The sequence below is a fragment of the Rhinatrema bivittatum genome, chromosome 10, assembly GCF_901001135.1.
Source record: "Rhinatrema bivittatum chromosome 10, aRhiBiv1.1, whole genome shotgun sequence".
NCBI lineage: Eukaryota > Metazoa > Chordata > Amphibia > Gymnophiona > Rhinatrematidae > Rhinatrema > Rhinatrema bivittatum.
Genome location: NC_042624.1, coordinates 91,921,970 through 92,158,477, shown reverse-complemented (window position 1 = coordinate 92,158,477; position 236,508 = coordinate 91,921,970). Strand labels below are relative to the sequence as shown.

General features: G+C 43.3%; 2 protein-coding genes across 16 annotated transcripts; one reads left to right on the top strand and one right to left on the bottom strand.

Moving 5' to 3' along the window:
* The first annotated feature begins 208 nt into the window (after nt 1-208).
* Nucleotides 209-90,848, top strand: NEXN (nexilin F-actin binding protein). Of its 12 annotated transcripts, none has more exons than XM_029617446.1 (16): nt 211-343; nt 2,996-3,102; nt 11,552-11,633; nt 34,991-35,182; nt 42,196-42,277; nt 43,497-43,645; nt 51,539-51,580; nt 52,339-52,536; nt 52,626-52,808; nt 59,270-59,458; nt 61,221-61,289; nt 67,064-67,261; nt 76,283-76,507; nt 82,464-82,649; nt 89,812-90,172; nt 90,286-90,848. In XM_029617446.1, the coding sequence occupies exons 3-16, from the start codon at nt 11,607-11,609 to the stop codon at nt 90,297-90,299; spliced, it is 2,115 nt and encodes a 704-aa protein (XP_029473306.1). In that variant the 5' UTR covers nt 211-343; nt 2,996-3,102; nt 11,552-11,606; the 3' UTR covers nt 90,300-90,848. The 12 variants fall into 12 exon arrangements, with proteins under 12 accessions (XP_029473304.1, XP_029473311.1, XP_029473308.1 ...); XM_029617447.1 differs by lacking the exon at nt 211-343 and adding an exon at nt 1,046-1,557; XM_029617444.1 differs by lacking the exon at nt 2,996-3,102 and having other exon boundaries at nt 209-343.
* Nucleotides 90,849-97,170: 6,322 nt separating this feature from the next.
* FUBP1 (far upstream element binding protein 1) lies at nt 97,171-231,513 on the bottom strand. Of its 4 annotated transcripts, XM_029617456.1 has the most exons (22): nt 231,336-231,511; nt 229,166-229,256; nt 223,485-223,523; nt 218,351-218,386; nt 218,162-218,201; nt 208,980-209,029; nt 202,519-202,590; nt 202,009-202,066; nt 199,081-199,243; nt 198,872-198,970; nt 198,678-198,779; nt 198,442-198,544; nt 192,016-192,116; nt 184,644-184,785; nt 170,441-170,610; nt 162,128-162,285; nt 161,928-162,034; nt 155,811-155,939; nt 155,173-155,247; nt 113,086-113,145; nt 97,889-98,037; nt 97,171-97,525 (listed from the first exon to the last, which is right to left on the bottom strand). In XM_029617456.1, the coding sequence occupies exons 1-22, from the start codon at nt 231,426-231,428 to the stop codon at nt 97,517-97,519; spliced, it is 2,046 nt and encodes a 681-aa protein (XP_029473316.1). In that variant the 5' UTR covers nt 231,429-231,511; the 3' UTR covers nt 97,171-97,516. The 4 variants fall into 4 exon arrangements, with proteins under 4 accessions (XP_029473316.1, XP_029473318.1, XP_029473317.1 ...); XM_029617458.1 differs by lacking the exon at nt 198,872-198,970 and having other exon boundaries at nt 231,336-231,513; XM_029617457.1 differs by lacking the exon at nt 218,351-218,386.
* Nucleotides 231,514-236,508: the final 4,995 nt, after the last annotated feature.

Genomic DNA, 236,508 nt, shown 5'->3' with positions numbered 1-236,508 from the left:
CGAGTTTAAGAATCCGAAGGGGCGTGTAGGGGGACGAGGAGTGGCGGAGCAGGGTAAAGCCTGTCTGTGTGTGTGTGTGCGTATTCGCGCGCGCACTGGAACAGCTGAAGCCCGCTTTGGGATCGCCTGGAATGCGGCAGCAGACCAGCCAGCAGGACTTTTATGGAAACTTGCAGGCTGAGACGTAACCGCAGCCAAACGCTGTTCAGTCTAATCTCAGAACGGAGAACTCTGGGCTCCTCACATAACCAGTTGGGATTATTATTCTCCTCAGATTTTTTAGTGCGTTCTCATAGCAGAACCCACGGAGTTGACGTTCAAGAAGCACCTGCTTTCACAGAAGGTGAGCGTCAAATGTCCTTTTCTTTTTGTTTTGTTTATAGGAAACCTTTCGGCAAACGTCGCGCGGTTTTTTTTTTTGTTTTGTTTAAATTGTGTAACTGCAACTGGGCTTCTGTGTGCTGAGGAGGCTGGCAAGGTGTTCAGGCGCAGGCGGGGGGCGCGCGGCGGCGCTTCACTCCCTGGGGCTCGCGCTGCCACGTGACTGTGAGGGAGGGCTGCCGTCCGCGGTTGCTGCTTTCGTTCCCTGGTGCCTTCTGTCTTTCTTTTCGAGCTCCCTTGGTCTGTCAGCTTTCCTTTCCCCTTCCTCCTTTCGCACTCCCCTTCCATGCATTCTTTCTACTCCTCTCTTTCCACGTTGGTCTCGTTTTTCCACTTCTCTCATTGGCTCTCGTTTCCTTTTCCCATTTCCTCCTGTCTGCTCCCTTGCCTATTAAAACAGCTCATCAATCAGCCAGCAGCTCCGGCGTTGCTATTTCCAGCAGTCACAAGTTGAACCTTTGCCCTTTTCCTGCTTCTGTGCACTTGGTTTCCAGAGTTTTCTAAACTGGAATCACAGCAGAACTGAAGTTTGTGCTAGCTGAGATGTGCATCAGTTTTTATTGAGGAGCTCTGCTTAGCTAATGCCCTAGTTTTATTTGAGCTATGCAACTATGGCCCACACTCATAATTTACCTAATTATTCAGTGAATATTTCAGTTTTTAGGGTACCGTGTGACATATGGGAAGATTTTGACACTTAAGTATAGCTGAAGATTCAAATTAGATCCGAAGAGACCTCAAAATACTGGCTCATCAAGAGGGCATCCTTTCACAGCCATATCATATATTATATTTACCCATATGCGTTAGCATAATTACTCCACATCCTTCATAAGTGATACAACTCTGCCAACCGGTTAACATGTTACTCATGGAAGGATCACGTGCATCTTTCCTCTCTGCTCATTTTAAATCTGATGGGGCATAGCATTATTTCAAGGACATGACCGTTGGTGCATTTGCTGCATCATGGCCCGACTATGCACTGGGTGACAGCAGAATGTAATCATAAAGACCGTTGTCGCTTGAAGTGTTCTTATAACAAAAAGGTTGGTCAGGAAGTCATCTCGGCCAGCATGCTGAGGCTTGCGGCAGCGTGAGACACAGAGTCCTCGCTGGAACTGGGTTCTAGAATTCGGCTTTCATCTGTCAAACCCTGGAAGACAATTGAATCAGGTAGGGCTTAGTGATGGGCCAAAGAACACAGTTTCTTGTAAAAGGCTTTCAGTCATTCACTTTTGGGGTGAAGCTTCTGTAAAGAACTTTATACTACAATTAAAAAGAGCTAAGCATCCATTAACCAGTAGCTTCTGGGGTTATGGATTATCTAAGTATTGATTTTACTGTAAGGAATATTACCTAAATACAGTTTACATTATGCCCTCTAACACCTATCTCAAAGGCACTGAACAAAAAGTAAAGTGAAAGAGGTTGTAATTACTTAAATATTTCTTCTGTGGGGGTTGTTTTCAGTGAATTGTTTAATCAAGTATTTTCTGTTACTTGTTGTCTGCATTTCTTGCTTGATCTGTGTAATCTGGCTGCTTTATTTCAGCCAGTAATAATAATAATAATAGCATTTCCTTCGATGTTTCTTTTGCTGGGCAAGTCCTAAGCATATTTGTGAAAGGAAGGGGACGCTTCCTTTCACAATTAGGAGACGCTTTTGAATGAACTGGAAATGGAAACCCTTTAAAGCCATGGATGACAGGGACAAAACTATTAAATTAAAAAGAAATTACAGATGTTTAGATAAAGCACAAGTTCACCGAATAGGAAGCAATATGTAAAGTAAATACAGGGCATGCATTATTTTAATGGGTTTATGTTTTGTTTTCTGATTTAGTTATCACTCAGGTATACACCAGGCATTACTGATAGGGCTTTTTTTATCACCATTGATAGGGAAGCATATCTTTCCAGCAGTTTGGTTTTTTTTTTAATTTTACTCCTAAAATAGTGCATGGGGTGGGAGGTTGGGAGTTATGCTATAGACAGGATATATTGTAAATGGGATGTACATGATTACATATCTTTTCTCTCTTATTGAAAAAGAGGGACATAGAAGTTTTGATTATAAGAACATAAGAATTGCCATACTGGGTCAGACCAAGGGTCCATCAAGCCCAGTATCCTGTTTCCAACAGAGGCCAATATAAGACACAAGTACCTGGCAAGCACCCAAACATTAGATAAATCACAAACTACTACTACTTATTAATTACCGTAATAGCAGTTTATGGATTATGAAATAATGTGTGAGCTAGTGTCTGGCAGCCCATCTTAACAATGCAAATCAACAGTTTGTGCACTAGTCATGAGCATGTAAAAGAAAAAAGAGTTGTAGTTCTATATCAAATAAATATGATCAGAAATGATATATGTTACTTACACCAATGCTAGTGGCAATTTGAAAATTGGGATTTTGTAGAGTTATGAAAAGGGGCCTCAGCTTGCTAATTAATTGTGCCTATTGGGCCACAAATCCAAAATGGCAGTAGGCAAACTTTTATTTATTAGAAAAATCCTCTGAATATGAAAATCTCATCTTCAGGATGCCCCTGGTATGAGAATCCTGTAAATTATTATACAAACAATTAATTTAATCTTACAGTTCTAACTATTGAAGCAAGAAAGCACAATGGAGCAGATAATTCACCAGGAGGTGAATGTTTTATGAGAAGCTCAGGATTTTTAACCCATTGAATTGTTGTCATACAGGTAATGTCTGCCAAAGAGGGCAAGTTTGCTTATATAGTTAGAGCTTTTATATGTTACCTCGTCCAGGGAGCTTCTCAGAATATATAATGACAAACTGATAATGGTGCAAAGTCAAATAAACAGCTGAGGAAGTAGGTCTCTAGATAAACCAACTTGAAGAGATATGCTTTGAGTTTAGACCCAAGGATTACCAGGGACCTACCTAGCTTCTTAAAATTCAAGTACTTTTATGAACCTCAGTTATTTCTATTGTTTTTCAACATCTCTGAGCAAGGTAGAAAAGGTGGAAGGAAAGCTAAACGACTACTGGCATGGTTAAAAAGTGAGATGAGGGAGGCTATAATAGCTAAAATAAAATCTTTCAAGAAATGGAAAAGGGATCTGAATGAAGAAAACACGAAACAGCATAAGCACTGGCACATTAGATCCAAAGCATTGATAAGGAAGGCAAAGAGAGAATTTGAAAAGAAACTTGCTGTGGAAGCAAAAACTTGTAATAAAACTTTTTCAGGTACATTTGAAATAAAAAGCTTGTGAGGGTTCAATTGGACCATTAGATGATCAAAAGGTAAAAGGGGCATTTAGGGATGACAAATCCAAAGCAGAGAGACTAAATTAATTCTTTGCTTCTTTCTTCACTGAGGAAGATGTAAGAGAGAGACCCATGCCAGAAATGATATTCAAAGGTGATGATGCTGCACAATTGAAACAAATCTCAGTGAATCTGGAAGATATACTAGGGCAAATTGACAAATTAAAGCATAGAAAATCACCTAGACCAGATGGTATACATCCCAGAGTGCTGAAAGAACTGAAAAATGAAATTGCAAACCTGCTATTAGTAATTTGTAAACTAACAGTAAAATCATCCATGGTATCTGAAGACTGGAGGGTTGCCAATTATTTAAGAAGGGCTCAAGGGGTGATCCAGAAACTACAGTCCAGTGACTCTGACATCTGTGCCAGCAAAATGGAAGAAAATATCATGAAGAACAAAATTGCGTATGGGCCGATTCAGTAAAGTCCGCGGGAGAGCGGACGAACGCCCGCTCTCCCGGCGCGCACACAGGCCACTCGCCTGTGCGCGCGATTCTGTATTTAAATTAGGTGGTGCGGTAGAAACAGACAAAAGGAGGCACTAGGGACTCTAGCGCGTCCCTAGCGCCTCCTTTTTGACAGGAGCAGCGGCTGTCAGCGAGTTTGACAGCCGACGCTCAATTTTGCCGGCGTCAGTTCTCGAGCCCGCTGACAGCCACGGGCTCGGAAACCGAACGCCGGAAAATTGAGCGTCTGGTTTTCGGCTCGACAGCTGCCGGCCCATTTTAAATTTTTTTTCTTTTTTTCTTTTACTTTTTACATCCTTCAGGACCTCCAACTTAATATCGCTATGATATTAAGTCGGAAGTGCACAGAAAAGCAGTTTTTACTGCTTTTCTGTGCACTTTCCCGGTGCCGGCAGAAACTAGCGCCTACCTTTGGGTAGGCGCTAATTTCTTAAAGTAAAATGTGCAGCTTGGCTGCACATTTTACTTTCTGTATCGCACGGGCATTCCTAATAGGGCCTTCAACATGCATTTGCATGTTGAGGGCGCTATTAGGTGCGGCGGGTTGGACGCGCGTTTTCCGCCCCTTACTGAATAAGGGGTAAGGGAAAAATCGCGTCCAAGGGCAGGTTAACAGTGCGCTCCGTCGGAGCACACTGTACTGTATCGGCCTGATAGGTAGGCACAGTTTAATGGGACACAGCTAACATGGATTTAGCCGAGGGAAGTCTTGACTCACCAATCTATATTTTTTTGAGGGCGTAAATAAACATGTGGATAAAGGTGAACCAGTTGATATAGTGTATCTGGATTTCCAGAAAGTATTTGACAAAATCCCTCATGAGAGACTTTAGGAAATTTAAAAGTCATGGTTTAGGGGGCAGCATTTTATTGTGGATTGTGAACTGGTTAAAAGATAGAATAGGGCCAAATGGTAAATTTTCCCAATGGAGAAAGGTGAATAGTGGAGTGCCCCAGGAATCTGTTCTAGGATCACTGCTTTTTAATATATTTTTAAATGACCTGGAAATGGGAAAACGAGTGAGGTGATCAAATTTGCTGATGACACCAAATTATTCAAAGTTGTTAAATCACATGAAGATTGTGAGAAATTGCAAGAGGACCTTCAAAAACTGGGAGATTGGGCATGTGAAATGTGGACAAGTGCAAAGTGATGCAAATAGGGAAGAGTAACCCAAATTATAGCTATACAATGCAAGGTTCCACATTAGGAGTTACCATTCAGGAAAAGGATCTAGGCATTGTCGTTGCTAACATATTGAAATCAATAAAGCTAAAAGTCAGGTGGAAGGAAGGATTGCCAAAAAGGTAAAGCGAGGTGCAGAAACATTTTTCAGATATATCAGAGAAAAGAGAAAGGTCCGAAGTGGTATAGTGAAATTGAAAAGTGTCAAAGATCAGTGTGTGGAGAAAGATGAAGAAATGGCCGAAATATTAAACTACTTCAGTTCGGTATTCACTAAAGAAGACCATGGAGAAGGACCATCACTAGTTAAGATTGTGGATGGTGGTGGAGTACATGAAACTCTGTTTACAGAAGAGAAGGTATGGGAAGAGCTAGGAAAATTGAAAGTGGACAAGGCCATAGGGCCGGATGAGGTATATCCCAGGATAATGAGGGAGCTCAAAGATGTGCTGGTGGGTCCACTGAAGGACCTGATCAATAGATCCCTGGAAATGGGAGTGGTGCCACAAGATTGGAGAAGAGCAGTGGTAGTTCCGCTTCACAAGAGTGGGAGCAGATAGGAGACTGGAAACTACAGACCGGTTAACCTCACCTTGGTGGTGGGAAAATTAATGGAAACTCTGCTGAAGGAAAGGATAGTGAACTATCTACAATCTTGTGGGTTACTTGATCCGAGGCAGCATGGATTCACCAGGGAAAGGTCCTTTCAGACAAATCTGATTGATCTTTTTTGATTGGGTGACTAAAGAATTGGATCAAGGAAGAGCACTCAATATGATTTACTTGGATTTTAGTAAACCTTTTGATATGGTCCCACATAGAAGATTCGTGATGAAAATGAGAAGCTTGGGAGTGAGCACCAAGGTGGTGGCATGGATTACAAACTGGTTGACAGATAGAAGATAGCATGTAATGGTAAATGAAACCTACTCTGAAGACAGAACCATGTTAAGTGGAGTGTCACAGGCATCGGTATTGGGACTGGTTTTGTTCAATATCTTTGTGAGCAACATTGCGGAAGGGATAGAAGGTAAAGTTTGTCTATTTGTGGATGATGCTAAGATCTGCAACAGAATGGACATGCCAGAAGGAGTAGAAAGAATGAGAAGTGATTTAAGGAAGCTTGAGCAGTGGTCAAAGATATGGAGCTTGGATTGAATGCCAAGAAGTGCAGAGTCATGCATCTGGGGTGCGGTAATCCAAAAGAGCTGTATGTGATTGGGGGTGAAGGGCTGTTGTGCATGGAGCAACAGAGAGACCTTGGGGTGATAGTGTCTAACAATCTGAAGTCGGTGAAGTAATGTGACAAGGCGATAGCTAAAGCCAGAAGAATGCTGGGCTGCATTGAGAGAGGAATAACCAGTAAGAAAAAGGAGGTGATAATGCCCTTGTACACATCCTTGGTGAGGAGACCATATCTCAAAAAGGACAGAGACAGGATGGAGGCAGTACAGAGAAAGGCTACGAACATGGTGGCTGGTCTCCATCAAATGACTTGTGAGGAGATGTTGAAGGACCTAAATATGTATACCCTGGAGGAGAGGAGGTGCAGGGGAGATATGATACAGACCTTCAGATACCTGAAAGTTGAAAGTTTTTAATGATGCACAATCAACAACAAACCTTTTCCGTTGGAAAGAAATCAGTCGAAGTAGGGGGTCACAAAATGAAACTCCAGGGAGAACAACTCAGAATCAATGTCAGGAAATATTTCTTCACAGAGAGCATGGTGGATGCCTGGAATGCCATTCCAGAGCTCGTGGAGACAAAAACAGTAAAAGATTTCAAAGGGGCATGGGATAAACACTGGGGATCCCTAAAGGCTAGAGGATGGGGATGAGGAAAATAGTGCATGGGGGTAACTTGCTGGTGTGGCGGTTACTACCCTTAACCAATCAGCCTTCTTACTGTTGACCCAACTCCATCATTGCTCTCTGCTTCAACGGCAGGGGGAAATGAGTAAAAGGGGAATTAGATTTAGGCAGCTACCAACAAGGACATTGAATTTTATGGTCTGAGAAAACAAATAAGCATGGGGGTAACTTGCTGATGCAGCTGTTACTACCCTTAACCATGAAGCCTGATACTTTAGATGCAACTCCAACATTGCTCTCTACTTCAATGGCAAGAGGTAACGGGGAATTGAACTCAGACAGCAACCAACAGGGGCCCTGACTTTGAAGGCTTGGGAAACTGATAAGTATAGGGGTGACTTGTATGGCGCAACAGATACTACCATAAGCTTGCTGGGCAGACTGGATGGACTGTTTGGTCTTTTTCTACTGTCATTTCTATATTTCTGTGTTTCTGTTTCTGCTCATTGTGCAGCAGCAGCCAAGAAAGCAAATAGAATGCTAGGAATTATTAAAACAAAAAATATCATAAAATGTCTGTGTCGCTCCATGGTACAACCTAATTTTGAATATTTTATGCAGTTCTGGTTACCACATCTCAAAAAGATATAGTAGAATTAGAAAAGGTACAGAGAAGGGCAACCAAAATGATAACTGAATGGAATGATTCCCCTATGAGGAAAGGCTAAAGAGGTTAGGGCTCTTCAGCTTGGAGAAGAGACAGCTGAAGGGAGAAATGATAGAGGTCTATAAAATAATGAGTGGAGTGGAACAAATAAACATTAATTGGTTGTTTCGAAGAGTACAAAGACTAAGGGACACACAATGAAGTTACTAGGTGATACATTTAAAACTAATAAGAGAAAATAACTTTATACTCAACATATAATTAAGGTCTGGAAATCATTGCCAGAGTATATGGTGAAAGGTATTAGTGTAGATGTATTTAAAAAAAGATTTGGACAAGTTCCTGGAGGAAAAATCCATAAGCAATTATTAAGGTGGATTTGGGGCAATCCACTGCTTATCCCTGGGATAAGCAGCATTGAATTTATCTACGCTTTGGGATCCTGCCAGGTACATGTGACCTGTATTGGCCACTGTTGGAAACAGAATACTGGGCTTGATGGACCTTTGGTCTAACCCAGTATGCCAAGTCTTATGTTGATTAGTGAATTTGGTATAAAAAATGCATCTTTCTGTAGTTTTCAGACTGTTGTCCTGGTGATTACTGTTTCAGAGAGAATTACACCAGAGAAAGGGAGGATAACTTTAAAAGACCTATTCGCCCGCCCATTAATGCATGTATATGGCCACACGCAGGTCTACCCATGTGATTCATATGTGCACGGCTTATAAAATACGTGTAAATCTACCCTGCAACATTAGCGTGCATGTAAAAGATATGCTTTAATAGATATTCAAATTAGTCAGATAAGTTCTGACTTAAGTGGCAGTTATGCTGCTAAAAGTGCTACATATCTGATTAAGTAAGACAGCCAGATAAGTCTTTAAAGTGCTACTTATCCGACTAATAGGGTCCTTTATCAAAATGCAATAGTTATGTTACCGCATGGCGCAAATGCAAATTTTTTGAAGGGGCGGGATTGGGGAGGGGTTTGGGCGGGATTAATGAAAATGAGGGGCAATATCGCATTATGCGATAGCATAATGCATGCTATCGCATGTTTTTTAACGCCGGAAATAACTACACCTTTTTTCTTGGCATTAAGCTGTGTGATATGCCTGAAACGGCCATAACGCAATTTGAGAGAGAGAGCCTCTTGGGAGGCCTTCACAGTATTCAACTATTTATATCACTATAGGAGGGCCAGCTAGTAACTGGAGGTGAGGTTTTGGTAGTGGTTTAGGGTTTTGAGGCCAGTTTGACATGCAGAGTGAGACGTACGAACAGCACAGTACACCTCAGTGAAGGTTTGATGTCATTAGGAGTGATCAAGCTAGGGCGAGAGAACATTGTAGAAATCTCATCTTTGGGAGACTTTTCTCACTCCAAATGACCTCAAATCTTCACTGAGGTGTACTGTGCAGTTCGTACGTCTCACTGTGCATGTCAAACTGGCTCCAAAACCCTAAACCACTACCAAAACCTCACCTCCAGTTATTAGCTGGCCCTCCTATAGTGATATAAATAATTGAATACTGTGAAAGCCTTATAAAGAGTCTCTCTCTCTCTCAATAGCCTATCTTGCACTTTGTGAGCTGCAATATTGGTAATTCTAGCCCCTTTTCTTATCGTGGGCGTTACCCATGTGAAATTATAGTATTTTGATGAATCTAGCGGTTAGTAAGATAGCTGGATAAGTCTATCTCACTTAGCTGAATAAGTTGACAAATTTTACAAAATGCGCACATTAATGGAAAGCACCAGTTTTATCAATTTGTCTAAAAGTTTGTCCCGTCTATCTGTAGGTCATAGAGACCCTCCTGGCTTTCCAGCATGAATTCCCTTCAGTTCACCCAGAGCCCCACCCAGTCAGTTGTTTAAATTAAAAAAGTTTACTATCACTTCCACCAGCTAAAAAGAGCAGGTGTAAATATAGGCGGGCAAGCTGCCAAATCTAAATGCGTACATTTCTTATAAAGTAGCATCTTTCATGCATAAATATTGGCCTCGCCCAGAAACAATCCTGGACTGCCTCTTTTTTACACACACAAATTTACTCACGAACCCTTATGCGTGCGCGTACGCTTGAGGTTTATAAAATAGTAGATACTTAATTTTATGCTATCTAAGGTGAATTCTAAAATCCCGAATCGTGCATTTAATTAGAGGATGCGCAAATACGTCAGGTTCGGAGGTGCCGAGCGGATTTTAAAAGTTGCTGAGATATGCGCGTATCTCCCGGCACGCTCACATCTTTGGAAGTTTTCAAACAGGAACGGGGCCTGGTCTGGGCCAGGACATGGGCGTTTAAGGGCGTGAACCTGAGATGTGCGCGTAAATACTCACACGCTCCAGCGTGCGCCGAGGCCCCCCTGCCCCGTAACTTTGCTTTCTGCTATGGATGGCGTGTAAGTAATAAAATAAAGAAAAACAGGCAGGTCTGCGGGGTTTTAAGGGTCGGGGAATAACTGGGGGGGAGTGAAGGCTATTAAACCAGGAAGGTTTGGAGGACCTCTTTCTTAACTGGGCGAACTGGGGATGAATTGGTGAAGCTGGGAATAGCATCAGCGCTCACCTCTTTTAAAATCCCCATGATTTACGTGAGCGGCATATGTGCGCACATGTACGCGTCCGCTTAAAATTTGGTGCAGATACGCACGCGGCCAGGCTATTTTATAACATGTGAACATATGTGCGCACAAGTTACAAACTAGCCGCGACCCTGAGTGTGGGATGACAAACGTGCGCATATGTGTGCCTGCGCACCGGTTTGAAAGTCACCATCTCTGTGTGCATATTTGCTAATTTTTCCGCATACAACCTTTTGAAAATTCACCTTAAAATATATTATATATGTCAAAAGCCTGAGCCATACAATGAAATCCACTACATACATTCAACCTTTTTTTCTGAAGTGAATTTAACTGAAGAAATCGGGGGTGTGCACAGATACTTTTTAATTTTTTTGTTTTGTCATTTCTTTCAAACAAAAACAAACAAAAGTTAAAAACAATACAAAGCAAAAAATATGTTGAGGCTGCAGCCAAAAAAACAAAACAAAACAAACGCTCTCAGGATGGTTTTTAAAAATGGGCAGACGTGGGCCCTGAGACCAGCACCATTTTTTAAATCCTGATCTGTTGGGGCAGAAGTGACTGTGGATCGCTCCTGCTCCATTTGTATTTATTTATTTAAATAAATAAATAAATAAATAATTCGGGTGTCTAGACCCCATGGATGGGCTAAGATGGAGAAGGCCCGGGGGGTGTGGGGATCAGTATTTAAGTTATGACAGTACTAGCGCAGGGGGGTTTTCAGGGCCAGCGGAGGGCTGGGGCTGGGGGCTGGTGATTTATTGAAAACAAAAAAAAAACAAATGAAATTTTCATTTGGTTCTGTGTTTTTTCCATTTTGTTTTGTGAAATCCAAATGTATCAAAACAGGATATTTTCATGAAATTTCCTGTTTTGTGTCAAACAAAAGCACATCCCTAATATGCCCCTTTTGTCTGCATTGTCTTTGACTTTTCAGTGAGGTTTACATTTGGCATCATTTAGACTTTTAGTATCCTGTATGGTTCCAGGTGGATATACTGGAACTTTATGATTACGCTTTTGGCTGGAGTCTTTTATCAGAATAATTATGTAAACAAATGTCAGTCATCTCCCTTTCATCAACCCTAACAGTGTCCCCTTATTATTAAATTAATTTCTTTCAGGTGCGCATTGAAACCCAGCTCAAACTTGAAGTAGGCAAGACAAGGAATAGCGACAATGAATGACATTGCCCAAAAGACTGAGGTATGTACTTTTTTTTTTTTTTTTTTTTTAGAACCTTGATTTCCTAATTTCTGAAAACAATTAGCTTAAAAATAATTAAAAGTTGAAAGTAATAGTTTTATGGTTACACATATTACTGACATGAGTGACTGAGAAGACATTTATCAAAATGGGATGGTTTATCTCATGATATACTGAAGTCCCACCTAAGATGACAGAATGCAAATTGTATTGTCACATTTGGACTGTCAATTAATTACTTAGTGATCACTAGAATGGCAAAATCATGGACTTGCTAGGACTTTGTAAGTACTAGGCTTCTAAGTGATTGGTTAAAGGTCAGTAATATGATTAGCACCTCTAGTCAATTCCACCTTGTAGCCTTGGGCAAACAGTCACTAAATGCAGCCACCTTACTCTGCAGGTCATGAGAGTATGAGGTTATAAGGGTCAAGGAAATGGTCATTGTGAGGGCCACAGCACTAGACAAAAGCAAACCTTCTTACCCTTGTCTACTATCAGGGTTAAAATTGTGATATGAAAATTAACTCAAGAAATAGCTTTTTAATTCATTTAATTCTAAACTACTTTCTACCTCTAATGAGACATATCTGGAAAGGCAATTTTCAGAATGATCTAGCTGGCTAACTAAGGATTTACTCACTGTGAAACGTCTTACCAATTCTATTACTGAATTGTTGTAATTTCTAGAATGTTTTTAATTTTTAATGCAATTTATGCACCTACATGTCAAATGGAAATCTCTTTGTTAAATGTTGTGGAGAAAAAAAATGTTTTTTGAGGAGTTGGAAGGGTCTCATATAACCGTGTAGGCAACCCTGCCTCATTTAGCATATTATAATCATAGATCCACCAACCTCCTCCATTTTTTTTATATGTGCATTTCTGTGTGAACGGTGTTGTTTAAAACTTCAATAATTTTGTACCATGTTTGAAATTATCCGATGACATCCAGCCAATATCTCTCAAAGAGAGATATTCCCTTTCGATTTTTTCGATTATTTAGCACTGTGCAAGTGGCATTGATATTTCTAACTAAGGACTTAGCCAGCTAGATCAGAGGGTATGGAAATGATCCCTCTTAAAGCTATATTTAGCCACTCCAAAAATGGTTGCTCTGAGTGTAGTGGTTGGATCAGGAAGGGTGGGGTGGGCTGGAGTGGGGTTAGAGGGGAGAAGTGTGCATGTATATTAAAGTTTCAAATATATATACATATTTTCTGGTGTGAAATGCAACCTGCAAATATAGCAGGGATTAGATATACTGGTAGTTTTGTACTCGTATAACTTTTTAGCAGATTTCAAAGAGAAAGCAACGCAGGAAGTTTCTCTTTTAAAATTCATTAAAAGTTATGTGGTGTAAAAATACCACTGAATCTTGCTGCTAGGTGGCTTAATAAAAATTGTCCCCACTGTTTCCATGGTATATTAATATTTATATTTCTGGCAATTTAATTTGGAATAGCAAGTATCTGCTTATAAAATCTGGTCAGTGTTTGTGAGATTTGAGCAGATGCAACAGGAAATACTAATGATTTATAATAAATGATGACTTAGCAGCTTTATAATGAATAATAACCTACATTTTGCAATCTGTTATATTTTGCACATTTATAATCAGGGTGCTCAGTTTGGAACTCATTGTTTATTGTATAATTGGTAGACTCTAAATATTATATCTACAGGGATGTGTGAATAGTTCAAATGTTTTGCTTAAGATCTACCTGATTTATACAGTTCATTAGTTGACCTGTTCAATTTCCTTTTTTTTTTTTTTTTTTAAATCTTTGCCTTTAATCCCTAAAGCCATCTATGGTCTCTATTGTTCTCACCCCTCCTCAGGTAACTGCCTGAGAGGTGCTGGTGATTCTTACTAACAGACTCCATATGAAGAAAACAGAAAAAAGCATAAGCATTGTCAAGTTAAGTGTAAAACACTGATAAGGCAGACTAAGAGAATTTGAAATGAAGTTGGCTGTAGAGGCAAAAACTCATAATAAAAACTTTTTAAAATATATCCGAAGCAGGAAATCTGCGAGAGAGTTGACTGGACCATTAGATGGCCGAGGGGTTAAAGGGGCTCTTAGGGAAGATAAGGCCATTGCAGAAAGATTAAATAAATTCTTTGAGGTAGATCTTAAAAAACGTACGCCGGATTTTATAAGATACGCGCATAGCCGTGCGTATCTTATAAAATCCGAGGTCGGCGCACACAAGGTTGCGCAAAATCGGCAGCCTGCGAGTGCCGAGCCGCGCAGCCTGCCTCCGTTCCCTCCGAGGCCACTCCGAAATCGGAGTGGCCTCGGAGGGAACTTTCCTTCCGTGTCCCCCCACCTTCCCCTCCCTTCCCCTATCTACCCCACCCTCCAGCCCTACCTAAATCCCCCCCTACCTTTTGTTGTGCAAGTTACGCCTGCTTGAAGCAGGCGTAACTTGCGCGCGCCGCCTCAGCATCCCCCGGCACAGGCTGCAGTGCCGGGGGACTCGGGACCGTCCTCCCGGCCCGCCCCCGAACCATCACCACGCCCCGGACCCACCCCGGCCGCCCCCTCCCGCCCCTTTTACGAAGCCCCAGGACCTACGCGCGTCCTGGGGCTTTGCACGTGCCGGCGGCCTATGCAAAATAAGCGCGCCGGCACACGAGTGCCCTGCGCATGTAAATCCGGCAGGATTTACGTGCGCAGGGCTTTTAAAATCTAGCCCTTTGCTTCTGTGTTTACTAATGAGGATGTTGGGGAAATATCGGTTCCAGAGATGATTTTCAAGGGTGATGATTCGGATAAACTGAACCAAATCACGGTGAACCTGGAAGATGTAGTAGGCCATATTAACAAACCAAACAGTAGTAAATCACTTGGACTAGATGGTATATACCCCAGGGTTCTGAAAAAACTAAAAAATGAAATTTCAGATCTATTAGTAAAAATTTGTAACTTATCAATAAATCATCCATTGTACCTGAAAACTGGAGGGCAGCCAGTGTTACCCCTATATTTAAAAAGGGCTCCAAGCATGATCCAGGAAACTATAGATCAATGAGCCTGACTTCAGTGCCAGGAAAATAGTGGAAACAATTCTAAAGATCAAAATAACAGAACATATAGAAAGACATGGTTTAATGGAACACAGCCAGCATGGATTTATCCAAGGGAAGTCTTGCCTCATAAATCTGCCACATTTTTTTTTAAGGGATTAATAAACATGTGGATAAAGGTGAACCGGTAGATGTAGTGTATTTGGACTTTCAGAAGACATTTGACAAAGTCCCTCATGAGATGCTTCTAAGAAAACTAAAAAGTCATGGGATAGGAGGCGATGTCCTTTCGTGGATTACAAACTGGTTAAAAGACAGGAAACAGAGAGTAGGATTAAATGGTCAGTTTTCTCAGTGGAAAAAGGTAAATAGTGGCGCACCTGAAGGATTTGTACTTTGGTGCTTTTCAATATATTTATAAATGATCTGGAAAGGGATACGATGAGTGAGGTGATCAAATTTGCAGATGACACAAAATTATTCAATCACAAGCGAATTATGATAAATTGCAGGAGGATCTTGCGAGACTGCCATTGGGCAGTCCAAATGGCAGATGGAATTTAATGTGGACAAGGGCAAGGTCATGCATATAGGGAAAAATAACCCATGTTATAAAGACATGATGTTAGGTTCCATATTTGGAGCTACCACCCAGGAAAAAGATCTAAGCGTCATAGTGGATAACACATTGAAATCGTGGGTTCACTGTGCTGCGGCAGTCAAAAATGCAAACAGAATGTTAGTAATTATTAGGAAGAGAATGGTAAATAAAATGGAGAATGTCATAATGCCTCTGTATTGCTCCATGGTGAAACCACACCTAGAGTACTATGTGCAGTTCTGGTCGCCGCATCTCAAAAAATATATAGTTGCACTGGAGAAGGTACAGAGAAGGGCGACCAAAATGATAAAGGGGATGGAATTACTCCCCTTTGAGGAAAGGCTTAACAGGTTAGGGATGGTCAGCATGGAGGAACAGACGGCTGAGGAGGGATATGATAGAGATCTATAAAATCATGAACGGACTAGAAAGTATAAATGTGAATCAGTTATTTACTCTTTCAGATAAATAGAAGGACTAAGGGCACTCCATGAAATTAGCATGTAGCACATTTAAAACAAATTGTAGAAAATTCTTTTTCACTCAATGCACAATTAAGCTCTGGAATTCGTTGCTAGAGGATGTGGTTAGGGCAATTAGTGTAGCTGGGTTTAAAAAAGGTTTGGATAAGTTCCTGGAGGAGAAGTCCATTAACTGCTATTAACCAAGTTGACTTAGGGGACGTCCATGTGTGCGCGGTTCCCAGCACATGCACATGGATGCACCGATTTTATATCATGTGTGCGCGGGTGCCAACTTGCACCTTCAAAGGGGGGGGTTTAAATAAACGCGCGCCAATGCGACTAGGCCTTTCCCCAGTTCCCTCCCAGGGAACCTCCCTAGCTACCCTTTCTCCCTTTTCCTCTCTCCGTCTGACCCCTAAACACACCCTAATTAACCTAATTTTTTTTTTTGGAAGTTACCTGCTCTCCTGAGCAGAAGTAAGTTCCGCACGCCAGCAGTTCCCAGCTGGCTCCTGCCCCGCCATTGCCCCACCCATACCCTGCCCCCGGACCTCCCACAGCCTGCCCCTTTTTAGGGATCCGGCTCTTCCGCGCGTATCAGGATATACACATATGGCCGGACTGCTTTGAAAATGTGCTCGATATGCATGTGGCCCAGCCACTTGTGTATCTCCCGGTATTTGTGCGCACTGGGGTTTGAAAATTAGGCTGCATTGGAATAGCTGCTGCTATTATTGGCATCAGTAGCATGGGATCTATTTAATGTTTGGCTACTTGCCAGGTACTTGTAACCTGGATTAGTCACAGTTAGAATGAGGATGCTGGCCTTGATGGACCCTCGGTCTGACCCAGTATGGCAATTTCTTATGTTCCAGTGTTCTTTTACAGCCCCAAGGCTAGAAGTAAGCCTTCCCTCCTTCCCCAGGCATCATTTGGTCATGGGGCCAGCCCTGAAGTTCTATGTTGATGAATATTTTTGGCAAATTTGAAAAATATTCATGAGGAAAATTTTTTTTAATGATATTAAAAAATATAATTTTCATTTTTCTATATGTTTAAATGAGAAACTAAATAATGTCTACAAGATTTATATCCAGGTCTGCTACAGTAAATGCAAATTAAAATCAATATAGATCATTTAACAAATCAAATATGATTAACATTACAAAAAATTCATGATGTCAAGTCACTATGCAATTAAAGTTGAATATTTTTTTTTCTGGATGTTCCATCCCAATAGCACAAACCATGGGTACTTTTTTGTTTCAACAGATGGAGAAAAAGTAAAACTGTCACATGAATCATCCAGTTTCCCTGACTTAATTTTTTTCTCACCATTAAGAGAAACTTGTTTTTAGAACTGTAGACATTGATAACATATAGACTTAAAAATGCAATTTTACCTTCACTGTTTAATTGTGGAGGATCTTCTGTTTTTGGTATATCTTCTTGAGTTCCAGTATTTCTTTTGCTCCCAGCACCTTTATTGGCAGGTTATTCCATGCGTCTAATACTATTTTTGTGAAGAAATATTTCCTTGGTTTATCTAATGAATGTACCGTTCTAGAACATTTGCTATGGAGCAGACTAACCAAGTTATTCAGGTTCTTCAAGACCACAGCAGGATGACCAATGGGAAAAAAGGTACCATCTGTCCCTCTTAAAAGAGAGTAGAGCAAGATTTTGCATAGCAATAGCAAAAGCATTTGTAAAAGAATCCAGAATTCAAAGATAGTTCACACAATGAGGTGTCCTTCCACATATCAGTGAAAAATTGCCTCCAGATGTTAAGTCTCTAACTGCATCTTTAGAGCTAGTCAAGTGGGCAAGGGTCAAGATGAGTTTTCTTCAAGAATCAGTCTCTTTTTGTGGGACAATAAAAAGAAGGATTTTAAGAAGATGAGATAATTCTGTCTAGTTGAGCAATAAAAACCTCTCAGATGGCGGGAGACTAGGGCAACCGTTATTATTCTTTAAAACCTAAATAGTGGGTGATTCTAATTAGGGGTGTTAGTCTGTCCGTGTTTCTTCTTCCAAGTCAACCTGATCAAGTTCAAATCTTTTAGATTTTTCACAGAAAAAAAGTTTTGTTAAGATCTCAACACTAGTACACTTAGCACAGACATTGACCACTGGTTCAGTCAGAGGGAAACTTGGGTTATTTCCAGTGGATAATAATCCTAATGTAATTAGATTTCTTAGAGCAGATCATAGGTCCTAAATTTAGTTCTTAAAGCCACATTTATACTTAATTCTGAACCTCTGCAGAAAGTGTCAGACAGGATTCTGAAATACAAAACTGCATTTGTGGTGTCTGTTTTTTCTGCCAGGTTAAGTCAATGAGTGTGTGAATTTCTCCTGCACAGACCATTCTTAGTTTTCCATCAATCCAAAACTTTTTTACATCATGTAAAATTTTGTAACTAAGCATTTTTCCATAGACCCTGAATGGGAGAACAGCACTAAATAAATCGGGCCCTAAGATTGCAATATCTTAAATATCAATCAGGAGACTGCACTTCCATCATTCTGGCAACAAAACAAGGAATACAGCATGCTGTCAACATTAAAAGAACTTTATTATTTTACTTATAGAAATTTAGATTCACTGAAAAGTTATTTGTCCTTTTTGTTGGGGCTCAACAGAGACTTCTAATTTCAAAGTAAGTTCTTCCTAGATGGGTCAGAGAAGGTATCAAAGTTGTTTAAAAATTCGTTCTACTAGAACCAAAGTTATATTATAGGCAGAAAAAGCATCAACTTCTTCGGTTAAGCTTTGCAAGGTGGCAAGATTGCCCTCAGAACCTACATGCGGTATAATAGGACACTACCATCTGAAAACAATAGTAGAAAATAGATGGCCACTGTAGAATTATTTTCCTCTTTTTTTCTTACCAATGTTTGTGACATAGTCTTGTAAGAGGAAAGACAAGAAGGGCAGTTTCTGACCCATTAATTGGGTTTCTTAGAGTTCTGCTGTAATATCTTACTCACCCACCTACCAGAGTTTAGGTCAGTATGAAGACATTTTGGAAAGTGCTGAAAACCCTCTAATAAGCATTAGCATATTTTAATTGTAGCACCCCTCCCCCCTCCCCCCCCCACCGGGTAAAACAGAGAGCTGTTGCCAGGGGAGGGGGTCAGCTGTAGCAGAAGAACCCCTAGCCAGGTTGAAGGGGAGGACCAGATGGGTTCCTCAATATTATCTCCAGACCCCACAAGATCCTCCCAGAGGTCCAAAAACAGGGCAAACACCACCACACCAGAAACGCAAATGCATTCTTTACTCCTCTTCAAACCAGTAAAGAAAATAAAAGCATATCATATCACAAGCAAAATAGTCACAAAGTCAATACACATAATTGCATATGGGTTTTGAGAATAACAGTATGCAGAGAGATGACAGAAAAATAATCAGGATGCAACAATCCAGTATTCCTTCTAATGGTAATGCCCTGGGAGGATGACTAGCAAACTCCCTATATGTGCCTTGCTTAGAAAAGGGAAGAAAGTTAAGTCTGGCACAACTAAGAAAAAAAATCTTCTTTAGCTGGAACAGTGGGGTCCAGTTATTAATCGGCTTAGCAGTTTACTTCATTCAGTTCCACTGAATGCTGGGAGGTATAGTAGGAAGAGATCTATTATAGAAAGTATCCCCTCTGCCTGTCTTGCACTGAGTACTGGCAATTACTTGAAGTGCTGAATCATAAAAGGAGCCCACAGTAAATTGGGTAACTCACTGCAGTGCGACTGCATTTCTCCTTGAACACTCTGAAATGTACTTTCTTCAGGCTTGATTGCCTTCAGGATTTTGTTGCAGCTGGTGGCTCTAGCCTTAGTAAGCTACCTGTCTTTCTCTCTTTGTGTTTTGGTGGGATTCCAGATTCCTGATTCTTTCTTCTCACCAGTCTCTCCTGGGGACTCATAGCACTGCTCCCAACTGAAGTGATTTTCTTCTGAGGACTGCTTAACAAAGGCTGTTTCTCTATGGAATTCCTCCTCCCTTCCAGAGACTGTCCTAGGCTGGTTTTCTGGCATCAAACTCACAGTTTATATAAGTTCTTAGCCTACACATCCCATCAGCCCATGCTAAATGACTGGGGTTGGCCAACTTCAGTCCTCAAGAGCCACAGGTTGTCAGGATAGCCGCAATTAATATGTATGAGACTAGATTTGCACACAGTTGAGGCAGTGCATGCAAATCTCTCATATGCATATTCATTATGAATATCATGAAAACTAGGCCTGTTTGAGGCACTTAGGACTAGAATTGGCTAACCCTGCTCCATGAGGTCAGCTCCTGGGGGCCAGACTCAGTTGGCTTGTTTTCTCTAGGCACCCTGGCTGCCTGCATAGCCTCTGACTCACTGGTTCAGGAAATAGTGATCTCACTGGCTCCCAGCATGTCACATGTTGCTGAGACCCTCTGACTAGCCAGGAGGCTGCTCTCTATGAGGCCGATGTAATAAACTGTGCTAACTCTAGTGCGGCTTTTAACTCTTTGCGTTAACCTAACCCCTGTATGTAATAGGGGCTTTAGCATTAAAGAAAATTTGTACTAAAACACATGCCAGGTTAAGTGTGCCTTCATGCAAATTGCAGTGTAATGAGCTTATTAGCCATTACCTTGCAATGCGTTAGTGAGGAGACTGCCTACCGCAACTTTATTTTTACCACAAGAAATTTATCTCCTGGATTAGAGTAGGAGTTAAACTTCCTAAGGTAGTCAGCTGAGTGCTGCAGATCATCCTTACTTCTTCCCACTCACCCAAGTAAATAAAAAAAAAATAGCTGGCTGCAGGTAGAACCTCTTCCTCCGACCCACCCAACCAAGTCCAACAAATCAGCGGGCTGTGGGCAAGGCTGTGGGCTGACTTGTTCCCTCCCACCCAAATTGCGAGATGTGGGTGAAGAGCGGGCTCCAGAATATGTTAGACTTGTATGGGAGAGTGAGGACTTTAGAACTGGCAGAGAGCAAGCACTCATACATTGGATGGGAGAGAGTGGGGACTTGGGGATGGATGGGGAAGAATGAGTAGGGGGTGTTAGATGGGCTGGGAGTAGGCGATGAGGCTGTGGATTTGAGATTTGGGGTAGAAAAAGGGGCTGAAGAGCAGGGAAAGGTTGAGATATGATATGAATGAGCTGGTGAAGGGGCGAGTGGCAGTGGAAATGGGGTCTGGGTAGGAGGGAGCTGGATAGGGGATAAGAAAGAATAAAGGGGCTAGAGGGATAAGCAAAATGGAGTTGCTGGGGCTGATGAGGGAATGAGAGGGAAGTAGTTGAGGGCTTGGGAGGGGGTGAGTTCAAAGAACAGAAATGGGGACTAGGGAAGGAGAGAAATAGGATACGAGGGAAAGTGAGAGTAAGAAAAGGGAGGGCTGAAAGGGGTGAGAATGCTTGGAAATGGGCTGGGAGGGGGTGAGTGTGGAAGATGGAAAGCAGATAGGTGAGACGTGAAAAGAGGGAGATTGAGGAAAGAAGAATGAAAGAGGGAGAGAAGAATCTAGCTAGGTATGGATAGAGGCCCGAAAGAGAGAAATAGAGATGAAAGATCAATGTTAGGGACAGATGTAAGGGAGAAATTGAAGACAGAAGAAAAGAGAAGAAATGCAAATAAACAGGAGACCTTGGAAAATAAGACAGAGGAAAGAAGAAAAGAGACTGGGACCAACATAATTAGAACAGTAAAATGTGCAAACAAACAGAAAAAAAAATCTTATTTTCACTTAAGTGACTGGAATACGTCAGCTTTTGGTATGCGTGCCTCTGATCTCTTTGTATTTTGCTCACACATTTCTAATTTGTGGTCATTTATTCTGTATTTGGCGAGGGTTTGTCTGGTGATACAGGAGAAGTATTCTGCAGTTCGGCCTGTTTTTTTTTTTTCCCAGTATGAGGTGTGTTGCTGTTCTAGGGCCTGGTAATATTTGTAGTTAGGGTTGAAACTGTTTGAAACTGGTATAGTAAGTTTGCTCTGTAGGGTCTGTATGTATTTTATGCAGTTTTGTACACAGTGTTCTTCATAGCGTAGGGAGCCTGTGTTGCTTTTAGACAACAATAATTTGATTATTTTCGTATGGTGTGTGATAATTCTGCTCTGCACTCATGGTTGGGGGGAGTTGCTGTGAGGTGCTTGGATTTGTATTGGGGTTCTGCCCCATCCTGTATAGACCCCACACTTAATTTGCACTATCAAAATCTTAGTGGGAAGAAGGGGAGGGAGAGGGAGGGCTTATGGGCCTGTTCCCCAGATCTTTTATGTACTTAGAAACACTTTTGGGTTCAAGGGTCTAATGGGAAGTTACGTGAAATCCCCAACGTCTGTTGTGGGAAAACTCTTGGATTTCAAGCTATCAAATGGAGCGACTTGCGGTGCAGCTTAAAAGAAACACATTTCTTTCAGTAAGGGGTGTGGTAAGGACTGTTCCCCACCCTTTCTGAGACTGGAGGGTTGTAAGGGTGTCTCTGAAGAGTGACGGTCAGAACGGCAGGACTCAGCTCAGTTGGGGGTTTATTTTCTCTCTCATAGCTCGGCCTCAGTGGGTAAAACAGCAAATAGCAGGGAAACAAAAATAAAGGTAGCTCTCACCAAGCTGGCCTGTGTAGCTGCAGAGTAGTCACTGGTTCCTTGGGCTTTTGGCTGTTTGCCAGCCTCACGTCCTTAATCTGAAGCCTGCTGCCAAGCTTGCTGTGGCACAGCTGCTTGGGGGGTTCTCTGCTGCCAGCCTTGTGAGGTCTTCCAGCCACTCCCAGGACCCATGCTCCAGCCTGCTGCGCCCTCCCCTCCATGCCCTTGTATTCTGTAAGCAGAGACCCTGCCCAGTGAGTCAGCTACTATTTCCTGACTGCCTCTTGAAGAAGTCTGACAAAGTAGGCCATCATAGCCTTTTAAGGTGGACAGACCCCCTTGGAATATGCATCCTTGTACAGAAGGTTCAACATGCATTATCTGTGCGCCTTGCTGGAACTTTTAAAGACAGTAATATTACCATAGTAGACAAGTAAAGGCATGGCAAAACCATGGCAAAACCATGGCAAAACCATGGCAAAACCAAAAAGTCTATCATTAAAACCCAGCCTCTAGCCTATATTAGGCACCGCTCATGTTAATTATGTTATTACCCCCATATATCTTAATCCAAGTTAATTCGACCTGTTCATTGTAAGACATTTACTTGTCATTGTTGTTATTGTTTAAAATGTAAACCAAATTGATTAATAATTTTGTTATTGGAAAGTCGGTATAGAAAAATGCTAAACAAATAAATAAATAAATATAAACTATCTTAGCTGCTCACTGGGGCCATAGCTAGAGTATGCATGGGCACAGCGCATGGTTCGGAGAGATGTATCTTTAAAGGATACTAATGATGCATTAGAATTAGGGCATCCCGACAGTGAGGTTCCAATAATTAGAAAAGTAGTCCAAGTGCCTGTAACTAAAAACTCACCTGAGCTAAAAAATTGTAACTTATCCCTATCAATTAAAAAGCAGAATAAAAATACAATCAAAAAACAAACTTTGAAATGTTTGTATGCTAATGCCAGAAGTCTAAGAAGTAAGATGGGAGAACTAGAATGTATAGCAGTAAATGATGACATAGACTTAATTGGCATCTCAGAGACATGGTGGAAAGAGGATAACCAATGGGACAGTGCTATACCGGGGTACAAATTATATCGCAATGACAGAGAGGAGCAGTCGGGAGGAGGTGTGGCGCTTTATGTCCGGGATGGCATAGAGTCCAACAGGATAAACATCCTGCATGAGACTAAATACAAATTGAATCTTTATGGGTAGAAATCCCTTGTGTATCAGGGAAGACTACAGTGATAGGGGTATACTACCGTCCACCTGGTCAAGATGGTGAGATGGACAGTGAAATGCTAAGAGAAATTAGGGAAGCTAACCAAATTGGTAGTGCAGTAATAATGGGAGACTTCAATTACCCCAATATAGACTGGGTAAATGTATCATCGGGTCACGCTAGAGAGATAACGTTCCTGGATGGAATAAATGATAGCTTTATGGAGCAATTGGTTCAGGAACCGACGAGAGAGGGAGCAATTTTAGATCTAATTCTCAGTGGAGCACAGGACTTGGTGAGAGAGGTAACGGTGGTGGGGCCACTTGGCAATAGTGATCATAATATGATCAAATTTGATTTAATGACTGGAAAAGGAACAGTGTGCAAATCCAAGGCTCTCGTGCTAAACTTTCAAAAGGGAAACTTTGATAAAATGAGAAAAATTGTTAGAAAAAAACTGAAAGGAGCAGCTACAAAAGTAAAAAATGTCCAAGAGGCGTGGTCATTGTTAAAAAATACCATTCTAGAAGCACAGTCCAGATGTATTCCACACATTAAGAAAGGTGGAAAGAAGGCAAAACGATTACCGGCATGGTTAAAAGGGGAGGTGAAAGAAGCTATTTTAGCCAAAAGATCTTCATTCAAAAATTGGAAGAAGGATCCAACAGAAGAAAATAGGATAAAGCATAAACATTGGCAAGTTAAATGTAAGACATTGATAAGACAGGCTAAGAGAGAATTTGAAAAGAAGTTGGCTGTAGAGGCAAAAACTCACAGTAAAAACTTTTTAAAATATATCCGAAGCAGAAAGCCTGTGAGGGAGTCAGTTGGACCGTTAGATGATCGAGGGGTTAAAGGGGCACTTAGAGAAGATAAGGCCATCGCGGAAAGATTAAATGATTTCTTTGCTTCGGTGTTTACTGAAGAGGATGTTGGGGAGGTACCCGTAATGGAGAAGGTTTTCATGGGTAATGATTCAGATGGACTGAATCAAATCACGGTGAACCTAGAAGATGTGGTAGGCCTGATAGACAAACTGAAGAGTAGTAAATCACCTGGACCGGATGGTATACACCCCAGAGTTCTGAAGGAACTAAAAAATGAAATTTCAGACCTATTAGTAAAAATTTGTAACTTATCATTAAAATCATCCATTGTACCTGAAGACTGGAGGATAGCAAATGTAACCCCAATATTTAAAAAGGGCTCCAGGGGCGATCCGGGAAACTACAGACCGGTTAGCCTGACTTCAGTGCCAGGAAAAATAGTGGAAAGTGTTATAAACATCAAAATCACAGAACATATAGAAAGACATGGTTTAATGGAACAAAGTCAGCATGGCTTTACCCAGGGCAAGTCTTGCCTCACAAATCTGCTTCACTTTTTTGAAGGAGTTAATAAACATGTGGATAAAGGTGAACCGGTAGATATAGTATACTTGGATTTTCAGAAGGCGTTTGACAAAGTTCCTCATGAGAGGCTTCTAGGAAAAGTAAAAAGTCATGGGATAGGTGGCGATGTCCTTTCGTGGATTGCAAACTGGCTAAAAGACAGGAAACAGAGAGTAGGATTAAATGGGCAATTTTCTCAGTGGAAGGGAGTGGACAGTGGAGTACCTCAGGGTTCTGTGTTGGGACCCTTACTGTTCAATATATTTATAAATGATCTGGAAAGAAATACGACGAGTGAGATAATCAAATTTGCAGATGACACAAAATTGTGCAGAGTAGTTAAATCACAAGCAGATTGTGATAAATTGCAGGAAGACCTTGTGAGACTGGAAAATTGGGCATCCAAATGGCAGATGAAATTTAATGTGGATAAGTGCAAGGTGATGCATATAGGGAAAAATAATCCATGCTATAATTACACGATGTTGGGTTCCATATTAGGTGCTACAACCCAAGAAAGAGATCTAGGTGTCATAGTGGATAACACATTGAAATCGTCGGTTCAGTGTGCTGCGGCAGTCAAAAAAGCAAACAGAATGTTGGGAATTATTAGAAAAGGAATGATGAATAAAACGGAAAATGTCATAATGCCTCTGTATCACTCCATGGTGAGACCGCACCTTGAATACTGTGTACAATTCTGGTCGCCGCATCTCAAAAAAGATATAATTGCGATGGAGAAGGTACAGAGAAGGGCTACCAAAATGATAAGGGGAATGGAACAACTCCCCTATGAGGAAAGACTAAAGAGGTTAGGACTTTTCAGCTTGGAGAAGAGACGACTGAGGGGGGATATGATAGAGGTGTTTAAAATCATGAGAGGTCTAGAACGGGTAGATGTGAATCGGTTATTTACTCTTTCGGATAGTAGAAGGACTAGGGGACACTCCATGAAGTTAGCATGGGGCACATTTAAAACTAATCGGAGAAAGTTCTTTTTTACTCAACGCACAATTAAACTCTGGAATTTGTTGCCAGAGAATGTGGTTCGTGCAGTTAGTATAGCTGTGTTTAAAAAAGGATTGGATAAGTTCTTGGAGGAGAAGTCCATTACCTGCTATTAAGTTCACTTAGAGAATAGCCACTGCCATTAGCAATGGTTACATGGAATAGACTTAGTTTTTGGGTACTTGCCAGGTTCTTATGGCCTGGATTGGCCACTGTTGGAAACAGGATGCTGGGCTTGATGGACCCTTGGTCTGACCCAGTATGGCATTTTCTTATGTTCTTATGTTCTGAGATATTATCTTTCAGAGAGAGTATGCAATGGCAGAACTGTTATTGCCACCCACTGAGTGAAAGGTGGGCGCGTCCTGCTGTTTCAATACAAGATACTACATTTCCTAGCTAGAGCACTGCTGATCACAAAAATATTGTTTTAGTTTCCAATTACCAGAAATGATGACTCATTACAGAAAAAAATTAACTTTAATATAGGATACAAATTGATATAAAACACAATTTTATGTGTCCTATCATCAACAAAAATATATAATAGATAAAGATCATTATGTTGACCTTGAAAATCAACAAGCTGCATTGGTAAACTCTGAACAGTTGTTTAATGATAATCTATGGTGAAAGGTTAGCTCGTATCACAGTAAATACCATCCAGAGGAAGCATGATCGATGCAAAACCTGGTTGTAAGGCTAGCTTGAATCAAGCTATGGAGATGTAGTCAGCCGGGGATTTTTTTTGGATGGGGCATGGGGGATGGAGAGGTGGAGAAAGACTTACCCTTTTTGTAACCTGCAGCTCCTCAGAAATCAGGGGTTGCTCTTTTTGTAACCTACGGCTCTTTGAGAGGGTACAGCTGCGAAGCAGAGGGTACTTCCAGGCAGCAGTGACAAACATGCTGAAGGTTTCATAAGAACTCAACCTCATTGGCCTACATTAGAGTCTGGAGGCTATTTGATGCTTACTGCTGGGGGAGAGGAGTTTCTGTATGTAAGGTGGACGTCTCGTGACTCTTAGACTTCTTGCAGAGGGATGTGGACAAAGGCCTAGCACTCAGTTCATTTAGGTTGTAGGCGGCAGCTATATCCTGCTATAGAGGCCTCACAAAGGATGCTCAGGTAGCTGCACACTCAGATATGGTACACTTTTTAAAAGGGGTGAAGAGTATTTGACCACTCTTCAGACCAATTGTTCTTCAGTGGGATTTTAATCTGGTCCTTAGAGCATTAGTGGGGGCACTCTTTGAACCCTTAAAAGCAAGCCTCCATTAAGGATCTGTTGTTAAAGACTACCTTTCTGGTAGCAATCTGCTAGGCTAGACACATTTCAGAGTTGCAGGTCCTCCTATGCAGGAAGCCCTACTTAGTAATTTCAGCTCACTCGATCACCTTCAAACTGGGGCCCTCATTCCTTCTGAAAGTGGTGTCTCCAGTCTACCTGAATCAGTTGGTGACACAGCAAATGTAGTGGGAAGAACAGCCTTCACCTACTGGATGTGCACCGTGCGATATTATGATATCTAAAGGTGATGAACCTTTGCAGGAAATCAAAAAGGTTATTTGTACTGTTTGGAAAAGTGAAAGGGAGAAGTGGCCTCCAAGACCATGATAGTGAGATGGATCCAAAAAAGCCATCTCTTTTGCATATATACTCAACAGTAGATGAATGCCAGTGGCGCCCCATGCCCACTACACGAGAGCACAGGTATCTGCTTGAGCAGAAGCATGTCGGTCTCCCCAGGGGCAATCTGCTGGACCGCCGACTGGTCATCGTTGCATTTGTTTTCCAAACACTAAAGGCTGGATGTGCAGGCGAAGGAAGAAATGGTCTTTGGGTTAGGGCAGCCCTGTCTTCCTTCCACCTGACCTAGTGGGTAACTTTTATATTTCCCATGTGTATTGGACTGGTCTGTCAGGAGGAAAAGAAAGGTGACATTTTTCTTACCTGATCATTTTCTTTGCTCAAGTCCTGCTAGACCAGTCCAGGCCCCACCCAGGAATATGGAGCAATCAACAGAGTGACATGGGGTAACCTAGATCTCTCTCCTCCTCTTTTTTTTTATATTCTGCTTTTTGGCAGTTCAAAAGCAGATTCTTTCTCTGTCCCCAGAGGGCTCATAATCTAACTTTGTACCTGAGGAAATGGAGGATAAAGCAACTTGCCCAAGGTCACAGGGAACAGCAGGGGGATTTGAAAATTGATCTCCCTGGTTCAAAGCCAGCTGCTCTAACCACTAGGCAATTCCTCCACGCCACTTGTCACCCTCTCTCCTGAGAAGGGAATATCCTTGAGGGATGAAAAAAAAAAAAAAAATAAAATATATATATATATATATACAAACAAAAAATAAGTGAAAAACCCCACACTCTTAACTAACAATTATATTCCTCCTTTATTTAATCATTTGTAATATCAAAAAACTTTTATATAAATATAATTTAACAATGATTGCCCCATTTCATCCACATTCACTCCCAGATATCCATTCAACAAACACCTTCACTAAAACCACTGGTTCACTTGTTATGAACCACTGCAAACGTTTTTAAGTGTTATTGACCCTTGGTCTGACCCAGCATGGCAATTTCTTATATTCTTATGTTCTTATGGCATAAACAATCAATTGTTGTAATAACTGAACAATAGATTTGCATTAAGGGGTAGATTTTTAAAAAATACGCACTCGCGTCTATGTGCACACGCTACCAGCACGTACACATGGACGCGCGATTCTGTAACATGCGCGCCGGTCCAATTTAGGAGCAGACTAGGAGGGAACTTTCCTACCTCCTACACTAACCTCCCTTCCCCTGCCCCTCTCCTCCCCACCCTCTAAAAACCAAATTTAAATGTTTTTACCTTTTTTTTTAAAGTTTCTTCAGGGCCCGACCTGAAGTAACTTGCGTGCGCTGGCAGCTGGCTGGCGTGCGAGGCTCCAGGACAGCGAACAATGGCGCTGTCCCTGCCCGAAACATACCCTTCGGCCCACCCCTTCCAAGAGGCCCTGCATTTGAGCGCAGCCCGGCCTTTACGCGCATGGCCGGACCTCTTGGAAAATTCTCCCAGTGCGCGTAAGGCCCGGCCACACGCGTAAAGGCCGGGATTTACGTGCGCAGGGCATTTAAAAATCTGCCCTTTAGTGCACAAATAAACAGTTGCAAAATATATATCCATGGGCATTCACAATAAAACAGGGGTAGATATTCAAAGCTGGCCATGTAAGTAATTTAGCCAGTTAGAATTTATCTGGCTAAGTTCCAATGTATATTTATTGGCATGGTGAAGCTGTGAATGTATGCATATGTATGTGCACGTAGCCTGGATAAGTCTACCCAGCTAAGTTTAGACCTGCTCTATGGAGTGTCTAAACTTACATGTATAATTATATCAGTAGTTAGCCATACAAGTTATATGGCTAACTCGCTCTGCCCCAATCTGCCCAGTACGCACTGCTTTTTGAGCCTGTAACTTTTAGTCATATAAGGGACTAAGCAGTGGCTGCACATATTCAGCGGCTGCTACTTAGCCACATAACTTCCTCTTATCTGACTAAATAGCGCTGAACTTGCTCTGAATATCGGGCCCAGATGTCGTCACTGCAAATTCCACTAGTTTACTCTAGAAATTTCAGTGGAGCTGAAAGATGAATGTCCAAAAATACAAATGACATTGAAAAATGCAAATGCAGCCAGAACACACGTTGCTGAAGATGATAAAAGTCCGTAAGCCCTGTCACGGGAAATTCCATTCATTTCCTCCAGAATCTTCAATGCAGCAAAAACATGAATGTCCAAAAATGCAAATGATACATGGTCAAATGATGTTGAAGATAAATGTAGCAGGGACACAAGTTGCTGAAGATTCTAAAAGTCCATAAGTCCTTACAAAGGCCCTTGTTTCACCCGCTAATATTGCAAAACTTACTAAACAGTGTTAATTCAGACTATCTCCACACTTTTTCATTCCACAAAGGTATCTTAATTTGTAAATTCCATGTTTCAATAACCACTAGGAATCATTCATTAAAGCATGCTCTTGCTTACTTTTCTTAAATGCATTTGAGATCAAAGAACCTCGAATAGCTGCTATCAGCCATTATCTTTTAATCTTGCACTGTCTCTGCATGGCGGCTGAATATCCCAAAGCCAATATGTTATTGTACATTTTTGAGAATGCATCTATTTATAAGGCCCCACTTACATTGATTGTGTATCAGTGCCATTTTTGTTGTATAATATATATATATATATATATATATATATATATATATATATATATATATATCCTGACTTCAGTGCCAGGAAAAATAGTGGAAACAATTCTAAAGATCAAAAACACAGAACATATAGAAAGACATGGTTTAATGTAACACAGCCAGCATGGCTTTATCCAAGGGAAGTCTTGCCTCATAAATCTGCTACATTTTTGTGAGTGTGTGTGTATATATATATATATATATATATATATATATATATATACACACACACATACATATGTATCTGTGTGTGTGTATATATATAATTATATATATATACACACACACATACATACACATATACATACACACACACACAATATGTAAGAAAAAAAATGGTTAAGAATGGGATCTTTGACCGGTTGCTTTGACAGTAGGCTGTTGGCAAGGGCAAATAGCCACTGCCCTTGTAGCCGAGAGTGAAGTCATGAAGGGAGTAGCTCTCTGTCTCTGGCAGCTGAGGAGCAGGAAAATCCCAAGTGTAATGGACTGGTTTAGCAGGACTCAGGGAAAGAAAATTATCTGGTGAGAACAATTTTATCTTATAAAAAAGGACAACACTAGGAGGTGAGTTGTGCTTTAAGACCTGTCCGTGCCGAGTTGGAATTCCCATCTCCTACTCTGAGCCGTGCTGCTGACATCATTTACTGGAGCCTGCAGTTCTTTCAAAAGTTGTCTGTAGTATGCCAAAGTCATGCACCCCTTGTAATGATTTTTATTGCAGGGGTCTCTTGGTTCATTGCTGTATATGGGGCTAAAGGGGTAAAGGTAAACTCCTTTCTTTGTCCTTCAAATTTGATTAGAGGTCCAACTGGATCTCCATGTACTGTTCAGACCGTCCAATGTGACTCGTTTGGAGGTGATTCAGTTTCTGGTACCTTCTTGAGTCCTAGGCAAGTTCCTCACCCACTCATCCTCCTGCTCCGATTATTGATGGAGGTGAGAGTGTGCAAGTGGGGAGGGGATGGGCAGTGAGAGGAAAAGAGTGGCTATCCTTTTAGAGTCTGATTCTTTTCTCTTCCTTTGAATCAAGTTCTTTCAGTGGAGACGGGCTTTGATGAAATGGGGAAGTACCTGGGGGAAGAACTAGTAGGCTGGGAGAACAACAGAGATGTGGAACGACAGTGGACCAAACTAAAAGGAGCAATTACCAAGGCAACTAATCTATATGTTAGAAAAGTAAAGAAAAGCAAAAGAAAAATGAAACCTATCTGGTTCTCAAAGGAGGTGGCTGACAAAATAAAGGCTAAAAGAACAGCATTCAAGAAATATAAAAGATCCCAAAGGGAGGAGCACAAAGAAGAATATCTGGTAGAACTGAGCGAGACGAAGAAAGTAATCAAGATGGCAAAAAGCCAAGTGGAAAAGAGGATTGCCAAAGAGGTAAAGAGAGGTGACAAAACATTTTTCAGATACATCAGTGAAAGGAGAAACGTTCAAAGTGGTATAGTGAAATTGAAAGGTGGAAAGGATCAATGTGTGGAGAGAGACGAAGAAATGGCAGAAATATTAAACGAATACTTCAGTTCTGTGTTCACTAAAGAGGACCTTGGAGAAGGACCGTCGCTAGTTAACAAGAAACTGGAGGGGAATGGAGTAGAAGTAACTCCATTTACAGTAGAAAATATATGGGAAGAGCTGGGGAAACTGAAAGTGGACAAAGCCATGGGGCCTGATGAGGTTCATCCCAGGATGCTGAGGGAGCTCAGAGATGTGCTGGCGGGTCCGCTTTGTGACCTGTTCAATAGATCCCTAGAAACAGGAGTGGTGCCGAGTGATTGGAGAAGAGCGGTGATGGTCCCGCTTCACAAGAGTGGGAACAGAGAAGAGGCTGGTAACTACAGACCAGTTAGCCTCACCTCGGTGGTGGGAAAAGTAATGGAGTCACTGTTGAAAGAGAGAATAGTGAACTATCTACAGTCGGGAGAATTGCTGGACCAGAGGCAGCATGGATTCACCAGGAGAAGATCCTGTCAGACAAATCTGATTGACTTTTTTGACTGGACCAAGGAATTGGATCAAGGAAGAGCGCTCGATGTCATCTACTTGGATTTCAGCAAAGCTTTTGATACGGTCCCGCCCAGGAGACTGGTGAATAAAATGAGAAGCTTAGGAGTGAGTGCCGAGGTGGTGGCCTGGATTGCAAACTGGTTGACCGACAGAAGACAATGTGTGATGGTAAATGGAACTCTCTCTGAAGAGAGAGCGGAGTACCACAAGGATCGGTGTTGGGACCGGTCCTGTTCAATATCTTTGTGAGCGACATTGCGGACGGGATAGAAGGTAAGGTTTGTCTTTTTGCGGATGACACTAAGATCTGCAACAGAGTGGACACGCCAGAAGGTTACTACCCAGAATCAATTAAGCCTGATATTTCACTTGGAATACATATCCAGCGCAGCTCACTGCTTCAACGACAGGGGGGATGAAGAAAAGAGGATTTATATTCAGACAACAAGGACTGAATTGCACAGGCTGGGTAAATAAGCGTGGGAGTAGCTTGCTTATTACGGCGGTTACTACCCCTAACAATTAGCTAGATACTTCACTTAGATGCAGCACCAGCACTGCTATCTATATCGATGGTGGGGGTGGAAAGGAAATAGAACCAAAAAGTTACTTATAAGGGCCAAGAGTAACAGCTGTCAGCTAAGTATGAAAGAAATAAGTATGAAAGCTTGCTGGGCAGACTGGATGGGCCGTTTGGTCTTCTTCTGCCGTCATTTCTATGTTTCTGTGTTTCTATTCCAGCTCCTGTGCCCCCTCTGGGGCCTTTATCTGTGGAGCAGGAAGATGAGGGTAATGTGACTCTCTTAGACATACGGAGAGTTGTTACCAGAATGGAAAAAGCATTGACTAAACCTGTAGTTCAGTTATGTAAATTCACTGAGGGAGCTTACTCAAAGTTTGAAGAACAAGATTTATGGTTTAATACTCTTAAAGATAAAGGGGTAGATTTTAAAAGGAGCGCACGCGGTGCACATGTGCGTGCAATACCTGGCGCACACCTGTACGCCCAATTTTATAACATGCGTGTGCGCTGGGTAGAATTATAAAATCGGGGGTCAGTGCGCGCAAGGGGGTGCACAATTGTGCACTTTGTTTGCACCGAGCCGCACTGCCTTCCCCCGTTCCCTACCCCCCACCCCACCTTCCCTTCCTTTCTCCTACCTCCCCCGTCCTTTCCCCCCTACCTTTTCCTTTTTTTAACTTCTGTTTCACAACTTACTTCAGCCCTGGGGCAGAAGTCCAGGGGCGGTGCCAGAGGCTCCAGGCACAGCAAATGGCCGCTGTGCCTGGAGCCTCTGGCACCGCCCCTGGACTGCTCCTTTTTGCAAGCCCCAGGATTTACACGCATCCCGGGGCTTTAAAATAGGCCCGGCGCGCGTAACCCTTTGAAAATCTGGCCCAAAGTGTCTGGCTTATCCACCAGAGTGAATAATTTTCAAGCTTCCAGTGCTAACCTTTTTAAAGACAGTGTGATTATTCAGTATTCATAGACAATTTCAATTCTTAGAAAATAGTAGGAGGGTAAATAATTTGCGATTTCTGAATTTTCCTATGTCTCATCTTCTTTCTGCACAGGAATTGTTAAAAAAAAAAAAAAAACAACAAACCATTAAAGTGAAAGCTTACATTTTTCAGAGGATAAAATTCCTTTCTTGTCAAAAATCATTTATATTTCCAAGGCTAAGGTAGCAGGTGATGCCGGAGGGTAGGCTTGAATATTTGATTTCTTAGAAGTCTCCCTTGACGACAGGCTTGCAACAGCCATTTTTTTAGTTTTGTGCAGAAAGCGACAAAGATTGGGTATTATAGAAATAGTTTTTGAATAATGATGTCTTATTTTGTGGAAAAAAGGTGCTAATTTTCCAGATGTATCACCTGGGAAACAATTATGGCAAACGAAGCAAAGAGTTATAGCCTTAGGGACATCCTTCTTTCTCAAATTTCCTTGTAAGCGTGCGATTCAGAAGCGTAACTTTATTTTCGCAGATCCAATGCATTTGGAAACCTTCTTGCATGATAAAACAATGTAAGTTATATTTATCTAAAAAATTATTGGCTGAGACGGTGTCATACAGATGAATGCAGAAACATCTTGAATAGTTGGGCAATTGTCTTTTGATCGTGTCTTTTTCTTTTTTCATTCTTGTCCCCTCTTTAATAATGGGGGACTTGTACTTGACTTGCTGTAGTCTTTATATTATATTTATTTCCTTAATGTTATACTGCATTGTTCAAGTAATCTAGGAAGTTATTTCCTTTCATGAAAATGATATAAAAAACAAAAAAAGGATTACACTAGGCTGACCATTATTGGCGCTTTTCTGAACCGGGAAAAATACTATTTTCTCTTTCTGCACAAATAATTTCATATATAAATATCAGTTATGTTTCTTGTTTTGGGGAAGCAGAAGACAATGTGGTCATGCTTTTGTACCGTGTGCATGCATATTCTGGAGTGAGCAGTGAGCATGTTTTCATGCGCCACCGGAATTTTGTGGTCTAAATTTCGCTTTACATTTATATATGCACACCATGGTGTTTTCTTCCCCCCTATTATGGGAGAAGACCTTGACGAACCATTCCCCATGAGAGTTTTCTATTTAGATATGAAGAGAAAATACTTCAGAATTCATAAATGTTGATTTTTTTTTGGTTTATTTGTTTTCCTCACATTTTCTGCCTAATAAAACCTTCTCTTTCACCTTTATCCTCTCAGTATTGCTTCAACTCCTTTTTTTTCTTCTCTTTTTCTTTCCTTTCCCTTTATCGAAAGATTCTGCTTACTTCATCTAAACCTGTCCAAAAAATCTACGTGCCCAAGCTTGGCAAGGGCGATGTGAAGAATAAATTTGAAGCCATGCAGAAAGCAAGGGAAGAGAAAAGCCAAAGGAGATCCGTAGACGAGAAGCAAAGAAGAAAAGAACAATATATTAGAGAGAGAGAGTGGAACAGGAGAAAGCAGGAGGTCATTATCCTTGGAAATTTTCTATGCTCGTCTTCAATTACTTTCTAGCCTAATATTCAGTATTTTTATCGTTGTTTGCTCGTAAGTACTGGAAAACATGATGCTAAAAATGAATTGCTTGGATATCTAGCATATAAACATTAGCACAAAACTGAGTGCATTGTATTAGCAACAAAGCTGCAGGTGATACATTTTTATTGTATTTAAATGTTGTACACATATTTATAATATTTTTGTGACTAGCTGGCTGAATGAAGGAGCATAGTTCTGGAAAGTTAGCACATAGCTTGCCTGTTGACACTTATTTCTACGAATCTAAGCGGAATAACAAGGCAACCACACCGTATTGTATAAAATATTATGAAATGGCTGATGATACACATGTAAATGCATGTCCAGGGCCTGATTTACTAAGCTTCCTTCCCCCCGCCCGGTAGACAGAGAATGCGAGAGAAGCCTTAGAGAATCAAGCCCTAAGCACATGGTAAAGCAATTTGGGAAGGCATCTTTGATAATGCTTAAAACCACTGACGTGAAGCTTGTTTAAAACGTAGCATGAAATGAATTCTAGCCAAAACATTTAAACAGCTCTTTTTTCCAGTATTACTGAGGCGTTTAGAAACAAAACACGATTGGTCTTTGGTATTTGGAGCTTTAGCACAATTGTAAATGGAACGAGAAACTATGGGCTTTGTTGATTCCAGTTTAATACCACAGAGTAATCATGAAAGCACTAAACAATACATATTTTATACAATGGCCACACCTACTCCCCAAGCACAGAGTTCCTATGATACCCTGGCAATGCAGATCAAAGAGTTCATATGTCTCAATGCTGAGCAATGTTGAACACTCCAAAATGATTCAAGCGTGAAAAAAACATTAACATACATCCTATTTTAGTAACACAACAAACATATCTAGAGTTTGACCATCACTCAGCCAAAATATTTTGGCACATGATGCCAATATTTACTTATAAATTAGCGTTGCTAAATGGGGCATCCTCATTGGTTAATGAGATCATGTGACCATAGTGCACAGTCTTGATCTCATTTTCCAATTTTTCCCAAACATTTTAATTTCTTTGCTTATTTTCTTCAAGTTGTTTGAGAACTACAATAGATAGAACATATAAGAACCCTTATGGTGACCTCCACCCACTATATCTTAGTATCAGTCCATACACAGTCTAATTAGATGTGCAGCTACGACATACTCTTAGGGGTCTCTTTATTAACCTTCAACATGCAGTAATGAACATTATAAATAGGCTTCACTGCCAATAATGCAAGCCACAGTCAATAGCACACAGTGTGCTTTGCAAGTTAGTAAATAGATCCCACAGGTAGGAAAAAACATGCATGGGCCAGAGGTGTTGAAAAATACATACTTATTCACACAAAATGAATGAAAATACTGTCCCTGACATACTGCAGGATTATCTTTGTAACATGACAAACATTTAATCCATAGAGAGCAAAAATTAATCCATTCATTTTAAAACCAGACCACTGTGGGACTCCTATTTTCCACAATTAAATGAATGAATATTCGGTCCTAGTTTATAAGCATAATAATCCACACCAAGGCAGTAAAAGATTTTTGTGCATTTACCCTTTAAACAAAGACTTTTGTTACATGATCATGTGCTCTTTAATCATTTTTAGTTTCCTAATCCTAGAACTCATCTTTTTGCAAATATTTAAAACTAAATAGCAAAGTACAAATGGAGCATTCTGTTACGCTTGTCAGTCTGTATCATGTTTGTATTGTGCCATCTGCTGGCTGAGCAGACCAATGCAAGTCATCTTAGGAAGAGTTTCCAATGATGCTGCCTTCCTACTACGAACCTTTCTACTGCTCATTCTCATCCAGTTTTTGCACTGATTTGCTTAGCCTGCAAGGGCAGAATTCTTATACTTTACTCTGCATTTCCTGCAATGCATTGGAGGACTGCCTGAATTACTGCGTAGTGATCGCATAGCGAGTTTGTCTGACAGAGGGGTTCTCTGTTGGAGCTCGAAAGTAGCTGCATCATTGTCTTCCTATTCCTAAGATCTGACTGCAGCCACTTTCATCCCAGTCAGAGGACTGAAATAACAGTGTTGTGTCTAGTTGGGTCATCCCAGTTGGCTATTACGAGGAAATGGATCATTTGGGGTGAATCCAGTGCCAAGGTATCCTGTACTAGCTTTCCTTATGGAAAGAAATATGGCAGCTTAAAGAGGGCTAGGGGGAGACCATCCCTGCTTGGATTGTGGAAACTAAAGTATTTCCACTAGTACTGAATCATTGTGCCTGGTCTGTTAAGGAGCAGATCTTAAGAACAAGGAGAGATTCCATATCGTAGGGCAGGAGTGGTGAGTATGAGCGATGAAACTGGTAAAAAGCTTGACACCCTTTATTGTGGACTGATTCAAAGAGCATTTCAAGGCAAACCACAATTTTTCAGAAAAAAAAACATATTTCAAGCTAGGAAGAGAGTGTATTGTACAAATCTCATCTTTTTATATCTTTCATCACTCAAAATCACATCAAATCTTTCTTGATGGTAACTGTGCTGTTTGTACCTCTGACTGTGCATGTAAAACTGCCCTCCCCCAATAGCCCCTCTTAAAGTGGTATAAATAGTTAACTATGTGAGCCACTACAGAGGCTCTCTCTCTCTCTCCAGCAGCCTCAAATTGCGATAAAAACCTGTCTGTGCAGTATCAGGAAAATTACTCTAACCACACCCTTTTTTAAATCGTGGGTGCTATTTTTGCAAAATTTGTAGCAAAATGATGAATCTAAATCTAAGATAGCCAGCTATATTCACAGGTATGGCTGCACTGTTAAATATGCCTCTAAAATTAGCCGGCTAAGTTTATCTGAATATAGACCTCCTTATGGGGTCAATTTTAAAAGGAGCGTGTGCGCAGTTCCCGGCAAATGCACATGGATGCGCCAGTTTTATAACAAATGCACGCTGGCACACACATGCATGCCAGATTTTAAAATCTGTGCTCGCATGTGTGGGTGGCGTGCGTGCAGGGGGGGAGGGGCAAATTTTACCTAAATATGCATGGCAATGCAATCGGGCCTCCCCCAGTTCCCTCCCAGTCCGCTCCAATTAAGGAGTGGACTAGAAGGGAACTTCCCTACCCCCCTGCCTAATCTTCTTTCCCCTTCCCCTCTCCACCTCGACCCCTAACACCTGCCTAGCTACCACATTTTTTTTTTAATTTTTCTACTTACTGCTCCTGCGGAGCAGAAGCAAGTTACACGCGCCAGCAGCTTCCCCGGGACAGCGTACAATGGTGCTGTTCCAGCCCATCCCCCTGGAGAGGCCCGCACCTGTGCACATTGCGGAGTTTACATGTGTGGTTGGGCCCGTTTTAAAATGCGCGCAGCACGCACAAGGCCCAGGCACACGCGTAAACCCCATATTTTACACACGCGGGCCTTTGAAAATTTGGGCATAGGTCTATCAAACTTGATTTCTTGCCCCACCATTCCAAGAACCGAGTCAAGTCATCTGTACTGGGACTGATGTTTAATATTTGCATAAATGATCTAGAAAAGGGAACAGTGAGTAAAGTGGTCAGATTTACAGATGGAACAAAACTATTCAAAGTTGTTAAAATACAAGCAGACTGTAAGAAACAGCAGGAGGACCTTGCCAGACTGGAGAACTGGGCATCTAAATGGCTGATGAAATTTAATGTGGGCAAGTGCAAAGTTATGCACAAAGTAAAAAATAATTCTTACTATAGGCACACAATGATGGCTTCCATCACCACCCAGGAAAAGAATCTTGGAGTTATTGTGGACTATACCTTGAAATCTTCAGCTGAGTGTGCAGTGGCAGTCAAAAAAGCAAATAGAATGTTAGTGATATAGAGAAAGACACAAAAATAATAAAGGGGATGAAACAGCTCCTTTATGAAGAAAGGATAAAAAGGTTAAGTCTCCTCAGCTTGGAGAAGAGACGGAGAAGGGATATGATAGAGATTTATAAATCATGAATGGAGTGAAATTGGTAAATAGGGGCAATTATTTGCCCTTGCCAGTAGTATTAAGATTAGGGAATACTCTGTGAAACTAAAGCAAATTAGAGAAGGTATTTTTTTTTCACTTAACACTATGAATTTTATTGATGGTAACTGTGCTGGATGAAGGATGTGGTCAGGGCATGTGGCAAAGCTGGACTTAAAAATGGTTTGGACAAGTTCCGGGAAGAAGAGTCCACAAACAATTATTAGCCAGTTAGACTGGGAAAGCCACTGCTTTTCCCTGCAAGTGAGCAACAAGGAATGGATCTACTCTGTGGGATCTGTCGGGTACCTCCTAGTGACCCAGATTTGCCATGCTGGGTCAAACCAAAGATTCATTGAGCCCAGCATCCTATCTCCAACAGCGGCCAGTCTTATGTTCTTAAGGGAAGGTCCTTCTCCTAAAATTAGAATCATTATCTCAGATAGTTTAGAAGTTTTCCCTAAAGAAAACCAAATAGTGTATGGTGTAGTAAATATCAAGAAATATTTCCATAAATAAAGCTTATTAGATTGTTTGACAAAAATTAGCTTTCTGGTGAATAGAGAGGAATATTTCTGCCACTAAAGTCTCTTTGAAATCTATTTTGAAAGTTTTATTTAATGGTCTTAATAAAAGCCTAAAAGTAGCCAAAATTAAGGCCTACAGGCACTAAGCAATGCCCCCCTCCCCCCAAGGTTAAAATAAAAGTCATTGATGTTCAGGGAGCCCCCCTGAACCCCAATATTAAAATAATCTCATTGCGGGATGTGGGAGGGGAGTCTGGGGTGGGGATGCCTAAGGGTACGGGGTGTGGGGCTCCCTGAACGCTGAGGGTTTTTTTTACATTTCGGAGAGGGGCTACCACCACTGAACCCCAATGATTATTTTTATACCTTTGGGGAGGGAAGGGGTGCCTAGGGGGGGGGGCACTATACCTAATGAGTAGGGAGTATAGGGGCTGCCTGAACACCAGTGACTTTTATTTTAACCTCTTTGGGGTGTGGGGGCCATGGCCGCACGTGAAATGCTTACTTTATTTTTAACTTTGAGGCGTCGGAACGGCCTCAAGTGGCAGCCCCGGGTGGAGTTGGGGGTCACCCCTGACCTCTGCTCAACCTCTTTTTTTAGCTGCAGCAATTTTTATTCTCCTTTGTAAGATCCTTTAAATATAACACTGGACCCTTGGGCACTCCCAGGAGTGGCTGACTACTTTCTCAGACAGCCATGATAAAATATTAATGACCTTCTTTGCATGCATTTACATTATTCATGCATGCAAATTGCATGCAAAGTAGGTCATTGTAATAGAGGGGGGGGATGCTGGGCAGGGCCGTGCAAATTACCGCATATATCGGGCATTAGAGCAACTCTAGCTTGCTGCATCACCCAATAAGGGAGTAGGTAGCAGCACTGTTGGCGATTAAGGTATAATGGGAGGAAGAGCTCCCATTCCAACCCAATATTATAAGGGCTGTGTTTTTTATTGGGGGGGGGGGGGGTTTGCAGTGTGATCTGATCCTCCGTTAGAATTTGGTCACCAAATTGAAGTTTATGGTTTTAAAGATAATAATGAAGCTACTTAATTCTTACATTTCTTGACAAATCAGTTTTCCTTCAACAATCTGTTCAGTGAGACGACTCAGTAAGATGCAGGCTCTGTCTTCCATTTCCTTTTTTTTTTTCAATACTTTAGTAATAAACTAGAAACTATGGGCCTGATTTTAAAAGGGTTACGTGCGTCGGGCCTATTTTAAAAAGGCCCGGCGGCGTGCGTAAAGCCCTGGGAAACGTGTATATCCCGAGGCTTGCAAAAAGGGGGCGGGGCGTGGGTGGTCCGGGGGCGGGGAAGGGTCAGGCTCCCGGCACAGCGGCAATATTTGCTGCTGTGCCAGGGATTGGCCGGCGCGTGCAACTTGCACCTGCCCAGAGGCGGGCGCAAAAGGTAAAACAAAATTTTTGAGGGGGGTTAGAGTAGAGCTAGGGGGGGGAAAGGTTAGGGGAAGGGGTGGGAACGTCAGGTTAGGGGAAGGGAATGGGGGAAGGCAGTGCGGCTCGGCGCGTGCAAGGTGCACAAATGTACACCCCCTTGCGTGCGCCGACCCCTGATTTTATAACTTGCATGCGCAAGTTATAAAATCGGGTGTACATGTGCGCGTGCCCACACACAACCTTTTAAAATCTACCCCTATCTGTAAAACTACCTTCATTCCTACGGTTAATTCACCATTTCATTTGAATTAGGACGCACCTTATGCCCAGAGCCCAAGCCTTCATTAGTGGGAAAAAAATCACATTTTTTAATATTTAGAAGTGTTTAAAATTTTAATTTGGAGACCTGGAATGAAGGGTAAACAGACTGTAGGTGATACCTTTTTATTGGAGTAACTTAATACTTCTGTCACAGGCTTTTGAGAGTTATCCTCTCTCTTCATCAAGTGAGTGAAGAAACTTGTTAAAATAGTACAGAGGCTGTCTGCATGTGTCATTACATTGCCACTTGCAATGATACCTTTAGTAAATGATATCATATTGACAGGTGGGCATTGAAGGATGAGGCTGGCATTTGAAAGCTGTATTTACGCCACCTGAATAGGGCACTGCTGAAGTAAGTCCCTACAAGGTACAGACTGGCAAGGCAATAGAAGAGGAATTTCTCTAACTTGTTAAATCTTTTTTCTGTTAGTCTCTTTTCAGTCTGGTCCAAACGCACCCTCATAAAAGGTGAGTGCACAAGATGGTGCAAACTTGTTATGAGTGTAATAGGGGTTTATGTTATCATGTCTCAGTTTTCCCTACAGTATGGCCAGGAAAGTGCTTAGACTGAGGGAAGAGGAGGCAGTGAGCTAGGTACTCTTCCTAAAACAAATGGTGTAGTTCTGCTGAGCCAGCAGGTAGTACTGTATCCTATATGGTTCAGTCTGGCAAAAGGCTAACAGAAAGGATTAATAGCTAAGAGAAATTCCAGTTTAATTCTGCTTATGTTACTTCAACAGATGAAAGAATTGCTTGCCTCCGATGATGAAGAAGAGAACAAGTCAAGTAAAACAGAAAAAGGTTATGTTCCAAAGTTGACAGGTGAGTGAATAAGACAAATACCCTTGGGTAGAGATATGCATTCATTTTCATTCCTTTTGGTAGTTTATGCATGTAAAATGGCATTTACATGCTGTGAGGACTGGCTGAGCAAAATCCTCTGGGCTGGAGCAGTAAACACCTACTCCAGCCTTTTCTCTTGCAGTTTCACTTTATTAACTTTAAATAGCGAAATAAACGTCACAATACTGCCTTCCTTCGCAGACCTCTGAACACAAAACTTCCCAGAGAGGTTCAGGAGCTCCTACTCCTCAAGAGACAGGGGCTCTTTATCCCAGTTGGGCTTACACTCTTAGGGGTAGATTTTAAAAGAAGCGCGTGTGGCCTACATGAGTGTGCGCTACCTGGCGCGCGCACATGTACGCCCGATTTTATAACATTCGTGCGCAGGCGCGAGCAAGGGGGTGCACAATTGTGCACCTTACGCGCGCCAGGCCACACTGCCTTCCCCCATTTCCTCCCCCCTAGCCTGATCTTCCCACCCCTTCCCCTAACCTTTCCCCCCAGCCCTACTCTAACCCCCCCGACCTTTATTTTACCTTTTGCGCACGCCAGCTGACTGCCGGCGCGCGATCCCCGGCACAGCGGCAAATATGTGCCAAGAGCTGTGCCAAGAGCCTGAACCCACCACGCCCCTTTAGTAAAGCCCCAGGACTTATGCACATCGCCGGGCCTTTTGAAAATCCAGCCCTTATTGCCCTTTCATTGTTCATGCCCTCGGAGCTCCTCCTGTCAGCAAGGTCCTGCCCATAAAGCATTCTCCATTTTGGGGATTTAAGGTGGACCAGGCATCTAGCCTGGTCCTACAAAAGGTTTATAGGGGGAAAACAGGGGCACTCTCTCACCCATGCATAGAGCATAACTTTTGTTTTTCACTATATTTCTTTTAATTTGTTTGTACATTTTATAGTTCTTTGTTATTGTATAGTTTTTTTGTCTGTATGTTGATGCTTATGCTAATGTTATTTGCAATATATTTAATGTGTTTATTATTGTACCCGCTTTGAGAATCTTACTATGAAGCAGTAATCAAACAGAAATAAATAAAAAGCATGAACAAAAAAAAAAAATAGTGCCAAAAAAAGCTATAATGAATGAACCAACATTTCTTTGTGCCAAAGCGAATGAACAAATCAAACCAAAATTTTGTGTGCACATCCCTACCCAGTAAACACCAACAGTTTGACTTATCTGTTTGTAGGCACTGTTAAGGGCAAATTTGCAGAAATGGAAAAACAAAGACATGAAGAAGAAAGAAAAAGAATGGAGGAGGAAAGAAAACGTAGATTAGAGCAAGATTTGATTGAGAAGCGGAAGATTCAGCGTGAATTGGCAAAAAAAGCAGAAGAGGTACGTGGATGTTAATGCATTCAACGCTGATCCTGTATGTAAAGCCTATCTAAGGAATGCACAAAGAATGAACCACCCTATTACCAAAAAATGTTATACATATGAAGATTAAATCATTTTTGGCTTTCTATTAAATAAAGTTAGGGGTATTCTTCGTGTACGCAAATAGTTGTAACATTAACCATAAACAAGTTCCAAAATCTGTATCCAAAAGCTCAGTTGTCCTCTGTGCTCTCCACGGTTTCCTCTTCTGTGAAGTCCACAGCGCCTCCCGCTTGAGTCTTCATTGTGCCTCCTGCTGGAGTCTTCGCTGCACCTCCTGAGGTCCCTGCAGCATTTCCACTGCGCCTTCCTCTAGGGTCACGGCGGTAACTCCATCTGGGGGCTTGGTGGCAGTGGCTCCATCTGGCCTCCTTGCCGTATCCATGCTAGGCCAACGGCACTGTACCCCGCAGGCCACTCTATGCCGCCACTCTTCTGGGCACTCTGGGTTGCCGCCTCCTGATAGGGCTACAAAGCTCCACCGTGAGCTCTCTGTTTCTTCCAACACAGTTCTTGTAGGATCTAGCCCTTGGTGCTCTTCCTGCTCAGTGGCCTTCTTTGTTGTGGTCTCTTTCCCCTCAGGTTCTGCTTTGGCCTTAGCCGAGTCCTTGTTTCCAAGGCTCTCTGGAGCACAGACCCACTGAAGGGTTGAGCTGCAGTCAGGAGCCTCTCTCAGCTGCTGTGCTCCTACTAGATTCTCTGCAGTGGCATTGTCTCCAAAGAGCAAAACAGCATTTAATTTATAATACAACATCATCAGGGAGACTTTAGGAGATGACCTACATAAGGTTTATGTTTCTAATGTTAGGATAAAATTAACAGGCTGTTTGCACAATGTACTTAATTGTCTGAAAGTTTCATGTGTCAACTTTGTTTTTCTAATTAATACCCTTTCTGAGCCTCTTTGCTAATTAGTTTTTTAATTGGGCACATGTAGGTGGCATGTGAACCTTTTGACTGAGGAGGTTGAGCTAGCTAGCAGCTGTGCTGATCTTGCAACGCATGGAGATAAACATAGTTGACCTATGAGTTTTAAAAATATTTGTAGGGTGCCAGCCAATACACATCATAGCTGAGGTTGGCTCATGGCAGTGGCTTATTTCCTGGCTACAGGGAGAGGAGCTGACTAGCTGTTACCTCACATGCACAGACCAAGAGCAGGCATCCAACCGGCAGACAGAATGGCAGCCAGAGAAGAGACTTCAGCCCTCTCGTGCACTAAGGAGCAGAATACCACCAGCTCTGTGCTCAAAGCAAGTGTTAAGAAGTGGGCAGCTGCTGTTTCTATTTACAACACAATGTTCCCGGGCTCACTGTCTATACACATGAACAAAGAAAGGAGAAAGGAGTGGTGATGCCAGCAATCCTTTGCTGGCAGTGGAACTGGACTTGCTTCTGTGTGAGTGCTTGCCGAGCTGCCTCCATCCACCAAAACTTGAACTCCCCTTCTGACAAATTGGGCATCTACCTATGGAAAGTCACCTACTAGTTGATGGTCTTCTCCCCAGAATGCTCCGCAGAGGCCTGGAGTTCAGCAGATCAGCTGCAACAGCCTTATCTCCATTACCTGTGCTGCTGCCACACTACCTCAGCTGCTACTATCACCTTATTGATAGGGACTCAATTTTATTGCAAATTCATGCTGGAAAATGTGTTCTTTTTGGCTGCTGCTTCCATCCCCGCCCCTACCCCCACCCCTCAGATCTCTCTCCATCTTCTAACGCCCACCGTCTCACCAACTTGATTGCTGAGAGGCAGAAGAACAGCACACTTACCAGCATCTTTCTCCCCTACCTGCCTGCTTCAGTCTCATGGTTTGGAATGTAGACCCCATGGAGACTATGGGACCCTGTATGGTCCAAACCAGGAGACTGAAGCCAGCTGGTATGTGCTGGGCAGCTTCAGTGATTGAGCTGGGCTGGGCAGCAGAAAAGAGACATAGGACTGCCTGAATGAATTTTCCTGCAGAAACTCATGTTAAAACTGTGTCCCTGAACATGACACCAAGAGTGTCAGCAGCCCTGCTTCTGGGAGGAAGAGAGAACAGCTACTACAGGATGGGTATGAGGCACTGCTGACTGCTGTCGTCCCTCCACCCTGTCTCCCCACGCCCCCCTAATGCACCTGAAGCCAATAGAGTGCTGGGTTTAAAATACCTCCCATTTTCTGCAGCTCTAGGCCTGCGACAATGGGAAGAGACTTTCAGGCTGTCTTGAAATGTTTGGGGCAAATTTTAGGGGAGGCTTAACATCTCAAAGTCTCTTGTGTTCACTCTGCTATTATTTTTGGAGAGCATGCAAAATAATTTGAAGCCACACCATTTCTTAAAAGCAGGTGTGCTAGTAAAGAGTTTTTAAGTTAAATCAGCACAGAGACCACTTTTTTTTATTTTTCAGATATGGAATGCACTTCTCCCTAGGGGCTATAAAGCAGTGTTCAACAAATGGATGACCACTGGGATAAACACAATTTACTTCATACAATCTAAACCAGCGGTTCTCAACCGGTGCGTCGCGACACACTAGTGTGTCGCCAAGCACCGGCAGGTGTGTCGCGTGGCTCCCGGTCCCTCCCGCTGCTCGTTCTTCCCTGCTGCCGTTGCCGCCGGGCTATCAGCACGTTCAAGCCCAGCGGGAACGGCAGCGGTGCAAAAAAAAAAAAAAGCTGTGGCATCCGCGGCTGGCCTTTTCTTCTTCCCGCACCTGCATTCCCCCCCCCCCCCCCCCCGGACCCGGAACAGGAAGTGGTGCGCGGGAAGAAGAAAGGCCGTGCCGCAAGAGAAACCCACGGCACACATGGGGAAGCGCTGCTGCGGCCGTATGGCCAACCGGTCTTCCTGTTCGGGGGGGGGGGGGGGAGCGGAAGCGCCGCGTGCAGCTTCCGCTTCCTCCCCCCAATGCAGGAAGATCAGCTGCCTCTCCTGCTGCCACCCGTTCTCCTGCTATCTTCGGGCGTCGGGCCGTATGGTCCGCCGATCTTCCTGCTTGGGGGGGGGGAGGGAGGAAGCGGACGTTGTGCGCTGCGCTTCCGCTACCCCCCCCCCCCCTGACAGGAAGTTCGGACGCCCGAAGATAGCAGGAGTCCGGTGGCAGCAGGAGAGGCAGCTGATCTTCCTGCTTTGGGGGAGATAGCGGAAGGGAAAGGAGAGAGCAGCATGAGCCTCCCGCGATCGATGGAATTCTTCCTTCTTGGCCTGTGGGGGCTGGAGGAGCAGCTACCGTTTGTGCTGGGGGGGGTGAGTGACAGAAAGAGAGAGAAGCAGCCAGCCAGCCTGTGTGTAAGTGAGAGAATGTGTGTGATTGAGAGCCTGTGTGTAAGTGAGAGAATGTATTTGATCGAGAGTATGTGTGTGATTTAGAGAAACTGGTCAGAGAGCTGATGTATGTGTATATGTGAGAGACAATGAAAGTGACTGCTCAAGGAGATGACTGATGTGTATGTGAGAGTGTGAGACAGTCAGGGATGTGTGTGTGTGAGAGAGAGAGAGAGAGAGAAAAAGCATGGAAGTGAGAAATCTGGGTATGTGAGAAAGCATGGGAGTAAGAAGCCTGGTGTTGTGGGGGTGTGTGTGAAAGAAAGCATGGGAGTGAGAAGCCTGATTATGTGAGAGAGAGCATGGGAGTGGGAAGCCTGTGTGTGTGCATGTATATGAGAGAGACTGGTTGGTAAGGTGACGTGTGACTGGTGTGTATGTGAATGTGAGAGAGAGAATGTGATTCAGGGAATGAGAAGCCTGTGCACGTGGAGAGCGAGCATGGAAATGAGAGAGAGACTGGGTGTGTGTGTGTGTAACAGAGAAAGTGATTATGGGAATGAGAAGCCTGTGCATGTGAAGAGAGTGAGCATGGGAGTGAGAACCTGGGTGTGTGTGAGACACAGCATGGGAGGGAGAAGCCTGTGTATGTAAGACAGAACATGGAAGTGGGAAGCCTGTGTGTGTGTGTATGCATGAGAGAGATCAGGTGACGGGTGTGTGTGTGAGAGAGAGAGAGAGAAAGTGATTATGAGAATGAGAAGCCTGTGCAGGTGAAGAGTGGGCATGGGAGTGAGAAACCTGTGTGTGTGTGAGACACAGCATGGGAGTGAGAAGCCTGTATATCTGAAAGAGAACATGAGAGTGGGAAGCCTATGTGTGTGTGTATATGCATGAGAGAGATCAGGTGACTGGTGTGTGTTTGCGTGTATGTGAGAGAGAGAAAGAAAGTGATTATGGGAATAAGAAGCCTGTACATGTGAAGAGTGAGCATGGGAGTGAGAAAGCTGGGAGTGTGTGAGATACAGCATGGGAGTGAGAAGCCTGTATATCTGAAAGAGAACATGGGAGTGGGAAGCCTGTGTGTGTATGCATGAGAGAGATCAGGTGACTGGTGTGTGTGTATGTTTGAGAGAAAGAAAGTGATTATGGGAATGAGAAGCCTGTGCATGTGGAGAGAACAAGCATGGGAGTGAGAGACTGGTGAGTGTATGTGAGAAAGAGAAAGTGATTATGAGAGTGAGAAGCCCATATATGTAAGTGGAACACGGGAGTGGGAAGCCTGTGTGTGTGTGTATGGCATGAGAGAAACTGTTCAGGAAGGTGACTGGTGTGTTTGTCAAAGACTGGGAGATGATTTGTGTGTGAGAGACAGAAACTGGTCATGGGGGCATGACTGGTATGGTGTGTGTGTGTGTGTGAGAGACATGGGCCCTAAGGAAGAGGACCATGAGTATAGAGCTTAGCCACTACTGCTGCTTCTGGTGTGTGCTACAGCCTGCATGGAAGAGGAGTAGGAAAGCTGCTGGAGGGGGTAAGTAAAGGTGGCTTTTTAAGTTTATTTTTCTTGATTGACTGCTATTTTAATTATTTAATATTATGTGATGTGTCTGCTTTTTTTGAAATATTTTATTGGTGTTTGGAGAATTTTTAATAGTTTTTATGAGTTTTTAATTGTTGGATGTTATTCTGTTCATAGTTGTTGTGAAACATTTATTCTGCTTATTAGTATAGTTTTACAATTATTTCTGTGTGGGGATCTATAGCTGCTTGCTGGTTCTGTTTTCCTAATAAGAGGTGTATTGGTTTTTAGGGCCTGATTTAATATTTGTAGTGTTGCCTTTTCATAGATAGGGTTGCTCCTGTTTGAGTGTATTCCATAATACAGGTGTAACTGTGTGTGGATTAGTTTATGTGCATTACTACAGATCCTGGGAGTATGTTAGGTCGGTTCTGTGTCTGTTACAGAGATATTTTACTAGCATGTAAGTGTTTTATCAGTCTTATTTGTTGCGTTTTCTCAAGAGGACATGCATTGGTGGTAAACTGCTGTCTTTTCATAAGTAGGGCTATTGAGCCTGAAAGTAGAAGGAGTTTGAGTTGCTGTTACTGAGATGACACCAGAACCAGAATATCTTTTTTGTAGAGTGAGTTGAACGGGGAATGTCATAATTCTGCTTTACATCCATTATTGTGGATCAGGGGGGTTCCCGTGGATGCAAACTGTACATTTACATCTAGCCCTGTGACGATCATGGGTCAGTGTGTCACGCATGTGAGAACCATCTGTCAGGTGTGTCCCGACAGAAAAAAGGTTGAGAACCACTGATCTAAACAATAAAAATCATTCTCATAAAATATTACAAAGTGCAAATGGGGTTCACTGAACCCAAGAAGTACTCAGAGCATTAATATCATAAAACATCATTATGGCAAGACGGATAAACTTCTGGATGGTTCTATTCTTTTTGAACGTTTGAGGCCTAATGTGATCTCCAGAACTTATGTACAGCATCATCTTTGGATTATTCCTATATCGGTCCACTAAAAGGTTATGAAAATCTGCATAAATCTAGTTTTCTCCAGACCTAGAGAGGACTTAAAGAACTTCAGACTGAAAAACATATATAACTGAGGGAGGCAAGATTGCCGACACCTGGGAAGCATGCTGAAGAGCTCACTCCGTCTCCTTTTGCCTTTGTGCTTTATTTCCTTTAGCTATGCCTCATACGAAAAGGAAAGCGATGATAAGGGAAAATTTGGTCTCTTCTCCCTTACTTGATCAACATCAGCCGTGGATTGAGACCTTTTTTCCAGCTCCACCGATAACGCCATTGGATGGTGCATCCGCTGTGACTTTCGAAGTAAAGCGGACATCGGCGTGGCTGGCTGAAGGAGCATCGCTACGCCCAGGTGCACCTACAACGCCTTCCCCACCGTTTGCTATCTTACTGGTTGGGCTAATGACCCAACCCTTTAGTTCTGACCAGAATGGAGACCTGTTTAAAGATCTCGAGCTGGGAGGCTGTGGAGGAGGAAGGCCGGAGCCTCCAGCTATGAGAACCCTGGCCGGGCCTCAGGCTTGATGGAACCAACAGACCCCTCTGGAGTTGGGGAAGGTGTCATTGTATCCCCGGGAGTAAGAGAAGCCGGTTCAAAGGTATGCACACTACCTAGAATTTCTTTGGTAAAACCCCCCCGTGCTAACAATGGATTCATTATGGACTGCTCTAGTTTCTTTGGAGGCAGCAATTTCCACTGGATATTAACCAACGGATCTCAAGTATGGATAAAGCTGTTAATACTCTTGGTGAAAAAGTGGGACAGATTGATACTCGTCTGACTACAGTTGAGAACTTACAGCATGGCCTAGTGCAATCTGAACTGGTTCACACAAAGAAATTAGAAAATATTGAAAATGTTCTGAAAAATGTAAATCTCTGTATACTTAATTTTCCCTATGTTAAAATGATTCCACCTAGTGATTTCTTTAAATCCTATCTTACTCGGGTTCTGGGATAATTGGCCGGTTATTTAAAAAAATGTATTACTTACCTTTAAATGAACAGAATCAAGGGTTACCTGCTGATCAACATCAACCTGAGCAGTCTTTAAATCTATCTGATATTCTGGATTTGTCTTTGGATACTGTGGTAATTAATCGTGCTACACTATTAGTATCATTTACTTTTATTTCTGATAAAAATGCTGCGTTAAGGTTTTTTCTGCAAAACCGTTCCTCCTTGTTTTACGGCCAAAAAATATGGATCTACCCCAATTTAGCAAGAGCTACTCAGCTACGGAGGAAAAAGTTTCTTGTTATGAGAATGGAAGTTTCATCATGAGGAGCTAAATTTGTGTTAAGATACCCATGCAAATGTTTTGTTCATTATTTAGATTCTAAATATGTTTTTTGTGAACCTTCACAATTGCGTGCATTCTTCGATACCCACTCCTAAAGAATTCCCAGTTATTAGGGTTAGGTGCTAGAATTAATGGTGGGGTACTCCTGGGATTTATTTCTTTTTTCTTGTGTATGGTATCCGCTGTGATTACACTTGTCTCCCCTCGATTTCCTATATTTTGGATATCACTTGTAATATATAATACATTGGTTTGTTATAATTTTGTGGTTTATGAGGTTCCATGATATTCTCCTTATTTCTGTACAAGAGAATTCTTGTCTGTTTTTTTGTGAAAATTACAAAAAGAAAAAAAAAAAAGAACTTCAGACTGTATGGTAGAGTAAGACTGAAATAAAATCTCAAATCTAAAAAGGTAAAATAAAACTTGAAATCCACTTTCTACCAAAGAAAAAACATTAGAAACAAAGAATGTGCTGTAGTTAAAATAACCAACAGCCAATAACCCTCACCCCTACCCCTCATAAATGTTCAGTCTTATATTTAATGATGTATTAATAATCAATGGTATAAACAATCCTTCCTCCAAAGATAAGAACGGCTTCTGCCTGTCTCCCAAATTTCCTGGGCCACAGTAAGAAGTCAAACATGCTGGTTTTAATGATTAAAATGTTGTGTGTAAAAGAGAAGGCAAACCATCAATACGCATAATAACGAGAAATTCTCATTCAATAGATTGAGGACATAAACTATACGGGAACTGACTCGGCACTGGAGGTAAACAGATATTTCTTTGAATAAAACATTTCTTTCCTATTTCTTCCTTCACTAGCCTGGTTTCCTGTGTCTAAATGGCCATGACAACCACATGCTTGCCTTTTTTCACCTTAACATTTTAATACTGTTACTGAATTTCAGATTATGTGATGATCTGCTGATATGAAATGCTGCTCCTCAATACCGAGCGACTATTTTTTAATACAGTTTTAATAGTTCTCGTTCATTACTCCTTAGTTAAAGCCAAGCCTGAACAGTTAAACACAAGAAATTATTTAAATTATACAGAATGACAAATTAATGTCCTTTCCCTTCTGAAGAGACAAATATATCTTAGCAGTTATATTCATGAACTGCTAGCACGCTGTAAAAAAAAAGATAACAGTATTTTCTTTACAGTATGTGTATTTATTTTATACACAACTGTTACTGAAGTATCATAACTGCTTTGTCTGCTTCACTTTTCAACCTGTCTTCTAAATGTAGTTTTTTCCATTCACCTGTCAGTAGAAATGCTGTACTATCAAGAGTATGTACTAGAATCTCATCAAGGTTTCCCCATCATGAAAAATGGGGCAGTTTGTAGCGGAGAGCAAAGCGAACGGTGCCTGTTCTACCCGTGTACCATTGTACAGTGTGGCAACCTTTTGGATACAGAAATAACTGTGATTATATCCTATGAAGAGAGAACAGATACGCCTATAGCGGTCACCGCAACAGTGGCTGCCTCTTAACCCCCTTGATATTTTTTCATACAGGAGGGTGAAGATCCAGAGACTGTGATAGTTGTACCCATAAAATCCAACAAATCACCAGGCAAAATCAAAACGAATTTTGAGGATATAGAAAAAGAAAGAGAAGAAGAATCGAAAAGAAAGCATGAAGAAGATAAAAAGAGAAGATACGATGAACACAGAAGATCTTTCAGAGAAGCCAAGCGACATTCAGGCACTACAGTGTGTAGTTTTCTTTAAAAAAAAAAGTTTTAAAAGAGGTAACAAAATATTTTATTAAATGTGTTTTTTGTGACAACTCTTTCCCTCAGGATGAGGATGATGATACATATAAAAAAGACATAAAAGAACGCACATCTCCTGGAAAGCTAAAATTAACATTTGAAGAAATAGAAAAACAAAGGCAAGAACAAGAAAAGAGGCGTGCAGAAGAGGAAGCCAAAAAACGTTTAGAAGAGGAGAGACGTGCCTTTGAGGAAGTCCGACATCAAATGGTAAATTCTGGCATTTACAGATTTTAAATTACAGGAACATTGGTGTCATGGCAGTGATGGTGAAGAGAGACTGGGCTAAACCAATTAGCTAATAATGTATTATATAGATATATTTATATTTCTGAATATGGATGCAAAAAGATTCTGACACAGACTCTCTGGAAATTAAACTCAACAGGTACTGCATTAGTCAACTTCTAAGGCTATCAATTGATTTTCTTTTGATATGAGGAAACTAGATCTCACCGAAAACATGCATTACTCAATATGACCTACTTCAAGGCTGCAGTATGTTTTATATTTTCACAAAAAAAACAAAAACTATTCTCTGCATAGTTACTTCTGTTGCATTAATAGAAGGCCAGATAAGCATTTATTTATTCATAAGACTTGCAGCCTATTCTATCCACAGTTCTAGCGGGTAACAAATAAAATCCAGAGTGGTTGATATTCTGCACCATGTAGCCAGCTAAGTTCTGATTTATCTGGTGAACTGGCAGTGTCTGAATATCTGTTTAGTGGTTGCCACTTAGCAAGATGGGGGCCTCTCTGGGAAGAACTACTTAGTGATCTAACTTAACAGGGTAAAGTAACACTATTTAGACTTATCCAACAAAGTTAGGCAGATAAGTTAGACTTGCTATTGAGCAACTCCAAAGTTAGCTGGATAAACTTATCTGGCTAACTCAGAAGTTATCTGGATATATTCAGCAGCGCAGCCAGCCTGCTGAATAACCCGGATAAGTTAACCGGATAAGTTTATCTAGCTAATAACTTCCCTAGCCAGCTAGATTCTAAATATCTACTTCATAATATATAGATACATAAAAACCTAACCAATACAAATCAACATGTACATATAAAACATATATAAAAACGTAACTTCACAGAATGGTAACAATTTATTTATTTATTTATTTATTTATTTATTTCTTTTATATACCGACGTTCGATCGAGATATCACATCGGTTTCCAGATAACTCAAAGAATAGGGTAGTAACAGCCCTATTTTACATTATAACATTGTAATAAAAATAATAAATTGTAACATTGTAATAAATATAACAAATTATACAAATTATAACAGGAATAACAGGATTACGTTGAACATTTGATGTAGTATATAACATATGTACATAAATGACTTGTTGATGAGGATATATTAAGGTTAGGTTGGCAGGGAGGGTTGAAGGGGGGAATGGGGGGGATAGGGGGGGAAGGTGGTGCAAGGGAGGGAAGATGGTGATGCGAGGTGCTTGTGTAGGGGGGCGTGGTGTGTTGCAGTTGAATTTGGGTAGGTTACGTGTCAGGTGGGAATGCTTTTAGGAACAGCCATGTTTTGAGGTGTTTTTTGAAGACTTGCAATGAAGGTTCATTTCTGAGACAGGTGGGGAGGGAGTTCCATAAGGAGGGGCCCGCAATTGTTATGGCTCGTTTGCGGGTGACGTTGAGGTGTGCAGATTTGAGATTGGGTACGGCTAGGAGGCCAGTGTTGGTGTAAATTACTAGCAGTGGAGGCATCCCACAAAATAACGATGGTTGTGAAAAAGCACCAAGCTGTCCATAGGAAGTGTCTGGTCGTGTTTGATATTTCAGAGTCACTCAAGTTAATGAGCCTTTTACAGTTTCCTGAAGCAAAGAAATGATGGCTCGGATTTAAGGTCCTTGGGAAGCAAATTCCAAGTAGGGTATTTGTATTTAAGGGTTTACTTTCTTTTTTTTCCCCCTAAGCATGAGAACATTTTATTGTTATGTGGCATCACCACAAGAACTACTCTAACAGAACGCCCAGGGCCGTCAAACAGAGAATGAAAGGAGGAAGGGGCATATGCTTCATGCTTTTATCTTTGCTTCGTTTTAAAGTCATAGTTCAGATCTAAAAATCCAATCCCTGTACCAAAAGTCTTCTGCTACTGGCACAGATGATGGCATCGGCTCCAATACTGGGATCAGGCCAGTTGTAAAGCTAGGATGGCTAGAAATTTTTGGCAGTAAGCAAATTTTAAGATCTCATTGGTGTTTTGATATGGCCTCATATACATTGTTCCTATAAATATAGGCAAGCTGTCTTTATTCTCTGTTATTTACAGAACCTTTTTTCATATGTTTCTTCTAGAAAAATAAAAACAAGTGAAACTGATGTAGACAAAAATGAGCCAGCCTTGTTTGAGATCTTCTAAGCTATAGTAACAATCTGATGGTGTTTTTGCTAGGAATACTGATTTTCGCTAATCACTTCTCATAGGAAAGAGCAACTCATTTTACTAAATTCTTCTTCAGACTACTCAGATTTTGCTTTACCAAGATTTTCTTTTGCACAAATAAAATCTGCTAATCAAGAAACATTAAATTGGACAGTAAATTGCATTAGGATTGACTGTTAATGAAATAACTGTATGTGATCCTATGAAAATCAATGGGTTTATCACATAAAAGTTCCTTCCATAGCCTTTAGCAATATCACAATACAAATGCCAATTAGAGATATGCTTCATTGTGTTTTATCAGTTCGGGCTTCATTTTTGGGCCCCCGCGGGAAATTTCGTTTTTCCCGTGGTTCGTTTTTTTTTTTTTTTTCGTGGGTCCTGATTTTTGTGTTAGTATGTGCTAACTCCCGTTAGTGTGCGCTAACATTTTAAAGTTAGTGCGCGCTAACTATGGTTAGCGTGCACTAACATGAACTATGAATTTTTCCGAAATTTCAGAAAAATTCTGTTCGTTTTTTGGCGCCCGCAAACCATGACAAATTAGACACTGTCTCGAACGGAGGAAAATATGGATTTTTACTTAAAATTTTTTTTATAAAAAATGCTTATTTCCTCCATGATAACCTCCTATGCTATCCTGTCCCACTGAGTGGTTTCTGCTAATGTGGCTTCACTCGGCCACCACTGGAACACTCTTCCAATATCCAAATTAGCACAGGTTTGTCAGGGACACACTTGCTTACATGAAACCTAAGTGCACTTTACTCAAGAAAATGGCTTTTGAAAATTGCTATGATAGTATGTTACATTAACGCACGTAACTCCTTTGAAAATTCACCTGTGAGGATATTAAATAAAATAACTTCACTTTTGCACATTTACTCGAGTAAAGTGCACGTATGTGAGTAGTTGCTATGGACAAATCATTCCAAAAAAAGCACAATGCACGGTGACAACGAAGAAGTCTAAAGTAACAAAACACGTATTGCCAAAAAATAAAGAATAGCAATTTTTTTTCTCATAAACAATATTTTTAGATATTTGGAACCATCATACTACCCTTTTTCGTCTCTTAGAACATAAACTATATTCCATCAATAGATTGACAGGGTTATATTTAATCATCGGTCCATACTTTGTTTATATATAAGAATGCATTTCTAAATTATTAAACCCCAAATAGAGAAAAAGTGAAAAATAATTGCTTCCCCTTTTTTTGTTGCACGAGTCTGTAAACTTTTCATGTCCAACACGATATCATGTTTCGCAGGAGCTGCATCAGGGGCTAAACAGCAGGTTCTCTATGTTACGAATCCCAGCCGCGGGACTCCACGGCCGGGCTCTCACCTCTCTTCCTGCCAGCTCTGGACGGCTTGTGGCATCTCCTCGCTGGGCTGCGGCAGGGCCTCTCCGCGGCAGCGTCTCCATGAGGGAGACGCCGCCAAGCTCCAGCTCCAGACTCCGCCCACTAGGCGCGCGCGCGCATAGGACGACAGAATGTAAAGGGCCCACGGCGGGAAACTTCAGCCCGGCCCCTTGAGTGACGTCAGATGCCGACAAGTATAACACTCAGCCTCAGTCTTCAATTCTTTGCCTTGCAATGAGGTTCACTCCTTGGAGTATCGAGTTGCTGTTCCTGATCCTGCTCCAGCTCCTGATTCTGCCTCGGCTTGACTTCCTGGTTCCTGATTCTGGTTTGGCTTCTGGTGTTCCGTGTCTGCTGCCTGTCCTGATCCTTGGCTAGTTCCTCGTCTCTGCTGTTCTGCTGCCTGCCCTGACTCCTGTTCCGGTTCCATCTTTTGCTCCATTCCTGCCCACCTCTACCTCTGGACTTCCTGCTGGATTCCCGGCTCCGATCCGCGTCCCGGCTACTACATCCGCTGAGGGTCTCCCCTCAGCGTCCTTTCATCATCTTCTAGCTGGCTCAAGGGTCCATTACCACAACACTCTGGGGCAGATTTTCAAAGGGATACGCGCGTAACCCCCGAAAAGCTGCCCCTTCCACCCCCTGTGCGCGCCGAGCCTATGTTGTTAGGCTCGGTGGTGCGCGCAAGCCCCGGGACGCGCGTAAGTCCCGGGGCTTTCCTGGGGGGGGGGGGGGGCGTGTCGCGGCCAGCACATCATCGGGGGCGTTTCGGGGGCGGGGCCATGGGCGTGGTTCCAGCCCAGGGGTGTTCCGGGGGTGTGGACGCGGCCTCCGGAGCAGCCCCTGGACCGGAACATGGCGCGCCAGCATGCGCAAGTTACACTTAGGGCCGGGGGGGCGGGTTAGTTAGGGGAAGGAAAGGGAAGGTGGGGGGCACCGGAAAGAAAGTTCCCTCTGAGGCCGCTCCGATTTTGGAGCTGCTTCAGAAGGAACGGAGGCAGGCTGTGTGGCTCGGCGTGCGCAAGCTGCCGATTTTGCGCAGCCTTGCGCGTGCCGACCCCGGATTTTAAAAGATATGCGTGGCTACGCGCGTATCTTTTAAAATCCGATGTACTTTTGTTTGCGCCGGTTGCGCGAACAAAAGTACGCGTGCGCATACTTTTTTAAAATCTGCCCCTCTATGTTGGATTCTTTAGTTCCACAATAATTTTTCTTTGGTCCCACAATAATTTTATTCAAGTTTCAGAAGGATTTTAAATTCTGAATTCTGAGAAGCTGGAGAATTCATTGGTATATATTATAGCAATTTTCAAAAGTCCACTTACTCAAGTAAAGTGCATTTAATCAAATAAAACCCAGTTTTACGCATGTAAATGCTTTTTAAAATCAGGTCCATAATGTGCAGTAGTGCAATCTTTATATTCAATATAGAAATGTTTATGTTTCTTGAAATGAACTGGATGTCACTTTTGAACATACTCCTGAAGTTCATATTCATAGGTTCATACCACCCACCTATGTAAACAAATTTTCAATTTTCTCATGCATAGTATCTATTAAAGAGGTTGGCTCCTTGCCCCCTCTTCTGTATATAGTATTTATTTTATTTATTTACTTTCCGTTCACCCCTTCTTTATTTCTTATTCCAAGTTAAGGCATCCTTGTTATAATGTAACTGTATGCTCCGTACCTCTTGTTGATTGGTTAATTATATTTTTTGTTTAGTTCATTGTTTCTACAAACTACAAGTGCTGAAAAGAATTAGACCTCTTTTCCATGCCCAAGATTTTAGAACCATTCTACAAGCAATTATTTTTTCAAAATTAGACTATTGTAACACCATCCTACTCGGCCTTCCCGCCTCATACACTAAACCGCTCCAGATGGTGCAAAATGCAGCTGCACGAATTCTGACAAATACCAGGAGAAGGGACCACATAACCCCCATACTAAAGAGCCTCCATTGGCTACCCATACACTTTAGAATAATATACAAGGCCATTCTCACCACATACAAAATCACCCACCAACTGGCTCCCATCGACCTACAGATCCCCCTCCGACTACACAATTCATCAAGACCGACTAGAGATGCATACAAGGGATCGCTACAGGTACCACCGTCCAAATCTACCAGACACTGCACACTAAGAGACCGGGCTTTCTCTACAGCCATCCCACCGTTATGGAACTCCATCCCCTCAAATCTCAGAACAGAACCTTGCATCTCAACCTTCAAAAAAAGACTAAAGACCTGGACATTCTTACAAGCCTTCCCGGACGCCAACATAGTCAACTAATCTCCAACTACACCTTGGTTATCCATTCTATTGTTTTACATATTTAAATTAATAACCTATCCTTTCTCTTCCTTCTCACCCAAGTTCTTATCACCCTGTTATATGTAACTGCCTTTTCAGCACCTTTGTTATAGTTATGTTTACTATGCACCCCTGTTTTATGTGAACCAGCATGATGTGACTGCTGTCTCGAATGCCGGTATATAAAAATTTGAAATAAATAAAAATTTGAAATAAATTGTAAACCGAGTTGATTTGATTTGTATCAAGAAAGTCGGTATATAAAAGCCTTTAATAAATAAATAAATTTAAACAACAGACGCAGTACTTAATTTAGGAATCCTATCACTTTGATTTTGTAATGCTTCTCTGAATTATTTTCTGAGAATGGGTTGGGTTGAAGATCATTCTTGGTAGAGGAGCTTAGCCATGAAAGATGTTCACAAAATAACAGCTAGAATCTTCGTCTTTTACTATCCAGGGGAGACAACATGCAAAATCCCTGTTTGTAACAGTCATGAAGTCAAGTCCTAAGTGCTCCATGCTACTGATGTAACAAAAGATACTTTTGTTTTCCTTTATGAAAGGTTTTGGAAGATGAAGATGAGAGTTTGTTTGCAATTTCAAAAGAAATCAACCAACCTGGAAAATTAAAATTAAGTTTTGAGGAACTGGAAAAGCTACGCTATGAAACAGAACGGAGAAAAGCTGAAGAAGAAGCTAAACTACGTTTAGAAGAAGAGAGAAGGCAATTTGCTGAGGCTAGGAAAAGCATGGTAGGACTTTTTTCACATTAAAACCTACAATGCATTGTGTGTTTTGCTCAGCTTTGGTGAGTACATTTGTTTTATTCTTCATTGCATAAAGCAAAAAAGTATAGATATTGCAATCCATTATATCTCGTTACACTTTTGTAAGTTTATTCTTACCTTAAATATTTGCTAAATGTTTAAAAAAAAAAAAAAGCAGCAAACAGTGCTAGCAAATATTTTCTCCATTGGAACAAAAGAATGAAAAACAATCATCTGAATAGAAAACTGACTGATATTTTATGTCAGTGGTAAATTCTTACAGTACCATTTTCTATGTGTATCAATTAAGAATGGAGGATATGTTATGCTTTGCAGCAGAAAAGGAGTAAATTAATTTGCGATAGTAGGAATTGCTCAAAGTTTACTTTTAAAGTGAAACGATGGGGAAAAAAAAGCTACTGAACACGTAACTAAATAGATCATAAACTTAAAACTGAAATATATTAATTTAACTAAATATCTCTGATTAGGCATTTGGCTCAAAATTGTTCTTGACAGATATGGAAAATGTGTTGAAGTAAAATGATATCTGTGTAGCTTGCCCTAAACCTTACCAGCACATCCTACATCATAGAGGTGATGCGTTTAGACTATGGGGGAAGGCCTGATAAATTCCTCCTTTTTCCTTTAAGCTCAGTTGTAACCAGTGTTGGGATTTTCTGGTGCCATGAGCCTTCCTTCACAACTACCTGGGAAGTTTTCCTCCCATTTTAATACAGCCACCCTCCCGTGATTCCTCATGTGGTCATTGCAGCATCAAAACTAAGCCCAGGAGCTGTGATTCATGGGTTGTAAATACAGCTGCCAGGTGTCATCCTTCATGATGATCATGATTCCTGCCCCCTATTGGCTGTGAATTCTGCCTTTACAGCAATCTGCAGCCCATCTGACCCAGAGTACATGAGGCCTAATTTGAGGATTGAACTGGGGACATCTGACATGGCTGCTGTGTACAGCAATGCCACTGAGCCACCAGGCTATCCCATAAACATATTTTTGACAATTAAAAAATGACACATACAATTAGAGAGAAAAACAGTGGCTAGGCAAGGAGATGAAGAATCCCCACTTCATATGAAAAATAAATTCCAACAAAGATTTAAGGCCAGTTTTCAAAGAGTTAATGCAATATTAGACCATCTAAACATTAAGTAGTTTTTCTTAATTACTTGATCTTTTTCAAACAAGAATTATGATACTAGTTTTAGTACCAATATTTTTACATATTTGATACAACTTCTGTGAACTTAGTGCATCTATGCTGTAAATAGTGCTGCTTTTATATTTTGCATTTTTGGCTTGAATGGCATTTTGGCTGTTATGAGTTTGAGTGCTAAAGTTGCAACCAATTTTTCAGGTTTCTGGGGAATAAAGATCATACAAATGATCCTGCTTTAGTCTTTTTAGTCATATTGACCTCGATTCTACAAAATAAGGAGGTATGCAAAAACATACTGTATATAGAAAAACAAATATCTATTGGATAGGATTCAAATACCAGTCCAAACAGATTTTTTCCTGCAAGACTGCTATATCTCCAGTTGCCCATTTATATGGCTCAGGAATTTTGCAGAACCGATGCCATTGCTGTAGAAGATGTCAATATAAATTGGAACCCACTATATACAACTCAACATCATCTAATTATATGATCCATTTTGTTAGCATGATGTTCACATGATGTTGTGTTATTAAGTTATCTCCCCGTGTCCTAATTATTTTTAAGAATCCAGACCAGGATAGCATTGAACAGGATGTGGAGAGTTCAGAGATGGAGAGTTTTGAAGCTGATGAAGTAAGGCATATTTGACTAACAAATAAAAATTTGATTTTTCATCTTTAGTTAACCCATGCTTTTGTGTTATTTTTTTTAATTTAGGCTTTGCATATACCTTGTCAGCAAAATTTACTGTCAATTAGAATCTCATAGTCAGTTTTCTCAGAAATGACTGGATTGGAAGAACCACGGCTAAACAATGGCAGAGACTGCAGGGCTGATATTCTGCATCATAGAATCAACAATTTTGCATTGCTGTCAGAATCTTGTTATTGATTTTTCAGAAAGACAAAAAGGACATGTTGAGGAAAAGTTCAGATTACCAGTTAGAAACGTTTGCATTGCATCCCCTCATCACCATACATTATTAAAACAAACAGAAGAAAATGCAAGGCAAAGCCTTTTTACTGGATTCATTTCATATGTTTCTTGATTAGCTTTCGGGAGGAAGAGAGTGTTATAACTCCCAAAAGCTAGTCAAGAAAAACCGCCCTGCCCTGCTGCAGAGTTCTCAAAGAGAAAGCACACACACACCTTTTATTTGGAAAACTGCGGAGATCTGCACCTGCTTTTTCTATACACAGTTTTGGAAAATCCCAAACTAGGGGTGTTGTTTCTCTCCCCTCACCCCAGGAACCTCTCAGCTACACAGCGGGTAACAGTATGGAGCTATGCACACACTTTTACCTGCACACAGCCTGGGCAGCTTTCACACAGGTGACTTATAGGGAAAAATGCTTTTTACTCGTAAAAAGTCCATTGAAAATAGCCCTCAAAGTTTTATTTAGTCCAATAAAAAGGTTATTACCTTATTTTTCCATGTGTTTCTTGACCTTTATTTCTGGACTAACCTGGCTAACACCCTACATTAAAAATATATATCTTCACTGAACTAAATGAGAACTTCATTTTTTATTTTTGCTATAGCCCTAAAATTCAAAATCTTTACATTATGACTGTTTCCATCGACTTCTCTGACAGTGGCATTTCATTTGCCCCCCTCCCCCCCCCCCCCATAGTGCTACCAGGCGTTTCCTAATTCACCAAAATATTATTTTGCATTGCCCTACCAGGAAAAGAAATGTTACCTTGGATCAGACCTACAAAATATCTGCTAGACTGTTCCCCAGACCAACTCTAGCAGAAATTCACCAAGGCCCTGCAAAACATTCATGGGTACTGGTGTGCTTAAGCTCGCAAATGCAAGTATTCATGTGAACTAAGGGTTCATGCACTAGCAATGTTGTTAATGCGTGTACTGTTGCTTTTGCGAGCTTAGGTGCAAAAACCATGCTGAGGTAATGAGATGCAAAATATCTCATTACCTATTAGCACAGGGAGTAATATTCACGAAGCTGGTAAGTTGACAAATTTTGCAGCTAAAGTAGCCAGAGAATTTAAAATCTTAACCAGTTATGTTTGTATTTAACCGTTTAGGGTTTTAAATTATCCGGTCTTGTGTGGCAAGATAACTTGCTATTTATCCAGATATCTGTTTTTTAAATAAAAAAAATATGGATGTAGGAGGGCCTGTGGCCTGATCCCCTCCTTCCCTCACAAAATTTCATATGATCCACAAAATTTCATATAGTCCTCCCCCTAAAGGTGAAGCTTACGCTTCCAATGCAACCTCTGACAGAGTAGTGCTGGAAGTGAGAAAATGTGCACCTCACTCCCGGGAGGATTCTAAGATATTGGGGGGGGAGCATTGCCTCACCTAGGGATTGCATGCAGGTGGGACGTCCGGAGTGGAGGGTAGGCAGCCAGGGGGGAGAGGGAGAGAAGGGAAAGGGCCAAATTGCGAACCCTGGGGCATTAGTTTCACATTTATGGAGGCCTGGAGGGGGGGGGGGGGAGGGTATGAGGGATGCACGGCCCAAGAGGGCCATAAGAAATTTTCTGGGGTAAGGAATGGGATCCTTTTACATATTTATTTTTTTTTATTTTAAAAACAGAGCTGCTTACCCAGATATCTTATGAATGTATCCAGATAAGCAGCAAGTCATCCAGCCACACAAGGCCAGATACCTTAGCCGATTATAGTTTAAAATCGGTTAAGCTAGCCGGATTTTTATCCGGATGGATTTTAGCCGGATAATGACTTAGAATCTAGTTAGATAAGGGGTGAATATCCCCAAACTTTCCATAACTTGGGAGTTATCTGTCTAAATGGATTGTGAATATTCACCTTGCAGTGATAAAATGCACACCACCCTTTTGCAAAAGCAGTTTTGTGAGAAAATTAACTGCACCTTGGCAGGTGCAGTTAAGTTTTTTGCGATAAAATCTTTAGTTTAAGTGTTTTCCTACTTTGCCATCTTGGCTCATTTGCATGTCATTAGTATGTGCCTACTCGAAAAGTGCTAATTGTACTTTAGTGCATTGGCTTCTAAGTTTGCAGCAAAATCTTACCATACACTGCTTAAGCTTTAAGAAATAAAAATATGCACAGATCCTGATTCATGCTCTGAAATGCCAGCATGTTTGCCATTTCTTACTTGCATGCATCTAACATGTGAAAACAATTTATTGTGCTAGAGGGAACTGGTTTTTATAACATTTATTGGTGCACTCCTAGGATCGCAAATTAAACTAATGGCTTAAGCTGGCAGAAGGAAAGAATAGTTATTAATGTACTCATATTTACAGCTGGTGCATCTGGTCCTATAACATTATGTGGACTCTAATTTATGTTTTCACTTGCCAATAAGAAAGAATTAGTAGCTCACCAAAAAACAAAGAAATCCCAAAACAATTAATGCTCAGTTAGAAGTAACAATACTTTTGGGATGCAGTGGGAGTCAAAAATGTCCCAAGTATCAGTAAAACATATTAATATTTCAGGGACAAAATGCTCATATTTGAAAACAAAAAGGGTGCATCCTGACACATCCAATTCAAAATGAAATATTTATTGGAGCAGAGAAGACTTGTACAAACCAGTTTTAACTCTAACCAGTAATTGTATTCCTGAAGAAATGTCTGCTTTGAGAAAAAAAAGTTGACAGCTCTGCCTAGTAAAATTCTACAGCAGAATGCGAGGGTACGTTCAGGGGGCAATTTTCAGGAGACCTTCTCCTGGGTGAACAAGCATTTATCTATGGAAACACATCTTCCAAAAATTGCCCCCTTTCACACAACCCTCTTGTCCTCCTCCTTCTCCCTTTGTTGGTGTGAGGAATTGAGTGGGGTCAACCAAACAAAGTATGGGAGTTTACTTTATTATTTTAATGCTCTGTGCATACTTTTCACTGGGGAATGTGCACTTGCAAGCTCTGTGGGTACCAATGCACCCCTCTCTCCCCATTAGGCAAGACATTTTCAAAGCGAAACTCTGCACGGAGCTTTCCTTTGAAAGTGAGCCTGCAGGTATACCCTCAGGTGTGCAATCTCCATGGGCAAACCAACAATTGCCCCATCACTGTTCTGCAAGTATTTTGTGTCTGATATACAAATGTATTTATCTGTTGAATAGTTTGGGTACTGAATAGAGTTAGTATCTTGGTAGCAGTTATTTTTTTCTGTGTATTAAGAAAAAGAAAATTAAAGAGTTCAGTACAGCTGAAAACCTTCAGTTCAGTTTTTTTTTCACATTTTTGCTAGGATGTGTTGACAGCAATATCATGCATGAAAACATACGGTGCTAAGTAAACAGATGCATGGGGGTCAGTTTTCAGAGGTCAATATTCAAAACCATTTAGACTGATAACTCACAAGTTTTTGGATATTGAGCCACTTAACCCCCACAAGAGGACTAAAACAAATTAGCAGGGTTTGGTCCCTTTCAAACAATCACTTCACTCTCACCCTCCCTGCACTCCAGCTGATCCCCCTCTCTCAACCTCCACCCTCCTCCAGTTAATCCTTTCAACTTCCACCCCCCCAGAGGGCCTAATTTTCTACAGTGGACCCATTTTCTCAACATCTGCAGTGCATGCAGATCTCTCTCATGCATATTCATTGTGGATATCCTGAAAAGCTGATTGGCTAGGTGTGCTCCAAGGTGTGGGTTGAGAAGCACTGCTCTAGCTGATCCCTTCTTATATCTCCCAGCTTCTCTCACCCTTTTCAGCCTTTTTCACATCCCCCGACTGACCCTCTCTTACCCTCAGGCCCATTTTATAGTCCCCAATTGATTCTCTGTCATCCTCTTCATCTCACCCCATTCCTCATCCCCTCTTAAATCTCATCCCCCCCATCCTCTCTCATGTCTCATCTCCAACTCTTCTCTCACATCTACCAGTAACTCTTTTACATCCCCCAGTCAATCTTCTGTCATTCCCAACTCTCTCACCCTAAACAGCCAGTCCCTTTCCAGCTGATCCAACCCTCAGACCCTTCCTGCATCTGATCCTTCCCTTCAAACAGCCAGGGTCAGTGGCAACATTATCCTTTGGGCCCTGGAACAAAGGTGGATGGCAACTGGTGGGAACAGAGGAGAGATTAATGACAGGGGCAACGTTTTCCAGTGGTGGGTGAGGAGAGAGGAGCAGGGGCAATCTCCATGCACACTCGGCTCTCCCTCCCCTCATGGCCGGTCCCAAGAGACAGAATCATTAGTAATGAAAGTCAGTGAGTCAGTGCAAGCTCACAGTCCCCTGCAGTGGCCCTGACCCCTCGTCCTACAGGGCTTCCTGTTACACTCACTTGAGTTTCTGGATATGCTGCTGCTGCTGGCACATGAAGAGTGTTGCCATTTCAGGAACAGGTGACCCTAGCTTAAGGTTTTATGACCCCCACTAGATTCCTGACCCATGGTTTGGTAAGCCCTGATCTAGCTAGATAAAAAGAGGTGTTCCGGGGCACGCCTAAGTTATCTGGCCGGATAACTCACTACTTAACTGGATATCTTTAACGATATCTGGTTAAGTGGCACTGTAGAGAAAAATAAAGATGTAAAGGGCCTGTGGGCTGATTTCCTTCCCCACCCCACCCCAGTTTTCATATATGGACGGGCTGGGCTGTGCACCTACCACCCTCCAAACCCCTCCTAAATTAGGAAAAAATGTTCCAGGGTCCACAGGTTGGGCCCCCCCTCCCTTCCCCTAGTTCTGTTAAAATAGAAAAATTGGGCTGCCAACCCCTCAAAACCTCCTCATCCACCCACACTCCCAATGCCCACCACCCATTAATTGGATAACTTCTGGCGAGTATATTCAGTGGGATGTTTATCTCGCTGACTATCTGGGACAAATTACCTGGCTAACTTTAGCCAGATATCTTGCCCACTTACCAGCTCACTGAATATGGACCTCCTACCTTTTGGAATTAGGCACCCCAATTTGCCCCTTTGAAAACTGACTAGGGTTGAGCTCCTAAATGTAGGTGCTTAAACTTGTGCAGTTACAGAAGCAGAGTTAGGGCAGGATAAAAAAAAAAAAAAAAGAGAGAGATTAGGCACATAGCACTGGTTTTCAGCACTAAGCACTTAACTTAGGTACCTAATTCTGAGCAAATGAACTGCAGGCCTACATTTAAATGCTTTAGTGAATTTTCAGCTGGAAAGTTAGGTGCCAAAATTAATCTGAAAATACTCTTAAATTTAGATGCCTAATATGTGAACAATGAAGTAAAGCATTGAGCAGCTTTAAAAATTGGCCTCATATCCTAGGTGAGAATGTTGTTTTGAATATTCTGCTTCACTTTTGTAAAATTCAAGATGGTGCAGAATAGTTTGAAACAACTCTGCATCTGGACAATTACAGAGATGGTGGCTTTCTATGGTTTCAATAAGTTAAAAGTACATTTCAGCTTTGGAATCCATATTTTGATTCATTTTTGTTTAATAACAGGTGCTGGACGATGAATCTCAAGAATTGCATAAAGCAGTTTCTCAAGAACCTCTCACGCCGGGTAAACTGGAAATTAATTTTGAAGAACTGCTTAGACACAAAATGGAAGTGGAGAAGAGACGTACGGAGGAAGAACGTAAACAAAAACTGGAACTGGAAAAGCAGGAATTTGAACAACTTAGACAAGAAATGGGCGAGGTATGGATGGATATCCTAAAAATCTGAATGCATTTTATTTCAGTTACCACTGTAAGAGCTCATACAAAGGATGGATAGAGAAGGCATTTAAGCCCTTAGTTAGTTCACCTCTCTCCCTCCCCCAGGGGGTGGAAAGACACAGTACTTGCACTTCTGCATTGGGTAAAAATACCCATGTGCTTACCTGCATGAAACACATAGGGGACGATGCAATAAATTAGCATAGAAAGCGGGCGCTTAACAATCAATGCTTTCTTTATTAATGCACCCCCAAGCGGGGGGCCATGCAATATTTAAATTAGGGGGTTGTGTGACTTGGCCGTGTGCTGGCAAGGAAAACCGGACGGCCGAGTCACGAAAACCTACGCCGAGTTTATTGACGTCGATTTTCCTGACCGGCGGACAACCATCACAAAAAAACAAATGCTGATAGACCCGGCGTTGGTTTTCCTTACTGCCGGACGCGGACATGACCAATCAAGTTGAATCACTTTTTCAACCAGTGTATCACAGTGTGACTTCCTCAGATTTTTTTTAAAACTGAAAGGAAAGCTGGATTTTGAGAGAAGTTACCATTTTCTAGAGTCATTTTACTCTTGGATATCAGAAAGAGGAGAGAATTACGTAAGCTGTTCATGGAAGTGAAAGAAAAAAGTTGCAGAAACATTTAGATGGTAACTTTTAAACTGGCATGCAGGCACATGTGCACACATTCATCAGCTCGCGCCCAGGGACATGGTAATTTTATTACATATAGAAACATAGAAATGACGGCAGAAGAAGACCAATAGGCCCCATCCAGTCTGCCCAGCAAGCTTTCACACTTATTTTCTCATACTTATCTGTTACTCCGACCGCTGAGTTCAGGGCCCTTATTGGTAACTTTTTTTTATTCTAATTTCCTTCCACCCCCGCCATTGATGCAGAGAGCAGTGTTGAAGCTGCATCAAAGTGAAGTATAAGGCTGAATGTTTGAGCTGCATCAAAGTGAAGTATAAGGCTTAATGTTTGAGGGTAGTAACTGTTGTATCGAGCAAGTTTCCCCGATGTTTGTATACTCATACTGCTCAGATTAATGACTTGTTAGGATTTACATCCAGACAACATCTATTTCTTCATTCCCCCTGCCATTGAAACAGTGAGCTGTGCTGGATATGCATTCAAAGTGAAGTATCAGGCTTAATTTGTTAGGGGTAGTAACCGCCGCAATAAGCAAGCTACTCCCATGCTTATTTCTTTACCTAGACCATGCAATTCAGTCCTTGTTGGTTGTTGTCTGAATATAAATCCTCCTTTCTTCATTATGCCTGCCACTGAAGCAGTGAGCTGCACTGGATATGCTTTCCAAGTGAAGTGACAGGCTTAATTGGTTTGGGGTAGTAACTGCCGCAACAAGCAAGCTACTCCCATGCTTATTTGTTCACCCAGACTGTGCAATTCAGTCCTTGTTGGTTGTTGTCTGAATGTAAATCCTCTTATCTTCATTCCCCCCTGCCATTGAAGCAGAGATCTACGCTGGATATGAATTGAAAGTGAAGTATCAGGCTTAATTGGATTGGGGGGTACATGTGTATATATGCACATGTTATAAAATAGCCTAATTGCACACAGATGTGCGAGCAATTTTAAGTGGATGTGCATCTGTGTGTGCAAATTCCACTTCTACCAAGTAAGTGGGGGAATTTTAAAAGCCACATATACCAAAGCCATTGCCAGTTTTCCCAGTTTGTTCCCAGTTCACCGAGTTATGGGATAGGACTTCCAAACCCCCCCTAGTTTAAGTCTCCCTCCCCCCCCCCCACCCTGGTAACCCCAAACTTTAAAACCCTGCTGATCTACCAAGAGTTGTTTTACTGCTTACACATTATCCATAGTGTTGTGTCCGTGGAGTCTTGCAGGTTCTTACCATTGCCAGGTGGATCCGGGCAAAACAGAGACCAGTCAGGGCCTTTGCCTATACCAGCCCTCGTTCCTCTCTGGTTTTCTCCTGCAGGCTTTGATCGATTTTGCCTGTAAGGTCAGTGAGGGCTTCTAATGATTTGGGGAGTTCCCGGGCAGCGAGCTCATCTATAATCTTACTGGAAAGGCCTTCCAAAAAGATGCAACGAAGCTGTTCCCCTGCTAATTTAACTCTGAGACCAAGGTCCTAAATTCCTGGCATACTCTGCTAAGGTTCGGGAGCCCTGGCAAAGCTGAAGCAGATCGGAGGCCATTAAATTTGCTCAACCGGCTCCTCAAAAACGGTGCGAAATGTTCTTGCAATGGGACCCCCTCCAAGCAAGAGGAGGTCCCCTACCTTCTAGAGGGGAGACGCCCACTCAAGTGCTGTTCCAACAAGCAGGGAGAGGATAGATGTGGTTTTAGTCTGATCATTAGAGAATAGCGAGGCCTGTAACTGGAAGTGCATTTTGCACTGGTTCAAGAACCCCCAACACTGTTTGTGGTCCCCAGCATACCGGGGTTTGCCAGCAGTTGTGGAACAGGCCAACTGGACGCTGGAGGAGTTAGCGGCACTGCTGCAGGTGGAGACATTGTAGTAGATGCAGACAAGGTGGCCAGTTGCATGGCAAGGTGATCTATAGCTGTGGCCAAGAGTTCCAGGACAACCTGTTGTTCCTGAAGTTAGGCCAGGGTTAGCCCATAGTGCAGTTAAGGCAGCCGAGTCCATGGCCTCAACAGTCTGTTGCATCTGTGGACCCTTCGGCCAAGACAGGATTGGCAAAACTTGCAGGAAGGAATCCTGCAGGATCCCATTGTTGGCAGGCGGACCTGGGTGGAGCAGAGACCCAGCAAGAGCTTTGCCTATACCAGCCCTTGTTCCACTCGGGTTGAGCCTTTGGGTTCCAGGGCAAGCAGATCTTAGGTGGGGTCTCTGGTTCGATAGCTAGGGTCGTAGGCAGACAGGGGTCAGATGAGTCAAAGGTCCAGGCGATGGTCAAAGGCAGACAGCAGTCAGGAGTATCCAGGTTCAGTCAGTGGTCAGAGGCAAGCAGCAATCAAGCATATCAGAGAACATGTCAAGGTCAAACCAGATATCCGTCCAAGTGGAGAGGAGGGACGGATAGGCAGGGCAGACAGGCAAGGAGAAGAATAGGTGGGTAACGCAGAAGGAGACGAAGCAGAAGCTATAGAGATTACTATCCTTAACCAATACGCTTTGATGCTTTTAATGGAACTGCAATATTGCTCCCCACGTCGATGGCAGGGGAAAAGGGGAATTGGATCAGATGAACCTCTTGTACAGGGCCTTGGTGAGGCCCCACCTGGAGTATTTCATTCAGTTCTGGAGACCGAATCTCCAAAGGGACAGAGACAGGATGGAGGCAGTCCAGAGAAGGGCGACCAAAAAGGTGGATGATCTTCATAAAATGACTTATGAGGAGAGATTAAAGAACCTAAATATGTATGCCCTGGAGGAGAGGAGGAGCAAAGGTGATATGATACAGACTTTCAGATACTTGAAAGGTTTTAATGATTCATGGTCAACAGCAAACCTTTTACAATGGAAAAAAAAATCAGAAGAACTAGGGGTCATGATTTGAAGCTCCAGGGAGGAAGACTCAGAACCAATGTCAGGAAGTATTTCTTCATGGAGAGTGTGGTGGATGCCTGGAATGCCCTTCCGGAGGAAGTGGTGAAGACTAAAACTGTGAAAGATTTCAAAGCGGCATGGGATAAACACTGTGGATCCATAAAGGCTAGAGGATGGGAATGAAGAGTAGAGCCATGGGGGTGGCTTGCTGGAATGTTGACTACTGCCTGGTGATTATTACCCTTACTCAAAAAATCCCTTGCACGTTTAATGCAACCCGAACATTGCTCTCTGCTTCAACGGCAAAGGGAAATGTGGAAAAGAGGATTTGCATTCAGATAACAACCAACAAGGACTGAACTTCATAATCTGGGTAAACAAATAAGCGTGGGGATAGCTTGCTTATTACGGCAGTTACTACCCTAAACCAATTAAGCCTGATACATCACTTTGAATACATATACAGTGCTGCTCTCTGCTTCTATAGCAGGGGGAAAAGTGGAAAACAGGATTTACATTCAGATAACAACCAACAAGGACTGAACTTCACAATCTGGGTAAACAAATAATTGTGGGGGTAGCTGCTTATTATGGCGGTTAATACCCTAAACCAATTAAGCCTGATACATCACTTTGAAAGCATATACAGCGTTGCTATCTGCTTCAACGGTAGAGGGAAGTGAGGAAGACAGGATTTACATTCCGACATCATCCAACAAGGCATCGATCTGTGCAATATGAGTAAACAAGCATCAGGGTAACTTGCTTGATGTGGCGGTTATAACCCTTAACCATAAGCTTTATGCTCACCTTTGATGCAACTCCAACATTACTCTCTGCATCAATGACAGGGGATGGCAGGAAATTTGAATCAAACAGTTACCAACTGTTTGGTGGTTGGTGAAACAGATAAGCATGGGAAAATAAGTGTGGAAGCTTGCTGGGCAGACTAAATGGGCCGATTGGTCTTTTTCTGCTGTTGTTTCTATGTTATGTTAAGAGGGTCCTGACTTCCACGGTCTGGGGTACTGATACTCAAACATAAGGAAAAAAGCACAGGACTGCTTCTACAGCCAAGTCCATAAGTAAAGCACATCAAGCAGCACTATCTGAATTTTCAAAAAAGCTCATCACCCAATAAAAAATGTTGCTAGCTGCAATTTTTTTGGGTTATCATAAGGCTTGGGGATAACTGCACAGAGCAGCAATTACTACCCTTAAGACAAACATGGAGTAACCTGCACAGAGTGGCAGTTACTACCTTAGGAAGCTTGCTGGCAGACTGGATGGACAATTTGGTCCCTTTCTACCATCATTACCATGTTACTATCTTGCCTTCCTCCCGCGCTCTCTTCCCACCTTGGCCACCGATGGTTTCCCTCATGGCCCAATGAAGAGCAAGGGCCTGCTTTCTTCAGAAGGCATCCGGCTCCCTTCCGGGTTCCTCCGGATTTGGGCGGCAGGTTAGCAGGCAAAGTTGTCAGTGGGTCAGGGCAATACAATTTTTTGTTTTTCTTGTGGGTCCTTCCTGTTTCAAGCCTTTGAAAAGCCTTTGAGGAGTTGCTAGTGCTGTGCATTCTTACTCAGGGTTCCTGATGGGGATTTCTTTCCTCTTTTAGTCTCTCCTGGGTGTTTAGCCCTTTTATAACTGGTTGCAAGAGAGCCCACGATGGTTTCCCATTCTGCAGAGTTCCAGGGTTTATACAGACATGACCTTGAATGGATGAATGAGGTTTATGGGAGCTGGGAGGCTCCTAACATCGCCTCGGTTATCAGCGACCATTAGTTCTTTTTTCCTTTAATTGTCCATAGATGGTGATGCCTCCTCATTTTTGGGAATGAGCCGTTTCTCACGTGCAACATACTGTTATTCCTTTTGTTTCATGCTGGCCTGTAGTGCACTACTTTGAACTCATTTATTAGTGAATTGTACAGTGAGTTTTCAGGCACACATCTTCCTCCACAGTGGAGAATGGGAAAAAAAACCCAAAAAAATCAAAACCATGCATAGCAGATGTTTCAGAGGCAATTCCACTGTCCTCCAGTTCCATGGCAGAGACTCCCTTCAGGTCACATTTCATTGCCAGGGCCTTACAATTGGGATTCTCTATCTGGTTTTTGTGCCACAAAGGTCTGCATGCGAGGCCAGGTAATGTTGCTGGCACTACTGGGGGGAGGGGGACAGACTTATTTGTTTATTCTTTTGCGGCTATTCAGTAGCCCTTTGTTTTATCAGGTCTGCTCCCAGACATTACCAAAGGGACACCCATCGCACATGGCGATGGGTGTCCCTTTGGTAATGTGCTGACACATGGCACTATAGCAAACAGAAGCTGGCTTCTCTTTGGCCTGGATATTTGGTGCCTTAGGCAATTGCCTATGTTATCTCTGCCTTAATTTAGGCCTGTCTGCTCCAGTTCAGCCTGGTGGGCTCCTCTCTGCAGCTTGGTTGGCAGTGCAGGTGAGGAGCCTTTTCTGTGTTTCCAACAATGGGGGTTTTCTGTGGTTATATGATAACACTTTGTTTTTCTGTCATGCTCCAGATTCCTGCTGGCAGGCTTCTTCTATGCAGCTTTATTGCGGTGCATGTTGTGCATCCATTTTGTAGCAATTTGCTCAGAATATCTGCCCTGAACCAGGTCCTCCCAGTCCAAGTCAGCTATGGCACTTTGGGGTGACTTGAAGCCTCTTAGGCTGCTGGTGTTTATAACCTGCCTTTGCTTTTGGGCTTGGAGGCTGGAGTTAGAGTTGCATTCAGTCTCTTTGTGAGGGCTTGACTCCCAATAGTGTATTATGTGGCTCCACTGGGGCCAGATAGTCTGATTAGTGGGCATTTATGGGCACTACTGGTTTAAAGTGACCTCAGACTCTTTTTCGTGGCCAGTGAGTGACATCTGTGATGCTTGTTTGCCTTTTTCTCCTTGTCGTAAGATGGATGAGGCTGGTGTCCCTCAAGAAACTCTGTCGCTTGCAGGCGGTGTTTTCGGTGCTGTGTGGAGCTGTTTCTTGTTCAAGCTATATACAAAAAGAATAAAATAAAATAAATAATAATGGAGAAGGACAGAGTATATTTGTCCACAGAGAGGTTGGTGCCTTCAAGAAGGACCCAGGGGTTTTTTTTTTAGCCTAGAAATTTGGGGGCCTTCACCCATGTTCCAAAGTTTTTCTCCAGGTAATGTCTCTAGTTCCTGTCTTCTTAAGAAGGGTAGAGCTTATTATTCCACTTTTTGTCCTTTGTGCCAGGAGAACTGTGTGGTGTCACTCGGGGTAGTGCATGTTTTGGGAGTTTTTGGCTGGGTGCTTCTTGTCTCTGATGGAATGATCAATCCTTCCCGGGGTTCTAGATTTCCAAATATTTTTTCCTGGCTCCCTGGGCTGTCACTTTGTCTTTATCAACTGGGTTTCATGGTAGCCTCCTTGGTCCTAGTTCTATAGGGCAGTATGCTGCATCGTCTGTAATCATTCCCTCCCTCACATGCATCTCCACAATGGCCAGGCTAAGACATTGGCCACTTTCTGCAGTTAGTGAGATTTTAATCGTGTGGGCTACTCATCACCACTATCTTGCAAGGGGGCAGCTTCCATTACAGATGGCGGTGCAAAGGTTGCGTCTGTAGTGGCAGGTAACTTTGAATTTCCTGGGGGCAGGGGTCAATTTGGTTACATCCTCCTGGATTTTGGTTGTAACAGATGAAGCCTGACCGGTTGTGGTTTCCAGTGCAGACTTTGTAGTCCATCAACAGATGGTAGACCAGCACAATCCATTTTGTCATTGCAACACTTCCTCCACATTCTCCAGGCCAAGGCAGTCTGGGTTCTCTCTGGCAATTCCTCGGTGGTGTCTTATGGGACCAGACAAGGTCAGGCACTAGGACTCACCTGGATTCCGAGGAGTAGGAACTGTGGCAAGGGGCCTTCCAGCTCATCCCTCTACAGTGGGGTCTCCCTCACATGCACTGAAGCACCAAAGCTAACTTTGCTGGCTGGGACCCTTATGTTTCTTCTCTCCAGTTGTTGAAGACATGTATCATAAAGTATTCTGAATAGGGCAATAAGTAACGATAATGGTAATTTTTTTTATATACTTTGTAAATATATTTTGATAGATTTAAAGTATTTCTCAGGATAAAATTTTGCAAGTAATCTATTTTTGCTTATGAATATATAACACTGGAAATTCATGCTTAGAGGTATTAGCATAAGAAAATAAGAAGTGCCCTGCTGGGTCAGACCAAGGTCCATTACGTCCAGCATCCTTTGACAGTGACCAGTTTGGGTCACAAGTACCAACAGATCCCACACAGTAGAGCTACTTCATTCTACTCTCTCCTAGGGATAAGCACTGGCTTTCTAAGATCTACCTAGCTAGTACCTATCTATGGACTTTTCCTCAAACTTAGCCAACCCGCTTTTGAGCCCCATTATCAGGTCGAGGCATTGTGTGTTATGAACCTGTGTGCTGAATTTCAGTGCACAGTTTTAACATGCAGGTTACATTTTTTTTTAACTCTCAGTGTAGTTAGCTAATGCTATGCTAATGCATTGAGAGCTAAATGTGCATTTAATGAGTTAAAACATGCATTCAACAAGGGCTGAACACACATTTTAACTCGAGAGTAGAGGGGAAATGAGGGAGCCACTAGAGTCAGGCTGATGACAGCCGCCACCACCTAGCCCAATAAGTATGGATTGATCTGGGTAAATGGCCAAGGTTAGCAGCCTCCACTTACCTGGATAAGTCCATACTTATCCAGCTCGCTGGCTGGCCTCAAGAAAATCTTTTTTTTTAATTTTTTTTATTTTCCTGCTCATCGCCAGATTGCAACACTGAAAACTTTATTTTACCTCTGACCAGGCGTAAAGTTTCTAGCATTAAAATAATGTGTGTTCATCCAGCATACCTCTGCGCTTTGGGAGAACATACTTGATGTCCTCATTAGTGTGGAATTTCCATGTGAGGGTACTAAGGTGACCACACCTCTGGCAATAGCTGCTGTAGCTTTATGGTGCACCGAGTACATAAAATACTTCCTATGATTTGTTTTATATCTAGTTTCATACTGTTCCTATTCCTAGCGTTGTTGGAAAGGATAAATAACTGCTTCCTATGTACCCATTCTACCCCACTTATGATTTTCTAAATTTCAGTAATATCCCCTCTCAGTTGTCTCATCTTCAATCTAAAGAGCCCTAATCTGTTTAGCCTTTTTCTGTAAGATAGCTTTTCCATCCCCTAGTATTATTGTTAGCATACAGATTTTATATATATTTTACAGGTAAAAAAAACCCCTAGTGTTATGGGCTTGTGTGGACGTTCAGTTTACCAGCACTTACTGATAATAATGCAATGACACATGATTTACAAGTGCATAATTCAGGTCATGAGTGTATTTTTTTTTTTATGGTTTAGTTATATACAATTCTTGCCCTGAAGAGGAATATATATGATAATATAATATACAATATTCCTCTTTACTATCTCTTATTAGGAGGAGGAGGTGAATGAAAGCAATGAAATTATAAGCAATGAGTATGAAGAGCTGATAAAATTAAAAAGGACTGGCTCCATTCAAGCTAAGAACTTAAAAAGTAAATTTGAGAAAATTGGCAAATTATCAGAAGAGGAAATACAGAAAAAGATTGAAGAAGAGCGAGCCAGACGAAGAGCAACGGACATGGAAATAAGAGAACGGGAAGCAGAAAAATTCCAACAGGTCAGCTCCTGTTTACTTGTATGGTCTTTTAAATGTACATATAAATGTTTTTTAAATGTTCAGTTTATAACATTTTTAATACAATTTCAAGAATGTGTTGAAAAGAAGACATGAAAATAAAACTAAAGTACTGCAGAAAACAAGGAGAGCTATGAAAAAATAGCAACTTTCATTCCATAAACCAAAAAGTAATTAGCTGAGGATGAAAAAGAAATAGAAGACCAAGGGAGCAGAAAACACTTAAGTACTTAAGAGAATAAGAAGGTGCTACCATGGCTAAAGGGGGCCAAAGGCTGCCCCTGCTGCACTAGAAAGAAAAAATATTTTGGAGAAGTGATGGGCTCCATTGCAATCAAGGTGCATCCGGGGGTGGGGACAAATGCTCTTTTGATTGTCCCCTAGCTGTACTGGCAAAAAAGCCTGCTGGTCCTGCCCCACTGCTCTAGGGCCTCTCTTCAGGGTGCTTCCAACAATTAGTTGTTTCAGCTAGGCGGTGGTCCCACAGGTACAAACAGCTGAACCCTATGGGGGAGAGAAACCCTGGCAGCAGAAAGACTGATTAGGAGTCCCAGGCTGCCAATGTCACTCTGTGATCAGATCTCCAAGGGATGAGGGACGCCCCAGGATGCAAGAAGAGCAAAATAATGCAGGTTTGATGCTCCAGAGAACAGAGATGGAGGGGATAGTACTCAGAACAGTGACTTGGAAATTGGCTGAGGACTTAGGGATGGGGGGGGGGGGGGGGGGGGACGGGGGACAGCAGTGACTCAGATTAGCAGGGTTTGTAGAGGATTTTGTTAAATGAGATGGAAGGTAAGAAACAGGGGAGCTGAAGGGTGGCGGAGGTCATGATATGACGTGATAGTCATTAGGGATATCCTGAAAACCCAACTGGTTTGCAGCCCTCGAGGACTGGAATTGCCCACTTCTGCTTTTGGAGAAGGGGGAGTCTCTTCCGAAGGGATGGGCTCCACCTTAACCAGGGTGGAACCAGACTGCTGGCGCTAACCTTTAAAAAGGAGATAGAGCAGCTTTTAAACTAGAACAAAGGGGAAAGCCGACAGTCGCTCAGCAGCGCATGGTTCGGAGAGAGATATCTTCAAAGGATACTAATGAAGCATTAGAATAAGGGCATCCCGACAGTGAGGTTCCAATAATAAGAAAAGTAGTCCAAGTGCCTGTAACTAAAAACGCACCTGAGCTAAAAGATTCCAATTGATCCCGGTCAACTGAAAAGCAGAATGTTAATACAAACAAAAAACATACTTTGAAATATTTGTATGCTAATGCCAGAAGTCTAAGAAGTAAGAGGGGAGAATTAGAGTGTACAGCAGTGAATGATGACATAAGAAGATAACCAACGGGATAGTGCTATACCAGGGTACAAATATCAGAATGACAGAGAGAAGCATCTTGGTGGCAGTGTGGCGCTTTATGTCTGGGATGGCATAGAGTCCAACAGGATAAAGATCCTGAATGAGACTAAATTTACAATTGAATCTTTTTGTGTTGAAATCCCTTGTGTGTTGGGGAAGAGGATAATGATAGGAGTATATTACCGTCCATCTGGCCAAGAGAAATTAGGGAAGCTAACCAAATTGGTAGTGCAGTAATAATGGGAGATTTCAATTACCCCAATGTTAACAGGGTAAGTGAATCATCAGGACATGCTAGAGAGATAAAGTTCCTGGATGAAATACATGACAGTTTTATGGAGCAATTGGTTCAGGAACAGACAAGAAAGGGATTAATTTTAGATCTAATTCTCAGTGGAGCACAGGATTTGGTGAGAGAGGTGATCAAATTTGCAGATAACACAAAATTATGCAGAGTAGTTAAATCTCAAGCGGATTGTGATAAATTACAGAACCTTGTGAGACTGGAAGATTTCATCTACCATTTGAAAGCCCAATTTAACATGGACAAGTGCAAAGTGATGCATAGTCTTTGCCCAACTCATGAAGCTTCCCTTTGAACCTCTCGAGTCGGTGGACTTAAACATTTCTCAACTGGAAAGTGCTGTTTCTTTTTGCCATCACTTTTGCATGAAGAATAAGCAAATTACAGGCTGCAGTTTCCTAACCACCATACCTGCAGGTTTTCAAAACAAGGTTGTTCTGCGAACTCACCCTAAGTTCCTTTCGAAGGTGGTATCTGCATAGAACACATCTTCCAACCAGCCAGGGTTCGAGTCCCGCTGTCGCTCCTTGTGACCTTGGGCAAGTCACTTTACCCTCCATTGCCTCAGGTACAAAACTTAGATTGTAAGCCCTCTGGGGATAGGCAAGTACCTACAGTACCTGAATGTAAAAAACCAATGTGATATCTCAGATCGAATGTCTGTATATAAAAAAAAATAATTATATTAAATTAAATAACCCTTGCTGTAGTTACACAATGTTAGGATTTACCACCCAGGAAAAAGATCTAGACGTCATAGTGGATAGTACATTGAAATCATCAGCTCAGTGTGCTGCGGTGATGAAAAAGGAAAACAGAATTTTAGGAATTATTAAGAATGGAATGGCAAATAAAATGATGGCTGTCATAATGCCTCTGTATCGCTCCATGTTGAGATCGCACTTTGAATACTTTGTGCAATTCTGGTCGCCACATCTCAAAAAAGATATAGTTGCACTGGGGAACGTGCAGAGAAGGGCGACCAAAATGATAAGGTGCATGGAACGACTGCCCTATGAGGTAAGGCTAAGGAAGTTAGAGCTGTTTAGTTTGGAGAAGAGATGACTGAGGGGGGATATGATAGAGGTCTACAAAATCATGAAAGGACTTGAAAAAGTTAATGTAAATCGGTTATTTACTCTCCTAGATAATAGAAGGACTAGGAGGCACTCCATGAAGTTAGCAAGTAGCTCATTTAAAACATCGAAATAAATGTTTTCATTCAGCGCATAGTTAAGCTCTTGAATTCATTGCCAGAGAATGTGGTTACAGCAGTTAGTGTAATTGGGTTTAAAAAAAGGTTTGGATAAGTTCCTAGAGGAAAAATCCATAAACTGCTGTTAATTAATAAAAAATAGTAGCTTGAGATTTATCTAATGCTTAGGTACTTGCCAAGTACTTTGCTGGACCCTTGGTCTGACCCAGCATGGCATATGTTCTTATTTTAATCTGCAGAATTAATTAGCCTCTTCAAAAAGCTTTCCTCAATCAAATGGTAATGGAACCCCTGAGGGAACTTGCAGTACTGGGCCTTTTACTTACAAATGGAGAAAGTGTTTCTAACATTCAGGCAGGTGGTCAGCTGAGCTCCAGTAATCAGATGGTTTTGTTTAATAAGCGGATCAAAACGGAGAGGTTTATACAGAAGTCAAAAGTCTGAGTATTGACTTTGTTAAAGCGGAGTGGCTTGAGTAGGATGGAAGTTCTTTGTGAAGTAGAACAGTGAGCTGAACTAAGAGGAGCTATAGTGATGACAGCAAACATTTGTTAGAAACAGGAAAAAGGCTAGGATGGTTTTCAAAAGTAAGGGTAAAGGGGTAGATTTTAAAAGAAGCACGTGCGGCCTACATGTGCGCGCGCTACCCGGCGCGCACACATGTACGCCCGATTTTATAACTTGCACGTGCAAGTTATAAAATCAGGGGTCGGCGCGCGCAGGGGGGTGCACAGTTGTGCACCTTGCACGCACGGAGTCGTGCTGCCTTCCCCCGTTCCCTTCCCCCTAGTCTGACCTTCTCACCCCTTCCCCTAACCTTCCCCCCCCCCCCCCGCCCTTTATTTTACCTTTTGCGCCTGCCTCTGGACAGGCGCAAGTTGCGCGCGCCAGCCAACTGCTGGCATACGATCCCCAGCACAGCAGCAAATATTACCCTGTGCCGGGGAGCCTGACCCCACGACCGCCCCACTCACACCCCACCCCTTTAGTAAAGCCCCGGGACTGACACACATCCCGGGGCTTTATGTGCATTGCCGGGCCTTTTTAAAATAGGCCCGGCACGTAACCTTTTTAAAATCCGGCCCAAAATGATTAGCACTAAAATGTGCATGGGAACACAGAAAAAAAGTGAATGGTGAAAAGCTTCCATATATTGGTGTAGTGACCCTTTGGGATCAACACTAAATGGCCCTTGTTCCTAAACCCTTTTGAGCTAGGAGTAGGAGATAGGTAGTAGAGGGAGGGGTGCACCATTTCAGACCAGCATCTTCACCAAGTTTGCTGGAATGGCTAGGCCCCCTGCTGGCATAAAAGCAGCTTGTATCATAGCAAGGTGCGGCATTTTCGGTTAGAAATCAGAGGAGCTGTTTTTCCTGAGTTGACTTCCTTCCAATTCTTGGTGTGCTAGGTCCCATGACCTGGATTCTACACTGAATAGGGAGGGAGCAATTACTTTGCTGGTACACAACCTGTCCCATAAGAGATTTTTGGACTTGCTTATGAGAGTTTTCTGTGAGATCCTCGTTACTTGGCCTGGGCGAATTCTTTTTCTTGGGAAGGCCGGGGGTAGACAAAATTCTACTGCTCTCCATCACACAAACCATGGATGAATGAGGGGTGACTCGCTGCAGGAGAGTTCTAGTTTTGCCTTTTTGTGAAGATAAACCTTGTGTTTTGGGGTAAGTTTTGCTGCTACCTTTCCTGCCCTAAAGGGAGGAAAACCAGAAGAGCTGTTTGTTTTCTGTGCCCTTATGTGCCTTCTGCAGAAACTTCTGGAGATCCTCATCTGGAGTCTTCACAGAGGGGAGAAGGTGTACAAGTGGGAGGTTTGCAGTATATTGTTTATGTTAAATCAAAAGCTTTTCAAAAGAGCCATGTTTTCAGTTCACATTTGAAATTTTTTTCTGTTATCCCAGCCCACCTTAAAGCATAATGCCACAAGGAATTATGGCCCCAGGGAAGATCCCATACTGGGGACTAAGCATGCAGGACTGGGAGAAGGAAGGGAGACCCTAACCTGATCATAACAAGGGAGAGGCAGTCCCTTAGAATAGCTGGCCTGCCTTCTGTATGCATTATAAGGAAAGGAAGCCCCTATTTTGAGCTGGGATTTCTAAATGTGAATGCTGACATTTTTGCAATGTAAATAAAAGCACTTAAGAAAAACACTTGACTGCTCATTTCCATGCCTCAAAGCCTAAGTGGCTGTTTGGCAGATATTTTCTGTGGAAGCAGAACGGAGATGACCTAATGAAGTTGTTGTAGCTGACTATGTATTCACTTTACTCTGAAGATGTTGGTCTAGGTTGCTTGCAGCAGTTAAGATACTATTAGACAGAGAGTCAAGTGGAAAAGGTTCTCTTTGTCAGTGAAAAACCGTGTTTAGCTAGACTGACAGATGCAGAACAACTGTAAGAACTTTCGGTAAGACACCGTCATTTCCAAATAGGGCAAGGTTCTGACAACCCAGCATATGCAGAGTCTGTTCTCCCATATTAGCATGAGGCTTTGGAAAACAAATGTTGGCAGAATAAGATCTATTTCAGTGGAATTAGGATAACACCTTTGTGAGAAGCTTTAGATGAGATTTTAAAACAATTATTGAAAATCTGAGTATAAGAACAGGAGACTAGAGCCTACAATTTGCTTGCTCTCCTAGTGCAAGCCAGTGGCTCAAAAACTACTGTCCTATTTTATTTATATTCCACCTTTTAGCACAAAAGCAGATTACACTGAGGTACTGGATGTATTTCCCTGTGCTCAGAGGGGCTTACAATCTAAGGGCCTGATTTTAAAAAGCATTTACATGCTTAAAATTGGGTTTTTTACATGTAAATGCACATTACCGGTAGAAGCTTTGGAAATTGCTACATTACACGCCCATTGATTATCCATAGGACATTCACATGTAAGTGCACTTTACACATGTAAATAGCTTTTTAATTGCTATGAGAGTATGTTACATTTACACAGGTATTTATTTCTGGGTGTTTATTCAGTGTCAATCTTGCACATACAATATACAGACATTTTGTTTATAAAATTCAAATGATTTTTAAGGAAGAAGAAATGGACATAAAACCAGAAAGAAAACATGAAGCACCATTTTCCCATAAAGTTGACATGAAGGCTCGATTTGAACAAATGGCAAAGGCAAGGGTAGAAGAAGAACAACGAAGAATTGAAGAACAGAAGGTCCTACGTATGCAGTTTGAACAGAAAGAAATTGATGCTGCATTACAAAAGGTATTTTTAATTGCACTTGAATTTTGACCCTGGTACTACTTCCTCTGAAGAGCTTGTGGTAATGGAACTGTTTGTATTTCGTAATGCTATTATAAAGGCAAAAAAGCATGCCATCATGCATCAAAAGTTTGCATACAGAGTAATTGCATGTAAAGCTTTACAATTTTTACCTTATAAAGTGGCAAATGACATACATCTAAGCTACATTCTTAGCACAGGTCTGTCACTTCTTAAACATCACCTTCTGCATTTATTGGGGGAGAGTAATACCAACTATTCAATCACTTTTTGAAATTCTGTGGCTTGTAAAAGTCTTCACCTCTTGTATATATATTTTTTTTTTAAGAAAAATGTCCAAGTCAAAATGCAATAAAAATGTAGAATTTCACTTATCTATACAACATACTCTCCCCTTTTATCAAGACAGAACAAATTTAAATATTCATTTCAAAGAAGTTGATTGTATAAGTTTTCACAGCCCTTGACAATACTTAATGTTGCCAAAGTGGCTTCCATTAACAGCCATGACTCATCTTATCAACTTTGTATAGCAGGATTGTACAGTTATTGCCTATTCTTCTTGGCAGATCTCAAGCTTTTTCAAATTGGTTGGGGATCAGCTGTAGTCTTGCCAGATTTTATTTTTTTTTTATTAGACTCAAGTCTGGGCTTTGGCTAGGCCACATAAGCACACTTTCTTGTTGCTGAGCCACTCCACTGTTGCTTTTGCTTAAGGCTCAAGATCATTATCCTGCTGAAAGGTGACTCTTCCTCCAGTCCCAGGTCCATGCCAGAGTGGAACAGATGTCTGTATGGTGCTCCATCCCTTTTACCCTTTCATCTTCACAAGCCTCTCTTTAAAAAGAGTTCTGTTGACTACTAGATGCTTCTGCATTGCACATTTATTTATTTATGCATTTTATATACCGTTATTCCAAAAGATTACAATGGTTTAGAAAAGCGACATGCAAGGTGGTTTGCAAAAATGCACAACAAAATATTAAAAAGGGAAAAATTTAAATTTATCTGAATTTCCTTTTCTTGAATCCTGCCATACCAGACCAGACACGTGGGGAATATGGCTCTCTGCTGGCAAATGGAGACAGAGAACCAAGTGTTGTAACACCACTGACAGTACATAAACTGATTAGTAGTAAACCTTGTCAGCATACCTTTTTTTGTCAAAGCCAGGCTGGGTCAGAAGTATTTCATAGATCCCCAATAACTGAGCTATTTTTTTTTTTTATCTTAGTCTTAGGGATAAGTGCTTGCTAGTTTTTCCAATTGAACTTGGCTATTAACTGTTTATGGACTTTTCCTTCAGAAACATGTTCAACCCTCTTTTGAGCACCACTATGTTAGTTGCCTTGACTGCATTTTCTGGTGATAGATTCCATAATGTTATTATGCACAATCAAAAAAATGTTCCTATTTGTTTTAAGTCTGATTGCTAGTTTCATGAAGTGTCCGCTAGTCCTGGTGTTATTTGAAAGGATAAATAAGTGATCCCTATTTACCCATTCCACTCCACATACATTATGAATCTCACTCATATCCCCTTCTCAGTTCTCTCTTTTCCAAGTTAAAGAGCCTTAGTCTGTTTAGCCTCTCAATAATGAAGTTTTCCATCCCCTTTATCATTTGTATCACCCTTTTCTGTAACTTTTCTGTCTGTCTTTTTGTGAAGGGGTGACCAGAACTGCTTCCTTAATCCATCTGACTATAGAAACTGCCTTACTCTTAAAAGGCCCTCTAAACAATTCAATCTGTCCAACTTCCAAAAGGAAATGGAGATTTTAAAAAATCTGCATAATGGTTCTAAGTACATCTAATTTATGTAGATTTCTCACCCTAACATTTCTTCAACCTAAATATTGGTAAGGAAATTTCCTCATTAAGGCAAAAAGCCTCAGACCACTGTAGGTAAAGAGGAGGGCACAGGATGGAGCCCTACTTTTTCTTCTGAAATCAAGTGCATAGCCCTGTGAGGCCAGATCTAGGTCTCAGAGATGTCTCACTGAACAGATTATCACCACATCAAGGTATTCATGGACAAATCCGTTTGCTAGGCTCAAAGGGAGCATGTGAGGGGGCTCTCAACACCAGGTTGCAATACAATAAGGGACCATGGAAAGAAACTGGAAAAGTTTTACACCCTTTAAACAGTGAACCGCATCCGGATTTAACACTGCTCAAGTCTTGAATTCCACCTTTATAACAAGGCTGGCACTTCATGCAACTAACCAGCATTTTTCAAAGGCATTTCCTAGGTAAAATAGATGCCTTGAAAGGGGAAGATACCTGTGCAATTGGAATCTGCAGCTTCATTCCTGTCATCAGGTTGTTCTTGTGCCACCACTGCAGACTCTTTCAGACCAGCTGCAGAATGGGTAAGCACACCTCAAATTTGCCACATCAGGGATTACTTCACAAGAAGGGAGTTCTGAAGAGGTTGTATGTGTGCTCTTTCATAGGGGACCAAATCTAGGGTTACTGCCAACAACCCCCAAGACCTGAAAATAGCCCCATATCCATGACAAGCTTGCTGACAACAGTTCTCTTAATAAGAAGCATAACTTGTGTCCTGTGTTAAGAACACTCTCCCCAAGACAGTGCCAAATCTCACTTCCAGATTTAAGGATTTTAAATTTTGTCTGATAAATTTACCAACTAAGCAATTGCAAAACTTGGATTACTTTGGCAATTACAGACCAAGTCTATTGTTTCAACCTGGCTTGGATAAACTAGTTATTCAGATGGGGGTGTATTAGTACTCACTCATCTGTGCAAAAAGGCCACCATTACCATGACTTTGTAGAAAGCTGGAATACAGTGGCCAGCCCAAAAGAGCTCTGAACTGAAAACGACCCCCCCCATCACTACAAACTGAAGATATCTCTGCTGTTCTTTTCTGATGGGAATATACATTTCTAGGAATGAGAAACTCTCTTACTCAATGCTATTATGACTGAACACCCAAGATCACCATACAAAAGGCACCTTGAGCCATTGACTCCTCAGATCCAAAAAGGAACAGAAAGTGCTTTCCTGCTTAAGAATCACAAAATAAGTGGCAGATTTTCTTCAGCCCTGGCACCCAGAACCATCGCTCCCAGTTGCCGTAACCTTTGCAAGGTTAATTATTGCTGTTCTTTATACCTCCAAACAAGGGAAGACACAGAAGGCATCAGAAATGAAAAAGGCCCACTCCACAGGACAGCCATTTTAAATGGTATCCAGCACCTGCTGGTCTGTTGAGACATAGGTCCACCAGATACAACCTGGCAAGCCTTTCACCCACCAGAATCCCTGCAGAAGAGCTCCACTGGTCCTCACTGAGCTGAGCAGACTCTTCTTGATTAGTTTGCTCCATTCTCTGGCATTTCCTTTCCCTCCAAAGAAGGACAACCTCTTTGTGGCCCCTGGGGACCTAGGAAGGTTAAAAATTACATCCAGGACAGCAGTGTCTCGCTTTTTTTCAATCACTGTTGCTACACAGGCCTCATGGTGTTTATCCTCTGGTAAACTGGGGCTTTGCCTCCCCCAATTGTTAACCAAACTTGGAGATCACCTTCTAGCTTGCTCACATGAGACTGAGGCATTATCAGCTGACTAGAACCTTTAACCACATTAGCCTCTGAGCTATGATTGTTTCCCCAACTCTCTCCTAGAGGCACACCTAATCAATGGGGTTTTCAAGATATCCAAACTAAACATGCATGATAGATTTGCATAATTGGAGACTTAAGTGGATGCAGATTTCTCTCATGCATATTCATTGTACCAATCCTGAAAACCCAACTGATTAGGCATGTTTCCAGAGGAGGGCTGGGAAATAATGACCTAATCAAATCATATTGAGCTTGCCAGGAAAGCTGCACCTGACTCCATCCAGGCCAACTCGCTAGACTCAAATGAGCTCCAATCCCCATTCCAGGGCATCCAAAAGCTGTTGTGCTCATCTCATATTCTCCCTCCCCTACCACAGATGGTTTTAAGGCTAATGCAAAGGCCTGTTTGAGCAGAGATTTGCTTTTCTTGGCATCAGTGTCCCCTTCCACAGGGATTGTGGTCTTACAATGGCAGTGACCAAGGCATCTACCATAAGGGTCCATAATATACACTCTTGGTCCTTAGATAGATTAATTAGGGATTCCCCATGCCACAATAATCATGTCTCTGATAATCCTATGTAAGAGAGAAGATTTGGGAGGTTTCCTGAAGCCCTCCAGAATAGGATCCCCCTCTAATTTGGTATTCTTAGTCTACCGATCAGAAATCTTATGGTATATGAGCCCTTATGACAAGACTACTCTTTTAAAATGACAAGTGGACTCCTTGGTATCTACTGAATTTCCCCTTCCAAAACATCCAACAGAGAGCCTGGGAGAAGGTCCACACCATGAAGAGCAATGTCATTTTGCAGAAGGGAGGCTCTGATTTCCAATGACAGAGTTGAGGAGATCAAGAACCATCTTGTGCCTCCCAAGCCTGCCCTACAGGAAAAAATGTCTTGTGCTAAAATAGCCCAAACTTCAGGAGAAAAGGGAGATGTGGTCCTGAGCTTCCCACAGAAGTCCCCAAGTACTCAGGAAACACAGCTCTAGGGGGGAGTAGGGGGCCCTCCCATGGCAACATATTGAGGGAAAACAGTCCCAGGCTCTCCCTCTCTTGCACTCTTAAAATAGCACCTGCCAAAACTCTAACCCTTGTCTCAGCTGCTAGGGAATCTTGCCATGTAGACTGTCCCCATACTATCTCCATCTCCCACCGCTGTTGTGCACTTACAGTCTGGACCTGTGGAGGATCTCTAGCAGCAGGCTCCACCCATGCATCACTTACTTCAGCCCTCCATACTTCCCAGTACCCTGGGAGCGCCCCTAGAGCAGCCATCGGAATCCAAGCTGGTCTGTATAGTTGATCCTTTCCCATTTTTTTTTTAAACTTGTCTACCCTGCTCATTTTAAAGATTTCTTAAACAGGCAGGGCACAGGACCAGAGCCCACCCGCTGAGGCAGGGAGAAGAAACAAATAGGTCATAGCTCCGAGGGAATATCAATCCCCAAGGGTGCTGGAGCCCTGAGGCTACCCAAGTCTACTTCCTCACGCCATGGGCTCTTATCAGGACTGCCAAAGCATGGTCAACTGGGAGCTTTCGAAACACTGCACCAGTCCAAGTATGTCTGCACCTACTGACATCAGAAAAAAAGTTTTTTGTTTTTTTTTATTATTGCACCAGCTAATGTACTGAGAGTAATATCATGGAAAACAGTTCAGTCTGCACCTGCTCGTAAGGAGCATAAATCCACTCATCTGATCTGGTATGGCAGAAATTCTGGTATAGCCAAATTCAAACACACATGCACACACAAAATGTAGAAACCAAAAACAAATAGTGAGAATAAACATTGTATATTCAGAATTGCCCTCTCAAAGCAGCTTTTCCCATGAAACACAGCCCACATTGAGGGACTCACTATGGCTATTCAACTGATTTCTCAGATTGCTCAGTAAAAACTGGTCAAGAATAAGTTTGACACAACTTTATTTGAAGTTCTCTCTCACTTTTTTTTAGGATTAAAGAATGTTATATAATAAATGCTACTGTACGGAATGCCATTACCTCCCCCTTCAATACCACATGGTATTTTGATCTGCTATGCACATCACCCTCAGAATGACATTGTCCAAAGATAGGTTATCAGCCCACCTCCCTTACAATTAAAATTTCATATGCTTATATCACTTACCAAACCAGTCATCCAATGTGTGCTAGACCCAGGGCCAATGCAAGGGTATTAGGGGCCCTAGGTGCCTTCTGCCTTGAGCCCCCCCCCCCCTCTCTTCCACTCCTCCGCACACAGTAAGATGGCAGGAGGTGGCACAAGCCAGGGTCTGGCCTGAGGGAACTACCACATGGCTGAAAGAAGCCCTAGGGCAGCTGAGAGTGGACAGATCATTGGCTCTTTCTGCTGCTCCTGGGACCCTGGCACCCACAGTTTGCCTAGTGGTTCCGCTGGCCCTGACTAGATCTTCAATATTTCATGATTGATACCAATGCCTGAATTTCAACATGACTTCCACATGCTCTAGAATCCAATTTTATTTCCTAATTCCAGAGCCTTTTGAGTGCAATACCTCATGATCATTATGTAAGCTCAATTTCCTTGCCAGCAGTGCACTGTGACCAGTGCAGTGTCAGGATACGTTAATTCTTTGAGTGCAATTATTTTCCAAGGCTTATCCTTATTTTGTCAGTGAGCGCAAACCAGAATACTGATGTGAAATTGCTCATTGCCAGTACACACAACGCATGTCACTCAGCAACTAGTCAAACAGGCACACTCAACCATTGAATACTGAAATATATTTAAACTTTCATATAGCACCATACAGTGCATTGCTGCCCTAAAAAACTTAAAATCTAAGTAAAAGTATGCAACAGGGAGAGAAAATGACTTACACAAGGACACAACATACAACTAACTTCTCTTCACTCCCCGTTTACTATTAACCACAAACAGTTTGTAAATTTTAAACATTTTCTGACACTGAAAAGCATATGTATTAGTTGAGCATATTCCTTTATACTTATGGTGCACTTGTGTCCTGTACAATCTGCTTTATCTATTGTAATTGTAGGAAAAATGTGTGGAGTAAATTACACATACAAAAATAGTATAATACAGAGGATGTGTAACAGTGCTTCTCTGTTCGCAGTATTCAAAATATGCGTGACAGCAATTGCTGTCACGCATATTTTCTATTCCTAGCTGACAGAGGTTAAGTCGAAATGAATTAATCATGTTTTGAATAGCTGTCAATTAGGAGAGGTTTATTTGAAAGGGAATAAGCAGGATTTTTTCTAAAATGATGTAAAATACTGTCATTTATTCCTCCTGACCCAACCCCTTTGTGAAACACCAGTATTGAGAGACTGGAAATTTCATTTAAGTGTAATTTGTGACAAGCATCTAGAATAAAACTGTAGCATTCACACATTATAAATTGACTTATTTTGAATCCCATGAACAGAAAAGCACTGTTACACATCCTCTGTCTTATGTAATGACAACATATGAATGCTAGGACAATGTGCTGTTAGGAAAGGGGGTAATTTAAGAAACGTAAAAAGATTTTTGAATTTTATTTTTCTACTCAGCAAAGAGAAGAGGAGGAAGAGGAGGAGGGAAGCATAGTTAATGGTTCTACTTACGAAGATGAAGAAGATCATGCTAGGTCTGGAGCACCATGGTTTAAGAAACCATTAAAAAATATATCAATTGTGGATGGTGAACCAGTAAGGTTTACTGTTAAAATTACTGGAGAACCAAAGCCTGAAGTCACATGGTGGTTTGAGGGAGAAATGTTACAAGACTGCGAGGACTATCAGTATATTGAAAGAGGGGAAACCTACTGTCTTTACTTACCAGAAACTTTCCCAGAAGACACAGGAGAATATATGTGTAAAGTTGTGAACAGCAGAGGAACAGCGGCCAGTTCATGTATTCTCACTATTGAAAGTAAGAGCTAATGCTTTGGGTACTTTCTTTACTTTGGTTTCCTTTTCTTATATTCCCTTATTCAGCATACTTATGGATGTTATTTTCCTAATAATTTTCTTTTTCTGTTCTAGCTGATGACTACTAATATCCTCCTTTTGCTGGAATCTTCCTTCTTCCTTGACTTTCTTGCTGCATCCATCTTTCTGTGTGATGGGGCCAATTCAAAGGAAGGACAAAACTGTACTGCATCTATTTGCCATTCCTGTATTATCTATTGGTTATTCTTCAAACTGCATGAAAAGTTTTTTCTTACAATTTTGTTTTAGTGAACGTTATAAATAAAAAAAAAAATTGTTAACATGGTAACCCTATAAAACAGTCTCATTCACACAACCTAAATTGTGTTACTTCTATGATCAGAGACCAATTGTTTAATGATAGAACAGCCTCATTCACATCAGGACGGCTAATACAGTATATATTTAATATTTTTGTGGTTTTTCTGCTAAAATGCAATCTACAAATTCCTACAGGATTACGAATGTGTTAATACAAAGTGCATCAGAATTACTCAGTGTGGTTGGGTTTTTTGTTTTTTTTAAGATTCCTCAAAGTAAATTTTTGAAAACTTTTTAATGATTGTAACATATCTGAATGTAGTGTATAATTTTCAATTAAACAAAATTTAATGCAATAGTTAGTGGCCATTGAACATGCGCTGTAACTCTGCAAAACTGCTCTAAATTGTTAATATGTTCATGCAAACCACTAAGATTATAAACTAGGTAGGTTGAGATTTTAAGTTTAAATTCTCTCACTACCAGAAACTCGAAGACAAGAAAGATTATAAAGGAAAAACAGGCTCCTCCAGAAGCTCAGCTGAAAGCAAGGAACATGTTATGTGTAGGTGAAACACAGGTGCCCCATCTTCCATCTTTGAATCCCTTTCCCCCGACAGTATGCCCAGGCAGCTCTGAGAAATAACTGCTGACATAAGAGCTGGCAGGGCAATCCCTCAATAGCAGTAGCTGTTCTCATTCCTGCCCCACTCCCCTCTGGAACAAGCATAGGCTGAGGGGAAATCCCAACGTAAGCAAAATCTCTAGTAGCCATATCTCCTTGAGCCTTTAAACACTGACACAGGCATAGAGAGAGCGATGGCTGTATTGCCCTTATATGGCCAACCTCACAGATAGCAAGGCATTTAGACTTTTTTGTCCCTGGCGCTACAGTTTTCCTGCATGCATCCCAACAGCGCCTGGGTGTATCTACGCAATTAGGCACTCAATTCTAGGCCGTGGTCTTATGCACACAATTGCCCATGTACGTGCGCGCCCATGTCAGGAACAACCATGAGGCGAGAACACGTGCGCACACCTTAGTGCGCAGGAACAAAGTCACCACGGCCTATCATATGGCTGACTGAACTAAGTCTGAGAGGCGCGGGGGGGCCTAGCCAAATGCTGCTCAACCCGTCAAGCCTGAGCCACCTCCACTCTATACTAACTCCCCAGAGAAGTGAAAGGGAAAAGGGGGTAAGAGATGCAGAGGGAAAAGCCAAGGGAAGGAGACCCCAAGTAAGGGGGAAAAAAAAAAAAAAAGCGGCCTTTTTTTTTTTTTTAAATCTGAGCTCAGCCCTCCCTGGCTGAGAGCATGGGGCCACCAGCTTACGGAGGGAGAGGGCACAAGCCTTTAACGCCGAGCACTCCCTTGTCCTCTCAAGTCTACACCTGGTCAGACTTCTAAAGTGCTCAACTGAGGGAAGGACCAAACAGGTGTCATTCTCAGGAGCTCAAGCTGTGCATCTGAATCTTCTCCTCGTCATCTCTCTCTATTATCACACAAGGGAGATGCATGGCCTTCTATTGGAGACAGAATACTGGCAAGTGATGTCTGGGCTGGGCTACATGTCAGTGACACCAGCAAGTCAGCTTTACTCTGTCTCCAACTACTGATGGGAGTGCATAACCCACTGGGGTGGACTGGCCTGCCTGAGTGCAGAGGAAACGAAAATTACAAAGGAAAAACAGACTCCTTCAGAAGCTCAGCTAAAAGCAAGGCACATGTGTAAGTGAAACACAGCTGCCTCAAACTTTTCATCCTCTATCTTTGAATCCCTTTCCCCCAGACACAATGCCCAGGCAGCTCTGAGAAGTAACTGGTAACAAAAGGGCTAGCAGAGCACTCCCTTGGTAGCAGTAGCTGTTTTTCCCTCCATCCTGGGCCCTAAGAGCACCACATCTGTGACTTGCCAAGCCCAACCAGCTCCAGAGGATTCAAACCCAACCTAATGCATGGCATGACTCCCCGAGTTACAGAGCTGCTGGCTCCATTAGGCATGAATTTTAAAACAAATATAGAGGTTTTATAAATCCAAGATATATTATGTTCCAGTGCAAAACATCAAAATGTATGAAATCTAGCAGTAACAGAACAGGATGCGAGGGCTTTGCTCTCCTCCCATTATCTTGCAGCACCTGTTTAACACTGTGATAAGTTCCTGTGCTTGTCAAACGGGAATCTCCATGACAAAGTCTTCAACTCTTTAATAAACAGTTTACAACACCTCAACTTTTTAAAACATTTTAATGGTTTAGGAGTAACTACCATCCTTAGATTTGGTAAGCTAGTGGTTTATGCCCTCTGCTTCATCTGGTGTTTCCATCCTCTTACCTGCCCATTAGCTTGCTAGATGTCCAGGGCTGTTGGACAATTTCACTCCATCCCAAAGATGTCAAACAGAACATCATTAACTTAATGAGTTTTTATATTTCAAGAGTTTTAAGTGTAAACAACCAATATATACACTGACATAAGCATCCGAATATGTGTATGCTATGTGCCACCTATTTAGGAAAATTAAACTCAGATATGTATTCCCAGTACAAATTTAGTGACACGAGGGAAATGAAGACAAATAATGCTTATGACATAAACCAGTTTACATTTATTGAGAAAATCATGAAAACAATACAAAACATACAGCTACTGTGCACTCATTACATACAATACTGTAAACCATTGCAAGCTCTAAACCATATTTGGAAAACATTCAATTTACCTCAAATCCAAGCTCCATCTGCCTAGGACACTGTCTCATCATAGTAGCCTTTTAAAGCCAATCTTCTTTTTACACACGGGTAGTTTCTGTAGAGAACACTATTTGCAAGACGAAAATGCATCTCACATGCATATACAGGAAAAATATGGCCAAATATGAACTGTCATACCCTATAAAGAAATCCTAAACCCTGACAATTGTCTCTTTCTGAATGGTTCCAACTCACACATCTTTCGGTTTATCGAATGCTAATAAAAATATAGAGCAGCAACTCAAACCTATAGGTAACTTGGCAAAACTATATATTTCTATTGCCCAACAGTATAAAAAAAAAAAAAGGTACAAAAATACACGCTGGTAATAAGGAAAACTGCACATTCTTCCAAAAGGAAGATTCATGGTGAATGATTTATACAACCTACTATTTAAAGATAAATTTCACATTGACAGACGATTACAGTTTTCCCTTTCATGCTAAGCATATCCTAAGTGCTGAATTATTGCCCGATTTAATCTATATTAGTAAACATGTCCTCTTATAGTCATTGACCAGGTATGAGATTCTGTGGTTTGTCCAGTATACTAAGTTTACATGTGCCAAAATGTATACAACACTACCACTTAAAAGTTGCATACATCTATTAGTTTATCAATATCTACCTGTCTCTTTGAAGCTCCCTGATGGCTGATAGTGCACTAACATCTCTCCCACATTACACTTTGGGAGAAGAGAGATTACTATGCTTCTACACTAAACTAAATTAACCACTGAAGTATTCTGCTTGTGTCTACTAGTACCAAACTGGTTCATCCCTTTGTCATTTCTATATTTTCAATGTAAAGGTATTAAGAAAAAAAAAAACAGCATCCCAATAATTAAGCAAGAAAATGTATGAAAGGGAAAAAAATATCTAAGAAACAGCAAATAAAGGTTTCCTTGACTATGAAAAATTATGAATCTAACACTAAAGTTAAACAATTCACACGAATTATTAGGTAGAACTTTGCTCCATTAGATACTGTCTCTAAACCTGATATTGTAAAAATACAAATAAAGTAGGCTGTCTGCTAGTCACATGACTTAAAATGTAACAGTTATGAACATTTATGGTCAAATGAATAAAGAATGAAAAGTGATCAGACAGAAAAGTTATACCCTATAGTATGGGAATACATTTCATATTTCTGTTTTGCCAATTTTACCTTCTACATGGAGCCCTTCTACGGTCCATGCTCATCGGCTCACCAATGGCATACACTCAAAGGATTCCTCCTTATGGGCAGTAACTATCTCAGGACCTGATTCTATGAGCTATGATTTGGTGCTTGCAGCATCTTCAGCACTGTGTGTGAAAATGAAGGCAGGGTTTTTGAATATTTTTTTTAGAGTACAAATAAACAGGATTTTTAAAAAAGGATCAGCACATTTCAAAAATAAAAGCATGAACAAAAACTGATGCTGCTGCTTCCTTAATATTTTCAACTTATCACTGTGCCACTTAAAAGCATCCAAAAAAACATTTAACCTAGCAAAATATAATGCAATGTTAACGTAAGAACAGAAAATGCTGATTGCTATTGATCAGGAAAGGGTTAGTCATAACATTTCCATAGTGTACATGCACTATTAGGAAGCACTACTTTTCCAAATGCTATCATAAATGAGACATTTAAGTATTAGACTTCTACTGCATGCTTTTGTTTCCTCTGGTTGCTTTTTACCCATCAGCTACCTGTCTCAAGTATACAAGACCACAGAGTGTCTACCAATTTAAATATCTAAAACAAAAATATTTTGTGAAGGCTGTTGAAATTTCTAACCCACCACCTATAAATGCTCCTAAACCCTGAAGCTAAGTTGAAAAGAGCAGGAAAAAAAATCAGTATTTACTCAAGCGGTTTCAAAAATATACTGCAGCAGTCCACTTAGCTGTTCTGACAATAAATGCAACTTGAATGCATGTTGATTGAAACATATTCTGAATATAACCTAAATGATCCACTGCAATGAAACCAAGAGTAACATTTGGGCAAAGCATTAGATTGTTTTGGATTATACAATCACAAGTATCTCACAGGGACAACAATAATGTACTGCATTTATGTATACACTTCCTTAGGTTGTGCTTACCTGTTGCATTTTTGTAGCAGAACCTAAGTGGAAGGTCTGGGAAGGCACTGTGAAGTATAAATATTTTCACTGTTTGCATTTAAGATATTAGACCTGAAATGAATTAAAATCAACAGCCTCCATTTTCAAATTATGCTAAGAACATAAATGAGTGGCATTTTTGGTGGATTTTGCTACAAATTAAACTGAAGCAATCTTTTAATGACATGCAAAATATCTGAACTGGTTAATTTTCATAAATATTCTACCCTTTTCAATAATAACATACTTTGCTAGCTGTTAAGTTTTTCAAAGCCGCAACTAAGTCAAAAAATAAAAATAAAAAAGGGACAACTAGGAACTTTTACCAGGTTTTAAAATACAAGGAATGCATTTCTAAAGTACATGTCTGGATATTGAACTAATGCAATTTTCTCAACCTTAACTACTAAAATTTGCTTCTTTCTGTGCAGCCTGCTTTCAAGGAAGCTATCAAACCAACAAAACTGGTGCCCCCAAAATGTTAGCAATCCAATACATACTTATAAAAAAACAAATACGCCTACATGTCTGTCTCCAAGCAAAACAACTTCTGCATCTAAGAAAAATTCCAAAACTGACATGTTAAACATATGCATATTTTCATTTACTGAAAAACATGACACTGCCTTTGGAGCACCAGTGAATACTGTATTGCTTTGACAAACACAAAATAGGCGTTTACTTTCATCTACAGCTAAACATTTCAAATACTTACCCATAAAGCCCAGATAATGTCTACTAAATTAAGCAGTTATATTTGCCAGCTATTAGCACTGTAATTCCAACATAATATTCATACAAGTTATGGCATTTTCATTATGTGGAACATTGACAAAAAGATATTGTTGCAGTTTGTCAATCTGTTATTCTGATGTACTTACAGTGCAATGCCCCTTGAAGGAACACAATCAAGGATGATATAGAGCACAGTCCTCCTCACCCCCTATAGAGCTAGTTCTATACTGGCTGGATCAAACCTGCACTTCAACAGACAATGGCAAGACAGACTGTATTTGTATTTCTATCACAGTATATGCAAAGAGCCAGCAAATATGCAGCGAACAACGGATTTCATCAGAATGTCAGTATGGGCATTGAAAATAAAAATGGTTTCATAATAGTTACAAAAAAAAAAAAAGACAGTCTAACCTGTTGAGTGAAATATTTTTTTTTTAAACAAAACAGCTCATCTGTACTATAAAAAAAAAAAGCTTTCAGCTAAAGTTAGCTCAAAAACTCAAAGCCAAGTTTTCATAACTAGAAAAAAAATAAAAGCTTACATTCACTTCTCTGTACTAAATTTAAGAAGATGCAAAACCCTGCAAATAAGTTGCCTCATTTAATCCTTAAAATTAAGCAATCTTATACAGCACACATACTATATGAAAACTGCTCAAAGTTATTCTGAAACATCAAAAAAAAAAAACAAACAAAAAGGTTAACTGTTACAGTAGTTTGCAAGACTGAAACCGGTCATGTATAAAGAAAGTTTCATTGTTAATGCAATGAAAGAAAATACTAAAGATCTTTACACACCGCACACATGCATTTTCTCTTAAAGAAACACAAGACAATGCTACTTGGTACTGGTTATATTAAAAAAAAACAAAAAAAACCCACCCATAAAATGACCCTACACCTACAACTAACTTTACAGGGGAAAAACACACCAAAATATGTTTTTCCAAAATGTGAGGCAGACTGTAGGGTAAAACTTATACTTGTGTATGTACTTTACTTCAAACTGCTGCCAATAAAAAAATATCAGTGTTTCTTTTAAGTCACATATCCAACTTACCGACACAGGAGGTTTCATATTATTTATTGTAAAGCACAAAACAGGCATTTAAAAGTGATAAAGTATACATTGGAAAAGTACATTTGTATCACAAAGCATTGACCACATAATAGTTGCAAATACATTTGCTGGAATGTGTACATCTACACTAATACTAAAAACAAACCATTTTTTTCATTTCTACACAGAAATATCACCTCCTATCAGTAATGATAGATTTGTACATTTTGAAAACACTATTTTTTAAACCAAACAAAATTAAGATCTTCATCAAGCCGTCTGTATCCACACATTTAACAAAGGTTTTTTTCCCCCACACAATGAAGCAAATACTGTATTGTCCACTTCTTATTATTGGCCCTGTGCAGAAGAGATACATAAGATACACAAAAAGTTAACAAGAAAATCTTTCGAAACTAGCTTACTCAGGAGTGAATCCTAGAAAGAAAGGTTGGTTAACAAATGGTGGTTGCATGTGGCATGTTTTCAAAACCGTGGCTGGGGGAAAATTTGTAATAAAAAAAAATCAACAGTGCAGGGCTGCACTCAAATTATCTAAATGATTAAAAATAAAACCCCTCCCAAAGTAAAAACTGTTTACCAGTCTTCAAAGAGTTTTGTTTTCTCATTAATAAAAACAGAAAGTCTGACATACCCCAAAAGATGCAAGATAGGAAGTGTGAATGAAAGTATCAACATGCAAGTAATTTTTTTTTGTTATACCTGTTGTGCTGGAGGATGTTGTGGTATTCCTTGTGGACTTGTCTGAGCATAGTAAGCAGCCTGTTGTCTGTAGTATTCTGCCCATGCTGCACTGTAATCTGGCTGACCAGCTGGAGGGGCTGCAGCACCAGGAGCAGGAACTGCTTGCCCTAAGAACAGTAAAGAACCCACAAGTGTTTCAGTTTAAAAAAAAAAAAAAAAAGGGAAAGCAAGACTCAACGCTTGGAAAACTAAGTTGCTTATCTGTAATGGGATTTCTCCATAGATAACATGATAATCAGACACAAGTAGGTGGCATCATCCTGAGCATGTGTGGGAATCCCTGCGCTGCCTGTGTGTGAGCTCCCTCAGCAGACATGTGGGTATATATGATTCTGTTTACAGAGAACCCCATGATATGTAAGCAGCTTAGATTTCTTTGTCAACAAGCAGGATGAATTAGCCACACAAATGGGGAATCCCAAGGCTGATGATTGTAGTAGGTGAAAGTTGTATTTTTTTTTTTGGCAACCATGAGAAGCAGCATGGGAGTTGACTAGGAAGTGAATATATTTTGCAACACTGTCCTTTCTGGACATATTGTCTAGAAAGCAGTGGGCAGCGATGGAAAGCAGGGCAGGCCATGTAACAGTTCTATAGATTTCGTTAGCAGGAAGAGAGTGGAGGTGTGCTACTGATATTACCATTGCCCTTTCTGATGACTATCTTTTAGTTGCTGAACTGCTAAGTAAGAGCAGAAGGATATAGTCCGTGAACCAGCTGGAAAGGAGTTCTCTTGGATATTGGCCAATTCTGTTAAGGTCGCAAGAGATAAAGAGTTTCATCACTTGACAATATAGTCAAGTTCTGTTTATATAGTATGCTAAGGCAAACAATGCATAGGGAATATATCAAAACACACTTTCTCTAATATTCACATGTACATATACAAAGAGAAGTGTAAAACACCATATAATAAAAACTATACAATATTGTGCAATAACATTTATTATTGAACTGTAAACACATACACCATTAAAATATTAAAACACTCATTCAACCATTCACACTCATTAAGCAAACACCAATGACACAGTATATTTCTTACAATAAAGTGCAAATTCAATGTTTCACAATTTTTAATAGAGAAACACTCTTCTTCATAAAGTTTCCAGTTATAATTAATTATAATTGTTTGTTGTATATTTTATATTCTCCAACGGGTTACAATCCGTGTGGTGCTGATTTCATGCACCACACAGCGCTATTCACAACAATCCACTACTTCTCAATTTCTGCCGGGGAAATTAGCCCTCTACTCCTCCATCCACATGTAATCCAGTCCAACAACGGATCCTTGTTTCGCCCTCAGCTGGGCTTCATCAGGGACAACTTTAGAGTGTTTCTCTATTAAAAATTGTGAAACATTGAATTTGCACTTTATTGTAAGAAATATTCTGTGTCATTGGTGTTTGGTTCTTAATGAGTGTGAATGGTTGAATGAGTGTTTTAATATTTTAATGGTGTATGTGTTTACAGTTGTTGGTTCAATAATAAATGTTATTGCACAATATTGTAAAGTTTTTATTATATGGTGTTTTACACTTCTCTTTGTATATGTACATATATAGTAGGCTAAGGCAGTCTAAGACTGCCATACCATTCTTCTTTATGAGAATGGGTCTTAAAGAATGTAGGGAGGACAACTGATTTGATGTGAAATTTCAGGAAGCAATATGGATGTGTTCAAACAACTATTGTTGAACTGCAAATATGGGGGAAAGGAAATTAGTGATTGAAGTTTGCACATTCTTCTTGCTGACTTTACAATTACTGGGGAAAAAGAACCCTCCAGGTTAGATATTTAAAGTGAATAGATTAATGGCTTTAAAAAAAGACTTCATTAGTTGGTCAGGATCTCATAAGATTACAAGCTATTGGTGGTTCTATCAAAGGTGGCTTGATATGCCATAACCCTTCCATAAATCTGGATATTAAGGGTTATAGGGAAATTGGTTTAGCATCTGTGTGTGCATGGTATGGTGCTAAAATGCAGAGATGCATTTTCATAGAAGCAGCACAGAGTCCTGACAAGAACAGGTGAAACAATAATGAAGCAGGTAGTCTGGAGTGCAAGAACAAGGGTTGATATCTTTGCGTATACATCAGATGGATAATCTCTTCCACTTGAAATGATTTGAGCAGATTCCTTTCTGGATATCAGCAATCTCTCTTCTACTTCAGTGAATAGTCCAAATGAACTGATTTAAGAGGCATGCAACATCCAGGCTGTAAGCACCAGGGAGTGGATATCTAAAGGAACTTTTCTTGGTCCTTCATTATCAGAAAGGCTATCTGGCAATTGTATTGGAAGGATGGCGGCAAGATGAATAAGTAGAGGATACCATATCTGTTGAGATCAGGATGGAGCTATCAATATCACCAATGCTTTGTCTGATATTTTGAGATGTATTTTGTATTAAGGGAAATGGGGGATAGTCATATAGTAGTCCTTTCTCCAACAGATGCAGAAATGTGTCTTGTCGCCCAGCTGAAAATGCTAGGCTTTATAGAGCAGAATGTTGAGCTTGTAGTTGCTTTCTGTTGCAAAAGATCTCTCTTTAGGAACATCCACTGGTGATAGATGTGGCTGATGGACCATTCATGATGTTCTAGGTAACAGCTTTGATCTGAATTCCTAGCAAGTTGCTGGAGGGTTATTTGCTTGGCTATTGCCCACTTCCATATCCTATTTTCCTTGCATAGGAGATAGGATCCTGCTCATTTATGTAGTATATTGCTACTTGGTTTTTTGTTGAATCTGAACTCAAAAGTGCAGAGACGAGATGAGAAAAGGTTCTCAAAGCATTAGAAATTGCTCTGAGTTAATAATTGATCTGGCTCTTCCTTCCAAGCTGCTGTAAACACCTCTCCGTGTTTGATGCATCTGCAGTTAGGGTTATCTGATGTTGAAGATAATGAATGGTAGAGCTTTGGGCAAGCTTGATAGCTAGTGTCTCATTTAATTTGGTGGGAGAAACCTAAGATGTTTATTTGAAAAGAAAATGACAATTATTTTGTCCCATTGAGGTTTGAGCATCCCTTGTAGATGACACATGTGAAGCCAAGTGAAAGGTGTTACATGCACTATAGCTGCCACATGACCTAAAATTATCATGATAGAACAAGCTGATGAGTAAGTCCAGCTCTTTAGGACTTGGGCAATATGTATTAAGGCCATCAAACTTTGAATAGATAGAAATACCTTTCCTACAGTAGTATCCATCAATGCTCTGATAAACTGGAGCTGCTGAAATGGTTGTAAAATTAATTTCTGGTAAAGACAAGGTCACATTTTCTGGGGTTGTAGCTTTTAGCAGCCAATTCTCTAGGTATGGGAAAATGAATATGCCTGGTTTCCATTGGTGAGCAGCTACCACCACTAGGTATTTGATGAATATTCTAGGAGCTGCAGAGTAGGAAGGGTATAACTGTATTGGTAGTGTACTCCCTGAACAATGAGGCAAAACTTTCATGAACATCTAGAGCACATAACCAATCTTCCTTGTCCAGCAGAGAGAGAACAGAGTCTTTTGGTGACTTTGGTTTGGATGGTAACACCTTCTATAAGGATACAGATATTTTTTTAAAAGCAGCAGTGTTTTCCTGTGGCTCAAGAAAGTACCGTATGCAGAGTGGAACAATGGTCTAAGATTTATAGTTTCCTTGACTTTTTCTCCAAATAAATTCTCACCATTTAAAGGAACATCAGCCAATCTATCATGAACATCTTCTTAGGCCATATGACCTTAAGTTATTCTCCTAGCTCCAACAGCTATAGGACTGGTACAAGCTGAGGGGCTGAATGCTTCATACACTGATCTAATTTAATTTTTTTCACTTCCTTATGCTGTACATCAAACAATTAAACTTAGTTTCTCATCCTGGTTTAGAGAATCAGCAAAAGGTTTCAGCTTTTGAAGACACTAGTGCATATACTGTACCATGGAGTTTACCATTACACCTTAAAAAGGGTACTTTAGTCCAAGATCTTCCTGGAGGAATACTAGAGAGTTCCTTAGAAAGTTCTGCCTTAAGAGCCACTTCCACTACACAGAAGCTGAACCACATTAAACCCAGGACTGGACTGATCCTTATTTAATACCTAATTTTCTTGCCTTTGGAGTACATTAAATTGGATTCTATCATAACCTAATTTGAAGTTCTTTCAGAAGACAAATTGGCTATGCCACTGTAACCTTCGAGGTATCTAGAATTTGGAATAATCCAAAAATGTCAGTTTTTGGCTCTGTCTTCTTGGAGAAGAAAAGCTATTTCCTTGGACATCTTTTTGATGAAGACTGTATTCAAAAGGTATTCCAATGGGGGCACAAGGAGCTGCTCCTAGATAACTCTGGATAGAGATCCATAAGATTGATCAGTGCATTCTCTTTACTGGTTGGAGGAGGAAATTCATCCTAGAGGTCTTCAGAGAATGGAAATGTGCAAATTAAATCTTCTAAGCCAGAGAAGTTCTTAGATTTGTCCTGAATGGATCAAGGAAGTCAGTGATTATTTCCAATTTTGATTCCAGAACTCAGGGTAATGTTCTAGACTCTAGAGGATGACTGAACTTGAAGAACCTCTACTATAGGAACAATTTGTTGGTAGAGTGGATTTAGGCAAGTGTTGGAAGGAATTTTTGGGAAAATGCTCAAAGCAGTTTTTCATATTGTCTCAGTGAACTAAGTGGCCCTGGAGAGAAATCATCTGATTCAGCAACTATTACTAGAGATTTGAAGACTGGTGCAGAGCTACTTTTCTGTGGGTCTAGAATTATCTGTTCTGATATGTGCATGTGTTAGTGCTGATGTCTGCGCCAAGAGCTCTTGCTCAGAGGAACCTGCTCTGATAAACTTCTATGCATGGAGGGGATCTTTTGCAGGAGAAAGTTTCCTGATAGAGGCCTATGGTGAAGGCCAGAAGGCACAAAGTACTGAAAGGAATACTTGTACCATTTTCATTTGCATGCTCAGGTCTGTCAAAACTGGATCCTTTCTGTACTTTTTACAGGACTTCTCCTTCAGAAGAGTGTCTTTCCTCTCATGAAAGGGCATCGCTGGTCAAGCATTTCCAAGGCAGGTTCCCTGGCTTCTCACCTGTGTGTTCTGGATGCATGGAAGAGGATGTTTGCAAGTCCACCTTAACCTTGTAGATTCTTGCTCTTAAGAGGCATTTTACCATAGTGCTTACAACTGGGAGCAACATGGTTATATCCCAGACAGCAGTAACAGTTTAGGCAGTTGTCTCAAGCCACCATCTTTTGCTCACAGGGGCAGAGCATAAACCCAGACAAGAAAATTCAGTCAAATTAAATTCAAGTTTGAATTTGTTTTTTTCTTTTCTTAAGGGACTTCAAAGGAAAACTGTAAAATAGAGTTTAGAAGGCAAAAGAGATAAAGCAATGAAAATACACAGAAACATAGAAACGACGGCAGAAGAACACCAAACTGCCTATCCAGTCTGCCCAGCAAGCTTTCACAGTTATTTTTCTCATACTAATCTGTTACTCTGACCGCTGAGGTCAGGGCCCTTCTTGGTAACGTTTTTGGTTCTAATATCCTTCCACCCCTGCCACTGATGTAGAGACAGTGCTGGAGCTGCATAAAAGTGAAGTATCAAGTCTAAATGGCTAGGGGTAGTAACTGCTGCAATAAGCAAGCTTCTCCTACGCTTGTTTACCCAGCCTGTACAATTTAGTCCTTGTTGGTAGTTGTCTGAATGTAAATCCTCTTATTTTCATCCCCCCCCCCTGCCGTTGAAGCAGTGAGCTGTCCTATATATGTATTCAAAGTGAAGTATCAGGCTTAATTGGTTTGGGGTAGTAACCGCCGCAACAAGCAAGCTACTCCCACTCTTATTTGTGAATGCAAATCCTTTGTCCCAAATTTCCTCTTGCCGAAGCATAGAGCAATGTTGGCGTCGCATTAACCATGTGTATGTTTATTGAATAAGGGTATTAATCACCAGGTAAATAGCTGTCATTCCCACAAGCTACCCCCATGCCTCTTCTCTTCATTCACATCCTCAAGACTTCATGGAGCCACAGTGTTTATCCCACGCCCCTTTGAAATCCTTCACAGTTTTAGTCTTCACCACTTCCTCCGGAAGGGCATTCCAGGCATCCACCATCCTCTCCGTGAAGAAATACTTCCTGACATTGGTTCTGAGTCTTCCTCCCTGGAGTTTTAAATCGTGACCCCTGGTTCTGCAGATTGTTTTGCAATGGAAATGGTTTGTCGTTGACTTTGGATCATTAAAACCTTTCAAGTATCTGAAGGTCTGTATCATATCACCCCTGCTCCTCCTTTCCTCCAGAGTATACATATTTAGATTCTTCAATCTCTCCTCATAAGGCATTCGATGAAGACCATACACCTTTTTGGTTGCCCTTCTCTGGACCGCCTCCATCCTGTCTCTGTCCCTTCGGAGATACGGTCTCCAGAACTGAGCACAGTACTTCAGGTGAGGCCTCACCAAGGACCTGTGCAATTGCAAAGAAGATGTGACAAGACTACTTGCGGATGTCTAGTTTGCTAGGACAGACTAAAAAACACTCAGGAGGCTCATGCACAGGCAGCATAGCAGGAATTCCAGTGCATACACAGAAAAACTTTCTAGGTTTTTCTGAGCTCTGCAAGCACAACCCAATCAGTGCTGTTAGGATGAAGTCACATATGGTTGATTCATCCTACTTGACAGAATCTGGAGGTAAGATGTTCTACATGACAAATCTTGAAATATGTTAAACCTATATCCTAAAATAAGTCAGTTACGTCTTATTTGTAGACTACAATTAAGAAAAATGTATGACTTATGATTATATAATATAAAATGAGAGTCTCTTCTGCATAGCCAAGTCATGCTACTTTTCCTGCCAGCTCATTTGATAGAGCATCTTAAACCTGCAGCCTAAACTAGAACAAAAATTAAAAATGGTGCAAACTGCCAGACTAAAAACTAAAAGATGACACACTCAAAATCAAGGCATCTATAATGAGACTAACAAGATCTATAAATTAGTTCTGAAGTCGATTGCTGCACTTAGGAAATGGAGAATTTAATCTTACCTGATAAATTCCTTTCCTTTAATCCAGCCAGACCAGTCCAGATGAATGGGTTATGCCCAGCAGATAGAGACAGAACAGGCTACTGACCACCTCTTATAGGCATCCATGCTGATCTCAGCCTGCCAGTATAACCCTTCATAAAAGCGAGTAAGCAAATGGGTCTCCCTATTAAGTGAAAGTATTTTTAAAATTTCAAATAACTGTGAATCAGAAAACAAGCAAATATTTTCATGGATGCTAATTCACACTGGCATAGCAATGAGATAGGTGGCTCAGTTGGGCACCAACCTGGATGCTCGGGTGCTGACATGGGCACTCAGCCAGGAGCAAATATGGACACTGATGCCCAGAAAGCGTCTAGTAAATGTTGCCGCTCAGGTGCTGAGCTAGGCACTTGGTCACGAATCTATACGAACGGGCGCCCAGAAAGGTGCCTAGCTAATCTTGGCGCTCAGCTGGTCACAAATCTGGCTGCTCTGACATTGGGAAAAGCACCCAGGGAAGCATTTACCTACTAAACTGGCCACTCGGACACTGAGATAGGCGCTCAGCTACCGTAGGTGGTTTTCAGGATGCTCGGATGCTGATATAGGCGCCCCCCGAGTCGACGCTGACACTTAACTTGTGCCCTGACTGTGGCTGTAAAAACCCTCACAAGCATTAGCACGGCTCCCTGCATTGCCTTATGATTGGCTAATCGCCTCCTTTGCTCGTCGTTAGCATGCATTTGCGCAGGAAAAACCGCAGGTCTGTAGGCACGTTCATACACGCTTTTTTTCCCATGCACAAAACCCTTATTACATCACCATATAGGACTGTGCAGGAAAACGTGCGTATAGGCACGCACAAACCCGTAGCAGCTTCAGCGTACCTTACATCGGCCCCAAAAGTCAAGCCATAAAGACAGAACTGATTCGGATCCTCATGAAGAAGGGAACCCTGACACAGCAGATCCTTGCGCCAGGGAAAACCTACCAGCTCTCCGACCAACAACAGATACCTTGGTCAGTGTCCACAGATACCAGAATTACTAGCCCCTGATGTGAAGCAATTTTCAATGATTCTTACCACCTAAAGTACAGGAAGTAACACGTATAGCTCCTCCTCTGGCCAATGCTGAACCAAAGCATCTAAATTGGATAACATCTGATTCCTTCGAATGAAGAACCTATACACCTTTAGATTCTTGTCCGATGCCTTCAGAGGGCACTCCCACAAATCAAAAGCCTCTAATGACAATGATCAATCACCGGGATCAGCTACATTGTAGTTGAGGAAATCTGCCTTAACATCCTCCACTCAGCAATATGAGAGACTAAAATCAGTTTCTCCTCCGCCCAGTGAATTAACAAATCTAGTTCTTCCAACACCTGTTGACTCTGTCCCCATTAATGATTCACATAAGCCACCGCCATGGCACTGTAAGGCATTCTCACTGCTTGATTTTTCGGATGGATAACAAATCTCTGCAGAGCCAGACAAATCACTCTTGATCCTCCTTCAACCATACACCCTGAGCAACCTGATCCATGCAATGGGCTCCCCAGCTCCTAAGGCTGGCATGTTATCACCCAAGCAGGAAGGTGGATGTCCACCCCGATAAACAAATTCCTAGGAACCAGTCATCATCCCAAGCTTGCCTGAACAGAATTCGGCAATGGCAACCTCTTCTAGTAATCCTGAGACTGATGATCCAACAGGGACAGAACTCTCTGAAGAAATCTCATGTGTGCTTTCGCTCAAGGGACTAGATCCAATGCTAATGCCAAACCATCAGAAGCTTGGCTAACAGCAAGGAACAAACCTGCTGCTGAAGCCTGCAAAATCTTTAGTCCATTGGATGGACCTGACAGCTTTGCACTCCAGTTTTTGTCAAGGGCAGTAAACTGCTCTAGATCACGACCCATCCTAGACTCTGCAGTAACTAGACTACCTTTCTAGTGGCTGAAATGCTCTCCGGCTCTGACACTGCCTGATGAGCCAATTGTCCAGATAAGGATGAACTAAAATTCCTTCCTTTTGCAGAGCCGCTGCCCTGACTACCATCACCTTCAAAAAGGTTTGTGAAGACATAACTAAACCAAAGGGAAGAGCATGGAACTGGAAATGACCTCTCAAAAACAGCAAACTGTAGGAATTTTGATGAAATTTCAACAGAAATACAATGGCAAGCCTCCGTAAGATCCAGAGATGTTAGGAATTCCCCAGCCTCACTGCCATGATAATGCTCAACATCTCCATCCGAAAGAGAACACCTTGAGGAGTTTGTTGACCTGCTTCAAATCCAAGATGAGATTTATTTATATACTTATTTATAAAATGTATAGCCTGCCAATCCACAGATATAAACCATCCTCCTTTGGGAGGATAAAATAAACAGAATACTGGCTCTGACCACACTGGGACCTGGCACCACAGCCCGGAGACTGAGAAGTTGTTCCATGGCCAAGAATTGCAGAGCTGTATGTGATGGGGTGTGAAGAAGGGCTGTTGTGCATAAAGAGAGGGACCTTGGGGTGATACTGTCTAGTTATCTGAAGACAACAAAGCAATGTGCATAGCGATAAGCTAAAGCCAGAAGAATGCTGAGGTGCAGAGAGGAAAAACTAGTAAGAAAAAGGAGGTGATAATCCCCTTGATACAGATCCTTGGTGAGGTCTCACCTGGAGTACTGTGTTCAGTTCTCGAGACCATATCTCAAAAGGGATAGAGACAGAATCGAGGCAGTGCAAAGAAGGGTGACCAAAATGGTAGGGGAACTCCAAATGACCTATGAAGAAAGATTGAAGGACCTAAATATGTATACCCTGGAAAAGAGGAGGAACAGGGGAGATATGATACAGACCTTCAGATATCTGAAAGGTTTTTATGATGCACAAACAAACCTTTTCAGTTGGAAAGAAATCAGTAGAAACTAGGGATCATGAAATGAAACTACAGGGAGGATTACTCAGAACCAACATCAGGAAATATTTCTTCACAGAGAGGGTGGTGGATGCCTGGAATGCCCTTCCAGAGGAGGAGGTGAAGGCAAAAACAGTGAAAGATTTCAAAGGGGCATGGGATAAACACTGTGGACACCTAAAGGCTAGAGGATGGAAATTAAGAAATTAGTTATGGGGGTAACTTGCTGGTGTGGCGGTTACTACCCTTAACCAATAAGCCTTCATACTGTTGATACAACTCCATCATTGCTATCTGCTTCAATGGCAGGGGGAAAAGGAAATGGAGAAATTACTTACCTGATAATTGTTTTCCTTAGTGTAATCAGATGGACTCAGGACCAATGGGTTATGTGCTCCCCTGCTAGCAGATAGAGACTGAGTCAGGTTTCAAAGCTGACGTCACCCTAATCATACCCCTGCAGTGACCTCAGCCATTCAGTATTCTCTTCAAAAGCCACTGTGAACTTACTATTGAAAGACTCGATTAAAGACTCGTGACCGTAACTGTATTCAAACATAAGCACTGAATCCCAGCAATATTATAGAAGCACAGATCTAGAGATAGGGAGATGGCTTACCCATAATCCTTTTGGGAACAAGATTCATGTGTAATTCCTTGGCACTGTTCATGGGCAGCAGTGGGCGGGATACTGAATCTGTCTGTCTACACTAAGGAAAACGAAATTATCAGGTAAGTAATTTCTCCATCTCCTAGCATGTAGCCAGATGGACTCAGGACCAATGGAATGTATAAAAGCTACTCCCGGACAGGGCAGGAGGCTGCCCGTGGTCCAGTTAATACCATTCTCGCAAAGACTGCATCCTCTTGGGCTTGGACGTCCAAGCGATAGAACCTGGAGGTGTGCAAGGAAGACCACGTCTCTGCTCGGCAAATGTCGACAAGAGACAGCATCTTAGCTTCCACTCAGGATACTGCCTGAGCCCTAGTGGAATGAGCCTTAACCTGGAGGTGTAAAGGCTTCCCTGCTTCTACATAAGCTCCTGTGATCACTTCCTTGATCCAGCAGGCTATGGTATCTCGTGAAGCTGCTTCGCCTTTTTTCCTTCCACTGTGAACAAACCAGCGATCTGTCTTGCACACCGGTTCTGTACATTCTAGGTACTGTACTAACAGCCTACTGACGTTTAAGTGGCGTAGGAGGCAGTAGTCTTCAGAGTCCTTGCGTCTATCTAGGGACGGTAAGGAAATGGATTGGTTCAGGTGAAACTCCGAGATTACCTTTGGCAAGAAGAAAGGGATGGCACAAAGCTGCAACATTCCTGGAGTCAGTCGGAGGAATGGCTCCCCACATGACAGCGCCTGTAGTTCAGAGATGTGACGAACCGAGCATATCACCCCCAAGAATACAGTCTCCAGCGTTAGCAAGCATAGAGACAGCACACAGCGGTCGAAAGGAAGGCCCTGCCAAGAAGTCCAATACTAGATTGAGGTTCCATAGGGGGACTGGCCACTTTAAGGGTGGTCAGAGGTGTTTAACTCCTTTTAGGAAATTGGCCAAGTCCAGATGCGTCGACAGACAGGCTCTGTTCACCTCGCCTCTGAAACAGGAGAGCGCCACCACCTGGACCTTCATGTAAGAATTTCAGAATCATGGGGATCTTGGTCATCCAAGGGGCCCCCACGTACCTCGCACCAGGCCTCAAATACTCTCCAGATCCTCACGAATGCCAGGGATGTCAAGAACTTCCACATGCAGAGCAAGGTAGCAATCACAGCTGCCGAATATCCACGCTTCGTCAGGTGAGCCCTCTCAAGGGCCAGATCGTAAGACAAAACAGTCAGGTCCTGGTGAAGGATCAGACCCTTGTTGGAAAAGGTCCCTGTGTGGGGGGGAGGCATAGGGAACTCTCCACCAGAAGCCGCTGCAGGTCTGCAAACCACGGGCGCCTGGGCCAATCCGGGGCCACTAGAAGGACTAATCCTCTGTGGCGATCGATCTTGTGAATGACCTTGCCCAGCAGAGGCCACAGAGGAAAGGTGTAAAGAAAGACCTCCACTGGCCAGGTCTGGATAAGGCGTTGATTCCTTGGGAGTGCTGATCTCTTCTGCGACTAAAGAATCGGGGGATCTTCCCTGCTGAGGAAGTCTGCTCTGACGTCTTTTCCCGCGATGTGGGAGGCCAAAATCCCTTGTAGATTTAGCTCCGCCCATTCCATAAGGGGGTCTCTATCTCCAGAGACACTTGGTGGCCTTTGGTTCCTCCCTGGTAGTTGATGTAGGCTACCGTTGTTGCACTGTCCAACATCACGTGGACTGCTTGTTCCCAGAGCCTGTGGCAGAATTGTTCACACACTAATCTACCCGCTCGGGCTTCCAGGCAGTTTATGTTCCAGCGCGCCTCTTCCTTGGTCCATCACCCCTGGGTTATCAATTCCTGACAGTGGGCTCCCCAACCTCGGAGGCTAGCGTTAGTCATGAGGAATAGCCAGTTCGGGGGACAGGCTTACACCCTTGCTTAGATACACTTCCTGTAGCCACCACTGGAGCAGAGACCATACTTCCATTGGTAGATGGAGGTGAATCGAGTAGTTTTGAGACAGTGGGTTCCAAGAACTCTCCCGTTTGTATGGCCATGATGGAGCAAAGCGTTCCCATGCGGAAGTGGATTACCTGCAGACGACGACTGATGCTCTTGAGATCTAGGATGGGGCAGAAATGAACCCTCCTTCTTGGGTATGATGGAATAACGCCCTATATTTTCCTGGGGTGTAGGTACCGGGGTTATAGCCCTCAAACTGAGGAGCCTTACCAGTGTGGATTCCACTGCCAATTTTTTGTGCTGGGAGTAGCAAGGTGATGTCATGAACATGTCCCGAAGGATGCTGCGAAATTCTACGGTGTATCCTTCTTGTATTATTGTCCAGTACCCACTTGTCCAACGTGATCTCAACCCACCTCTGATAGAAGAGGGATAGTCCACCTCCTATCTCCTCGTTCCGTGGATGGGTCGGCCAAACTTCATTGGGAAGTTAGAGTCGAACCAGAGCCCGACCCAGTTCCTCTTTTTGGTGGTTGGTTGCAAAAGGACAGACCTTCCAGAGGGCTGAGATGTCTGAAACGGCAAGTTTCTGTAGGGCCAGAAGCGCTGGGAGCCCCTGGCCTGACCCCTCATAGTTGAGGGGCGCTGTGACCTTTTTATCTTCCAGTAGACAAGGCATTGGAGATTCACCCCACTTACTGGCTAGCTTTTCCCAATCAAGAAAAGATTGCCAGGTCCATACCTAGCCCAGGAGGAACTGGGATAGGGGCTGCTGAACTGCCCTCTCCTGAGGAGGACGCAGCCCCAGGATTGCTTAGATCCGAGGTGCTATCAGATAAGGTTGTGACTGACCCATCCTCCGACTGGGAAGGACTGGGCTTGGAGAAGTTCTGAGAATCCAGCCCTCCCTGGGCTTCCTCATAGTGCTGACACAGGAAGGATTCTAGGTCAGACTTTGCGGCCCTAATATAGCAGGTGGCACAAAGGGAGTGTCACTTGTGCTGTTTAGTTGCCGGAGCCATAGTTACTGCAGCCTGTGTGTTCAGCTGGTTAGCGCCTGAGCTTGAGTGCGCCAATTCTGCCCCAACGCACGTAAGTAAAGGCACCTGGTTATGTGCAAATGTCTGTGCCTGGGAGTGTGCCCACCTGTGCGCTCGTTAGGTGCCCAATAGGGCCGGCCCGCACATTGCGTACAGACGGAAAGTGTAGGAAAATGGCGCCGCACAAAACCGCACGCAAGATGGCGCTGTTGCGGCCTGCCACGTGGAGTGCCAACCGAGTCTGAAACGGGGCCTAGCCCATCGGGGTGAGGGGCTGCTCAACTCGCTTGGGAAACCCCCTTTCCTTGCCACAATGGGATCGGGACCGTCACTACAGGTCGCCAAGCAAGGAGATCAGAGGAAAGACTAACTGAAGCCCTTCTACGTCTCTGAATCATCGGAGTTCTTTACTTACCTGGGCTCAGCGCTTACCGGCTGAGTAGAGAGACTGTCTCCAGCTGCGGGGGGAGAGAGCATAGGCTGTCACCGCCACGCTTGGCTTCCTGCACACGCTGCCTTTCAGCTGCTTCAGCAGCAAAGTCCATGCCGGGAATCTGATAAGTATGGGGGTGACTTGTATGGCACGGTGGAGGCTGCCATGAGCTTGCTGGGCAGACTGGATGGACCACTGGTCCTTTTCTGCCATCATTTCTATGTTACTGCCTTCCTGTCGGAGTGACAAGAGGGGAAACCATAACAGCTTCTGAAATTGGGCAATGGAATTCCAAGCATAACCTTCTCGGATTATCTCCAGTACCCACTGATCTGTCGTAATACAGACCCAATTCCAATAGAACTAAGTCAGGTGTCCACCTCTCGCTTGAATCAGAGATTGGGTCCCCATGCACTCTGTGAACTACAAGAAGATACTGGCAACCATGGAAGAACTTTACATACTTCCTCTTTTTGTTGTACGAAAAGGCTGGAATCTGCCAAAGAACAGAGTGCTGAGAACTGAAGGACCATCCTGCTTTGAATCTCCATGACTCACAAAAGCTATTACGGTCCTGGGATGAACACATCATATTCATAGACCTGTCCCCTAGAAGCCTCAGAGCCTGTCACCCAAACCTTGGCCCTCAGCAATGCTCAACCAAGGGAGCAAGCCACATTCCATAGATCCAGGGCTATGTTCCATGGAGGGAGAGATATATAAATAATCTTTCACTTCAGGAGCTGCCCAACATAAAATCTTTTCCTCCTGTTCACCCAACCTACCAGATCGTACTTCACAACATGAGATGCTCACCTAACATATGCTGGAGACAGAATACTGAGGGGCTTAGGTCAGCATGGATGCAATTAAGAGGATGTCTGCAAGCTTGTTCTCTGTCTCCCATCTGCTGGTTGGTGAACATAACCCATTCATCTAATCAGCCTTATAAATAGCATTATATATACCTGGTAGGCTATATCACGGACAGAACTTAAAACAAATTCATAAAGTGTTCTGCTATCTTATTTGCCTTTAACTTTTTGATCAATGTGGGTTGCCTGTAAGCTCTCAATGGGACTTTCAATATGGGAAATTAAAACCAGGAGTTTTCCAAATATTCTTAAGGCAGAGAAAAAACAAACAAAACAAACAAAAAAACAACATACCCTGTTTCTTGTAATATTCCTCCCACGCCTTTGAATAGTCTTGTGTCGGTCCTTGTTGTCCTGGAAAAAAAAAAACTGTTACTAATTTTCAATGCAGATAGAAATGTGTCCTTGGAGTCAGATGAAAAGTAGTGTAAAGCATGGACTCTGAAAACCACAGCCCTTACAGCAGTTAATCTCAAAACTATTTCCAACGCTACATGCCATGTCTTAAAAATAAATTATACTTTTTGGAAATATTTTTCACTCACGCTGAAACACCAGGATTAATGGGAAAATAAGCCATCTTATCCAGTCATCCAACAATTTTTATTCGTTTGCTAATAATAAATATTTCAAACTTTTTTTTTTTTAAATGAGCAAGGACCTACAATTAGGTTCCAAATCATTAGCTGAATTTTGCTACACCAAAGCAATACAAGAAAATTTTAGAATATGGCAGTATCTTGGTTCTATACTTTTCAGAAGTTACACTTGACAACCTATACCTGAAACTGAAATTTCAATGGGTTAATAAACTACAAAACAAACTCAAATAGAAGCTGGGATCATATTATTGCCAGTCACCAGGAAGGTCCTACAAGTCAGAGCAAAGCCAATTCAAAAGTACTGCAGATACCAGATCCCAAATAAACCTATTCAAAGAAGGAACGGACAACTCTTGAACATGCTGGAGGTATAAAGATGCTAGAACCCTTGCACATATACTCTGGAGCAGTGAAAAAAACCCCCTCTAATACTTCTGAAGGCAAGCATAGCCAGAGAGAAAACATACCTTAAAAATGGGCATCCCATAAACACCTAAAAAGTTGTGCTGCTTCATGATTTTTCTGGTAGTAACTTTGGCTATCAGCCTTACTGAGCACAAAAAAAAAGTGTCCTAAAAATGCTGGAATACCATTTTAATCCCTAAGAAATGGCAAAAAGCATCAAGAAATGTCAAAAAAGATTATATATTCATAAGAGGCTAAGAGAAAATGCAGTCTGTATTTAAGAATGGAAACAGGTTAACAAATGGAAATAAAATAAGTTGATCTCTTTATTGGGCTAATACATTTCTTGGCTAGTTTTTGGGAGCTAATACTCCCTTCCTCAGCTCAAATAGAACTTAAGAACATAAGGAATTCCATGCTGGGTCAGACCAAGGTCCATCGAGCCCAGCATTCTACTTCCAACAGTGGTCAGTCCGGGTCACAAGTACCATCAGATCCCCAATAGTTGATCTATTTCTTATAGAACACTCCCAGGGTTAAGTGCTTGCTTTTGCAAATCTACCTGGCTATTAACTGTTTATGGACTTTTCCTCTTTTGAACCCCACTATCTTAGCTGCCTTGACCATTTCCCTATGGTAACAGATTCCATGGCTTGATCGTGTGTTGAGTGAAAAAATACTTCCTATGATGTTTTAAATCTGCCAGCTGCTAGTTTCATGGAGCATCCCCTGGTTCCAATGCTCTATTCCCTATTTACCATTTCCACCACTCAATATTTTATACATTTCAATCATATCCCCCTCTCAGTCTTTTTCCTTATGGGAGCTTTTCCATCCCCTTTATCATTTTTATTGCCCTTCTCTTTTCTGTTCTCGCCATGTTTTTTTGGTTTTTGTTTTTTTTAAAGATGTGGCGACCAGACGTGCATACAGTATTCAAAGTTTAGTTGCATCTTGGATCTATACAAAGACATTATGATATTCTCAGTTTTATTCTCTATTCCTTTCCAAATAATTCCTAACATTCTATTTGCTTTATGACTGCTGCCGTACACCGAACCAAAGATTTCAAAGTAGTGCCTGCCAGGACTCCAAACTCCTTGTCCGAAGTGATGACTTAATATGGAACCCAGCATTATGCACTTGTAGTTGGGATTATTTTTCCCTATATGCATTTTGCACTCGTTCACATTAAATTGTATCTGCCAGTTAGAAACCCAGTCTCCTAGTTTCACTAGGTCCTTCTGCAGTTCTTTACTGACATTTTAACAAGTCAAAACAATTGTGGGTCATCTGCAAATTTGGTCACCTCACACCTTCATTCCTTGCTCCAGATCATTTATGAATATACTAAATAGCACAAGTCCCAATCCACATCCCTGGGGTACTCTAACTACTTTGTCTTTTATCCAGTTACCAATCCACAAGACACTCCTTCCGATCCCATGACCTCACAATTTCCTGAGTCTCTTCTCGTGAGACTTTGTCAAATGCCTTCTGAAAATCCAAATAAGCTATATCAACCAGCTCACTTCTGTCCACAACTAAAGAGGTTTTCTGGCCGACACAGCTGACAAGTTCCTGGCAAAACAGGAAGTAAGTCATATAGCAAACCTGCAATAAAGGTTAACCCAATCTCTAAACGCTTCACTTCCTTCACTGAAAGTTCTCTCTGGCCCCTCTATCGGAATCTTTTGAATTCAACGCAAACAGGCCTTCGTCATGAAGCTATTCACCACCTCTCATATGCCCAATGTAGAGACCTCAAACAGTTTTTAGAGATCCATCTTTCAATCCTGAGAATCGTTTGGAGCTGCACAGCCTATGACTGAGATGGTGATTTTCTTTGTCACTACCGAAAGGTATCCATCTTAGCAATGGATAACGCTTCTCCATGTGTCTTACAATCTTCAAGCCAGCCTCAGAGGTGCCCCACTTCCTAAACACTAGCTTCATCACAGATGGTAGAAGGGAAAAGCCTTAGCACGTCCTCTAAGTCCTTCCATAATGTGGTCTTCCCCCTCTAGTGCTGATCCCACTTCTACCTCTTTTGTTCCAAGCTCCTTCAGGACCTGAAAGATTATAGAATATAATTCCTCCTTGCAAAAGAGCCTGACCACTTTTGGATCATCCCCCTCTGCCACAAGGATCTCTGCCAAAGTCCTCGCTCCCCTGAAGGTCTGGGAATGGGGTCTTCTTCCTGTCCTCCCCTGAATCTGGCGACAACTCAAACTGGGCTGGGAAGCCATTTTCTCTTAGAAGGGTGGACAGGCCCTCAGTTCCCACCCACCAGCAGCTACTTTCTATACTTTGGGGGGTGGGGTGTGTGGAATCCCCTTGGATCAAGAATTCCTTTCTGCTGCTCTTTTTCTGGTCAAAAACTTTGTGCATTAACAGCACAAATTCAGTGGAAAAAGCCTATCCTGCTTCAGATTCTCCCTCTAATTAAGGGATGGGCAATTCCAGTCCTCAAGGGCCGCAAACTAGTTGGGTTTTCAGGATATCCCTAATAAATATGCACGAGAGAGATTTGCATGCACTCTGCCTCAGTCATATGTAAATCTTTTTCATGCATATTTATTAGGGATATCCTTAAAACCCAACCGGTTTGCAGCCCTCGAGGACCGGAATTGCCCACCCCTGCCTAATTAATCCTTGGCCTCCTCAGAATCCTCCTGGGCACTTTCCAATGTCTCCCCTGCCAGGGACAAAACTGGAAGAGAAGCTGCATGATCTGCGGAAAGAGGAGTCAAAATGGACATGGTTCCCATGCTGCAAGGCAAAGCAGCACTGCTTATCTCAGATCGTGATGCCTGTTTCCTGCTCACTGTCTTCTTTCCTTCAGCCAAGGTACCAGCAACTCCCGAGCAACCTTCCCTGCCACCCACAAGGCCACAGCTTGGAACAGCAAGCTCTACACACTGCAGCTTTTCCCATACTCAGCGAGGGCCACCATCGGGAGACATGCACGATCATGCTCACTGCCGGCAGCTGCAGTCTCCAGGCAAAAATCACTGCTGCACACACGAGATGACCCTCAGCCCAGCCTCCCTCCTCCACATAGTCAATGGAGCTGCACCAATGCTACCCTCCCAACCTGTTTTTTTTTTTTTTTTGCATTAAAAGGATCAGAATCCCCCTGATCCAAGCCTCTTCCAATAATAAAGTAAGGCCAATATACTTCTTTGATCTAAAACAGGGGATTGTCCAGTAAAGAGTAAGGTGGTCAGGAAATGAGGGAGCCAGACCACTGGCTATCAAATCCCCCCTACACCAGAGCACTGGCACTGCTCGCCCCTACTCCATCAAGGGGAGACGGGTAGCAATTTGGCTTTTTCTTCTTCTAAACTGCTTTCTGTAAATCAACTGCAGGGTTTGCACCTCAACCATGTGCTGCAGAGAGAATACTGAGCAACTGCAAGTGGCACACTGTCTTATGTACCACTAGTAGAGTGAAGTTTTTGTTCTTTGCTTCCATCTGCTGGTTGGAGAGAAAAACCACATTCTTCTGGACGGATATGGAGTTCAAAGAATAAGGAAAAGTTTCCTTACATGTTAAATTTCCTTTCTATTAGTCCTGCTACAGCAGTCCAGCCCTGACAAGTGGGTTATTTCCTCCTACCAGCAGATAGAGGCAGACAACACTGTTTTCTTGTGTGACATCACAGCTGCTACTTGGTGCTAGCAGGAATCCAGTATCCTTCTGACAAAGATTTGGATTAGACTCCATCAACTGAAAGCCAATCAAATGTCAATGAGAAAACAGAAGTGTCCTGAAATCTGAACAGATGGAAAAGAGCAAGAAAAGGAAACCAACACCCAAGACAAGACAAGGTGAAATCTTCTCAACCATAAACCCCCCCCCCCCCCCTTGAAATAGTACAGTCTCGCTTTCCGGGTAGGTCCTGAACTGGTGTAGCAGGACTAATGGAAAGAAATTAACAGGTAAGGCAGTCTTTCCTTCCATCTTGTCCTGCTTCAGAAGTCCAGCCCTGAAGAGTGGGAAGTATCAAAGCTTCATCTATCTGGGTGGGAGAAAGCCAGGGCTGCTCAGAGAACCCCCGCCCTGTAAGACATTTTGCCCTGCCCGTACATCCAGCCAATAATGCTTCACAAAGTGTGCAGCAAAGACTAAATGAACACCCTGCAAATGTCAGCTGGCACAAGCTCATGCATTTCTACCCAGCACACATACTGAGTCCAGATGGAATGTGCATGCTCCAACTCTGGAGGCTTCTTGCCCTTTAGCATATTAGCAGACTGTTTCCTTTATCTAGCAGGCAAGCGTAGCCTCTTGAGATCGCCTTCCCCTTAAATGGACCTCCAAAAAGGACAAAACTTGTCCAACATGCAGCACCACCTCTAACATCCACACAGGATAAACCTGTGGCCACTTGAGTCCTGCCAAGCATTGAACAGGCTCGCCTGCACCTGTGCTTCTACACTGGCCACCTCCCACCCGAGTTTCTGCTTGCCTCTGGGCAAGTTCCTCGCACGCAAGCTATCTCCCTTGGTGGTTTCTAGGGATACTGAGACCCCTCACAACCAAAAATACACCCACAGACCAAATATACACAATACTTGGATCGTTAGTCAGTCCAAGACAGGCAGAGCTAACAAACTAATAACCTTAAGAAAAAATAGGAACAGTGATTGGAGAAAGATTTAAATTGCAAACAAACAGGTAAAATAACAAGGATTAAATAGTAGAAACTAGCTAAACACTTTTCACTATTTAATAGTGCCTGGGGAGGTCAGGAAAAGCTGTACAAAGAAGCTAAACAGGGTCTCAGCGCAGTAATCTGCTCCTTCTGCACGCCCAGCCGAGACTTTCTGGCCAATGGAAATGCAAGTGTTTCAGTGTTACATGCACTCAGGGCAGCTGGGATGTGTATGCTAATCAAGCCAAGGCAGCATTCAAAGTCTCTGCCTGAACTCCAGTGCAGAGTCAAATGCTACCTGCAAGCCAGCACACAGGAAATGAGCTTTCTTGGAAAAAGTGTCACAGAGCAGCACAATAAACTACAAAGCATGGAAAACCCCCGTTTCGCCACACCAAGTAACGCACAATAAGCCTCTGGACCTGAGGGCCACATTCTTTCCGGGCAAAGGCTGGAAGGGAAACCATTTGATTGATATGAAATGTCAAATTGACACTGGAAGAAAGGACAGCACCAGGCAAAAAATCACCGCATCTGATGAAATCGCCAGAAAAGGGTCTAGACAAGATAGGGCTTGAAAATCAGATACCCGCTATGCGGAAGAAATTGCACCCAGAAAGGCCAATTTCAGTGACAAGTCTTTTAGTGAACTCTGTTTCAGAGGCTCAAATGATATAGGAAGCTGCAGTGCACCAGGGGGACTCCCTCCTGGATTCACACTCGTGCTCAGCCACTAGACCCAAATGTAAGTGAACCATTTCCGGGCCTTCAGCAGTATGGAAGTTACCGCTGAAGAATACCCCTTCCTGCAGAGCCATTTTCCAATCAAGACCCAGGCCATAAGATAGTCATGGAGGATCCGGCTCCATTCTATGGCCCCTGAGCCAAGAGACCCCACACTCTCAGGAAACGAAAAGATCAGTCTACGTGGAGCCAGAGAAGATCAACATACCAAGGCCTGCAGTTCCAGACTGGAACCACCAGTGACTGTTGCTTTCCAGCTCTATCCGTCGCAGCAGTTGGCCTACGAGCAGTTGGCCTATGAGCATACAGAAGTCCCCCCACCAGCCAGAGCTGTACTAGGGCATCAATCCCCAGTGACCCCTGCTCTCTCTGGCAGCTGAAACAACGGTCTACCTTTGCATTTCACTGGATTGCCAACAAGTCCATCTAAGGACAACCTCACCTGCGACAAATATTGCGAAAAACCATTGAGCTCAGCTCCCATTCCGCAGGTTTTAGTAAGGTGCAGTTGAAGTCAGCATGGACATTTTCCAGGTCATCAATGTGTGCCGCCGAAAGAAGCGTAAGATTCTTCTCCACCCATGAGAAAAGGAACAATCTCTCAACCGAGACTCCACACCTTCTGGTCTCCCCTGCTGATTCACATATGCCACTGCAGAGGCACTGTCCAAGAGGACTTGAATAGCCTGCCCCTGAAGCAGCATTAAGAAATGGAGGGAGCCAGATCAATTGCCCTGGTCTATAACCAACTGATGGACCATGAGGCCTCCACTGGAGACCAAGTACCCTAGGCCACTTGATAAGAACATAAGAAAATGCCATACTGGGTCAGACCAAGGGTCCATCAAGCCCAGCATCCTGTTTCCAACAGTGGCCAATCCAGGCCATAAGAACCTGGCAAGTACCCAAAAACTAAGTCTATTCCATGTAACCATTGCTAATGGCAGTGGCTATTCTCTAAGTGAACTTAATAGCAGGTAATGGACTTCTCCTCCAAGAACTTATCCAATCCTTTTTTAAACACAGCTATACTAACTGCACGAACCACATTCTCTGGCAACAAATTCCAGAGTTTAGTTGTACGTTGAGTAAAAAATAACTTTCTCCGATTAGTTTTAAATGTGCCCCATGCTAACTTCATGGAGTGTCCCCTAGTCTTTCTACTATCCGAAAGAGTAAATAACCGATTCACATCTACCCGTTCTAGACCTCTCATGATTTTAAACACCTCTATCATATCCCCACTCAGTCGTCTCTTCTCCAAGCTGAAAAGTCCTAACCTCTTTAGTCTTTCCTCATAGGGGAGTTGTTCCATTCCCCTTATCATTTTGGTAGCCCTTCTCTGTACCTTCTCCATCGCAATTATATCTTTTTTTTAGATGCGGCGACCAGAATTGTACACAGTATTCAAGGTGCGGTCTCACCATGGAGCGATACAGAGGCATTATGACATTTTCCGTTTTATTCATCATTCCTTTTCTAATAATTCCCAACATTCTGTTTGCTTTTTTGACTGCCGCAGCACACTGAACCGACGATTTCAATGTGTTATCCACTATGACACCTAGATCTCTTTCTTGGGTTGTAGCACCTAATATGGAACCCAACATCGTGTAATTATAGCATGGGTTATTTTTCCCTATATGCATCACCTTGCACTTATCCACATTAAATTTCATCTGCCATTTGGATGCCCAATTTTCCAGTCTCACAAGGTCTTCCTGCAATTTATCACAATCTGCTTGTGATTTAACTACTCTGAACAATTTTGTGTCATCTGCAAATTTGATTATCTCACTCGTCGTATTTCTTTCCAGATCATTTATAAATATATTGAACAGTAAGGGTCCCAATACAGATCCCTGAGGCACCTGATCCCGACAATGAGCCTCCCTACCAAGAGGTTCACATCAGTTGTGATCAGAATCCAATCTGGTGCGGCTAGACTGACAACCCTTAGCTAGTGAGCGGGCACCAGCCATCAGCTCAATGGAAGGTGAACTCTATAACCCTGCAACTGCAGAAATCACAGTCAGGAGTGATGCTTGGAGAGGGCACATATGAGCCCTAGCTAATGGGATAAAGTCCAGAGTTGCTGCTTTCAGATCAAGCACATACATATGATCCCATGCTGAGGGAATGGCAAGTGTGAGGAAACTCCAAATGTAACAGTATTCTGCGTACTCTGTCGTCCATAAGGAACACCGGCCCCAACTGTGTGTCAAACAACGCCCCAGACACTCCAGGGACAGAGGGCTGTAGCAAACTTTTGGCAAAACTGCCCACCCAGCTCAAACTTAAAAAAAAAATCATACCACTCGACGAATCACGTGCTGTCTCCTCACGAATCAGAGCCCAGATTAACTAACTGCTGAGATACGGGTGCACCATAATACCCTCGTGCCAGAGGGCTGCTGCCATCACAACCATCACTTTGATTAAAACCCATGAAGCAGTCCCAAGACTGAAGTGTAACTCTGGAATACTGACATCGGCCCTTTTGCGATTGGACACTGATACAAGAGGTGCAGCTACAGGAGGATTTTGTGAACTGCCTTCTGCTTGGTCGGAGCAAAGTAAAGTGAGACCATGAAAACTTCTAGAATGGGCAATGTAGATCCAAGGGGTAAACAATACAAATGATCTCCAACAAGCAATGATTGGTCATTATATGCACCTATAGAACTGTTGCAGGCGGCCTCCTTCAGGCATCAAGAGTAAGTGAACCCATATCTCCTCTTAGGCTTCCGGCTCACCAAAAGGACTGACCCTGGCCCTTAGATCCCAAATACATAGCGGAGGTTGCACCAAAATATTGCTTACTGAGACTGTATCTTGGTGAGGTCCAGAATTGTCTGTGACCTTTGCTAGCTCTATAAAAGGAGTGACCCTCAACTTCTGGCAAGCGGTGAGGCATAGGATTGCAAAAGTTCTTAGCCGCTGAGGATACTAATAAGATTCTCAGAGGAGGCTTCATCTTTCTAGCCCTATGATCCTTCAGGGACGTACGACCCTCCAAAAGGATAGTGGTATACCTGGTCACAGCCTTAACCAAGGTATCCACCATGGCACCTGTCTGTGGAAAGGGGTATACAACAGATTAACATCTCTCAGTCCCAACTCCGGAGACTTCCATTCCACCATCATCATCTCCTCCACCTCCAGGGGGAGAGGGAAGGCAGTTGTAGTTTTATATTTACCCTAATAATGGAGTCCCACATAGGAGCCTCTGCTGGTTTCCATTCTTCCAGACAAAAATACACAACCACCTGATCTATTAAGAATCCAATCATTCTTATTCTAAGTTTTTTTTTCATTTTTGATCATAAGTAGCTTTATAATCACTAGCAAATTCTATAGCATTTTTGCTTCAGTTTTGTGCTTTGTTTTTGCTAGACAGGCAGATGCCACAGAAGGGGAGATGATAGAAAAATGCTGATATTAAAAGAAAAGTACTGAACCACAGGGTTACACAAGGTATGTTTAGAAGCATCAAAGTCATGCTGGCAATTCAGACCCATACATAACATTTACATACAGAAAGTAAATGTACATGCAGAGCGAGAGCAAATGAACATCTGGCCATTCAGATTAATTGAAGTCAGATATTTTGACAATTGTGTAACCTAGTTCACGGGTTGGAAATGTACAAGTGTAAATCCTATATAATGCTTTATCAGTAAAATCATGAGTTTTATATCAGTGCTTTGCATAGCATGCACTCTCATGCCATAAGGTATACTGTCTTATATAGTATTAATAAAAAGCTTTTCTCCACAGCTGTTGGCTGTAAGCATCTATTCACTGATCCACAACACCCCTCTAGAGACGCTGAGCTATCTGCATCTCCAGGCTCCTGTGCCCATAGGGACCTCCCACGAGTGCCTCAATTGCCGGCCGCGCCCTCATAGCGGGAACTGTGCTAAGACCTTCAGGGGCCCTCAATGGGGACCCTTGAGGCCCTTCTCTTGGCAAACGCACAAAATACCCAATGTAAAAAAAATTGAAAATCTCCAGTGAAAATTCCCCGAAGGCCCCACTAGAGGAATTGCTGGTATCACAATGGGGGGGGGGGGGGGGGGGGGGGTGTTTTAAGCTCTTTCCCCACTCCCAGCACTGCCCACAAGTCCATCTGCTTGGGAACATCCAAGATGGCCAGAGTCTCTGCAGCAGACCGCACATTAGGCCCTTGAGAGCATTGAAAACCTGGCATTTTGTAGGGGCATTTCAGGAACAGGGGTACTGGGAGTGTCTCTTAAGCAGTGGTTATGGGAACAGAAGAAGAGTGGAGAGCAAATTTTATGTTTAAAGATTTTTGGATTTTAACATGCAAGAGGATTGGGTTTTGCTTTTTATGAATGTTTGTTTTATAATTGATATTATGTATGTAATATGTACACCATTAGATTTTTTGCTAAGCAGTATAAAAAATACAATAAATACAAATAAACGAGGGCAGTAGTGAAGCAGATGCTAAGGCTTCCGTAGATCGGTCCCTTTTCCGTCACAGTTTGGAGGACCCTACATGCCTCACAGTGCTGGAGACCATGGGCAGGCCCATCCATCTCTTCAAGTGCTGCGAGCCGCCCCCTGCTTTCCCCTTCTCTCTGCAGGGACCTAGAACCGGGCAAGGATGCCTTACCCTGCATCAGCAAATGGGGACTTTTTTTTTTTTTTTTTTAACTCATCCAACTGCCAGGGCAAGAGAAGAGTAGAGTGGAAGAACAACAGGAGCAGAAAGCAATCTCTCAGAATAGAGTACTTATCTGAGGTTTTTTTTCTTCCTTTTAAATTTTTATTTGCTCCCCCCCCCCCCCCCCCCCACACACACATCTCCACTGCCAAGCTCAACAAGAACCCCCAAGAAGCACCACCTCTTTAGTAACTGTGATGTCACAGGAAAACAGTGTTGTCTGCCTCCAGTTCCTGGTAGGGGGAAATAACCCACTCGTTAGAGCTGGACTGGTGTAGCAGGATCAGATGGAATAATATATCAGTCTGCATTTCCTGATTTTTATTAGATCAGCATATGGTTATGCTATCTCCATGCAGGCACGTACACCGAAATAAAAAGGAAATATTACCGGAGTCACTAGGTGCGGCTATTTTCTGATACTTAAGAGTTTTTGTATAGTACCTAGTTAGGAGGGAATCTGGTTTCACAATTCCTCCCAAAGAGGGTTTTTGGACATTCCTTCGATGCCTATAGCGCACCTGGCTTAACTGAGAGTGTGCCTTTTCTGTGACTGCTCCTATCTTTTGGAATTCCTTGCCCAAATCTACTCCTAACTTGCACAAAAACTTATAAACCATTGCTTAAGACCCATTTTTTTTTCAGCAGGCTTTCTTGTGAAGGTATTTGATCTCCTATTGCATTGTTAATATTTGCAGTTTTTGGAATTATCTGTTAAGTATGATGATTTTTTTTTTTTTTTTTAATTTTTGTGATTTTATTACATAGGTGTCTTATATGTCACCTACAGCCTGGCACCAGCTGACAAATAGGTCTCGCCCCATTTTACCATATACATTTAACTATTTCCAGCCTTCACCGGCTCCCAGTATAAGATCAATTTCAGTTTAACATTTTGGTCTTGATTTTTTGTATGCTCCATCACAATGGCCCCTCCTACCTGGCAGATTGTCTACATGGCTACACTTCTAGCAGATTACGATCTGCTCAAAAAGCTGTTCAACTTCACGCCTTGAAACATTGTAAACTGAAGAGAACTCAAGATAGCCTTTTCACTAGCAGGCCCCAGACTGTGGAACTCTGAGCACCAGGATTTTCAATTTTAAGAGCAATATTTACCATTTCATAAAGATGAAAAGACCTGGCTATTTTGTGCCAAGCTCCTGTGATGTTTGATGGTTTATTAGGTTAATCGTTGGCTTTTTTTTTTTCAGGTGGATTTTACAAGCCCTATGTGTGCCAAAGCTGGGCAATACGCAAGTATCTCTCAGTAGGCGCACAAACCGGGAAGTAAAAAAAGGGGCGGAGTCTGGGCAGGGCATGGGCGTTCCAGGTCTAACCTGAAGTGTGTGTGCATGCACGCAAGCGTGTGCAGTGTAAGTTTTTTTTTTTGGTTTTTTTTTTTAAAATAATTTTTAGCCCACAAAAACACAAGGCATATAAACAAGACAAATACAGAAATGAGATTACAAAAGCATTTGCACACAAAATAAGGTTATCAAAGGAAAATGAAAATGTACCAACAATTGTGTAAATTTGCAATTTAGTTTTGATTATTCCCCCAATCTTACAAAAAACAAACTTGCATCAGTTCTTCCTGAGAAATCTCCACCTCACCTAGCAATATCAGCACTCTAGATCCAGTGGTACCAGCATTCGTACACACTCTGCGTCCCCCCATCTTGCACTCCTAAACTCACTGCCCTGCCCCCCCCCCAATCAGTCATACTTCCACATATCCAAACTCTCATACTCCCCACTGCGAACTCCTACACCTCTCATACAAGCAAACATTCCATTCGAGAAGGTTTAAACCAAGTTCCCATAGTACTAACATATTACATATCTACGATATATGAAAATTGGTTCTTACCTGGTACTACAGAACGATAATTTTCGTTCCTGTAGTACTAAGGATCAATCCAGACTCCTGGGTTTAGCCCCCCCTCTAGCAGATGGAGACAGAAATTTATTAAACAAACTCCACCTCATACAGGCAGGTGCCACCTAAAGTCTGGCAGTATTACGAATGTCAAAGCAAAATGGATCAAACTATATACAGTAACCTAACAACCACAACATGGCATAACCCCCCAAAGGGATACAGAACCCATGCGAAGAAAAGACCAAAAACAATATCGAATCAAGCTATCAAGAAAATTCAGTAAAACAGCGGACTCTCCATTCCCTTCCAAGGAAAAAACATGGGCGGGACTCTGGACTGATCCTTGGTAGTACAGGAACGAAAATTATCAGGTAAGAACCAATTTTCCTTTCCCTGTACGTACCAGGATCAGTCCAGACTCCTGGGATGTACCAGAGCTTACCTTAACTGGGATGAGATCGAGAGAAGTCCGCTCTAAGCACTCCCTCTCCAAATCCACTGGCACCAGGTGCCCGAACATCCAAGCGATAATGTTTTGTGAAAGTATGCAAAGACTTCCACTTAGCTGCCCGGCAAATTTCCTCTGGGGATATCTGTTGACTTTCCGCCCAGGAGGCCTGATAATGAGTGGAATGAGCCCTCAGGCCTGCGGGTGAAGCTCTACCGTCCAACAAATAGGCAGACTAAATGGATTCCTTAAGCCACCTAGCGATGGTAATCTTGGAAGCCATATTACCCCTTCGGGGCCCACTCCATAGTACAAAAAGGTGATCTGAAACTCGAAATGCATTGGTCACCTCCAGGTATCGCATCAATGCTCAACGGACAACAAGCTTCCGAAGATCCTTAGAGAAAGGGTCCGACCTATCCAGATCTGAAAATGACGGAAGTTCGACCAACTGATTTAAATGGAAGGAAGACACCACCTTAGGCAGGAATGAGGGAACCGTATGCAGAGAAATTCCAAAGTCAGTGATGCGCAAAAAGGGCTCCCTACAAGAGAGCCTGAAGCTCAGACAACCTGCGTGCCGACGTAATCGCCACCAAAAACATTACCTTCAACGTAAGATCCTTCAAGGTTGCCCTGCGCAATGGTTCAAGTGGCGCCCGCCACAAAGCCTTAAGAACCAGTTTCAAATTCCAAGAGGGACAGAGCTGTTGCACTGGAGGCCGCAAATGCTTCGCCCCCCGAAGAAAAGCGAGACATCAGGATGAATTGCCAAGGACGCACCCTGGATGTGACCACGCAATGAACAGAGGGCCGCTACCTGTACACGCAAGGAACTACACAATTCCATCGCCAATCCAGCCTGAAGGAAGTTCAAAATCTCCGGAACGGCTGCTCGAGTAGGAACAATAGCTCTGTCGAGACACCAAGTCTCAAAAACCTTCCAGATCCTGACATATGACAGGGAAATAGAGACCTTACGAGAACGCAGAGTAGTTACCATGGCATCCGAGTATCCCTGAGACTTCAGGCGCTTCCTCTCAAAAGCCATGCCGCTAGACAGAAGCGGTCGACCTGGTCGAAACAGACAGGTCCCTGATGCAGCAGATTCGGTCGGTCCGGGAACCGCAATGGAGGCGCTACTGCCAGATTCACCAGATCCGCAAACCAGGGGCGCAGAGGCCACTCGGGAGCTATGAGCACTATTTGGCGAAGAACTCTGCCTATGAGAGGCCAAGGCAGGAACACGTAAAGCAGAACATCTGTTGGCCAGGGCAGCACCAGCGCATCCACGCCCTCTGCCCCCGTGTCCCTGCGATGAGCGAAAAACCGCGGCGCCTTAGCATTCTTGAATGTCGCCATGAGATCCAGCTGGGGAGTGCCCCACTGAGCACAAATGATCTGAAAGACATCATCTGCCAATTCCCATTCTCCTGGATCGAGAATATGGCAACTGAGCAAGTCCGCCTGAATTTTCTCCACCCCGGCGATGTGAGAAGCCGCTATGCAGGCCAAGTGTTGTTCCGCCCATTGGATCAAGTGATGGGTTTCCAACGCTACCGGCCAACTTCTGGTTCCTCCTTGATGGTTGATATAAGCCACCGTGGTCGCACTGTCGGACAGGACTCTGACCCCCTTGCCCTGGAGAAGCGGCAAGAACTCCTGCAGTGCTAAACTGACTGCTCTGGTCTCCAGACGATTGATGGACCAACGCGCTTCCTCCGGAGACCACAGCCCCTGTACCACCTTTCCCAAACACACCGCTCCCCAACCGGACAAGCTGGCATTCGTCGTGATCACCATCCAAATCGGAACTACCAAGGGAACTCCCTGCATCAAGTTGACCGGGGACAACCACCAATCCAGGCTGGACGGCGCGTGCTCTGTTAACGGTAACTCGAGATGGAATTGTTCCGAAACTGGATTCCATCGGGACAGCAATGCTGATTGTCAAGGTCGCATATGAGCGAAAGCCCAAGGAACCAATTCCATCGTCGAGGCCATGGAGCCCAGGTCCTGAAGGTAATCCCAGACAGTCTGTATAGGCCGGGATAACAAAGCTCGTACTTGGACTTGAATTTTGAGCATACGCTCTGCCGGGAGAGACACGGTTCCTTGACAGGTGTTGAACAAAGCTCCCAAAAATTCCAGAGACTGAGAAGGCACCAGATGGCTTTTGGTTTTGTCGACTATCCAGCCCAGCGATCTCTATAACTGAAGTACCCGGTGATTCGCCTCCTGAAACAGAACTTCTGACTTCGCCCGAACAAGCCAATCGTCCAGATACGGATGGACCAAAAGTCCTTCCCTGCGCAACTGAGCAACCACCACCATAACCTTGGTGAATGTCCTGGGGGAAGTGGCTAGACCGAAAGGCAGTGCCTGGAACTGGAAATGGTGCCCCAATACGGAAAACCGTAGGAACCTCTGATGGTCTGCCCGGATCTCTGTGTGTAAATATGCTTCTGTGAGATCCAGGGACGCCAGGAACTCCCCCCGGGCTGACTGAAGCAATGATGGAACGTCCCCATTCGGAACAGAGGAATCCGCAGACATCTGTTGACCCCTCTTTAAATCGAGGATGGGTCGGATGGCTCCCTCTTTCTTGGGTACTATGAAGTAAATGGAATACCGGCCTCTTTGCAGCTCTGCAGAAGGCACCGGAACAACGGTGCTGAGGTCGAGAAGATGCTGTAATGTCTCCTTGACCGCCCGGCGTTGCTGCTAGTCCGCAGGGTGAAACCAGGAATCGTTGGCGGGGTTGCCGTGCAAAATCTAACGCATAACCGTGTCTTACCTCGAGGACCCACTGATCTGACGTGATCTTGGCCCATTCCCCGTAAAATAGGGACAGTCAACCTCCCACTACTGGAACCGAGGAATGGACTGGCTGCACATCATTGGGAGGTCTACCGAAACAGCCCTCACGAAAGGACAGAGTACGTCTGCTGCCGGCTGGCATGGTGGCGAAATGAAGAGGCGGGCCCACGGGTGGTCAGAGGTCTCCGATCGCCACAAAAACGCGACCTGGAAGCAAAGGATCCTCTCAACTTTGGTCTATCCTCTGGCAAGTAATGCACCTTATTTTTGCCTAAAGATTGAATCGGATCCTCCAGCTCCTTGCCAAAAAGCAGCTTACCCTTAAATGGTAAGGATCCCAGCTGAGATTTGGAAGACACATCTGCTGCCCAGTTACGGAGCCATAACAAGTGCCACGCTGACATAGCCGATACCATAGCTCTAGCCGATGTGCCAAGCAAATCATTGAAGGCATCCGCACTGTAGGCGATCACCGCCTCCAGTCTTCCTGCCTGGCGGGCTTCCTCCTGGGATAAAGAATCATTGGCTAAGAGCTGTTGAGCCCAGAGCACAAGGAAAAATTACTACACATGGCTGCACAAATTCCCAGGGCGGAGACCTCGAAGATTTTTGAAGCTGGACATCCAGCTTCTGATCTTGCAAGTCCTTAAGGGCCATCCCCCTGGTGACCAGAATGGTTATCTTCTTAGTGACTGCAGCCACTGCAGCATCCACTTTGGGTATCTGTAACAGCTCCAAAGCCTCCTCCGGTAGGGGGTAGAGCTTATCATTCGCCTTTGAACCTTAAGCCCCATATCCAGAGAATCCCATTCCTTAAATAGCAAATCCGTTGCCAAAAAATGGAAAGGGAAAGCTGACGGCGGCCCCCTAAGGCCTAGAACCACTGGGTCCGAAGCCCCCAATCTAGACTCCTCTTGGGGGAGCTGAATCCCCAATTCCCCTAAAATAGCCGGAATGAGGAGACCCAGCTCATCTCTCCTAAAAAGATAGACGACCTTCGACCTTCGGATCATCTCCATCCATTCCGTGAGACCCCCTCAGACTTCCCTGCTGGGGGTCGGTTTCTCCCTCACCCCTCCGTCGGAGGCAGGGAGGGTATATCTGAGTCATCCTGATCATCCGTATCCGAAGAAATATCTGATCTGGCTGAGGCCCCCGAACGCTGGCTGGGGGTTGACCCCTCTCCTTGTAGGTCCGGGGTGGCCTTGGCTCTCTTCCAGGGTTCAGCCAGCGGATCCTGACTGTGAGGCCGTTTTCTGCCCACCTTCCGGGCCTTAAAGGCCTTATGCATCAGCAAAACAAAGTCCGAAGAAAACTAAGAGTCAGAAGACAAATCGTCCCCATCGGGGACATCCACAGCCCTAGCCAAATCAGGCCTCAGTCTGTCTCCCTCAGGGACCCTGTGCTGCGGGAACTAGCGCGGCGGGGGTGTCCCCCCCCTCCCGAACGCTGTTTCGTGTGCTGCAGGGGTTACCGGCACGAGCGGAGCCAAAATGGCGCCCACTGCCTCAGACGCAGACCCCAGTGCATTCAAAATGGCGCCTTTTCCTGCACTTCACGGGAAAACCTTAGGAACAGACTTGTAGCTCCCTGATAGCGCCTGTTATGGTCTGGACCTGGACCCTTCCAGGGGTCGCGGAGGCACCTCACCCCCGGAGAGGCAAGTAAACTATCACGTGGCTCCGCAGGCCCTGCACGCGGCCTGACGCGGCATGCCTGTCAGTAACAATATTTATTGGCCCCCCTCCTAAACGCAGCAAAACTGAGTGCAACCAGAGGGAAGGGGAAGTTGAGCCCAACAAGGAAGAAAATTAAAAAATGTATTTTATTTTTTTTTAAATACCTGCTGAATCACCTCCGGGTCCTGGATCCACTGGGGGGAGTGAGCCGGGATCCCCGGAATCACCCCCAGGGGACCTCACGCTGTAAAGAGGGTCGATCCCCCAGTACCTCAGCGGCCTCTGAAACCAGAGGAGGATGGTCCCTTCAGGACCTCCCACCCCCCTGGGAAGCAAAAACTAGGACCTGCAGGCACACACTGCGGTCCTGTACACTCCTTCAAAGATTTACATTTTTTTTTTAATTAAGTAACTCCCTATCCTGTCTCTAAATAGACTCTAGTACAGACTGTAGGTTTGGCACCTCCTCCCACCTGCTGGAGACAGAAGAATACTACCAGACTGTAGGTGGCACCAGCCTATATGAGGCAGAGTTTGTTTAATAAACATCTGTCTCCATCTGCTAGAGGGGGGCTAAACCCAGGAGACTGGACTGATCCTGGTACGTACAGGAACAATGAATACCCCTCTTCAAGTATTGATTTCTGCTTATATTTTGGATGTTGAGGCAAAAAATTTGCCTAGTCTTGAATGTATGTTTCGGATTCTTTACGATGAGCGTATTTAACATCAATACATTCCAATAACATATACGCAGACATTTTACTTTGCCATTAATTTATAGTGGGTAGACTCTTCTGTCCACATAAGCAACACACACATGCCACAAACAAAGCAATAACCAAAAAATCTATCAACTCCTTTCTCGATATCCCCAACTGGCAAGAGATCACCCAATACCACTTCCCCATGAAGTGATAGCATTACCCCAGTGCTCTGAGCAATTTCATTGATAACCAGTTTCCAAAAAGGAATTCTTACTACAATAAATCTAAGAACCATAATATCATTCATCTCTTTACATCTTATACATAAAGGTGTAACTATAAGCTTCATATATCATATTGTCTCAAATCATCTATACAAGTATGATGAGGAATCAAATTGTGTTTCCCTTAGTAACATCGGTATGTAACTTGTGTAAAGAACAAAAGCATTTCTTCAGCCTGTTCTGACATATTGATATTGAACTCTGGACCAAAACACACCCATAGTGGAAATCAAAGTTGATGGCCTCTGCTTCTTGCAGATTAGATACCACTGTGAAATAGAGTTCTTAGACTCAGCCACTGACAAATTCAGCCAACATTTCACATTCAGCTTTAATCTCAGAATCAGAGCACTTCAGTGAATCCAAATAATGACATGCCTGCAAAAATGCAAAAAAATGAGACCAAGGCATTTCATATTGGGCTTTCAGGGATTGAAAGGTTTCACACTTCCATACCTCTTGCTAAAGGAGATGGCCCACTACACAACAGCCAGACTGCCCCATCATGAAAAAACAGCCATATATTCTAATCCTGGAGGAAAGAAAACATTTCCCAAAAAGGGCAGTAAGAGTGAGATGTTACTCTTCTTAGTTCCCCAGCAACGGAACCATCAACATGCCAACACCACAGCCCACAGCAATGTATTGTGTTTAGCTATTTTTGTAAACCTGCCATCACTTGTGTGTAATAAGAACAATGGCGTCCAGGGAGCTGCCATACCAGATACCATATTGGGTTCACAGAACTTACATTTTTCTGTCAGCCATTCCCCCCCAAAAAGTGCAGTTGGCAAGCTGCATATAACATTGTAGTTTAAGAACATCCAAACCCCCATTTCCTTTACTGTCCAATAGTTTGTGGAACGCCACCCTTGCTCGTTTTCCATGCCATAGAAATTTAAAAAATGACTTAAGCAAAGAAAGATCAGTCAATTAACCAACAGGGGAGCATATGTATTCTATATAATGATTTGGGCAAAATCATCTTTAAGTAGGGCACATCTTCTCATAAGGGATATGAGCAACTCCTGCCAAATATTCAGTTGCGATTGTACTATACCAATGGTCTCAGTAATATTAGACGTATAAAGTTTAGTAAGATCTTGCAGAAACCATACACCCAGGTATTTGATGTTTTCTGTTGTCCACTTTAAAAAAAAAAAAAAAAAAAAAAAAAAAAAAGGATCCAATTATGCATCAAAGTAAGGTCCACAGCAAGAGCCTCTGACTTATCGTAGTTAATTTTTAACCCCACAAAGGAATAAAATGATGAAAAACAGCTCTTGTATGACTGCTATGCTCCTTTGTGGTCAATCCACAAATACATCTGCAAATAGAGATTTTCACCTCAGTTGAACCCAACTGAATCCCTGTGAAATCTCTCTTGCCACAAGTTCTGAGCCATTGGCTCAAGTGCTAACTCAAACAGCAAGGGGGAAAAGGGGACCCCCCCTTGTCTAGCACTTCTCGTACTTCCGGTTGTAGCTGCTTGCTAGACAGACGTGCAGGGAAAAAAAACTCCTCTCATATGCCTTACCAACAGTAGCCTCGAGCTTTATCTATATTTTTTAAAGCACAACAAACAGTGAAAGTCTCACCTGCTATAGTTTTAAGCAGTTTTAGAGACTGTGAAACAGACTTTCGTGGTTTGACAGGCGAAGGTATGAGCGTCAAACCGGCAAGGAGCACTCAGGAAAAAGTTAAAATGAGTGAGGCCTCCAGCACAGCAAGTGTAAATTAAGACAAAGCCAGCACAATAATATTTGCTGAAATGCTTCAGTTAATCACATGAGCAGTTTCCGATGCTTTTTTGACAAAAGGCTCCTTAAATTGCAAACAGTGCTCGATATTAAGGATGACCTTAAGTCTCAAAACAAACAAATGGATGCTGTGAAGCTGCGAATTGCTGAGCAAGAAGAGTGATGCAAACTGAAAAACAGATTGATGAGCTGCAGGCCTCTGATACCCGCTTGAAGGAACAACTCGATAACCAGGAAAACAGAAACAGAAGGAACAACCTGCGAATCATTGGTTTGCCAGAGTTGATGGACAAGAGCAAGTTGAGTTGATTGAGGCCTGGTTACTATGCGAGTTAAGCATAAGTGCAGATAACTTCCCAATTATCTGAACGCGGTCACCTAGTGGGAAACCGCCTTAATAAAGATAGACCAAGGCCTGTGATTGCCCAAATTTTAAACTGGGCCCATAAAGTTAAGTTTATGCAAGCGTTCCGCAAAGCAAAATCCTTTTAATAAAAGGGTCAAAAATTTCTCTTTAATGAGTTCTTAAAACACATAGCAATGCTGCACAAAGAAATGGCACAGATTTGTTCTGCTCTACATCAGTGAGGTATAAGTCATACCAAAAAAGGCAAAGATCCAATGGATGTTAAGTCATATAGACAGATATCATTAATTAATATGGACTTAACACTTTTTGCCTCTTTTCTGGCTGCACGTATCAATGTAGTGTTATCAAAACTGGTTTGGAGGGATCAAACAGGGTTTGTCAAGGGGTTCAAAATGTTTGTAGACTAATTGCAACCCTAAGACAAACAGTCAAGCTCTCATCTTAAGCTTAGATGCAGAAAAAGCATTTAATTTTATTTCGTGGGAATATTTTGGGTGTTGGAAAAATATGGTTTTCCAGGAGCTGTTAACACATGAATTCGCACATTGTATAGGAAACAGACAACTCATTTGTTATTGAATGGGCCTGTAAGTTTTAAAAATTAAAAAAAAAAAAAATCAGGGCTAGTCAGCTGGGTTTGAAGGGTCAGGGCTAAAAGGGAGGAAGGTTAATTAGGGGGGTTAGGAGGTCCTTTACCACAGCAAACTGGGAACAGACTGGGTAAACTGATAACTGTGTTGGCGCGTGTATCAAAAGCCCCCACTAATGCAGTAGAGCTGGCATTTGCTTGCATCCATACAAAATTGCGAGCACATGTATGCGTGTACAGCTGATTTTATATCAAACGCACATATAACGTGTGTATGGTATACAATGGCTGCATCCATTCATGCAAGCCAGCAAGTGTGCAGAATCTTACGCCCGCACAGCTGTTTAAAAGTTAGTCTGGTTTTATTTAACAGGTTTTGTGAATGTATAGTTTTTGTAAGTGTCACATGTTTGGATTGGTAGAATTGCTAATTTGTATTTTAGCTGTTAATTGCCATGAGCTATATTTTCGATATGACATTCTAAATTCGAATAAGTCAATTGTTTTTCTGGAATGCTCTAGAAAACTTGGAGATATCCATGTTCAGGGAAGTGTTGCATCACGTCTCATGGAATGGGAACAGATTAAGTCATGCCGTGTGATATTTCTGCATGTTCTTCCTACTTGATACCTCCCACTATTATTAAGGTGCATCACAAGGCTGCTTCATATCCTTGGCAGGCAAAGAAACAAAGTGTAATGTAAACTAAAGCACTTATTCTAGAGGGGAAAAAAATGTTAAATCAGAGCATATGGCATTAATACATAAAGAGCACACCTTCTGAAGGGAAAATGAAAAAAAATTAGGATAAAATCTGAAAGTGGTATAGCAATAAGATCAAGAGAAATTTTTTTTTCAATACTACTGATTTTTTAAGAATAGTTCAAACAGAATTCCATGCAGGTTTTATTCAAGCTTAGAATCACAATTTTCTATTTTAAATGTTCTTAAGTTCTGATCTATGATAGAAATTGTAACAGGAAACACTGTTGTAAACTTTAATTCAGACACAGAAATACAATGAGTTACAATTTCAAGCATCAATACCTCCTACTCATGGCAAATTTAAAATTACTGCCAGGACATATCACCTTTAAGAAAGCCAGCAGCAGAAGGAGATTTTTACATGGTAATTTTCTTTCCATGAATCCTGCTACACCAGTTCAATTCAAACAGGTGGGTTATGTCCCCCCTACCAGCAGATGGAGACAGAGTACACTGATTTCTCTAATGACATGTTATTTTGTATAGGTGGTGCAGGATAGAAAGAATCCAAAATCCTTATATCAAAGCAGAGAACAAACTACAATAAAAAAACACAAGAACATTTTCCACAAACTATCAATTTAATAAAATGAAATCCTCATGATTTTAGCCATTTATCCAGGACTGTAAGCAATGTAAGGGGTCTGGACTGAGTAGTCCGAGTAATATATACAAAATGCAGAGTACTGAGCTGTACACTCCGCATGACATCAAAGGCCCAAATTCCCAGGAGAGTTCTGGACTGGTGCAGCAAATCTCATGGAAATAAAATTAACAGGTAAAAATTTCTCCTCCTATTTTATCCTGCTACATCAGACCAGTCAAACAGGTGGGAAGTACCAAAACCCCTACAACTTAGAAGGATGGAAGTCAGAGCCACTTTCTGAGGACTCCAGCCCCAAAGGCTGTATCCCTTTTAGAAGAGATGTCTGGAAAAAGAACGTAAAGAGGATAAAGTAGCCGCCTTATAAATATCCTTTGGCACACCTACCCAGAAGACTGCTCTCATTGAATGAACTCACATTTTTTCAGCTGTGTACCCATTAAGCAAATGAAAGAATTAAGACACCTCAAGATACCAGAGGATGATCCAGGGAATATCCAAAAATTATAAGAACCTGTTTTCACCCCGACACTCAGACTTCAAAAAGGCTGGAAGAGTAACAGACAGATTCAGATGAAGTGTTGACAAGACTTTTGGGAAAAAAAGAAAAAGGGCATTGGATGAAAAAAATCAGATCTAACAACCAGAAACGATCTCTACAAGACAAAGCTTGGATTTCTGAAACTCACCATGGCAAACAAATAACCACTAAGAAAACTGCCTTGAGGGTAAGATCCCTCAAAATATGATTCCATGGTTCAAAGGGAGAAGCTACTAAGACCTTCAGACCCAAACAGATCCCACTGAGGAACCAAGGGATTCAACTGAGATCCCACTGAGGAACCAAGGGATGAAATGGAAGCCATTGCTTCTTACTTCTTCGCAAAACCTGATCACATCTGGTTGAGCCGCTAACACCACCTTGCGAATCTTCACTCTATAAAAGGAAATAGCCACAACCTGAACCTAAAGCCAGGCCTTTATCCAAACCCTGCTGAAGAAAAGTCAAGATGCTACGAACAGATCGCCAGGGTGATAACAACCAATCCCTACAGAACTCCTCAAAGATGCACCAGACTCTACTGTAAGCAAAAGAAGTAGAACTTTTACAAGCCTTCAAGACTGGAAAAAACTGAAGAGGAGTAACCTTTCTTTCTCAAGTGCACCCTTTCAAGAGCCAAGCCGTAAGATAAAATAGAGGATTGTCCAAAACAACCAAGTCCGGAACCAGAAGGCCCCTGGAAGGCACAGAGGACAGCTGCCCTGAAACCACATGCCGAAGCCAATCTGGAGCCACTAGAATCACATTACAGCTCTCCGCGTCTATTCATTGTAGAATCCTGCCCATTATAGGCTAGATAGGGAAAACAGACAGAAGCTTCCCTTATAGCCAAGGCAGCATTTAATCTTTGTCTCAAAGTATCTAACTTGCTCAAGTCTCAAACTCAAAGTTAATCCAGCCAGATCTGTGAAGACACAAAGCTCAGTTTGAGGACACCAGTCCCAAAAGCTGTATGAAAAGAAAGCTCAGTTTCTTTTCCTATTCCAAATATGGCAGGAATTCCCATCCAACTGAGAGAAACTAATACAAACTTAGATGTTACCCTTTATTTTGCTCTTGATTTCTCGTCATATTTCTAACCTGTTACAGAAATCCTACTTTTTCTTGTGATTTAGACAGTTTCAACCATTTTTAAATAATTCAGATTTGAAACTTTCAACCATTGCTCTGATTCTTAGCAGGACTATTGTAATTCTTTATTTCATAGGCTCAATATAGACTACAAACTGTTCAGAACACTGCTGCCAAAGTAATGTTTAATAAAAGCCTCTCCAGTAGATATTTTCTTGTAACATTTTTTCATTATCATTAAAAAATGTACAATGCACATTGGTTTATTTACATGTAATGCTTGGTTTATATGATGTAATGTTTGGTTTATCATTTATTTCTGTAACCCATTAAGAACAATGGCGTAGCTAGCTATATTTTAAATAAATAAAAATAAATTTGATGTCATTCCACTTCTGCATTATCTTCATTACCTTCCTGTGTCCTTCTGCATAACGTTGAAAATAAGGTGTTTAAACTTTTAAAGCCTTTTGTTTTGGAACTCCTTATCTAGCACTCGATAGTGTCTCACTGTCCAAGCTCTCTCGCAGCATGAGCTTCTGGTTCTCCCATCTCCTGGACAAATCAGGCTAGAAAGTACATGGAAGATCTGCTTTTCTTGTCTGGCGCCTACTTTCTGGAACACTACATTACAGCTGCGTTGTGAAAAAGTTACTTAAAATTTACGAAGGCTCTAAAAGCTTTTCTTTTTTCTAGGGCTTTCTTAGATTTTATTTAACCACAATCAATCCAAATGACCATGGTTTTTTAAACAGTTTTATTACGTTTGATCATATTGTTTACTATTGTCATATGTTTTTATCTTGGCCTGTTCATTCCTATTTTTATTGTACTTGTTCCTGCCTTTGATGTTTTTTCCTTTTTTCACTTTCGTTTAGTTTTAGCTGTTAAGATTTTTTTTATTTTAATATGTTTACATATTTTATTGGGTACAACTTTTGTTATTATGTACATCGCTTTGATTTAAGAAATGTGATTTAATCAAGTAAAAAAAAGTGAAATTGAATCTGGTGCCTATTCCCCAGGACCAAATTCTGACGAGTGAAGAATAAAGGAGCTTTGGCTTTCTGGCAAGTTGCCATTAAATCTATGAGGCACTTCCATCTGAGTATGATGCATTGAAAGGCATCCTGACTGAGCTCCCCACTCCCTGGGAGAGAATTTCTGCTTAGGAAGTCCCCTTGTATGTTGCTTGCCCTGCAACATGTGCCGCTGACAACAATTGCAGATTTTCCTCTGTCCAGAAGAGGAGAATTTTTTTTCCACTGAGACGAACTCTTGGTCCTACCTTTTGTTCCCATACGCCACTGCTGTCACATTGTCAATTCAACAGCAGGAAATGCATCAGGGCTAAGAAATCACCCTGGTTTTCAATCTGTTGATAAACTAGGCTATTCCTTGAGACTCCAAATACACTGGGCCGCCTGCTCCAGGCAACGTGCCCCCGATCCGACAGGCTTGCATCCATTGTGACCAGAATCCAAAACAGCACTGACAGAATGACTCCCCGCAGCAGATTCTGAGGAACCATCCATTGCAGCTCGTATAGACAGGCAGAGCCCATAATCATAGGAACCTAATATTTGTCATACTTGATCAGACCAAAGATCCATTAGGCCATGTATCCTGTTTCCAACAGTGGCCAATCCAGGTCATAAGTACCTGGCAGGATCACCGAAGGTTAATAAGATTCCATGCTGCTTATCCCAGGAATAACCCTGGGAGTGGGGAAACTAACAAAACAGAGCCCATTGGAGGGGTCTCTCCTATAAGCCCTCGCCCAGGGGACCACACATCCAGAGCAGACACCCTGAAGCCCAAGAGCTAAAGATAATCCCAAGCTCTTGGCTCCTAAAAAGCAAGGAAATTGTGTGTTTGAAGAAATCAGCTTGTTCACCTTTTTCATTGTCAGAAAGACTCAGCCCACCTCGGTATCAAAGCAAGCCCCCAGATACAACAAAGATAGAGTCAGATTGCTCTTTAGAAACCTGACCGACCAGCCCAAGCTTTCTAAGACGTGGACCACTCTGGGGGAAGTTTGAATACCTTCTTGATAAGAATCTGCCCTGAACAATCAATCATCCTTATCCCTTCTCATCTCAGAGATGCTGCTACCACCACCACGACTTTAGTGAAGACCTATCAAGTCATGGCCAGCCCAAAAAGGAAGTGCCCTAAAAATGATCCTTGAGTATACAAAAAGAGATACCTCTGATCCTCCTGAGCTATGGGAAAATAGAAATAAGTTTCCAAAAGATGCAAAGAAGACAAACTTGCCGTGGCAGGCTGCTGAGAGCACTGAGCAAAGCATCTCCATCTGAAAATGAGACCCCTAGAGGTTAGTGTTCACTTCCTTGAGATCTAGAATCAACTGGAAAGAGCTGTATTTCTTGGACACAATTAAACAGATGGAATAACGACCCCATACCCTTTTCTGAAGGCAGCATTGGATCCATTACCTTTAGCAGCTGGAGACTTATGAGAGTCTCGATAACTGCCTTCCTTTTGATGGGTGAAGGGTAGGGAGAGATCAGAAAGGCATCAAATGGGAGAATGAAGCTCCAAGGAATAACTGAAATGATCAGCTCCAACACTCACTGACCTGATGTGATAATGGTTCACTCCACATAGAAAAGCTGAAGGCGACAGCCCCAGTGAATGGATCCACTGAGCTTCAGTGAAAGGTCCACATCCTGAGAGGGTGCTGGAGTCGGGTTTGAGCCTTTGGAAACCTCTGCTCCTTAAAGCTCAAGAACCCCAGAAGGCATAGGACGACAGCTTACCCAGCCTTTATTGCCTGGAATTGGAGAAATTACTTACCTGATAATTGTGTTTTCCTTAGCATAGCCAGATGGAAAGAACAAAATATGGTAATACTTGCTTGATCTGATAGACAACACCACAGGAGAAGGAAAAATCTCACAGGTAGAAAGAAATTGAAAGGAGGAAGGGAGCCGCAGGTTCAGCTGCCTGCATCTGCTGAAGACAGACAAATACTGAAGGGATGCAGGGTAGGCTCTGCCCGATATAGGATACCCTTTCAGTTTTTGTCTGTCTCCATCTGCTGGGCAGGAAGCTCAACCCACGGTTTGGACTGATCCGGGTACGTACAGGGAACAATGGGTTGTGCTCCCCTGCCAGCAGATGGAGACTGAGTTAGGTTTCAAAGCTGACGTCACCCTACATACACTCCTGCAGTGACCTCAGCCCTTCAGTATTCTCTTCAAAGGTCACTATGAACATACCATCGAAAAAACCTGATTAAACAAAATGATTAAAAACTGATAGCCATAACGGTGCTTAACCAAACATGAATACTGAACCCCCAGTAAGATTATAGATGCTCTTGGATGACAGCTTACTCATTATCTTTTGGAATAGACATCCACTCCACGGGCGAATTCTTGGCACTATTGTTGGGCAGCCAGGGGCAGGATGCTGAGTCCATCTGTCTACACTAAGAAAAACGAAATTATCAGGAAAGTAATTTCTCCATTTCCTAGCGTGTAGCCAGATGGACTCAGGACCAATGGGATGTACAAAAGCTACTCCCGGATCAGGGCAGGAGCCTGCCCGCGGTCTGGTTAATATTGCCCTTGCAAAGGCCGCGTCTTCTTGGCCCGGTATGTCCAGGCGATAGAACCTGGAGAAGGTGTGCAAGGAGGACCATGTCGCCGCTCGGCAGATAGACAGGGGGCAGCAGTCTAACTTCCGCCCATGAGACTGCTTGAGCCCTGGTGGAATGAGCTTTAACCTGAAAAGGTAATGGCTTTCCTGCCACCACATATTCTCCCATGACCACCTCCTTAATCCAACGAGCTATGGTAGCGAAGCTGGTTCACCCTGCTTCCTTCCACTTGGAAGGGCAAACAGGCGGTCCATCTTTCGGACCGGTTCTGAAACTTGCAAATACTGCACCAAAAGTCTACCGACATTCAAATGACAGAAGAGGCGGTATTCCTCCATGTCCCTGTGCTTATCTAGGGAAGGACTAGGGGGCACTCCATAAAGTTAGCATGTAGCACATTTAAAACTAATTGGAAAAAATTATTTTTCACTCAACACACAAACTCTGGAATTTGTTGCCAGGGGATGTGGTTAGTGCAGTTAGTGTAGCTGGGTTTAAAAAAAGGTTTGGATAAGTTCATAGAGGAGAAGTCCATTAATTGCTATTAATCAAGATGACTTAGAAAATTGCCATTGCTATTACTAGCATCAGTAGCATGGGATATACTTAGTGTTTGTGTACTTGAAGCGTACTTGCAGCCTGAATTGGCCACTGTTGGAAACAGGATGCTGGACCCAGCATGGCAATTTCTTATGTTGACAAGAAAATGGATTGATTCAAATGAAAGTCCAAGACTACCTTAGGCAAGAAGGATGGAACAGTACGAAGCTGTAACTCTCCTGGAGTCATCTGGAGGAATGGTTCCTGACACGACAATGCCTTCAGTTCAGAGATGCGATGCGCTGAACATAAAACGTCCAGGAACACAAGTTTAATAAACGCAAGGAAATATTGCGCAGCGGCCGAAAGGAGGGCCCTGCCAAAAATTCCAATACTAGTTTAAGATTCCACAGAGGAACTGGCCACCGTAGGGGTGACCAAAGCTGCTTCTCACCCCTTTCAGAAAATGGGCTACATACGGATGAGCCAACAGGGAGGTTTGGTTCACCTCATCCCTGAAACAGGAGAGTGCTGCTACCTGCGCCTTCAAGGAGTTAAGGGCCAAACTTTTATTCAAGCCGTCCTGCAAAAATTCCAGAACAAATGGGATTTTGACTGCCTGAGGGGGAATCACCGCATTCCTCGCACCAGGCCTCAAATATTCTCCAGACCCGCACATACACTAGGGACGTAAAAAACTTCAGAGTGAAGTAAGGTGGCAAATACCGCCGCAGAATATCTTTGCTTCATCAGGCGAGCCCTCTCAAGGGCCAGACCGTAAGACAGAATTGCATCAGATCCTCATGAAGGACTGGACCCTGCTGTAACAGGTCCCTTGTGCGGTGGGAGGCACAGGTGGGTCTCCACCAGGAGTCTCCGCATGTTCACATACCACGGACCCATGGGCCAATCTGGAGCTACTAGTAAGACTAATCCTCCCTATAGTGCTCGATTCTGCAAATGACCTTGCCCAGCAGGGGCCACGAAGGGAAGCCATATAGCAACTCTTCTTCTGGCCATGTCTGAACGAAAGCATCAATCTCTAGGGACCATGGATCTCTTCTGCGACTGAAGAATCAGGGAACCTTTGCATTGTGAGATATGGCCAGCAGGTCTATGGATGGAAGGACTCAGCGATCTACTATTCATTGAAAGGCTTCGGTCAACACCACTCACTTTCCTGGATCCAGATTCTCCCTGCTTAGAAAGTCTGTTCTGACGTTGTCTTTTCCTGCAATGTGTTAGGCTGAAATTGTCTGTAGATGTATTTCAACCCATTCTGTAAGGAGGTCTATCTGCTGAGACACCTGCTGGCTCTTGGTTCCTCTCTCCCTGGCAGTTGATGTAGGCTATAGTTGTTGCATTGTCCAACATTATGCGGACTGCTTGACCCTGAAGTCTGTGGCTGAATTGCAAGCGCACCAACCTCACTGCCCAAGCTTCCAGGCGATTGATGTTCCAGAGGGCCTCTTCCTCCATCCAACGTCCCTAGGCCATGAATTCCTGACAGTGAGTTCCCCAGCCCCAGAGATTCATGCCTATTGTAAGAATCAGCAGGTTCGGGGAGAACAGGGAGCCTCCTGCAACCACCACTTGAGGTGAGAGCAGACTCCCAGAGGTAAGTGAGTCCGAAACCTTGAGACTGCAGGTTCCAATGCGACAGCAGCAAGCGTTGAAATGGGTGCATGTGTGCTCCCGCCCACGGCACTACTTCCAAGGTAGCCATCAACTGAGAACTTGGAGATGGCTCCACACCATCAGGCATATTGAGTTCATCAACTGATGCACCTAGGACACCAACTTCCATATCCGTGTGGTCGGGAGGAAGACCTTGCCCTGCCTGGTGTTGAACCAGACTCCCAGATACTCTGGGAAGGCTTGAGACTGCTCTTGTCCAGATTTACTACCCAACCGAGTTCCTGAAGCAAGGAGGTCACCCTGTTGGTCACCCGGAGACTCTCTTCCACGGACTTGGCCCAGATCAACCAGTCAATCCAAGTACAGGTGTACCAGGATTCCTTCTCTTCTCAACGCTGCCGCCATTACCACCATAATCTTGGAAAATGTTCTTGGGAACTGATAATGGCGACCCAGCACGGCAAAGCGTAGGAAGGTTAGGTACTCGCCTAATTGTACAGCCATAATCATGGAGCTTAAGGCTTCCATGTGGAAATGACTCACTCGTAGGTGATGGTTGACACTCTTGAGGTCCAGGATGGGGTAAAAGTAACCTTCCTTCTTGGATATGATGAAATAGATGAAGTAATGCCCCGTATTTTCCTGGGGCATAGGTACTGGGATTACAGCCTTCATCCTGAGAAGCTTTAAAAGAGTAATCTCCACTGCCTGCTTTTTGTGCTGGGAGTGGCAAGGAGGCATCATGAATACGTCCCAAGGAGTGATGCGAAATTCCAACACACATCCTTCTCGTATGACTTACACTATCCATTTGTCTGAAGTAATCTCAACCCACCTTTGGTGAAAGACAGAGTTGACCCCCTATCTCCTCGTTCTGAAGATGGGTGGGTAATATATATATATTTTTTTAATCTTTTCTATACAGTCGCAACGGTTTACATGTAGGCACATATTTAATGTAGTTAAAAGTGTACTATAGTACATTCTAACAGGTGCCATCAAAAGTTCGGTTACAATATATCAGACAAAATAATTTTTAGAGAAGTGGGTCATGACCGAGTGTACCGTATTTCATTGGGAGGTTCGGGATGATCCTGAACCCTTTCCTGCCCCTCTCTTGGGCTGTCGACTATGAAAGGACTGAGTTCTTCCAAAGAGCCGTAACCTCTGAAATGTCGAGTTTCTGTAGTAGTAGAAACAGTGTGAGCCCATTGGACCGGCCCCTCATTGGCAAGGGGCACCACAACTGCTTCCTCTTATCTTCCGGTAGCCAGGGGACTGGAGATTCGCCCCATCTACTGGCCAGTTTTTCCAATTCATTTCCGAATAGGCGTGATCCTTTAAAGGGCATCTTTGTAAGGTTGGCCTTTAAGATTGCGTCGGCTTACCAATTCTGCAGGCATAGCTGTCTTCTGGCCATTACCGAGGCCACTCCTCTGCCTGTAGTATGGACTAAATCTGAGCCCTCATCTGCTAAAAAGGCGGCGGGTTCCATATCCACTCTCGGGTTCACCCCCGAAGTCATCCACCTCTTGAGAGAGGTAGGCACATACACGCTTCCAGGACACAAGAAGCAGCAATTGCTACTGTGTCAAAGACTTAAGGATTGACTCCGTTTATCGTGTGCATCCTTTAAGGCTGCTCCTCCCTCCTTTGGGCTAGTTGCTCGCTTAGAGACAGCACAGACCAGTGCATCCAGTTTAGGGAAACGTAAACATTCTCATTGCTGGATCCAGCGGGTACAGAGCTACTAACGCCCGGCCCCCTTTAAAACTTTGTTCTGGGGCATCCCATTCCAGGTCAGTCAAATCCTGGATAGATTCCGGTACCAGGAAGTAGCAAGAGGCTTTGCACAAGGAAATCAGAATGGGATTCTTCTTTGATTCCATCAGGTTCCACTCCAGGAACTCCCAGCGTTTGCAGGGTCTGGGAAACCAATGCTAGCAATTCATCTCTATGAAAGAACTGTAACATGGTTCAATACAGTTCTAATCCCGGGGGAATTTCCCCTTCTTCCAAAGGATCTTGCTCTTCATCCGAGTCATCAGGGTCCCTACTAGGTATACCCTTGGTAAGGCAGGGCATGCCTCGAGGTCTGCCAACAGGAATGGGAGAGGAAGAGGGGGCTGGCTGGGGTTCCATCCTGACAGGGGCAAGCAAGGAATTGGCCCTGAACACTCTTTAGCGTGTTAAGGGCCAATCCTTTAAAGCAAGCCTTCCTGTAAAAATTCCAGTATCAAAGGAATTTTAACTTTGAAAGGATGAGAACGTTGCGCCTCACAACAGTTCTCAAACACTCTCCAAACTTTAACATAAGCTAGAGATGTAGAAAGATTCCTGACCCATAGCAAAGTTGAAATCCCCGCACAAGAATAAGCATGTTTCAGCAACTGAGTCCTCTCAAGGGCTGAACTGTAAGACAAAATAGACCCGGATTATTGTGCAGAATGGGCCCCTGATGCAATAGATCCTTCCTGAATGGCAGTCAGAGGACTGTCCACCAGAAATCTTTGAAGATCAGCATACCACGACCTCCGGGGCCAAACCAGAGCCATCAGAAGTACAGTTTTAGTGTGTCTCAATCTTTCGAATGAGTCTGCCTATCATCGGCCAAGGTGGAAAAGCACACAATCCACTCCGTTGTCAGACCTGAATGAGAGCATCGATGCCTAGTACCCTCTGATGCCTTCTGCGACTGAACTGTGATATCTTCGTGTTGCCAGAGGTAGTCATGAAGTCCAGATACAGGTGACCCTAATATGAGTTGAAAAGCTTTGTCTGCTCTCACTTTCCTGTGTCCAAGTCTTGCCTGCTGAGAAACCTGGCTCTGTACATTGTCCTTCCCAGTAATGTGGGAGGCAGATATATTCTGAAGACGTCACTCTGCCCACATCATGAGTGCCTGAGTCGGTTGTAAACTGCTCTTGGCCAAGTTCACCATCCAGCCTAGCTCCTGAAGCAAGAAGATCAACTTGCAAGAAGCCAAGTGGCTCTCTTCTGCACTTTTGACCTGAATTAACCAGTTGCCCAGATATGGATGGACTATAATGCCCTCCGTGTGCAGAGCCACCGCCACCACCACGACCTTGAAGAAGTACCTGGGTGCACAAACTGATGACTTTGTCCCGGAACGGAAAATCGTAGGAAAGAATCTTCCTGGTGAATGGGAATATGGAGATATGCCTCAGTCAGGTCAAGAAAATATCCATAAACTGCTTTTAATTAATAAGCAATAGTAGCTTGAGATTTATTTAATGTTTGGGTACTTGTGACTTGGATTGGCCACTGTTGGAAACAGGATACTGGGCTTGATGGACCCTTGGTCTGACCCAGTATGGCAATTCTATGTTCTTAAGAGACGTAAGAAATTCCCGTTTGTGCTACCATTATTATGGAACGTATAGTTTGCATTCGGAATGAGTCACAAGCAAATATCTAAGATCCAGAATGGGCCAAAAAGACCCCTCCTCTTTCTTGGGAACAACAAAATTAATGGAATAGCGCCCCATATTTTCCTGCAACCTGGGAGCAGGAATCACAGCCTTCAAATCAAACAGCATCCTTAACAGTCTCCACTGCCACTCTCTTCTGTAGAGCGTAGAATGAAGAGACCATAAAGGCATCTGGAGGAATTTGGCAAAATTTCAGAGCATAGCCATCCCTCACTATGTCCAGGACCAACTGGTCCATTGTAATCTGGACCCAAATCTGATAAAAGAGATATACGACTGCTTATCTCCCACACACCTTTATTGTGAAGATAGAGGTGCTCTCGTCCAGGAGCCCATATCTTTATGAGGTTTTCTAGGCCGAAAGAACAGATCTTCCATAGGGACAAGACCTTTGAGTAGATGCTACTTTGTAAGGATGAAACAGACTGGAATACCTGGAGCTGCCCTTTGCCCCAAAAGGACACGTTGCCACCCTATCCAGTAAACCAAGCACCTTGGATTCTCCAAATGAAAATTGGTTCTTACCTGCTAATTTTCGTTCCTGTAATACCACAGATCAGTCCAGAAAAGTGGGTTGTGTATCCCTACCAGCAGGTGGAGTCAGAGAACAATTAGAACTTTGGGCACTGCTACATAACGAGAGTGCCACCTGCAGTCACTCAGTATTGACCTGTACCCAAGCCCATGCTAACAGAACTAAATAACGAAGGGTAGAACCCAACCAAATTTCCAGACTACCACTTCGCCGCTGACGAAAACCAGACAGAACTGCTAAAAACTGCTTCATAAAGCATGTCTGCAAAATAGGAGCTTCAACAATAAAAAACTTAAGCAGGTTCTGACCAAGACAGTCTTTCGGTATCTGAAGAAAGGGGTGGGCCTCTGGACTGATCTGTGGTATTACAGGAATGAAAATTAGCAGGTAAGAACCAATTTTCATTTCCTGAACATACCCAGATCAGTCTAGAAAAGTGGGATGCACCCAAGCCACCCTACACACTAGGCGGGAATCCGAAAGACCCGCACAAAGCGCACACTCCGAAGGATGGTTCATCAGAAGCCTTAACGTCCAATCGGTAATGTTTCATAAAAGTGTGAATAGATGATCACACCACCACCCTACAGATCTCCTGAGGCAACAGTAACTGCCCAGGAGGTAGCCTGAGCCCTAGTGGAATGAGCTCTGAGACCCAAAGGCACCTGATGCCCTCGGGCTATGCTAGCCGCGCAAATGGCTTCCTTAATCCACCGAGATATGGTCGCCTTTGACACTTTGTCCCCCTTCTTTGGGCCACCAAAGAGAACGAACAAATGATCAGAACATCTGAAGTCATTGGTAACCTCCAGATAACGCAATAAGGCGCACCACACATCCAAAAGATGAAGGTCTCTGTTCTGAGAAGACTCCTGGGACCAGTTAGGGAACCCTGGAAGATCCACAGTTTGATTGACGTGAAAGGCTGAAACCATCTTAGGGACAAAGGACGGAACCGTACGTAACGATACCCGATCGTCAAATCCGAAGAAAAGGATCCCGACAAGACAGTGCCTGCAACCGACGGGCCGATCAAATGGCCACCAAAAACACAGTTTTCAAAGTCAGATTTTTCAGGGAAACTCCACGAAAAGGCTCGAAAGGAGCACCACATAGAACTCGCAGGACTAAATTCAAACTCCAATCCGGACACACCGAACGGATGGGAGGGCGCAAATTTTTGACACCCTTAAGAAACCGAGCAATATCCGGATGCACTGCCAGCGATCAGCTGTCAAAGTTTCCCCGCAAGGCACCTAAGCTGCAACTTGTACACGAAGGTAATTGAACGCCAAGCCCTTAGCGAGGCCCTGTTGCAGAAAGTCAAGTACCCGAGGAACATGCACCGCTGAAGGGTCGCAAGAACGCTGACGACATCACTTCTCAAAAAGCTTCCAAACTCTCACATAGGCCACAGAGGTGGCTGGACGTCTCACCTGTAGGAGGGTGGAAATGACTTGTTCTGAATAACCCCTCAAGCGTAAACGTCGCCTCTCAAAAGCCAAGCCGTGAGAGAGAAGCGATCTTCCAGATCCGAAAATATGGGCCCCTGACGGAGCAGATGAGTTAGATGAGCCAGCTGAAGTGGACCATCTAGAGCCAAGTGTACGGGATCCGCGAACCACGTGGCCACTCTGGAGCCACCAGAATCACCCTTCCCGGGTGCTGCTGTATGCGACGGAGAAGCTGACCTATGAGGGGCAAGGGCAGAAAGGCATACAGAAGAATCCCCGTGGGCCAAAGACACACGAGAGTCTATGCCCACCGAGCCCTGTTCTTGGCGACGGCTGAAAAAACGAACTGTTTTTGCGTTCGCCTGCGTTGCCATCAGATCCAGCTGAGGAGTTCCCCCATCTGGTGCAAATGAGATTCCACGCCTCAAGAGAGAGTTCCCATTCCCATGGGTCTAGTTGCTGATGGCTGAGATAATCAGCTTGCACATTCTCTACTCCCATGACATGGGATGCGGCAATGCCCTCGAGATGGTGCTCCGCTCAGGTGAACAGAAGACGTGCCTCCAGTCCTATGGCGGGACTTGAGTCCTGCCTTGCCGGTTGATGTACGCCACCATTGTCGCATTGTCCAAGAAGACTCGCACCATTCTGCCCTGGATCCAGGGAAGAAACGCCCGCAGGGCCAGATGTACAGCCCTGGTCTCGAGCTGGTTTATGGACCAGAATCTTTCCATTGCCAACCAGAGCTCTTGGACGGACCTGTCTGCACACACTGCCCCCCAAACTGAGAGGCTGGCATCGGTGGAGATTATCAGCCAATTCGGAGTGTCCAAATCCACCACCCATTCCAGATTGTCCAGTGACAGCCACCATGACAGACTGGCTCTGGGTTCCGGAAGTAGAGGCATTGGTAGATGGAATTGCTCCGACACCGGGCTCCCTCCTGACGAAGGAAGGCCACCACCATCACCTTGGTGAAAATGTGAGGAGCTGTTGCAAGACCAAATGAGAGGACTCGAAATTGGAAGTGTCGTCCCAAGATCTTGAACCGCAGAAACCTCTGGTGATTCAGCCAGATCGGAATGTGTAAATACGCCTCCGTAAGGTCCAGAGAAGTGAGAAACTCCCCTTTTCGAACCGTGGCCATCACTGTCCTCAGGGTTTCCATACGAAAGGGAGGAACCTGAAGGCAACAGTTCATCTTCTGCAGATCAAGGATGGGCCGAAATGTGCCCTCCTCCTTGGGGACCACAAAGTACCTTCAGTACAGACCTGGTCCCTGTTGAGCCTCCGGAACTGGGACAATAGCTTTGAGCTCGAGAAGTCGTTATAGAGTCACCCGGACCGCCTCTCACTTGACAATTGAGGCCACTCGGGACTCCACAAAAACCTCCCAGACCAGGCGCGAGAACTCCAGGGCATACCCGTCTTTGAGCACTTCTAAGACCCAGCACACTGATGTAATTCTTGCCCATTCTGTGTAAAAATTGGATAATCTGCCCCTGAAAGCTTCGCCGACGGAATGGGTGCTCGTGGCTTCATTGGTGTTTTTTTTAATTACTTCCTGTACCAAGATGTCCCGAATCTCTTCTGGGCTGGCGACCCGAAGTAGGTTTAGAAGCAGGAGGTGCGACGTATCTCCCCCGCTCTGAAGCGGCGAGAGTCCCGAAACCTAGCTAGAGGGGGGAAGACTTTCTTAGAAGATCTTTTATCTTCCGGCAACCGAATACCCTTGGATTCGGCAAGCAGCTTTACCAGCTGATCCAGATCCTCCCCAAACAGGACCTTGCCATTAAAGGATAGATTATAAAGCTGGGACTTGGAGGACAAATCCGCCGCCCAATTTCGCAGCCAGAGGAGACGCCGCGCTGACACCAAGGGCACCATACCTCTCTTGCTGAGGTCCTCACCAGATCATACAAAGCATCTGCAACATAAGCGATGCCTGCTTCTAGGTGGGTGGACTGCAGAGCCCCACTGTCGCCCATACCGGCCCCAGCAGCCGACTCCTGGACCCAACACAGACAGGCCCTCTGCATGAGGCTAGCACACCGCCGCCCGAAGGCTTAGCGCGGCAACCTCGAATGCTCGCTTCAACTGGATCTCCAGCTTGCGGTCCGGCATATTCCTAAGGGCAACCGCCCCAGCAACCGGGATAGTGGTCTTTTTCGTGACTGCTGAGACCGAGGCGTCCACCTTTGGAATCTTCAGTAAATCCAAAACAGACAATAACGGGTACCGTTTCACCATAGCTCCACCCACCTTCAAGCCGGAATCTCCCACTCCCGGGTCACTAGTTTGCGAACCTTCTTAGGCAAAGGAAAAGATGTTGTGGGACCCCCTAATGCCGTCAAGGACTGGATTGACGCCCTCGTTGTCAGACTCTTCTTGAGAAACCTTAAGTCCCAGAACTTCAAGGACCTGGGGAATAAGGGGTCTTACCTCATCCTGCTTGAACAAGTCACCACTCTGGGGTCATCCCCCTCCGCAGAAGGGTCATTGGGCTCATCCGGATCATCAATGTCCACATCAGCCGGATCTGGCCGCGGATCCGGGTCTGCCGCCCCTACTAACCCAGAAGCCAGCGTCACCCCAGACCCTGGGATCGAATCTCGCATACCCTGGGGAGAATCCCCTGTGGGGTGAGTCTGATCAGGAAGGTGCTGACGACGGTCCATACCCCGACCTCTTTTTTTCAGGAGGCCGCATCTAACGCCTGGCCACATGACCCACACGTGCGGTAGGGCCTGCGATTCTGTTTTCGGTCCCATCCGCAGCAGTGCACTGATAGTTTGAAGTGAAATAGAAAAGGGCATGAATAAAAAAAGAAGGGCTCGGAGCCATGACGCGGAGAAAATTTCAGTCAGGCAGGACCAGAAAACCAAACTTTTCGTGCTGCGGGCTAAGAGACTACCGGCTGAGGAGAAAAAAACGCGCGCAGCCGTACCACGGGAAAAGTGCCTGTCTATAGTGAAATTGCAAGGCCCCCAGCAGGGAAGCGGCGAGTAAACGAGGCACACTGAGAAAAACTCACCCTTGCCCTCAGAAAACAACCTGGAGCCCCGGGAGCTATGGGGAACACTGCTGACAGCTTGCCCGGCCGGACTTAAAAGCCCCGGTCCCTCCTGCACCTCTCCTTACCTCAGCACTGAAAACTTTAGCAAGACACAGAGAAAAGCTGTTGCAGGAGACAAGGGAGCAGCTGTAGCAAGTAGCCCCTGGTCGTCAGACACCGAACTGTGGCGGGCGAAACCCTGACAGGAATATTCAATTCCCTGGACGCCCGGCTTCTACTGAGGGATGGCCCACGAAGGTGTCTAACACCTCAGGAAGCGACCGTAAACCAAAAAATTAAATTCAAACTAATTAAATAAAAAATATAACTAAAGACTGCAGGCGGGCATCTGTACCACCCGCTGGAATCAGAGAAATACTGGGTGACTGCAGGTGGCACTCGTTATGTAGCAGTGCCCAAAGTTCTAATTGTTCTGACTCCACCTGCTGGTAGGGATACATAACCCACTTCTCTTGACTGATCTGGGTATGTTCAAGAACTGTGTCAATTTTTCCAACTTACTACTGAACAAAAGGGAACCATTAAAAGATAACCTTGTGAGATTGGACTTGGAAACATTGCAGACCAATTTCGCAGTCACAATTGGCCTCTGGCCGCTATCACGGAAGTCCTCCCTGAGCAGCCATCTGCACTAAGTCACTGCTCACAGAGGCTAAGAATGTGGCACTCTGTTCCATCACTGATCCACCATTAGACCCCGCTCCATGCTTCTCCACAGAGATGCAAACCAGCCCAAGCCACCAGGCAGCAGCAAGAAGCAATATGCAAACTCATTGTCATGGCCTCAAAGGTCTGCTTAAGGACAGCCTCAATCCTTCCATCCTGAGCATCTTTTAGAGCTGCCCCTCCTTCCACTGGGATGGTGATTCGCTTGGTAACAGCACATATCAAAGCATCCACCTTTGAAAATTGCAACTGATCCCGTGCCTTCGGATCCAAAGGGTACAAACCCGCTAAAGTGTGCCCCCCTACTTTACAATTTGCCTCCGGGGCACTCCATTTTGGATCCCATTCAACTCTTGAATGGGATCCAGAAGGGGAAAAACAGGATATATTGCATAAGGTGTCAAATATAGGATCTTTCTTTTACAACCACAGAGCATCACTCCTGTCCACACAAAGCATCTTCAAGGTCTGAGTCAGACTAGGCAACTCATTTCTGCGAAAAAAAACTAGAGCAGAGTTTGATGTTGTTCCAAATCCGGTGGAATTAATCCCCCTATTGGAGTCATCCGAGGTATCATGATCCACATCCCCCTGATCACCACCAGTTGCCTACAGTGGCTGATAAATGGGAGCCCTGAGCACGTGAACCCTTCTTAGTAGATTGCTTCGCTTCTGCTGGGTATCCCTGCAGAAAAGCCTGAAGACCTTGGAAAAATTCCACCCAGCAAAAGGAGGGATCCAAACTGGGGACCATAGGCCCAAACCGGACACTCTCCGACCCTTCTGCTGGAGATGTCTGACATTAGGAACAAGGGGGGGGGGGGGGGGGACGACCCATCCGATGTGTCGCCTTCTGACCCACTCCCATTCCCAAGGGGATGGCCTAACATCCGCAAAATCAAAAATGGCCAAATTGCCTTGAGCATCCAAGCGGTGCTGAGAGATGAAGAGAAAGTGATGGCTGATTTTGTTTTCTTTAGTGTAACCAGATGGCCGGGTCTGAATGAGATAATTGATCCCCAGGGTCAACTGATCGCTTCTGCGACTGAAGAATCAGGGAACCTTTGCATTGTGAGATGCAGATAGCAGATCGATAGACAGGAGACCCCAGCAATCTACTACCAGCTGAAAGGCTTTGGCTGACAACTCCGACTCTCCTGGATTCAGACTCTCCCACTGGTCGTGAATCCATCTGGCTACATGCTAGGAAATTCCCTTATATCCCAAGCCTCACAGATAGCCAGGCACTTAGACCATTTTGTCCCCAGCGCCATAGTCTTTCTGCATTGGGCTCTAGATGGCTTCCTGAATGCCCACCGTCAGTGTCCAGGTGTACACGCACAAATGTGTGCCCATAGATTAGACCGCGGTTGTATGCACACAAGCATCCAGCGCGTAACTATACGCCCAAAAAAGTAGGCCATGGTTATATGCACACAAATATAGGCCGAAGCCGTATGCACAGATCAGAACACACCAGGTGGAAAGACTGTGTGCAGGAAAAAAAGTAGTCACTCAACCTACCGACTTGAGCCGACCAATGCTGACAAAAGAAGACCTGGTACGGAAAACAAGAGAGGGATCTAAAACTTCCCTGCTTTTATTTTTACCTGAGCTCAGCCCTCCCTGGCTGAAAGCATAATCAGGTCACCAGAAATGGGGGAGAGGGCATAAGACTTCACTGGCGAGCACTCCCTAGTCCACAAACTTTAAAAAAAAAAAAAAAGTCTATGCCTGTCCAGCTCCCAGACTTAAAATGCTCAGTTGAGGAAGGGGCCAAAACAGGGTGTCACCTCCAGAGCTCAAGCAGTGCTCTGAAATCTTTCCTCTCTTTTTCTTACCATCTGCTGGAGACAGAGAATACTGATAGGGCTATATGTCTGTGACATCAGCGAGTCAGTTTTACTCAGTCTTCATTTGCTGGTAGAGGTGCATAACCCACTTGTGTGGTCTGGCCTGCCTGAGTGCAGAGGAAACTAATCTGTTGTGAAACGCTGCTGAGCAGCTACTCTTTGCTGTTTTGTTTTTTTTTTTTTAAACTTTATTAAAACGGACAGACTAAAGCTTAAAGAAACAGCTCCCCTTACACTAAGGAAAGTCAAAACAGGGAGGAGGAAAGAGAGATGGTGGGGGCGGGGGAGAAGGGGAGAAGATACCAAGACCAAAGCAACCTGGAAGCCTCACTAGCCCTGAACAGCTCAGAGGGAATGAGCAAAAGCTTTCAATCTCTGGAGCCCCCCTTTTACTTTTTATTTTTTTTAAATGCTAGGAACAGTCGCTTATCGGAGGGAGGGAGAACCTTGTCTTTCACCTCAGGAGCACTGGGAAGTGGTCCTATGCAGCCTATCAGGCCTGAGTCCACATCATGTGATGCTAGCCTACCATGTGCTGGAGACAGAATACTGGCAGGCTGGTGTCAGCATGGAGGTTTATAAAGGGTGACATCAGCGAGCCTCATCCGTTGTGTCATCTCCCATCTTCTGGTTGGCATGTATAACCCATTCAACTGGACTAGTCTGACTGTATAAAGAGGAAACTACTTATTTTGATAAAATATAACTATAAATACGGATATCAGACCTGATTAGTTTCATACAAATTGTGTATGTATAGATGGAAACCTCTCTGGACCATTTACAAATACTTTTATAGAACTATGTAGTTTCTTAGATCAAATTCTATTCACATGTGAACACAAAATATCTAGGGTTGAATGCCCTTTGCAGGATATAACTGACATACCTATTTTCTTGTAGTACTCTTCCCAAGCTTTTGTGTAATCAACTTGTCCAGTTGGAGGTGGATTTTGAGGTTCTCCTAAACAACAAAGACTGCATTTTTAGTACACCCATTAACATCCAGGGATTTTAGTAACAAAAACTATTTAATAAAGTCATCTCACTTTACCAGGATGTTTAAAATAATTACACTAACACACCACTTAGTATGTTGCATGCTATGTTAGCTTACTACCTATTTAAAATTAACAGCTTACATGGTAAAGGTTTCAACATTTCTTAAAATCACAGATATCTGGTACCACTCACACATGCAGTGCAACTTATCGTAATTTACTTTCTAACTTTTTTTTTTTTTTTTTAAACAGTTTGTTGGGAATTACCATACCCAACAGCTTACAAGCCACCTTGAGTTATCCCTGTAACTACTAGAAAGTTAAGAAAACATCTAGCTTTATCAGTTTAACATTTTGTGCCAGGAGTCAAGACTTCCTGAACCCGGGCTAATGTAAAGCATATTAGCACAGCAAACGCAGGATCTCCAGATCCACCTGACACCAAAGAGTTAAAGTCTAGATGTCCCCTTCCTGTTCCTCAGTAATGGGAACCAGTTTTTTCCTTTTAATAAAAGGATTTTGCTACCTTGTCCATTAGTTTGGGTTGTACTTGGTCCACCAGATGGAGCTGCAGGTGGCGGCTGAGCTTGCTGCTGATAATAGTGAGCATAATAAGCTGCCCATGCTGCTGAATTAGGGTCTGTTCCTGCTTTACCTAAGAAATTAAACATCACACTCTTATAGTGTAAGGTATGCTTTTGAAGAACATTGCTATAGAAAAGCATTTGATTGGCACACTTTTTTTTTTTTTTTTTTTTTTTACAAGTTTAATGGTACACAATCCATAAATATGTAAAGTTAAATACAATTCTTCTGCAAAGATCACTTGAATTTGAGTATTAAAACAAATTAATAAAACAAGGATATGATCTAAATCCACAAAACCAGTAATTCTTAGGAAACTGCAGCCATCTAATTTAACCTAGTCATGTCTAATGATGAAAGCATGCATGGACCACCAATAGTGAATCTGAGAATTATGGATTACCTCATCTAGGAAAACAAGACAGGACTGGATGGAGTGCTATAGCAGCCTCAACTCTGAAATCTATCTTTTGTGAATAAAATATATATATTTTTTAACATGGTGTTTAATTTCCCCGTTTTAAATAGTAGCATATACTAACTTGCATTTAGATTGCTTTGTTTCAGCAATGTAAAGGAACCTCAATTTGTTTTCTGAAAATGTATTCCCAGATAGTTACACTATAACAGAATCATCACAGGATTTCCAGACTTGCTTAAAATCACTCTACACTGTAAAGGTATCCACTGACTGCACAAACTTGTATTCGTTTTCAATACAGTCTGACATCTTAGTAGCACCATAGGCTTTTCAAAACCTAATTTTTTTCTGTGCAACTCCACGCTGCAAAAACATCAGCCAAAGTTTTCAATATTTCCAGCCTCGCATTTTAAACGGACTTCTCAGATACCTGGACAGAGGTCATTTTTCCATTATAAGGTCTTGCATCCTAACAGAATTAGAGTATTCAAAGACATCGTCAGCTCATTTTCTGAGACTTGCATCAGAATATTTTCAACAACTTTACACTAAGTTACTGCACAAATGTGAAAACTCAAGACCATCGAGACAGCTGCAGCAGGACAAACTCTTCATTCAAAGAATAAGAATTTTGCATAGAAAAAGATAAGACAATAAACAGACTATAAGACCACCCACACTGTCCTGTCCAAAAATTCCAAACACCACCAACCCAAAAGAACAGTATAATGTTATAAACAATGATATAATCCATGACCCTTGACTTCTCTTCAAACATTTATCACTCCATTATACAATCTTGAACATGAATGTTAAAAACTTTTATCTCACTTATTCAAAAGAACCATCTCTTGCTTCAAAGCTTTTTGCTACATTAAAATTCAAGTCCAAACATCCAACACACCTACACCTCTTCCACACTATGCTGCATCATCATACTCTCGGCTCACTCGCATATACCACCTATATTATATAGAAACCCAGCTTTGTCATAATGTTTTTAAAGGACCATCATATAAATCTTCACCATCAAAATCATATATAAATATTGTAGATAGTATAATCTATAATCTAAATGCTCTGTTGATTTATGAGGCAGGAAAAACTTCAACAGACTCACTTAATTTGTAATGATGTCCATGGCATGTTTGAAAAACACTTTGCGGCTGATAAGAATGTGGGGTGTACAATCGATTATGACAAGAACCCCATAATTAGAGAAACTTTTGTGAGGTGAACATTGCACAGCCAATACATGATTTTGTTCTTATAGTGCCTTTTGATAGTGAAGATTTATATGGTGGTGCTTTAAAAATATATATGACTAAGCTGGATTGCTATTAAATATAGGTGGCATATGCGAGAGTGAGAATATGATGTTGCAAATTAGTGTGAAAGAGGGGTAGGTGTGTTGAATATCCGGGCTTTCATTTTAATGTAGCAAAAGCTTTGAAGCAAGAGATGGTTCATTTGAATAAGTGGGGTAAAAGTTTAACATTCATGTTCAAGACTGTATAATAGAGTGAAATAAAATTCTGAAGAGAATAATCAAAGGTCACTGATAGGTATGACAAAAACGATACACACATCTCTATCATATTGGGGTGTACTTCGTTTTTCCGGTGGTTAACTTCGTTTTTTCCATATTTTGGAGGTTTTTTTCTTATTTCGCTAATTTCATGTTAGTACGAATTTTGGCAAATTATTGTTCGTTTCGGGGCGCTCCTGAAACAGGACAAATGCACATCTCTAATGACTTACAACTTTTTGAATTTGAAAGGTACCTGCTGAACATGCTGAGAAGTTGTGCTTATCTTTTTCTGAAAACCACCAATCCAAAAGAGGAACAGTATAAAGTTATAAACAATTATATAAAAATCCTGGTTTGAGAAATATGTGGTGATATGGTAGTTCTTTTAAATAAAGGCTAGCTATTTATAGTCAGATAATGGAGGAAATCAAAAGCCTAAGACACTACTAATTTTTGTCACCTCCAGCAAGTAATTTCTGCACCATTAACAAAAACCAGTCAACCAAGTTTCAGTTAATGCACCTTAAAATAGCTAATATCTAAGTATTCCACTAACACACCCCAAAAAGTAGAGAAAAGACCACTTTCCCTGCCCCTGAAAACTCATACATTTGCATTTCATCAACTGCAGTAAAAGTGGGCAGAAAAAAAAAGCTAGAATTCTGGTGCACTGCTATACTAAGTACTTCATATACACACACAGATGGAATGTATTTTATGCAATTTTCATTCATCAATATGTTTTACCCTAGCCACAAAAATGCCAAGTGAAAAAGAGAAATATGACCAGCTTATTTATTGGTTAATATGACAAAATAATCAGAGGATTCTGAGCAACCAGGCTACAGATAAAATCTAAAATCCCAAAATCAATTGGTGTTGCACAATAGAGTTACAAGTTGAACTCTCACCAATGCTGTAATACATCTAACTCACTAAATAAATATCAAATGCCATTCAGTACAGAACAAAAAGCAAACAATGCAAATCAGAAAGCCCAATTAAATCTTTCTGCAATTAAATATCAGGAGTTCAGTTATGATTTCACTCTCAGACACCTTACTCCTGAATCTGGAAAACAAACAACCCTGTCTTCTCGCCCTCCTTGACCTTTCAGCCGTCTTCGATACAGTGAATCACTCAATTCTCCTGGATCGTCTATCGGATATAGGCAAAGGTACCGCACTCTGCTGGTTCAAGTCATTCCTTCACAACAGGTTCTACAAGGTTAGAATCAATAACAAAGAATCCCACCCTGTTAACTCCACCCTAGGAGTCCCTCAAGGTTCTTCTCTATCCCCAACTCTCTTCAACATCTACTTTCTCCCACTGTCAGCTTCTAGCAAATTTAAATCTAACTCACTACATATATGCCGACGACGTACAAATTCTCATCCCGATCAAGGAGTCACTCCCCAAAACCCTCTGCTTTTGGAATAACTGTCTTCAATCAATAAACCACCTTCTCTCAAGCCTCAACTTAGTCCTCAACGCCAACAAGACAGAACTCCTCATCATCTCCCAGGATGACAACAGCGCAGTATCCAACAAACACCTCTCCGTCCAACCAAGCTTCACAGCCCAGGTGAGAAATCTAGGAGTCATCATGGACAACCAGCTTAACCTAAAAAAATTTGTTAACACCACCGCCAAGGATTGCTTTTTTAAGTTACAAGTCCTAAAAAGGCTGAGACCCCTCCTGTACTTCCAAGATTTCCACACAGTTCTCCAATCCATCATCTTTTCAAAATTAGATTACTGCAATGCATTGCTTCTCGGTCTCCCAGCAAACACCATCAAACCTTTACAGATGTTACAGAACGCTATGGCTAGGATTCTGGCAAAGACCAACAAAAGAGAGCACATCACACCCATTCTGCGGAATCTTCATTGGCTCCCTATCAAATTCAGAATTCAGTACAAAGTCCTAACGACAATACACAAAGCCATGCACAACATCACCCCGCTAGATCTAAATATCCCTCTCCGCTTCCACAAACCTTCCAGACCTGTTAAGAGCGGCCTACAAAGACACTCTACACCCCCTCTGCCAAATCCTCCTTGAGAAAACGAGCTCTTTCCACAGCTAGACCATTGCAATGGAATGCTTTCCCCCCGGATCTACGTCAAGAAAATTGTTAGTCAACCTTCAAAAAAAAGACTCAAAACATGGCTGTTCATTCAAGCGTTTCCCTAATCTGTTATGAACCATCTCTTCCTCTTTCACAACCGGACTAGCATTTTTATCTATTCTAGAGTGATGTGTTAGGATTAAGACACTTCTTGCTGGCAGCTATTGCATCACTGTTTATCATTCCATCCGTCGTTATATTATCGTTAATATTCCTTTTATTCTCCCGTGGACTTGTTTACCCACTCTCTCCCATCCTTCCAGTAATTTACCGCATCCACTTTTGTTTCGCCCCAGTTCTCTTTCATCTTCTTGCTTCCAATAGTTGGTTAGCCTCCCCGTTAAGTACTTCCTGGTTTCTGTGTACCTATTAGTTGCTTGCTCGCTGAAGAGCTTGATATTTTTACACCCATTGTGAACTCCATGGCTAACCCCATATAATCTCCATGGTTAACTCCATTGTTAATTGGTATTTAACCCCTTTGTTAATTCCCAGTTTTGTTTCCCTTGTTTGATGTAATGCATACTTTTATGTGATTCTCGTTTCAATGTAAACCGATCTGATATGTCACTTTGGTACATGAAGGTCGGTATATAAAAGTTCCAAATAAATAAATAAATAAAATGATGAAGCCTTAAATAAGCCTATTCGGGATAGTTTAATATTTAGACACTATCATAGAAAAATTAAGAATCAGGCCAACGTGTCAATTTTTCAGTTCAATAATAGATGGAATTGTTAAATTTTACAGTAAAGCACTTTTGATAAAAATAGTATCCATGTATTGACGTATAGCATTCCTAGTAGAGAGCTCAGTATACAGACTTTAGCTATGTAACGCTGCCCCAAAAGAAAAACATGAGGCAAGGAACACATTTTCAATTAAAAAAAAAAAAAAAAAAAGCCCAGTTCTTTCTTCAACTGCCTTAACAGTCAGTTCATGTGCTCAAGGGGCTTTATCCAAAGAGGTCTGTGCCTAACAAAGGTTCCTAGTAAGAGTCCATTAAAAAACGTAGATATATCCAATTTAACAGAAGATTTAAAAGGTGGGCATCTATAATTTGTTTAATATTCTAACCTAATTTCAAATACTTTCCATCGCTATTACTAGAACCACTTTTAGCAGGGGTGGCCAACTCCAGTCCTCAAGTGTCACAAACAGGCCAGGCTTTCAGGATATTCACAATCAATATGCATGTGAAGATTTGTATGCACTGTCTCCATTGTATGTAAATCTGTCTCGTGCATGTTCATTGTGGATATCCTGAAACCCTGGCCTGACTGTGGCTCTGAGGACAGGAGTTGACCACATCTGTCATGTAGCGTCAAACCTGAGATAAAAATAATTTAGTACCATTAAAGCATGCCATATACAGTCATTCATCCTGTTTATAAATTAAGGTAGGAACTGGAGAAACAGGCTTTCAGAAGAGATCTGCTGCTGCATTGAACTAGCCAGAGATTAGTTTAGATAAGCTCTGTAAGATAATATAAATCTCATTGGGAGGGCAGATTAAGACGCAATTACTCCATGGAAACTCAGTTGTACACATACTGTAGAACTGCAGGGTAAAGAAAATATAAAAAAAAAACCCCCTAATATACCCTACACTTTTAAATTGGAATTTTATAAACAGTGGTGGCACCAAAATGTCAATGAATAAAGACTTGCTCTTCATTAAAATGCATTTCATGAGATTTCAAAGAATTAAAGTGGGAATTTTGAAAGTTTACCAATGTACATTGACTGCATTTATGGAGTTTTACATTGGGTTAGTAGAGGGAGTTATTAGTTTCTAGCATTTACTCTTAGAATTAAAAATGATAGTATAAAGATTTCTTAAATTATACATTTCGAAAAATATGAAAATATGATTTTTAAAAACAAACTGCAAAATAAATGCATTACAGCATATGCACACATGCACTGCACAGCATGCACGCCTGAGCAAGTACTTTCATGCCTCAACTTACCGGGATCTGGTTGTTGCTGCTGCTGCTGCTGCTGCTGCTGCTGTTGCTGCTGCCAGTGTGGATATGTATTTCCCCACCCTTGAGGTGCATATGGAGCTGGAGGGCCACTGTTAGAAAAATATGCATATGGGATAAAATTAGTCAAGACAAAAATACAAGTATACCAGCCTGAAACGTTAATGCTGAATGTAATCACTTACTGAGGTGCAGGTCCAGGACCAGGGGGCCCTGGATTATAAGGAGGGGGGTTATAAGGTCCCATGGGATTGCCAGGGCCAGGTGGGCCGGGTGGGCCATGCGGGCCAGGAACGCCATGTGGCCCATGAGGAACAGGTGGACCTAGGGGATTTACTGGACCCTGCAAAAAAAGAAAAAAACTTCTTACAAAAAGACCATTCAAGTAAACATCTTAGATTTAAGACACTAATAGGGTCATTCATCAAAAAGCATTATGAACAATAAAGCATGGCGCAAATGCAAATTTTTTGGAGGGGCAGGATCAGGGAGGAGTTTGGGTGGGATTAAGTGAAATGAGGGGCAAACACGCATGCTATTTCACGGTTTTAATGCCAGAAATAACTACATCTTTTTTCCCAGAATCAGGCTGTGAAATATCCCGAAATGGGCATAACGCAATATGCGATAAAGTTTTTGAATTGCATTTTGGTCATTTCTGGGCTTTGGGGGGGGAGTGCGAGTCTCTGGGGAGGGCTTCACTGTGTGCACCTATTTATATCTCTATAGGAGGGTCGAGGTGAGGTGTTGGTGGTGATTTAGGGGCCAGTTTCGCATGTAGAGTGAGATGTACAAACAGCACAGCACACCTTGGTGAAGATTTGACGTCATTTGGAGTGAGGAGAGAGTCTCACAAAGATGAAATTTTGTACTATCTTATCTCACCCTAGCTTGATGGTACCGTTATAGAGTTCATCAAGCCAGGGTGAGAGAACATCTGGAAGAGAAGACAATTGTCTGCCCACTATATACCCTCCCCCCGTAGAATGCGAGATGCAAACTGCACTTTAAGGAACTAAGGTCCAAACCCTTGGCAAAATATCTGTCAAAGTAAGATTCACTGGCTCTGAAATCTTTATCAGGAGTACACTGCTCTCCAGCACACCCAACCCTCCAAAAACTCCAATCTGCACTTAAGCTAACAAAGTACAAAGCTTTCTAGCCTTTAAGGAGCCACCATCACGACTTGAGAATAGCCCTTCTTTACTAATCATGCGCTTTCAAAGAACAAGTTCAAAAATAAAATCCATCCAGATCCTTGTGCCAAACCGGACTGGAAAGCAATTACCCGTGTGATGAAAACTTCAAGAGACTTCCACGCACCAACTGCAAGATCTGCCTATCAAAAGATGGCACAGCTAATCTGGAGCTATAGAATTACCAGATCTGGATGTTTCGATATCCTCCAAAGCATTCTTCCTACTATGAGCCAAAAGGAAAAAGCATACCGGGCTGCTTCTGATGGCTAGCTCTGTAAGAGTGTGGACTCCAGATGAAAGACTGTTTCTTCTGGTTGCAGAATTTTGTAATCTGAATTCTTGATTACCACCATTAAGAACTATCAGCAGAACTCCCCCCAGACAACTTGATCAAAAGCTACATATGAGAGCCCATTTCCTTGAGTTGTCCACATTGCAACCAAGACTCTGCTTGAACGTTGTTCAAACCATCATATTCTTTCCTGGCTCAATAAGAAATAAATCTACATCCAATGCCACCACAGGACTCTTAGTCCCCCCTGTAAGGCAATGCTGGACAATAGCCTGACTGCCTGACCCATTCAGAGGCACAAATTCCAGAAGACAATTAAACTGCTCTGGTTTCCAAGTGATAGTGGAATCCTGAGGACGTGGAATGGTCTATCAAGGGGCCAACCTGCCCCCGCCTGTTAGACTGAACCACTGTCACCCCAGCTAGGAATAAGTTCACTGCAACTCCAAGTTCCTGCATATTAACTACTAGTGCAAACTTATTTTAATAGGCGTATGTGACTAGGGATCGCATTTTTAGAACGAAGTTTCCTGAAGGGGTCTCATGTATGCCCTTGACTAGAGGTCCAGATTCAATGCTGTTATCACTGAACCACAAAGTCAATGACCAGACTAAGATCCAGACTCCTAGCAACGCAAGGATCTGATAACCCAGCTTCTGAATTCTATATCTTGTGAACCGAACACGGCCTATCTTCATATCAAACCAAACCCCACATAATCAAAGTCTGAAGCAGTTGTTACAGTTGCAGTGGGCCATTCCTGGCCCACTGCAACTGTAACAACCATCAACACCTTTGAAAGGTATTTGGGGCTGTGGGTAACCTAAACAGCAAGAACAAAGTTAAAATACCTCTCCAGAATCGCAAAATGAAAGAAGCACTGATACTTCCTTAATGAAATGTGAAAATAAGCCTCAATTAGATCCAAGGAGGTTAGGAATTCTCCCTCTCACCAAAAGCATCAAAATTAAAGTTTCCATCATGAAATAAACTTTCCAGAATCTGTTGACTCTACTTCAGATCTAGAATGGGACGAAAAGGAAAACTGGTTCTTACCCAGACTCCTGGGTTTTGCCTCCCTTCCAGCAGACGGAGACAAAGAAAGTTTTACTAACACTGCCACTTAAAACGAGGTGCCATCTGCAGTCCCTCAGTATTTATCTGTACTAAGCCAAATAAAACAAAAATCCAAAAATTTATGAACCTTCCCTGAACAATCCGTGGGAAGTGGAAAACAGTTAACCTAGCTCACATCAATCCCTGTGTAGGACTAACAAAACTACAAAGAAAGCAAATCGAGTGGACTCTCCAAATCTTCCTTTCCTCCAATGGGCAGGACTCTGGACTGATCTGTGGTACTACAGGAATGAAAATTAGCAGGCAAGAACCAATTTTCCTTTCCCTGTACATACCCAGATCAGTCCAGACTCCTGGGATGTACCAAACCTTCCCTAAATGGTGTGCGACTGCGATGAGTCTGCTCGAAGTACACTCACCAAAACTCAAGGCCCCAGGGGCCTGGACATCCAACCGGTAATGCCTGGCAAAAGCGTGCAATGATTTCCAAGTAGCAGCCTTACAGATCTCCTGCGGAAAAACTTGCTGACTCTCGGCCCAGGTGGTCACCTGGGAATGAGTAGAATGCGCCCTTAGTTCCTCCGGGTCTGGGCGACCCTGACAAATATATGCAGAGCAAATCGCCTCCTTTAGCCTTCTTGCAATTGTAGCTTTAGATGCTTTGCCCCTTTTTTGCATCACTCCAAAGCACAAAGATGATCTGAAAAACAGAAGCCATTCTTGACTTTCAGGTAGTGAAGCAATGCACACTTCACGCCCAAAAAAACAACTCTTTACTGAGGCGCTGAAGAATCCAGCATTGGAATGGATGGGAGCTACACGGATTGATTTAAATAGAACGCCAATACTACCTTCGGCAAAAAGTAAGGAACCGTTAAGGAAACCCCTTTGCCAAACCGTTTTGCAGAAAGGCAAGAATCTGAACCACTGAGGCTTGTATAGGATCTACTCCTTGCACCAGGACTCAAAGCTCTCCAGACCCTCACATATGTTAAGGCGGTAGAAGTCTTTTTAGAAGGTAAGTGTAACTATGACTCCCTCCGAGCAACCCTTTTTTCTCTCAAACGCAGCCTCTCAAAAGGCAGCCACTAGAAAAAAGCAATCCGCCTGATGAAAAAATATGGGCTCTGAAGCAGGAGATTTGGTAGATGAACTAATCTCAATGGAGCACCTACTGCTAGGTCTGCGACCACAGACATCTCAGCCACTCAGGCACCACGAGGATCACATTGCCCAGATGCCTCTATGCATTGCAAGATCTTGCCCACCAGCGGCCAAGGCAGAAAAACATAGAATAAGACATCCAATGGTCAAGGAAGCACCAGGGTTATCCACTCCTCGCTCTCTTCTTCGGCTGAAGAACCGAGAGGTCTTGGCACTGCGATAAGTTGCCATTAGAACCATGCACGGTGAGCCCCACCTGCGCCAGTTTATGGACATTGATTCCTCTGACAGCTCCCACTCTCCGAGGTCCAGCTCAGAAAATCCGCTTGCACATTGTCCGTGCCGCTAACAACGATAGATGATGCTCTGCTCAGCTAATCAGACCCCAGGCCATCGCTCAACTCTTGGTGCCACCCTGTCGATTTATGTATACCATTGTCACATTGTCGGACAACACTCACTGGTTTTGCCCTCACCAGGGGAAGAAATGCTTGTAGTTCCAAGCGTACTGCTCTCGTCTCTAAGCAACTGATGGACCATACTGCCTCCTCCGTTGACCACTGGCCCTGAACGGACTGGTTCTGACACATGGCCCCCCCCAACCAGAAAGACTGGCATATGTGGTGACAATTGTCCAGTCCGGGATTTCGAGGTCCACTCCTCGCCTCAACTTCTCTGGAAGTAGCTACCACGAGACGCTGGCCCTAGCCATCTCCGTAAGCTGGAGAGGAATATGAAACTGTTCTGATAGCAGGTCCCATTGAGATAGTAAAGCCAACTGTAGCAGTCTCATATGAGCAGAGGCTCAAGGAACAAGCTCCAATGTGGAAGCCATAGAATCGAGAACTTGTAAATAATCTCTGACCTTGGGCACCTGTTTCCTCAGCAACCACGAACCTGCGATTGTAATTGGGAAATCCGCTCCTTTGTGAGAAAAGCCTTCCCTGCTTGGGTGTTGAAATGCACCCCCAGGAATTCCAAAATCTGAGAAGGGAAAAGATGGCTCTTGGACAGATTGACTATCTATCCTAATGACTGCAAACGCTGGAGAACCAAGTCCACTGCCTCCCGGCAAAGGGATTCTGACTTCACCCGAATCAACCAGTTGTCCAGATAGGGGTAAACCAGGACCCCGACCTTCCGGAGAACAGCAGCCAGACCAAAGGGCAGAGCGCAAAACTGAAAATGTTCTCCCAGAACATAGTATCTTTGATGGTCTGGCCTAATGCCTATGTATGCCTATGTGTAAATATACTTTGGTCGAATCCAGCGACAACCAGTACTCCCTCTTGTACACCAAGGCAATCATCAAGCGCAGAGTCTCCATTTGTAAATGAGGAACCTTTTTAACTCGAGAATTGGACGGAAGGTGCCCCCTTTCTTGGGAACTATGAAATAAATGGAATAGTGGCCTGTCCCTTGCTCTTCCATGGGGACAGGAACAATGGCTCCCAGCCTGCAAAGGCAACAAACGGTTTCCTGGATTGCAAGCTTCTTTTCTTTGTTAATAAGTGCACGGGAGCCCAGGAACAAGTCTCTTAGCGGTTGAGCAAATTCTAAAGCGTAACCTTGTTTTATCACACTTAAGACCCCTGGTCTGATGTAACCTTGGTCCATTCCTCTTAGAACAGGGTCAACCAGCCCGCTACGGCTGGCTCAGAGTAAACAAGCCTGGCATCACTGGGCAGATTTGGAATCACCTCCCAGAGGGCTGTCATTGGGAATTTCTCGAAGCCCTGGTAGGTCAAAAACACCTATTTCCTCTCCAATGACAACGGGCCAGAAAGGAGCTTTTCCCCTTCGGCTCATCTTCAGGCAATTTGTGAACCTTGTTCTCCCCCAAGAAGCTTAATCATCTTCTCCAAGTCCCGACCGAAGAACAATTTCCCTTTGAAAGGTAAGGATCCTAAGCTGAGCCTTGGATGAGATATTGGCTGACCAGTACCTCAACCAGAGAAGCCTGCATGCCAAAACCACAGAAGTTAGTGTCCTAGAGGAGGTCCTGATGAGATCATACAACACCATAGGCTATCACGGCTTCCAGCCGCTCCACCTGCTGCGTTTCAGAATCAGACAAGGACTTGTCAGCTTGTAACCGCTGAACCCAGCGCAAGCCCACCCTCAACGTGAAGCTGCTGCACACAGCCGCTCGAATACCAAATGCAGACACCTCGAAAATTTTCTTGAGGTGCGCTTCCAACTTCCTATCCTGAAGGTCCTTCAGAGTCATGGAACCAGCCACTGGAATGAATAGCCGTCTTCTTGGTAACCGCTGAAATGGAAGCATCGACTTTAGGAACTATCAGAAGCTCCAATGTATCCTCTAGCAAAGTATATAGCTTGTCCAAGGCCCTGCTGATCTTCAGGCCTGTGTCGGGAATATCCAATTCCCTAAACACCAACGAGCTGATGAAAAGGAAAACATCTTGTTGAGCATCTGAATACCAGTCATAACTTGGTCCACATCTTCCATACCAGACTCCTTTAGTAGAACTTTTATGCTCAGTTCTTCCAGAATCGCAGAAATCAAGGTGTCCAGCTCCTCCCTATGGATCAGCCGCATCACTTTGGGATCATCCCCTTCCACCACAGAACCTTTGGACAGCGCCTGATCTGGATCCTGGTCCGTTAACACCAGCTCGGACCCAGACGGGGCCAGTGCCTGTGGACGCACTACATCCGAAACCTCGGAGGAGCCGTTCGCGGCTGTAGATGGTGCCAAGGCCCCTGGGACCGGCCAGACCCTCATAGCCCCGGCAGCCCAAGAGGTCCCGGCCTTCTTTGCCAGCCTAGAATGCACAGTGAATCCCTGCACAGCTTTGGCTGTGCATAAGCTTATGCAACAAAAGTACAAAATCGGAGAAGTCAGAAGGAGGATCCGAATGCCCTGAATCTCCGGCAGCATGACTTTCCTCAGCTTCCCAAACTCCCCCAGAGGCCCTAGCTGCAGGGGTCAACAGAGGAGGGAAATCCCCTTCACCAGGCCGCGAGGCAGCCAAGAAGATGGACAAAATGGCTGTCATTCCTGTGCTCAGCGGGAACAGGTCGTCCACTGGCTGCATCACTGAAGAGAGCTTCCCAGGCTCGCAACACCCGGCCGAAACAATCTTGTCCCTCCCCGATATGTACTCTCTTCTGGAGAGAACCGTGAGCAGTCATCATGGGAGAGACGTGCGCGCCTCACAAAGCTTACAATACAACCTGTGCGGCGTAGCAACGTGGCTCCAAGCCACGAAAGCATGAACAAGCACCCCAGAGGAAAAGGAGATAAACGCCAAGCTGCCCGATGCCAGTGGAGGGGGGGGGGGGGGGGGAGAGAGAGAGACCTGCCGTAACATGACTGTCCCTTCTGCCCTTCAGACTCCTGAAATTTAATTCTTTTCTTTAAACAAAACTTTAACCAAATAAAGCATCAATGAAAAAGGGCAGCAGGCTCTGATCCTCCTTCAGGATGTGAAAACCTGGAACTTCCAGCTAACTACCCTGACCGATGCCAATGTACCGAGCAACAAGGGTCCCCAACCCCCTGCTTGTCCGCCTCACCGGGACCTAACAACCCCCTGAGAGGCATGCTTAATTTTCTTCCTTTTTTTAATCAGACTGCAGGTTTTGCACCTCCATCTTCTGAGATAGAGAAATACTTAGGGACTGCAGGTGGCACCTCATGTTAAGTGACAGTGTCAGTAAAACTTTGTTTCCATCTGCTAGAGGGGAGGCAAAACCCAGGAGTCTGGACTGATTTGGGTACAACCAGGGGATGACCTTTTCTTCTTAGAAATTAGAAAGCAATGACTCAGTCATGCTTGGTCCCTTGGAATAAGCACCAACAGTTTAAAACAAGCAGCAGTCTCAGTTGCACCATGAGCAAAATCCCTTTAAACTTTACAGGAATCCCAGTCCAAAGAAGAAAAACGCACACAAGATTTGAGCAACAGAAAATCCTCTCTCAGAATCCTGACTGCTCTGCAGTCCCCAAGCTAGAAGAGGTCATCAATGAGCCTCGCTCATAATAGCCACCTCCTTGCTGATCACACAATGTGGCAGTTCTAGACCTATTTAGCCCAGCCTCTCCATGCACTCCTTGCCTCTTCATTGAGTCACTGACTATGTGCATTGGCCCTTCTTTGTCTTGTTACTCTTTGCCCTGTTGCCTTCCAGGGCTTCCTGCTTTGCTCAGTGGTCTCCTTGGCCTTTCAGTCCTGCCTTGCAGGACTTAGCTGGAACCAAAGGCAAGACTTGAGCTGGAGACACAGCTGGTACTGATGGCAAGCAGGAGCTGGATATAGGCAGGGTTGGAGGCATGGGCTAGGCTTGGACTGGAGGCAAGGCGAGCAAGGCTGGAACCAAGGGCGAAGCCTGGGACTGGAGACAGGGCTGGGTATTGAAGACAATGCAACAAGGGCTTGAACGGAGGGCAAGGCCTGGACCCGACACAAAGGCTAGACAGGACAGGACTACAACAAGCAAACAAATAAGGCAGCCCAAACAGGTCACAAGGCTGAGCTAGGCAAACCTAGAGGTCTGGTTCAAACTGGCCTCTTGGTTCAAACTAGGTCTTAGCTCACAGCACGGATGCATATAAGGAGTGACATCAGCAAATCTGTTGGTCTTTGCCTATATCTACTGGTCGGGGGGGGGGGGGGGCATAACCCGTTTATCTGGACTGGTCCAACTGGTTGAAGAGGAGTTAGGGATTAATTGATTTTATGGTGAATTAAAAAATAGGAAGAACAAAAATAGTTATTTTAAAAATGGAATAGCATACCGTACTTAAGCCGATCTTCTCTTCAATAAGCTGCCTGGCATAATCGATCTGTTGTGGCGTTCCACGAATGGTAAACAGTTTCATGTTGGGATCTGCATTCGGCGGAGGATTTCTTTGAAGTTCTATTCTAGCACCAGACTGCTGACTTATGTTTTTTATTGTCTCACCACCTTAAAAAACAAACAAACAAAAAAAAAAAACACGCACACACGAAAGTCAGCAGGAAACAGAAGCTAAACTGAAAGCTACAACTCAAGAAAGTATGTTAGCTTACCATAAATGAGGTTCTCTGTAGACAGCAGACTGAACTAGCCATGACACATGGATGATGTCAGACCACAACAAATGGACCCATCTCGCTGAGCTCAGAGTTTTCCTATTGAGCAATCGTGGCAATTACCACAAACACACTGCCTTGAGAGCCCCTAAATTGATTAGAGTTTAGCTTTAAGCTAGGCAGTCGACTTTCCAGGAGGCAGGTGGGCATAAAGCATAGCTAATTCATCCTGCTGCCTACAGAGAACCCTGGTTAAGGTAAGCATACTTTTCTCTATTGACAAGCAGGGCTGAATTAGCCATAACCAAGCTGAGGGTTGCATGGCTGAGTACTCTGTAAAAGTAACATGAACCTTCCCTCCCTCTTCATTCCCACGGAGAGTAGACTAATGGGTGTACAACAGGCCTCACAAAATAAGTTACTGTCATTCCTGGAGATATTTTCTAGACAGTAATGGGGCGTGAAAGTGTGAAATGAACACCAAGATGCAGCTTGGACAGTCTGGGATCTGGAGGCCAGCGAGAACATAGCAATGTGTGATACAGTATGCAAGTCAGTTGGAAAATGCGTACTTGTCAACGGCTATTCCAAGTCCATTAGGATCGTATGAGATGAAAAGTTGAGAAGCCTGACAATGTGGTTGAGTTCTCTTTAGGTAACATGTCAAGACCTTGTTATCTGGAGAAAGGAAGGATGTTTCCCCTTTATGTACATGAAGTCTTGGAAAGAAAGTTAGCAAAACAATGGCTTATTTCAGATGAAAAGCAAACTACTTTTGTTAGAAACTTGGGGTGAATGTGGAGCACCACGCGGCTGTGGAAAAACTGCAACTATGGAGAGTAATGGAGAAATTCTCACCTGATAATTTCATTTTCTGACAGATGGACTCAGGCCCAATGGGTTATGTCCCCTGCCAGCAAATGGAAACAGTCAGATATCAAAGCTGACATCACCCTACATACACCCCTGCAGTAACCTACACCCTCCAATATTCTCTTCAAAAGCCACTGTGGCCGTACTAGTGAAAAAAAACTTGATTAAAAATATAATCAAAAACGAATAGCTGTGGGGGCGCTGTGCTGAGGCCAATCAGGGTGGACGTGTGAATCAGAAGCTCCTCACCTTCGACCACCTAATTAGTTGTAAAAGTTGCAATTTTAAGGACTTCATTGTTCCCTAGCATTGACTAGTTACTTGAACCTCTAGGATGGCTTCCAAACACAAAACTTTGGATCTTAAGCAATTTTCATTCAGTAAACAAGCAGCTGATTTCCTGGCGGAGGGCAGCAAGCCGGCCTCGGCCAGCACGGGTGATACTGTGTCTGAACAAGACAACCAGCTAATTGCGGTAAGCCCTGGCACCTCTGATTTTCCATCTCGGGATGAATTGCGCCCATGTTTTTTGAACCTCCGCAATGATTTAAAACAAGAGAGTTTCTGAACTCCATAGCAGAGATTCGGGAGGACCTCGCGACATTGAGGTCTTGAATTGACGAAATAGACATCCTGGTCGAGGGGCGTACTGACAATTTCTGAGCTAGTGTCCCAGCATCAAACCCTACAGAAAGAAATCCAGCTTCTAACTGAAAAAGTAGAAGATCTTGAAAACCGTTCGAGATGGTGTAACTTAAGGATCAGAGGTTTGCCTGAAACTGAAGACTACAAGGATGTGAAAGCAGTAGCCACTAAAATCTGCCCATTTTTTCCTCTCTCGGCAGGCTTATGGCTCTGCACCACCAGGGCATGTTAAGTACCTCAATAGAAATTAAGCGAGTGCACAGAGCACTAGGCCCAAGGCCAGACAACAGAGACAGATATAGTGCTTTGCCTGCACAGCTACCACCAAAAATCCCTGAATTATGAAGCAGCACAGAAACAGCAAGTCTGGCACTGGCAAGGACAAAACATCATTGTTTTCCAAGATCTAGCCGCCATTACACTTCGCAAGCGCTTTGAACTTTGCAGTGTTACTCAAGCCTTGTGAGCAGAACAGATCCGCTACCTATGGGTTTTTCCCTTCGGGTTACACTTTGCAATCAAGGGAACCACATTCAGAGTAAATACTTTTTTGGAGGTGGCAGTCACCTTTAAACAAATGGATATGCCTATTGCAGCACCTAAACTTGACTCCCGTCCTTGCTGGCAGAGAGCAGCCAAGGGAGGCCGAAGACAATCAGGGAATTCCCTCACCACTCCATCTGAACAAGGGTGAAGAATGAAGACAAATTGATGACAATATTACTTTATTTTGGACCTTTATAGTCCTTACGTTAATGGGACACTCATGTCGTTTGCACATGCAGCATGCTGAGTCAGTGCAAAAATCTTAGTAATGGATATTTTGCTTTATCGTGTGGTATTTGAGAGAATAATTGCAGTTTTACTTTTTCCCTCTGATTTTCTCATGTGGGTGGGCAGGGGTGGGGTACCCTCGCTTTTCCCTTCTCGATCGTTCTCACTTGTCCCAATGGGGAGGATACACTGCCTTGGAGGTTGGCGGGTTTATTATGGGATGGGATTTTTTTTTGGGGGGGGGGGGGTTAATACGTTATTGTACTGCCAGAGGGGCTCAATATTTTGTTTATATTTAAGTATCCAAGATATTCGAGAATAATGCTAGACATTATTTTTCTGTATGTCTATTCGAATATTTTCTCTTATTGTTAAAGGTTTAAATACTTTTAGGAAACGCCAATTATTCTTCCAAGAACTAGCAACAAACAAGGTTTCGATTGCCCTACTCCAAGAAACACATCTTAGGAAAAAACATGTTTGCTACCTGTCCACAAAGACTACCCCCATCAATTTCTGGCCTCTAACGCTGTTGGGGCACAATGTTGTGGAGTGACTATCTTAATTGCTGCCCCTCAGGGGAGATACCTGCTCCTAAAAAATTTGGTTGGGTAACCAGATATACACTTTTGTAAATCTGCATTTCCCTTGCATGGAGCAACAGTCTTTTTTGTTAACGATAGCTGAGTTGGTGGAGATGCACCCTGAAGAGCATCAACTTATGGGTGGGGATTTTAATTTTACCCCAAACCCACAAGTGGACAACTTGTCCTCAGCGGCACCCGTTTCCTCTAGGGTGCGAAAGTCTCTCTTGAACGTGATGACCCATTGGGGCTTAGTGGATCTTTGGAGACAGATTCCCATCTTCTCAGGCCTATATCTTTTTCACTGCTCCTCATAAAAACTTATTCTCATATTGACTATTTTCTTCTGAGAGCAGATACTGGAAGTAACACATGGTCGGATCACGCACCCATTTGGCTAGATGTCGTTCTCCAGGGTTTGGGATTGCAGTCAGCATTTTTGGTGTCTCATTGAAAGCTTCTTGCTAGCCCAGAATTTTTACAATCTATAGAGGGGCATTTACGGGAATATTTTCATTCTCAAGATTCTGAACTTATGGTGCCCTCGGTGATCTGGGAATGCTCAAAAGCAGTAATTCGAGGCCATTTAATTTCCCGGGCTCTCAGCTTCTGACTTTGGAGCAGAGTCTTTCTAGAGACCACATGTGAACGCATTCTAAATCACTGTTTGAGAAACTGACAGCCGCACGGGCTGAACTGCAGTCCCTGGATGACACGTTGGTGGCACACCAATTAGAGAAACTCAAGCAAGAACGTTTTGAAGGGACAAATAAATTAGGTCGCTACCTAGCGTGACGTCTGAAAGTCCTCCAATAGAGTTCCATAGCAAATATTTTGGATAGTTCTGGAACAATGGTTACCCACGCTGCAGATATTAGACATTGCTTTACCCAATTCTACTCCTCCCATTACAGCACGGATGTGTCTATATGCTATGCAGATATCAACTGGTACTTATCTTCTATCCCTCTTCCATGCTTTACTACTGAATAGCAGCTCCTACTGGATAGTCCCCATCAGTTCCCCTGAAGTTTTACAAGTTATTAAATCCCCAAAAGGGAGTAAATCTCCAGGCCTTGATGGGTTTTCCAGTGGGTATTATAAACAGCATGCCCATATATTAGTAGCATCCTTGACTAATATGTTTAATTTTCTGAGGGAGAGAGGCTCTCTTGCAAATCACTCTACTGTAGCAGGGATATCGATAATTTGAAAACCTGGAAGAGATCCCTCCTTGTGTAGGTCCTACCGCCCCATTTCACTTATTAATCTTGATCTAAAAATTTTAGCCAAGGTCTTAGCAGAGCGCTTGAATAAACTCTTGCCCAATCTAGTGCAACCTGACCAGGCAGGGTTTATTCCCACTCGAACTGCGGTGGACAATGTCCAAAAGATAGTGAACCTAATTTGGTGGGGGTCACCAGAAGGCTCCATGCATCTTACTGTCAGTGGATGCCGAAAAAGCCTTCGACATTGTGCACTGGCCTTTTCTGTTCACGACTCTCGAGAAAATGCAATTTGGCCCTTTTATGTTGCAATGGATTAAGACCCTTTATCATATACTCTCAGCCAACATGAAGGTTAATGGGGGCTATGGGGATAGCTTTAACACTGGCCGGGAAACTAGACAGGGATGCCCCCTGTCCCATTATTTGCTCTCTTCCTGGAACCGTTTCACCTCTAGGGTATGCCTTTCTGAGGCCAGTGGGGTGGGGGGGGGGGGGGGGGGTTGTTTGAGATTAGGGGCCTTGCATTTTAAAATTGTCTATTAGCCGATGACATTTTATGTACCCTTACCAATCCTGCACTTTCACTGGCTGCAGTTTCAGCTGAATTAAAACAATTTAGTATTGTTTCAGGATTTAAAGTAAACTTTGAAAAATCAGAAATTTTAAATGTTAACTTGGACCCAACCCATGGCCAAAACCATCCGCCGGACCTTTTCATTTAAGTGGGCTAAAAACTCTCTTAAATATCTAGGGATACACATTGGGGATAAAGTGGGAGATATATTCTTCCTAAATTCTGGGCCCCTTTTAGTGGGATAGATAGAGATATGGCTAGATGGGTCAGGGAACATTTTACTTGGCTAGGGCGCATTGCAATAGTCAAAATGAATGTCCTCCTGAAGTTCTTGTACTTCATAACATTACCCATTTACCTTTCTGCCATGCTTCTCCGCTCCTGGCAAAAGAAGATTTTTTTCCTTTATCTGCAAGATATGCCTGCCTAATACTTCTAAGTCAACACTTTATAATCCCACGAAAGCAGGGGGACAGGGAGTACCTAACTTGCAATGGTACTATGTGGCATCTCAACTTCGTGCCTTTACAGATTTTCTTAGAATGAGCTCCCCTAAACGTTGGGTTATACTTGAGAAGACCCTGGTGGGGTCCATGCCTCTTTCACTGCTGCCTTGGCAGCCACAATTGACATGGCGTTATATTAATAGTGTTTCCTTTGCACTCCATACTACGCTAAAGGTTTGGTTTCAATAGAAGTCAAAATTGGTTGGTTCCAGTCCGTATTTTTCATCTCTCCCACTTTATCCATAACACAGCCTTTTCCGCCTAGATTGCATCCCAGAGACGTTTGGTCCTAGAAACAGGGTGGATTGCTACGTTTTGAACATTTCCTCAGCAGAGGCAAAGTGTTGTCGCATACTGATGTATTAGCGACAATTAGAGAGACTAAACTATTTAGAATATGCCCAATTACGGCATTTTATTTTAACTCCGCAGAGGGCAATGGCTGTCCGGGAAGGGCAATCCTTATTTGAATCCCTCTGTTCCCAGGCTGATTCTTTGAAGGGGGGATTTCTAAGATATACAGTGTACTTTCAGGCTCTTTTATCCAAGCCCTCATATATTCAATCTTGAGAAGCTGATTTGGTGAGATAATTGGATAATGAGGACTGGGATTTCATTTTCTCTGCCACAAGCGGATGCTCTATTTCTGCCCAGCTACAGGAATGCTGGGCAGAAATAAATAAAATATTATTCCACTGGCATTTAACACCTTTCAGACTGTCCCACGGAGGGAAGGCGTATAGCAACTCTTCTTCCAGCCAGGTCTGATTGAGAGCATCGTTCCCCAGGGACCTCTGATCTCTTCTGCAATTGAAGAATCACAGAACCTTCGCATTGTGAGATGCAGCCAGCAGGTCAATGGATGGGAGGCCCCAGCGATCTACTATCAGTTTAAAGGCTTTGGCCAACACCCACTCTCCTGGATCCAGACTCTTTCTACTTAGAAAGTCTGCTCTGATGTCTTTTCCTATGATGTGGGAGGCTGAAATCATCTGTAGATGTGTTTCCACCCATTGCATAAGGAGGTTTATCTCCTGTGCCACTTGCTGGCTCTTGGTTCCACCCTGAAGGTTGATGTAGGCTACAGTCTTGCATTGTCCGACATCACGCAGACTGCTCAACCCTGGAGTCTGAGGCTGAATTGTAGACACGCCAATCTGACTGCCTGGGATTCCAGGTGATTGATGTTCCAGAGGGCCTCTTCTTCGGTCCAACATCCCTGGGCCGACAATTCCTGACAGTGAGCTTCCCCAGCCCCAGAGGCTGGCGTCCGTCGTGTGGACCAGCCAGTTCGATGAGGACACGGGCACATTCCTGCTCAGATGAGCTTCCTGCAGCCACCACTGGAGCTGGGAGCATATGTCCATCAGCAAGTGGAGGCAAATCAAATAGTCTCGAGACTGCAGGTTCCAACGTGACAGCAGTGAGCACTGAAGTGGTAGCATGCATGCTCTCACCCACGGCACCACTTCCAAGGTTGCCGCCATCAAACTGAGAACTTGGAGACAGCTTCACACCGTCTGGCATATCGTGCTCATCAACTGACACACCTGAGACAAGACTTCCTTATCTATGTGGTCAGAAGAAAGACCTTGACGTGCTTGGTGTCAACCCAGATATTCCAAGCACTGGGAAGGCCTGAAACTGCTCTTGTCCAGGTTTGCTACCCAACCAAGTTCCTGAAGCAAGGAGATTACCCGGAGACTCTCTTCCACAATTTGGCCCAGATCAATCAGTCGTCCAAGTACAGGTGCACCAGGATTCCCTCTTTTCTCAATGCTGCCACTACGACCACCATGATTCTTGGAAAATGTTCTAGGGGTGGTGGCTGGGGCAAAGGGCAATGCCTGGAACTGATAATGGCGACCCAGTACTATAAAGCGTAGGAAACTGTGTTCTTGATGGACTGGAATATGTAGGTAGACCTCGGATAGGTCCAGGAAGGTTAAGAACTCTCCTGATTGTACTGTCATTATCACGGAGCATAATGTTTCCATGCTGAAATGATTCACTTGTAGATGTCGGTTGACACTAGAGGTCCAGGATGGGGCAAAAAACCTTCCTTCTTGGGTACGATGGAATAAATGGAATAATGCCCCGTATTTTCCTGGGGCGCAGGTACTAGAATTATAGCCCTCATCTTCAGAATCCTTAGAGTAATCTCCACTGCCTGCTTCTTGTGCTGGGAGTGGCAAGGAGACACGATGAATATGTCCGGAGGAGTGCTGTGAATCAATGAGGCCAGGGACCAGTGTGCCAAAAGCACCTGGGTGCAGAGCGCAGACAGTGCCAAGGCTGGATGTGTCGAAAGGAGTAGATGGCTGGGTTGACAGAGTCAAGGCCCAATGTGTTGGCTTAGTATGCCAACCGTGCAGTTTGCGTAGACGCGGATAAGGGCCAATGCGATGCACAGACTTAAGCTTCAGCAGTGCCAATTGTGCTGCTGACTTCAACACATGGCGCTTTGTTTTGTGTGCTGACAAACCTCACAAGGCCTACATGAGGGGCTCATGGACCCCCTGCTCGACACTTTCGTGTCTTACTCAACCCCTGGGCTATGGCAGATCCAGGAACTGGCACAATGGTTGGAGGAATTTGCTCAAGATATTCCTGTTCAACTTGGTGAGAAGCCAGCCTGAAGAGGCCCAATTCTAAAAAGAGGAACAATTCAGACTTTTCATCTCCATCTTCCAGGTCCTGTTCCACTTGGACCTTGGAAACATCAGGCCACAATCAGAACAAGTGGCTGTATTGTGGTCTGATCCCAGACATCTTTATCAACTATAGTGGCCATTGGTGACAGACATCTTACAGCTGCTTGCACAGTCCTTACATGATATTCTATTTATCTTTTGTAGCTCTGAAAAGTGCTGTTGAGGGGCTGCTAATGTAGCAAAGCAACTTGAAGCACATAGAGAGAATGCATCTGTGCTAAAGCTCAAACAAAAATAATACCCAAGGGACACATGCCAGGAGAGTTGAACTATGAGCTTAGATGGGTCCATTTGGCACTGTCAGATGTCACCCACGTGTCATGGCTAATTCAGCCCTGCTTGTCGATAGAGAAAAGCCTATTCACAAATACATGTGGAGTAGGTTTCACAGGAAGGTCATAACTTCTAGCACAGGATCCCTGGGAGCAAGCCAATCACACCCCATCAAGAATTAAACTATCATTAAGGATCTGGCAGCTCTTCTTAGCCAAATACTTAAGACACTGAACTTGAAGGAAATGCTGAACATTTGAATATGTGCAAATGGAGAAATTATGAAACTATCAGGTATGTTTTCTTTAGTGTAGACAGATGGACTCAGGACCAGTGGGTTATATGCTCCCCTGCCAGCAGATGGAGACTAAGTCAGGTTTCAAAGCTGACGTCACCTTAGATACACCCCTGAAGTGACCACAGCCTTTCAGTATTCTCTTCAAAAGCCATTGTAGACATACTATTGACAAAACCTGATTAAAATTTGAATAATGAATAAACGTAACTGTACTCAACCAAACAAATTCTGAATCCCAGTAAGATTATAGATGCCCTAATCTAGGGATTGGGCGATGATTTACTCAACCTCTTGGAATCGATATTCGTTTCACGGATGATTCCTTGGCCCCATTCTTGGACAGCCATGGGCAGGATGCTGAGTCCATCTGTCTACACCAGTGGTTCTCAACCCTGTCCTGGGGACCCCCCCAGCCAGTCGGGTTTTCATGATATCCACAATGAATATGCATGAGAGAAAATTTGCATGTTATGGAGGCAGTGTATGCAAATTCTCTCTCATGCATATTCATTGTGGATATCATGAAAACCCAACTGGCTGGGGGGGTCCCCAGGACAGGGTTGAGAACCATTGGTCTACACTAAGGAAAACGAACTTATCAGGTAAGCAATTACTCCATTCCCTAGCGTGTAGCCAGATGGACTCAGGAACAATGGGATGTACAAAACTACTCTCGATCAGGGTGGGAGGCTCCCACGATCCAGTTAGCATTGCCCTTGCAAAGGCTGCGTCCTCTCGGGCCTGAACATCCAGGCGATAGAACCTGGAGAAAGTGTGCAAGGAGGATCACTTCGCAGCTTGGCAGGTGTCTACAGGAGACCACAGTCTAGCTTCCACCCAAGCTACTATTTGAGAGCCCTAGTGGAATGAGCTTTAACTTGAAGAGTAATGGCTTTCCTGCCTCTACATAGGCTCCTGTGACCACCTCCTTTATCCAGCAAGCTATGGTAGCCCGAGAAGCTGGTTCACCCTGTCTCCTTCCACCATGTAGAACAAACAAACGGTCTGGTCTTGCACACTGGTTCTGAAACTTCCAGATACCACACCAAAAGCTACAGATGTTTAAATGGCGGGGGAGGCGGTAGTCTTCCGTATCCCTGAGTTTATCTAGGGATGGCAACGAAATGGGCCGATTCAAGTAAAACAGACTACCTTGGGCAAGAAGGATAGCACAGTATGAAGTTGTAACGCTCCTGGAGAGATCTGGAGGTACGGTTCCAGACAGGACAGTGCCTGTAGTTCAGAAATGCGACAAGCCAAGCATATCGATACCAGGAACACCATTTTCAGGGAGAATAAGTGCAAGGAAAGACTGTGTAGCAGCCAAAAGGAGGCCCTGTCAAAAATTCAAGATTCCACAGGGGAACTGTAGGGGTGGCTGGAGGTCCGTCACCCGTTTGTGACTGAAGAATCAGGGAACCTTCGCACTGTGAGATGCGGCCCGCAGGACGATGGATGGGAGGCCAACGATCTACCATTAGTTGAAAGGCTTTGGCCGACAATGCCCATTCTCCTGAATCCGGACTTTCCCTGCTTAGAAAGTCTGCTCTGACGCTGTCTTTCCCTGCAATGTGGGAGGCCAAGATAATCTGTAGATGTAATTCCGCCCATTCCATAAAGAGTTCTATCTCCTGTGACACCTGATGGCCTTAGTTCCCCTCTAGCGACTAATGTAGGGCACTGCTGTTGCACTGTCCGACATCACGCAGACTGCGTGACCCTGGGGTTTGTGGCTGAACTGTAGACAAGCCAATCTAACTGCCTGGGCTTCCAGGTGGTTTATGCTCTGGAGTGCCTCTTCCTTGGTCCAACACCCTTAGGCCATCAGTTTCTGTCAATTAGCTCCCCAGCCCTGAAGGCTCACATCTGACTTGAAAACCAGCCAGTTTTGGCAGGCACAGGGTTACACCCTTGCCCAGGTGAGCTTCCTGCAGCCACCACTGGACTCAAAAACATACTTCCACCAGTGGGCGGGGGTGAATTGAAAGTCGAGACAGGGGGTTCCAACGTGACAGCAGGGAGTGTTGAAGTGGTTGCATGTGTGTCCTCTCTCACTGTACCACCTACAGGGTTGACTCCATCAAACCAAGGATCTGCAGATAGCTCCACCTCATTGGGCGAATTGAATTCTTCAGACACCGTTGGGACATCAACTTTCTTACCTGTGTGGGCAGGAGGAAAACACTGCACTGCTTGGTGCTGAACCGGGCTCCCAGATATTCCAAGAACTGGGAGGGTTTGAGACTGCTTTGGTCCATGTATACGACCCAACTGACCTCTTGAAGCAGGGAGGTCACCCTGCTGGTCACCCAGAGACACTATTCCACGGGCTTCGCCCGGATCATCCAGTCGTCCAAGCATGGGTGCATCAGGATTCCCTCTTTTCTCAGTACCGCCTCTATAACCACCTTAACCTTGGAAAATGCTGTGGAGTGGTGGCCAGGCCGAAGGGCAGCACCCGGAACTGATAATGGCGGCCCAGTACCACAAAGAGTAGGAAACGCTGATGTTCTTGGCGGACTGAAATATGAAGGTAGGCTTCGGAAAGGTCCAGGGACGTTAAGAACTCTCCCGGTTGTACGGCCATTATGATGAAGCGCAGAGTTTCCATGCGGAACTGAATAACTCAAATGATGGTCGATACTCTTGAGGTCCAGGATGGCGTGAAAGGAACCCTATTTCTTGGGTACGATAAGATAGATGGAATAATGCCCCATGTCTTCCTGGGACACAGGTACTGGAAGTACAGCCCTGAACCTGAGGAGCCTTACCAAGGTAGACCCTACTGTATGCTTCTTGTGCTGGGAGCGGCAAGGAGACATCATGGGCATGTCCTGAGGAGAATAGCAAAACTCCAACGTGTATTCTTCTCGTATGACATCCAGTACCCATTTGTCCAAAGCAATCTCGACCCACCGCTGGTAAGAGGACAGCCAACCTTCTGTCTCCTCATTCCGAAGGTGGGTCAGCAGAACTTCACTGGGGGGGGGGGGGGTCGGAACGAACTGGAACCCAAACTTGCCCCTCTCTTGGACTGCCAACTCCAAAAAGACAAACATCCTGAAGGACAGAGGCCTCTGAAATTTTGAGCTTCTATAGGGCCAAAAGTGTTGGGAGCCCCTGGGCTGACCCCTCATGGGCAAGGGGTGCTGTAACTGCTTTTTCTCATCTTCTGGTAGCTGTGGCCCTGGAGAGTCACCCCATTTACTGTCCAGTTTTTTCAATTCACTCCCGAAGAGGAGTGATCCCTTAAAGGGCATCTTTGTGGGATTTGCCTTAGGTTGTGTCAGCTGACAAATTTCATGGCCATAGTTGTCTTCTGGCCGCTACCACGGAGGCCACTCCTTTGGCCGAGGTACAGACCAGGTCAGAGTCCGTGTCAGATAAAAGGGCTATGAGGGCACAACAAGAAGCAATCTATAAGGTCATTGTTGTCACATCAAAGGCTTGTTTAAGGATGGACCCCATCCGACTACTATGCGCATCCTTCAAGGCCACTCCTCTCTCCATTGGATAGCTGTTCGCTTCGAGACTGCGCAGACCAGCACCTCTAAACACACTCTCACTGCCAAATCCAGTAAGTATAGAGCTTCTAACGCTCGTCCCATACTCCCTTTTAAAACTTGCTTCTGGGGCGCCCCCAATCCAGGTCAATCGACTCTGTAGGGAAAAATCAGACTGGTCCAAGGAAAAGAAAATTGGTTATCTGATAAACTTGCTCAATAGCCTCCGGGTCATGGACCTACTGGGGGGAGTGAGCCAGGCTCCCCGATATCACCCCCAGTATCTGTTTGAGCTGGTAATTGGGTCTTCAACCCCATACCTCAGCTGCCTCTGAAACCAGGGGGGATGGTCCCCTCAGGACCTCACAACCCCTTGGGAGGCGGAAGACTGTCACCTGCAGGAATGCTCTGCCGTCCCGGTCTGTCAATAGGGGTGGGAGAGGGAGGGCTTACCGGTCGAGGTTCTGTCCAGACAGTGGCCAGTGAGGTAGCAGACTGCACCTTACAAAGGCTTGAAGGCCCTGGAAAAATAATTCCATCCAAGAGAAGGCTGCCGGGCCCGTGCCTATCCCAGGAAGTACTGGGATAGCTGCCACTGAATTTCCTTCTCCCACTGATGGCCCAGTCCTGGGGTATTTCCAGTTAAGGCTGTGGCCATCCCATCATCTGAATGGGAGGAGCCAGGCTTAGCAAATTCCGAGGAAGCCAACTCTCCTTGGGCTTCTTCACAGTTCTGACAGGTTGGAATTCAGTCAGGCTGAGAAGCCTTAATATGACAAGCAGCACAGAAAGCAAGGCGTTTAGGTTTCTTGGTTGCCGGTGTCATTGATGGCGGTAACTGTGTTCAAATCGGCTCGGGCTTATATGTGCACAAAATTATAGTGCCTAGACGGGGTGTGAAGAGGCACGCGCTCTGTCCGTGTGCGTTCAGTTTTTCCTGTACGAGCTTATGACATGCGCGTACTGACATCCTACATAGGGCCGTACAACACAGCAACACGCGCAAGATGACGCCAATGAGGCCATCTACGTGGTGTGCCTAGGAGTGGGAACGACATCGGTAGGGTGTGCTGAACATGGAGACTGGAGGAAACCTACTGGAAGTCCCTCCAATCATCACTAGATTTTTTTTTTTTTTTTAAACTTACCTGGGCTCAGCACTTACTGGCTGAGTACAGAGACTGTCTGCTGCTGCGTCGAGAGAGGGCTTGGGCTGTCACTGCTGTGCTCGGCTTCCTGTATCAGCTGCTTCAGCAGTAAAGTCCATGCCAGGAACCGGCTACCAGACCAAGGCACACCTCTGAGGATTTCGGAAATCACCTCAGGAATTCTCAACTTGGGGAGGAACCTTTAGGTTTCACCACAGGAGAGCGGGGCTCAGTCTTTCTCCAATTTAAAAATAGAAATTTCTTCCTCCAAAGAGTACAGCGATCCCAATAGGGAAAGCATGTCTACATCTGCTAGCAGACAGATACTGAAGGGCTTAGGTCACCGCAGGGGTGTATCTAAGGTGACCTAAGCTTTGAAACCTGACTCCGTCTCCATCTGGTAGCAGGGGAGCATATAACCCATCTGACAACACACTAGGAAATAGAAATACTGTATGTAAATGCATAATACTATTCAAGTTAGTTACAAAATGCATCTGCTTCTTAAATTAGAAAAATAAAGATTCAAACTATATAAATGAGGTACACTATCTTCTTTTTACAAGACAGCACTAGTACTTGCTAGCAGACTGAACTGGATGGGGCAGAGAGCACAATTAAAGCACAAAATGTTCAACCTAGTTTTTCAAAAAATAAATTGCATCTCTGAAGAGTTCCTGGGCCTTTCCCATAAATGGCAAGAGGGACAGGTCCCATATTATGGAGAAACATGTTTTAAGGAAGTTAAAGAAGCATTAACAAAATAAAATCAGAAAAAGCGGCCATAAAAGTTAAGATGCATTGCCTTTGCCGATGATTAGTCCAGTTTTTGCAGTTGGAACAATAAAATTAAACTCTTGCAGTCCACCAGGTGGTCCCATGTTCCAATTGCCTTGACCTCTACCTCTTCCTCGACCGCCAGGTCCAGGGCCACCAGAATTACCAGCCTATGCAAAGAAATAAGGACATTGTTACACACTACAGCAATTTTTAACTAGAAATGCAATATTGCTACTGGAAATTAGTCTAGGTAGTACTTAACCAATAAACTGCAGAAGTCTATTTTAACATTAACAACTTACTAGTTAAGAGCAACAATTGATGCAAATGACTTGACCTACCTGCCTACTAGCACACGTGTTTATGGAGTTTACATCTTTCTAGCCAGCTTCAAGTCAGACCCTTTCCATGTAAGAGGCATCAAATATTAACAGAAAAAACACAGACATGAAATTTCCCTGCCAGCTGTAACAAAAGGAAGGGAGTAACGACAATACTGGAAAGAAAAGGAAAAGGCTCAAAATTGCCTTACATCAGAATTCTAACCAGAACAGTCTGAAAATACGCAGCCGTGCTTCCCGGGTTGGTCCTCGACTGGTGCAGCAGAACTAACAGAAGGAAATTAAAAAGGTAAGAAAACATCTCCTTCCATCTCATCCTGCTACACCAGTCCAGCCCTCAAAAGTAGAAAGTACCAAAGCTTCAGTTACCCAGGTGGGAGGAAGTGAAGGCTGCCCACAGAACCCTTGCCCTGTAAGTTTTTTCCTCCCAAGCTAGCACGTCCAGTCGATAATGCTTCACAAAGGTATTCAGGGATGACCATGTAGCCATTCTGCAAGTATCAGCTGGCATGAGCGCATGCACCTCTGCCCAAGGTGCCAACTGCAAATGAACTAATTCCAGAGGCTTCTTGCCTTTGAGCAAATAAGCCAAATTGGAGAAATGACTTACCTGATAATTTCGTTTTCCTTAGAGTAGACAGATGGACTCAGGACCAATGGGTTATGTGCTCCCCTGCTAGTAAATAGAAACTGAGTCAGGAATCAAAGCTGACGTCGCCCTAGATATGCTCCTGCAGTGACCTCAGCCATTCAGTATTCTCTTCCAAAGTCATTGTGGACATACTATTGAAAACCTAATTTGAACTTAATATTTGATTAAAACGATTAAAAAACTGGAGACACAACTGTACTCAATCACTCAAGCACTGGATCCCAGCAATATTATAGATGCCCTGATCTGGGTATAGGGCGACGGCTTACCTGCCACCTCATGGAATCAAGATTTGCCTCATGGGCGATTTCTTGGTACTGTTCATGGGCAGCCATGGGTGGGATGCTGAGTCCATCTGTCTACCCTAAGGAAAACAAAATTATCAGATAAGAAATTTTGTTTTTCCTAGCGTGTAGCCAAATGGACTCAGGACCAACAGGATGTACAAAAGCTACTCCCAAATGTGCTGGAAGGCTGCCCGCGGTCCGGTTAGCACCGCCCTCGCAAAGGCTGCGTTCTCTCAGGCCTGGATATCCAGGCAGTAGAACCTGGAGAAGGTGTGTAAGGAGGACCAAGTCGCTGCTCAACAGATGTCAGCGGGAGAGAGTAACTTAGCTTCCGCCCAGGATACTGCCTGGAGGTGTAAAAGCTTCCCTGCCTCTACGTAAGCTCCCGTGATTACTTTCTTTATCCAGCGAGCTATGGTAGCTCACGAAGCTGCTTCGTCTTGTTTCTTTCCTCCGTGAAGAACAAACAAGCGATCTGTCTTGCGCATCGGTTCTGAATATTCCAGATACCACACTAAAAGCCTACAGACATTTAGATGGCGAAGGCGGCAGTAGTCTTCCGTGTCCTTGTGCCTATCCGGGGACGGTAAGGAAATGGATTGGTTCAGGTGAAACTCCGAAACTACCTTTGGGAAGAAGGAGGGACGGTGCGAAGCTGTATTGTTCCTGGAGTAAACCGAAGGAACAGTTCCCGACATGACAGCGCCTATAGTTCAGAGTTGCGACGAGCCAAGCATATCACCACCAAGAATACAGTATTTAGTGTTAATAGGTGTAGCGACAGACCGCACAGTGGTCTGAAGGAAGGCCCTGCTAGAAAGCCCAATACTAGATTGAGATTCCATAGGAGGACCAGCCACTTTAAGGGTGGTCGGAGGTGTTTAACCCCTTTTAGGAAACAGGCCGGGTCCAGATGCGCCGATAAGCAGGTTCCATTCAACTTGGCCCTGAAGTAGAACAGGGCTGCCACCTGGATCTTCAAGGAGTTGAGGGACAATCCTTTGTTCAGGCTGTCCTGTAAGAATTCCAGAATCATGGGGATCTTGGCCATTCACAGGGGCACCCCGCGTTCCTCGCTCCAGGCCTCAAATATTCTCCAGATCCGTATGTACGTCAGGGATGTTAAGAACTTCTGCACGCGGAGCAAGGTGGTAATCATGGCTGCCGAATATCCACACTTCGTCAGACAAGGTCTTCCTTCCTCCCTCGGTCTCCGAGGACCTGGAGATAGTGCCACACCCTGGGGCGCATTGTGTTCCTCAACCGACACACTTGGTCCATCAGTTTCCTTCTCTGAGGGAGGGAGGAAGACCTTGTCCTGTTTGGTGTCGAACCAGATTCCCAGGCACTCTAAGGATTGGGAGGGCTGGAGGCTGCTCTTGTCCATGTTCACGACCCAACCGCGTTCCTGTAGAAGGGACCTGACCCTGCTGGTCACCTGAAGGCTCTCTTCCAAAGACTTCGCTCAGATCAGCCAGTTGTCCAATTAAGGGTGCACCAGGATCCCTTCTTAAGAACATGCCATACTGGGTCAAGCCCAACATCCTGTTTCCAACAGTGGCCATTCCAGGTCATAAGAACCTGGCAAGTACCCAAAAACTAAGTCTATTCCATGTCACTGTTGCTAGTAACAGCAGTGGCTATTTTCTAAGTCAAATTAATTAATAGCAGGTAATGGACTTCTCCTCCAAGAACTTATCCAATTCTTTTTTAAACACAGCTACACTAACTGCATTAACCGCACCCAACCGTACACAGGATAACGCCACCGTGGGCCACCACGTGGCGAGACCACCAAGCCTGAAGCGGGGCCAAGCCCATCGGGGGGGGCAGCCTCGGAAACCCCCTTCCCTTGCCCTAACGGGATCGGAAACGTCTGTACGGAACGCTGAGCAAGGAGACCGGAGGAAAGACTTACTGAAGCCCTTCCACACCTCTGGATCGGAGGAGTTCTTTTCTACTTAGTAGCTGAGTACAGATTTCTCGGCACTTACCACCTGAGTACAGATTTGATCTCCGGCTGCAGGGTGAGAGGGCTTGGGCCATCACCGCCGCACTTGGCTTCCTGCACCCGCTGCCTTTCAGCTGCTTCAGCAGCAAAGTCCACGCCAGGAGCTGGCTACCAGACCAAGGCACACCTCTGAGGGATCTCAGAAATCATCTTAGGAATTCTCAACTGGGGGGGCCCTTAGGTAGCACCGCAAGAATGCGGGGCTCGATCTTTCAATTTAAAGGTACATTTCTCCTATGAACTAGTGCTGCAATCCCGTTAAACACTGCTGCTAGTGTGGAGATAGTTTCCACATCTGCTAGGAGATGGAGAAATACTGAATGGCTGAGGTTACTGCAGGAGCATATCTAGGGTGATGTCAACTTTGAAACCTGACTCCATCTCTATCTGCTAGCAGGGGAGCACATAACCCATTGGTCCTGAGTTCATCTTGCTACACGCTAGGAAACAATAGATTCCTTTATACAGCAAGCCAGGAAAGCCTTAGAAGCTACTTCCCCTTTACTCGCACCTCCAAGCAAGACAATTTGTCAGACTTATAGAAGGTATTCGTGATCTCCAAGTAACACAGAATAAGCCTCCACACATCTAAGGACCTAAGAATCCCTTCTCCCCACATTCCTCTTGGGAAAACACTGGGAGGGAAATTGCTTGATTGATATGAAACACTGAATTCACTTTAGGAAGAAACGACAGTACATGATGAAAAGTCACCGCACCCAACAAGATTACCAAAAAGGGATCCTGGCAAGACAAGGCCTGCAGTTCCGAGATCTGCCACAAGGAACGCAATTTTCAGCGATAGATCCTTCAGCAAGGTCTTCTTCAAAGGCAGCCCACTATCAGAGCTTTCAGCATCAAATTAAGGTCCCATGGGGGAACCTCTTTACGCTCAAGAAGCAGGACACATCCAAATAAGCTGTTAGAGACCCCCCAAGCAGGCCCCAGTAGTAGGAAATAGCAGCCATCTGCACCTTCAAGAAATACATATCAAGCATCTAGACTGCTCTGAAGAAAGGCCAAGACACAGGGAACATCTGCCTGGCAGGAAGACTCAGACCTCAACCCACAGAACTGCTCAAACAGCTTCCAGATGTGAATATAGGCCAAGGAAGTGGACCATTTCAGAGACTTTAACAGAAAAATCATTAACGAACACCCATTCCTATAGAATCATCGCCGCTCAAGAGCCAGGCCATAAGACAGAATGGAGCAGGATGCTCCATGACAATGGGCCCTTGAGCTAGAAGATCCTGTGATTCGGAAGGCGAAAGGGCTAGGCCACTTGCAACCAAATGAAATCCAAGGCCTGCAAAGTCAGCCCAACAAAATCAAAACGACCCTGATGCTTTCTAGCTCTATTCTCCACACCAGCCTGCCTATGAGTGCCCTCCAGCCAGGGCTGCCCTAGGGCATCAATGCCCATCGAACCCTGTTCCTGTCACCAGCTGAAGACACTACCTTTGCATTCTTCTGAGTTACCATAAAATCCATCTGTTGATAGCACCACCTATGACAAAATCCAGCACCACTTGAGCTTAACTCATATTCTCCAACACATTTCAGCTGAGGAAGTCGGCTTGAACATTTTCTTCATGGATGTGAACTGCTGAGATCAACCCTAGGTTCCTCTCTGCCCAAGGAAATAGAAGTGATGTCTCTATAAAACTCTGATTCCAGGTTCCCCCCTCCTGATTTACATATGCCACTGCAGTGGTGTTGACAGAGAGGACCCAAATGGCCCTCCCCTGAATCAACAGGAAGAAGTGTAGTAGGACTAATGAATGGCCCTGGTCTCTAGTCAGCTGATGGAGACCAACTGCCCTGAGCCACCTGATACTGACAATGAGCCTAATTGGAGAGTCTCACGTCCATAGTCACCAACCAGGACAGTTGGGTTAGGTTGATTCTATGAGGTTAGCAAGTAGCATATTTAAGACTAATCAGAGAAAATTCTTTCACTCAACACACAATTAAGCTCTGGAATTTGTTAGTGCAGTTAGTGTAGCTGGGTTCAAAAACGTTTTGGGTAAGTTCCTGGTGGAGAAATCCATTAACTGCTATTAATAAAGTTCACTTAGGGAACGGCGTCTGCTATTACTGGCATCAGTAGCATGGTATCTTCTTGGTGTTTGGGTACTTGCCAGGTTCGGCCTCTGCTGGAAACAGGATGCTGGGCTTGATGGATCCTTGGTCTGACCCAGCATGGCAATTTCTTATGTTCTTCAACAAATGTGAAGGAATCATCCACCAGAATAGGGCCTCTCATACCAGCTGACTCAAAGGAAGCCACATTCCATAGTCCTGGAACTCCAAAGACCATCTCAACATGAGCAATGCCTGGAGAGGGCGCATGCATGCCCTGACACATGGGACCAAGTCCAAAATCACCATCAACCTAAGCATTTGAAAATAGTCTCAAACAGAGGGAACTGGCAGCCCCAGGAAACTTTGAACCTGAAGGAGTATATTTCAGACCCTCTTGACCATGAGGAACACTTGTCCCACCTGAGTATCGAACAGTGCCCCCAAGTACTCCATGGACTGTGTGGGCTGAACGGTACTCTTGGCAAAATTGATCACCCAGCCCAAGCCTTCTAAAAACTGCACCACTTGAGTCACACGCACCAACTCCTCAAAATCATCAAGGTATGAGTGCACCATGATGGCCTCATATTGTATAGCTGCCACTACCAAGACCATTACCTTGGTAAACATAAGTAGTGCAGTTGCTAGACCAAAAGGTAACATTTGAAACTCAAAATGTTCCTGCAGCATGCAAAAACACAGGTGACTAATCCCGTTCCTGAATCAGGATGTGAAGGCAGGCCTCCGAGAGGTCCAATGAACACAGGAACTCTCTCCGACAAACTGCAGCAAGAACACACTACGGAACCATGTGGAAACGTGGAACCTGCAAACAGCAGGTCACACAATTGAGATCTATGATGGGATAAAAGGAACCATTCATTTTGAGCATCACAAAATAAATGGAATGACCGACCTGTCCCCGCTCTGAAGAAGGCATCAGTGCCACTGCCCGAAGGATCTGCAATTTTAATAGGGTCTTGCGGATAAGCAGGTTTGGCTGACGTGGAATAGGATGGCACCATAAAAACATCCCGAATAAAACAATAAAGGTCCAACACATAACTTGAACAGATTATCGCCAACACCCACTGGTCAGACTGGAATATGCCAAGGAGGTTGTCCCAAAATATTGTCTACCTTACCGGTACTGCCTAGAGGCTTGAAACTGCCACCGAACTGTTCCCGCTCTATAAGAGGAGGGGGCCTGTGTCTTCTGGCAATCGTTGGGGTGTTGGATCTCTGAGGTTCTTTAACAACTGGTCCAGATCCTCCCCGAACAGTAGCTTACCCTTAAAGGGCAACTTCCCCAGGCAGGTTTTAGATCAAGAGTTAACCGCCCAATTACATAGCTACAGCAGCTGAGACAACGCAACCAAAAGGTCCACTAACCGAAAAGAGCATCAAGAGTCAAAGAAATAGTCTGCTAGAAAAGCTGCCATGCATGCCATCCTGGCCAATTCCTCATTCTGCTCCGTTGGATCCAACAGCTGCCCGGACCACCATAGCCAAACACATGGAAATCTGAACCGCAGTTGCCAACAAAATAATTCTCTCAAAGATGGCTCCATCTTCCTGTCCTGTGATCTCTTTAGGGACACACCTCCCTCCACAGGAATGGTGGTATGACTGGTAACAGCCATAACCAGAGCATCCACAATCGGGACCTGGAAAAACCTCTGTATAAAGGCTGGAGGAAGAGGATACAACCACTGCAAGATACTGACATCCTGAAGGTCTAACTCTGGGGGATTCTCATTCAGCCAACATCATCTATCACTGGATGGAATGGGAAGGCAGTGGAGATCTTCTGCAATCCCTTAATTACAGAGTCCCACACTGGAGTCTCCTGAGACTTTGACTCCTCCAGCCACTTGTCAGGACAGGGGACTGGTGTAGCAGGAGAAGGTGGAAATATATTAATTATATCTGTATGTGGCTCTAAGAAACTTAGCCCAGTTGAAAGCAGCAGCAATAAAGTCTGAGGATCACTAACCCAGGTTTAAAGATGGACAAACCTGAACACTCCGAAGGAGATCTGTAATAATTTCTGCTGCATGTTGACATCTGTCTGGAGGTCCTGTTACTTGAGCTATTCTATCAGGCGTTGATCCATCATCTGCAATAAAAGGCATATGAAATTAGTAACAGAACCCACCTCCAAAACACTTTACATGGTCAAACAACATTCTCAAATTTTTTTCTCTTTTTTTATAATTATTATGAACTATAACTTGCATTATAACAATGATAGCAATAGTACAAAGTAAATTGAGTGTAATAGTGATTCCAGTAACACAAAAAAAAAATACATAATGGTCTAATTACCAAAAGTATACTGTGACAGAGAACATTTCGCCATTATTTGATACCCTCTTGCTAACATTTTATGTAGCGGGAAAACCATTACATCACATAGTTCCTATAACCCCCCCATCCAATTCCCCCCCCCCCCCCCCCGATTCCTCTGGGATTGAGTACCATTGCATTCTCTCCATTGCTCTTGCGTCTATGGTCAGAGTCTGGTCATACAACTGGCGTTGCTTGACCCGCCGCTGGCCTGGCTATCTCCAATCATCAACGCTGGCCTCCCGGCATGACTGTGGCCCTCCAACCTTGCTATATGACAGATCAAAGGGGACCACATTCTATAAAACTTATTTAAGGTGTCCCGTCTTATGGCTGTTAATTTCTCCATATGATAGAGTTGCCTCAGTTTAAGGTAAAACTGAGGTAATTCCGGTGGGCCTACGTCTTTCCATCGGGCAGCAATCAGCAACCTAGCAGCTGTTGTGAAGAATAAACATTTTCTGTTGCTCATCCTCTAATTCTAGGTAAGGAAGTCCTAACAGCCAATATTCTGCCTGCAGTGGAATCCAAACTCCCCATATCTTAATTGTTGGCAGTCCCTCCAGAACAGTTATATTTTGGGGCATTGCCACCACATATGCCAGAACGAACCATACTGGGAACACTGCCAATGGGGGGGGGGGGGGGGGGGCGACGACGACCCAGGAGCCAATTCCACTCTAGCTGGGGAATAGTGCCACAGATATAGAAGTTTGTAGCGTTTTTGCATCAGGGATGCTGACATTGAGAAACTGCCCAGGGCCCGGTAACACTCATTCCACTTGTCCCTGTTCCACTGAGTTCGCAGTTCGTGTTGCCATGCCAACAGATGAGCGGCTCCTCCCTTCTCCGCCTCATATAAGGATTTGATAGACCTTAGAGATTCCCTTCTGAAAGCGTCCTGCTAGAAGACAATAGCCTTCAAACTCTGAACGAGGGCATTGTAATTCCCAGGGTAACTAGAAAACGCCTAATTTGTGCATAGGCCAAGAAATCTGCATTGGTTAAGTGGAATTGATTTTGCAAGTCTACAAATCGATATCAGAGATGTGACATAGCCGAATATTGCTTTCCACCAATAAATTTGAATTTCCATCATTTCCAGACCATTAACGTGGTTTGGATGCTAATAGGAAGTGACTTCAATTCCCACATGAGACAGGACATGGGCCAATACAGGGCGTGGAGTGGGGTTCCACCTACTGTTTGTTCTATTTGATAACTTTCTCAAATTTGACTTCAAAGTGAGAGCCAACAGTAGTATTGGATGAAAATCTTAAGCAATTCTCTTTTTTCCCTCTAGCTTGTGGAATAATTGTGTGAGCAAACACTTTCCAGACCTACTTGCAAGTCTTCTTCCAACATAATGCATGCCTCATTCAAAACTAAAATGGATACAGCGAAACAATACTTTATCTATATTATCCTTTTTGTATTTGTTCCTTTGAAAAGTACACTAAATATAATGTGCACAAGATCCTACGAAAGATGAAATTTTAATCTTACATCCTGATTTCCTTTCCTTGAGTCCTGCCAGTCCAAATAAGTGAGTTGTGCTCCCCTACCAGCAGATGGAGGCACAGAACAACTGTTTTGCTGATGTCACATTATACAGGATCTTGTACTTACCTCAGCCTGCCAGTATTTTCTGTTGCAAACTCATAACCCAAGTCCTCCCCACACCCCCATTCACTACAGGGCTTCATAGGGAGAGAAACTGCAGCGATCGACTCAACTTTGCAAAACCAACCAGCAGCCTAATGCTGCTCTTAATTGGTGGGGAAACTCCACCAATAAAGAACAAATTGAGCACAGCTGAAGCAACCAGTTTGGAAGGATCATTGAGCTGTCTTGAACGAGTAGATGTGAATCAGTTATTTACACTTTCGAATAATAGGACTGGGGGCATTCCATGAAGTTAGCAAGTAGCACATTTAAGACTAATCGGAGAAAATTATTTCACTCAACGCACAATAAAGCTCTGGAATTTGTTGTCAGAGGATGTGGTTAGTGCAGTTAGTGTAGCTGGGTTCAAAAAAGGTTTGGATAAGTTCTTGGAGAAGTCCATTTACGGCTATTAATCAAGTTTACTTAGGGAATAGCCACTGCTATTAATTGCATCAGTAGCATGGGATCACCTTAGTGTTTGGGTAATTGCCTGGTTTGGCCTCTGTTGGAAACAGGATGCTGAGCTTGATGGACCCTTGGTCTGATCCAGCATGGCAATTTCTTATGTTCAAATAGGAGAGATCCCTTAAAGGGCATCTTTGTGAGGTTCCCTTAGAGCAGGGGTCCCCAACCACCGGTCCGCAGACCGGGACCGGGCCGTGGGAGTTTTTTGCCGGTCCGCGGCGCCGCCAAGCACCGGCAGGTGTGTCGCGCGCTCCCGGTCTCTCCCGCTGCTCTTCCTTCCCTGCTGCCGTTGCCGCTGGGCGCAGCGGTGCAAAAAAAAAAAAAAAAAGCTGTGGCATCCGCCGCTGGCCTTTTCTTCTTCCCGCCCCTCCCCCCTCTGACCCGGAACAGGAAGTGAATTGCGGTGCGCGGGAAGGAGAAAGAGCCGCGCCGCGCGAAAAAATAGCAGCGGCGACAGCAGCATCGGCCCCCGAGCAATCGAAGCAGCTGATAATAGGTAAAGGAAACAGCAACATGAGCCTCCCGCGGCCGATGGGATTCTTCTTTCTTGGCCTGCGGGGCTGGAGGAGGAGGTGGTGCAGCTACCGTTTGTGCTCGGGGGGGGGGGGGGGGGGGGAAGAGGAAGTGAGTGAGAGAAAGAGAGAGAAGCAGCCAGACAGCCTGTGTGTGATTGACTGGTCAGAGAGCTGATGTGTGCGTGTATATGTGAGAGACAATGAAAGTGACTGCTCAGGGAGATGACTGATGTGTATGTGAGAGTGTGAGACAGTCAGGGAGGTGACTGATGTGTGTGTGTGAGAGAGAAAAAGCATGGAAGTGAGAAATCTGGGTATGTGAGAAAGCATGGGCGTAAGAAGCCTGGTGTTGTGGGGGTGAAAGAAAGCATGGGAGTGAGAAACCTGGGTGAGTGTGCATGCATGAGAGAGAGAGAGACTGCTTGGTAAGGTGACGGTGTGTGTGAGAGAAAAAGACTGGTGTGTGTGAATGTGAGAGAATGTGATTCAGGGAATGAGAAGCCTGTGCACGTGGAGAGTGAGCATGGAAATGAGAGAGACTGGTGTGTGTGTAACAGAGAGAAAGTGATTATGGGAATGAGAAGCCTGTGCATGTGAAGAGAAGTGAGTATGGGAGTGAGAAACCTGGGTGTGTGTGAGACACATCATGGGAGGGAGAAGCCTGTATATCTGAAAGAGAACATGGGAGTGAGAGACTGGTGAGTGTGTGTGTGTGTGTGAGAGAGAGAGACAGAGAAAGTGATTATGAGAGTGAGAAGCCCAAATATGTAAGTAGAACACGGGAGTGGGAAGCCTGTGTGTGTGTGTATGGCATGAGAGAAACTGTTCAGGAAGGTGACTGGTGTGTGTGTGCCAAAGACTGTTTGGGAGATGATTGGTGTGTGAGAGACAGAAACTGGTCATGGGGGCATGACTGGTATGGTGTGTGTGTGAGTCATGGGCACTAAGGAAGAGGACCATAAGTATAGAGCTTAGCTTCTACTGCTGCTTCTGGTGTGTGCCACGGCCTGCAGGGAAGGGGAGTAGGACAGCTGCTGGAGGGGGTAAGTAAAAGTGGCTTTTTAAGTTTATTTTTCTTGACTGCCATTTTAATTGTGTGATGTTTGCTTTTTTGAAATATTTTATTGGTGTTTGGAGAATGTTTAATAGTTTTTATGAGTTTTTAATTGTTGGATGTTATTCTGTTCATAGCTGTTTTTGAAACATTTATTCTGCTTATTAGTATAGTTTTACAATTATTTCTGTGTGGGGATCTATAGCTGCTTGCTAGTTCTGTTTTCCTAATAAGAGGTGTATTGGTTTTTAGGACCTGATTTAATATTTGTAGTGTTGCCTTTTCATAGATAGGGTTGCTCCTGTTTGAGTGTATTCCATAATACAGGTGTAACTGTGTGCAGATTAGTTTATGTGCATTACTACAGATCCTGGGAGTATGTTAGGTCGGTTCTGTGTCTGTTACCGAGATGAGATATTTTACTAGCATGTAAGCATTTGTATCCGTCTTATTTGTTGTGTTTTCTCAAGAGGACATGCATTGGTGGTAAACTGCTGTCTTTTCATAAGTAGGGCTATTGAGCCTGGAAGTAGGAGTTTGAGTTACTGAGATGTCACCAGAACATCTTTTTTGTAGGGTGAGTTGTATGGGGAATGTCATAATTCTGCTTTACATCCATTATTGTGGGTCAGGGGGGTTCCCGTGGATACAAACTGTACTTTTGCGTCTAGCCCCGTGACGATCATGGGTCAGTGTGCCATGCATATGAGAACCTATGGTGAATTGAGTCACATTCACATTATAAATTTCATAATTAAATAAGTGTGCACTAAAATCCAACCCCCTCCATAATCCCGCCTTCATATGACCAAAGCCCCGCCCCTGCCCTGCAGGGCCATGGAAAAATGGTCTTGCTTGAAGCCGGTCCCTGGTGCAAAAAAGGTTGGGGACCACTGCCTTAGAGGTTACGTCTGCTGACCAATTTCGCAGCCATAGCGGTCTTCTCGCCTCCACCACTGATGCTACTCCTCTGACAGAGGTGCACACTAGGTCAGAGACTGCATCAGTTAGGAAGGCCACAGCAGGCTCGATCGCCTCTCAGGGAGAGGGAGAGAGAGAGAGAGAAGCAGACAAGAACAAGCCACTAGGGCACAACAGGAAGCAATCTGCAGGGTCATTGCTGTTGGGTCAAAGACTTGCTTAAGGATGGACTCCAATCGCCTATCATGTACATCCTTCAAGGCCGCTCTCTCCCTCGACTGGGATAGTTGTTCGCTTCAAGACGGCGCAGAGCAGAGCGTCCACTTTCAGGAAACACAGGCGCTCCAAGGCCCGATCTCCTTTAAAACTGGCTTCCGGGGCATCCCACTCCACGTCATTCAACTCCTGGATGGCTTCCAGCATCGGGGAAATAGCAAGAGGCTTTCTGTAGAGACACCAGGATGGGATTCTTCTTTGGTTCCGACAGTGTCCGTGCCAGGAACTCTCAAGTCTTTAGGGTCTGGGAGACCAGGGCCGGCAATTTATCTCTGTGGAAAAACTATAGCATAGTCCGGAATGACTCCAGGCCTGAAGGGATTTCCCCATCCTCCAATGACTCTGCATTCCCATCGTCTTCCATGGTTTCTGGGTCCCTGTCAGGGATACCCTTGGTGAGGTGAGGCATGTCCTGAGGTATGCTGATAGGGCTGGGAGCACAAGGCCTTCCCAGCTGGGATTCATACAGGGCAGGGGCAGCAGCTGTGCTTCTTTATTGCCAGAGCCATAGTACACTGCAGCTTGTGTGTGCAGCTAGTTAGCGCCCGAGCTCGAGCACTTACAAATGCGCTACAGCATGAGTAAGTATAAGCGTCCGGTTATGTGTGTACTTAAGTGTGCAGGTATGCGAGTTGGTATGTGCACAGGTGTGCGTGTACTTATGTGCATGCTAGGCACACAATAGGGCTGGCCCGCAACAAACATACAGACGATCAATGGGGGAAAATGGTGCAGCACCAAACTGCATGCAAGATGGCCGCGCCGTGTCCTGCCAAGTGGGGTGCCCACCGAGCCTGAAGCGGGTCCTAGCCCATCGGGGGGCCGCTCAAACCACTCGGAAATCCCCTTCCCTTGCCCTAATAAGATCGGGAACGACGTCTGTATGGTGCGCCAAGCAAGGAGCCCGGAGGAAAGACTTACCAAAGTCCTTCCAAATCTCTGATTCAGAGGAGTAGTTCTTTACTTACCTGGGCTCAGAGAAAGGGTATATACTGAGCAGGAAGGAGGAGGTGATAGATGCTAGAAAGCAAAGTTAGTGTGACTGTACTAGTTTTAGTTCTGAATAAGTCATGACCTACAGGAAGGCAGTACAAAAAAAAGTGACTTTTTGACCCTAAACAGTGTTTTTTTGGCTCTTGGTAGGTGAAAAATTGGCCTGCTTTAAAATATCAATCTGAATATAAATAATGCCATACCTGGTTTAAACTGAATTCTAACTCCTGCATCATTCTGTATTTTCTTGATCATTTCACCATTTCTACCTATTACAATTCCAACAGCAAAGCGTGGTATTGGCACCTTAGGGGAAAAAAAAGAATAAAAAATATTTTAACAGACATGAACTAAACTTACTACTCATCTATGTATGTCAGCTTTCAATTTTCTCACACTAAATGCACATTTGTAAGGCTTGCATACCCAATGTACTTACATCAATCCCTTCGTTTCCTCCTAATCTTGAACCATATTCATTTCGTGCTTCTCTGAAACCACCTTGGTCACGGATTAACTCCAACACCATTTCCTTGGCTTGCTAAAGTGAGAAAAAAAAACAGCAATTAAGATCCCAGTATATATTTTTCTATGTTGAAAAGTCATAAGTATTAAAAATGCAGTTAACTTTACTTGAACTTTGTAAGGGTCTCCTGTGATCCTAAGTGGCTTGTCTGAACCAGTATTCTGTGGACCATCTTGAATCATGACCATCTTGACTCCTGCTCGTTCCTGTTTGACAACATATTTCCTTGTACAATATGCACAATTTATCATAATCTTACCTTCCCCACAAAAAAATAAAATAAAAAGAAAAGAATACCAGTGAAGAACAGTCTTACCTGAAGCTGCTTAATTGTCTCGCCACCTTTTCCAATCACCAATCCTGCTTTACTGGCTGGAATCATTAACTCCTGGACTGCATTTCCCGGACCGTCACCATGATGAAAACCAGGCGTAGGTCTCCCCTTTTCAACTATCTGATCAAGTAACCTTTTTGCTGACCTGTCATAAAAAATAAAAAGTAGCAAACAAGAGACTCAAGCTGGACTCACACAATCATAATAAAAACAAAAATTTTTCTTCAAATGTTTGACATATGACAAGAAATGCAGAAAAATAAACAAATGCCACAATTCTATAGTCTGTACCTTCATGGGAGATTGGGTCTGTAACAAATTAAAACCATGCTATAACCATGGAACTAAATAGATATAAAAACAAGCAGTGATTTTTTTAATACACACTACACAAATTACATATGGCAAGCAAATTGGAGAAATTTCTTATCTGATAATTTCGTTTTCCTTAGTGTAGACAGATGGAGTAGGCAAGAACGAGCTACCAGGGTGCAACAAGAAGCAATCTGTAAGGTGATTGATGCAGCAAAGGCCTGTTTAATGATGGACTCCATCCGTCCATCGTGCGCATAATTTAAAGGTCGCTCCTCCTTCCGCTGGGATAGTTGTTCACTTAGAGCCAGCACAGACCATCACGCATGCACTTTAAGGAAACACAAATGCTCTCTCACAGCCGGATCCAGTGGGTATAGAACTTCTAATGCTCGTCCCCCTTTAAAACTTGCTTCTGGAGCATCCCATTCCAGGTCAATCAACTCCTGGATGGCTTCCAGTACTGGAAGTACCAAGAGGGCACCAATGGGGTTCTTTTTTGGTTCTGTCACAGGAATTCCCAGCATCTTCAGGGTCTGGGAAACCAGGGCCGGCAATTAGTCTCTATGGAAAAAACTGTAATATGGTCTGATACAGTTCTAAACTGGGGGTGGGGGGGGATTTCCCTATCTTCCAAGGAATTTGTATTCTCCTCCCTGTTGTCCGGATCCCTGCCAGGGATAACCCTGGTGAGGTGAGACATGCCTCAAGGTCTGCCGATAGGACTGGGAGAGGAGGGCTTACCGGCTGAGGATCCGTCTGGACAGGGGCAAATGAAATAGCAGACGGCTTGCAGGCCCTGGAAAAATTCCACCAAGAGAAGGCAGCCAGGTCCATGTCTAGCCCAGGAAGTACTGGGGTAGGTGTCACTGAATTTCCTTCTCCCACGGATGACCCAGTCCTGGGGATACTCAGATCCGAGGTGCTTCCAGTTAACGCTGTGGCTAACCCATCATCTGAATGGGAGCAGTCGGGCTTAGCAAAGTCAGAAGATGCGAATTCTCCTTGGGCTTCCTCAACAGTTCTGACACAGGTTGGAATTCAGGTCAGGCTGTGAAGCCCTAATACAAGTAGCACAGAGAGCAAAGCGCTTACGTTTCTTGGTTGCTAGCGCCACTGGCAGTGGTAACTGTACGTTCCAATCTGTTCGCGCTAAAAAAATTGTATATGCACAAATTTAGTGCGCCTAGATGGGGCACGAGGCACACACTCTGTCCATGCGCTCAGCTTTTCCTACATGCACTTATGACGTTGTGCACGTAAGTATGCACTGACGTTACGCGAATAGCGCAGGCGCAGAGCCAACACACTGTGCATACCGGCATCCTATGTAGGGCTTTACTGCACTCACAGAAATGTGCGCAAGATGGCGCCGATGAGGTCAACCATGAGTGCTCCTAAAGCAGAGTCTAGCCCACCGGGGACTGCTCAATCTGCTCAGAGACTCAATTCCCCTTACCCCCCCTGGGAGCAGTATGGCGCATCAAGCATGGAGACCAGAGGAAACCTACTAGAGATCCCTCCAACTGTCTCTGGATCAGTACATTTTTTTTTTAAACTTGTCTGGGCTCAGTGCTTACTGGCTGAGTACAGAGACAGTTTCCGGCTGCAGGGGAAGAGGGCTTTGGCCGTCACCGCCACGCTTGGCTTCCTGCACTTGCTGACTTTCAGCTGCTTGAGCAGCAAAGTCCACGCCAGGAACCGGCTACCGGACCAAGGCAAACCTCTGAGGGATCTCGGAAATCACCTCAGGAATTCTCAACTGGGGGAGGGAACTTTAGCTACCACCGCAGGACAGAGAGGCTCAATCTTTTCTCCAATTTAAAAATATAATTTCTTCTTCCAAAAGATACGGCGGATCCCCATAGGGAAAACATGTCTGCATCTGCTGGAGACAGAAATACTGAAGGGCTGATGTCACTACAGGGGTGTATCTAGAGTAACATCAGCTTTGAAACCTGACTCAGTCTCCATCTGCTGGCAGGGTAGCACAAACCTGAGTTCATCTGGCTACATGCTAGGAAAGCTCCTTTTGCATTCAATCATCGTGCCATGTCATATTGCCAGGTTAAACCTGTGAAATTTTTTTTTTTTTTTAGTACAGCCTATTTCCATGGAATATAATTTTCTACTCTAAATAATGGAAAATTATTTAAAAAAAACAAAAAGAAGAAATGTTTCAAATAAATGTTTCAGAAAGCAAAGCAGGAGCTTACTGCACGTATTAAATCACAGCAATCCACAGGAAAATGTGCAGAGGAATTTAAATGTCCACACTTCTTAATGCAAAGATTTTTAGATTTTATTTCGGCAACTCCACAGTGTAATGCAAAGGTTTGTATATAAGCAAAGGTTTGTATATAAGCAGGTCCACACACAAAGCAAAAACCAAAAAGTGTTGCTAATTAACATTTGTGGCACATTTAAATATAATGCTGCTCAATGAACAAAGGGTCACTTCAAATATTTTGATATTGATTTAGTTTTCTTTTAAAGTTTTCAAAATATGTATCAAGAGATGTCTCATGACATCCTATATAAAACTAAAATTTTGTTTTCCATAGAAATGTTAACAGATTAAGATAAAATCTAACTTACTGAACTGACTCAGGTGTTCCCGTTAACATGCAAGATCTTTCAGGTAGGCCACCGCTATCTAAAAACAAGGGTTATAATTTTAACAATATGATTCAAACACACTAGGAGTAGACAAAATATTGATCAAGTTCATTCGGAGCAGTTTTAGTTCTAGTTTATAGCAATTTGGGCTTCCTTATTGTTCTGTGCTACATCACTATTGCCAAGCCACTGAACTAGTCAACAAACTTTTAAGTAAATTTCCAGGCAATTATGACTGCAGTATACCATGATGAAATAGGCATTCAAAAGCATTTATCAATTTATCAAATGTGTTGTTTCCAAGGTAATTAACTTATGCATGCACATAAACTGCTTTAACCTTTTCAGCTTTAAGCTTCTACAGCCAAATAGGGACATAAAGTCCTCATCCCCTTTAAAGTATTTATATAAGCAAAGCAAATTAGAAGTGTTATTTTGTTGCAATCTTTTTAAATATAAAATCACAATAAACCTGTGAAAACATCTTACCAGGAGCAATCTGTATCTTGCATCCAGATTCTTGCTGAATGCGTGAAATCTGCTCACCTCCTCTGCCAATTACTTGAATAAGAGGGAAGGAAAGTATGTCACAAAATAGAAATACATATAGAAATACTTTGGCAGTGTGTAAAATTTAAAACAATTGTTTTCAAATATTTTTGCTGTTTACAGTATTTACATGTGCATTTGATATAAAGAACCCTATGTTCTGTAGTAATTTACAAAATAAGTAGGCACATACTTGAATAATTTAATACAGGTGTGAAGAACTCTGGTACTCAGCAGCCACAGGTCTGATTTTCAGGATATCCACAATGAATATGCATGAGATTTGCATTCTATGGTGGCAGTGCATGCAAATCACTGAACTTTCATTGTGGCTATCATGAAAACCAGAACTATTTATGACTCTTGTGGACTGGAATTACCCACACCTCAGTATGATACTTAATGAATCCACAAAACAAGAGGGAAACAAAAACCACTACCACACAAAGTGGACCTACACAAACCCACAAGGTGTCAGAAAGCCAGTCAGTGTGCCCTACAATGCACAGGCCACTCAGTCTAATTCATTCATCCATCTTGGGACACCAAATCTATTTTTCAAGAGTTTTTTTTGGAAATGCACATTAAAAAATTGTGTATATCTATATCTAGACAATCAGTCTTATCCTGTATTTGATCAAAACCAAGCATAATGGAGAAATTACTTACCTGAATTTTGTTTTCCTTAGTGTTGACAGATGGGCAGATGGGACTCAGGACCAATGAGTTTATGCTCCCCTCCCAGCAGATGGAGTCAGGTTTCAAAGCTGATCTCACCCTAGATACACCCATGGAGTGACATCAGCCCTTATGTATTCTCTTCAAAAGCCACTGTGGAAATATTAATTGAAAAAACTATTAAAAATGGATAACCGTAACTGTATTCAACCCAACACTGAACCCCAGCAAGATTATAGATGCCCTGATCTAGGAACTGGATAATGGCTTACCTGTAATCTCTTCTAATCAATATCCACTCCACAGGTGAATCCTTGGCATCGTTATTGAGCAGCCCGTGGGTGGGATACTGTCTACACTAAGGAAAACGAAATTATCAGAGTAAGTAATTTCTCCATTTCCTAGCCTACGGGAGAGGCTGCCCATACTCCATTTAACATTGCCCTTCCAAAGACTGCATCCTCCCGGGCCTGAACGTCCAAACAATAGAACCTGGAGAAGATGTGACAAGAGGACCACGTCACTGCTCAGATGTCGATGGGAGACAGCAGGCTAGCTTCCGCACACAAGACTGCCTGAGCCCTATTGGAATGAGCTTTAACCTGAAGGGGTAATGGCTTTCCTGCCTCCACATAGACTCCTATGACCACCTCCTTAATCCAGCGAGCTATGGTAGCCCAAGAAGCTGGCTAGTCCTGCTTCCTTCCACCATGAAGGACAAACAGGCAGTCCGTCTTTTGGACCGGTTTAGAAACTTCCAGATACTGCACCAAAAGCCTACCGACATTCAAATGGCAGAGGAGGTGGTATTCTTCTGCGTCTTTGTGCTTATCTAGGGATGGCAACGAAATGGACCGATTCAAATGAAACTCAGAGACCACCTTGGGCAAGAAGGATGGAACGGTATGAAGCTGTGACAACGTCTGTAGTTCAGAGAAGAGACATGCCAAGCGTATAGCCACCAGGAACACCATTTTCAGGGTTAATAAATGCAAGGAAAGACTGCGGAGCAGCTGAAAGGAGGGCCCTGCCAAAAACTCCAATACTAGATTAAGAGTCTACAAAGAAACCGGCCACCATAGGGGTGGCTGGAGGTGCTTCACCCCTTGCAGAAAACAGGTCATGTCTGGAGAGTAGACAAGCAGGTTCTGTTCACCTCGCCCCTGAAAAGGAGACAGCCGCTACCTGGACCTTCAAAGAGTTAAGGATCAAACATTTATACAAGCCGTCTTGCAAAAATTCCAGAATGAGTGGGTTTTTGATCATCCAAGGGGAAACACTGCATTCCTCGCACCAGGCCTCAAATACTCGCCAGACCTGCACATGCGCTAGGGACTTAGAGAACTTCCGCGCGTGGAATAATATGGCAATTACTGCTGCCGAATATCCTCGCTTCATTAGGTGAGCCCTCTCAATGGCTAGACCATAAGACAGAATCAAGTCGGTTCCTCGTGAAGGACCAGTCACTGCTGTAGCAGGTCCCTGTGTGGTGGCAGGCACAGGAGGGTCTTCTCACCAGGAGTCTCCACATCTCCGCATAACACGGACGCCTGGGCCAATCTGGAGCTACCAGTAGGACTAATCTCTTGTGGAGCTCAATTCTGATAATGATGACCCTGCCTAGGAGGGGCCACGGAGGGAAGGCATATAGCAGCTCCTCTTCCTGCCAGGTCTGAATGAAAGCATCGATCCCCAGGGTCAACTGATCTCTCCTGCGACTGAAGAATCGGGGAACCTTCGCATTGTGAGATGCAGCCAGCAGGTCGATGGATGGGAGACCCCAGCAATCTAATACCAGCTGAAAGGCTTTGACAGACAACGCCCTCTCCTAGATCCAGACTCTCCCTGCTTAGAAAATCTGTTCTGACATTGTCTTTTCCTGCAATGTGGGAAGCTAGGATCACCTGAAGATGTATTTCCACCCATTCCATAAGGCGATCTCTCTCCTGTGACACTTGCTGGCTTTTGGTTCCACCCTGGCGGTTGATGTAAGCTACCGTTGTTGCGTTGTCCAACGTTACGTGGACCGCTTGACCCTGGAGTATATGGCTGAATTGTAGACACGCCAATCTGACTGCCCAGACTTCCAGGCGGTTTGTGTTCCAGAGGGCCTCCAGTTCTTGACAGTGAACTCCCAGGCCCCAGAGGATCACATCTGTTGAGGACCAGCCAGTTTGGAGGGAACAGGAGTACACCCTTGCCCAGATGAACTTCTTGCAGCCACCACTGGAACCAAGAGCATACTTCCATTGGTAAGTGGAGGCAAATCGAATAGTCTTGAGACAGTAGGTTCCAACATGACAGCAGAGCGCGCTGAAGTGGTCGCATGTGTGCTCTCGTCCACGGCACTACTTCCTGGGTTGCGCCATCAAACCGAGGACTTGAAGATAGCTCCATGCTGTCGGGCGTATCATGTTCATCAACAGACGCACTTGGAAGACTACCTTGCCCTGCTTGGTGTTGAACCAGAATCCCAGATATTCCAAGGACTGGGAGGGTTTGAGACTGCTTTTGTCCAGGTTTATGACCCAACCGAGCTCCTGAACGAAGGATGTCACCCTGCTGATCACCCGGAGATTCTCTTCCATGGACTTGGCCCGTATCAACCACTTGTCAAAGTACGGGAGCACCAGGATTCCCTCTTTTCTCAATGCTGCCACTACAACCACCATATCTTGGAAAAGGTTCTGGGGATGTGGCCACGCTTAAGGGCAATGCCCGGAACTGATAATGGAGACCCAGTACAGCAAAGCGTAGGAAATGGCATTCTTGCCAGATTGGCATATATAGGTAGGCCTCGGATAGGTCCAGGGAGGTTAAGAACTCTCCTGATTGTATGGCCATCATCACAGAAAGTAGGGTTTCCATGCGGAAATTAATCATTCATAGATGTCGGTTGAAGCTCTTGAAGTCCAGGACGGGGCAAAAGGAAACTTCCTTCTTGGGTACGATGATATAGATGGAATAACACCCCACAGCCCTATTTTCCTGGGGCGCAGGTACGGGGATTATAGCCCTCATCCTAAGGAGCCTTAACAGGATAGTCTCCACTGCCTGCTTCTTGAGCTGGGAGTGGCAAGGAGATGATATGAATATATCCTGAGGAGTGCTGCAAAATTCCAGCACATATCCTTCTCATATGACCTCCAGTACTCATTTATCCGAAGTGATCTCAACTCAACCCCTTATCTCATTCAGAGGGTGGGATGGCAAAACTTCATTGGGGGGTTCGGGACGAAACTGAACTAGAGTCTGACCCTCTCTTGGGCTGACGCCGAAAAGACAGACCTCCCAAACAATCGAGAACTCTGAAATGTTGAGTTTCTGTAGGGGCAAAAGCATTGGGAGCCCCAGGATCAACCCCTCATGGGTGAGGGGTTCTCTTATCTTCCGGTAGCTGGGGCACTGGAGATTCGCCCTATTTTCCAGCCAGCTTTTCCAATTCGCTTTCAAAGAGGAGTAATCCTTTAAAGGGCATCTTTGTGAGATTTGCCTTGAAGGTTGCATCAGCTAACCAATTCCACAGCCATAGTTCTCTTTTGGCTGCCATTACTGAGGCCACTCCTCTGGCCAAGTTTTGGACTAGGTCCGAGCATGCATCACCTAAAAAGCCGGTGGCAGATTCCATAACCACTCTGGAATTCCCCCCCACCCCCCCGAGTCATCCATCTCCTGATAAAGGAGCAGGCATGAACGAGCTACCAGGGCACAACAAGAAGCAAATCTGTAAGGTCATTGCTATTGCGTCAAAGGCCTGTTTAAGGATGGACTCCATCCACCTATCATGCGCATCCTTTAAATACTGCTCCTCCCTCCACTGGCACAGACCAGCACATCCACTTTAGAAAAATGCAAATGTTCTCTTGCTGCCGGATCCAGTGGGTATAGAGCTTCTAACACCTATCCACCTTTAAAACTTGCTTCTGAGGCATCCCATTCCAGGTCAATCAACTCCTGGATGGCTTCCAGCACTGGAAAGTAGCAAGAGGCTTTCCATAGGGAAATCAGAATAGGATTCTTCTTTGGTTCCGTCAGAGTCCACCCCAGAACTCCCAGCAACTGGGAAACTAAGGCCGGCAATTCGTCCCTATGGAAAAACCATAACATGGTCCAATAAGGTTCTAAACCAGGGGGGGGATTTCCCCATCTTCCAAAGAATCTGGATCCTCTTCTTCATCTGCTGTCCGGGGTTCCCTGCCAGGGATACACTTGGTGAGTCGCGGCATGCCTCGAGGTCTGCCAACAGGACTGGGAGAGGGAGAGCTTACCGGCTGATATTCAATCCAGACAGGTGTGAGGTAGGAGACTGCACCTGTACGAAGGCTTGAAGGCCCTGAAAGAATTGCACCCAAGAGAAGGCGGCCATCCCATGCCTAACCAGGAGATACTGAGGTAAGTGCTGCTAAATTTCCCTGTCCCAGGGGTTGCCCAGACCCGGGGTACTTCCGGTTAAAGCTGTGGCTGACTCATCCTCTGAATGGAAGGAGCCAGGCTTAGCAAAGTCCAGTGAGGCCAACTTTCCCTAAGCTTCCTCATAGTGCTGACATAAGCAAGTATCCAGGTCAGACTGTACAGCCCTAATATGACAAGCAGCGCAGAGAGAAAGGTGCTTATGTTTCTTTGACGACGGTAACTGCATGTTCAGATAGCTCACGCTTACAATTTTATGCACGCAGATTTCCTGCGCCTACGCAGGCCGCAGCAAGGTACCCACACAACCTGTGCGCTGTGTTATGCGCAGAACAGAGACAAACTGCACGTACCAAAGATCTATGGTTGGCAATTCAGGAACAAAAACGCACACAAGATGGCACCGCCGCGGCCTACCACATAGTGTGCCAACCAAGCCTAAAGCGAGGCCTAGCCTACCGGGGGCCCCTCAACCCATTCAGAAACTCACTTCCACTTACCCCAACGTGATTGGGGACGACATCTATATGGCACGCCGAGCAAGGAGACCGGAGGAAGTCTTACCAAAACCCCTCCAATATCTCTGAATTGGGAGGAATTCCTCTTTTTTTTTTTTTAAACTTACCTGGTCTCAGCACTTACCAGCTGAGTACAGAGACTGTCTCCGGCTGCGGGGGGAAAGGGCTTTGGCCATTACCCCTGCGCTCAGCTTCAAGCACCCGCTGCCTTTCAGCTGTTTCAGCAGCAAAGTCCAAACCAGGAACTAGCTACCGGACCAAGGCACACCTCTGAGGAATGTCTGAAATGACATCAGGAATTCTCAGCTGAGGGAAGGACCTTTAGGTAACACTGCAGGAGAGCGGGGCTCAATTATTTCTCCAATTTAAATGTAGAATTTCTTCTTCCAAAAGGTACAGCAATCCCCATAGGGAAAGCATGTCTGCATTTGCTGGAGACTGAGAAATACTGAAGGGCTGAGGTCATTGCAGGGGTTCTCTAGGGTAACGTCACCTTTGAAACCTGACTCAGTCGCCATCCGCTGGCAGGTGAGCATAAAATCATTGGATCTGAGTCCATCTGGCTACACGCAAAGAAAATACAATTTTAATATGCATTTCCGAAAAACTCTTGGAAAAATAGATTTGGTGTCCTAAAGTAGATGAATTAGACCAGGTGGTCCATGCATTGCATGGTACAATGACTGGCCTGCTGACACCTTGTGAGTTTGTGTAGGTCCACTAATAGTGGTTTTTGTTTTGCTCCTGTTTTATGTTTTTTTATTGTGCTTCTTTGGCTCTTTTTTTGTTACTTACTGAATCCAACCATTCCATCAGGTACTTTATACTCCTCTGCTATTACAGACCTACAAAGTTGAAACAAATAGAAAATATGTAATTAAACTACTTTAACTTGAAAGCCATGCAAAACTTGCAAGGCAGGAGTGAGCTACCACTGAACAAAATAGAAGAGAAAGCAACAGCAGACCTGATATACAGACAGAACTTTCATCTTTTGATCTAGTTTGGAAGCTCAAGAAGGAAACCAACCAGTGACATTAAATGTTGAGTAAATAAGTGAAAACATCTATTTATACCACATTTCATACTGTTTTAAAATGGTTGGCAAGTAATATTGCACACATTTTAGTTAATACTTTATGTAAAGTGGTTATGGTTACTAATATTGCCCTTCACTTTATTAAAACTGAAGTTGTTGCCTGCATCATAGGGATAAGTATTTTTCATCCACTGGGTTTTGAGGGGAAAAAAAATTAAAAATCATTAGATGAATGCAACCAACTCCTGAGTTAATACTGCAAAAGCATTTAATCTTTAGTAAGATTTTTTCAACAGCAACTCAAAACTTCATTCCGTATTGACTTCTAGGTTGGTCAGTTATACTTATGAAACCTATGTAGGGATGAAGATGTTTCACAATGGCAACAGTATTCACTTGCAGTCTCTGCTACTAGTCCAAGACTAGCACCAGAGTTACTCATTAGCCTGTCTTAATTCTCTGCCAGTAGAACAAAGGATGCCAGCATTTCCAAAGCACAAATCTGTAACTGATGATCAGTATAATGATCATGAAGAATATTATTGACAGTATGCATCCCTTCCAAAAGAAAGGTAATTGCTAAAATATCCTTTAATTCTAAAATCCATAAGCCTCATTCCTGAATGGGAGTATGTGCTCAATGTACCCCAACTTAGTATTTTAAAAGGTAAAACAAAAATAAATTGTTTCAGAATGCTGTCCAATTTCTGCATTTGGCAAGTACAATGCTCAATGCAGAAATGTACCCTGGTTATTAACATTTTATATACCGCTTGTAAAGCATGTTAACCAAGCAAGAATACATTAAATCAAAAGAGGATAAAAAAAATATGAGTCTTTTGGATGTTCCTTCTGTCAGTTTAGCAAGACTACACGTTACCCGTCAAAGAGCTTTTTCTGTAGCAGGGCCCATACATGGGAATGCCCTACGCCAAATCTCAAATATTAAGGATTTTAAAAAAATCATTAAACATCTCTTTAGAGAAGCATTCAGAACCACTGAATAAGAGACTGGGCAGTCTCCCTTGTTTCTATTATGCTGTGCTTATTATTCTTCCTATTTTTTTTTTTAAATCTTTTATGTTTGCTAAATTTAAAGTTAACTTAATTTAATTTTAATTTCTTTAGGTACAAGGATTTTATTTAAAAAAATTTTCTATACCGTAGTTAAGTTAAATACCATCACAACGGTTTACAGAAGGGCACGATAAAGAGAAATATGGGTGGTATAGATTACAAATTACTCGTGTGCCATCATAGTACGGTAACAATTTAAAATAATAAACTAGGTGTGTAAGTTAAACCTGATTGTTAGGAACAAATTAGGCAGTTTGAATTTAACATTAATATGCTTATGTAGGTTACTGAAAACTTCTAGCTTAGTGCATCCTTAGTAATATTGAAATTAGCAATATTGATATTGATATGTTACTATGTAATTTTATTCATTCTTTTTAAAATTTTATTTTATTTTCACTTTATGAAAGTTTAGTATTTATTTTTATGCTCAATGTTGTAAACCGTTCTTGTACAAATTTGCTAAAGATGGTATATAAAAAGTCTTAAATAAATAAAAGTTAAAGTCACAAACAAATACAGTTCTTAATGCAATTACCTAAAATTTAAACAATCATTTACAGGAAGGCATTTACCTGTTTACAGCTAAATTGTTTCCTGGGAGATCTTAAATACCTGCTTATAAGGAGGTATTAAATGCCTGTTTTAAAAGTAAAGCTTTAACTGCCTTCCTGAACTTAGTAAAGTTAGACTCAACACGAATTTCCATTGGCAATGCGTTCCAAAGCAGAGAAGCCTGATAACTAAGAGAGGAATCTCTAGTAGACCACCACTTAACATTTCTATTGTGCTTCAGGACATAAGCAGAGCTGTACAAACATACAAAGACAGTCCCTTCTCAATAGAGCTTACAATTAATAAACATACAGGACAAGAGACATGGGATATTTCATAAAGCCTCGGTTGGAAACAGGATGCTGGGCTTGATGGACCCTTGGTCTGACCCAACATGGCAATTTCTTACTTGTAAATATGAACATATCACCACCATCCTCAAGGAACATAAGAAATTGCCATGCTGGGTCAGACCAAGGGTCCATCAAGCCAAGCATCCTGTTTCCAACAGAGGCCAAACCAGGCCACAAGAACCTGGCAATTATCCAAACACTAAGATCATCCCATTTACATTGGCTCCCTATCCCCTCTAGTATCCTATACAAAACCCTTAATATTATACCCAAAGCCATATACACCCACAACTCCGACTTGCTAGACGAACCATTCCAATATACTCGCTGCAATCGCCCCACTAGCACCAAAGGGACCCTCCACGTACCCTCCCTAAAAAAGGCACAACTTACATCTACCAGGGAACGTGCCCTTTCAATAGCCGGACCCACACCTGGAATACACTACCTAGAACCCTCAGACTTGAGCCTATTGCTACTAGATTCAAAGCAAATTTAAAGACTTGGCTCTTCAAACAAGGTTCCTGCCCTCTTTCTCCTTAATCCCATCCAGTCCTTCTGTATAAGGATTTTTAGTATTGTATAACATTCCGTTACATTGTTACACTATATTACTACTACGATTTTACTGTTGCTATGTTCCTTTTTGCAAATGTTATGCCTTTTTACAGCAGTTTTTCTGCTTGCTTTCTTAGTTCATTTTGTAACTTAGTTCCTTTCTTCGCATCCCTGTAACCTGTTATTTGTAAATTTTCAACCTTTAGTTCTAATGTAAACCGATATGATGTTGCTACTAATATCAGTATACAAAAAAAAAAGCTTTAAATAAATTATATCATAATTGGTGGCAATGCCCGAAGGTACTATTATTCTGGAAAGGGATCCTTGATTGGTTAGATACTGTGGTACCTGGATCCAGGGACTGAGTCCTAAGTGTGTCTTATTACATGTACCTCTGGAAGGCTTTCCTAAACCTATCAAATTCTTTACCCAAGTCTTTATAGCAGCTAGGGCTGAATTGGCTAAGGCTTGGAAGTCACCAGACATCCCATCTATGGCAGTGGTTCTTGATAGACTACACAGTCAATACCATTTGTCTTGTCTCACTGCTGTGAAATATGATGCCATGAAAACATTTCAGGCTATTTGGCAACCTATGATCCATTGGTTACATACTCAGAACATGCTATCCTCTGGGGCGGATACTTAGCTCTTGGACTTCATGTATACTTTCACTGACATAATGACAAGCTATAGCCCAAACGGCAGCTAGCAAGGAACACAGAGTCGATTAATATAGTTCAAAGTATTTTATTTCATCCATATTTTATTACTTTATTTTACAGTACTTCTCACATAGCTTTTATAAACTGCGGAGACCTGGAAAGGTGGGGAGGGTGGTTTGGGGAGTTATGTTTATCAAAATAGAGAAAATTATGTACATATGTCAGATTACGCAACATTATTCGGTATAGCATTGTACACCAGAATTACGATATTAAGGATTTGGGGACCTATTGCATTAACTACATATTTCATTTGATTGTTGTATCTGAAGGTAATTTAACCTATAGATAACCATATTTGTCTTGGTTCCATTTACTTCTTGGTGTTTTCGCTATGTTTACCACAGTATACATATTACAAATAAAAAAACAACAAAAAAAAAACAAAACTTGAACTATAATCACTATATTCTCTAAAAGATCCAAAAGGATGCTGTGCAAAACAGTGTCAAATGCTGATATGTCCAGAAAGGTAACTATTACAGCCCCACCACCATCAGTGTAAAAGCTCCTTTCTGAAATTCTGTGTGACCCATGTTTTGAGTTTCACTACATTGTACTATTAAAAAATGTCCTGCAATGGGAGGTCCAACAGAACTAACAGGGTCATTAATCAAATTGCGATGGGCTGTTATCTCATGCATTAGGGCACGCGATAAATCCCTTATCGCAAGCGATAACTACCACATCTTGAGTTGAACATTTAAATTAGGGAAAGGGGAGAAGTTTGGGTGGGGTTTAGAGAAATTAGGGGCCTGTAGCACTGTGGACGATAATGTATTACACATTATCACCTGCAGTACCGCCGGAAATAGCTACAGCTATTTCACTGGTACTACAGGGGTAATAAGTGTGCAGTATGGGCGAAAACGCACCACTGTGATGCGGCCGCCTGCTCACTATCTTGACCCCTTCCTTTTTTTGTTGCGGCTCATCATTCCGCTATATTTATAGCGGAATGATGAATCCAAGCCTAAGTTTGGATAGCAAGTGATAGGAGGGACCTACACAAAGGGGATGGGCAGGTTAGTGATATATATAAGAGAGACTTCATAAGTGTTGGGAAGGAGTTTTGATGTTGGAGCTAGTTCTTGAGAAATTTAAGGCTAGGATTATTTAAGACATTCTGATGGGTTCTGTTGAATCTCTCTGGTTAGCTATCCAGGACTGGGAACCCTTATCCTAAAATGAACACCATTCTGACTTGGGAAGTTTGAAGTCAGAGTGTGTGGATAAAGACATTGCCCCATTTTCTATTGGAACTTAACTAGCGGTAGTGTCTGAGGTTCTTCCCTTTCATTTAAAAAAAAATTCTCAGTACTTTTCAAATGTGTGTGCTTTCTTAGTGTTGATAAAACATTATGGGGCCAACGTAATAAGGTGCGCTGAAGCTGCTGCGGGTTTGTGAGTGCCTCTATGCGCGTTTTCGCTTGCAAAGCCCTATATGGGGATGTAATAAGGGTTTTGTGCACGGGAATAAAGCGCATATGAACACTTTCAGACCCGTAGTTTTTCTTGCACAAATGATGCTAAGGAGGCAATTAGCTAATCATAGGCAATGCAGGGAGCCGTGCTAAAGCTAGTGTGAGTTTTTTACCGACATGGTCAGGGCATGAGTTAAGTGCCAGCGCCAACTTGGGGGGGGGGGGGGGGGGGGGGGGGGGTGGCGGCTATGTCAGTGTCCGAGCGTTCTGAGAACTATCTAGCTGAGCGCCTATCTCGGTGTCCGACTGGCCAGCTTAGCTAGGCACTTTTCTGGGAAACCGATCATATAGATTTGCGACCAACTAAGCGCCTAGCTCAGCACCTGAGCGGCAACATTTGCTAGGTGCCTTTCTGGGCGCCACAGCATCCATATTCATTCCCGGCTGAGTGCCTATGTTGTCACCCGAGCATCCAGATTGGTGCATAGTTATTTCAAATATTAAAAATACTTTCCAGGGTCATAGTATCACTTAACAGGGAGACCCATTCGCTCGCTCACTTTTATGCGCGGATTATCGGCACGGCTTTTGAGTACGGATGTGGCTGATTACATAGGTCATTACTGTGCTTAGGTATGCACATTTTCCCGTATGTGCACAGATTTCTGCGTGCAAATTTCCATAATTTGTTTTTTGCATCTCACGGAAGCGGCAGCTTCAACCGCATAAGGTGATCAAAACCTGCGCTCATAACTAGGGCCTGTTTGCCATGGGTCTTATTACATCAGCCTTTATGAAAGCACACATCATAACATGTTCGTGTGTGTCCTTGCCCCCTTTCCCCTTTTGTTTTAAAATTTGGAAGAGGCAGTACTTCCCTAGCTCTTCTTTTAGCCAAATGAGTTCTTGCCATGTCTTCACATCCTGCTGTGTAAAGGCTGGTGTGCCACACAACTTTGTTAAAGTAGGTGTGCCCTGGGCTTGAAAAGGTTGGGAAACTGATTCAGAGGGAAAGTCAAGGAAAAAAAAAATTGTAAACTGAAGTAAAAGCTAGACTGAAAATTCAAGGAAAAAAAAAAAAGGGGGGGGGGGGGGGAGAGGAACAGTGTCATCCATTCATCTGCTGGGTTATTTGTTGAGTTCAGGGAAGATTCCTTCTGTTATAACTCAAACAGGTAGCTATGCAGATGATTATAAACACTGCCGCCAAAAGACAGATCAGAAAAAAAACACATCACTAGGTTTTTAAGACAAAAGACAAAAACAAAAAAAAAACAAACTTTGTATCTAAATACATCTGGGAAAATATGAATAGTTTGTCAAGGGAAATCTTTCACATTTAAGAAATTATAAAAGCCTATTCCTTATTGAATTCCCAAACTTATGTAACTAATAAAATAGCTTTGTTCATGAAGCCAGGTAGTAGGTTAGCAAAAAAAAAAAGTTTCATACATCCATAGTGCCCACCTTAGTGACAGAACTTTGGAATGTATCCAACTGTATCCCCCTTTCTTCTTTTGGTAGAAAGGTAATAGGAATAGGATATTGCTAGAGAGCCTCAGGAACATCCAGCTTTTCCTTTAACTTATAAGCATATCATATTCTAAGATATTAGAGATTCCAGGACAATAAATTTTAAATATCCTCTATTTTCTAGCGTGTCATATTGTCCAAAACTAGGATATATTTTTCATGAACTTTTAAGCAAGGCCCATAGTTTCACCCATTATGCAGTAAGGGCTGAAAAATGCAGTCCTTCACATAGAACTCCCAATTCTTGGTGGAATCACCGAGGGAGACCAGAATCCGAGCATTAGCAGGAACAGAAGCACTTTCCTATTTCTTTTCTGTCCCCGATTTAGAGGACTGCAGCAGTACAGATCATCAAGCTATGCCCTCTCCTCCCTCTACTGCTGGCCAGGTCATACTTTGAATCATGCAGCACAAAAGTTCAAAGCATGCCAGCACCTCTGGACAGCAGGAGCTAGGCTGCCATCTGCCAGTTAATTCAAACACTGCAAGAAAAAGGAAGTTTTACTATAGACAAAGGGGAGGATTTTAAAAGCGTTACACGCGCCAGGCCTATTTTACAAAGGCTCGGCGATGTGCATAAAGCTCCGGGACTCATCCAAGTCCCGGTACTTCGAAAAAGGGGCAGGGCCAGAGGCCTCTGGCACAGCAGCCATGCGCATGCATGTTATAAAATTGGGCGTCCATGTGTGCGCGCACGCACATGGACGCCTACGCGCAATTTCTTAAAATCTACCCAAAAAATCTCAGAGCAAAATAATAAATCTCAACAGGCATAAAGATCCCCATTCTGACAATGTCCTACTCAGTATCCTGTCTTTTAACCAGTTACCAATCCACAATAGGACATAGCCTCCTTTCCCATGACTTTTCAATTTCCTGAGGAAATTAGCTTCTCAATCGTTAACTAATATTAACTCTTTTTAATCTTACAATATGGCACAAATTTTTCCACTCGAGTCTGGTGACAGGAGCCAGGCTCCAAAGTTCAGGCACCTAGTTTTTTGCTAGCCCTAAGAGCAGGGATGGACAAGCTTTTGGGCCTAAGGGCCACATTGATGGGTTCCCTTGTAGGGCCAAAGGAGCATGGGAATGTCATGTCCTGTTCCCCTCCATCCTCCAGAGATCTATGGAACAGTAAGAAGGGGAGATGTCGTCCCCCCCAAGTCTGATGGCATCATAACTTCCAATGGAAGAAACATGTTTTCACCATCAAGAGCCAGGAACACTCAGTTTCATCCTGGACTACAGGGAAATCTCCTCTGTGCTGAATGTTATTTGTCCATTTCTTGCTTAGAGAGGAGAATGAGACTGTGTTCATGAAGTTTAAAGATGCTGAAATATCTATTAAAACAAGAATGATGAGAGATCACAAAGTGGTTGGTCAGATGTAGTAGGACTTTCAAGAATATCAAGGGCAAATTGAGAGGCATCAAGAGATGAAGCAGTCAAGACAAAAAAAATGTAGTAACTAGTGTAAAGGCTGGAAAAATATTTTAAAAACGTTAGCACCACTAACTCCACCATACATAGGTTTGACCTTAGGGATACATAGGGCCTAAAGCAAGTCAACTTGTATGGACAAACCCCTCAGAAACCTAATCTCTCCATCCCCTATATAACCTCCTCCTCACATAATCACAATCATTCCCTCCAAACACAGCCTGCACATTCCAGCTCTCTACCCCCAGAAAGGAAAATAGCATTTCTTCTGTGGTTGCTGCCTCTTCCCACTTGCAGTCTGCAATTTGAACTGTCTAAGGCTACCTGATATGATAGATATGGCACATTTATAAAACTGGTATTAAAGTGCTAAAGCAGTGGTAGTCATGCCCAGCATAAGGCAGATTTGCATGCACATCACTTCCACTGTATGCAAAAGTATCTCAAACATTCGTTAAGGATATCCTGAAAACCTGACCCATTAGCAGTCCTCAAGGGCTGGGACTGAATACCACTGTACTAGAGCAAAGAGTTGAAAAGATCAAGAGCATGGCAAACCAATAAAGCTAAAAAGAAAGCAGCAATGAATAGACAGTCAAGAGAAGAAGTGCTGATTTGGAAATCAAGATAAGTTTACAAAGGTTTGTCTATCGAAACTGAACTACAGTTACCAAACTGCACTAGTGATTGACCATCCTATACAGCAAATGACAACACTATTTAGAGAGCTCAGTATGCAAACACACACGAGAACAAGAACATCCATCATAGATGTGCTTAACTGACAAAAATTATTAATCGAAATGAGTGGTGGAAGAAAATATTCCATTTAGAAAATAAATCCTCTCCCTTTTGCCTTCCTACAATGCCCATTATAAAGGAACTTTTCCTTTTTCTTTTTAATTTAAAGAACACAGACCAGCCCCACACTTCTCTCCTGCCATTGTTAAGTGCAAACTATGGAGTTTGGGTAGGACAGACCCAATAGTAAGTTATGTTTGCTCTGTTTCTTATTCTTTTAAACAAAATAAAAGGTTTGCAGTACATTTCAGTAATGCTAAGCAGTAGCAGAAGGCTAAAAGTGAGAATTTTTAATACATCGAAAATGACTATTCATTCACTGAAAAGGGAACTTTATAAAAAGGCATCTGAAACAATGTTCACTTACTTGGAAACACTTCCTTAAAAATATAAAAAGGACTACTGCTTTAATACACATAAAAACATGCACAAGAATTAAAGATTAAAAATAAACTTAAGAGGTTCCTACCTTTGTGGTTGATGCATTGGAGGCATCTGTGTACCAAATGCTACAAAGAAAATTTGAATATTTTCAAAACTTTACACATAATCAAGGAGCCAATTTTATTACAGCTCTTTTGCTACTGCCTCCCTCCCGAGCCTCCACCCAGCAAGATCACTGGACCTCCCCTTGTGGGGGGAGGGAGAGTATGCTTACCAAGGTTATCACCTTGCAGCTCAGCTTCAGCTCCATCTGAAATGTGGGATGTGCAAAATTCAAATCCTGAGACCAAGTGGCTGGCAGCGGAGATATATTCTATTAAGCAACCTCTCTTTCCACCCACCAAGGGTAGGCAGCAGCAGCAACAAATGCTACTTAACAAATGGTCTAGCAGGAACCCACAATAAAATCAATTTCTTGCTCTTACCTTTGTCAAATCAAAAAAGCATGAAAAATACAATAACTACGTTTAAGGAAAATTGGTTCTTACCTGCTAATTTTCATTCCTGTAGTACCATAGATCAGTACAGAATCCTGGATTTTGGCTCCCTGCCAGCAGATGGAGACAGTGAAAGTTTCACAGACACTGTACATAACACAATGTGCCACCTGCCTGCCATCCCTTACTATTAACTTGTACCCAAGCCAAGATGACTGCAACAACCATAAATTTCTAAGCAAGCTTCTAAGAAAACTCCATCCCCTCCAATGAGCCAGAAGAAGGTGAAGTTGTCCAAAAGCACAATGGAAAACTCATAAGCGATCAGCACTAAAAACCACTAAAAACTCTATACTATATAGAAAGCAACAGTACAAGCAGACTCTACAAAAGCACATGGAAGCCGGAGCCAAAACATCCAAGCGATAATGTCTAGCAAAAACTGTGCAATAACTTCCCAGTAAAATGTATGCAGACACCTGTTGTGGCTCAGCCCAAGAAGCTGTTTGAGAACACAGTGTGCACCCTTAAACCCCCCCCCCCCCCCCCCCGGCAGCAGGCACCCTTTAGAAATGTAAGTTGATTTGATCGCTTCCTGCAGCCACTACACAATTATAGCCTTAGACACCTTACTTCCTTTCTTTAGACCACTCCTCAGTACAGAAAGGTGATCCCATCTATGGAAATCATAAGTGACCTTTAGATACCTCAATAATGCACGTCTCCCCTCTAAGAGACCCACGTGAGGCATAAAGGATTCCAAATCTGGAAAAGCTGGAAGCTCCACTATTTAAGATGGAACTCTGAGACAACCTTAGGTATAAACGAAGGCACCATGCATAAAAATGTCCCTGAATCAGACATCTGTAGGAAAGATCTCACCACGACAATGCCTAGAGCTCTGATATTCTCCTGGCTGAAAAAACAGCCACCAAGAAATCCACTTTAAGAGTCAAGTCCTTAACTGTAGTTCTCTTTAGTAGTTCAAACAGAGCCTCACACAATCCTCTAAAGACTAGATTCAGATTCCAAGACAAACAAGTGTTCCACACCTGAGGACACAAGTTCTTAGTTCTCCAAACGAACTGTATAACATCCAGATGTACGGACAGAGGATACCTTTGCACCTTACCCCAAAGCCAACCCAGTATAGTTACCTGGACTCAAAGAATTAAAGGCCAGCTCCTTGACCATAATCTTTTGTAGAAAATCCAAAATGTGTGACACCATAGCCTGAACAGGCCGAGGCTGCACTCTGTTAACCAGCACTAGAAGATCCTCCAAATTCACACATACATCAAGGATGTAGAATGTCACCTAGCCTGCAATAAGGTGGAAATAAACACTTTGGAATATTCGCTCCATCTCAGTCATCGCCTCTCAAAAGCAAAGCTGCAAGACAGAAGTGAGATGCTTAACCCAAAAATATTGGGCTCTGGTGGAAAAGGTCGACTGATGTCCAAACCTCAGATCTGTGGCCACTCTTGAACTACCAGGATCACATTGCCCAGATGTTTCTCTATCTGCCGTAATCCCTTGTTCATGAGAGACCACAGAAGGAAGACAAAGAAGAATCCCTGGAGTCCATGGCAGCACCAAAGCTCAGATTCCTTCCATATCATGTTCTGTTCAGCGGCTGTAAAACAGAGTCACCTTGGTATTCTTTGGGCAGGTTATCCCCATCTTCCGTGAATGAGACATCACTGCCTCCGAAAGCTCCCATTCCCCGGGGGTCTAACTTTCTCCAACTGAGAAAATCCACCTGAACGTTGTTCACTCTGGCAACGTGAGACACTGCCTGATTCTTGGTTTCACCTTGATGGTTAATGTAGGCCACCGTCGTTGCATTGTCTGATAGGATCTGTACTGGATGGCCGTGTAGCCTTGACAGAAGGCAAGCAACACAATATGCACCGCTCTCATCTCTAACTGACTGATAGACCATGAGGCCTCCTGTTTCAATTACTGGCTCTGCACCACCTGATCTTGCCACACCGCCCTTCATCCGGAGAGGCTTGCATTGGTTGTGACTATTACCCAATTTGGAACCTCCAATTCCACACCACACTCGAGATTGGTGTAAGTAAGCCACTACAAAAGACTGTCCCTGGCTTCCCCTTCTAACAGAAGAGGAAACGAAACTCTTTTAATAACAGATTCCAGTGGGAGAGAAGAACCCCACTGCAGAAGCTGTATATGCGAACGCCCAATGCATTAATTCCAATGTCGATGTCATAGAACCCAGGGACCTATAAATAGTCCCAGATCTTGGGCACCGAAAGCTCTAGAAGCAGCCTAATCTGACTCTGCAATTTCAGCAATCTCTCACCAAGAGAAACGCTTTCTCCGCCAGCGTGTGGAACTGAGTTCTCAGATATTCCAGAGTCTGAAAGAGGACTAAATGGCTCATTGCTAGATTCATCACCATCCTAGAGACTTCAAGCGCATCGGTACCTTTTGTGTTAACTGTCAGAGGTCCTCTGATTTCACACGAATAAGCCAGTTATCCAGATACAGATGCACCAACCCACCCTCCGTTTGAAATGTGGCCGCCCCCACCATCACCACCACCTTGGTGAAGGTAGGTGGAATTGTCGCCAGCTGAAGGGAATGGCTCAAAACCGAGAATGTCCCCTTAGGACCATGAACCTCAGAAATCTCGTATTCCAACCTGATCACAATATGCAGATACACTTTTGTCAAGGCGAGAGATGCTAAGAACTATCCCTTGCACACCGCCGCTATAATCGGACCTCAGTGTCTCCATGCGAAAGCAGGGAACATTTAGAGCCGCATTTACCTTCTATAAATACAGTATCTCTTGAATTGGATGGGGGGGGGGGGGGGGGAACAGGACACAACCTAAAAATGACTTCTGGCCACATTAAGCATGTTCAGAGACTGAGCGAACAGGCTCGGACCACGCTGAGCATGTTCAGGGTCTGAGCCAACAAACTCAGCAAGATATCTCTGTGAAAAAAGAAAAAATCTGAGCAAAGTCCAAAATGGCCCTCAATCATATGCAATTTCTCCCTCTTCTAGAGGTGAGAAAACCAATTCCCCATCAGAATTATCATTTGCTCACCATGATTGACAAATGGGAGGTCTGAGCACACGATTCCTACATAATAGGTTGCTTTGTCTTCGCTGGGCACCTCTGCAGGCCCTGGAAACACTGTACCCAGGAGGAGGATGGAGCTATACCGGAGTCCATAGGCCCAAACTTACTCATTCCAACCTCTCTCTCTCAGGGAAGCTTCTGCCCTTGGGAACAAGGGAAGAGAACTGACCGTTGCCTCACCTCCATCTCTACTCCCCTCCAGAGACATCATAAGCAGAGGGAATGTTCCAACATGCACAAAAGCTGTAGTAGTCAAATCGCTTTAAGTATCTAAACAGTGTTGTCACAAATGGAAAGTGAGGACTTAATTGCTATCAGACAACAAGCCTCAAAGACAGCAAGGCACTTGAACCTGTTCGCCCCTGGCACCTAGCTCTCCTGAACTTTGCCTCTAGCCTGCCTTCTGCTCACACACCAATGCCACTTAGGTGTATACACACACCCCACCAGGACATGCACAAATACGCGCTCAAGACTAGGCCGTGATCGTATGCAGACAGATACATTTGCAAATTTATGCTCGTATAGGCCGTGGTCATTTACACACAAGTACCCACGCAAATAGCGCCCCAGTCTAAGTCGCGGCCTTATGCGCACAAGTACCTATATAAATATGCGCTCAAATCTAGTTCGCAGAAATACATGCTCAAATATAGGCTGAGGCCTGATACACACAGAATCCCTGCTCACACTACTGCCACGTGGCAAGAATGTGCGCACACGCCTACACACATGAGAAAAGAACTGCTGTCGTGGCCTACCACGAGGTTAAGCAAAGCCTGCCTTGACCTTCAGTGAGTTTAGGCCTGGATCTGTTCAACATCCAGTACTGAAAATCATCAAAAACTTGAAGAGCTTCTCAACGGCTCAGGCCTCTTGAATGGCTGAGAATCCATGGAGACTGGGGCCAAGAGCCAGCATCCCCCTGCTGCTTGTTCTGCTAAACAAGCTTTGCAATAAGCAAATTAAAACCGGCAGAAGACCTCTACCAGAACCAGAGACCAATACTTTCCTTTGGTATAGAAGTTCCAGGTCAAGGAACACAGGCCATGTGGCAGATCAAAAACGAGCCAAACCACTTTTTTGCCAAACTTTAGTGACTCAGCTCAGAGCAAATCAAATAAAATGGATATTTCCCTACTCCACTGGGCTTGTAGTGCAAAACTGCCAACAGGTTCCTCTGCTGTCTCGTGGGGGATGAGGGTTCCAGACCAGATGTCCACCCCATGGACCTCCGGACTGAGCTATCAGAAGAGTCACCAACCCCCTACTCGTCTGCCTCAAACCAGGAGGGTGGCCCCACCAGAACCCCCTAGGAGGATCCAGATTTTTTTTCTCTCTTCAGACTGCAGGTTTTACACCATCTACTGGAAACAGAGAAATTTGAGGGCCTGCAGGTGGGCACACGGGGTTACATACAGTGAAACTCTGTCTCCATCTGCTGGCAAGGAAGCAAAACCCAGGATTCTGGACTGATCTGGATATTTACAGGGAATAACTTTTACTTAATTTAAATAAATGATGATCTACAGTTCATAGCTATAAATACCTAGACTCTGAAAAATTTTAGAATACTAAACCCAAAAGAACTCAACTTTGCAAGTTATGAAAGTTTCTGAAACAAGATGCTAGTAAACATGACAAACAAGTGGCATTATGGAAACTTGTAGATTTCTTAATCTATAAAAAAGTAGAGCAACTTTGAATTGTATGGCAGAAGAATGCATCAATTAATCCTGAAAGCTTAGCAAGCTTAGGTATTATTCATAGTAACTGGCAAAAATACTTACAGTCATTTGGAGGAGCAACTTTTTTAGGCTCTGGTTGATCTGAAAAGAATGTTTTAATATTTTATTTATTGCAATTTTCCAAATATTAAGTCAAATTAAGCTTAAAATAGGAAAAATACATGTGAATGTAAAAAAGCAAAAAATAAAATACCCTTAAATCACAGAGTGCATATTAAGTCTTCTGGGGGGGGGGGGGGGGGGGGGGGAATAAGAGAAAAACATCTAGAGGGAAAAAAAACTAAAACTGATGGTGGATAATAGCTAGATATCAATCACATATAACACCCACAGCCACACAAAGGTGTATTCCAGTAACCTTATTTGTATCCAACAAATCAAAAACTTTGGTTAAACTGATATCTACTTACTAACATATCAATTAGCCATCAAGTTTTGTAGGCCCCTTACTCAGTCAGTGTTCAACAGCAGCTCTAATATGGTATGGGGTCACTTTGCTTTATTTAATTATCTTTTGTTCATATTTATAAAACCAATCTCCAAAGTATGCTGACGAATTCCAGGCTAACACGCACCCTTGGCAACTAACATACTATGTTCTGAAGCTGTAATAGCAAGTCACAGTCACAGACAGACTCCAACAGTAATACTCATCGCATTTTGCGTCCCAGTCCCGACACGATCGTGTTTCGGACCAAAAAGGTCCTGCCTCAGGGGAATGACTCCTTCCAAACTGCTTATCGTCAGCATACTTTGGAGATTGGTTTTATAAATATGAAAAAAATATATAAAAAATGAACAAAAGATAATTAAATAAAGCAAAATGACCCCATACCATATTAGAGCTGCTGTTGAACACTGACTGAGTAAGGGGCCTACAAAACTTGATGGCTAATTGATATGTTAGTAAGTAGATACCAGTTTAACCATAGATATTATCCAACAAATCAAAAACTAACATCACTCTCAAAAAAACTCTTCAGCTAACCAGATCTACCCTCCAAGAACTTCTCTAACTGGACCATTAAAGCGAAACCCGTGATATTTAATTATAAATTTCACAGGAAATTTGAGGAAAAAATCCACACGAAGGGCTATACCCCTATTCTGCAAAACCAAAAACTTTCCTCTGAGCGACCTTACAAAGATATGGATAAACCCTAATCTTTTCCCCAAGACAGAGAACATCTTTATTCTTAAAGAAAGCTCCAAGAGTCCAATGTCTATTGGGCTCCAAGATAAAAGACACCAATGTTGTTCTACTACTTTCTTCATGATAAGACTGTTCCAAAATCTGCATCACATTAAGTCCTTCATCTGAAGACTATGGAGATCTATCATCACCACCTTCAGCCCTCTGTAAATTGGGGATTCAAAGAGAGTGAATTCTCAGTAGTAATGATTCAGCAGAAAATGTAAGAACCTCAGTCAAATATTTATGAAACATGTCTCTTAGTGAAGTAGATAAAAGTCTGGGAAAATTAATAAAATCTAAGATAACATCTTCTAGTATTATTTTCCAGCATTTCCACTATATATCTAACAGGTCGATTCAGTAAAGTCCGCGGGAGAGCGGACGAACACCCGCTCTCCCGGTGTGCACGATTCAGTATGCAAATTAGGTGGTGCTGTAGAAACGGGCAAAAGGAGGTGCTAGGGACACTAGCTCGTCCCTAGCACCTCCGTTTGACCCAGAGCGGCGGGTCAAACGGAGGTGCTAGGGACGAGCTCGGAAACTGGACGCCGGCAAAATTGAGCGTACGGTTTTCGGCCCCACAGCCGCCGGCCCATTTTAAATTTCTTTTTTTTTTAACTTTTTTTATACTTCGGGACCTCCGACTTAATATCGCCATGATATTAAGTCGGAGGGTGCACAGAAAAGCAGTTTTTACTGCTTTTCTGTGCACTTTCCCCGTGCCGGCAGAAACTAGCGCCTACCTTTGGGAAGGCGCTAATTTCTTAAAGTAAAATGTGCGGCTTGGCTGCACATTTTACTTACTGTATCGCGCGGGCATACCTAATAGGGCCATCAACATGCATTTGCATGTTGAGGGCGCTATTAGGTGCTGTGGGTTGGACGCGCGTTTTCCTCCCCTTACTGAATAAGGGGTAAGGGAAAACATGCGTCCAAGGGCAGGTTAACAGTGCACTCCGTCAGAGCGCACTGTACTGTATCGGCCTGTAAGTTAGTTATCCTTTACCACCAAAGTCTATAAATTTTGCATTGAAGAAATTTCTCTCACACTGATGAGTTGAAAGAAAAAGTCTAAAGAAATCTTTTCATCATGGTCCTTCAATTTAAGGGACACTCCCTAAGAGCATAGAGACAGTTCTTTCACTTTCCAGTCTGGGAATTTTCAATCCTAATAACCATTGACCATATATATCTTGTAAGTAAACACTAGGAGCTTGCAACAGGAAAGAGAGCGCAAAACTATGCTTCAGGGATACAAAATCTCACTCAAACTTTCTCCTTCACCCTCCAACATCAGTGAAGATCAAGAGCTGATGTCCTAATGTTTAGCAAAGAAGCAGATGAACTCTCCACTTCCCCGTTTACCGGTTCAGTTTGTTCCTCAACCAGTCGCTCCAAACTGCCAGTGCTCAGCAACTACAATGATCAAGCCATTGGTCAGCTTCCTTAAGCGGTGGCATCACCTTAAGAACATGCCATACTGGATCAGACCACAGGTCCATCAAGTCCAGCATCCTGTTTCCAGTGGCCAATCCAGGCTACAAATACCCAAAAACTAAGTCTATCCCAAGCTACTGATGCTAAAATAGCAGTGGCTATCTTCCTGTATCAGTAGTCACCTCACTAATGGCATCAGATTCAACAAACACTGAAGCAGGAATGCTCTCTCAAATGAGCTCAGAAGCTCCTGGGATCGGCTGTTTTTTGTCCTCTTAACATTTTATGGCAACAAATGAAACTAACCAATGGCTTCCAAGTGTTTGTGATTTCTAACAACTTGCAATTAAATGAATATATGCCCCTTTGGTTGAAAACATTCCAGTCTAACGTCCATCTTCTGGACAAATGAAATATACCAAATAGACAGATGCAGAAAATTGCATTCAGCCAAAAGCAATTTTACCTGCTTTTGAATGCTCTTTCTGTGCCCAAGACTTGCTGCAGAGGTGGTAAGGAGTTTTAAGCAAAGAAAATCTGTAGTCAATTTAGAACACTCCCATGGGAAATCCATGCTAATGAGAGCATTAAGTATGGCCTCTCAATGTAGAAAGGTAGTCTGCATTTTCTTAGCACTGCAAAGTTTACTCCTGGTCAGGGGTGGAGTAAAGTTTCCAGCAGGTGTGTTGGGAATGGCAAGAGTGAACAAACAGCAACCACTGGTTGCTATGTTTTGGGATTTTTGTGTTTCTTTTCACCTAACTGCCTTGCAATATCCTCCACAGCACCAGCCCCCAAAATGCCATCTCTAGCATTTAGCACCATGTGGTTTTCTTTCATTCTTCTCTCAGGGACTCCTCCTACCCTCCCAGCCAAACACTGGGCAGGTCAGAGCTTTCTCCAACTCGTCCCCCCCTCTGTACTCATCATACAGTTTTAAAATGTGTGTTCAGCCTGTGCTAAATGCACATTTGGCTGTTTTAAAAAAAAAAAAAAAAAAAAAGGGGGGGGGCACAAACTTGGGATGCCATTAGCATAGTATTAGTTTACGGCATCGAGAGTTAAAAACATTTTAATCTGTGCATTAAACTGTGGGCTGGATTTCAGCACAGTTTTAAGCCACCGATTACCAGCCTGTTTACATGCATGAAGAGAAAAAAGTATTTCTTCTATCTGCAGAAATTAGAAAAAAAAAAATTCTATAAAAAAATTTGAAAGATCAGTTTTAGTGAAGATTGCCAGTGTAACTTATCAAACACACAATGTAAAATAAAGCACAATACAACTAAATCTACTAGATAAATGAAGCTTGACCGACGTGCCGCAAATGCGCAGTAGAGAGCAACTCTACCGCGCATTCGCGGGCAGCATGTCGGTCAGAGCTTGCCTGTAACAAAAATGGTGCGGCGAGGAGTAGCGGCAGCGGCACGAGGGAGGGAGGGATGGACCTCTGGCACGGCGAGGAGCAGTAGCAGTAGAGGCGGCGCGCATGAGGGAATGAGGGACAGACCTCTGGCGCGGCGAGGAGCAGTAGCGGCGGCGCGTGCGAGGGAGGGAGGGACCTCTTTCGCGGGGAAGAGCAGTAGCGGCGGAGCGCGAGAGGGAGGGACCTCCCCCGGAGATCTTCTGTCTGCGCCATCCGAAGGGGTTGTGAATGAGCTGAGAGGGGGAGTGCGGAGTGAGGGGGGAGAGAATGAGGGGTAAGGAAATGGACCGAAAAAAAAAGGTAATGTAGCCCGTTGTTACGGGCTTAATGGCTAGTACAACTATATTTCAAACAAAATGAGTGTGAAGGCCAAAGATGCTTCAACCCCCGACCCCCCCCCCCCCCCAAAAAAAAAAAATTAAATCTGTGCATATACAATTTAAACCTTATAAGGATGAAAATATTGCAGTACCAAACGTTTTACAGCACAGAATTTCAGTAAAAGCAGAAATGCAACAATCACTACATTCAAATACTAAATTAACAAATGAAGGAAAGTAATGCATAGTTTAGATGTTTTCTTCTACACAAATTTGGCACGGTATAACTAATCAGAAATATGTAAAACGTTAACATGTAACCCAAAAATGAAATATTGTGCCATCCTTTTCATGATTCCACTAATTTCATGTTTACATATTGAACATGAGCAACAAATACAAATTTCTGCCTTTAAAAATGAGTGTTACCAAAACAAAAAGATTACATACATCTGAAGTATTATTAGCTTGTTTTAATTAGCATAACCCATCACACAATAAAAGCACAAATAAGTACTCCCAAGTTGACCAAATCACTGTCCTTACAAAATTTGGGAAAAACTGCAATTCATACAGGAAAGCTAACAGGGGGAAAAAAATTTCCACGTGTTCAAACTCCACTCTACATACTGGCTAAGAAATGTATGTATATAATAGACTAGATAGCATTGAACTCCATTAAGTTCACACAAATTTATAAAATCAGAACAGAGGTAAACTTCAACATTTAATAAATAGTAGAAATGAGTGGAAATAAAAAATATTGCAGAATATCAAACTTTTACACTCCTCCTGTAAAGAAACTGGAATAATCAATTACATTATGCATCTAATCTTCAGATCTAAACAGAATACCCATGCTTAAGAATCTGTATATAAATACAAGCATAACTAATTTTTAATACATAACAAAAACTATTGAGTTAACCCTAAACAGATTTTTAACCAAACTGCATTGAGCTAACTGGCTTAACAAAGCTTTTAGCAAAGAAAACTAGAAGTTGGAAACATTTTTTTTTTCAGTTTCTCACATCACAATAGGTAAATTAGTATGTAGAAAGTTACCAAACCTATCCTACACAAATATAAAAAATAGTGCCAACCTGAATATTAAACACTCTGATACTAAACTATCAGTCTTTTGTACAACATACATATTTCCTAACAAGTCTCAACTCCAACTTTTTGTCAAATTTGCTCCATCAAAGCTTTAGCCACTGTTCACATTCCATGTCTTAAAACTTTAGAAGAGGATCATGACAGAAGGCATCCACAAAATGTATTTCCCCCCTGTGTCTGAGGACTAAATAATATCTTGGATAACTCTTTGTAAGTTACTGCCTACCTCCATCATCAAGAGGTCTTTTTTGTCCACCATAACCGTAATCATTGGAATTCAGTGTTCCTCCAGAATCCCCTCCAATTTTTGCTGCAATCTATTAAAAGGAAATAATATTAGCAGGGTGCATCAATACAATAAATGTGTACAAATAAAACATTTGAGGTCATATTTAACATTATATTTGAAAGTAAATAATCTAGCAGTTCTTTAAAAATGACCCTGCATGTTCCCAGCTACAAAACATCCCAGTTATTTTGTGTATTTATCTTAGTCAATAAGCAGCTAAAAAGAAAAAAAAATTGCCTTATTTATATGGCTTCTGGACAAGGAAATTGTCTTTCAGAATAATTATGTTTCTTGGAGTTGGCTTTCACTCAATCAGCATTGGAGCACAATACAGAGAAGTTACACACCCACAAAAGGAATGTCATTTGAATGTCTAATACTTACTAAGTCCGCTAACCATTTTACATTACTACTTAATCAAAAATTAAATCAAAAGAAGTGTTAAGAGAATTAGTTTATGGACAAACTAACAAATATGTCAACCGCCCATATCTGTGTACCATACACAATGGATCAAACTATTAGCTTGCATTTTGAAAAACAAAAACTATAACATTACAATTACAGTATACAGAACAAAAAATCATGTTCTTCCAAACCAATAAATGTAATATATTTATTGTACTACCATGATTAAGAAGAATTTTATAGAACAATTGGATGTGTAAAAACAGCCATCAGAAATAAAGTTCTGAAGTTTAGATTTACAGAGAGGGAAAGGACACTTAAAAAGGCAGCAATTGCATTAGCTGCACCCTATTGAAAAACAATAAGAGCCTGATTTTAAAAAGCATTTACTAGAGCATATGCACTTTACTCGAGTAAAATCGCTTCTGAAAATCGCTATAATAGTAGTTATATTTACACGCATAACTACTTTTGAAAATTATCCCCTAAAATATATGAGAGATTTAGTAGAATGCAAATAATTGGTAGGATGGAGCCAAACAACTTCCGAAACAATCCATATAGATACTTATTTTTCAGCACAAGAAACAACTCCAGGGATAAAAATCTCCCAGTTATTTTAATAGTTACACAGACAGAATTTTGCAAAAGAATTTCATTAATTATTGAATTGCATTCTCAAGAATATAAAACCTAATCTTCTGAATTGTAGTACAACTGTAAAACATACTGGTCCTAGTGATTTATTCAAGTACCAAACCATAGAAACCTTAGAGATTGCCGCTACTTTTGATTCGGTTAATAAGTCGTGTTCTATTTTTTTTTCTTTTTACCACTATCGCTTTAAAACGTGACTTTCTTTGATGTGCTTCAATGGGATACTAAGTCACATTCTCACCACTCGCCTCTTCCATAGGCCACAATCTCAATCAGTTTGCTGGTTTTAAGCAATCTTTTCCATGTCGGAGCCTTCCCGAATTAGTGTTCCATTCAACCATAAACCACCCACGTCTGAAACCTACACTCTCCTCGCAAAGGTAGCTCTGAGGGTGCACATGGGCAGATGGAGCCCCTTTACAGTGGGCGAGCCATGAAGGACGATATATGCAAGACCTTGTCCCTCCCCACCCCAATTACTGCATGATACTCTCCTCCCTTAGGCTCAGAAACCGTCCATTGGGAAATAACGATGGAAGAGGAGCAGCTTGGTATGACCCAGCCAGATAATCTGCGACGCAATACAGAACCGCAGAATGAAAGGAAAAGAAAAGGTACATGGTATGTAAAATAAAACACCACAGGGGCTGAAGGATAACAAATACGCCTCCACGCGTAGATTTCTAGGTGCGCCTCTCCTCATGTGGAAAGAAAAATATCCAAAAGAGGCGGCGGCCTCGCTCCCAGATGTGGACTCACATTCCCGCCACCGAGATTCCTCACGCTGTACTGCAAATTTATTCAGGGTACCGACCAGTTCCACTCATAATTCAGAAGCACAACCTTAAATACGTAAAGCCCTCTTCTAACCTCTCCTCCTTCCGCTCACAAAGCCTCGGTTGCACGTGAGATCCCACCACAGAGGCCTCGGCCTTGCCCGGGAGGAATGAGGGCACGCGTTCCCTCACAGGCCAGGCCTCGCGTGCGGGGCAAAGTTACCGCAATAAAAAATGGGAGCGAATCCGTGGCTCACGACACATACCTGTCTGGCTCGCTGCAGAGCGTCCTTGAAAGCGTCATTCACTCCACCAGGCGCACCAGCATTAGGCGGTGGAACCGTAGAATAGTCTGCCATCTCTGCTACGCCGCTTCTCTCTCCTTTCGCCGTCTCCCAAGAAAGAAAGAAAATGGCGGCCGTCGGGGACGTTCACTTTCTTACGGCGCATCGTGCTAAGATTGCTTCTCGCGAGGCTTTCTGAGGGAAACGCGATGTGGGTCCGTGGTCCGTAGAATTATTCTAGGTATTTGCGTAGGGCTGCTGTGACATGTAGATGACGTCAGCAGGGAAAGGCCCAAACGGAAACTACGTTGCTGAAAGGATTAAAGGTTTAGAAGTTTACGATGCGCTTTCCTGAATCCCTCCTCTCTCTCTCTCTCCCTCCCCCACTAAAGTTTGTATAGATGTAATTCTATGTTAGCGTTCAGAGATTTTAGGTCTTTAATCCGTTGTGTGAGAAAATTTTATTTTGTTTGTTCTACAAAAAGATACCATAATTGCCAAAGCATCTAACCTGGGACCAATACAAAAATATGGGATATGCTAAATTTGCCAGAAGAATTATTAAGCTCTTTTTGGGTCTCATATACTAAACATTTTCCCATAGACTCAAAATAGAAGAGATCCTTTAGTGCAGTGGTTCCTAAACCTGTCCCGGATGACCCCCCCCCAGCCAGGAAACCCACCTGGCTAAGGGGTCATCCTGTCTCTGACATTAACCAATCCAGGTCACAAGTGCCCTATCGATCTAAAGAGTAGATCCATCCCTTATTGCTCACTCCAAGGGATAAGTAGCAGTTTTCCCTACTCTGCCAAGCTAATACAGGTTTATGGACTTTTCCTTCAGTAATGTGTCCAAACTCCTTTTAAATCCAGCTATGCTAGAATCCTTGACCACATCTGGCAACAAATTCCACAGTTTGTGCATAGAATGAAGAAAAAGTACTTTCTCCAATTTATTTTATATTTGCTAATAATTTCATGGAATGTCTCCTCTTTGTACTGTTTGAAAAGTGTAAATAACATGTAATTATATGGGTAAATAACCCATGTAATATGCTAGGAGGCTTTATTGTGTACAAACTGTTTTCATGGAAGAAATAGGTGTAACTGTTAGTTGGGAGGTTTAAGACCCAAGGGCACACAAACTTATTTTTAGTCTTTGGGGCATGCACCAGCCAGTACTCTTCCCATACTTGACTTATGGCCCAGGCAATGGAATGCTTCTCCCTGTGCGGTGTTAGATGCTGGGATAAACCAGGCAGGACAAGGCTCTGAGTGTTAAATGTTTACTGATTCTTTTACAATTAAATTAAAGTTCAGTTTTTCATAAAAGGTGAAATTATAGCTGACTGATTTACAGAGTAGGTGTCCTTTATCTCAGGTATTTGGGTAAAGTGTCCCATGATGATTTTAAAATGCATAAAGCTCTCTCAGTGGACCAAATGGGAATCTTATTGGAGGGGTCCCCTCAAACATAAAAAGTCCTACTTGAGTCCAGTTTATTGAGTCACCCAGCCTGCCCTGGTCCCATAGGGTGGAGATCCAGTGGGGAAACTCCATAGATCTTGAGCCTTCTCCTTAGTCTTGGTAGCAGTGACTTCTTTTGAAGGAAAAGTCTTAGGAATCAGGAACCAGGCTATCCCAGCCCTGGAACCCTTGTAGGGAGGGATGGGTCAAATAACCTCTTCACAAACAGTATATGAATACTCACTTTCTGTAAAAATATCTTGGTGACTGCTGCTTCACTGTCACTGGTGCTTGCCCTATCTAGAGAAAGATTAGAGCTCACAGGTCTTCAGCCCTTGACCTTTGTGCCCGGGCAGGGGGGGGGGGGGGGCTTTCTCCAAAGGCTGCAAGGTTTATTTATTTATTTATTTATTTCAAATCTTTTATATACCGACGTATAGCAATCTGCCTTCACTCCGGTTTACATGAAAACAACTTATTACATTGCGTTAACATTGGAACAGTATATTGCAGTAATTATACAATTGAATGAGAGACTTATTAATTGATCAACCATAACATTTTAAAAGAACAATTTCTAACAACAAGCGAATTGAACATATATGAGATTAGGTTAACAGATCGTTTTTAGGTTTAAGTAGCCATCCCTTCTGAAAAATCAGGATAAATCTTGGCCATCAAAAATCTCATGCTGTGGGTACTGTCACTGGTGCTTGCCTCACCTAAGGATTAGAATGAGTCTCACGAGTCTTCAGCCCCTTCATGGGAATCCTGAAATGGGATCTGGCAAAAATCTACCTCATTGCAAATAATTAGGAGACAGCACTCTGATAGGGTGTGCACAGAGAGGAACTTCTTAAAAAAAATAAAGTTCATGATGAGGCTGAGAGGCCTCACCAGGTAGTTAGAAAACTGCATCCTCACTGCTATGAGACTAACTAAAAATAACCACACCGAACATTAAAATGGTTTCACTGAATAGGATTAGGCAACCATTCCCAGGTTGGGAGGGGCTGAAAAGGGTGGTAGGCTCACAGAGTTGTATATTCTAAACAGGGAACTAGGGTCATCTAGTGGCTGACTCAGGGGGGCACTACATAGACATATTTTGGAATCAGATTAAAGATCTAAAGAGTTTTTCCCATTTTGTGGAGACAAAAATGATCATGGACTTCACGAAAGCAACTTCCAACAAGTGAAAGAGAAAAGACAGAAATCAGCTGTGGTCCATCTCTGGCGTTGCACTAGAAATGAAGAGAAGTTAGTGTAGCTAGGTTTAAAAAAGGTTTGGATAAGTTTTTGGAGGAGAAGTCCAATAACTTCTATTAATCAAGTTGACGTGGGGAATGGCCTCTGCTATTACTGGCATCAATAGCATTGGATCTTCTTAGTGTTTGGGTTCTTGCCAGGTTCTTGTAGCCTGATTTGGCCTCTGTTGGAAACAGGATGCTGGACTTGATGGACCCTTGGTCTGACCCAGCATGGCAATTTCTTATGTTTTTAAACTGGGCAGACTAGATGGATCTTATGGTCTTGATCTGATGTCATAATCTATGAGTTATTCCAGTTCTATCAAAACTACATTTGTCTGTTTTTCCTGCTTTGTTTGGTATTTGTGAAAGGATAATTTTAGGCAAGCTTAGCTAGATCCCCGGAAGACTTTGTACCGCGAATAGAGAGCTACAGATCAGAACAGACTCCAGTGATTGATGAGTATGAATCAATAGATTGTAAGCCCTCTGTGGATAGGGAAATACCTACAGTACCTGAATGTAATCCACTTTGAAGCGCTGAAAAAAAGTGTGAAAAGCGGAATATAAATAAATAAATAAATAAAATAAAATATATTGCATATAATTTAAGTACAAAGGCAGGACACTATCACCATTTGTTCCTTTCATTCCTGAGACTTCCTAGTACCAATGAGCTGATAGAATGTCAAAATAACATTTGGTGTCCCTGGGAAGATCAAAGGCTATGACATCTGGAGTCTCTTTACACCTGGGAAGATCAAATGCTAAAGACTAGTACTGATACCAATGAGCTGATAATGAGTTAAAACATTTGGTGTCTTTTACCAAATGGGAGATCAAAAGACTGCTACTGATATTCCTTTGAAACACCTAACTTGCAGCGGGATATATAAGACATAGCATTTGCTTAATTTAGTTGGATGAGCCGAAAGGACCAGAGAGCTCGTCTTTTCAGAACCCTCGAGCTCGTAAAGTCTTCCAGGTTTCTATGAACACTGGCTTATAACAAGGAGGATGTATAAGGGAGGTGTTCTTTTTTGTTCTGTATTGTCCTTTGATTAATATTCTCTCACTATTTTTGTCTGTTTCCTATTAAGAACATAAGAACATAAGAAATTGCCATGCTGGGTCAGACCAAGGGTCCATCAAGCCCAGCATCCTGTTTCCAACAGAGGCCAAACCAGGCCACAAGAACCTGGCAATTGACCAAACACTAAGAAGATCCCATGCTTCTGATGCAATTAATAGCAGTGGCTATTCCTTAAGTAAACTTGATTAATAGCAGTTAATGGACTTCTCCTCCAAGAACTTATCCAAACCTTTTTTGAACCCAGCTACACTAACTGCACTAACCACATCCTCTGGCAACAAATTCCAGAGCTTTATTGTGCATTGAGTGAAAAAGAATTTTCTCCGATTAGTCTTAAATGTGCTACTTGCTAACTTCATGGAATGCCCCCTAGTCCTTATATTATTTGAAAGTGTAAATAACCGATTCACATCTACTCGTTCAAGACCTCTCATGATCTTAAAGAACTCTATCATATCCCCCCTCAGCCGTCTCTTCTCCAAGCTGAACAACCCTAACCTCTTCAGCCTTTCCTCATAGGGGAGTTGTTGCATCCCCTTTATCATTTTGATTGCCCTTCTCTGTACCTTCTCCATCGCAACTATATCTTTTTTGAGATGCGGTGACCCAAATTGTACACAGTATTCAAGGTGTGGTCTCACCATGGAGTGATATAGAGGCATTATGACATTTTCCATTTTATTAACCATTCCCTCCCTAATAATTCCTAACATTCTGTTTGCTTTTTTGACTGCTGCAGCACACTGAGCCGACAATTTTAAAGTATTATCCACTATGATGCCTAGATCTTTTTCTTGGGAGATAGCTCCTAATATGGAACCTAACATCGTGTAACTACTGCAAGGGTTATTTTTCCCTATATGCAACACCTTGCACTTGTCCACATTAAATTTCATCTGCCATTTGGATGCCCAATCTTCCCGTCTTGCAAGGTCCCTCCTGTAATGTATCACAATCCTCTTGTGATTTAACTACTCTGAATAATTTTGTATCAGCCGCAAATTTGATAACCTCGCTCGTCGTATTCCTTTCCAGATCATTTATATATATATTGAAAAGCACAGGTCCAAGTACAGATTCCTGAGGCACTCCACTGTTTATCCTTTTCCACTGAGAAAATTGACCATTTAATCCTACTCTCTGTTTCCTGTCTTTTAACCAATTTGTAATCCATGAAAGGACATCGCCTCCTATCCCATGACTTTTTAGTTTTCTTAGAAGCCTCTCATGAGGGACTTGGTCAAATGCCTTCTGAAAATCCAAATACACTACATCTACCGGTTCACCTTTATCCACATGTTTATTAACCCTTTCAAAAAAATGAAGTAGATTTGTTAGGCAAGAC

Excerpts from the sequence above, each read along its gene's own strand:
- NEXN (XM_029617444.1), top strand. The coding sequence starts at position 11,607 with ATGAATGACATTGCCCAAAAGACTGAG. Across the intron at positions 52,537-52,625 it reads AGCGACATTCAGGCACTACA|GATGAGGATGATGATACATA; the intron begins GTGTGTAGTTTT and ends TCTTTCCCTCAG. Across the intron at positions 59,459-61,220 it reads CTGAGGCTAGGAAAAGCATG|AATCCAGACCAGGATAGCAT; the intron begins GTAGGACTTTTT and ends ATTATTTTTAAG.
- FUBP1 (XM_029617456.1), bottom strand. The coding sequence starts at position 231,428 with ATGGCAGACTATTCTACGGTTCCACCGCCTAATGCTGGTGCGCCTGGT. Across the intron at positions 202,591-208,979 it reads TGATGGAATGGTTGGATTCA|TAATTGGCAGAGGAGGTGAG; the intron begins GTAAGTAACAAA and ends CTCTTATTCAAG. Across the intron at positions 162,035-162,127 it reads GGTCCTGGACCTGCACCTCA|TGGCCCTCCAGCTCCATATG; the intron begins GTAAGTGATTAC and ends TTTTTCTAACAG.